Below are 288,358 nucleotides of genomic sequence, written 5' to 3'. Positions count from 1 at the left end.
CTGCTGCTCCTCTTTCTCCATTGCAAGGAAGGTTGGCTCTCACTTCTGCAGTGAAAACGCCCTGAGTTGCTGCGGACCCACTGCACAGCCACTTCAGGTGGAGGTCCTTGAGGATTTTGGGCTCCTCCTTCAAAAAACATACAATATCTGAAATTGGGATTACCCTCTAACATTAGCTGTTGCTATTCCATTACCATATATGAATAACCAGAACAGACAGAAAACTTGATAGATTCTACGACAAAATGCTCGATGGAAAACTGAAGATAGCTGTCATGTGAGTGTTGGCCATACCTTTAGTGGCTTCAGTGGCTTTCGGGGCACCCTAAAAACTGGCTCCAGCCTCCCAGCCAATAGTGCCTCTGCCTCCTTCGTCCACGCTGCAAAGCGCTGTCCATGCCTTTTGAACAATCAAAGTATAATAACAAGAATAAGAATTACTTTATGAATTCACAAAGGGAACTCAATTTGTCTGTTAGCTCATCTTACTGCAGATGTCTAGAGATCTGTACTTCTTTAAGAAAAAAAGAGGCTGCTCTGTCCCTTTTTGTAGAATGTGTCTGTGTTAAGGGAACAGTCCAACTTATTATCCTGGTGTACACCTAGATTTTTATAGTTAAACACCACCACAATCTCCACCCCACAAGAATTCACAGGCGTGAGGGGAGTCTCTGACGGCCTTTAATCAGATCCCTATATTCAGATTCCTGTCCTTTCCTGATAACCCTAACCCTAACCCAGAAACAGTATGAAGCAGCTCTCATGAGCAAAAATCAGCTTTGTGTGTTTTTGTCAAATATAAGTTCTGGTACGTTCCTCAATGGCGTAAATATGAGTCCACATTGAATGTGAATGTAACTAGATTTTTCTGACTAGTGGCTTGTTCTAATAATAATTGTTTGAACCTGACAATCAAATACCTAAATATGTGAGACTGTAGGCCTGTACTGTTTCTCCCTTAAGCAATCATACCGGCCATAGAACGAGGCCAACAAAGTCTGTTGTCTGACTCAACCGGAATATTGTCCTGTAGGCCTCATCACCAAAGCCTTGTGGACAAAGAGAGTCCAAGAAAATGACCTCCCTTTGTCTAACCAATAGCACCTGCAGGGGACATATTTGATCATTGTCACAGCAGTAAGTGTATATAGCTATCTCAGGTGTTATTGTGAAAATGTGAGAGAACAGTAATAACTGAAACTGTACACAGAGCATGTGGTGGTCTGCTGCACCATCCTGCCTGCTCCATGCTGGAATTACAATGGCATCTTTGGAGCCTAGGTTTTCCTGGAGACACAGTTTGCACATCCATAAATTCCAGAAACTACAACTTTCTAATGAGTATAGATGAATAGAGTATACAGTATAGAGACAGTTCCAAGCTGAGAGCCAACTAGTGAGCTTAGTCAAATGTTCAAACAATTGCAGATAAGTTCAAAATGTCAAAATCATCATAATGATGATTTTATAGGTAAATAATAATAATAACAACAACAACAATAACAATACAATAACAACAACAACAATAACAATAATAACAATAATGCATTGTACTTAAAGCAGAAGTAAGTGATCCGGTGGTTTCGAGTTAGCAGTCCCCGCCCTCGTCCCTACGTCACCACATTCAGGCGCATCCCTTGGCTGCACACACAGAGAGGACCGCCCCTTTATGCCGTTCTCTCTCCTCATTGGATAAAGGTTGTAGGATACAAGGAAAGTTTTCTCCTCGGCTCAGAGCAGAGCAGAGTGACTGACAGACCCGTGTTTCGGTCCAAACACTCTATGTAAGTGATTGCTGTCGGAAGATACAACTATTTAAGACTTATATTAACACAAATATTCCGCTTACTTCTGCTTTAAGACTCCTACCGGCAGATGGATCTTGATCTCTCCAAAAGTCCTCCCTTGTGAGGCAAATGTTTCCCTCCCGGACAATCAGCTCCAGCGCTGGACGACTGCGATCCAGCACATAGCTCAGCTAAAAATTAATGTCAAACAGTTATGATGGAAAAACTGTGTTGATCATGCTTTGAGTCCTTGAAGCAGGCTAACCTACCATACATGGAAAATGATCATGGAATTTGACATACCAGCTCATTCTGGACAGCACCACAATCTTTAAACCACTGTGGACCATGGCTGGCATACTGGTGGTCCGCCAAGGTGGCACTGGCTGCATAGCTGTGGTCCACACGGTTAACAGTATTTGGTTTTCTGTCATCTTAAACAAAATAAAACAGTTTTTATTAGAATAAAAACCACAAAAACCTCCACAGAACTTAAAGGCATAACAGTGATAAGCCTGACCTTTTGGCTGATGGTATGGCCTAAGTCGTGACACATTTATAGTTTGGATTTTACCATCACCCTTACTGACTGTTGCCACTCCTTTATGTGACAGTGCAGTAAGCGTAAATGGTCCGTCATGTCGGCTCTGAAGCGCCGGTCCTTGCAACAGTGGCACTCCTTGCATTTGACATCAAATAGTAAATTATGTGATGTAGTTTGAGAAGTTTAAGGCACTGCTATTTGTAGTGGACAGATAAGGGTACTCTGTGTCAAAATTTAAGAGCCCTACCATGAACACTCATGAACACACCCCGGTCTCCCCTACAAAGAATGTAGTATACCACAGCACATGAAAAAGCTGGAAACTTTCACAACTGTCCCAACCTTGGTATTTAGGGCTTTCACAGCTGCTAGAGTTCTCGCAAGGTCCTCTCCTGGGTCACCTACTTCAATGTTGTCACCCATAGGACATGCATTTAAGACTTCTGGAAGTCTTGGGTGCCGGTGGAAGAGCAGGAAATAGGGACTGTGGGCTGTCGATCTCTATTTTGAAAGAGTTATTGAAAGCTTGAGAAATTTCCTTTTGAAAAACAGCAGCAGTTAGGGTTATGTTAGAAAATATCCATTGTGAAAATGAAATATTACAAACTGCACAAAAAGGTATTCCACAAAAATGGCGGTTAGTGGTTTCCATAAAGAATCCTAACCTGCTTGGCAGTGATGATGCCATACCCTCCTGAGACCCTGCGTCCTCATACGAGGACATTACATTTTTGCCTCTTAGCACCATGATACTCCATTTTTAAGAACTTTGACCTATTAGCCACATTTAGGGACACTGGACACTGCCTGCACCAACTTGTGGTGATATCACAAATTACACCATTTTCTTTGGGGGAAAAAAATGGCGGGAATTTCAGCCGGAGCCTTATGGCAGTTCCCTGAAGATAAAAGACCAAGATAAGAATTAAATCCAAATTTTATGAATGAAACCAGTGTATTTATGTACAACAATGTCTCTGTCTTCATATGGCATTAAAATTTGACACATTTTAGTAATAGTAGCAGACTAGGACATCAATAAATGTCACATCCGCGTTTGAGGACGTTGGGACTATGTTATGTTATTAAAGTACCATGTTGTTGTCTTTTTTTTGTGATATCACCACAAGAGGGCGCAGGCAGTGTCCCTAAATGTGGCTAATAAGTCACTAGGTAAGATAAGTTTTTAAAAATGGAGTATCATGGTGCAAAGAGGCAAAAATAATGTCCTCGTATGAGGACGCAGGGTCTCAGGAGGATTCACATTTCTTAAAAACTACTCGTTATTACTTGACCGTTCCACTTCAGACTGATAGTACTTGACCTCAGGATGACACTCAGAAAAAATCAGGCCAATCTGATGTGGCATTTTAGAATAAAACCCCTTTGAACTTCCATATGTCACTGTATTCTATATACAGTAGGAGTCATTGTTTTTCGACCCAATGTTCTCATATGAGGACACTGATTTTTGAGACAACTATTTATTGTAGAAAGCTGAAATTTTGAATTTACACAAATTGGGCCCTTCTGGTCCCAAACAGCAAATACAGTTTTTTTATGTTGAGATAATCCCAGTGTCCTCATATGAGGACATCATTTTTTGCAAAAACTACTTCCTGTACAAAGACAAACTTTAGGTATTGTACTTATTAGGTCCTACATATCCCAGATAGCAAGGAGAAATAAAAAATGCACCAGAAAAAAGCTCTGGTCTCAGGAGGATACACAATGGCCTGAAGATGAGCGTCCCAGTCATTTTGCTCCTCGTTAACATATTTCCTGAGGGCACGCTTAATATTTTGGTTTGTTCGTTCATCCTTGACAATAAAAGTACATAGTAAAATCAGAGTTGGGTTACTTACAATACTCTGTTGTCCTGAAATGTTTAGTTTACATCCATAAAAAAGGATGTATGTCATGATGCACCCCCTTGGCCATTGGTCTGGGGGTGGTATGCACTGGACACTGCGTGTTTGATATTCAGTGCTTCCAAGATTTAGGTGTTAAGCTGTCAGCAATTAAGGAAGAGCAGTCAGTCTCACAAACCAGATAAGACAAGACACCAAAACTGAAATTAAATGTCATGAAATGTATTCTGGAAGGGGTTGGGTTTGGAAAGTGGAATACACTGTTTAAATTGTGTCTTCTAAATACAGACCATGTTCACGAATTCCCTGCCTTGGTCAGTAATGATTTTACGGACCGTTCCAAATGCATACAATTTTGTGACGACTGCAGTGGCAACTTCAGTTGCAGACTTTGTTTTTAGTGGCTCTGCAACAACCCACTTTGTGTACAGGTCAGTCATGGTCAGTATATACTGATTGTTGCTGGCTGTCTCCCGTAGTGGGCCAATGAGGTCCATCCCCACCACTCCCCATGGCTCTTTAACCTGTGGAGAAATTAGAAATGAATACATTATCTTCAAAAAGTATTTTCATTCAAAAAGGAAATATGACAGTGCACACTACCTTTATGGGATGCAGTGCTGGCGCTACTGTCTTAATTGGGTCATTTAGTTGACACTGATGACAACGTTTCACCTGATGTAGAGATTCATTGTTTAAATATCATTTTGAAAAAATAAGACTAATAAGATGAGACAACTGCAGATGAAAAAATAGGGAAGTGTACAATAATTTGGTGTCACAAGTTTTCATAGTGAGAGAATTGTGTGACAGCTATAATGTTTAGTCAAATCCTATGAAATATGCTTTACCCAATCTTTGACGTCATCAGAAATGGTGGACCAGTAATATCCAGAGACCACCCTGTCTCTGGTACCACGGAAACCACTGTGGTTGCCTGTACCAGGGTCACCATGGCACTCCTGCAGCACAGCCTGCTTTAGCTCCTCCGACTGGACAACCAGTCTCATATAGGCTACTGCCTGTTTGGGCCAGTGGAAAAGAACTGCCCATCTGTTTGGAGAAAGGATAAACCGGCTTTACTGATTTGCTTGCATGGGAAAATCGAAATATGAATACATTATTACATACATCATACATAGTATTGATCTACAAATTGTTAATATGCAGTTTTATATTAATATATTAGTAAAAAGTTGTGGACATTTCTGTTTGTGTAAATACATTTGGCCAGTAGGTGTCCTCAGTGCACCAGGTGTAAAGCTCTACATAGGTGAGGTGAAATGTCATCAGGTATCAGGTGGGAGAGGGGAAAGGTGAGCTTCACTTCAGGGAACCTGCTGCAAAGAACAGATAGCATTATGAAATATGAGTAGCTACTTGTGAGTACTTGAAGGAAACAGGGTTAATGGACAAATGTTGTGTTTTTCCCCCCCTTTCTTTTAATATCATTTATCTATCTGCTAATCTAATCTACTCCAAGTGGCGACAATGCACCTATCCAATGAATGTCAGCTGCCAATCAAATTCAAGAGAAGAAGTAGGTATCAGGTGAAAAATGAGAAATAAAAGAGCATTCAATGAAGAAGCAAAACTGGAAATTGTTAGTTCACTTTCAAGAATGACTTTGTCACATTCACAAGTCACAGAGTAACATGCAGTGAAATGTCTCCTTGTTGCTCCTAGACTGGCCGTATAAGTGAAATAAATATGATAAAAACTATATGTAATGCAAATAATGTAATGATAATATAATCTAAATAATGTAACTGGAAATGCTAAATATTTCAAAAGTGAGAAGCACATTTCATAGGATTTGACCAAACATTATGGTTGTCACACAATTCTCTCGCTATAAGAACATGTGACACCAAATTATTGCACACTACCGTCTTTTTTCATCTTCAGGCGTCAGATCTTATCAGTCTTATTCTTAGTAATTAAACAATGAATCTCTACATCAGGTCAAACGTTGTCATCGGTGTCAACTACGTGACAGGTAGTGTGCACTGTCATATTTTCATTTGGAATGAAAATACTTTTTGAAGATAATGTATTCATTTCTAATTTCTCCACAGGTTAAAGAGCCATGGGAAGTGGTGGGGATGGACCTCATTGGCCCACAGTACATTCTCACTTTATACAAAGTGGGTTGTTGCAGAAGCCCTCCAAACAAAGTCTGCAAGTGAAGTTGTAACAGCAGTTGTCAGTAAATTGTATTAGTTTGCAATGGTCCGGAAAATTATTACTGACCAAGGGAAGGAATTTTTTTCATGACATTTAATTTCAGTTTTGGTGTCTTGTCTTATCTGGTTTGTGAGACTGACTGATCTTCCTTAATTGCTGACAGCTTAACAGCAGAATCTTCCAGGCACTGAATATTAAACATGCTGTGTCCAGTGCACAGTGGGGGTGTCCAGACCAATGGCCAAGTAAGTGCATCGAGTAACCCAACTCTGATTTTACTATGTACTTTTATTGTCAAGGATGAGACCTTAGAAAATATGTCAATGAGGAGCACAATAACTGGGATGTCATTGCATGTGGAATCAACACTGCTAAGCAAATACAGAATGGTAGTAGGTGTTGTGGTGGTAACCCCTTTAATTTACAGTGATAATGTCAAGAAATAGCCTAGAAATAACAATTATTGCATCATAATGTCAAGAAATAGCCTAGAAATAACAATTAATTGCGTCATAATGTCAAGAAAAAGCCTAGAAATAACAATTATTGTGTCATAATGTCAAGAAATAGCCAAGAAATAACAATTAAATGCGTCATTATGTCAAGAAATAGCCTAGAAATAACAATTATTGCATCATAATGTCTAGAAATAGCCTAGAAATAACAATTAATTGCGTAATAATGTCAAGAAATAGCTTAGAAATAACATTTAATGGGTCATAATGTCAAGAAAAAGCCTAGAAATAACAATGGATTGCATAATAATGTCAAGAAATAGCCTAGATATAACAATTAATTGTGTAGTAATGTCTAGAAATAGCCGAGAAATAACAATCAATTGCGTCATAATGTCAAGAAAAAGCCTAGAAATAACAATAATTGTGTAGTAATGTCTAGAAATAGCCTAGAAATAACAAATAACTGCATCATAATGTCTAGAAATAGCCTAGAAATAACAGTTCATTTCATAATAATGTCATGTTGTCCATAAAGGCAAAAGATTACACATGCTTTTCATGCTTTGGATGACTTCTATGCAAACAATCGATATTTCTTGGCTATATTTCTCGACATTATGGTGCAATTACTTGTTATTTCTTGGCTTGATCACATACTTAGCGGCCTGTACTATTAAAGAGTTACCATAAGAGTGTGTGTACCTGTGTCCGAGGGCTCGTAGCGGTGGATGAGCTGCTTGGCGTGCTGCTGGGTGTCGTCCCCCTCCAGCTGCTCCTCCTTCAGGAAGTCCTCCAGATCGGTCTGGGACAACTTCTGGCCGTCGGCCGAGAACTCCTGGAAAACCCTCAGGACGTCCTCTCGCTGGGTCAGCATCTTGTAAAAGAGGACGAACTCGTCGTCCTCCAGCGTCCCCGACTGAGACTTATCGGCCATCTGGGAGAAAGACAAGGACATCTGTGCATCAAGAGAGGAAGAGATGCCAAGACAAAACCTGAGGAACGACTCCTTACCGTGAAGAGGCGGTGAGCGTGGTGCTCGTTCATGTCCACGTTCATCATCTTCAGTAAGTCCCGCACCTCCCGGAAGTTCATCCTGCCGTCGTTGTTCTTGTCCGCCTTCTTGAACCAGTCACCGATCCACCTGGGGACGCCAGTTAAGGAAAAAACGCCAACTGGAAAATGCTGTGTTTACCAAACTATGATGGGATTTCACTTCTTTCTAGAGACATAAGATTTAGCTCCTCCTCATTGGCAATATTTATTAAAAAGAAACTACTGTTAAAATTAACAGAACAACAAAACTTGGTTTGACTTTTCAATTTTGCCTTTCCTAGCGCCTCACTTTTTTTTTCTTTTTCTCTTTTTTGTGTTTACATTGAACTTAATTTATCTGTTTCTTTTGTTTTGCTTTATTTTCTCACCTCTTTCTATTTATTTACTTCCCTTATATTTATTTCTTTTCTTTTCTTTTCTATTTAATTTTAATTTTGTTATTTCTCTACCTTGCACAAGGTATGCAAATATTATTTCTTTACTGTGTTTCAATTATTTGTTAGGTCAAGGTGAGGTCATGTTAGAAGCCTTTCAGGTTTCAGACCTCACCTGCACATTTTTCTTTTCATATCTTTCTCACTAGTAAGAGAGATAAGTAAATGTTTTGTTCTATTTTATATGTGCAAATAAATAAAGTATAAAAAGTGAAAGAGTGAAGGATACTGGTCCAGCTTTTCCCGCTCTCCCATGTTCTCCAGGTTCTCGATCAGCTTCCCCATGCCTCTGATCCAGGACTGCGCCTCGTCGGCCGACTCGGCCACCAGATCCAGGTTGCCCCGGCGACCGCGAAACACCAGCGTGTTTATTTGCCAGACTGGATATGTGTTGCAGATATCTGTAATTCAGTTTTGCCGAGTCAAAAAGAATATTTCAGATATCTGCAACTACGTTCTTCCTAGGACAAATGCCGTCACTTTAACCATTCATGTGTATGGGGTTTGTCATTACAGATATCTACAATTCAGTTGCAGATATCCACTATGTGAATTACAGATATCTGTAACTGAATTACAACTATTCCTAATTCCAGTTTGAGATATCTACAATTTGATTCTGACTAGTCATAATTCCAGTTCAAGATATCTTTAATTCACTGCAATTAAAGATATCTACATTTCCCTGTCCAGATATTTCAAATTAAGTTTTGACTAGACGAAATGACGTTGTAGATATCTCAAACTGGAATTAGGAATAGTTGTAATTCAGTTACAGATATCTGTTAATTCACATAGTGGATATCTGCAACTGAACTGTAGATATCTGTAATGACAAACCCCATACACATGAATGGTTAAAGAGACGTCATTTGTCCTAGGAAGAACGTAGTTGCAGATATCTGAAATGTTCTTTTTGACTCTGCAAAACTGAATTACAGATATCTTGAATCAAAAATCCAACTATTCAAAATGTAGTTACGACCAGTCAGAAAGACGTTGTTGATATCTACAATGTTAATTCCGGATAGTCAAACTTAGCTTTTAAATGTTAAATCTGCTTGCCATAAACTTCTTGAGTTTCTACACTTACATGTGGAGTGAGTGTTGCCAGCTTTCTTGGACTTGTACCAGATGGTCATGCAGTCGTCCTGCAGTTTGAAGTAACGCTGCTTCTTCCAGGACCGGGACTTGATTTTCCGCATCACCGTCCCCACCAGCATGGACTGGAGGTTGTCATCCCCCGGTATGCCTGGAAAACAGACAGGGAAAACACTCTGAAGCTGGAAAATATGGAACTTACAACATAAACGTTACATCTGTGATCAAATCTTCACATCTATGTTGCACAATATTAGTCTGTTTTAAAGTTAAAGATCAATTTCACATCAAATTGAATCTGTTTTATGAATATTTATGTACGTTTTCAATCATTATCTTACAATTTGCACAGTGTCTGCTCTACCAAAGCAGCTTTTTCTAGGTCCTGTGATATTGTTCTACTTAATGTACAACAATCAGATGTTATTATGAATTAATACAGTTTAATGGTTGCATTTAAAAAAAAAAAAAACTGAAATCCATAGAGGACAAGAACAAACTTACGGAGGCCACTCCCTGTAGAAGCCATTCAGTGTCTTCTCACACTGCCATCTACAGAAAAGAACAGTTGGAAGAACGAAAATATGCATTTTAATAATATCAAAACAACAGAGCTTAAAAAAAAGAGATGAAATTTACATTATTCAACTGCTAATTCTGGTTATTTGATGTACAAGGTCTCTATAGATAGAAGTAGAACCCATGAGTACACGTCTGACTGTTTCCCACAAATATTACTATTCATTAGATTCACATGACGTCACTGTGTTTCTGCGCCGCCATATTTGTGTCCGAATCAGGGCAATCTGGGCACAGATCACAGCATGTCACGTTACCAGAACAAGTGGGGTAGTAGGAGGAAATCAGCAAGAGACTGAAAATTGACGTTATTTGAAATATGCCAGGATTATATTGTGCTGTTGACTGTGATAGCAGTCGCCAAAAAAACCCCAGACTGCTGTTTTATATCCCAAAAGACGTAAAGTTATAGGCGGAATAAATAGTTGACTGCAGGCAGTCTATCAGTCGCAGCGTGGGCTGTGACAAGTCTCACAAAAAGAGGGGATTCACTTTTTTTTTTAACAACATGGATATATTGAATTCTGCATTTTGATTACTTTCTTATTAATTACTCACTGATTCTGCATTTAGGGTCTTTTATTTCTGTATAACAGACCTCTGCTAAGTAAAACGGGCCGTTGCTAGGGACGCCGCTCTGATCAGCGGAGCAGGGCAGAAGAACTATCAAGGATTTTTACCTTGTGTTTCATTTTTACCAGCTTCAGACTAATTGTGATGTTAGAAAAATGACTTGTAGCTTGTTAGAGGGAGAGTGGAGGCTCTCTGCCTCCCTCACCGCTGCTGGAACCAAACCTGCGATCAGAGCGGACAGAGCGGACGGGCCAGCGCAGTGTCACAGCTGTGACCAGCTGTGTCTGTGCCACCGCGAGTCCGTGACACAAACGTGTCCCGTAACCGTCATCTCTTATGACAGACAGGACGACATAAATGCGCACATCGTAACATTTATGATAATTCATCAATCTACTGATTGATTATCAAAAGCTCGTTGAAAACAACTACACACTAGTCGACCGGGGGGAGGGTGAGGAGCAAACAGCGGAGAAGTGACCGGACTAAGGACTTTGATCATCATCATTACGTCTAAAATTAATTAATTAATTCATAAACTGTGTAATAAGTGGGATAATATAGAGTTAGTCTGTTGTTATAGAGATATAAACCCAGACAGGATGTATGAAACCCTGTCATTTTGTCAAGAAACTGTCATTTCCATCCTGTGGTTTGCATGCTGTCATATGAGACCTGTCAAATCGGACACAAATATGGCGGCGGTCCCTTCGACGTGACGTCACTGCAACCCATGAATAGTCAGCTGGGTCACTTTGACCTCTCTCGCTTCTTAAAATGCATGTAACTGTGTTTGTGTAGAAACCCTATGTCTCCCAGTCCATGACTTTTCCTCAAAGTGTGTTCTACATCATCTTATGCGTTTTCACGATTCTAGTATAAAAGAGAATGAAAAAAAGAGTGATTTTACCAAGAACCGCCAAGAGGTCATTTTGACCTCCATTCATTCTGATGCAAAAATGGTAAATGGACTGTATTTATATAGCCATATACATTATATAGCCAGCCAGACACACAGCTCAAAACACTTTATAGTAATGCTTCACATTCATATACACACACATACGTTACAAAAAATAACAACAGTCGTTGCTAGGCAACCATTTTTGCATTAGAATGAATGGAGGTCAAAATCATAGATATATAAACATAGATGCCGCGTTCCATACTGCCGAACAGCGCCACCATGCGTCTGCTGGCCGCCATGTTGTGCAGGGCATAAGTTCTAAAGGACTGCCGTTCTAAACGCTGTAACCATGGTTGTAACCCCAGATTTTAATTAAATCTATTCACAGGCGTCATTTACGCTGGGGACGTTAACTACATTATCCTAGAAGCAGCTGAAACACTGTGCACGACGCAGAGCTTCCTGCACGCCGGAGCCAACTCGCAACAATGTAGCTTCAATTAAGTAGTTCTCTGACTCTTTCTGTCATCTCCCGCTTTGGACAAAGAGGGATTTCAAGACGCACCCATAGACTGTATAAAAAAGACGCACCACGGTGATATGCTTAATGCCTGGGTGCAACAAAGTCCCTGTTAACAAAATCAACATCTAATCTGTCCCTTCAAATTAAAGTTAGTGACTGTTTGGAGCAGCAGCGGACAGTGACAGTTTCCTCATCACTAAACCTGAGCCATCATCAGATCCACTCACGTCGTGACGACGGGACAAAGTCTCTTATTGTAGCTATATTCTGTGTTTTTCCTCTCTTTAAAGCAGAAGTGAGTGGTCCGGTCGTTTTCGCTAATGCTGCGTTCCAGGCAGGCTTTTGAAATCGTAAATTACAGCTTCAAGTCACAACTTACGACTTTGTAGCGTTTCAGGCAACCCACTCGTGTTTTTCCGACCTGTTTTACCGGTGAAAGTCACTATAACGGCCACTCGTAACTTCCGACCCGTGAACTCGTACCAGATCGAACTGGTACCACTTCACGGTCGGAAAAATACGAGTTTCCTTGAACGCACCATAACAGTCCTCGTCGCTACGTCACCACATTCACGGCGTTCCTTGGCTGCACACACAGCCCTGCATGCCGTTCTCTCTCCTCATTGGATAAAAACTGTAGGATACGATAAATGTTTTCTCTTCGGCTCAGAGCAGAGCAGAGGGACTGAGAGACCCGTGTTTCAGTCCAAACACTCTATGTAAGTGATTGCTGTCGGAAGATATAACTATTTAAGACTTATATTAACACAAATATATCACTCACTTCTGCTTTAAGCGTCTCGTTTGAGTTTTTGCCCGGTCAACCTGCATCTGGTGCATCTGCTGTTTCTCTCGCGCTCACTCGCTCACTCTTGATCCGCATATGAATATTATATAAAAAATAAAAAAGGAAAACACACAGACGCGCAAATTGAAATGGCTACTGTAGTGTAGTCTAACAATTCAGTGACCTAGAGCTGTAGACCTGTAGATATCCACAAAGAAATTTAAATCAAACGCAACTGGACTCGGTTATTTTGTCTAGGAAGACGTTTCACCTCTCATCTAAGAGGCTTCATCAGTTCATGTAGCATCTGATGAAGCCTCTTGGACCTGGACAAATGAGAATATTCACAGGCTTAGACGTTCTGTGTCCTGCACAATATGGCGGCCCCGCTGACGTATCGCCAGATATAGAACGCGGCATCTACGTTTATATATCTATGGTCAAAATGACCTCTTGGCGGTTCTAGTGCTAAAGATGTGTTTTATTTGAAGTATCTATATTCTGTGACATCATAAAGTTTCAGAAGTGGTATCTAGCGGTTTTAACGCTCAGTTTCTGAGTACAGGCTGTGTGTATTTCTTTGTGGATCTTTAACAGTGTCAATATAAGCATAAAAAAAGCATAAAACAGATCATAAAGTCAAAGGAGACAAGACGGTTCAGCTGCTGTATGTATATGGCGTCTATATATTACAAGGCAAGGCAATTTTATTTGTATAGCCCGTTTTTACCAACAGTTTGTCTCAAAGGGCTTTACATCCCATCATAACAACATCCTCTGTCCTTAGACCCTCACATCCACTGAGGAAAAACTCCATGGAAAACCCTTTAACAGGGAGATATTAGAGAAATACTTCCTGTCTTTAGGATAGAACTGTTAATCCTGTTTTATCTGTGTGAGTTTTTAATGTATTTTAATGTGCAGGACACATTTCCCTAAGGACAATAAAGGTCTTTTTAAGTTTTGTAAGTTTTAAGATAGAGACAAAGTTCAGTGTGTCAAACATTTCCATGTTATCTTACCAGGTGATAGCGCGGCAGCATTTTAGTTTGAACGTTAACGGCGTGTTAAAATATCCTCTGTTGGAAACATCCACATCGCACCGTCCGTCCGACTGCCTTCAAATAAAACACCTTGAACTCTGCGAGTGATGAATAAAAGGCTGAAAGTTTAAGAAGTGAAGAGATGAGTGAGTCTGACCTGTTGCAGGATGAGGATCATCTCTGGCTGCTGCAGAGCTGGAACAGATCATATGGCGCCCGGTCGCTCGCTGCTCGCTGGCTGCTGCCTCGCTGCTCTCCACGCTGCTGCAGAGATGAGAGGCAACAACAAGTGAAGCCAGAGTCAACTCCCTGTGACGATCCCATGCTCCTCCTCTCTCTCTCCCTCCCTCTCCCTCCCTCTTTCTCTCTATAGATTCTTTCTTTCCCTATCTCTTTATCAATTGTTTACCATTTCTTAAAGATGCTTTATAATACAACGGTGTGTATAAAAAGCAGCATCAAAGCCAGAGAGGTATATATACTTTCAAACGAGCCATTAGGACTCGTGTAACTTTGTGATGTCACAGCATCTGATCCACCTGGATCCAGCATTGAATTTAGCTGGATTTACTTCCTGTTTCTGTTTATCTCATCTGACCAATAAGGAAACAGGAAAATACAACACAGGACAAAATTATAAAGCGCCTTCTTCATCCTTAACCCTCTTGTTTTCCTCCTGGGTCACACTGACCCAATCTGTTTGACTGGTCCTTCTTTCTCTCCTTTCCTTCTGTCCTTCTGTCCTTCCTTCCTTCCTTCCTTCCTTCCTTCCTTCCTTCCTTCCTTCCTTCCTTCCTTCCTTCCTCCCTCCCTCCTCTCTCTCTCCTTTCCCCCCTTTCTTCCTCCATCCTTCCTTTGTTTCCTCCCTTCTCCCTCCTCACCTTTGCCCACTCCTTCTTTCCTATTTTCTTTTATTTTACATTTTTACTCTTGCTTTTAACTCTGTTTTTAATGTTGGTTTGTTTTTATTCTGTTTTCATGCTTCTCTCTCTTTTAAAAAAAAAAGTTTTGTCTTTATGTAAAGCACATTGAGTTGCCTCGGTATGAAATACGCTATATACGTAGATAAAGATGCCTTGCCTTGCCTGTCTCCCTTCTTTCTTTCCACCATCCTTCTTTCTTTCCTTCCTCCCTTCTTTCCCGTCATCCTTTCTTCTTCCTTTCTTGACCCAATCTGTTCCCTTCCTTCTTCTTTCTTTCCTCCTTTCCCTCCATCCTTCCTTGGCCCAGGAGGACAACAGGAGGATGTCCAGTCTGCAGATTTTTTTTTTACTCTTCATAAAGCAGGCCCTGCAAATAATTAGAAGCATCACTCATTATCTGGACACAAAATGTTTCCTCCTCTTCAACAATGTCTCTGCTGTAAATCCTACTTCCAGTTACCTGTTGCAGAGGTGGCTGCTGGGTACTGTAGTTTTCCCTCCGTCCCGTTAGAAAACATTTTGACTCTGCGGTGAAGCTCCGCTGCTCCTCCACTTGGCGTGACACCGCACCACGCCAAATCCTTTCCTCTTTTTTTTTTCTAACCACTTTTCTTCAGACCTTGATGGGACAATTTACATAAGCACAGCTGCTGATGAGAGGAAATGTTGCTGTTGCTGTTGCATTGCATTCTGGGAGGGCGTTATCTCCCTTGTATGGCTCAGATAGTTCCATATCATTTCACTCAGTTAAGTACTGCTCTGTCTTAACATATATTATTATTAGTAATGTGTTGTAATATTGTATGTGTTTATGCTATTTCCTACTTAAAATGTATTCTAACCTTTTGTATTGTATTGTAACACCAACCTGCCTAGAGGACTCCAGATGGAAATTAGCCCTCGGGCTACAATCTGGCACATTTACAGCTACTACGGTACATGTTTATTAATGTGCATTGTACTGACTTCTAAATAAATAAATGAAAATAAATGAAAATGAAAAGTCATAAAGCAAAAGTTAGACTGTTTCCTCTATTGTGACCCAACCTGCCAGTCATAAGTCTGTCATCCTCTGGCCTCTGTGACCGTTTTAATCATTTAGTCATTGGGTTTCAACATGTACCAGGACAACAAGGGTCAGCACCTCCAGGTCAGTTTCACCACTGGTCAAGGCTTCTATTCATTTTTTTATTCATCTATTGCACATACACTCAAATTATTCGGCTACATAATTAATTAATTATTACATTCCCTTACTAGTGTAGGCATAAATCTGACACTGTCCATCTCCAACAACAAGCTCTACCATAGACTATATAAATACACTGAAATGGGCAGTAGGTGTTGATTATCTTGCAGAGGGTAAAAGCAAACAAACAAGCAAAAAAAAACATCTGGTAGGCTAACTTTTTGTTTTTACCTCACACAATGTCGGCCGTATTTCCTCTTGTGATGAAAGTGCATTCATCCGGGGGTGAACACAGGACGATCTCACTCCATGGACTCACAAAACAGCTGATCAGCCTCCTGCAAAAACAACCGGATGTGGATAACACCACTGTGATCATATAAACCAGGTTTTTATTCGGTTTGAACATCTGATTCCACGTGTTGTCAAAAGAAAAAAAAAAAAAAGCACATGGCGCTGGTTCGTAGATACGTGCGCGCGCGCGTGCACCGCATGCATGGTGCACGCGCGCGCCTGCTGCAGTCTTTTTGATCTCTTGATCTTTCACTGCGCGCTGACGTTGATTTGAAGCCAATGTGCAGTTACGTCAAAAATTCGATTTCCTCATGAAGATATTCTGATGACGTGGGCGATTCCCTTTGAAGTTACTGTGCGGTGACGTCACAATTGGCCGAATTATTGTTATGTTGGTGACGTCAGATAGAGTATATATAGGTCTTGCCTGTGAAGTCGCCCAAAATCCTTTTTGCCAGTGAACGAGACAGACGTGCACACACTCGCTCTCTCTTTACACAGGACTTCTTTGAAGAATTTTTGCAGAAAGTTAATTAACAACAACAAAAAAAGCAAAAGCATTTATTGCTGCTGCTTTTTGTTAAAAAAAACAAAATGTCTCTCTCCAAATCTCTGATGGAAGACTCCCGCGAAGTCACTCCGCAGGATCTAATGCCTGTCGTGGGCAAATATCTGGACAGATTCTCCACCGTGCAGTGGAATCTGTTGGCGGCCGGGGTGGAAGACGCAGAAACAACCGCGACCATCGCTGACTTATGCACAGAAATTGTGCAGTTACTCGTCACGATGGTTCTGAAAATTCTGCGACCACTGATCGAGGAAGGTTTCGATCAGAAGATGTCTCCGGCTGCGATTCTACAAGAACTGGAGAACATCAGCGCCAATGTTGGAGACTCTCTCTGCGCCAGCTTTGCTCTCGCCCTTGATGTTCCACATAACGAAACCGAGAGCGGTGCCGAGCTGACAGCAGTCATCGAAAGGGAAGTCTCTCAAAAAATCAGCTCTATTGTATCGGACGCCGTCAGCTGCCAGGAGTGGCCTCTGCAACCCGCCGTCTTTGTCAGTGGTTCCAACATGAAGTTTCTTCGCCAAATGGTCCTTCAAGCTACCAAATGCCTGAGAAAGTGTTTGGACAAGCTGAAGTTCCGGTGCTTGGGAGGATGTTGGCAGCCGACACTGTCAGACGAGGCTTCCCCGTGCAAAAGCTGTGGCAAAAGTCACAGCAAAAGCCGAAGCAAAAGCCAAAGCCCCAGCCAAAGCCCCAAGACATCACCAGAGCTCACCAAAACATCTGAATCACGAGAGGAATCACCTTTGAGTGTAAAATCCAAGATATCTGAGTCCTCAACCGCCGACGAGGTGACTGAGATTCTTATCAAATGGTCCAACGAGACGCCATGCATCGCAGAGGAAGGCGACACGACTTCACCCTCATCTTCTCTGGAGCTCGAAGCCAAGAATGCTGCGTACCATATTGTCAAAGCCATCAAAGACGACCTGCATTATGATAATTTTGAGAACATTGGATGCTGCGAGAAAAGCAGGGCACCGAATCCTCATTTCGACATGAGGCCATCTGTCGACATGGTAACAGGATTTTTTGCCAAAACTACAAACGCCAACACCCACGACAATGACAACCAAATTAATCAGAAACCAGGCTTTGTCAAATTCGTCAAGAATCAATACAGGAAAATGATGACAGAGCTGAAGAACCAAGCACAGAAACAACACTCAGAGTATCTGGTGAGGCTTAAATGGAAAACAAGGAAGACGCCACAGCCAGAAGCCACTGAAGACGACGACGTTAGAAAGATTCCAGCTCAGATCGATTTTGAGACCATCAGACCAGAAATCGAAGAATTATTTGACCAGCTCGACCAGTCAGAGTGTGCCGGCATGTCACTGGAAAGCATCATGGCCATAAGCGACATCAGAAAACTCGTAAAGAAACTGACCGTGAAAATTTACAACAACATGGTGGACGACGAGCTCTATCAGATCCCTGTGGTTTCACTGGACGAACATCTTACCGACTATGTCATCCCTGACGTCAAGGTCGAAGGCGAGTCCAAGTTTTCTCCTGAGGTCTGCTACGCCATGGCCGAGGACATGGTGGGAAAGCTTATGCAGAATTTGCTTCTGTGCATCGAGAAAGACCAATCGGAAAAGGCAAACTACAGGGAGCAAGTGGCTGCCGTGTTGGCAGACATCCAAGAATTAATCGAATATAAGATCAGCTCATCCGAAGAAGATGAAACAACCTCCACACCAGAGGCCGTGGAAACCTCTGGCGACGCACAGTCTACACCATCACGGGCTGCACAACTGCGGACCACAAGATCATCATCCAGACAGTCACCAACCACACGGTCACCGGCTGCACGGTCACCGGCTGCACAGTCACCCGCCACACGGTCACCTGCCGGATGGTCACCGGCCGCACGGTCACCGGCTGCACGTTCACCGACTGCACGGTTATCCGCCACACGGTCACCGGCTGCACGGTCACCAGTGGTCTACAAATTTCTGATGGAAGACTCCCGCGAAGTCACTCCGCAGGATCTAATGCCTGTCGTGGGCAAATATTTGGACAGATTCTCCACCGTGCAGTGGAATCTGTTGGCGGCCGGGGTGGAAGACGCAGAAACGACCGCAACCATCGCTGACTTATGCACAGAAATTGTGCAGTTACTCGTCACGATGGTTCTGAAAATTCTGCGACCACTGATCGAGGAAGGTTTCAATCAGAAGATGTCTCTGGCTGTTATTCAACAAGAACTGGAAAACATCAGCGCCAATGTGGGAGACTCTCTCTGCGTCAGCTTTGCTCTCGCCCTTGATGTTCCACATAACGAAACCGAGAGCAGTGCAGAGCTGACAGCAGTCATCGAAAAGGAAGTCTCTCATAAAATCAGCTCTATCGTATCGGACGCCGTCAGCTGCCAAGAGTGGCCTTTGCAACCCGCCGTCTTTGTCAGTGGTTCCAACATGAAGTTTCTTCGCCAAATGGTCCTTCAAGCTACCAAATGCCTGAGAAAGTGTTTGGACAAGCTGAAGTTCCGGTGCTTGGGAGGATGTTGGCACCCAACACTGTCAGACGAGGCTTCCCCATGCAAAAGCTGCAGCAAAAGCCATAGCAAAAGCCGAAGCAAAAGCCGAAGCCCCAAGACATCACCAGAGCTCACTGAAACACCCGAATCACGAGAGGAATCACCTTTGAGTGTAAAATCCAGGATATCTGTGTTCTCAACCGCCGACGAGGTGACTGACATTCTTATAAAATGGTCCGATGAGACGGCATGCATCGTCAAGGAAGGCGACTCAACTTCACCCGCATCTTTTCTCGAGAACGAAGCCAAAAATGCTGCGTACGATATTGTCAAAGCCATCAAAGACGACCTGCATTATGATAATTTTGAGAACATTGGATGCTGCGAGAAAAGCAGGTCACCGAATCCTCATTTCGACATGAGGCCAATTGTCGACATGGTAACGGGATTTTTTGCAAAAACTACAAACGCCACCAGCAACGTCAACCAAATTAATCAGAAACCGGGCTTTGTCAAATTTGTCAAGAATCAATACAGGAAAATGATGACAGAGCTGAAGAACCAAGCACAGAAACAACACTCAGAGTATCTGGTGAGACTTAAACGGAAAACAAGGAAGACACCACAGCCGGAAGCCACTGAAGACGACGACGTTAGAAAGATTCCAGCTCAGATCGATTTTGAGACCATCAGACCGGAAATCGAAGAATTATTTGACCAGCTCGACCAGTCAGAGTGTGCCGGCATGTCACTGGAAAGCATCATGGCCATAAGCGACATCAGGAAACTCATAAAGAAACTGACCGTGAAAATTTACAACAACATGGTGGACGACGAGCTCTATCAGATCCCTGTGGTTTCACTGGACGAACATCTTACCGACTATGTCATCCCTGACGTCAAGGTCGAAGGTGAGTCCAAGTTTTCTCCTGAGGTCTGCTACGCCATGGCCGAGGACATGGTGGGAAAGCTTATGCAGAATTTGCTTCTGTGCATTGAGAAAGACCAATCGGAAAAGACAAACTACAGGGAGCAGGTGGCTGCCGTGTTGGCCGACATCCAAGAATTAATCGAATACAAGATCAGCTCATCCGAAGAAGATGAAACCACCTCCACATCAGAGGCCGCGGAAACCTCACGGGCTACACAACTGTCGACCAAAAGATCGTCATCGTCATCCACACGATCACTGGCTGCACGATCCCCAGCTGAACGATCAAGGGCTGCACGATCACGGGCCGCACAATCGCCCGCCACACGGTCACCGGCCACACAATCCCCTGACAAACGGTCACCGGCCGCACGGTCTCCAGTCACACGGTCTCCAGCTACACGATCTCCAACTACACAGTCTCCAACCACACGATCTCCAACCACGCGGTCTCCAACCACACGATCTCCAACCACACGATCTCCAGCACAACCACCGGCCACATGGTCACCTGCCCCACGGTCACCTGCCCCACGGTCACCCGCCACTCGGTCACCGGCTTCACAACCACCGGTCATATGGTCACCCCCCCCACGGTCACCTGCCACTCGATCACCCGCCACTCGATCACCGGCTGGACAACCACCGGCCATATGGTCACCCGCTCCACGGTCATCCACCACTCGATCACCTGCCATACGGTCAACGGCCACACCTACGACTACACCGACTGCCGAACTTTCTTCTGCGTTCCCTTTTGACCCTGAATGTACGATCGGGAAGGTCGCGGCTACCTTGAACTCCCTTTACCACTGTCATTATCCCAGTTGGTACTCGGAGCCAACCCGAAAAGCATCACCAGTGTTTCAGACCAGTCCTAAAGCATTTCAGTCCGCTCCACCGCGAGCCTTCCAGGAGGTCCCCCGTAAATCACAGGACAGGATCTCCCAAGAAAGCTCTGCATTCTCCACCGCAGAGTCAATCCATGTTGAGTCACTGTTACCTGACTGGATCTACTCCATTTTAGCAGAGGACATGACCAACCAATTCACAACTGTACTATTCTTGGGCGTCATCAAAAATATCGAGTCCCAACCTGGAAATTCCTCCCAGAAAGAAGACATCAACACCATCGTCCAGCAACTGTCTGAGTTGCTCCGTCACTCGTCTTGCAGAAGAATCAAGAAGACCTTGAAAAAACTCAACCAGGCCGTATTCGAAGACCTTGAAAGGAAGTTCGGCTCTGAGCTAACTGAGGCTGCGTTGGCGTTGGATGGCACATCATTTGACGACGCTATTGTCCAGTCCTTCAAACACCGACTGGATGAGCTCCGTAATGCACCTCCAAAGAGGTCCAGGATCGCCAGGTTTTTCAGCGCTCTGTGCGGTCGCCGTTAGATGAACTATATGTTCATCTTTGGATTAATTAATTATATAAATATAACCATATATGGTTAATTAATCTATAGTTAGGTTTACTCCGGGTGCTCCGGTTTGTCCTAACAGTTTTGAACAAGAAAAAAAACAACATCTAGCATAATTAACCATCTGATGTAAGGTTTACCCCGGGTGCTCCGGTTTTCTCCTACCAATTTTCAATTGAATAAACAAAAAAAAAACACATAACATCTATAATTAACCATCGGATGGAAGGTTTACTCCGGGTATTTCCGGTTTTCCTGCCAATTTTCAACAAGAAAAAAAAAACAAAAAACATCTATAATTAACCATCAGATGGAAGGTTTACTCTGGGTGCTCCAGTTTGTCCTACCAATTTTCAATTGAATAAACAAAAACAAACAAACAAAACATCTATAATCAACCATCAGATGTAAGGTTTACTCCGGGTATTTCCGGTTTTCCTACCAATTTTCAACAAGAAAAAAAAACAAAAAAAAAAACATCTATAATTAACCATTAGATGGAAGATTTAACTCCAGGTTCTCCAGTTTGTCCTACCAACTTTCAATTGAATAAACAAAAAAACAAAACATTTTTGTTGTATATTGTTGTTTGTATATTTTTGTCTGTCAAGTTCACAAAGGTATAAAAAATAACTTTATCAGGTTGCAGCATGTGTGCATGGTGTATTTTCACTTCATCACATATACACACCAGGTGAAATGAATGACTGATGACCAGACTTCCTTCACCCCATCAGGCTCCTGTGGAGAGGTCTGGGTTGTAACCATGGCAACCCTGATGATGTAATCTGAATGATCTGCAATGAAATGTAAAAGAGGTTTTTTAGGACCGCCCCTGCATGTTGTGTGATTAGAATTTCAATTTACCTACAACCATAGACTGTAAAAAGAATGGACGTAGCACCCGACGTAGCTGCGCGAGTGTCGCTCGGTTCAAAATGGATGAATTTGAGGGAAGACTGGCTGAGCTCGTACGCTCTAGCATTTGTACAACTCGTAATTAAGTTATAAAGACCATCAAATGACCCAGAACTCGAGGAACTATGCAAATCCGGTCCCTCCTCTCCTCCATGTGCATCTGTTTACAACAAGCCGGCGAAAAATCAATACATGGAGCGATCGATAACGTTAACGTCTACTACACTGATGTTGCAAGGACGGTTGGTTTTCAAATCATGCAGTTAACTATCACAATTACACCGGAGCTTTTTAATTAAGGTAAATAGTAGAGCTACAGGAGAAATCCTGCTTACTTCTTCTCTGATTTTAGTTGCTTCTGCTACTTCCTATTGTATTTTTTTTATCTACCGCCCCCTGTCTTTGCTACGAATATTGCAACGGTGAATGCGGCAAGTGTAAACGCCTGTGCGCTCTGCCGAGGTGCGCGCGCCAACTGCCAACGGAGCCAGGCGAAAGTATAATCAAGGCGCCCCCACATACTCGGGCATACATGGGTCCGCGGACGTCCGCGCGGACTCAGTGCAGACCCAAAGCGGATGTCCGCCAGACCCGTCCGCGCAAAGCTCAATATTTACAACCGTGCGTACTCCGCGTACATACGCGTACTCGGTGTCACACAATAGACTACTCGGCGGGAAATCTTCACATCGACCTGTTTTTAATGTGACGCTGTACGCCTGACTATGAAGGCTCAAACGTCCGCGGACAGTACGCATGGAGTCCGTGCTGCTCACAGTACGCGCACAGTACGCCCGAGTATGTGGGGGCCTTAAGGCTAATCAGCTAGGCTAGGCTAACAAGCACTACTGGCAGCAGCATCGCCACGGCAGTCCAGCCTCCAGCAGCGACCTGACAGCAACCGCTCAGCGACCACACCACAGACGAACAGAAGGTAACGTTAACGTTAGAGGTACAGTTTGTAAGAAATCTAAAGCAACTGGCCGTAAAATCCTCCTAATATGTCACAGAGACTCAGGAATAATGTTCATATAACATGATGAACTCACCACAACAATAGTACAGCCAGAGTATTCACATTAAAAATCTTTTTTTGCAGACTGCAAATCATGTTTATGTTTTGAATTTACATTTCAGCCTCAGTCTGCTTCCACTGAGCTGCCGCTACGACTGGGAGGAAAAACCAGATCACTGTGTTTTGAATTTGACTGCAGTAACCGTTTTTGGCCACATTCTTACATATTGCACCTTTAAGTTCCTTATAAAAAAAAATATAACGCTGCAGCACTTGAAATAATGTTTTATTGAGATTATACTATAAGAAATAAAGTTAAATAAGTCCGCTGGGGACCAATCTTAACCCTCCGATCCTGTTAAAAATGACTAACGTCCTCCTGTTAGGGACATTTTTTGTACCCTGTTTTCAAACACACACCATGATAAAGTTAAAATAGGTATTACAATTTTTTTTGTTGCTTAGGGTTAGGTGACTTCTAATGAATGATGTGTAATTCCATCAATATTTTTTATAATTTAACCCTTTCATGGCCTGTTTTAGTGAGGGACCGCTAATATCTGTCATAAAAAATGTTGAAAAACTGCAATAAAATAAAAATGGATTTTGTTTCCTCCAACTATTATGAGAATAGGCACATGTCTGCATTTGAACAGGGCCAACATTGATTTGTTTGCTTATAACTTAGTTCGCTGGAGCATTATTTTCATTTTATATGGCCATGTACCGTACAGTTTTTTGTGACATGTCGGCTAAAAGGCACGATCACGTGACTTTCTGTGTAAAAAAAACATGACATCATAATACACATATGGCTAGAGAAGAGTTAAAAGACCATCATACTTTTAACTGGACCTCAATCGACCAAGGGAAAGTGGTATAATTGATATTTTAGATCGGAGTTTTGAAAAAAGCGCCAAATCTGGCAGCCGTCTCCCTCACGTATTTTACCCGGGTGGCGACGCACCATTCTCGGGGAGCGCTCTGTGAATGTCCGCTATCAGTTTTGGGGTTTTCCAGAGCTGGAGCTTCTGGGACTGGTTCTCGTTTTACAGTTTTTGTACGGCAAATTTTGATAAAATGTTAAATCTGGTGAAAATCTGAGACAAAATCACTTCCAGTATCATCAGCCCGAAAAATCCCTCAGCTCGATTCCCCCAGCGCATGACAGGGATAGATAGATAGATAGATAGATTGATTGATTGATTGATTGATTGATTGATTGATTGATTGATTGATTGATTGATTGTAATAAAGGCTATAATTGCCGCATCCGAGTTCAGCCGAACGCACGAGCGCATCCGAGTTCAGCCGAACGCACGAGCGCGTACGAGCGCACCCGACGTGACGAGATCGCCTGGAAACAGATGTTATAGTTTATGCTCCTTTTTTCCTTTATTGCTCGAGTTGCGAGCGGGACTTTATTGCTGCACTGACTGTCTCCTCCGTTATCTGACGGCCCTGTTCCTGTGTGCGTAGATGAACAGACAGTAAGTTATATGTGTTGTGTTATTTCTCCTGTGATTATGAATGATTAATATTTCATGTGAAGCTATCGCTAATTCGGCTAATAATTTGTGTTGCGGCCGTTCCCGCTATACCGCTAATACACGTGATATTCCTGTTTGAATGTGAATGTAACTTTATACATTTGGAATAGACTTTATGTTTATTTGTAACCTGATCACTGTAATAACTGAGATAATTATTCTGTTACCAATATTAAGCTGATTTATGTTTATATTTCTTTCTATTGCACACACACACACACACACACACACACACACACACACACACACACACACACACACACACACACACACACACACACACACACACACACACACACACACACACACACACATTCACACGAACCTGCATTTACCTGACTTGCCATACATTCAGTAGGTCTGCTGTACTGTTGTGCTGTACTGAAGAATATACCTCAGTAAAGAGTTAAAGCTGCATCCTGCTCCTGTCCAGTGTGTTTTGACCGACACCCCAGGGCGAGTACTATCCAACCCTTATAACCAGAACCTCCTATTCAACATAGATAGACTCAATAGTATTTTAAATAAATAAATATAAATTATTTAATTGTTAAATTGTGCTAAACTTAAACAGCCTCAGCAATAAAATGCATCATATGCATTGATTCATCAGTGATATTATAACAGTGAAACAGAGAGGGACCGTTTACTGCACAGACTTTTATACTTAATTGCATTTTGCAGATAAAACTTGATGTTAACACTTTCACAAAAGTGAGGTTTTGAATGCAGGTCTTTGTAGTGGAGTATTTTCACAGTGTGGTATTAGTAGGCTACTTTTACTGAAGTAAGGCATTTCAATACTTTTTTACACCACTGGTTACAAGATGTTTGTCTTTCTTTATAATTAGAAAATGGAGAAGAAAGCTCAGGCCACGGCCGCCACCCCCAGGCCCCGGCCCAGCCCAGCTGCCCAGACCAGGCCCCGGCCAGCCGCCCAGACCAGGCCGACATGCCCGCTGGAGCAGACAAAAAATGTAAGCTATGTTTCATCTATTTATTAAGTTGTTGCTACCTTGTTCCCTTTTAATAGATGTAACATACTATCATAAAAATGAGCCACCTTTAATAACTAACTTGTCTTCTTTCATTCTCATTTTCTTCCCACAGATACAGTTTGGATCATGGGGGACAGCTATGTCCGACGTGCTGCCCAGACAGCTGCAGAGACCATGGGGAATGACCTCAGCGTGCCAGGTGTCCGCGTCTGCTGGTTGGGCTGGGGTGGAGCTCACCGAAACATCCGAATCACGAGAGGAATCACCTTTGAGTGTAAAATCCAGGATATCTGTGTTCTCAACCGCCGACGAGGTGACTGACATTCTTATCAAATGGTCCAATGAGACGCCATGCATCGCCAAGGAAGGCGACTCAACTTCACCCTCATCTTCTCTCGAGGATTCAAACCGAGGCCGCCTGCAACAAGGACTACAGCGGGCGCTCCAGCAACCGAGCCAAACACCGCTCCTATTTTTTTATTTATTTTAAAAGTTATTTTTTATTATACTGATTGTTTTGTTTGTTCATTGTCTGTTCATTTACTACCTCGTGTTCAAATAAATTATTTTCATAATTGCACTCCTTTTGTCTTCTACACTTATTGAAAATGTTAAAAATGTCGTAGTCAGTTAAAAGGTACGGGTATCGAGTGTGTGTGGATAGACCATATTACCATAAACATTTAAGATGTATATTTTACAAAGATGCATCTTTCCTATTACCACACTGAGAAGTTATCATTTTAACACCATCAAAATTTGAAACATCAAAAACAAAAAATAGAGCATAGAAAACAATATAAACAACATCAATCAGTCAAAATTATTTATTACAATGTCATTTCCGGATTATTTCAAAGATTTGCTTTGTTGTAAGTCATTTAATTCAGACAGTATTATAAGGATAGGTTGCACAACTGCTTTTGTTTTATTACAGTAACATTGATTGTGAAATCAATGTGTTAAAAGGAATCTAAATGACAATAGGCTGCTGAATGGATAGGTTTTTGGTCTGTCACAACACACACTTCAGTTCAGGTAACTCAGGTGAATGTAGCCTATCATGGACAATGGAGTCTGAGCTTCTCCCACTCCTCCTGCAGGCATGGTGTTTCATTCTCCAAGGGCTTTGTACCTGGCTCTCCCATTTGTTTATGACTTTGTAGAATATCAGTCAAATGTGATTGTAGCGGTCCAGTCAAACAATGGTTTTTGTTTTACAAGTATTGATGAGACGTCTGTAGATTTTTGCTCTTTTAATACCGTTCCATCCTTGTCACCATCCATCAACACCGTAAGAGCTGTTCATTGAACACAAAATATATACAAATCAATATAGAATTACACAAATCACTGACACAATCACAATCATTACAACATCAGAAGATGAAATAAATGATACGTTGCTATACACTCCTTTCTTCCTTTTTGTGTACTCTGGTCCGTTTACAGTTTTCCATTACTGTACCTCCGTAGTTATGACAACAAATATGAAGATTCGAAATGACAAAATAGAATTATGATTATGATCGGCCTACAACTAATGATAATAATATTAACGATTATGCATTGTAAATAAAACCATATATTGCTTACATGTCTTTTACAGTGATCATCCACCAACACAGAGCTTAAAAGATAAACATTTGACACTCAACAGTTGCCAAATGACACCACATCCCATTATTATACAGGCCAGAGAATGATTACATTGGACTCAATTTACTGTGTAGCCTAAGTGTGCAGAGTACAAATCCACAGCCACCATGCAATTTGTATGTAATATCATTTAGCATATAGTATTGTGTTCTATATCTTTGTGTTATCTCATAAAATCTATTTCGGGTTGTGGGTAAGTATAATGTCATCCTTTGTATATGTGTACTTTACTGGCTGTTGGTCCAAAAAATTGTAGGTCCCCAGAACACTGACCAGGCATTTGATACCTCACTTCACTGTGCGGTGTATCATCCACCTAATCTAAACTCTAAACATGACAGACAAGCTGCATAGGGTGATTGAGTTCCTAATTCACATAAAAATGTAAACAATATATTTCTGAAATCAGGAACCATTAATCAAATCTTGTTAAGCATCCAACCATCCAATATCAAATATAAGATCATCTTCAAAACAATTCTTCTCAACAATCATGTTGCAGTAGACTGGAGAAGTGGGTATACTGTACTCTTAACAACCCCCCCAACTCCTCCTTTAAAAAAAAAAAAAAAGCGATCCGTCCAGCAAAGGATAAACACCCTGTGTTATAAACAGTAACATGATAGACTCACGCATACTAAATTCACCCAAAATTTAGATGTAGACTCCAGATGACAACATCAGCTGATATGGTGTTCATCAGAATAGTGTAATCAATCATAAGTCTGACACTAAGCCAGCGTCCAGCCACAAGGGAGGGCAGGGGAGAGTGTGGGGCACTAAGCCAGCGTCCAGCTACAAGGGAGGGCAGGGGAGAGGGGTTAGAGCAGAGGAGTGTGAGGGTTTGTGCAGAGCGCATTAACCCGCAGGCCCTGCACATCCCAACACTCCTCGAAGAAAACCTCCATGTCCTCCATCCTCTGAAAAACAAAAACAAAGGGGTCCTTGGCATCAAGGTCGTCTTCTCCTTGTGCAACCCTCAAGGCCTCCTGCTGCTCCTCTTTCTCCATTGCAAGGAAGGTTGGCTCTCTCACTTCTGCAGTGAAACGCCCCGGGTTGCTGCGGACCCACTGCACAGCCAGGTGGAGGTCCTTGAGGATTTTGGGCTCCTCCTTCAAAAAACATACAATACCTGAAATTGGGATTACCCTCTAACATTAGCTGTTGCTATTCCATTACCATATATGAATAACCAGAACAGACAGAAAACTTGATAGATTCTACGACAAAATGCTCGATGGAAAACTGCAGATAGCTGTCATGTGAGTGTTGGCCATACCTTTAGTGGCTTCAGTGGCTTTCGGGGCACCCTAAAAACTGGCTCCAGCCTCCCAGCCAATAGTGCCTCTGCCTCCTTCGTCCACGCTGCAAAGCGCTGTCCATGCCTTTTGAACAATCAAAGTATAATAACAAGAATAAGAATTACTTTATGAATTCACAAAGGGAACTCAATTTGTCTGTTAGCTCATCTTACTGCAGATGTCTAGAGATCTGTACTTCTTTAAGAAAAAAAGAGGCTGCTCTGTCCCTTTTTGTAGAATGTGTCTGTGTTAAGGGAACAGTCCAACTTATTATCCTGGTGTACACCTAGATTTTTATACTTAAACACCACCACAATCTCCACCCCACAAGAATTCACAGGCGTGAGAGGAGTCTCTAACGGCCTTTAATCAGATCCCTATATTCAGATTCCTGTCCTTTCCTGATACACGCCACATTAGCAGTGTCATCTGAGTATTTCTGTATGGTACACAATGAAGAGTCATCAAAGCAGACCAATGTATTCCTGTAAAACTGTTTTTTTTTACCCTTCAGTGGAGAACCTCTGGAGGAGCTGGACACACCACCACCTTCGAATTGATGGCATGTCTGTCTGTATGTAGAAAAAACCATGGTGAATTTCAGAGTGATTTTTGTGTTAACCTGAGTTACATAAGTTACAACGTACTTCTGTGAACTCGAATGGAGACCCAGTGCAGATGCAGAGAGCATACTGTGAAATAAAGAAAAAAGATTATTTTTACATCTACCCTTCACAAACACAAGAACATTGTGTATAGAATGAATAAACTTACCATGAGCATGAAGACTCCACAACAGGTCCCATCCTTTGCCTGGAGGGGGAATGACTGGGGAGAGAGTCACAGTTAATCAAACATGATGAATGTTACATCTTGGACAATGTGATGATGACGCATATTCTATGAGGCGATGCATTAAATATTGATGTGAAATTAGGGATTTCTTAAATGCAGTCACACTGAAATCCATGCCCGTCTTCTCCGTCCAGGTTCCAGGACAAATGGTCTCTGCAAGTTGTCTGAAAAACACAAAAAATATTTATTACATTTGTGTTGCAAATGATAAATGGCATCACCCAAAGCCAGGGAACAAGGCTTTAGAACCCAAAGAACTTGACAACAGAAGCCTAGGCCAGAAACAGTATGAAGCAGCTCTCATGAGCAAAAATCAGCTTTGTGTGTTTTTGTCAAATATAAGTTCTGGTACGTTCCTCAATGGCGTAAATATGAGTCCACATTGAATGTGAATGTAACTAGATTTTTCTGACTAGTGGCTTGTTCTAATAATAATTGTTTGAACCTGACAATCAAATACCTAAATATGTGAGACTGTAGGCCTATACTGTTTCTCAACACTAAGGAACTTTTCAACCTTCATAAAATATTTTCATAACTTTTGTGATGATACATCGACTTACAACAGGTTGAATGACCCCTCTGTCATGGCCTGAGGGGGTCTGTGTTGCCTTCACTGGCATAAGCAACTTTGAGGAGCATGGTAGGAACCCGGCTCTCACTTTACTTTCACTTTCACTTTTGCGAGTCACAACAAGGAGGGAACAGGCAAAACGGCACTTTAGCAATGGATTATGTTTGTGTTTTCACTTTGAAATGATCCACTGGAAACAGAAACTTAGTTTTGATGTCTTCTGTTAATTTTAATGCAGGATATTTACAGGGCTTCACGCTAGTGTTCATGGGAAATGGAGTCTTCCTTCAGGCAAAACACTACCGCTTTGGTCCACAGGTGCCGCCAAACTCAACCAAAACTGAAAGTTCTTTAGTACTGCTTTAAGCAATCATACGGGCCATAGAACGAGGCCAACAAAGTCTGTTGTCTGACTCAACCGGAATATTGTCCTGTAGGCCTCATCACCAAAGCCTTGTGGACAAAGAGAGTCCAAGAAAATGACCTCCCTTTGTCTAACCAATAGCACCTGCAGGGGACATATTTGATCATTGTCACAGCAGTAAGTGTATATAGCTATCTCAGGTGTTATTGTGAAAATGTGAGAGAACAGTAATAACTGAAACTGTACACAGAGCATGTGGTGGTCTGCTGCACCATCCTGCCTGCTCCATGCTGGAATTACAATGGCATCTTTGGAGCCTAGCTTTTCCTGGAGACACAGTTTGCACATCCATAAATTCCAGAAACTACAACTTTCTAATGAGTATAGATGAATAGAGTATACAGTATAGAGACAGTTCCAAGCTGAGAGCCAACTAGTGAGCTTAGTCAAATGTTCAAACAATTGCAGATAAGTTCAAAATGTCAAAATCATCATAATGATGATTTTATAGCTAAATAATAATAATAAAAATAACAACAACAATAACAATAATAACAATAATGCATGCTACCGGCAGATGGATCTTGCCCATTTTCCACTTGGGAACTTCATAGCAATCCATGACATGGATATCCATCCCCTAATTGTTATTTAAAGAAATATGTTAAGCATGAGAATGCAAAAGTCCCAAAATTAATTTGGTGAAATTATGGCTGACATACATGTCTGGTGGCAGCATCCTCAATGTATTGGAAACAGGCATTTCCAATCTAAAAATAGAACAAAAGAATTTCAGGACTCAATAAACTGCATAACCACTCAATACCCGCTGAATGTGATAAAACGTGTAACACCAACTTACATTACTCTCCATATACTGTGCTAACCCTAGGCTCCAAAAGTCCTCCCTTGTGAGGCAAATGTTTCCCTCCCGGACAATCAGCTCCAGCGCTGGACGACTGCGATCCAGCACATAGCTCAGCTAAAAATTAATGTCAAACAGTGATGATGGAAAAACTGTGTTGATCATGCTTTGAGTCCTTGAAGCAGGCTAACCTACCATACATGGAAAATGATCATGGAATTTGACATACCAGCTCATTCTGGACAGCACCACAATCTTTAAACCACTGTGGACCATGGCTGGCATACTGGTGGTCCGCCAAGGTGGCACTGGCTGCATAGCTGTGGTCCACACGGTTAACAGTATTTGGTTTTCTGTCATCTTAAACAAAATAAAACAGTTTTTATTAGAATAAAAACCACAAAAACCTCCACAGAACTTAAAGGCATAACAGTGATAAGCCTGACCTTTTGGCTGATGGTATGGCCTAAGTCGTGACACATTTATAGTTTGGATTTTACCATCACCCTTACTGACTGTTGCCACTCCTTTATGTGACAGTGCAGTAAGCGTAAATGGTCCGTCATGTCGGCTCTGAAGCGCCGGTCCTACTTTTCTCTTCTTAGGGCATTCTTCTATTAGGACCTGGTCGCCAGCTTCCAAGTGGCACTGTCTTTCTCCTTTTCTCTTCCTGCCTGAGAATGCTCTTTTTTGCTGTTCTTGTGCCCTCTCAATGTTGCTAAGCACCTAAAAGATCAGTTAGAGAGACCAGGGATGGTTGTAACAGCATCACTTTCACCAATAAGGGATAACATTAGAGTTACAGTACGTGATCAATATCATGTGCACCCACTCACTCCCTGACATTGCATGTGAAATTGTATGGCTGTGTGAAGAAGTGTGTAGGTTTTACAGCCCAAAACTTTTTTTTTTTGATAGATACTAAGCCTAAATTTTGACTAGTATCAATGCCGTTAAAGTTTGAATCAGGTAACTTGTATACGATGAAAAAGCAGGTTCTTAGGTGAAATATGAGTCATACTTTTCATCAATGTTTATTTCAAACCACCAGGCTGGTACAGTTAGTCAAACAGTGACTGACAGGGATGGAGATGGTTCTAACACCTTTTAACTTTGTTGTTCTACTAAGTGTCAACCATCTTTCCTGGAATTACACATGGATTATGAGCTGCTTCCAACCTTTTTCGGTTTGGCTTCAGTTTTTAGTTTTTAAACTCACTGTTACAATTTACCCCAGGTTTTGTTACTTACAACCTGCCATGGTAGGTTGCAACAGTGGCACTCCTTGCATTTGACATCAAATAGTAAATTATGTGATGTAGTTTGAGAAGTTTAAGGCACTGCTATTTGTAGTGGACAAATAAGGGTACTCTGTGTCAAAATTGAAGAGCCCTACCATGAACACTCATGAACCATGAACACACCCCGGTCTCCCCTACAAAGAATGTAGTATACCACAGCACATGAAAAAGCTGGAAACTTTCACAACTGTCCCAACCTTGGTATTTAGGGCTTTCACAGCTGCTAGAGTTCTCGCAAGGTCCTCTCCTGGGTCACCTACTTCAATGTTGTCACCCATAGGACATGTATTTAAGACTTCTGGAAGTCTTGGGTGCCGGTGGAAGAGCAGGAAATAGGGACTGTGGGCTGTCGATCTCTATTTTGAAAGAGTTATTGAAAGCATGACAAATTTCCTTTTGAAAAACAGCAGCAGTTAGGGTTATGTTAGAAAATATCCATTGTGAAAATGAAATATTACAAACTGCACAAAAAGGTATTCCACAAAAATGGCGGTTAGTGGTTTCCATAAAGAATCCTAACCTGCTTAGCAGTGTTGATTCCACATGCAATGGTCTGCAGATGGACATCCCAGTTATTGTGCTCCTCATTGACAATAAAAGTACATAGTAAAATCAGAGTTGGGTTACTTACAATACTCTGTTGTCCTGAAATGTTTAGTTTACATCCATAAAAAAGGACGTATGTTATGATGCACTTACTTGGCCATTGGTCTGGGGGTGGTATGCACTGGACACTGCGTGTTTGATATTCAGTGCTTCCAAGATTTTGGTGTTAAGCTGTCAGCAATTAAGGAAGAGCAGTCAGTCTCACAAACCAGATAAGACAAGACACCAAAACTGAAATTAAATGTCATGAAATGTATTCTGGAAGGGGGTGGGTTTGGAAAGTGGAATACACTGTTTAAATTGTGTCTTCTAAATACAGACCATGTTCACGAATTCCCTGCCTTGGTCAGTAATGATTTTATGGACCATTCCAAATGCATACAATTTTGTGACGACTGCAGTGGCAACTTCAGTTGCAGACTTTGTTTTTAGATGGGAGGGATCCTGGAGGTGTTGAGGTTACTGTAAATGGTGTTGATTTTTGTTTGGAAGAATGATAGGAATGATTGGCACTTTTCAGTAGTGAATGATGAGGAGGTGTTGTCGTGAGGTTTGAGAAGGGAGTTGATGGTGGAAAACAGAGCCTTGGGGTTGTTGGAGCCAGAGTGGATGAGGTGGGAGTAGTGGGTGGTCCGGGCAGCGTTGAGTGCTTCTTTGTACTGTTGTAGGTGGTCGGTGTAGGTGAGAAGGTGAACAGATAATCCAGTTTTATTGCAGAGTCTTTCAAGTTGTCTTTTCCGGGTCTTCATTTGGCGGAGTGTGGGGGTGAACCAGGGGGCAGAGTGAGTGAAAGAAACTGTTTTTGTTTTGGCGGGGGCAAGCTGATCCAAGCAGGAGGAGAGTGTGCAGTTGTAGTAGTTAACCAGGTCAGTGGGGTCATCAGATGGTGGGCGGGGTGAAGCAGACAGACAATGGGTGAGTGAGGTTGAGAGAGCAGAGGGAGAGATGGATTTAAGATTTCTGAAGGTTATGGTCCGGTTTTGTTTTGTGGTGGGGATGGGGATGTCTATGTCCATGGTGATAGCCAGGTCATAGACCTGGCTATAATTGTTTGGTCAAATCCTATGAAATGTGTTTCTCACTTTTGAAATATTTAGCATTTCCATTTACATTATTTAGATTATATTATCATTACATTATTTGCATTACATATAGTTTTTATCATATTTATTTCACTTATACGGCCAGTCTAGGAGCAACAAGGAGACATTTCACTGCATGTTACTCTGTGACTTGTGAATGTGACAAAGTCATTCTTGAAAGTGAACTAACAATTTCCAGTTTTGCTTCTTCATTGAATGCTCTTTTATTTCTCATTTTTCACCTGATACCTACTTCTTCTCTTGAATTTGATTGGCAGCTGACGTTCATTGGATAGGTGCATTGTCGCCACTTGGAGTAGATTAGATTAGCAGATAGATAAATGATATTAAAAGAAAGGGGGAAAAAAACACAAAATTTGTCCATTAACCCTGTTTCCTTCAGGTACTCACAAGTAGCTACTCATATTTCATAATGCTATCTGTTCTTTGCAGCAGGTTCCCTGAAGTGAAGCTCACCTTTCCCCTCTCCCACCTGATACCTGATGACATTTCACCTCACCTATGTAGAGCTTTACACCTGGTGCACTGAGGACACCTACTGGCCAAATGTATTTACACAAACAGAAATGTCCACAACTTTTTACTAATATATTAATATAAAACTGCATATTAACAATTTGTTGGTCAATACTATGTATGATGTATGTAATAATGTATTCATATTTCGATTTTCCCATGCAAGCAAATCAGTAAAGCCGGTTTATCCTTTCTCCAAACAGATGGGCAGTTATTTTACACTGGCCCAAACAGGCAGTAGCCTATATGAGACTGGTTGTCCAGTCGGAGGAGCTAAAGCAGGCTGTGCTGCAGGAGTGCCATGGTGACCCTGGTACAGGCAACCACTGCACTGTCATATTTTCATTTGGAATGAAAATACTTTTTGAAGATAATGTATTCATTTTTAATTTCTCCACAGGTTAAAGAGCCATGGGAAGTGGTGGGGATGGACCTCATTGGCCCACAGTACATTCTCACTTTATACAAAGTGGGTTGTTGCAGAAGCCCTCCAAACAAAGTCTGCAAGTGAAGTTGTAACAGCAGTTGTCAGTAAATTGTATTAGTTTGCAATGGTCCGGAAAATTATTACTGACCAAGGGAAGGAATTTTTTTCATGACATTTAATTTCAGTTTTGGTGTCTTGTCTTATCTGGTTTGTGAGACTGACTGATTTTCCTTAATTGCTGACAGTTTAACAGCAGAATCTTCCAGGCACTGAATATTAAACATGCTGTGTCCAGTGCACAGTGGGGGTGTCCAGACCAATGGCCAAGTAAGTGCATCGAGTAACCCAACTCTGATTTTACTATGTACTTTTATTGTCAAGGATGAGACCTTAGAAAATATGTCAATGAGGAGCACAATAACTGGGATGTCCATCTGCAGACCATTGCATGTGGAATCAACACTGCTAAGCAAATACAGAATGGTAGTAGGTGTTGTGGTGGTAACCCCTTTAATTTACAGTGATAATGTCAAGAAATAGCCAAGAAATAACAATTATTGCATCATAATGTCAAGAAAAAGCCTAGAAATAACAATTATTGTGTCATAATGTCAAGAAATAGCCTAGAAATAACAATTAATTGCGTCATAATGTCAAGAAAAAGCCTAGAAATAACAATTATTGTGTCATAATGTCAAGAAAAAGCCAAGAAATAACAATTAAATGCGTCATTATGTCAAGAAATAGCCTAGAAATAACTATTATTGCATCATAATGTCTAGAAATAGCCTAGAAATAACAATTAATTGCGTAATAATGTCAAGAAATAGCTTAGAAATAACATTTAATGGGTCATAATGTCAAGAAAAAGCCTAGAAATAACAATTAATTCCATCATAATATCTAGAAATAGCCTAGAAATAACAATTAATTGTGTAATAATGTCAAGAAATAGCTTAGAAATAACATTTAATGGGTCATAATGTCAAGAAAAAGCCTAGAAATAACAATGAATTGCATAATAATGTCAAGAAATAGCCTAGATATAACAATTAATTGTGTAGTAATGTCTAGAAATAGCCGAGAAATAACAATTAATTGCGTCATAATGTCAAGAAAAAGCCTAGAAATAACAATAATTGTGTAGTAATGTCTAGAAATAGCCTAGAAATAACAAATAACTGCATCATAATGTCTAGAAATAGCCTAGAAATAACAGTTCATTTCATAATAATGTCATGTTTTCCATAAAGGCAAAAGATTACACATGCTTTTCATGCTTTGGATGATTTCTATGCAATCAATCGATATTTCTTGGCTATATTTCTCGACATTATGGTGCAATTACTTGCTATTTCTTGGCTTGATCATGTAATTCGCGGCCTTTAAATAAAAAGCGTTACCATAAGAGTGTGTGTACCTGTGTCCGAGGGCTCGTAGCGGTGGATGAGCTGCTTGGCGTGCTGCTGGGTGTCGTCCCCCTCCAGCTGCTCCTCCTTCAGGAAGTCCTCCAGATCGGTCTGGGACAACTTCTGGCCGTCGGCCGAGAACTCCTGGAAAACCCTCAGGACGTCCTCTCGCTGGGTCAGCATCTTGTAAAAGAGGACGAACTCGTCGTCCTCCAGCGTCCCCGACTGCGACTTATCGGCCATCTAGGAGAAAGAACAGGACATCTGTGCATCAAGAGAGGAAGAGATGCCAAGACAAAACCTGAGGAACGACTCCTTACCGTGAAGAGGCGGTGAGCGTGGTGCTCGTTCATGTCCACGTTCATCATCTTCAGTAAGTCCCGCACCTCCCGGAAGTTCATCCTGCCGTCGTTGTTCTTGTCCGCCTTCTTGAACCAGTCACCGATCCACCTGGGGACGCCAGTTAAGGAAAAAACGCCGACTGGAAAACGCTGTGTTTACCAAACTATGATGGGATTTCACTCTAGAGACATAAGATTTAGCTCCTCCTCATTGGCAATATTTATTAAAAAGAAACTACTGTTAAAATTAACAGAACAACAAAACTTGGTTTGACTTTTCAATTTTGCCTTTCCAGCGCCTCACTTTTTTTTCTTTTTCTCTTTTTTGTGTTTACATTGAACTTAATTTATCTGTATCAGTTTTTTTTCTTTTGTTTTGCTTTCTCACCTCTTTCCATTTATTTATCTATTCAGTGTTGTTATCATTACTACTACTATTATTTTACTTCCCTTATATTTATTTCTTTTCTTTTCTTTTCTATTTAATTTTAATTTCGTTATTTCTCTACCTTGCACAAGGTATGCAAATATTATTTCTTTACTGTGTTTCAATTATTTGTTAGGTCAAGGTGAGGTCATGTTAGAAGCCTTTCAGGTTTCAGACCTCACCTGCACATTTTTCTTTTCATATCTTTCTCACTAGTAAGAGAGGTAAGTAAATGTTTTGTTCTATTTTATATGTGCAAATAAATAAAGTATAAAAAGTGAAAGAGTGAAGGATACTGGTCCAGCTTTTCCCGCTCTCCCATGTTCTCCAGGTTCTCGATCAGCTTCCTCATGCCTCTGATCCAGGACTGCGCCTCGTCGGCCGACTCTGCCACCAGATCCAGGTTGCCCCGGCGACCGCGAAACACCAGCGTGTTTATTTGCCAGACTGGATATGTGTTGCAGATATCTGTAATTCAGTTTTGCCGAGTCAAAAAGAATATTTCAGATATCTGCAACTACGTTCTTCCTAGGACAAATGCCGTCACTTTAACCATTCATGTGTATGGGGTTTGTCATTGCAGATATCTACAATTCAGTTGCAGATATCCACTATGTGAATTACAGATATCTGTAACTGAATTACAACTATTCCTAATTCCAGTTTGAGATATCTACAATTTGATTCTGACTAGTCATAATTCCAGTTCAAGATATCTTTAATTCACTGCAATTAAAGATATCTACATTTCCCTGTCCAGATATTTCAAATTAAGTTTTGACTAGACGAAATGACGTTGTAGATATCTCAAACTGGAATTAGGAATAGTTGTAATTTAGTTACAGATATCCGTAATTCACATAGTGGATATCTGTAACTGAATTATAGATATCTGTAATGACAAACCCCATACACATGAATGGTTAAAGAGACGTCATTTGTCCTAGGAAGAATGTAGTTGCAGATATCTGAAATGTTCTTTTTGACTCGGCAAAACTGAATTACAGATATCTTGAATCAAAAATCCAACTATTCAAAATGTAGTTACGACCAGTCAGAAAGACGTTGTTGATATCTACAATGTTAATTCCGGATAGTCAAACTTAGCTTTTAAATGTTAAATCTGCTTGCCATAAACTTCTTGAGTTTCTACACTTACATGTGGAGTGAGTGTTGCCAGCTTTCTTGGACTTGTACCAGATGGTCATGCAGTCGTCCTGCAGTTTGAAGTAACGCTGCTTCTTCCAGGACCGGGACTTGATTTTCCGCATCACCGTCCCCACCAGCATGGACTGGAGGTTGTCATCCCCCGGTATGCCTGGAAAACAGACAGGGAAAACACTCTGAAGCTGGAAAATATGGAACTTACAACATAAACGTTACATCTGTGATCAAATCTTCACATCTATGTTGCACAATATTAGTCTGTTTTAAAGTTAAAGATCAATTTCACATCAAATTTAATCTGTTTTATGAATATTTATGTACGTTTTCAATCATTATCTTACAATTTGCACAGTGTCTGCTCTACCAAAGCAGATTTTTCTAGGTCCTGTGATATTGTTCTACTTAATGTACAACAATCAGATGTTATTATGAATTAATACAGTTTAATGGTTGCATTAAAAAAAAAAAAAAACTGAAATCCATAGAGGACAAGAACAAACTTACGGAGGCCACTCCCTGTAGAAGCCATTCAGTGTCTTCTCACACTGCCATCTACAGAAAAGAACAGTTGGAAGAACGAAAATATGCATTTTAATAATATCAAAACAACAGAGCTTAAAAAAAAGAGATGAAATTTATATTATTCAACTGCTAATTCTGGTTATTTGATGTACAAGGTCTCTATAGATAGAAGTAGAACCAGTGGCGAAAGTACCATTAATGCAAGTAATGCCGTTGCATTAGGGCCCGTGGCCAAAAAGGCCCGCGGTGAACGGTAAACAAAATAAACTTAAAAAAAAAAAAAAAATTATTTTTAAAAAAAAAGTATCAATTGGTGTTATGGCTACTGTATTAAATCAACTTGGCTTTTACATCATTACTGTAATTCATTAACGTTATTCTGGATTATGAACATGCGCGCGGGCATAGCCGGTGACAGGACAGTTCTACTGTTGTCCCCTGACCATCTCTCCCTGTCTCTTTCTCTCTGTGTCTCTCTCACGAGCAATGACACGTTCAGCACCGAGACAGCGGACAGCGCTGTCACTCACTCAGGGCCCCGGTCCAGACGGATTCGGCTTTTTTTGATTCTGGATAAATAGCCTACTTTATCAGATCGGCATCGCGTCCAGGCGGACGGCGTTTTCGGGGGGTGAAAACGGTATTTTTTTAAACGTGTCCCAGAGTGGGAAAATCTGAAAAAGCCGCCCCAGTCTGGATGCCCAAAACGGATTTTTTCTGAAAAGATTATGTCATGCACCCCACCACTCTACCACACTACCGTCGGGTCGCTCAGATGCTGCGGCTGCATCACACCTGTTTAATCATCAGTGATATTTACTCTGACACAACTCCCTGTCAACATTTAATCCCATGTCTGAGTTTGAATACAGCGGGGGACTTCCCGTCTTCTTCTCTGTCTTTAGTGTTTATGTGTGGCAGCGCTACAGCGCCACACGCTCCACACACGCCTGGAGTAGCCTATACTACAGTCTAACCCCCCCCCCCCCCCCCCCCCCAAAAAAAAATTTTTTTTTTTGCATTAGGGCCCGTAGCTGACAACTTTCGCCACTGAGTAGAACCCATGAGTACACGTCTGACTGTTTCCCACAAATATTACTATAGTCAGCTGGGTCACTTTGACCTCTCTCGCTTCTTAAAATGCATGTAACTGTGTTTGTGTAGAAACCCTATGTCTCCCAGTCCATGACTTTTCCTCAAAGTGTGTTCTACATCATCTTATGCGTTTTCACGATTCTAATATAAAAGAGAATGAAAAAAAGAGTGATTTTACCAAGAACCGCCAAGAGGTCATTTTGACCTCCATTCATTCTAATGCAAAAATGGTACATGGACTGTATTTATATAGCCATATACATTATATAGCCAGCCAGACACACAGCTCAAAACACTTTATAGTAATGCTTCACATTCATATACACACACATACGTTACAAAAAATAACAACAGTCGTTGCTAGGCAACCATTTTTGCATTAGAATGAATGGAGGTCAAAATGACCTCTTGGCGGTTCTAGTGCTAAAGATGTGTTTTATTTGAAGTATCTATATTCTGTGACATCATAAAGTTTCAGAAGTGGTATCTAGCGGTTTTAACGCTCAGTTTCTGAGTACAGGCTGTGTGTATTTCTTTGTGGATCTTTAACAGTGTCAATATAAAACCTACAACCTGCCTTTTAAAGGGGAACTATGCAAGTCCGGTCTCTTTTCATTCGTTTTTCTAACCCTCCTCTCCTCCATGTGCATTTGTTTCCAACGACGAAGCCGGTGAGAAATCAATCCATGGAGCGGTGGATAAGGTTAGCCGCTGCATCAAGCTCACTGAGCCAACTAATCTCCCCAAATCCCTGCCACGGCCCCGGCATTCCTTTCTCTTCCAACCCCCGGAGCCGACTTGCTAACCCTCGTTTAAAAACACGACCATGTTTCAAAAGCCGTTCAGGTCGACTAAGCAACTAACGAGCCACATAATGAGGCCAACAATTAATACACGAGATAAAGTAGAAGAAGTTACATAAAACAGAGTCAGATAAGCAGTTTTAAAGAATAAAAAAGCATAAAACAGATCATAAAGTCAAAGGAGACAAGACGGTTCAGCTGCTGTATGTATATGGCGTCTATATATTACAAGGCAAGGCAATTTTATTTGTATAGCCCGTTTTTACCAACAGTTTGTCTCAAAGGGCTTTACATCCCATCATAACAACATCCTCTGCCCTTAGACCCTCTGAGGAAAAACTCCATGGAAAACCCTTTTAACAGGGAGATATTGGAGAAATACTTCCTGTCTTTAGGATAGAACTGTTAATCCTGTTTTATCTGTATGACTTTTAAATGTATTTTAATGTGCAGGACACATTTCCCTAAGGACAATAAAGGTCTTTTTAAGTTTTGTAAGTTTTAAGATAAAGACAAAGTTCAGTGTGTCAAACATTTCCATGTTATCTTACCAGGTGATAGCGCGGCAGCATTTTAGTTTGAACCTTAACGGCGTGTTAAAATATCCTCTGTTGTAAACATCCACATTGCACCGTCCGTCCGACTGCCTTCAAATAAAACACCTTGAACTCTGCGAGTGATGAATAAAAGGCTGAAAGTTAAGAAGTGAAGAGATGAGTGAGTCTGACCTGTTGCAGGATGAGGATCATCTCTGGCTGCTGCAGAGCTGGAACAGATCATATGGCGCCCGGTCGCTCGCTGCTCGCTGGCTGCTGCCTCGCTGCTCTCCACGCTGCTGCAGAGATGAGAGGCAACAACAACAAGTGAAGCCAGAGTCAACTCCCTGTGACGATCCCATGCTCCTCCTCCTCTCTCTCTCTCCCTCCCTCTTTCTCTCTATAGATTCTTTCTTTCCCTATCTCTTTATCAATTGTTTACCATTTCTTAAAGATGCTTTATAATACAACGGTGTGTATAAAAAGCAGCATCAAAGCCAGAGAGGTGTATATACTTTCAAACGAGCCATTAGGACTCTTGGATTTACTTCCTGTTTCTGTTTATCTCATCTGACCAATAAGGAAACAGGAAAATACAACACAGGACAAAATTATAAAGCGCCTTCTTCATCCTTAACCCTCTTGTTTTCCTCCTGGGTCACACTGACCCAATCTGTTTGACTGGTCCTTCCTTCCTTCCTCCCTCCCTCCTCTCTCTCTCCTTTCCCCACTTTCTTCCTCCATCCTTCCTTTGTTTCCTCCCTTCTCCCTCCTCACCTTTGCCCACTCCTTCTTTCCTATTTTCTTTTATTTTACATTTTTACTCTTGCTTTTAACTCTGTTTTTAATGTTGGTTTGTTTTTATTCTGTCTTCATGCTTCTCTCTCTTTTAAAAAAAAAAGTTTTGTCTTTATGTAAAGCACATTGAGTTGCCTCAGTATGAAATACGCTATATACGTAGATAAAGATGCCTTGCCTTGCCTGTCTCCCTTCTTTCTTTCCACCATCCTTCTTTCCTTCCTTCCTCCCTTCTTTCCCGTCATCCTTTCTTCTTCCTTTCTTGACCCAATCTGTTCCCTTCCTTCTTCTTTCTTTCCTCCTTTCCCTCCATCCTTCCCAGGCCCAGGAGGACAACAGGAGGATGTCCAGTCTGCAGATTTTTTTTTTTTTACTCTTCATAAAGCAGGCCCTGCAAATAATTAGAAGCATCACTCATTATCTGGACACAAAATGTTTCCTCCTCTTCAACAATGTCTCTGCTGTAAATCCTACTTCCAGTTACCTGTTGCAGAGGTGGCTGCTGGGTACTGTAGTTTTCCCTCCGTCCCGTTAGAAAACATTTTGACTCTGCGGTGAAGCTCCGCTGCTCCTCCACTTGGCGTGACACCGCACCACGCCAAATCCTTTCCTCTTTTTTTTTTCTAACCACTTTTCTTCAGACCTTGATGGGACAATTTACATAAGCACAGCTGCTGATGAGAGGAAATGTTGCTGTTGCTGTTGCATTGCATTCTGGGAGGGCGTTATCTCCCTTGTATGGCTCAGATAGTTCCATATCATTTCACTCAGTTAAGTACTGCTCTGTCTTAACATATATTAGTATTAGTAATGTGTTGTAATATTGTATGTGTTTATGCTATTTCCTACTTAAAATGTATTCTAACCTTTTGTATTGTATTGTAACACCAACCTGCCTAGAGGACTCCAGATGGAAATTAGCCCTCGGGCTACAATCTGGCACATTCACAGCTACTACGGTACATGTTTATTAATGTGCATTGTCCTGACTTCTAAATAAATAAATGAAAATAAATGAAAATGAAAAGTCATAAAGCAAAAGTTAGACTGTTTCCTCTATTGTGACCCAACCTGCCAGTCATAAGTCTGTCATCCTCTGGCCTCTGTGACCGTTTTAATCATTTAGTCATTGGGTTTCAACATGTACCAGGACAATAAGGGTCAGCACCTCCAGGTCAGTTTCACCACTGGTCAAGGCCTCTATTCATTTTTTTATTCATCTATTGCACATACACTCAAATTATTCGGCTACATAATTAATTAATTATTACATTCCCTTACTAGTGTAGGCATAAATCTGACACTGTCCATCTCCAACAACAAGCTCTACCATAGACTATATAAATACACTGAAATGGGCAGTGTTGATTATCTTGCAGAGGGTAAAAGCAAACAAACAAGCAAAAAAAACATCTGGTAGGCTAACTTTTTGTTTTTACCTCACACAATGTCGGCCGTATTTCCTCTTGTGATGAAAGTGCATTCATCCGGGGGTGAACACAGGACGATCTCACTCCATGGACTCACACAACAGCTGATCAGCCTCCTGCAAAAACAACCGGATGTGGATAACACCACTGTGATCATATAAACCAGGTTTTTATTCGGTTTGAACATCTGATTCCACGTGTTGTCAAAAGAAAAAGAAAAAAAAGCACATGGCGCTGGTTCGTAGATACGTGCGCGCGCGCGTGCACTGCATGCATGGTGCACGCGCGCGCCTGCTGCAGTCTTTTTGATCTCTTGATCTTTCACTGCGCGCTGACGTTGATTTGAAGCCAATGTGCAGTGACGTCAAAAATTCGATTTCCTCATGAAGATATTCTGATGACGTGGGCGATTCCCTTTGAAGTTACTGTGCGGTGACGTCACAATTGGCCGATTTATTGTTATGTTGGTGACGTCAGATAGAGTATAATAGGTCTTGCCTGTGAAGTCGCCCAAAATCCTTTTTGCCAGTGAACGAGACAGACGTGCACACACTCGCTCTCTCTTTACACAAGACTTCTTTGAAGAATTTTTGCAGAAAGTTAATTAACAACAACAAAAAAAGCAAAAGCATTTATTGCCGCTGCTTTTTGTTAAAAAAAACAAAATGTCTCTCTCCAAATCTCTGATGGAAGACTCCCGCGAAGTCACTCCGCAGGATCTAATGCCTGTCGTGGGCAAATATCTGGACAGATTCTCCACCGTGCAGTGGAATCTGTTGGCGGCCGGGGTGGAAGACGCAGAAACGACCGCGACCATCGCTGACTTATGCACAGAAATTGTGCAGTTACTCGTCACGATGGTTCTGAAAATTCTGCGACCACTGATCGAGGAAGGTTTCGATCAGAAGATGTCTCCGGCTGCGATTCTACAAGAACTGGAGAACATCAGCGCCAATGTTGGAGACTCTCTCTGCGCCAGCTTTGCTCTCGCCCTTGATGTTCCACATAACGAAACTGAGAGCGGTGCCGAGCTGACAGCAGTCATCGAAAGGGAAGTCTCTCAAAAAATCAGCTCTATTGTATCGGACGCCGTCAGCTGCCAGGAGTGGCCTCTGCAACCCGCCGTCTTTGTCAGTGGTTCCAACATGAAGTTTCTTCGCCAAATGGTCCTTCAAGCTACCAAATGCCTGAGAAAGTGTTTGGACAAGCTGAAGTTCCGGTGCTTGGGAGGATGTTGGCAGCCGACACTGTCAGACGAGGCTTCTCCGTGCAAAAGCTGTGGCAAAAGTCACAGCAAAAGCCGAAGCAAAAGCCAAAGCCCCAGCCAAAGCCCCAAGACATCACCAGAGCTCACCAAAACATCTGAATCACGAGAGGAATCACCTTTGAGTGTAAAATCCAAGATATCTGAGTCCTCAACCGCCGACGAGGTGACTGAGATTCTTATCAAATGGTCCAACGAGACGCCATGCATCGCAGAGGAAGGCGACACGACTTCACCCTCATCTTCTCTGGAGCTCGAAGCCAAGAATGCTGCGTACCATATTGTCAAAGCCATCAAAGATGACCTGCATTATGATAATTTTGAGAACATTGGATGCTGCGAGAAAAGCAGGGCACCGAATCCTCATTTCGACATGAGGCCAATTGTCGACATGGTAACAGGATTTTTTGCCAAAACTACAAACGCCAACACCCACGACAACGACAACCAAATTAATCAGAAACCAGGCTTTGTCAAATTCGTCAAGAATCAATACAGGAAAATGATGACAGAGCTGAAGAACCAAGCACAGAAACAACACTCAGAGTATCTGGTGAGGCTTAAATGGAAAACAAGGAAGACGCCACAGCCAGAAGCCACTGAAGACGACGACGTTAGAAAGATTCCAGCTCAGATCGATTTTGAGACCATCAGACCAGAAATCGAAGAATTATTTGACCAGCTCGACCAGTCAGAGTGTGCCGGCATGTCACTGGAAAGCATCATGGCCATAAGCGACATCAGAAAACTCATAAAGAAACTGACCGTGAAAATTTACAACAACATGGTGGACGACGAGCTCTATCAGATCCCTGTGGTTTCACTGGACGAACATCTTACCGACTATGTCATCCCTGACGTCAAGGTCGAAGGCGAGTCCAAGTTTTCTCCTGAGGTCTGCTACGCCATGGCCGAGGACATGGTGGGAAAGCTTATGCAGAATTTGCTTCTGTGCATCGAGAAAGACCAATCGGAAAAGGCAAACTACAGGGAGCAAGTGGCTGCCGTGTTGGCCGACATCCAAGAATTAATCGAATATAAGATCAGCTCATCCGAAGAAGATGAAACAACCTCCACACCAGAGGCCGTGGAAACCTCTGGCGACGCACAGTCTACACCATCACGGGCTGCACAACTGCGGACCACAAGATCATCATCCAGACAGTCACCAACCACACGGTCACCGGCTGCACGGTCACCGGCTGCACAGTCACCCGCCACACGGTCACCTGCCGGATGGTCACCGGCCGCACGGTCACCGGCTGCACGTTCACCGACTGCACGGTTATCCGCCACACGGTCACCGGCTGCACGGTCACCAGTGGTCTACAAATTTCTGATGGAAGACTCCCGCGAAGTCACTCCGCAGGATCTAATGCCTGTCGTGGGCAAATATTTGGACAGATTCTCCACCGTGCAGTGGAATCTGTTGGCGGCCGGGGTGGAAGACGCAGAAACGACCGCTAACATCGCTGATTTATGCACAGAAATTGTGCAGTTACTCGTCACGATGGTTCTGAAAATTCTGCGACCACTGATCGAGGAAGGTTTCAATCAGAAGATGTCTCTGGCTGTTATTCAACAAGAACTGGAAAACATCAGCGCCAATGTGGGAGACTCTCTCTGCGTCAGCTTTGCTCTCGCCCTTGATGTTCCACATAACGAAACCGAGAGCAGTGCAGAGCTGACAGCAGTCATCGAAAAGGAAGTCTCTCATAAAATCAGCTCTATCGTATCGGACGCCGTCAGCTGCCAAGAGTGGCCTTTGCAACCCGCCGTCTTTGTCAGTGGTTCCAACATGAAGTTTCTTCGCCAAATGGTCCTTCAAGCTACCAAATGCCTGAGAAAGTGTTTGGACAAGCTGAAGTTCCGGTGCTTGGGAGGATGTTGGCACCCAACACTGTCAGACGAGGCTTCCCCATGCAAAAGCTGCAGCAAAAGCCATAGCAAAAGCCGAAGCAAAAGCCGAAGCCCCAAGACATCACCAGAGCTCACTGAAACACCCCAATCACGAGAGGAATCACCTTTGAGTGTAAAATCCAGGATATCTGTGTTCTCAACCGCCGACGAGGTGACTGACATTCTTATCAAATGGTCAGATGAGACGGCATGCATCGCCAAGGAAGGCGACTCAACTTCACCCGCATCTTTTCTTGAGAACGAAGCCAAAAATGCTGCGTACGATATTGTCAAAGCCATCAAAGACGACCTGCATTATGATAATTTTGAGAACATTGGATGCTGCGAGAAAAGCAGGTCACCGAATCCTCATTTCGACATGAGGCCAATTGTCGACATGGTAACGGGATTTTTTGCAAAAACTACAAACGCCACCAGCAACGTCAACCAAATTAATCAGAAACCGGGCTTTGTCAAATTTGTCAAGAATCAATACAGGAAAATGATGACAGAGCTGAAGAACCAAGCACAGAAACAACACTCAGAGTATCTGGTGAGGCTTAAACGGAAAACAAGGAAGACACCACAGCCGGAAGCCACTGAAGACGACGACGTTAGGACATTTAGCAGGAGAAAGACTCCAGCTCAGATCGATTTTGAGACCATCAGACCAGAAATCGAAGAATTATTTGACAAGCTCGACCAGTCAGAGTGTGCCGGCATGTCACTGGAAAGCATCATGGCCATAAGCGACATCAGAAAACTCGTAAAGAAACTGACCGTGAAAATTTACAACAACATGGTGGATGACGAGCTCTATCAGATCCCTGTGGTTTCACTGGACGAACATCTTACCGACTATGTCATCCCTGACGTCAAGGTCGAAGGCGAGTCCAAGTTTTCTCCTGAGGTCTGCTACGCCATGGCCGAGGACATGGTGGGAAAGCTTATGCAGAATTTGCTTCTGTGCATCGAGAAAGACCAATCGGAAAAGACAAACTACAGGGAGCAAGTGGCTGCCGTGTTGGCCGACATCCAAGAATTAATCGAATACAAGATCAGCTCATCCGAAGAAGATGAAACCACCTCCACATCAGAGGCCGCGGAAACCTCACGGGCTACACAACTGTCGACCAAAAGATCGTCATTGTCATCCACACGATCACTGGCTGCACGATCCCCAGCTGAACGATCAAGGGCTGCACGATCACGGGCCGCACAATCGCCCGCCACACGGTCACCGGCCACACAATCCCCTGACAAACGGTCACCGGCCGCACGGTCTCCAGTCACACGGTCTCCAGCTACACGATCTCCAACTACACAGTCTCCAACCACACGATCTCCAACCACGCAGTCTCCAACCACACGATCTCCAACCACGCGGTCTCCAACCACACGATCTCCAGCACAACCACCGGCCACATGGTCACCTGCCCCACGGTCACCTGCCCCACGGTCACCCGCCACTCGGTCACCGGCTTCACAACCACCGGTCATATGGTCACCCCCCCCACGGTCACCTGCCACTCGATCACCCGCCACTCGATCACCGGCTGGACAACCACCGGCCATATGGTCAGGGCCGGCCCGTGGCATAGGCCGTATAGGCAAATGCTAAGGGCGCCGTCCATCCAGGGGGCGCCAGCGCCACAAATGGGAAAGAAAAAAAAGTGTAACTTTCACTATTTTTAGGTACTATTATTTCTTAATACAAAAAATAACCCCACGTTAATTTAAATGCAAAGCAATACCTATTAAAAAGTAATAATATAATATGTTACAACATTACTTACTAAGTCGCCCCCCCCCCCCCCCTCTCTCCCCCACATGCCCATTGGTACGTGCCCTCCTCCGCTCTCCCCGCAGTCACACACACAACAGAGGTACCTGTCTGCAGTAGGAATGCTTTCAAGCCGTTTTCCTGTTAGAAACGCCACATTTTTAATTAGATGTGTGGATACTTGGTTGCATTAATCCTCAAAGTCGGCACAAATGCCAGCTCGTTTGCGCGACCGTCTCGATATGTTTTTGTTTATATTTCGGTCATTTTACGCCGCCCTTGACGACCTGTCAATCAAAAGAACAGCTGTGAAGCGCTTCGAACCCGCAGAATCGTTAGGAGAGAGAGAGAAGCAGTGAGGAGGATGAAGGCGCTTCAGAGGCTGAAAGTTTTGACTCATTTGATGAGGAAGATATTGAAAAAAGAAGAGAGAGTTGAGACTTCAGCCTGCTTAGACAGCAGGGCCACAGCTCCAGCTCTGTATACAGACCTGCTGAGCTCTCAAACCAGTTTTTTTTTTACCTCTTAAACAGCACCACAGTGACATATATAGGGTACATTATATAGGTTAAATATTGTAAATGTTGTGTTTTTTGTCTGTTTAGTTGCTATTTTGTTTGGAGAAAAAAAGCTAATTTCTCATTTAGGGCTACACACATCTCATGAAGTTTGAAATGTAATGTTAAGTCAATATTTAGCTTATTTTATTTTACATTTGAGACATTTGGTGAAAATAGAATGACAGATAACATTTATGCTCAAAAAGCAATTTCACAAAATTTCATTTTAACTTGTTTTCCACACGTATCTATTAGCTTTTATTCATACAGTATATTCCACTGCTTTTGTGAAGCTAAGACTTTCGTATACCCATTTCAAGCATCACAACAGGGTTAGGGTTAGGGCTGTAGACTAATTTTTTTCATGTCTTCACCCAGGATTTACTTTATGACATTTTACTGATTGTTGTGCAAGTTGTGTATCTCGGGGTCAGAGGGGACATACAGATACACTGCTACGTTATCATTATAATCATTATTGATCATTGTTGGGGGGGGGGGGGGGGGGGGGGGGCGCCTGGGAGTAATCTCGCCTAGGGCACCAAAATGGCTAGAGCCGGGCCTGCATATGGTCACCCGCTCCACGGTCATCCACCACTCGATCACCTGCCATACGGTCAACGGCCACACCTACGACTACACCGACTGCCGAACTTTCTTCTGCGTTCCCTTTTGACCCTGAATGTACGATCGGGAAGGTCGCGGCTACCTTGAACTCCCTTTACCACTGTCATTATCCCAGTTGGTACTCGGAGCCAACCCGAAAAGCATCACCAGTGTTTCAGACCAGTCCTAAAGCATTTCAGTCCGCTCCACCGCGAGCCTTCCAGGAGGTCCCCTCTAAATCACAGGACAGGATCTCCCAAGAAAGCTCTGCATTCTCCACCGCAGAGTCAATCCATGTTGAGTCACTGTTACCTGACTGGATCTACTCCATTTTAGCAGAGGACATGACCAACCAATTCACAACTGTACTATTCTTGGGCGTCATCAAAAATATCGAGTCCCAACCTGGAAATTCTTCCCAGAAAGAAGACATTAACACCATCGTCCAGCAACTGTCTGAGTTGCTCCGTCACTCGTCTTGCAGAAGAATCAAGAAGACCTTGAAAAAACTCAACCAGGCCGTATTTGAAGACCTTGAAAGGAAGTTCGGCTCTGAGCTAACTGAGGCTGCGTTGGCGTTGGATGGCACATCATTTGACGACGCTATTGTCCAGTCCTTCAAACACCGACTGGATGAGCTCCGTAATGCACCTCCAAAGAGGTCCAGGATCGCCAGGTTTTTCAGCGCTCTGTGCGGTCGCCGTTAGATGAACTATATGTTCATCTTTGGACTAATTAATTATATAACTATAACCATATATGGTTAATTAATCTATAGTTAGGTTTACTCCGGGTGCTCCGGTTTGTCCTAACAGTTTTGAACAAGAAAAAAAACAACATCTAGCATAATTAACCATCTGATGTAAGGTTTACCCCGGGTGCTCCGGTTTTCTCCTACCAATTTTCAATTGAATAAACAAAAAAAAACACATAACATCTATAGTTAACCATCGGATGGAAGGTTTACTCCGGGTATTTCCGGTTTTCCTGCCAATTTTCAACAAGAAAAACAAAACAAAAACATCTATAATTAACCATCAGATGGAAGGTTTACTCTGGGTGCTCCAGTTTGTCCTACCAATTTTCAATTGAATAAACAAAAACAAACAAACAAAACATCTATAATCAACCATCAGATGTAAGGTTTACTCCGGGTATTTCCGGTTTTCCTACCAATTTTCAACAAAAAAAACCCAAAAAAAACATCTATAATTAACCATTAGATGGAAGATTTAACTCCAGGTTCTCCAGTTTGTCCTACCAACTTTCAATTGAATAAACAAAAAAACAAAACATGTTTGTTGTATATTGTTGTTTGTATATTTTTGTCTGTCAAGTTCACAAAGGTATAAAAATTAACTTTATCAGGTTGCAGCATGTGTGCATGGTGTATTTTTACTTCATCACATATACACACCAGGTGAAATGAATGACTGATGACCAGACTTCCTTCACCCCATCAGGCTCCTGTGGAGAGGTCTGGGTTGTAACCATGGCAACCCTGATGATGTAATCTGAATGATCTGCAATGAAATGTAAAAGAGGTTTTTTAGGACCGCCCCTGCATGTTGTGTGATTAGAATTTCAATTTACCTACAACCATAGACTGTAAAAAGAATGGACGTAGCACCCGACGTAGCTGCGCGAGTGTCGCTCGGTTCAAAATGGATGAATTTGAGGGAAGACTGGCTGAGCTGGTACGCTCTAGCATTTGTACAACTCGTAATTAAGTTATAAAGACCATCAAATGACCCAGAACTCGAGGAACTATGCAAATCCGGTCCCTCCTCTCCTCCATGTGCATCTGTTTACAACAAGGTTTTCAAATCATGTAGTTAACTATCACAATTACACTGGAGCTTTTTAAATAAAATAAAAAATAGTGGAGCTACAGGAGAAATCCTGCTTACTTCTTCTCTGATTTTAGTTGCTTCTGCTACTTCCTATTGTATTTTTTTATCTACCGCCCCCTGTCTTTGCTACGAATATTGCAACGGTGAATGCGGCAAGTGTAAACGCCTGTGCGCTCTGCCGAAGTGCGCGCGCCAACTGCCAACGGAGCCAGGCGAAAGTATAATCAAGGCTTTAAGGCCCCCACATACTCGGGCATACATGGGTCCGCGGACATCCGCGCAGACTCAGTGCAGACCCAAAGCGGATGTCCGCCAGACCCGTCCGCGCAAAGCTCAATATTTACGACCGCGCGTACTCCGCGTACATACGCGTACTCGGTGTCACACAATAGACTACTCAGCGGGAAATCTTCACATCGACCTGTTTTTAATGTGACGCTGTACGCCCGACTATGAAGGCTCAAACGTCCGCGGACAGTACGCATGGAGTCCGCGCTGCTCACAGTACGCGCACAGTACGCCTGAGTATGTGGGGGCCTTAAGGCTAATCAGCTAGGCTAGGCTAACAAGCACTACTGGCAGCAGCATCGCCACAGCAGTCCAGCCTCCAGCAGCGACCTGACAGCGACCGCTCAGCGACCACACTACAGACGAACAGAAGGTAACGTTAACGTTAGAGGTACAGTTTGTAAGAAATCTAAAGCAACTGGCCGTAAAATCCTCCTAATATGTCACAGAGACTCAGGAATAATGTTCATATAACATGATGAACTCACCACAACAATAGTACAGCCAGAGTATTCGCATTAAAAATCTTTTTTTTGCAGACTGCAAATCATGTTTATGTTTTGAATTTACATTTCAGCCTCAGTCTGCTTCCACTGAGCTGCCGCTACGACTGGGAGGAAAAACCAGATCACTGTGTTTTGAATTTGACTGCAGTAACCGGTTTTGGCCACATTCTTACATATTGCACCTTTAAGTTCCTTATTCCTATTAAGTTGTTGCTACAGTGTTCCCTTTTAATAGATGTAACATACTATCATAAAAATGAGCCACCTTTAATAACTAACTTGTCTTCTTTCATTCTCATTTTCTTCCCACAGATACAGTTTGGATCATGGGGGACAGCTATGTCCGACGTGCTGCCCAGAGAGCTGCAGAGACCATGGGGAATGACCTCAGCGTGCCAGGTGTCCGCGTCTGCTGGTTGGGCTGGGGTGGAGCTCACCGAAACATCCGAATCACGAGAGGAATCACCTTTGAGTGTAAAATCCAGGATACCTGTGTTCTCAACCGCAGACGAGGTGACTGACATTCTTATCAAATGGTCCAATGAGACGGCATACATCGCCAAGGAAGGCGACTCAACTTCACCCTCATCTTCTCTCGAGGATTCAACCCGAGGCCGCCTGCAACAAGGACTACAGCGGGCGCTCCAGCAACCGAGCCAAACACCGCTCCTATTTTTTAATTTAATTTAAAAGTTATTTTTTATTATACTGATTGTTTTGTTTGTTCATTGTCTGTTCATTTACTACCTCGTGTTCAAATAAATTATTTTCATAATTGCACTCCTTTTGTCTTCTACACTTATTGAAAATGTTAAAAATGTCGTAGTCAGTTAAAAGGTACGGGTATCGAGTGTGTGTGGATAGACCATATTACCATAAACATTTAAGATGTATATTTTACAAAGATGCATCTTTCCTATTACCACACTGAGAAGTTATCATTTTAACACCATCAAAATTTGAAACATCAAAAACAAAAAATAGAGCATAGAAAACAATATAAACAACATCAATCAGTCAAAATTATTTATTACAATGTCATTTCCGGATTATTTCAAAGATTTGCTTTGTTGTGAGTCATTTAAAGGCATTTAATTCAGACAGTATTATAAAGATAGGTTGCACAACTGCTTTTGTTTTATTACAGTAACATTGATTGTAAAATCAATGTGTTAAAAGGAATCTAAATGACAATAGGCTGCTGAATGGATAGGTTTTTGGTCTGTCACAACACACACTTCAGTTCAGGTAACTCAGGTGAATGTAGCCTATCATGGACAATGGAGTCTGAGCCTCTCCCACTCCTCCTGCAGGCATGGTGTTTCATTCTCCAAGGGCTTTGTACCTGGCTCTCCCATTTGTTTATGACTTTGTAGAATATCAGTCAAATGTGATTGTAGCGGTCAAGTATTGATGAGACGTCTGTAGATTTTTGCTCTTTTAATACCGTTCCATCCTTGTCACCATCCATCAACACCGTAAGAGCTGTTCATTGAACACAAAATATATACAAATCAATATAGAATTACACAAATCACTGACACAATCACAATCATTACAACATCAGAAGATGAAATAAATGATACGTTGCTATACACTCCTTTCTTCCTTTTTGTGTACTCTGGTCCGTTTACAGTTTTCCATTAATGTACCTCCGTAGTTATGACAACAAATATGAAGATTCGAAATGACAAAATAGAATTATGATTATGATCAGCCTACAACTAATGATAATAATATTAACGATTATGCATTGTAAATAAAACCATATATTGCTTACATGTCTTTTACAGTGATCATCCACCAACACAGAGCTTAAAAGATAAACATTTGACACTCAACAGTTGCCAAATGACACCACATCGCATTATTATACAGGCCAGAGAATGATTACATTGGACTCAATTTACTGTAGCCTAAGTGTGCAGAGTACAAATCCACAGCCACCATGCAATTTGTATGTAATATCATTTAGCTTATAGTATTGTTACGCTGGTGTATCTTTGTGTTATCTCATCAAATCTATTTGGGGTTGTGGGTAAGTATAATGGTATGGGGACAGCTTGTGTACTTTACTGGCTGTTGGTCCAAAAAATTGTAGGTCCCCAGAACACTGACCAGGCATTTGATACCTCACTTCACTGTGCGGTGTATCATCCACCTAATCTAAACTCTAAACATGACAGACAAGCTGCATAGGGTGATTGAGTTCCTAATTCACATAAAAATGTAAACAATATATTTCTGAAATCAGGAACCATTAATCAAATCTTGTTAAGCATCCAACCATCCAATACCAAATATAAGAGCATCTTCAAAACAATTCTTCTCAACAATCATGTTGCAGTAGACTGGAGAAGTGGGTATACTGTACTCTTAACAACCCCCCCAACTCCTCCTTTAAAAAAAAAAAAAAAGCGATCCGTCCAGCAAAGGATAAACACCCTGTGTTATAAACAGTAACATGATAGACTCACGCATACTAAATTCACCCAGAATTTAGAATTTAGATGTAGACTCCAGATGACAACATCAGCTGATATGGTGTTCATCACAATAGTGTAATCAATCATAAGTCTGACACTAAGCCAGCGTCCAGCCACAAGGGAGGGCAGGGGAGAGTGTGGGGCACTAAGCCAGCGTCCAGCCACAAGGGAGGGCAGGGGAGAGTGTGGGGCACTAAGCCAGCGTCCAGCTACAAGGGAGGGCAGGGGAGAGGGGTTAGAGCAGAGGAGTGTGAGGGTTTGTGCAGAGCGCATTAACCCGCAGGCCCTGCACATCCCAACACTCCTCGAAGAAAACCTCCATGTCCTCCATCCTCTGAAAAACAAAAACAAAGGGCTCCTTGGCATCAAGGTCGTCTTCTCCTTGTGCAACCCTCAAGGCCTCCTGCTGCTCCTCTTTCTCCATTGTAAGGAAGGTTGGCTCTCTCACTTCTGCAGTGAAACGCCCTGAGTTGCTGCGGACCCACTGCACAGCCAGGTGGAGGTCCTTGAGGATTTTGGGCTCCTCCTTCAAAAAACATACAATACCTGAAATTGGGATTACCCTCTAACATTAGCTGTTGCTATTCCATTACCATATATGAATAACCAGAACAGACAGAAAACTTGATAGATTCTACGACAAAATGCTCGATGGAAAACTGAAGATAGCTGTCATGTGAGTGTTGGCCATACCTTTAGTGGCTTCAGTGGCTTTCGGGGCACCCTAAAAACTGGCTCCAGCCTCCCAGCCAATAGTGCCTCTGCCTCCTTCGTCCACGCTGCAAAGCGCTGTCCATGCCTTTTGAACAATCAAAGTATACTAACAAGAATAAGAATTACTTTATGAATTCACAAAGGGAACTCAATTTGTCTGTTAGCTCATCTTACTGCAGATGTCTAGAGATCTGTACTTCTTTAAGAAAAAAAGAGGCTGCTCTGTCCCTTTTTGTAGAATGTGTCTGTGTTAAGGGAACAGTCCAACTTATTATCCTGGTGTACACCTAGATTTTTATAGTTAAACACCACCACAATCTCCACCCCACAAGAATTCACAGGCGTGAGGGGAGTCTCTAACGGCCTTTAATCAGATCCCTATATTCAGATTCCTGTCCTTTCCTGATACACGCCACATTAGCAGTGTCATCTGAGTATTTCTGTATGGTACACAATGAAGAGTCATCAAAGCAGACCAATGTATTCCTGTAAAACTGTTTTTTTTTTACCCTTCAGTGGAGAACCTCTGGAGGAGCTGGACACACCACCACCTTCGAATTGATGGCATGTCTGTCTGTATATAGAAAAAACCATGGTGAATTTCAGAGTGATTTTTGTGTTAACCTGAGTTACATAAGTTACAACGTACTTCTGTGAACTCGAATGGAGACCCAGTGCAGATGCAGAGAGCATACTGTGAAATAAAGAAAAAAGATTATTTTTACATCTACCCTTCACAAACACAAGAACATTGTGTATAGAATGAATAAACTTACCATGAGCATGAAGACTCCACAACAGGTCCCATCCTTTGCCTGAAGGGGGAATGACTGGGGAGAGAGTCACAGTTAATCAAACATGATGAATGTCACATCTTGGACAATGTGATGATGACGCATATTCTATGAGGCTATGCATTAAATATTGATGTGAAATTAGGGATTTCTTAAATGCAGTCACACTGAAATCCATGCCCGTCTTCTCCGTCCAGGTTCCAGGACAAATGGTCTCTGCAAGTTGTCTGAAAAACACAAAAAATATTTATTACATTTGTGTTGCAAATGATAAATGGCATCACCCAAAGACAGGGAACAAGGCTTTAGAACCCAAAGAACTTGACAACAGAAGCCTAGGCCAGAAACAGTATGAAGCAGCTCCCATGAGCAAAAATCAGCTTTGTGTGTTTTTGTCAAATATAAGTTCTGGTACGTTCCTCAATGGCGTAAATATGAGTCCACATTGAATGTGAATGTAACTAGATTTTTCTGACTAGTGGCTTGTTCTAATAATAATTGTTTGAACCTGACAATCAAATACCTAAATATGTGAGACTGTAGGCCTATACTGTTTCTCCCTTAAGCAATCATACGGGCCATAGAACGAGGCCAACAAAGTCTGTTGTCTGACTCAACCGGAATATTGTCCTGTAGGCCTCATCACCAAAGCCTTGTGGACAAAGAGAGTCCAAGAAAATGACCTCCCTTTGTCTAACCAATAGCACCTGCAGGGGACATATTTGATCATTGTCACAGCAGTAAGTGTATATAGCTATCTCAGGTGTTATTGTGAAAATGTGAGAGAACAGTAATAACTGAAACTGTACACAGAGCATGTGGTGGTCTGCTGCACCATCCTGCCTGCTCCATGCTGGAATTACAATGGCATCTTTGGAGCCTAGCTTTTCCTGGAGACACAGTTTGCACATCCATAAATTCCAGAAACTACAACTTTCTAATGAGTATAGATGAATAGAGTATACAGTATAGAGACAGTTCCAAGCTGAGAGCCAACTAGTGAGCTTAGTCAAATGTTCAAACAATTGCAGATAAGTTCAAAATGTCAAAATCATCATAATGATGATTTTATAGCTAAATAATAATAATAAAAATAACAACAACAATAACAATAATAACAATAATGCATGCTACCGGCAGATGGATCTTGCCCATTTTCCACTTGGGAACTTCATAGCAATCCATGACATGGATATCCATCCCCTAATTGTTATTTAAAGAAATATGTTAAGCATGAGAATGCAAAAGTCCCAAAATTAATTTGGTGAAATGATGGCTGACATACATGTCTGGTGGCAGCATCCTCAATGTATTGGAAACAGGCATTTCCAATCTAAAAATAGAACAAAATTTCAGGGCTCAATAAACTGCATAACCACTCAATACCCGCTGAATGTGATAAAACATGTAACACCAACTTACATTACTCTCCATATACTGTGCTAACCCTAGGCTCCAAAAGTCCTCCCTTGTGAGGCAAATGTTTCCCTCCCGGACAATCAGCTCCAGCGCTGGACGACTGCGATCCAGCACATAGCTCAGCTAAAAATTTATGTCAAACAGTGATGATGGAAAAACTGTGTTGATCATGCTTTGAGTCCTTGAAGCAGGCTAACCTACCATACATGGAAAATGATCATGGAATTTGACATACCAGCTCATTCTGGACAGCACCACAATCTTTAAACCACTGTGGACCATGGCTGGCATACTGGTGGTCTGCCAAGGTGGCACTGGCTGCATAGCTGTGTGTATTTGGTTTTCTGTCATCTTAAACAAAATAAAACAGTTTTTATTAGAATAAAAACCACAAAAACCTCCACAGAACTTAAAGGCATAACAGTGATAAGCCTGACCTTTTGGCTGATGGTATGGCCTAAGTTGTGACACATTTATAGTTTGGATTTTACCATCACCCTTACTGACTGTTGCCACTCCTTTATGTGACAGTGCAGTAAGCGTAAATGGTCCGTCATGCCGGCTCTGAAGCGCCGGTCTTACTTTTCTCTTCTTAGGGCATTCTTCTATTAGGACCTGGTCGCCAGCTTCCAAGTGGCACTGTCTTTCTCGTTTTCTCTTCCTGCCTGAGAATGCTCTTTTTTGTTGCTCTTGTGCCCTCTCAATGTTGCTAAGCACCTAAAAGTTATTCAGTTAATCAGTTAGAGAGACCAGGGATGGTTGTAACAGCATCACTGTCTTTCACCAATAAGGGATAACATTAGAGTTACAGTACGTGATCAATATCATGTGCACCCACTCACTCCCTGACATGGCATGTGAAATTGTATGGCTGTGTGAAGAAGTGTGTAGGTTTTACAGCCCAAAACTTCTTTTTTTTTGATAGATACTAAGCCTAAATTTTGACTAGTATCAATGCCGTTAAAGTTTGAATCAGGTAACTTGTATACGATGAAAAAGCAGGTTCTTAGGTGAAATATGAGTCATATTTTTCATCAATGTTTATTTCAAACCACCAGGCTGGTACAGTTAGTCAAACAGTGACTGACAGGGATGGAGATGGTTCTAACACCTTTTAACTTTGTTGTTCTACTAAGTGTCAACCATCTTTCCTGGAATTACACATGGATTATGAGTTGCTTCCAACCTTTTTCGGTTTGGTTTCAGTTTTTAGTTTTTAAACTCACTGTTACAATTTACCCCAGGTTTTGTTACTTACAACCTGCCATGGTAGGTTGCAACAGTGGCACTCCTTGCATTTGACATCAAATAGTAAATTATGTGATGTAGTTTGAGAAGTTTAAGGCACTGCTATTTGTAGTGGACAAATAAGGGTACTCTGTGTCAAAATTTAAGAGCCCTACCATGAACACTCATGAACCATGAACACACCCCGGTCTCCCCTACAAAGAATGTAGTATACCACAGCACATGAAAAAGCTGGAAACTTTCACAACTGTCCCAACCTTGGTATTTAGGGCTTTCACAGCTGCTAGAGTTCTCGCAAGGTCCTCTCCTGGGTCACCTACTTCAATGTTGTCACCCATAGGACATGCATTTAAGACTTCTGGAAGTCTTGGGTGCCGGTGGAAGAGCAGGAAATAGGGACTGTGGGCTGTCGATCTCTATTTTGAAAGAGTTATTGAAAGCATGACAAATTTCCTTTTGAAAAACAGCAGCAGTTAGGGTTATGTTAGAAAATATCCATTGTGAAAATGAAATATTACAAACTGCACAAAAAGGTATTCCACAAAAATGGCGGTTAGTGGTTTCCATAAAGAATCCTAACCTGCTTGGCAGTGTTGATTCCACATGCAATGGTCTGCAGATGGACATCCCAGTTATTGTGCTCCTCATTGACAATAAAAGTACATAGTAAAATCAGAGTTGGGTTACTTACAATACTCTGTTGTCCTGAAATGTTTAGTTTACATCCATAAAAAAGGACGTATGTTATGATGCACTTACTTGGCCATTGGTCTGGGGGTGGTATGCACTGGACACTGCGTGTTTGATATTCAGTGCTTCCAAGATTTTGGTGTTAAGCTGTCAGCAATTAAGGAAGAGCAGTCAGTCTCACAAACCAGATAAGACAAGACACCAAAACTGAAATTAAATGTCATGAAATGTATTCTGGAAGGGGGTGGGTTTGGAAAGTGGAATACACTGTTTAAATTGTGTCTTCTAAATACAGACCATGTTCACGAATTCCCTGCCTTGGTCAGTAATGATTTTACGGACCATTCCAAATGCATACAATTTTGTGACGACTGCAGTGGCAACTTCAGTTGCAGACTTTGTTTTTAGTGGCTCTGCAACAACCCACTTTGTGTACAGGTCAGTCATGGTCAGTATATAGTTATACTGATTGTTGCTGGCCGTCTCCCGTAGTGGGCCAATGAGGTCCATCCCCACCACTTCCCATGGCTCTTTAACCTGTGGAGAAATTAGAAATGAATACATTATCTTCAAAAACTATTTTCATTCAAAAAGGAAATATGACAGTGCACACTACCTTTATGGGATGCAGCTGGCGCTACTGTCTTAATTGGGTCATTTAGTTGACACTGATGACAACGTTTCACCTGATGTAGAGATTCATTGTTTAAATATCATTTTGAAAAAATAAGACTAATAAGATGAGACAACTGCAGATGAAAAAATATGGAAGTGTACAATAATTTGTACACAAGTTCTCATAGTGAGAGAATAGGCTCTATGCCGAGGGTCACATGACCAAACCGGAAAACGGGTAACTCCACTTCCGCTTAGATTCTGACAAGCACAACGCGCGGTAAAAACAAATCAAACAGACCACAGCCAGCTACTTCTACGCGTTCTTTTGCTACAGGTAGTTATAACGTTATAGTCTCTTTTATGTTGTATGTAATGTATAATGTTTTTTATCGCTTTTATGTTTTATGTTTGAAAAATGTCGAGTAAAGACAGGGAAAAGAAGGTGAAGTGCTAGCAACCACAGCTTTTGCTGTGTTCCTGAATGCCCTATGTGGACCAAAGAAAGAAGTGGATTCACAATATTAAAAGAAAAAAGTTAATAATAAAAAAGAGCACCACCGTCTGCAGCCGGCACTTCCTTCAGACCGACGTCATACAAGGAGGTTACAAGTTGTGTATTAAATGTTTTTTTATGTTAACAATGGACATTGTTGAATAAACTTCATATTTCATTCCTTTGTGTAATCTTTTTTTCAAACTGGTAATTGCAAAGTATACAGAAATATAGAGAAGGCATTTTTTAGAGCTTTTAACCTTTTTACCATGTCCACAAGATGTTTTTTACATTATAGGCTACATTACATATGAAGAAAATAAGCGGTGGAAGTCTTAATGTTTATTTCCATGTTGGAATAGCAGTGAACCGATGACAGGCTCATAAAAACAGATTAACTCAGCCAGTAATCAATCGTGAGAATTTGCAGGGAACAAGTAGCCTAGTCTATAACCTGGCAGTACAGACAGCGAGAGTTAGCATTAGCACAACTATTAACATTAAAGGATCATAGGGCAGGATTTGTGAGAAAATACCGGAAAATACCCATGCGTTTTACGTTTTTTAAATAATAATGGGTGAGGAAGCGTTCAAAACCAAAAAGAACGAGCCCATCCGCGTATCTCTCCATTGCCCTGAACGGGGTCTGTGCTGCAAAATGCGCTGCAATTCAGGGGGTGAATTTCGCGCGCTGGCCGGCGGACCTGACGTCAGCGCGTCCACGACTGCCTTCGAATGGATCAATGGAATGGAGACATGAAGAGGGCAACCGCGGCAGAGCGACTGATATAGTAACAGAGTGGCGACACTCCCTGTTATATCAATCGCTCTGAACCACGGTGGATCAAAATTACTGTTACTGCCAGCAAACGACCCAGCACAACTGAAAGCCCTGTTAAAAGCCGCCCCCCCCCCCCCCCCCCACCGCCACTCTCTCTCCCCCTCCCTTCACACACGCACACAGCAGCAGGCAGGTCACTGACTTACACACCCTCTCCCTCATCACTACTGTCTTATTATTAGCCGTTAGCCGCAGCTAGCGGTTAAAAGCCGACGTTATAACTTTAACAACGTTATCAGGCAGGTGGACAAACGTCCTCTTTTGCCCGAACACGTCCACTTTTCACGTCCTGGCCGGCGTGTCCGCGACGCGTCCGTTTTTTTTGTTTTTTTTTTATGAAATCATGAATGTGTCCGGTGTTTATTGGTTTTCATGGGACCGCGGACCCTGACAGATGCGGTCCGACCATGGATGTATTGGGTCCGACACCCGGACCCGGCACGTTAATTCTCAGTACCGGCCTGTAGGAGCCCATACATGCAGAGGAGCTCAGAGGAACGGACAGCAGCCCCCTGCTGCAGCACAGTGAAGAGGCAGGTGGTGTGTGTGTGTGTGTGTGTGTGTCTGTCTGTCTGTCTGTCTGTCTGTCTGTGTGTGAGAGAGAGAGAGAGAGAGAGAGAGAGAGAGAGAACCTACAGTAAAATACCCCCCCCCCCTCCCCTCCTTGAGAGCAGATAGGAAAGACTGTAAAGAGTAAAGTAAACAGTGAAGAGTCTGTGCGCGCTCCCGTGCCGGTGGCTTCGCTGGTTGCTGTAGTTACGCGCAGCGGCCGTCGCGTCACTGGCCGTTCTCATTAATCCTGCCCTATGATCCTTTAAGCTTGTCCATTTTCGTGGTAGGAGCTTTAGATATGATTCGATGGACGTCGGACATGCTCAGATTGGGTAATTCCTGCAGGCATCGTGAATAAAAAAGTTGTTGTGCCATCCTGGGAAGAGCAACAACAAAATTGTGGAAAAATGAAGTGGGTTTGATTTGTTTTTACCGCGCGTTGTGCTTGTCAGAATCTCAGCGGAAGTGGAGTTACCCGTTTTCTGGTTTGGTCATGTGACCCTCGGCATAGAGCCTATTGTGTGACAGCTATAATGTTTAGTCAAATCCTATGAAATATGCTTTACCCAATCTTTGACGTCATCAGAAATGGTGGACCAGTAATATCCAGAGACCACCCTGTCTCTGGTACCACGGAAACCACTGTGGTTGCCTGTACCAGGGTCACCATGGCACTCCTGCAGCACAGCCTGCTTTAGCTCCTCCGACTGGACAACCAGTCTCATATAGGCTACTGCCTGTTTGGGCCAGTGTAAAATAACTGCCCATCTGTTTGGAGAAAGGATAAACCGGCTTTACTGATTTGCTTGCATGGGAAAATCGAAATATGAATACATTATTACATACATCATACATAGTATTGACCAACAAATTGTTAATATGCAGTTTTATATTAATATATTAGTAAAAAGTTGTGGACATTTCTGTTTGTGTAAATACATTTGGCCAGTAGGTGTCCTCAGTGCACCAGGTGTAAAGCTCTACATAGGTGAGGTGAAATGTCATCAGGTATCAGGTGGGAGAGGGGAAAGGTGAGCTTCACTTCAGGGAACCTGCTGCAAAGAACAGATAGCATTATGAAATATGAGTAGCTACTTGTGAGTACTTGAAGGAAACAGGGTTAATGGACAAACGTTTTTTTCCCCCCTTTCTTTTAATATCATTTATCTATCTGCTAAACTTATCTACTCCAAGTGGCGACAATGCACCTATCCAATGAATGTCAGCTGCCAATCAAATTCAAGAGAAGAAGTAGGTATCAGGTGAAAAATGAGAAATAAAAGAGCATTCAATGAAGAAGCAAAACTGGAAATTGTTAGTTCACTTTCAAGAATGACTTTGTCACATTCACAAGTCACAGAGTCACATGCAGTGAAATGTCTCCTTGTTGCTCCTAGACTGGCCGTATAAGTGAAATAAATATGATAAAAACTATATGTAATGCAAATAATGTAATGATAATATAATCTAAATAATGTAACTGGAAATGCTAAATATTTCAAAAGTGAGAAACACATTTCATAGGATTTGACCAAACATTATGGTTGTCACACAATTCTCTCGCTATAAGAACATGTGACACCAAATTATTGCACACTACCGTCTTTTTTCATCTTCAGGCATCAGATCTTATCAGTCTTATTCTTAGTAATTAAACAATGAATCTCTACATCAGGTCAAACGTTGTCATCGGTGTCAACTACGTGACAGGTAGTGTGCACTGTCATATTTGCATTTGGAATGAAAATACTTTTTGAAGATAATGTATTCATTTCTAATTTCTCCACAGGTTAAAGAGCCATGGGAAGTGGTGGGGATGGACCTCATTGGCCCACAGTACATTCTCACTTTATACAAAGTGGGTTGTTGCAGAAGCCCTCCAAACAAAGTCTGCAAGTGAAGTTGTAACAGCAGTTGTCAGTAAATTGTATTAGTTTGCAATGGTCCGGAAAATTATTACTGACCAAGGGAAGGAATTTTTTTCATGACATTTAATTTCAGTTTTGGTGTCTTGTCTTATCTGGTTTGTGAGACTGACTGATCTTCCTTAATTGCTGACAGCTTAACAGCAGAATCTTCCAGGCACTGAATATTAAACATGCTGTGTCCAGTGCACAGTGGGGGTGTCCAGACCAATGGCCAAGTAAGTGCATCGAGTAACCCAACTCTGATTTTACTATGTACTTTTATTGTCAAGGATGAGACCTTAGAAAATATGTCAATGAGGAGCACAATAACTGGGATGTCCATCTGCAGACCATTGCATGTGGAATCAACACTGCTAAGCAAATACAGAACGGTAGTAGGTGTTGTGGTGGTAACCCCTTTAATTTACAGTGATAATGTCAAGAAATAGCCTAGAAATAACAATTATTGCATCATAATGTCAAGAAATAGCCTAGAAATAACAATTAATTGCGTCATAATGTCAAGAAAAAGCCTAGAAATAACAATTATTGTGTCATAATGTCAAGAAAAAGCCAAGAAATAACAATTAAATGCGTCATTATGTCAAGAAATAGCCTAGAAATAACAATTATTGCATCATAATGTCTAGAAATAGCCTAGAAATAACAATTAATTGCGTAATAATGTCAAGAAATAGCTTAGAAATAACATTTAATGGGTCATAATGTCAAGAAAAAGCCTAGAAATAACAATTAATTCCATCATAATATCTAGAAATAGCCTAGAAATAACAATTCATTGTGTAATAATGTCAAGAAATAGCTTAGAAATAACATTTAATGGGTCATAATGTCAAGAAAAAGCCTAGAAATAACAATTAATTGTGTAGTAATGTCTAGAAATAGCCTAGAAATAACAATTAATTACGTCATAATGTCTAGAAATAGCCTAGAAATAACAATTCATTTCATAATAATGTCATGTTGTCCATAAAGGCAAAAGATTACACATGCTTTTCATGCTTTGGATGACTTCTATGCAAACAATCGATATTTCTTGGCTATATTTCTCGACATTATGGTGCAATTACTTGTTATTTCTTGGCTTGATCACGTACTTAGCGGCCTGTACTATTAAAGCGCTACCATAAGAGTGTGTGTACGTGTGTCCGAGGGCTCGTAGCGGTGGATGAGCTGCTTGGCGTGCTGCTGGGTGTCGTCCCCCTCCAGCTGCTCCTCCTTCAGGAAGTCCTCCAGATCGGTCTGGGACAACTTCTGGCCGTCGGCCGAGAACTCCTGGAAAACCCTCAGGACGTCCTCTCGCTGGGTCAGCATCTTGTAAAAGAGGACGAACTCGTCGTCCTCCAGCGTCCCCGACTGCGACTTGTCGGCCATCTAGGAGAAAGAACGGGACATCTGTGCATCAAGAGAGGAAGAGATGCCAAGACAAAACCTGAGGAACGACTCCTTACCGTGAAGAGGCGGTGAGCGTGGTGCTCGTTCATGTCCACGTTCATCATCTTCAGTAAGTCCCGCACCTCCCTGAAGTTCATCCTGCCGTCGTTGTTCTTGTCCGCCTTCTTGAACCAGTCACCGATCCACCTGGGGACGCCAGTTAAGGAAAAAACGCAGACTGGAAAACGCTGTGTTTACCAAACTATGATGGGATTTCACTTCTTTCTAGAGAAATAAGATTTAGCTCCTCCTCATTGGCAATATTTATTAAAAAGAAACTACTGTTAAAATTGATTGATTGATTGATATCTTTATTTCGATCATGTAAACGACAGTGTAAAAAAAATAAAATAAATAAGATAAAATAATAATATAATAAGTGAACAGAAAAATGTATACACAACATCTCATAAGCAACGCAGTTTACATGAGCGAAAAGGAGTAGGAAGAAGTATAAACTTATCTAATCCTACCCCTATAATTTTAACTATATGTTCTAATTAAACATTTTACACATTACACATTTTAATCCAATTAGTAAGTAATCAAACACCTTGTGTGAATTATTCAATGTACCTCTGGAGAATCATTTCTTTATGTCTCTTTTTAAACATGATTACACTCGAAATGTTTTTGATTTCAGTACTCATATTATTCCACAGTTTTACTCCACAAATGGTGATACAGAAACTTTTCTTTGTCGTGCGAGCTCTACCAACCTTTAGATTTGATTTCTCTCTTAAATCATAACCTTGCTCTCTTTCATGAAACATTCTCTGAATATTTCTTGGTAGCAGATAGTTCCTTGCTTTATATAATACTTGGACTGTTTTATGCTCCACCAAATCAAACAATTTTAGAGTTTTAGATTTCCAAAATAAGTCATTGGTGTGTGCCCCATAATCAACCCTGTGAATAATTCTCATTGCTCTTTTTTGTAGTATGAAAAGTGGCTGAAGTGCAGTTTTGTATGTGTTTCCCCATGTCTCTGTACAGTACTCTAAATAAGGAAGAATCAGTGAGTTGTACAGAATATAGAGTGATTTATGATCTAGGACATGCTTTGCTTTTACCAAAACTGAAATACTGCGAGACAGTTTAGATTTGATATGTTTTATGTGAGGTTTCCAGCAAATTTTGTCATCTATTATCACTCCCAGGAATTTATTTTCATTTACTCTTTCAATATTTACACCATCTATTTGTACCTGTATTTGATTGTGTATTTTACAGTTTCCAAATAACATGATTTTTGTTTTGTTCAGATTTAGTGATAATTTATTCTTGTCAAACCATTGAAAAAATTAACAGAACAACAAAACTTGGTTTGACTTTTCAATTTTGCCTTTCCTATCGCCTCACTTTTTTTTTCTTTTTCTCTTTTTTCTGTTTACATTGAACTTAATTTATCTGTATCAGTTTTTTTTCTTTTGTTTTGCTTTATTTTCTCACCTCTTTCTATTTATTTACTTCCCTTATATTTATTTATTTTATTTTCTCTTCTATTTATTATTTCTATTTCTATATTATTTCTTTACTGTGTTTCAATTATTTGTTAGGTCAAGGTGAGGTCATGTTATAAGCTTTTCATATCTTTCTCACTAGTAAGAGAGATAAGTAAATGTTTTGTTCTAGTATAAAAAAAAAAGTATTGTGTAACTTTTAAAACTGAGTGAAGGATACTGGTCCAGCTTTTCCCGCTCTCCCATGTTCTCCAGCTTCTCGATCAGCTTCCTCATGCGCCTGATCCAGGACTGCGCCTCGTCGGCCGACTCGGCCACCAGATCCCGGTTGCCCCGGCGACCGCGAAACACCAGCGTGAAGCATCGCTCGGCCGGGAACTCGTCGGCGATGCTGAGCAGCACCTCCGACTGGTGGCCCTCCCGCCTATCTACAATTTGATTCTGACTAGTCATAATTCCAGTTCCAGATATCTTTAATTCACTGCAATTAAAGATATCTACATTTCCCTGTCCAGATATTTCAAATTAAGTTTTGACTAGACGAAATGACATTGTAGATATCTCAAACTGGAATTATGACTAGTCGTAATTCAGTTACAGATATCCGTAATTCACATAGTGGATATCTGCAACTGAACTGTAGATATCTGTAATGACAAACCTCATACACATGAATGGTTAAAGTGACATCATTTGTCCTAGGAAGAATGTAGTTGCAGATATCTGAAATGTTCTTTTTGACTCGGCAAAACTGAATTACAGATATCTTGAATCAAAAATCCAACTATTCAAAATGTAGTTACGACAAGTCATAAAGACGTTGTTGATATCTACAATGTTAATTCCGGATAGTCAAACTTAGCTTTTAAATGTTAAATCCGCTTGCCATAAACTTCTTGACTTTCTACACTTACATGTGGAGTGAGTGTTGCCAGCTTTCTTGGACTTGTACCAGATGGTCATGCAGTCGTCCTGCAGTTTGAAGTAACGCTGCTTCTTCCAGGACCGGGACTTGATTTTCCGCATCACCGTCCCCACCAGCATGGACTGGAGGTTGTCATCCCCCGGTATGCCTGGAAAACAGACAGGGAAAACACTCTGAAGCTGGAAAATATGGAACTTACAACATAAACGTTACATCTGTGATCAAATCTTCACATCTATGTTGCACAATATTAGTCTGTTTTAAAGTTAAAGATCAATTTCACATCAAATTGAATCTGTTTTATGAATATTTATGTACGTTTTCAATCATTATCTTACAATTTGCACAGTGTCTGCTCTACCAAAGCAGCTTTTTCTAGGTCCTGTGATATTGTTCTGCTTAATGTACAACAATCAGATGTTATTATGAATTAATACAGTTTAATGGTTGCATTTAAAAAAAAAAAAAAACTGAAATCCATAGAGGACAAGAACAAACTTACGGAGGCCACTCCCTGTAGAAGCCATTCAGTGTCTTCTCACACTGCCATCTACAGAAAAGAACAGTTGGAAGAACGAAAATATGCATTTTAATAATATCAAAACAACAGAGCTTAAAAAAAAGAGATGAAATTTACATTATTCAACTGCAAATTCTGGTTATTTGATGTACAAGGTCTCTATAGATAAAAGTAGAACCCATGAGTACACGTCTGACTGTTTCCCACAAATATTACTATAGTCAGCTGGGTCACTTTGACCTCTCTCGCTTCTTAAAATGCATGTAACTGTGTTTGTGTAGAAACCCTATGTCTCCCAGTCCATGACTTTTCCTCAAAGTGTGTTCTACATCATCTTATGCGTTTTCACGATTCTAGTATAAAAGAGAATGAAAAAAAGAGTGATTTTACCAAGAACCGCCAAGAGGTCATTTTGACCTCCATTCATTCTAATGCAAAAATGGTAAATGGACTGTATTTATATAGCCATATACATTATATAGCCAGCCAGACACACAGCTCAAAACACTTTATAGTAATGCTTCACATTCATATGCACACACATACGTTACAAAAAATAACAACAGTCGTTGCTAGGCAACCATTTTTGCATTAGAATGAATGGAGGTCAAAATGACCTCTTGGCGGTTCTAGTGCTAAAGATGTGTTTTATTTGAAGTATCTATATTCTGTGACATCATAAAGTTTCAGAAGTGGTATCTAGCGGTTTTAATGCTCAGTTTCTGAGTACAGGCTGTGTGTATTTCTTTGTGGATCTTTAACAGTGTCAATATAAAACCTACAACCTGCCTTTTAAAGGGGAACTATGCAAGTCCGGTCTCTTTTCATTCGTTTTTCTAACCCTCCTCTCCTCCATGTGCATTTGTTTCCAACGACGAAGCCGGTGAGAAATCAATCAATCAATCAATTTTGTGCATGGCTTCTAATGTGTCCAATGTGTATAATGTGATTGTGTCTTGTGTACTTTTTCTTTTTTTTCTTTTTTTCTGTTGGTGTTGCTGCTTAATGTTGCTTCTGTTTTGTCTGTAGCGGCTGCTGTCTGAGTTCAGTTTTATGTTAGTTTGTGTGTGTATGCATGGACCTCCACTGAGCTCTCTGTCTTTTGTCCACTATTCAGCTTTTTTATCATCGAATGTATTATTTGTATGTTGATAACCCAAAATTTTGTATTATTTTCTTTTAGGGTGACTTTCAACATCAGTCCAGGGACAACAGATGCAAAATAGCCTTTGGCTAATTCTGGCATGTTTACATTTGTTTAAATGTTTTTATTAATGTGCAATGTCCCTGATCCTTAAACCTTTAAATAAAAAAAAATAAATAAATCCATGGAGCATTAAGCTCACTGAGCCAACTAATCTCCCCAACTCCCTGCCACGGCCCCGGCATTCCTTTCTCTTCCAACCCCGGAGCCGACTTGCTACCAGTCCTCCTCGTTTAAAAACACGACCATGTTTCAAAAGCCGTTCAGGTCGACTAAGCAACTAACGAGCCACATAATGAGGCCAACAATTAATACACAAGATAAAGTAGAAGAAGTTACATAAAACAGAGTCAGATAAGCAGTTTTAAAGAATAAAAAAAGCATAAAACAGATCATAAAGTCAAAGGAGACAAGACGGTTCAGCTGCTGTATGTATATGGCGTCTATATATTACAAGGCCAGGCAATTTTATTTGTATAGCCCGTTTTTACCAACAGTTTGTCTCAAAGGGCTTTACATCCCATCATAACAACATCCTCTGCCCTTAGACCCTCACATCCACTGAGGAAAAACTCCATGGAAAACCCTTTAACAGGGAGATATTAGAGAAATACTTCCTGTCTTTAGGATAGAACTGTTAATCCTGTTTTATCTGTATGAGTTTTGAATGCATTTTAATGTGCAGGACACATTTCCCTAAGGACAATTAAGGTCTTTTTAAGTTTTGTAAGTTTTAAGATAGAGACAAAGTTCAGTGTGTCAAACATTTCCATGTTATCTTACCAGGTGATAGCGCGGCAGCATTTTAGTTTGAACGTTAACGGCGTGTTAAAATATCCTCTGTTGTAAACATCCACATCGCACCGTCCGACTGCCTTCAAACACTTTGAACTAAAAGGCTGAAAGTGAAGAAGTGAAGAGATGAGTGAGTCTGACCTGTTGCAGGATGAGGATCATCTCTGGCTGCTGCAGAGCTGGAACAGATCATATGGCGCCCGGTCGCTCGCTGCTCGCTGGCTGCTGCCTCGCTGCTCTCCACGCTGCTGCAGAGATGAGAGGCAACAACAACAAGTGAAGCCAGAGTTAACTCCCTGTGACGATCCCATGCTCCTCCTCCTCTCTCTCTCTCCCTCTCCCTCCCTGTTTCTCTCTATAGATTCTTTCTTTCCCTATCTCTTTATCAATTGTTTAACATTTCTTAAAGATGCTTTATAATACAACGGTGTGTATAAAAAGCAGCATCAAAGCCAGAGAGGTGTATATACTTTCAAACGAGCCATTAGGACTCGTGTAACTTTGTGATGTCACAGCATCTGATCCACCTGGATCCAGCATTGAATTTAGCTGGATTTACTTCCTGTTTCTGTTTATCTCATCTGACCAATAAGGAAACAGGAAAATACAACACAGGACAAAATTATAAAGCGCCTTCTTCATCCTTAACCCTCTTGTTTTCCTCCTGGGTCACACTGACCCAATCTGTTTGACTGGTCCTTCCTTCCTTCCTCCCTCCCTCCTCTCTCTCTCCTTTCCCCCCTTTCTTCCTCCATCCTTCCTTTCTTTCCTCCCTTCTCCCTCCTCACCTTTGCCCACTCCTTCTTTCCTATTTTCTTTTATTTTACATTTTTACTCTTGCTTTTAACTCTGTTTTTAATTGGTTTGTTTTTATTCTGTTTTCATGCTTCTCTCTCTTTAAAAAAAAAGACTTTTGTCTTTATGTAAAGCACATTGAGTTGCCTCGGTATGAAATGCGCTATATACGTAGATAAAGATGCCTTGCCTTGCCTGTCTCCCTTCTTTCTTTCCACCATCCTTCTTTCCTTCCTTCCTCCCTTCTTTCCCGTCATCCTTTCTTCTTCCTTTCTTGACCCAATCTGTTCCCTTCCTTCTTCTTTCTTTCCTCCTTTCCCTCCATCCTTCCCAGGCCCAGGAGGACAACAGGAGGATGTCCAGTCTGCAGATTTTTTTTTTTTACTCTTCATAAAGCAGGCCCTGCAAATAATTAGAAGCATCACTCATTATCTGGACACAAAATGTTTCCTCCTCTTCAACAATGTCTCTGCTGTAAATCCTACTTCCAGTTACCTGTTGCAGAGGTGGCTGCTGGGTACTGTAGTTTTCCCTCCGTCCCGTTAGAAAACATTTTGACTCTGCGGTGAAGCTCCGCTGCTCCTCCACTTGGCGTGACACCGCACCACGCCAAATCCTTTCCTCTTTTTTTTTTTCTAACCACTTTTCTTCAGACCTTGATGGGACAATTTACATAAGCACAGCTGCTGATGAGAGGAAATGTTGCTGTTGCTGTTGCATTGCATTCTGGGAGGGCGTTATCTCCCTTGTATGGCTCAGATAGTTCCATATAATTTCACTCAGTTAAGTACTGCTCTGTCTTAACATATATTAGTATTAGTAATGTGTTGTAATATTGTATGTGTTTATGCTATTTCCTACTTAAAATGTATTCTAACCTTTTGTATTGTATTGTAACACCAACCTGCCTAGAGGACTCCAGATGGAAATTAGCCCTCGGGCTACAATCTGGCACATTTACAGCTACTACGGTACATGTTTATTAATGTGCATTGTCCTGACTTCTAAATAAATAAATGAAAATAAATGAAAATGAAAAGTCATAAAGCAAAAGTTAGACTGTTTCCTCTATTGTGACCCAACCTGCCAGTCATAAGTCTGTCATCCTCTGGCCTCTGTGACCGTTTTAATCATTTAGTCATTGGGTTTCAACATGTACCAGGACAATAAAGGGTCAGCACCTCCAGGTCTGAGTTTCACCACTGGTCAAGGCTTCTATTCATTTTTTCATTCATCTATTGCACATACACTCAAATTATTCGGCTACATAATTAATTAATTATTACATTCCCTTACTAGTGTAGGCATAAATCTGACACTGTCCATCTCCAACAACAAGCTCTACCATAGACTATATAAATACACTGAAATGGGCAGTAGGTGTTGATTATCTTGCAGAGGGTAAAAGCAAACAAACAAGCAAAAAAAAAACATCTGGTAGGCTAACTTTTTGTTTTTACCTCACACAATGTCGGCCGTATTTCCTCTTGTGATGAAAGTGCATTCATCCGGGGGTGAACACAGGACGATCTCACTCCATGGACTCACACAACAGCTGATCAGCCTCCTGCAAAAACAACCGGATGTGGATAACACCACTGTGATCATATAAACCAGGTTTTTATTCGGTTTGAACATCTGATTCCACGTGTTGTCAAAAGAAAAAAAAAAAAAGCACATGGCGCTGGTTCGTAGATACGTGCGCGCGCGCGTGCACTGCATGCATGGTGCACGCGCGCGCCTGCTGTAGTCTTTTTGATCTCTTGATCTTTCACTGCACGCTGACGTTGATTTGAAGCCAATGTGCGGTGACGTCAAAAATTCGATTTCCTCATGAAGATATTCTGATGACGTGGGCGATTCCCTTTGAAGTTACTGTGCGGTGACGTCACAATTGGCCGATTTATTGTTATGTTGGTGACGTCAGATAGAGTATAATAGGTCTTGCCTGTGAAGTCGCCCAAAATCCTTTTTGCCAGTGAACGAGACAGACGTGCACACACTCGCTCTCTCTTTACACAAGACTTCTTTGAAGAATTTTTGCAGAAAGTTAATTAACAACAACAAAAAAAGCAAAAGCATTTATTGCCGCTGCTTTTTGTTAAAAAAAACAAAATGTCTCTCTCCAAATCTCTGATGGAAGACTCCCGCGAAGTCACTCCGCAGGATCTAATGCCTGTCGTGGGCAAATATCTGGACAGATTCTCCACCGTGCAGTGGAATCTGTTGGCGGCCGGGGTGGAAGACGCAGAAACGACCGCTACCATCGCTGACTTATGCACAGAAATTGTGCAGTTACTCGTCACGATGGTTCTGAAAATTCTGCGACCACTGATCGAGGAAGGTTTCGATCAGAAGATGTCTCCGGCTGCGATTCTACAAGAACTGGAGAACATCAGCGCCAATGTTGGAGACTCTCTCTGCGCCAGCTTTGCTCTCGCCCTTGATGTTCCACATAACGAAACCGAGAGCGGTGCCGAGCTGACAGCAGTCATCGAAAGGGAAGTCTCTCAAAAAATCAGCTCTATTGTATCGGACGCCGTCAGCTGCCAGGAGTGGCCTCTGCAACCCGCCGTCTTTGTCAGTGGTTCCAACATGAAGTTTCTTCGCCAAATGGTCCTTCAAGCTACCAAATGCCTGAGAAAGTGTTTGGACAAGCTGAAGTTCCGGTGCTTGGGAGGATGTTGGCAGCCGACACTGTCAGACGAGGCTTCTCCGTGCAAAAGCTGTGGCAAAAGTCACAGCAAAAGCCGAAGCAAAAGCCAAAGCCCCAGCCAAAGCCCCAAGACATCACCAGAGCTCACCAAAACATCTGAATCACGAGAGGAATCACCTTTGAGTGTAAAATCCAAGATATCTGAGTCCTCAACCGCCGACGAGGTGACTGAGATTCTTATCAAATGGTCCAACGAGACGCCATGCATCGCAGAGGAAGGCGACACGACTTCACCCTCATCTTCTCTGGAGCTCGAAGCCAAGAATGCTGCGTACCATATTGTCAAAGCCATCAAAGACGACCTGCATTATGATAATTTTGAGAACATTGGATGCTGCGAGAAAAGCAGGGCACCGAATCCTCATTTCGACATGAGGCCAATTGTCGACATGGTAACAGGATTTTTTGCCAAAACTACAAACGCCAACACCCACGACAACGACAACCAAATTAATCAGAAACCAGGCTTTGTCAAATTCGTCAAGAATCAATACAGGAAAATGATGACAGAGCTGAAGAACCAAGCACAGAAACAACACTCAGAGTATCTGGTGAGGCTTAAATGGAAAACAAGGAAGACGCCACAGCCAGAAGCCACTGAAGACGACGACGTTAGAAAGATTCCAGCTCAGATCGATTTTGAGACCATCAGACCAGAAATCGAAGAATTATTTGACCAGCTCGACCAGTCAGAGTGTGCCGGCATGTCACTGGAAAGCATCATGGCCATAAGCGACATCAGAAAACTCATAAAGAAACTGACCGTGAAAATTTACAACAACATGGTGGACGACGAGCTCTATCAGATCCCTGTGGTTTCACTGGACGAACATCTTACCGACTATGTCATCCCTGACGTCAAGGTCGAAGACGAGTCCAAGTTTTCTCCTGAGGTCTGCTACGCCATGGCCGAGGACATGGTGGGAAAGCTTATGCAGAATTTGCTTCTGTGCATCGAGAAAGACCAATCGGAAAAGGCAAACTACAGGGAGCAAGTGGCTGCCGTGTTGGCCGACATCCAAGAATTAATCGAATATAAGATCAGCTCATCCGAAGAAGATGAAACAACCTCCACACCAGAGGCCGTGGAAACCTCTGGCGACGCACAGTCTACACCATCACGGGCTGCACAACTGCGGACCACAAGATCATCATCCAGACAGTCACCAACCACACGGTCACCGGCTGCACGGTCACCGGCTGCACAGTCACCCGCCACACGGTCACCTGCCGGATGGTCACCGGCTGCACGGTCACCGGCTGCACGTTCACCGACTGCACGGTTATCCGCCACACGGTCACCGGCTGCACGGTCACCAGTGGTCTACAAATTTCTGATGGAAGACTCCCGCGAAGTCACTCCGCAGGATCTAATGCCTGTCGTGGGCAAATATTTGGACAGATTCTCCACCGTGCAGTGGAATCTGTTGGCGGCCGGGGTGGAAGACGCAGAAACGACTGCTAACATCGCTGATTTATGCACAGAAATTGTGCAGTTACTCGTCACGATGGTTCTGAAAATTCTGCGACCACTGATCGAGGAAGGTTTCAATCAGAAGATGTCTCTGGCTGTTATTCAACAAGAACTGGAAAACATCAGCGCCAATGTGGGAGACTCTCTCTGCGTCAGCTTTGCTCTCGCCCTTGATGTTCCACATAACGAAACTGAGAGCAGTGCAGAGCTGACAGCAGTCATCGAAAAGGAAGTCTCTCATAAAATCAGCTCTATCGTATCGGACGCCGTCAGCTGCCAAGAGTGGCCTTTGCAACCCGCCGTCTTTGTCAGTGGTTCCAACATGAAGTTTCTTCGCCAAATGGTCCTTCAAGCTACCAAATGCCTGAGAAAGTGTTTGGACAAGCTGAAGTTCCGGTGCTTGGGAGGATGTTGGCACCCAACACTGTCAGACGAGGCTTCCCCATGCAAAAGCTGCAGCAAAAGCCATAGCAAAAGCCGAAGCAAAAGCCGAAGCCCCAAGACATCACCAGAGCTCACTGAAACACCCCAATCACGAGAGGAATCACCTTTGAGTGTAAAATCCAGGATATCTGTGTTCTCAACCGCCGACGAGGTGACTGACATTCTTATCAAATGGTCAGATGAGACGGCATGCATCGCCAAGGAAGGCGACTCAACTTCACCCGCATCTTTTCTTGAGAACGAAGCCAAAAATGTTGCGTACGATATTGTCAAAGCCATCAAAGACGACCTGCATTATGATAATTTTGAGAACATTGGATGCTGCGAGAAAAGCAGGTCACCGAATCCTCATTTCGACATGAGGCCAATTGTCGACATGGTAACGGGATTTTTTGCCAAAACTACAAACGCCACCAGCAACGTCAACCAAATTAATCAGAAACCGGGCTTTGTCAAATTTGTCAAGAATCAATACAGGAAAATGATGACAGAGCTGAAGAACCAAGCACAGAAACAACACTCAGAGTATCTGGTGAGGCTTAAACGGAAAACAAGGAAGACACCACAGCCGGAAGCCACTGAAGACGACGACGTTAGGACATTTAGCAGGAGAAAGACTCCAGCTCAGATCGATTTTGAGACCATCAGACCAGAAATCGAAGAATTATTTGACAAGCTCGACCAGTCAGAGTGTGCCGGCATGTCACTGGAAAGCATCATGGCCATAAGCGACATCAGAAAACTCGTAAAGAAACTGACCGTGAAAATTTACAACAACATGGTGGATGACGAGCTCTATCAGATCCCTGTGGTTTCACTGGACGAACATCTTACCGACTATGTCATCCCTGACGTCAAGGTCGAAGGCGAGTCCAAGTTTTCTCCTGAGGTCTGCTACGCCATGGCCGAGGACATGGTGGGAAAGCTTATGCAGAATTTGCTTCTGTGCATCGAGAAAGACCAATCGGAAAAGACAAACTACAGGGAGCAAGTGGCTGCCGTGTTGGCCGACATCCAAGAATTAATCGAATACAAGATCAGCTCATCCGAAGAAGATGAAACCACCTCCACATCAGAGGCCGCGGAAACCTCACGGGCTACACAACTGTCGACCAAAAGATCGTCATTGTCATCCACACGATCACTGGCTGCACGATCCCCAGCTGAACGATCAAGGGCTGCACGATCACGGGCCGCACAATCGCCCGCCACACGGTCACCGGCCACACAATCCCCTGACAAACGGTCACCGGCCGCACGGTCTCCAGTCACACGGTCTCCAGCTACACGATCTCCAACTACACAGTCTCCAACCACACGATCTCCAACCACGCGGTCTCCAACCACACGATCTCCAACCACACGATCTCCAACCACACGATCTCCAGCACAACCACCGGCCACATGGTCACCTGCCCCACGGTCACCTGCCCCACGGTCACCCGCCACTCGGTCACCGGCTTCACAACCACCGGTCATATGGTCACCCTCCCCACGGTCACCTGCCACTCGATCACCCGCCACTCGATCACCGGCTGGACAACCACCGGCCATATGGTCACCCGCTCCACGGTCATCCACCACTCGATCACCTGCCATACGGTCAACGGCCACACCTACGACTACACCGACTGCCGAACTTTCTTCTGCGTTCCCTTTTGACCCTGAATGTACGATCGGGAAGGTCGCGGCTACCTTGAACTCCCTTTACCACTGTCATTATCCCAGTTGGTACTCGGAGCCAACCCGAAAAGCATCACCAGTGTTTCAGACCAGTCCTAAAGCATTTCAGTCCGCTCCACCGCGAGCCTTCCAGGAGGTCCCCCGTAAATCACAGGACAGGATCTCCCAAGAAAGCTCTGCATTCTCCACCGCAGAGTCAATCCATGTTGAGTCACTGTTACCTGACTGGATCTACTCCATTTTAGCAGAGGACATGACCAACCAATTCACAACTGTACTATTCTTGGGCGTCATCAAAAATATCGAGTCCCAACCTGGAAATTCCTCCCAGAAAGAAGACATTAACACCATCGTCCAGCAACTGTCTGAGTTGCTCCGTCACTCGTCTTGCAGAAGAATCAAGAAGACCTTGAAAAAACTCAACCAGGCCGTATTTGAAGACCTTGAAAGGAAGTTCGGCTCTGAGCTAACTGAGGCTGCGTTGGCGTTGGATGGCACATCATTTGACGACGCTATTGTCCAGTCCTTCAAACACCGACTGGATGAGCTCCGTAATGCACCTCCAAAGAGGTCCAGGATCGCCAGGTTTTTCAGCGCTCTGTGCGGTCGCCGTTAGATGAACTATATGTTCATCTTTGGATTAATTAATTATATAACTATAACCATATATGGTTAATTAATCTATAGTTAGGTTTACTCCGGGTGCTCCGGTTTGTCCTAACAGTTTTGAACAAGAAAAAAAACAACATCTAGCATAATTAACCATCTGATGTAAGGTTTACCCCGGGTGCTCCGGTTTTCTCCTACCAATTTTCAATTGAATAAACAAAAAAAAACACATAACATCTATAGTTAACCATCGGATGGAAGGTTTACTCCGGGTATTTCCGGTTTTCCTGCCAATTTTCAACAAGAAAAAAAAAACAAAACATCTATAATTAACCATCAGATGGAAGGTTTACTCTGGGTGCTCCAGTTTGTCCTACCAATTTTCAATTGAATAAACAAAAACAAACAAACAAAACATCTATAATCAACCATCAGATGTAAGGTTTACTCCGGGTATTTCCGGTTTTCCTACCAATTTTCAACAAAAAAAAACTAAAAAAACATCTATAATTAACCATTAGATGGAAGATTTAACTCCAGGTTCTCCAGTTTGTCCTACCAACTTTCAATTGAATAAATAAAAAAACAAAACATTTTTGTTGTATATTGTTGTTTGTATATTTTTGTCTGTCAAGTTCACAAAGGTATAAAAATTAACTTTATCAGGTTGCAGCATGTGTGCATGGTGTATTTTCACTTCATCACATATACACACCAGGTGAAATGAATGACTGATGACCAGACTTCCTTCACCCCATCAGGCTCCTGTGGAGAGGTCTGGGTTGTAACCATGGCAACCCTGATGATGTAATCTGAATGATCTGCAATGAAATGTAAAAGAGGTTTTTTAGGACCGCCCCTGCATGTTGTGTGATTAGAATTTCAATTTACCTACAACCATAGACTGTAAAAAGAATGGACGTAGCACCCCAGACAACAACACTGTTACCTGTTGTATAGACCTTTTCAGAGAGTATAAACAATGACAGGTGTGGCTCATTAGAAAACGCTCTGGTACACTAAATGGAATGGAGCCTTAAAGGTGTACAGAAAAGAAAATTGAATTTTAGCCCACTTTGAGTCATAAAATTAATGTGATAACTCATCTTTCAGACGCTGTAGGCCAAACTTTGTGCAAAATTCTATTTTTGAGTAAATCCGGGATGAAAGTGTGTATTTTTTTTTCCGCATTGGATAATGCAGGCACACGGATTATACGTCAGCCTGTACACGATTCACCAGCCACTGATATTGGATTCGTCATCCGTCATTCAAACGTCTGAGACACGCACACACGGAGCTCGGGCTCGCCCCAAGCTTTGAATATTCCGCCCGCTCGATAACGACCAATCAAATTCGTTTTCCTCACTCGGGTAAACTCGTGTTGCAGCTCGTGACAACTCGGCGCGACAAACAGGACAAACGGCCATTTCTGTACACCTTTAAAGCAGAAGTAAGTGATATATTTGTGTTAATATAAGTCTTAAATAGTTATATCTTCCGGCAGCAATCACTTACATAGAGTGTTTGGACCGAAACACGGGTCTGTCAGTCACTCTGCTCTGCTCTGAGCCGAGGAGAAAACATCGTATCCTACAGTTTTTATCCAGTGAGGAGAGAGAACGGCATGCAGGGCTGTGCAGCCAAGGGACGCCGTGAATGTGGTGACGTGGGGACGAGGACTGTTATGGTGCGTTCAAGGAAACTCGTAACTCGTGTTTTTCCGACCTGTGAAGTCGTACCAGTTCGATCTGGTACGAGTTCACGGGTCGGAAGTTACGAGTGGCCGTTATAGTGCACTTTCACAGGTAAAACAGGTCGGAAAAACACGAGTGGGTTGCCTGAAACGCTACAAAGTCGTAAGTTGTGACTTGAAGCTGTAATTTACGGTTTCAAAAGCCTACCTGGAACGCAGCATTAGCCAAAACGACCGGATCGCTTACTTCTGCTTTCCTTGTTGTTCCTGTATCCTTGGTAACACCTGTATTTGTTTATACTCTCCGAAAAGGTCTACTGGCCTCAGGCTGTACCATCGCTAAGAAACCAGTGAGTAGCGAGTTAAAGCTATGGTCTACGATTTGGAGCATTGGTAATTATTATTTACATAGTTTATACAGCGATTATGGTCCTGTGGTCCGATATACACGCGGCCCTGCTGAGCTACTGGTCTTCCTCCTCTCCCTGTCACACAGCCGCTTCCAGCCGCAGCCGCAGCTGCTCTGCACTGCGGCGCCGCGGAGCTCCAAGCCCCGGTCTTTCTGGGTCTTTCTGCTCCTCTCCCCCAGAGACAGCACCATGTGCCCGGTCACCCAGCGCGAGGAGTCTCCCTGTAGCATGAGGCTGTGCTAATAGCTGCTAATGGCGGCGCTGCCCGTACCAGCGGTCGCCGCGGTCCCCGGCGACGACGTCAACTGGCACCGCCTCATTACCGGCAGCTGGTGCACAGCGGCGGCATCGGGACTGGCGCCGCCGCCATTAGTAGGCTGGCGCCGAGCACAGCCGAGCTACACGGAGACTCTTCGCGCTGGGTGACCCAGGACAGGGTCCTGTGTCTGGGGAAGAGAAGCAGGAAGAGTCGGGGCCTGTCGGTTCGCGGCGCCGCGGTGCAGAGAGACCCGGTCAGGCTGCTGCAGCAGCGGTGCTGAGTTTATGTTGAACAGGTAATCTTTGGTTTTATTGTGGAAGTTGTGACTGTGAATATGACATTTTACTCCGCATTCGGTTTCTGCAGGCAGCAGCAGGCTTGTTGCTTGCTCCGCTCTGGGAGGGGAGGGGAGGGGGGGGCGTGTTTAAAAAAAAAAAAGCTCATCGCGGGGAAGCTGAGAACAGCGGAGTTTCCTCTGCTGCAGAGCTGATATGTGGTCAAGATCTGTCAGTGTCTCATGCATACTTCAACCTCAGAGCTGTCTGTCTTCAGACTGTCCTGACCTGTCCCTGAACATCACACAGGGACAACATGGAGCTGCCTGTGTGACTGGTTAGTGGTTACTGAGTTTTATTCATGTTTACATCAGGCTGAGTTCAACAAATCAGTTTATGCTACTGTGATTTAAGTAGCCTAGTTAAATACTACAGTAATCATCATAGTGTATTGGAAGGAAAGACCATTTAATCTGTATGTATCAAATATCGATTAATGAATTAATCGATAATTTGCATCCCTAGTCTGTTGGTCTTGGTTAACCACCTTGAATGCTTAAGCTTATGTATTCAGTCATTCAATGGTATACTAAAATCCATGTGAAAAAAAAATGCTTCTCACTGTTCTCAGGTCAAATATTTATATGCGATTAAAATGCGATTAATTAATTACAAAGCCTCTAATTCGATTAATTTTTTTAATCGAATCCCGGCCCTAGTTTATTTGTAACCTGATCACTGTAATAACTGAGATAATTATTCTGTTACCAATATTAAGCTGATTTATGTTTATATTTCTTTCTATTGCAGACCACACACACACACACACACACACACACACACACACACACACACACACACACACACACACACACACACACACACACACACACACACACACACACACATATTCACACGAACCTGCATTTACCTGACTTGCCATACATTCAGTGGGTCTGCTGTACTGTTGTGCTGTACTGAAGAATATACCTCAGTAAAGAGTTAAAGCTGCATCCTGCTCCTGTCCAGTGTGTTTTGACCGACACCCCAGGGCGAGTACTATCCAACCCTTATAACCAGAACCTCCTATTCAACATAGATAGATAGACTCAATAGTATTTTAATATATATAAATAAATATAAATTATTTAATTGTTAAATTGTGCTAAACTTAAACAGCCTCAGCAATAAAATGCATCATATGCATTGATTCACCAGTGATATTAATCCACAAACATTCTATAACAGTGAAACAGAGAGGGACCATTTACTGCACAAATACTTTAGGGTAGGGTAAACAGTAGGGTGGGTAATTTAGAAGATTATGTTATGGAAATAGATGAGGTACCAAGGAGAGCCGCCCTAGAAGAGGTGGTAAATAAACATGGAGAAGCATTTATAGAATTTCTTAAAGATTCTAAAATGTGTCTCGTAAATGGGAGAATATGTCCACTTAATGATAACTATACCTCGGTATCTAGAAGGGGTAAGGCAGTTGTAGATTATATAGCAACTTCTTATGAATGTTTGAGAACATGCAACATGTTTGAAGTGATAACAGCGAACCAAATGGTAGAAGTAATAGGTTGTATGGACCTTGTGGGAGAACGTAGTAAATTGCCTGACCACTCTCTGTTAAAATTGAATTTCACTGTTGGGGAAGCGATTAGGTTAGATGTAGAGAGGGGGAGTGATCAACCAAAACAATGTAAAAGAGGGATAAGTAGAAAATTACCAAATGATTTTTTTTGTTCTGATAAGAGTCACAGGGAGCTGATGACTCTGGCAGATAAGCAGAACTTATGTTTTGAAACACAAGAATTATTAGATGGATGGTATGAAGATTTTTGTCAGTTGGTGTATGATGAAATGGGAAAACACTCACAGAACAAGCATTATAATAAGAGAACAGAGAGAAAATATAAAAACAGCAAACCTTATTGGAACAAGGAGTTACAGGACTTATGGTATTCTATGCATAACTCAGAAAAGTTGTTTTTAAGATGTAAAGGAGCCAGAGGAGACAAGCAGCAACTTCTAGAGAAATTCAGACAATGTCAGCATGTTTTTGATAAGAGGTTACGGTTGTATAAAAGGAGATATCAAAGAGGACAACTACTATATCTGGAGGAAATTCAATCATCAAATCCACAGCGTTTTTGGAGCGAAATAAATAAATTAGGGCCAAAACGTAAGAAATGTATCCCAATGGAAATATGGGGTGAAGGAGATCATTTAATTAGAGAGACAACACAAGTGTTGGTTAAATGGGAGAAGGATTTTGCTAGTTTATTTGAAAATGACGCGGAAGGATTTGATGAAGGATTCCTACAAGATATGTGTTTATTAAAAGGTAGTCTGGAAAAAGACATGCTAGAAGTTAATTTTCAAAGTAATAGTGAGCTTAATGTGGAGATTGATATGGGGGAAGTGGGGAAGGCTATTGATAAGGCAAAGGCAGGCAAAGCTACAGGTATAGATGATTTACCAAATGAATTGTTGAAATCACCTAAGTTAGTTCAAATTTTGTTTAATTTATTTTATCACTGTTTTGAACATAGCATAATACCATCAGTTTGGCTTAAGTCCATCATAAGCCCCATACCAAAATCACAGAAAACAGACCCCAGAGTCCCACTTAATTATAGGGGGATTAGTCTAATGAGCACAGTCTATAAATTATATTCATCTTTACTCAATGAGAGATTAATGGAATATTTGGAAAGAGAACAATTATTGGTAGAGGAGCAGAATGGGTTCCGTAAAGCCAGAGCTTGTATTGATCATATTTATATAGTATGCACTATTGTAAGGAATAGACTTAAGGAAAACAAATCAACATATGCATGTTTCATTGACTTTCAGAAAGCCTTTGATTTCATCAACAGAGACCTCCTTGCATATAGACTGGCTAAAATAGGGATAGATGGGAAGTTCTATCAGGCCATTTGCTCTCTCTATAGTGCACCCCAGGCCTGTGTGAAGGTAAACAACACCTATACCAACTGGTTCCCCACACTATCAGGAGTCAAGCAGGGAGATGCACTGTCTCCTACTTTATTTGCTGTGTACATTAACGATCTAGCCAAGCAAATCAAACATCTGCATTGTGGAGTAAAATGTGGAGGAGAGGAAGTTAGTATTTTATTATATGCGGATGACATTATTTTGATGGCAGAAACAGAGGTTGATTTACAAAGAATGTTGACATGTGCAAGCGATTGGTGTAAAAAGTGGAGACTCTTGATAAATGAAAAGAAAACAGAAATTATGCATTTTAAGAACCCTGTTAAGCAAACAAGTGATTTCCAATTTCATTTTGGAGAGTCAAAATTGAATTATTCAAGAAGCTACAAATATTTGGGTCTCTATTTGGATGAACATATGACTTTCATGAAGGGATCATCGCTACTGGCTGAGTCAGCAAATCGGGCACTAGGGGGTGTTATAGCTAAAATAAAGACTCTGAGGGATGTTGGGTACTCCACCTACTCCAAATTATATCAGAGTTGTGTGTGTCCAGTGTTAGATTATGTAGTAGGAGTATGGGGATTCAAACAGTACCCTAAATGTGAGGCTGTGCAAAACAGAGCCATGCGGTATTTTCTTGGCGTACATAAATTCACACCAACACTAGCCGTTATGGGAGATATGGGCTGGGAACCCAATGAGGTACGGTGGAGTGTATATATGGTGCGTTTATGGAATAGGATACTAGGATTAAATCGTAACAGGATTGCAAGAAAAATCTTTGAGTGGGACACGCTGACCAATGGGGCTTGGGATAGGGACATATATGACATCTTGCTGAGAGCTGGATATGAAGACCATTATTATAACAAAGAGAAAGTTGAGATTAACATATTAAAAGAAATTATTTTTCAACAAAGTAAAGATAGATGGGCATTAGATACTTGGGGTAAACCAAAACTGCGTACTTACTGTGAAATAAAACAGGTATTTGGCCCAGAAAACTATGTTTTGTATAATTTGTCTAAAAAGAAAAGATCCCTGTGTGCTCAATTGAGAGCTGGTATTCTTGGTCTTCATATCGAGACAGGCAGATATGTCGGCACAGCAGAAGATGATAGAATTTGTAACTTATGTGACATCCGAGAGGTGGAGAATGAAATGCATTTTGTGTTCTACTGTCCTTTCTATGACTCTATAAGACAAAAATTATTTAGTAAAGTAGATCCAAATAATTAATTTGTGTGGTTGGACGATGCTGAGAAGCTAAAACTTCTTTTTTATTTGAATATTTTTGCATTTTCTTTATTTCTTGAAAAGGCTTGGGCAATGAGACGAAGAGCGATATATTGTTGAGTACTGAAAGTTATCTTAAATTGTTTATTTATGTCACACCTGTGTGGCAAGTAACACCAACAGGAAGGACTGTCTAGTTTTTGTTTTTTTGTATTTGTTATTGTGTCTTGTAATCCCATATGGGATGGGCCACAGTGGTGGCATGACACGAAAATAAAACATTCATTCATTCATTCATTCATTCATTCATTCATTTATACTTAATTGCATTTTGCAGATAAAACTTGATGTTAACACTTTCACAAAAGTGAGGTTTTGAATGCAGGTCTTTGTAGTGGAGTATTTTCACAGTGTGGTATTAGTAGGCTACTTTTACTGAAGTAAGGCATTTCAATACTTTGTACACCACTGGTTACAAGATGTTTGTCTTTCTTTATAATTAGAAAATGGAGAAGAAAGCTCAGGCCCTGGCCAGGCGCCCAGACACGGCCGCCACCCCCAGGCCCAGGCCCCGGCCCAGACACGGCCACCACGCCCACGCCCCGGCCCAGCCCAGCCCAGGCGCCCAGACCAGGCCCCGGCCCCGGCCCCGGCCCAGCCCAGCTGCCCAGACCAGGCCCCGGCCAGCCGCCCAGACCAGGCCGACATGCCCGCTGGAGCAGACAAAAAATGTAAGCTATGTTTCATCTATCTATTAAGTTGTTGCTACCTTGTTCCCTTTTAATAGATGTAACATACTGTCATAAAAATGAGCCACCTTTAATAACTAACTTGTCTTCTTTCATTCTCATTTTCTTCCCACAGATACAGTTTGGATCATGGGGGACAGCTATGTCCGACGTGCTGCCCTGAGAGCTGCAGAGACCATGGGGAATGACCTCAGCGTGCCAGGTGTCCGCGTCTGCTGGTTGGGCTGGGGTGGAGCTCACCGAAACATCCGAATCACGAGAGGAATCACCTTTGAGTGTAAAATCCAGGATATCTGTGTTCTCAACCGCAGACGAGGTGACTGAGATTCTTATCAAATGGTCCAACGAGACGCCATGCATCGCAGAGGAAGGCGACACGACTTCACCCTCATCTTCTCTGGAGCTCGAAGCCAAGAATGCTGCGTACGATATTGTCAAAGCCATCAAAGACGACCTGCATTATGATAATTTTGAGAACATTGGATGCTGCGAGAAAAGCAGGTCACCGAATCCTCATTTCGACATGAGGCCAATTGTCGACATGGTAACGGGATTTTTTGCCAAAACTACAAACGCCACCGGCAATGACAACGACAACCAGATTAATCAGAAACCGGGCTTTGTCAAATTTGTCAAGAACCAATACAGGAAAATGATGACAGAGCTGAAGAACCAAGCACAGAAACAACACTCAGAGTATCTGGTGAGGCTTAAACGGAAAACAAAGAAGACGCCACAGCCGGAAGCCACTGAAGACGACGACGTTAGGACATTTAGCAGGAGAAAGACTCCAGCTCAGATCGATTTTGAGACCATCAGACCAGAAATCGAAGAATTATTTGACAAGCTTGACCAGTCAGAGTGTGCCGGCATGTCACTGGAAAGCATCATGGCCATAAGCGACACCAGGAAACTTGTAAAGAAACTGACCGTGAAAATTTACAACAACATGGTGGACGACGAGCTCTATCAGATCCCTGTGGTTTCACTGGACGAACATCTTACCGACTATGTCATCCCTGACGTCAAGGTCGAAGGTGAGTCCAAGTTTTCTCCTGAGGTCTGCTACGCCATGGCCGAGGACATGGTGGGAAAGCTTATGCAGAATTTGCTTCTGTGCATCGAGAAAGACCAGTCGGAAAAGACAAACTACAGGGAGCAAGTGGCTGCCGTGTTGGCCGACATCCAAGAATTAATCGAATACAAGATCAGCTCATCCGAAGAAGATGAAGAAACCACCTCCACATCAGAGGCCGCGGAAACCTCACGGGCTACACAACTGTTGAACAAAAAAAAACAAACATCTATAATTAACCATCAGATGATCAACTCCAGGTTCTCCAGTTTGTCCTACCAATTTTCAATTGAATAAACAAAAAAACAAAACATTTTGTTGTATATTGTTGTTTGTATATTTTTTGTCTGTCAAGTTCACAAAGGTATAAAAATTAACTTTATCAGGTTGCAGCATGTGTGCATGGTGTATTTTCACTTCATCACACACATACACACCAGGTGAAATGAATGACTGATGACCAGACTTCCTTCACCCCATCAGGCTCCTGTGGAGAGGTCTGGGTTGTAACCATGGCAACCCTGATGATGTAATCTGAATGATCTGCAATGAAATGTAAAAGAGGTTTTTTAGGACCGCCCCTGCATGTTGTGTGATTAGAATTTCAATTTACCTACAACCATAGACTGTAAAAAGAATGGACGTAGCACCCGTGACGTCAGCCATTGGTTTGGGGGAGCCTGTTTTGTGCCTCTACTATGGCAGAGCCAGTCTATTCTCTGACTAATGGGCATTTGAACCGCGCCATCTTGGATTTTAGTGGGCGTGTACTTTTTATATTTGGAGGAGAGGCGGTAACTCTATGGGTCAGCCGGGGTCAACCGGCCGAAACCCCGCCCACTGAACTTGCGCCGAAGTCGCCGAACTGAACTAACCTAAAGCCTGGTTTATGCTCGACGCAGTCGCGAGTGCGCGAGGCTCGCGTGCCACAAATGACGTAAATGCCGTCGCGAGGTGCGAATTTAAAATCCTCCAGGATTTTGAAACTTGGCGCACGCCGCGCAAGTGTCGCTCGGTTCAAAATGGATGAATTTGAGGGAAGACTGGCTGAGCTGGTACGCTCTAGCATTTGTACAACTCGTAATTAAGTTATAAAGACCATCAAATGACCCAGAACTCGAGGAACTATGCAAATCCGGTCCCTCCTCTCCTCCATGTGCATCTGTTTACAACAAGCCGGCGAAAAATCAATACATGGAGCGATCGATAACGTTATATAACGTCTACTACACTGATGTTGCAAGGACGGTTGGTTTTCAAATCATGTAGTTAACTATCACAATTACACCGGAGAAATCCTGCTTACTTCTTCTCTGATTTTAGTTGCTTCTGCTACTTCCTATTGTATTTTTTTATCTACCGCCCCCTGTCTTTGCTACGAATATTGCAACGGTGAATGCGGCAAGTGTAAACGCCTGTGCGCTCTGCCGAGGTGCGCGCGCCAACTGCCAACGGAGCCAGGCGAAAGTATACCGTTAATCAAGGCTTTAAGGCCCCCACATACTCGGGCATACATGGGTCCGCGGACGTTCGCGCGTACTCGAGGCGGACTCAGTGCAGACCCAAAGCGGATGTCCGCCAGACCCGTCCGCGCAAAGCTCAATATTTACGACCGCGCGAACTCCGCGTACTCGGTGTCACACAATAGACTACTCGGCGGGAAATCTTCACATCGACCTGTTTTTAATGTGACGCTGTACGCCCGACTATGAAGGCTCAAACGTCCGCGGACAGTACGCATGGAGTCCGCGCTGCTCACAGTACGCGCACAGTACGCCTGAGTATGTGGGGGCCTTAAAGCCTTTGGAAACCTGACTATATATAGTAAAAATGCTTATATTATATCAAAGTCAAGTGCCTCATTAAGCATCCACAAAAGTCTGAGTGACAATAACTATTAGAAAACCTGGTTTAAAAACAGCTCATTTTGCTATTGAGTTGAGGCCACTGGTCAGGACAGTGTGGGCGTGGCAGATAACGCTATGATTGACAGCTCCATTGTCATAGCAACACGTCAATGGCGACCGTTAAAAAAACCGGAGGACGTGCATCGATTGACAGCTCCATTGTCATAGCAACACGTCAATGGCGACCGTTAAAAAAACCGGAGGACGTGCATCGATTGATTGATGCTATTTAGCAGCTAATGTGGTGGCATTTTTCTATGGGAAATGACATAAAAGTTTGATAACAACAAGACCAGTGAACAGAGTGTTATGCCACCTTTAAAGATCATGTATGAACTGTATTATTATTTCAATAATGACTACATTACATTTAATGTCATTTCGTGTGGGTTTGAACAGTTAAAGTATAGTTATTTTGTGTTCTTATATTGCTTCATTTCAACATTGCATTATCACTACTGGCAGCCATTTTGATCTCCAAAATTACAACATGCTCCTTAGCACCACCTATGTGCACTTCTACAGGATCTGAAGGAGTGCAAGGCTTGGTGGTGAACGGGGATGGATGTGGAGTGCAAGGTGTTAGTGGTGAACGGGGATGGATGTGAACTATGTATGACCCGTATAATACTTTCTGCTGAGCTAGTAGTTTTGGCTTCCGGCGCACTTACATAGAATGGCCACCAGGCAAGGATCAAGGAGGTGCGCTTAGTGCATGGAAGTCTATGGTAACAGTCCAAATAAGGCTAGTAAAGTGGTACACATCCGGAGAAAAGTATCAGGGTGAAACCAAGGTCACAGAATAAAGTGCACAGCCAGCAGATCAGACCTCAACAGGTGGGAGTGAGAAATACTGAGATCAGCACATGCCCACCAGTATATAAACCACAATTTGATGATATAAAGGGAGTCACTTCGTTTTGTTTGTTCCTGTCGAAACTCTTTTTCGTGTACTTTGTATTTTGTAAGTGACTCGGGGTGTATGCTTTTACTTTACTTCTGTTCAAGAGTAAATAAAAGACAACTCTATGTCGGATCCATCTTTGGTCAGCGTTTTAATTGGAGTCTTTAAAGTACATGTCGGATAAGTTCACGGCCCAAAGGACGAGCTTTTTATCACGACACTAACTAGACTACCAGCTTCGTTTTGGAGCGTCATAACCGTCTTTGGTCGTAGTCTCACAGAAAAAAAAAGAAGCTTTTAACCGTCACTCATGTCTGTGTGAGCGCCAGGAGGGGCTGACTGACACACACACAGAGACAAGGCAGGTCGCACTGGAAAGCTAATAAATGCTAAAAGCTAATCGCCAATTTACACACAGCCTCCCTCCCTCCCTCCCTCCCCTCACCCCCCCAAAAAACCGGCTGTATCGGCTGTATGTAGAGAGGAGTTGTGAGGAGTTGTGGGCACACACACAGACAGACAGACTGACTGAAACACAGACACAGACAAGGTAGGTCGCGCTGGAAAGCTAATAAATGCTAAATGCTGATCGCGGATGAGAGAACTGACGTTGACGAAGATCAGAAAAATGCGCTAATTAACTAATCTTACATCTCACACCAAAAAAATAAATTCTGGACTCAAAATAACTCGCTGGAAAGGATGGATCCGACGTAGAGTTGTCTTTTATTTTCTTTAACAAGAAAGCAAACAAAGTTCAACCCGAGCCACTTACAGATACAAAGTTTGAAAAGAAAAGTAACAAAGTATCAGGCTTCATGCAAAGCACAACCCCAAGACATGCATCAAGGAGTAGTTAAGTGACTGACTCCTTACCAAAAGTTGAAGGCTTATATAGGCCTAGGTCTATTCCCAAGTCGATTCACCACGACTGTTCTCTGAGAGCTCCAATTCCTCTCATCTCCATCCTCACTGACCTAACACTATCAGTTGGGAGACGAGGGGATGGCAACTTCCCTCACAGACCCTGCATAATAATGTGAACCTGCTTGCTAGTTGACCTCTTATCTACCCCTCTCTCTCTCTGGCTTCACATAAGCAGTTGGCTGATCTTTAAGTCACAAAACATACTCCTTTCAGTTAGATATACAGAACAAAACATTATATAATCATTTGTGATCATTTAAGATGATCAACATTAAATCTTAAACTAATAGATACATAATGAGTATATGTCTTTTTAATAGTAGCATAATATTGTCTTTCAGCATTAACCTATTACAAACTTTCATGTCATTTATGATGAAAAATACCACAACATTCCCCCCTGTGTGACTGGTCAAGTCACAAACAATCCCAATTGATGAATTCAACATGTCAACCTACGTGTAGTCATGGATTCCACCCTTAACTAAATCGGGACAGAAGGAAGTCCAACATAAATCAAAATAATGACAGAGTCCATAAAAGTAATACATCAGACCTCAAAACCAAACCAAAAATAAAACACACACAATACGAGAATCTTCAAAACATGCTAAATGATGACAATTACATGTTTCTCCTCAAGGTTCTTAAAACTTAGTTACAAGATTATAATCCCTTTAACACAAAATATAATAAAAAAAGTGCTCAAGTGACAAGAAAATGAAATTGTGCTCTCGTGAAAAAGATAGATATATAAAAGCATGCAATGTTTCCTTCACTTATTCATCCTTCAAACCTTGAACTGTCTACATGATTCAGACAAAATGAAGTATGCCACAGTGGTAGCATTCAAGAATCAGGGTGACACGATGTTTACCAATATCCTCTTCTTTCTGTAAACCCCATTTCACTCTCTCTCTGTATTTTGACTTTACAATCTTCTCCCTCTCTGCACGTACGTACGCTTTGCATACAGGTGAAAGGGTCTTGACTGCATCCCTAAAATCAGTACACTCCATTCTCCTGAATCTTTGCTCATCTGTTTCTTCTTCAAGGCGAGTTCTGGCCCAAGGTGTCTTCTTCAGATAAGCCTCCTTTACACATCCTTGATTACTAGGAGACTGAGGATCCTGACCCCTTCCTACACTTTGTACAAGCAGGATGGAAGGCTCAGCCCTAGTTGGTATGGTTACTCCCGTACGAGGGGTTCCTTTACTCTGAGAGACCCTTCCTTGGACGTCGATGCCATGTGATGTACCTTCACCCCCATTATCCCAATCAGATGACTCCAACAATGATGCAATGTCACCCAGTAGTGATGTCGTGTTGGGCGAATGAGGGGCCAGTACGTCAGTCATCCCTTCTCCATTGAAAACGGGTATCCTAGTTGACTCCAATTCTCTGCATATCCTGGCACCGGGAATGGACTCGTGGTCATCGCATTTGGTGGGAGGTGTCGACCTTGGCCACCTGGTTGGTTAGTTGGTTGGCTCTGAATTCTCTGGTTTGGATTGAAATAAGGTGAAGTATTTGGCCAGTGGCTAGGCAGGGAGGGCTGGTTCTGTCCACCCTCGTTACTTCCCTGCCTGGCACTTCCACTTTGGTCAGCCATGTTAATCTATATGGACAACAAATAAAGATTGATTAGTTCATCTTTCCAGCTTTCAGAATCATTCTGATAGTTCTTTCGTTCTTCTAATGCCTTCATTCCTATTGCTACTATAAAAGATCCCTCATAAAGTGTAGATCTAATCTTATATGGCTTTATTAACATCTCAAAAGCTTCTGTTCCATATCTTGACACGATTTCATGAGTACTGAATAACAGTGAGTTCTGATAATGCACTGACACAATTTCTATTCTACCTTTAGTGAACAACGGCATACAATATTTCTTCTCCAGATTAATCACATCATATCTGTATGTCAAAGCGAGCCCATCCACACGTACAGTAAGATCTCGATTTAACTGATAAGTAACACTTCTCCAATTTTTATATTTTAGTTTTTCCAAACAAACTTCGTAAGGTTTTGGTATAAATGGAAATGTTGCGGAGTGTACTGACTGACGGCTATATTGTATAAAGGTCTTTGATTCTTTCACTAAAATTGTTCCTAGGGGCAATTGGTTCAAGATTGGTTGCAAACATTCGTGGTATACTTTCTCTAATTTTGATTTGTTTCTTCCCCTTGTCCGTCCCATTTTATTCGTCTAGTAATTCTGAGCCTATTTCTTCACTATTTTGATCTCCGTCAATCATTTGCATAGTTTCCACAACATCAAGGTCATTTTCTTCATCAATTCTCAATGAATATTGTCCAGCTATAACTCCAGTAGCTCTTTTTATCAATACTTTAATCATGGGGAATACACAACAAAGTACGATAATAATCATTAATATCAGTGTGCCAATTACCATTCCCACTACTTGCAGAATCTTTTTCCAGGACAATTTGTCCAACACTCCCCAAATCTTTTCTAAGATGTCAGGTTTTGTATTCCAGTTTGAATTTGCAACATGTTCATTTCTGATGCTTTTCATTATGTTCAACATGCGGGTTAAATTACCATTCTCTCCTGTGTGTAAGGGTATTGTGGTGCAGCAGTCTTCCCCAATATAGCTGCAAACACCTTGGTGGGGCGCTGTAATTGTATCTATGACAAATCTATTTTGTATGGCCATTAATGAAGTAGCATGTAACTGTTTCTGTGTTACTTCTGCAGTGGCTATGGACCAATTGATAAATCTCTGCTGGTTGTACCATAAATAATTTACCCACTTACTGTTTCTGGCTATATACTGTGAATTCACTATTGTTCCCACCATCGGTATCCATCCTATTGCCTTACCAGATTGAATCCATGCAGTACTAATAGCCGCTTCATTTTCAGGCATTCCCTCAGGTTCTTGTTTCCATGATATGTAAACTTTTTCATCTTTAGTCCACTTTTCAAACTGACTTCTTTTACTTCTTTCAGCTGAATTAACAGATGGTTTCAACACTGTTAATTGGCTTGTCACCATGACTGGGGCACATATACCAGTCCAATCAGGCGATAATGTAATAGTTAACTTGTCACTACCTTCACATATCCAAAAGATATCAGCCAAAGGTGTTGTACCATTTGCCAATGAAGGCAGATCCATAGAATTCACATGAGTATTATTTTGAATCAAATACCATATGCCACCATCCTCTTGTATTTGTTTACATTGCATACTTGATTTCTCTGTTGTGTTACAATAATGAATAAGTGTGGATTGTTTATATTTCGTCCTTGTACTGTTAAAGCGTACATCGGAGCACTGAACTCTTTGATCTTTAATAACAGTTCCTCTCAGCGCTCTGATCAGTGGTTTTCCTCTCGCAATACAAAATGGATGGACCATGGTATTAGCTATTAGGGCATTCGGAGGAATTAATATTTCCAAATCATTGGGTAATATCCTAGGGCAGATATACGTGTCATTAGACCACCCTTTCTGAGTTCCGCTTGCTAATTTCATTGTACAATAACCAAAGCACGTCATCTTTTCCTGACAGAATGTTGAATCAGCTCCTGGAAGCGGCAGAATTTTTGATGGCCTATTTGCATTATAACATGCAATACAGTCTTTACTACTTACTTGCTGAGCTGAAAATTTCATCCACTGGTAGAACATGTTTGTTCCCCCTCCTAATTTTGTCCAGGTTACTTTTGGTGTCTCACGTCGTTCACGTAGGCCATATTTAAGCGTCATTAATTTGGCTGTTTCTCGTTTCATTATTGATTTTTGCATTAATTGATCAGTGCATTGATCATTGTCACAGCTCATCCTCATGTTTATTACTGCGTCAATTTGACATCTTTTTGCAACTGGCAGGGTTTCAACAATCGAGCGTCCAAATATTCTTACCACTGTTAGATTATACATACAGCTTCTCACATAAGTAAGGTTAACTACTTCATTTGCTGGTATTTGTTCATGTTTAATGGCCAACAATCCTGCTGCCAGTGCACACTCAGCTGTTAGTTGTCCAGTTTTAATTTCAACATGATTAGAGATTATTATATAGTAAATCAATATGAGAAGTGCTACTACTGCACCTCCTCTACATAAAATGTATTTATGCTTTGGCTTTCTTCCAGCTGTTCTTTTCCTCCATATAATCACGCTCTGTGTCTGTTTTAATGTAGTTATGGTAGCCTGTTTTGGTCTTTCTCGGCTTTCTGCTTTAATTTGTTCTAGTTTAACATTATTGTCAGAGGGTCTTTGTTCCTCCTGCATTTTGCTTCAGTGCCAGTCTCTTAGAACGTCTTTCTTTCACTATTTCTTCGGGCTGCGTCTGGTCCTGCAGGGAGGCGTGGCCGTCCCTTAGATTCCCCTGCGATTGGATCTGTCCCTGCGGGGAGGCGTGGCCGTCCCCTTCTGGTTCCTGTGGATCACTTGTGGCTCCAGGTGGTCTCTCTGCTTTGCAGCAGTGGTTCAAATGATACCAGAGAGTCTTACCTTCTACTTTCAAAGCAGTAGGTGTTACTATAATGACTTTGTGAGGGCCTTCCCTTCTTGGTTGATTCCACTTGCGTTTAAACACCCTCAGGTAGACCCAGTCTCCTGGTTCAATACTCTTGAGCGGTTCTGGAATGACAGCTTCTCTGTTCTCCACTGCTCCTTTGACCTGTTGAGATATAACCTTGTATATTTGAGTCAGCTGCTGTAAATAACATGTCAATTCTCTTTCACATTGTTCAAGTGGTGGACCTTTATACGGGCCCCTGAAGAAGGGGACCAGCATTGGTCTTCCAGTAAGCATTTCATGCGGTGTTAGATGTGTCATTCGGTTAGTTTGCATTCGCATTCCCATTAGTGCCAAAGGTAACGCATCTACCCAGTTCAACCTATACTGGCTGTTAGCAATGATCTTTGCTAACTTAGATTTTAACACTCCGTTAGCTTTTTCCACAATTTCCTGTGATTGGGGATGATAGACGCAGCCAAACTTTTGATTTATTCCGAACATTTTACACTTTTTCTAATATTATGACGCGCACACACATCACATTCATGCAACACTCTTTCCACAGTATTCGCTAAGAAAGGTGACCACCAGACATTTTGTATTCTTTTTATCACCTCCCCCCTTGCGCAATGGTCAGGGCCATGCGCATCACGAATAGCTACCTTTAACAATGTACTTGGTATTACAAAATGTCCATGAATACTTCTCCATAGTCCCTCTTCAGGACCAGAAGCGGTTTTAACTGCACCTTGATTCTTCCAGACAGACTGCTCATATGGACCAGCCCTGTCTCGAGCAAGTATTAAAGACGCCACATCAGCTAGAGGTGGATCATCTTCTGGTGCTGACAAGATAACTTCATAACCAGTCTTCCTGGCCTGCGTTAAGACAAATCTGGGACTCGTGAGCAAGGCATGCAACTGATGCGTTGTATACAATACCACCGGGTGTCCCATAGTCAAAGTTGAAGCTTTTTTGAAAAGCAAATGCAGCTGCTGCCAATCCCTGATAACATGGGGACAGCCCTGCTTCAACAGTATCCATCTTTGTACTATAATAAGCCAAGGGTTGTTTCACCGAACCCGCATCCTGCATCAATACTGCACAAGCGTATCCATTTCTCTCAGCAACATACAAATGAAAAGGCTTGGAATAATCTGGATGTCCCAGTGCTGGAGCAGTCTGTAAATCTCTCTTTAAATCTTCAAATGCCGCTTCGGCCTCATCAGTCCATTGTAACTGAGCACCACTGTCTTTTTGTCCTGCAGCATGAATAATTGCACGCAGTGGAGCTGTTTTAAAAGCATATTCACAGATCCATGGTCTGCTGTAACCACACATTCCCAAAAACGTTAACATCTGTGAAACTGTCCGTGGTCTTGGTGATTTAATTATCACTTGGAGTTGTGAGGGGCTATGAGCCTCTTATCTCCACACAATCTCCTGCTAAGATCCTCCACCTCCTGACAGCAGAACTGGAGTTTCTCTTTGCTGACCTTATGACCCTGTTTTGCAAGTGCAGTCAGAACAGCCAGGGAATCCCTCTCACACTGCTCCTTCGTTGGGCTGCATATCAGAATGTCATCCACATTTTGTATCAAAGTACTGGTGATATCAAGATGATTCAAATCATCCCTTAAGACTAAATTAAATTTTGTTGGGCTATGTTTATAGCCCTGTGGTAACCTTTGATATTTGTACTGATTATTCTCAAATGTAACGACAAAAAGATACTAAGAGTCTGGATGCACAGGCACACTGAAAAAAGCAGAACATAAATCAATGACTGTGTAGTACTTGGAGTCCGCAGGCACGTTGGAGAGCTGGGTGTGTGGATCAGGAACGACAGGCGTCTCAGCCTCCACTATGGCATTAATAGCTCTAAGATCATGTACTAATCAATAATCGTTTGAATTTGGTTTCTTTATGGGGAAGATTGGCGTGTTGCAGGGACTCTTAGTTTTAATCAACACTTCTGCTTCCACCAGACCTGCTATAATGGGCCTGATGCCTTCAATTGCCTGTTGCTTGAGTGGATATTGTCTTTTATATGGCAACATAACATTTTTCCTAAGTGGTACTCGTACTGGTTCAGCTGACTTTACTACTCCCACATCAGTCTTGTGTTTTGACCATAATGTTTGTGGTTCTTTGGGATTTTGGTTTAACATCTCTGGAAGATACGAAAGCTTCTTGTAGCCCATCCAGTTGAATTCTTCTTAAACGTTGCATTTCTTTTAAGTATGCTTGTTGAGTCTCTATTATGGTTTTGTCTTCCATAATCATTGTACCAGTCAGCTCCATCTTCATGTGTGGGGGAGAGTCTTTAACATCGAAATCGACTTTTCTTTTCAATTTCTCATCAACAGTTTTCATTTCTTCTTCCAGTCGTTTTATTTGTTCAGAAATTGTGTCACATGCTTTCGTTTTTTGTCGATAATGTTGTTGGTATGTTACAGGTGACCATTGAGCCTGCTTGCCTGAAATCTCCTGTTGGAATGCATCAGCTGTTCCATACAGGGATTTCCTTCTCACACTGGCTTCACCTCTTTCTTTTTTCTTTCGGTCCAGTGATTGTGTTATAATTCGTTCATACTCTCTTCTGTCTTCCTCTTCCTGTTGTTTAGATGTTCTTGGTATGTTATACATTTTAATATCATTCTGCACTTCTTCCATAGAGTCCACACTGAATGCAGACTGCCTTGATTGTTTTTTTGTTTTTTTTTCCAGTGCAGCTTCATGGGTGGAGCGCATTCTCTTCAGTATGCGCTCATCTCGTGACGTATCACTGTCGTCTTCTTCCTCATCAGAGGACGGCTCCTCCCATGACACCGAAAATTTTCCCTTAAGTCCGCCTTTCCTGTCCACTTTAGTTCCTCTGGCTGGGAACTGCCCCACTGAGACTCCTCCCTTATGGACTGTGTATGGAGGGGGGTCTAGATGCAGCGGAGGGGCTGAAGGAGCAGCAGGCTCTTTTCTGCACTTCTCCTTTTCTTTATCAGCCTGTTCCGCAACAATAGGCAACTGAGTGGCACCCAAGGTCTGACGTCGAGCTGCCAAACGAAACCATCTTAACACCTCTCTTTCTTTGGCCCGTTCCCCTTCACGCTTTTTACTTTTATCCAAAGATTTATAATGTTTAATGTTAGCTTCCACTTCGTTGCAACAAGCAATATTGAAAGTTCCCCCAAGAGGCCATTATAAAGTCCCAGTAATTCTTTTATGCCACGTTTTCATACAGCTTCGTATTTGAGATGCATGATCTGGATGCTGATTTATCACCATCTCTACTGGTGATTACACCCTGTTTTCCTTCACCGGTTTATTACCCATGCTTTCTGGTGCCTCAGATGTTAAGTCCAAGTTAGTTGTAGTCTCTATCTGTTGTTTAGTTGTTGATTCGTCTGTTTCTATAATACTTATTAAAGCATTAATTCGCCCAACTGTGATACCGTATTTTATTCTTTGTTTGTCAGTAAGTTCAAAGTCTAATTCATTTATTGAATTATGTTCGTCAGGAGCGTTTTCTTTATTAAGGATCCCAAACTGTCCTGTCTCCCACTTGACCTGTCGAGGGATAATTGATATAGTCAGCCGTGGATCTGCTGTTCCACTGTTCTTCCCTGCAACTGTCAGCCCCTCTGGAATAGCCAGAAACGGGGTTAAAGACACACTAGCTCTAGATCTGGGACTCCTACAAAGTTGATCTAATGTATAGGACAAGTTTTTAGAATTCCAAATACTTTTTAATGTGTCTTCCCACGGTATAAACGGATAATCCTCTTGTGCCCGATCCAAGCTTTTAAACGTTATCAAATGCCACAACCTCTGGCTTATTAAATGCTCACTTTGCCAACATATAGCCCTCTTTTTATTTCTATAGATAGATAGATAGATAGACTTTATTATTAGACTCAAGGTCCATTAAAAAACAAACAAACACACGTTCTCTAACCAAAAGTGAGTCCTGATTCCTTGAGTTTCAATTTCACCTTCGTTAAGGGTGATCAAGGTTTCATCAGTTTGATTAGTTTCATCCATCCGTTGAGGATGCTATTTTTATTAATTGCTATTAAGTAATTCAAATCAAATCTTCATTCAAATGCAATTTTATTGTTATGCATATTTGCATTTCGAATTTTACAACTAATTTTCTCAAGTTTAAATTATTGTTAACCTTATGTATTCCTTACTCGCATTCACTTTGTTAGAAGTTAATATTGGTCACTTACTATTCAATTAGTTTATATATTGCTTTTTAACTTTTATTTTTATCACTTTCTTCACAAATTCGTCAGCTCTATTACCCAATGATTTATTTTCTACTCATTCACCCATGAGCCACATTCACTCCAACACCTAAATCACACTTAGTTTATAGGCACCCCTCTCAAACCAACATCATCCAAAGTTTTTATCTTTACTGATTTATTGCCAAGTTAACAACTTTAAACACTCAGCGATCCTCTTAATCCTTGAGAAATTTCAACTAAATCCTCCTCTCTCCTATCTACTTATTAAAACACAACTCCTCACACTCGGCTAAATTCCTAACTGACATACAAATTCACATGTAACACATTACAATCCAATATTTCTACTTTTCAACCAGATTCTGTCAAACTCACTCACTCTCCCTTTTCATCTCTTCTCACACACAAGCTTCACACACACACACACACACACACACACACACTCTCCGCTGCAGCTTCTCACTCTCTGTCTCTCTCCTTTATTCACATTTCATTTACAACAGTTCACAAACACTTAATCGGTAGGCCACCGCACACATTCAGATTATATGATAGATTAATATGGAATATTTACACGATTAATCGTAGGCCTCTGCGTATATACAATGATCATGCATTCACTTTGCTCACGTCTACCTCGACGGAATATTACCAATAGCTCTTCACTCGAGCAGGCATTCACTTTTCTCTCGTCTACCTCGACGGAATATTGCCAATAGCTCTTCACTCGAGCAGGCATTCACTTTTCTCACGTCTACCTCGACGGAATATTACCAGTGGCTCTTCACTCGAGCAGGCATTCACTTTTCTCACGTCTACCTCGACGGAATATTACCAATAGCTCTTCACTCGAGCAGGCATTCACTTTTCTCACGTCTACCTCGACGGAATATTACCAGTGGCTCTTCACTCGAGCAGGTGTATCATCACACGCATCACCGGACCATTATACCTCTAATGGATTTATTTGTCCACACGACAAAAGAAGTCGCCACACGCGACGCGCACTACACTTATTAAATTTGACTATATTTTTCCTAAACCGGTCGCTACCTGCGACTGTGCGCTTACACTCACTTATAGTTTAAATTTGCCACCTGACAAATCACTCATCGCTTCCTGCGATTGCGTGCTGCAAAGCTTGTCCCCTCGACAATAATCGCTTCCTGCAACTGCACGCGTCACTTATTTACACAATCTGAAAGGATGTCAGATTTATAGAGAGAAAGAAAGAAAAAGTAAAGGTGAAGGTTAGAAAAGTCAGAATTCGGATCCAGCCTTAACAGCTTCACTTAATGATTCTAAGGTTCTTTTGAGAGTGAGAGTTGAAATCACCTGAGAGCAGATCACGCATTAATTATTTACCAATTATAATCAAATTAACTTTGCGCTTACCTTTTCAATGACTTTGAAGAACGCGTGATCAAACTCTCAGTTGTCTTCTCCTCTCAGCAAACTCCTGGATATAGCTCGCCAAAATGACGAAGATCAGAAAAATGCGCTAATTAACTAATCTTACATCTCACACCAAAAAAATAAATTCTGGACTCAAAATGACTCGCTGGAAAGGATGGATCCGACGTAGAGTTGTCTTTTATTTTCTTTAACAAGAAAGCAAACAAAGTTCAACCCGAGCCACTTACAGATACAAAGTTTGAAAAGAAAAGTAACAAAGTATCAGGCTTCATGCAAAGCACAACCCCAAGACATGCATCAAGGAGTAGTTAAGTGACTGACTCCTTACCAAAAGTTGAAGGCTTATATAGGCCTAGGTCTATTCCCAAGTCGATTCACCACGACTGTTCTCTGAGAGCTCCAATTCCTCTCATCTCCATCCTCACTGACCTAACACTATCAGTTGGGAGACGAGGGGATGGCAACTTCCCTCACAGACCCTGCATAATAATGTGAACCTGCTTGCTAGTTGACCTCTTATCTACCCCTCTCTCTCTCTGGCTTCACATAAGCAGTTGGCTGATCTTTAAGTCACAAAACATACTCCTTTCAGTTAGATATACAGAACAAAACATTATATAATCATTTGTGATCATTTAAGATGATCAACATTAAATCTTAAACTAATAGATACATAATGAGTATATGTCTTTTTAATAGTAGCATAATATTGTCTTTCAGCATTAACCTATTACAAACTTTCATGTCATTTATGATGAAAAATACCACAACAACGTGGCGATTTATGAGTGGGTAGGATTTATTGCGTGATAAATCCCAGCCCAGAGATAACTCCGCCGAATTCAAACCTACTGTACAAAACCTTAAAAGACAAATATTTTGAATTTGGATGGAAACTTTTTTCTAATTATTTTTACATGTTTTATAATATGTACATAAGACCCTAAAATAGGAGGCTTTGGTGGATTTGGGTTTCCAGAGGCTTTAAGGCTAATCAGCTAGGCTAGGCTAACAAGCACTACTGGCAGCAGCTTCGCCACGGCAGTCCAGCCTCCAGCAGCGACCTGACAGCGACCGCTCAGCGACCACACTACAGACGAACAGAAGGTAACGTTAACGTTAGAGGTACAGTTTGTAAGAAATCTAAAGCAACTGGCCGTAAAATCCTCCTAATATGTCACAGAGACTCAGGATTCAGGACATGATGAACTCACCACAACAATAGTACAGCCAGAAAAATCTTTTTTTGCAGACTGCAAATCATGTTTATGTTTTGAATTTACGTGTTGGCATGTTGCACCACCTAGCCCTCTCTCCCAGACACGGGGGCGTCAGTGGCATTTCAGCTTCAGTCTGCTTCCACTGAGCTGCCGCTACAACTGGGAGGAAAAACCAGATCACTGTGTTTTGAATTTGACTGCAGTAACCGTTTTTGGCCACATTCTTACATATTGCACCTTTAAGTTCCTTATAAAAAAATATATAACGCCGCAGCACTTGAAATAATGTTTTATTGAGATTATACTATAAGAAATAAAGTTAAATAAGTCCGCTGGGGACCAATCTTAACCCTCCGATCCTGTTAAAAATGACTAACGTCCTCCTGTTAGGGACATTTTTTGTACCCTGTTTTCAAACACACACCATGATAAAGTTAAAATAGGTATTACAATTTTTTTTGTTGCTTAGGGTTAGGTGACTTCTAATGAATGATGTGTAATTTCATCAATATTTTTTATAATTTAACCCTTTCATGGCCTGTTTTAGTGAGGGACCGCTAATATCTGTCATAAAAAATGTTGAGAAACTGCAATAAAATAAGAATAAATTTTGTTTCCTCCAACTATTATGAGAATAGGCACATGTCTGCATTTGAACAGGGCCAACATTGATTTGTTTGCTTAGTTCGCTGGAGCATTATTTTCATTTTATATGGCCATGTACCGTACAGTTTTTTGTGACATGTCGGCTAAAAGGCACGATCACGTGACTTTCTGTGTAAAAGACATCATAATACACATATGGCTAGAGAAGAGTTAAAAGACCATCATACTTTTAACCGGACCTCAATCGACCAAGGGAAAGTGGTATAATTTATATTTTAGATCGGAGTTTTGAAAAAAGCGCCAAATCTGGCAGCCTCACGTATTTTACTCGGGTGGCGACGCACCATTCTCGGGGAGCGCTCTGTGAATGTCCGCTATCAGTTTTTGGTTTTTCCAGAGCTGGAGCTTCTGGGACTGGTTCTCGTTTTACAGTTTTTGTACGGCAAATTTTGATAAAATGTTAAATCTGGTGAAAATCTGAGACAAAATCACTTCCAGTATCATCAGCCCGATAAAATCCCTCAGCTCGATTCCCCCAGCGCATGACAGGGATAGATGGATGGATGGATGGATGGATGGATGGATAGATAGATTGATAGATTGATAGATTGATTGATTGATTGATTGTAATAAAGGCTATAATTGCCGCACCGGCAAGAGCGCATCCGAGTTCAGCCGAACGCACGAGCGTGTACGAGCGCACCCGAGTGAGTCTAGACCGGCGAGATCGCCTGGAAACAGATGTTATAGTCAAGGGGGCAGTTGCATGGATGTATTATATTGGGCAGTTGTCGGTCTGAGAAGTGAAGCTCACTTCCGCGTTCAAAAAACTGCAATCCCCTCGGCTGTCGCTGGGGGCTGGCTCCAGAAGGGAGCAACTCCAATCGAGCCCCATGTTAAAATAGCCGATTTTACAGCTTAAAAAAACATATTTACAGCCTGGTACATTTTATTTTTTTGGTCTCAACCGATAGTTTCTACCCCCGCACACACTCTGAGGGGGGTGAATTTTTTTTAAACTCTACTGTTTTACTATTATTAGGTTTAAAGTTCTGGCCAATTAGGGCGCGGAAACGTTGAGTGACAGGTCCGGGGACCGCTGCTACGAGGCCAGTGGGCGGGTTCTCGGCCGGCTAACGGCCGCACCGCTCCAAATATGGCAAGTAGAATCCAACATGGCGCAGTTCAAACCCCCGTAGCAAAGATATTCAATAAATGGTTTATATATATGTTTATAAACCGTCTTTGCCCGTAGTAGCGGCACAAACATTTTTTTTTTCTTTTTTCTTTATTGACAAGCAAGTAGAGTACAATAATGTTTTTAGACAAAAAATAGATATGAAGCAAGGTAATAATCAAGCTAGACGGTAATAAAAAAAAAAAACAATAACAATTAGAAGAGGAGAGAAACAAACAAAAAAAAGAAAAAGGGTACATACATTGGTCACACATAGAATACAGAGTACACAGAGACTATAATCATTGATTTAACAAAAATCCATAAAGTCATTAGAAATAACATTAAGATTAGACATTCATCAGGCTGTCGTAATACTGCAGAAATAGATCTTTTTTTTTTGTCATTTATAATTCTGAGAGACTTAAGATGAAAGTTGAATTCAAGTAGTAACACCTTAAACTTCGGTTTAGTTTTGAGAAATCTGTGTTTGTGTATAAAGAATTTACAGGAAAGAATTAAGTAATTAGTAATGAATTCAACAGACTTGTTGTTATGAGAAAAATAACAAAGAACATCTTTTTTGGTGAACAGGTATGAGACACTAAGAAAGTTAGAAAAATGATTTCTCAGGTCAATCCAAAAATCATGCACAACACAACATTCGTAAAATACATGAGCGATAGATTCCTCTACATCACAGAAGACACATTTACTGTTCACATCCATAAACTTAGATAGGAATGCATTACAAGGGTAAATTTTGTGTAATATTTTAAGATGTATTTCTTTGACCTTATTAGAGATGCAAAACTTATAAGGCAGTAGCCATGCTTTTTTCCATTTAACATCATAAATTAACTCATCCCAGAAGAATTTCCCTCTTGGAGAACACTTCTTTTTAGCATGGATGGCGTTACGTATGAATTTATTATTACATTTTTTATCCAGGAGAGGGCGACCATCAATAATTAGTTTAGAGTCAATTCTTCCATTTGTGCTGTATGAAAGGTGACATTTCATCAACTGTATGATACCAGAAGGAATCGCCTGACATACAAGACTAAATTCTTTAAATCTAATAGGAAATTCAAAGGTCCTAAGAAAATCATTATAAGAATGGAGGTTACCATGTTTATCAAATAAGTCAATAATAAAAGATATGCCCTTTGTATGCCAGGAAGGAAGAAAGATAGATTTGTTTTTTACGGTGATATCTTTGTTATTCCATAGGAGGGTTTTATGAGGGGAAAAGTTGTGAACATAAAGAAGTTTCCATGCTAAGAGAGCTTGTCTGTGAAAGTTAGACATTTTGAGAGGAAGTCTAGAAGGACAATAATTACATTTTAAGACATACTGTAAACCACCACATTTTTTAAAGATATTGCAAGGAATGAAATACCACAAGGAATCTTCCCCATTAAGCAAGCATCTTCTCAACCAATTAATTTTGAAGGTGTTATTGATGTCAATGAAGTTAATAACTTCAAGACCCCCTTCAGACCTATTATTTGAGAGAACAGCTTTTTTTAATTTGTGCTGTTTATTACGCCAAATAAAGTTCAAAAAGATGTCATTAATATCTTTACAGGTGGAGTCTGAAGAGTACAAAGATAATGCTGGATATACAAAACGAGAGAGACCCTCCGCTTTGGAAAGAAGAACTCTGCCAATGATAGAGAGATCTCTTTGAAGCCAGTTGTTAAGAATTCTCTTAGTTAAATTTAATCTAGGAAGAAAGTTGAGATTTTGGCGTGTAGTTTGGTTTTTGCAGATGTGAATACCTAAATATTTGACAGTGTCTCTAACAGGTATACCACAGATTACTTGGTCATTTGATTCATGTTCATGAAGACAGAGGATTTCACATTTATTCAAGTTTAAGTGTAGACCAGAGGCTTGGGAAAAATATTCAATGGATTTAAGAGCAAAGGGAATTTGATTTTTATCTTTTAGAAACAGAGTAGTATCATCAGCAAGCTGAGAGATTCTAATTTCCTTATTAAAAATGGAAATGCCTTGCATAAGAGTGTTATTCATAATGCTAATGGACATTAGTTCCACCACCAGAATAAAAAGAAAAGGAGAGATGGGGCATCCCTGTCGAACGCCTCTATGTATACAAAATCTTTTGGAGGTGTTATGGTTAATAATAATGGAACTGTTAATGTCTTTGTACAACATTTTGATAGCAGAGATGAAATTAGATCCAAAGCCAAACATTTCCAGGGAGGCGAAAATAAATTTGTGTTCTACAGTGTCAAAGGCTTTACAAAAATCTAGAAATAGAATAATGGCATCTGAGTCAATAGAGTCAGCATAATCAACCAGATCAAGAGCCAGTCTTATATTACTGCTTATATGACGACCCTTCATGAAGCCTGTCTGTGTTTCATTAATCAGGGGATCCAAACATTTTTTAAGTCTATTTGCAAATATTAGGGCAAGTAATTTGTATTCGGTAGTTAGTAAACTTATAGGACGCCAATTATCTATATACAGAGGGTCTTTTCCAGATTTAGGTATTAAGGAGATAACTCCCTGCTTCATAGTGGTCACCATTTCCTCTTTTCTGAGGCATTCTTTAAATAGATTGAAGATAGGTTTTTCTAAAAGGTCCCAAAAGTGTAGATAGAATTCAACCGGTAGACCATCTATGCCTGGTGCTTTATTTTGTTTCATAGACTTAAGAGCATTATTTAATTCTGTAATTGTGAGCTCTGCATCACATAAGGATTTGAAATCATCTGTAACAACAGGAGCATGGTTACGCACTTGTTGTAAAAAGGCCTCACATCTGTCTTCTTGAAACTCAGATTTGTAAAGGTTTTCATAAAACGACGAAATGAAGTCAGATATTTGAACAGGGTCTTTACACAAGGTATTATTAATATTTAGGACAGACAAAGATTTACGTTTATAATTTCTTTTTTCAAGAGCAAAAAAATAGCTACTGTTTTTTTCACCTTCCTCAGTCCACTTAGCTCTGGATCTGATGAAAGAACCCTTGGCTAAATCAGTATATAATTTATCAAGTTCCAATTGAGTTGTTTTTAATTCCATTAATTCTTCATCAGAGTGATTATCTTTGTTTAAGAGACTATCAAGCTTAAGCATGAGGGTAGATTGCTTAAGAAGCCTGTTTTTTTTTTCAACTCCTTGCTACGTTTGATAGCAAGCCCTCTAACCTTGAACTTAAATAGTTCCCATTTGCTCCCATATGATGATTCTGCATCTGAATTAAAACATTCAGACAAACATTCTGTGACAGAGGAATTGAAAGCTGAGTCATCTAAAAGTGAAGTGTTAAACTTCCAGTAACCGCGGCATCCATTAGATGAGTCAGAGGTTAATAACTTAAGAGATATCAATTTATGGTCGGTTAGAGGAGCGTGAAGATGACAAACATTTTTAACATATTGCAAGAGAGGGTGTGAGATAAGAAAAAAGTCTATTCTAGATCTAAGGGTCTTAGAGCCATTGCACCAAGTGTAATCCTGTATGTTGTCATTAAAGAAACGCCAAGCATCAACTACAGATAATTGATTACATAAAGAAGACATTATACCATCTGTTCTAGAGCCCTGAGACATACGAGGGGGAAATCGGTCCATGAGGCCGTCAGGGGTCTCGTTAAAGTCACCTGCTAAAATCATTTGAGCATTTGTATACTTATTTTGTAACTCAAAAATCTTGTCAGATCAGAGAAGAAGACCTTATTGGAGTTATGAGAATTATAACCGTATATATTACAAAGAAGAAAGCAGGCATTATCAATATTGACTATCAGTATCAACCATCTTCCTTCACTGGAAGTAACCGATTCAATAATGTCACCTCTAAACTTGTGAAGTAAAATCATAACACCAGCAGAGTGATTTGTGCCATGGTCAAAGTAAATAGAATTCCCCCATTGTGACTTCCAAAATTTGCAATCAGATTCACCAGAGTGGGTCTCTTGTAAAAGAAATCAGATCTGCTTCAGAGTGTTTACAAAATAAAAAAAAGTGCTTTTCTTTTTGTTAAGTCTCTTAGACCTCTCACATTTAAGGAGACAATATTAAGTGAGTTGAACTCAAAATTTTGCATGACCTTGTAAAAGAAATAAACAGAAGAAAGGACAGACACAAAAAAAGATGAAAAATTTACTAGTACTAAGACTAGGAAGCTTAGTGATAGTAAGGAACCTGAGCTTAAGGAACTATGCTGCCCCCAAAAACATGGCAGCAGTGACCATTAAGTAACCCGTTGAACTGATATCAAGCAAAAAGTCATCAAAGTGAAAGCTTTGTGTTGAAAAACGCAGACCCGGTGAAGAACAGTGGGTCAGTTGAATATAAGAACGGTGAATGAGTATTGTGTAAGTATTTTCATTCAGAAACAAGTCAATTGAGGTTATAGGAAAAAGTTTCAGACAGTTTGTATATGGTGAGAGGCTAGCCCATGACACAGATGATAATGAAGTCAGGCTAGGCCAGGTATTCAGCCATTTCTATTTTTTTAATTAGGGTCCGGGCAGCGCAGCTGACAGGACACTATTGTATTCGTAGGAATTCTTCTTCTTCTTCTTCTTCTTCTTCTTCTTTCTTTCTTTCTTCTTCCAAGGAAGTCATACTTCCCATGGGCGAAAACTCACCAAACTTTGCACAAAGGTTCAGTCCCATGCCAGATTCGCTCAACTCCAAGGACATGTGCCCCCCCCTCCTAGGGGGGGCACAATAAGCGTTTAAATTTAAAAACTTTAAAAATTCCTACCAAACCAACGGTAGATGCTACAGTGTTGAAACTTCACCACAATGTAGCCTCAATACTGCTGAAACTTTTGTCCACTTAAACTTATTACAAATTATGAAGTCCATCACTCTGTTTTTTTCAATAACTGTAAAACTTTTAAAATGTATCTCCTCCCACAATTTTTGCTCAATTGACACCAAACTTGCTACAGAGCATCTCCAGACCATCCTCCACAAAACTTGTTTCTCGGATTTTTGATTAAGCAAAAATTGAGCCTACAGTGCATGAAAACGTTTGACTGCAAACAGTACTGTAAACATATACCATCAAATTCTTGATAAATACATTTTCAATCTTCCTGAAAAAAAATGACAATATTCTGGAGTCATGGTTGATGAAGTCTGGCAAATATCAGAATTTTAACTCAAAAACTGAATTTTTGAGAACATTTTGAATTCTGCTCTCATGGGAACAACTGCAGTCAATGTGAGAGTGGAATTTATAAACATCAGATTTTCTCTTATGAAGCAAAACACTTATCATTAAAAACAAATCACCAACATTTCCATGCTGTCAAGATGCAATTTATGTATTATCAGATTTTTGTTTAGATGACTGAATTATTGACATTTTGACCATTTCATCACAACAGCTGCCCGGGCACTGGCTCACCTGAGTGGATAAATGAAGCTACACAGCAGGTCTCACTACCAGCTAATTAGCTCAGCGAGTTAGGAGCTGGTTCTTGGTGTCAGAGATTGTGAGTTCGAGACCCAGCGAGGGTGATGATGATGATGATGACGGATCAAAATGTCACATGTCCTTAAGCTGTTTTGCTGTCTAAATGCAATTTATGTATTAACAGATTTTTGTTTAGATAATAGAATTTCTGACTTTCTGAAATCTGCCTTGACAACAGCTGCCTGGGCACTGACTCCCTGAGTGGATAAATGAAGCTACACAGCAGGTCTCACTACCAGCCAATTAGCTCAGCGAGTTAGGAGCTGGTTCTTGGTGTCAGAGGTTGTGAGTTCGAGACCCAGCAAGGGTGATGGTGATGATGACAGATCAAAATGTCAGTTGACCTCAATATGAAACACAAGACAATTGTCCTAATGGTGGCATCACAGCAAGCCTCTAAATTAAAAAAAAAAAAAAATAGCTGGGACTGGTCCATGCGCGAAGGCTCCTAACATCTTAGACTCATAGTAGATGTTTGACAAATATCATTATTTTACCTCAAAAACTGATTTTTCTTTTTACTGTGGTTTCAAATCTGCCTACACGACAGTGAATGGCTTACTCAATTTGTGAAGCCACTGTTGATCTGCCACTTGTCAATTAGCTCAGTGCGATAGACAATGGTCTTTGGTTCCCGAGGTTGTGGGTTCAATCCTCAACTGATGCAAATTGAACATTATAAGGTCAACTGTCTTGTCTTCCTATTCTCCTGTTTGTTGCTCAGAATTGCCTAAATTTGCCCAAAAGTAGCCCGGACCCGACCCATTGCTGCGCAGCAGCTATAATTAGTTTTTTTTTTCCTATTTCACCTCCAGGAAGTCGATCTTCTTGCCATCAATGTAGGCGAAGGGGCCTCTGAAAGATGCTCTCTTTCCCTCATTATAGCGGCACAAAACAGACTCCCCTAAACCAATGGGTGACGTCACGGTTGCTACGTCCATTGTTTTTACAGTCTGCCGTAAACTAAAAGAAGGGGGAAGTGCGCATGTGCGTGCGCATGCGCAGAAGCGTCTGGAACGGATCGTGTTCCGGGTACGGATCGGGCACTGATAGTAATGTGCCCGAAACTTTATTAGGGTACTGGCCACGCAACTGACGGTACAAGCGTACGTCTGTTAAAAGTTAAATGAAGTGAAAATACTGAAAAAATAAATTAATAAATACAAAAATAAAAGCGCCAGTCTGTTTAACTGCTTTTTTACATGTTGCGCCGCCACGGGGGCCAGTGGACTCTTCCTTGCTTCGTTGAGTAAACGATCTCTATCCGTGTAGCGGAGGCATTTAACAATGAGCGGCCGTGTGCGCTGTGTGTTCCGCGAGGAGCCCGCTTTAGTTAAGTGGCCAAGACGGTGGGCTCTCATCAACTCCGGTGGCGCAGACCCGAAGACTGGAAACCACTTTGGGATATTCTCAACCAAGTACGCGCGTAGATTCGGGCCCTCGCTGTCCTCTTTCAGATTGAAGATGAGCAGGTTGTCTCGGCGTGCCCTGTCCTCCATGTCCGTGAGCTTGGCCTCGTAAGCTTGCAGGTTCCTCTGACACAGGGCTGCAAACTTTTCCGTATTAGTGACGCGCTCTTGGAGGCTCGCCGTTTCAGAGCGAATTACTTTCTTCGGTGTGTCTTGATAAGACAGCATTCATACCGTCAATGCGCTTTTCGAGTCTATTGGCACGCTCTTCTGATTTCTCCTCGGCCTCCTTGAAATGTTTTGTCAGGAGGTCCTCCATGAGTTTTGCCAGAGCCGAATTCTCCTGGCCGAGCTCTCTGCAGAAATTAGCCATTCTCTCTTGTTTAGCGGCGTTTTTTTGTCTGGTATCCGGCATTTACTTGGACTGAGTTTGAGCGTTAATCTGGTTCTTCCAGTGTTACAAAAATAGACGTGTAGCCGTATATTTCTTAAAAAGATTAAGGAGGGTGGACGCCGAGGTTAACTACGCCGCCGCCATGACACCGGCAATATTTATTAAAAAGAAACTACTGTTAAAATTAACAGAACAACAAAACTTGGTTTGACTTTTCAATTTTGCCTTTCCCAGCACCTCACGTTTTTGTTTACATTGAACTTAATTTATCTGTATCAGTTTTTTTCTTTTGTTTTGCTTTATTTTCTCACCTCTTTCCATGTATTTATCTATTTAGTGTTGTTATCATTACTACTACTATTAGTTTTACTATCATCATCTTCCCTTATATTTATTTCTTTTCTTTTCTTTTCTTTTCTATTTAATTTTAATTTTGTTATTTCTCTACCTTGCACAAGGTATGCAAATATTATTTCTTTACTGTGTTTCAATTATTTGTTAGGTCAAGGTGAGGTCATGTTATAAGCCTTTCGGGTTTCAGACCTCACCTGCACATTTTTCTTTTCATATCTTTCTCACTAGTAAGAGAGATAAGTAAATGTTTTGTTCTATTTTATATGTGCAAATAAATAAAGTATAAAAAGTGAAAGAGTGAAGGATACTGGTCCAGCTTTTCCCGCTCTCCCATGTTCTCCAGGTTCTCGATCAGCTTCCTCATGCCTCTGATCCAGGACTGCGCCTCGTCGGCCGACTCGGCCACCAGATCCAGGTTGCCCCGGCGACCGCGAAACACCAGCGTGAAGCATCGCTCGGCCGGGAACTCGTCAGCGATGCTGAGCAGCACCTCCGACTGGTGGCCCTCCCGCACCGCCTCCACGTCGCTCACAGAAACTGGGCAGAGAGAAGACGTTTTATTCTAACAATCGGTGGTTCACTTCACGCAGAATAACTTCTATGGCAAAAGCCGATTTAACATTTAATAGCCAGACTGGATATGTGTTGCAGATATCTGTAATTCAGTTTTGCCTCGTCAAAAAGAATATTTCAGATATCTGCAACTACATTCTTCCTATAGGACAAATGACGTCACTTTAACCATTCAAACATTGAATTTCTACACTTACATGTGGAGTGAGTGTTGCCAGCTTTCTTGGACTTGTACCAGATGGTCATGCAGTCGTCCTGCAGTTTGAAGTAACGCTGCTTCTTCCAGGACCGGGACTTGATTTTCCGCATCACCGTCCCCACCAGCATGGACTGGAGGTTGTCATCCCCCGGTATGCCTGGAAAACAGACAGGGAAAACACTCTGAAGCTGGAAAATATGGAACTTATAACATAAACGTTACATCTGTGATCAAATCACAGATGTAACAATATTACACAATATTAGTCTGTTTTAAAGTTAAAGATCAATTTCACATCAAATTAAATCTGTTTTATGAATATTTATGTACGTTTTCAATCATTATCTTACAATTTGCACAGTGTCTGCTCTACCAAAGCAGATTTTTCTAGGTCCTGTGATATTGTTCTACTACAATCAGATGTTATTATGAATTAATACAGTTTAATGGTTGCATTTAAAAAAAAAAAAAAAAAAAACTGAAATCCATAGAGGACAAGTACAAACTTACGGAGGCCACTCCCTGTAGAAGCCATTCAGTGTCTTCTCACACTGCCATCTACAGAAAAGAACAGTTGGAAGAACGAAAATATGCATTTTAATATCAAAACAACAGAGCTTAAAAAAAAGAGATGAAATTTACATTATTCAACTGCTAATTCTGGTTATTTGATGTACAAGGTCTCTATAGGTAGAAGTAGAACCCATGAGTACACGTCTGACTGTTTCCCACAAATATTACTATAGTCAGCTGGGTCACTTTGACCTCTCTCGCTTCTTAAAATGCATGTAACTGTGTTTGTGTAGAAACCCTATGTCTCCCAGTCCATGACTTTTCCTAAAAGTGTGTTCTACATCATCTTATGCGTTTTCACGATTCTAGTATAAAAGAGAATGAAAAAAAGAGTGATTTTACCAAGAACCGCCAAGAGGTCATTTTGACCTCCATTCATTCTAATGCAAAAATGGTAAATGGACTGTATTTATATAGTCATATACATTATTTACACAACAGGTAGTTCCGACCGGTCCCAACCGAGCAATTTGATTGGACAAGAGACGTTCCATGAGTGCTGATATACAGTATAACAGCACTGCGACTTTTTACAGACATTATCACTCCGCTGTACGGGCGTTCTAATAACCGTTATTAGCTAACGTTACATCAGCTGTTAAATAGCCTATCTTAGATTGTGGCAAACTTTGCACGGTAAAGATGGACATATTTCCAAAAATAACATTTGATTTGAACTATGAATGGTCATCATCAGACTCGGAGGAGGACGAAGGGAAGGAAAGAGGCCTGGATACATCAGCGCAAACCAGGTGTGCTGATATGACATCAGCCGACCTCGACAACTTAGAGAAGAGCAAAAATGAAGCGAACACTGTAAGGCAGACAACCTGGGCTCTGAACTGCCTTCAGACCTGGATGAATCTAAAAAATATCCAGGTCAACTTTCAGTCGATTAAGAAGACCGAGCTGAACACGGTGTTGAGGCAGTTTTATGGATCGATCCGGACAACTAAAGGGGAGCTCTACAGCATCAGCAGCTACCTTGGACTTCGGGCTGGATTAAATCGATACATCAACGAACCTCCAGTTAGCCGTTTGTGGAATTTGATGCAGGACCCAGAGTTTACATCAGCTAATAATGTTTTCAAAGGAGTCGTCAAAGAGATCAGAAGGGCAGGGAAGGACAGAACAACACATCACCCCCCGATCTCACCTGAAGACCAGCGCATCTTAAAATATGCGGCAGCGCTGAGTCAAGACAATCCTCAGGGTTTACTGAACAAGGTCTGGTATGACATTCAGTTGCACTTTGGACGCAGGGGCAAAGAGGGGAATCGGGACCTCAAACCTGACTCATTCATACTGAAAAGTGACGACAACGGAGCAAAATATTTCACAATGTCGTTCAATGAGGAAACAAAAAATCATAAAGACCCGCTGGAGAGAGACAGAGAAAACCGGAGGGGCGCTATGTACGAGGAGCGAGGAAATGCGCTCTGCCCGGTAGCGTCGCTCGCAAAATATTTAAAGAGAATTCCACCTGGTGCAAAGGCCCTGTATCTGCAGCCGAGGAGGGGGACAGTGGAGACAGACGGCTTCTGGTTTACCGCCGTTCCCCTGGGAGTAAACCAGCTGGCACAGATGTTACCCAGGATGTGCAAGGAGGCGGGGACACACACGTCTTACACCAACCACAGCCTGAGAGCCACTGCCATACAGAAACTGTCTGATGCGGGACTCGAGGCGAGGGAGATCATGGCAGTGAGTGGGCATAGGTGAGATGCTTTATACATTTTGACACTGTGTCGCAGAACATAAAATACATATCTAAACAAAAACTTTTTTCGTAGGTCTGAAAGCTCACTAAAAAGCTACTGGAGACCATCTATGGAGAGCCGGAAACGCTGGAGCAACGTGCTGTCTGATCGAGCTGTTAACTCACCAGAAACACACATCATGCCACCAAAGCGTCTGTCAACAGACTCATATTTCAGTGGTTGCACAATAAATGGAAACATTCAGATAAATGTAAATGATACAAAGTAGCGGCGGACACAGAGCAGAGCCTATCGCTCTGACACAGAGTAGCGAGCTTGTGTCTAGGAATGTTTATGTACTGTATATGTGTTGCCTGGCAACAGCCTTGTCTCCCTTCAGTTGCGGAACTATTTTTGTTGGCGGAGCCGAATAAATGATTACTAAGGCCTAGTCCACACGAACACGGGTATTTTTGAAACCGAACTTTTCTGGACCCCGGTTAAAAAAAAATTCGCGTCCACACCACCGGTGTGATAAAAAATAACTCCGTCCACATGAAACCGCAAATCCGTCTTCATGTGCATTCCAAAGCAGTAGGTGGTGATATCACTCCTAACAGGAAAGCAGCTGTAACTTGTACAGAGAGAGTGGAGGCTCAAACAGCTCAAACTGACAGGCACCGCGAGTCCGCGCTACTGTACACCCCGCCCGTAATCTCTTGTTTATGACAGATACGAAAATACACAAATACACACATCGTAACGATAATCCATCGATCCACTGATTGATTCTGAAAGGCTTCATTTAAAACAAATGTACAGGACGGAAGGAAGCAACACAGTGGGGAAGTGACCGCAATTTACAATTTGATAAAAGCCTATTTTAGCCATATCAGCATGGTGGGGTCCGCCCGCTATTCCGACATGTCTCTATTTAGACATCCCGCTATTAGACGACATCCCTCTATCTAGACATGCCAGCAGTCCGACACTTTTTGATACCGCTATTCCGATTTTTTTTTTATTTTTTATTTTTTTACAGCTGCGATACCCAGGCGCGTCTCTCTCTCTCTTTTCTTTTCAGCATGCCTGTCACCGGTTTGATGAGGGAGTGATGTTCTTAATTTCAACAACTCAACTATCAAGTCGCAAACAAAACTAACACACATGATAAACAAACAGAACTATGCTGCAGTTTGTTTGTCAAGTTAACCTGTCACCTTCAGCACCACGGACAGCGGAGAGCTGCATCTGTGAGCGTCTGGGCTCTGGGCTTAGGGCCTGGGGCCTCATTTATCAAAACTGTAAGTAAGCAGTGTAAAACTGCTGCTACTAAATGTTTTGCTTAGGCCTACGGAGAAAAGACACCCAAAATATTTACACCTTTTTCAGATCTATCAAACTGTGCGTGCACAACTCTCCGCAATTTCACTTTGATAAATCAAACTGGATACAAGAATGGTGCGCAGTTGTGCACGTGAACACACCTCTGCCCCCAGAATGCCTAGACACAACCATATATGGTCAGCACGTGCATATTAATTAGCCATGTGCGCTCTGTGGAGCAGCAACAAAGTTATTCTCTATTCAGCTGACTTCAGTGACAGAATAACAGTCTCAGTAGGCTGCAGATCAGGGGTGCTGCTGCCGGTGTGTTTTTAAACTTGGAGGGTTTGTTTTTTCTTCTCTCTTATAGGCCTATGTATTTGTGTATGAGAAACAGTGTCTCAGATGAAGAAAAAAATCAGGACAGGTCTGACTATAACGTAGCCTAATCAATCAATGTCGGAAAAGCGGAATGTTTGAAAAATAGTAAAGCATCCGAGTGCCGCAGATAATCACACCGTGCTGATATACAGTACAACAGCACAACAGCACTCCCTCCCACACATACGTTACAAAAAATAACAACAGACGTTGCTAGGCAACCATTTTTGTCAAAATCATAGACGTAATAATAAATAAATAAACGTAGATGCCGCGTTCCATACTGCCGAACAGCCTCACCATGCGTCTGCTGGCCGCCATGTTGTGCAGGGCATAAGTTCTAAAGGACTGCCGTTCTAAACGCTGTAACCATGGTTGTAACCCCAGATTTAGATTAAATCTATTCACAGGCGTCATTTACGCTGGGGACGTTAACTACATTATCCTAGAAGCAGCTGAAACAGTGTGCACGGCGCAGAGCTTCCTGTACGCCACCGGAGCCAACTCACAACAATGTAGCTTCAATTAAGTAGTTCTCAGACTCTTTCTGTCATCTCCCGCTTTGGACAAAGAGGGATTTCAAGACGCACCCATAGACTGTATAAAAAAGACGAACCACGGTGATATGGGTGCAACAAAGTCCCTGTTAACAAAATCAACATCTAATCTGTCCCTTCAAATTAAAGTTAGTGACTGTTTGGAGCAGCAGCTGACAGTGACAGTTTCCTCATCACTAAACCTGAGCCATCAGATCCACAAAGTCTCTTATTGTAGCTATATTCTGTGTTTTTCCTCTCTTTAACCGTCTCGTTTCAGTTTTTGCCCGGTCAACCTGCATCTGGTGCATCTGCTGTTTCTCTCGCGCTCACTCGCTCACTCTTGATCCGCATATGAATATTATATAAAAAATAAAAAGGAAAACACACAGACGCGCAAATTGAAATGACTACTGTAGTGTAGTCTAACAATTCAGTGACCTAGAGCTGTAGATCTGTAGATATCCCCAAAGAAATTTAAATCAAACGCAACTGGACTCGGTTATTTTGTCTAGGAAGACGTTTCACCTCTCATCTAAGAGGCTTCATCAGTTCATGTACACAACTGATGAAGCCTCTTGGACCTGGACAAATGAGAATATTCACAGGCTTAGACGTTCTGTGTCCTGCACAATATGGCGGCCCCGCTGACGTATCGCCAGATATAGAACGCAGCATCTATGTTTATGGTCAAAATGACCTCTTGGCGGTTCTAGTGCTAAAGATGTGTTTTATTTGAAGTATCTATATTCTGTGACATCATAAAGTTTCAGAAGTGGTATCTAGCGGTTTTAACGCTCAGTTTCTGAGTACAGGCGGAGTTGTTTTGGGTTGATGGTGAGGTAAAGTTGGAATGGTTCTTCAGAAAAGAAGTCTTTACTATAGCTACTTTCATGAAAAATGCCTGGTCAAAAAGAAGAGGTGAATTATTTATGTGAACTCCATGTGGTTTCTGTTTTTGTTTTTGTTTGGTTTTGCTCTGATTATTTTGTTTGGTGTCTGGATGTGATGATATTGTGTCTTGTAAGCCCTTATAGGCTGGGCGCCTTAATTGGTGCACGACACGTTAATAAATATAAATTCATTCAATTCATACAGGCTGTGTTTTATTTTTACAAATTTTATTTGTATAGCCCGTTTTTACCAACAGTTTGTCTCAAAGGGCTTTACATCCCATCATGACAACATCCTCTGCCCTTAGACCCTCACATCCACTGAGGAAAAACTCCATGGAAAACCCTTTTAACAGGGAGATATTAGAGAAATACTTCCTGTCTTTAGGATAGAACTGTTAATCCTGTTTTATCTGTATGAGTTTTAAATGTATTTTAATGTGCAGGACACATTTCCCTAAGGACAATAAAGGTCTTTTTAAGTTTTTTAAGTTTTAAGACAAAGACAAAGTTCAGTGTGTCAAACATTTCCATGTTATCTTACCAGGTGATAGCGCGGCAGCATTTTAGTTTGAACGTTCACGGCGTGTTAAAATATCCTCTGTTGTAAACATCCACATCGCACCGTCCGACTGCCTTCAAATAAAACACCTTGAACTCTGCGAGTGATGAATAAAAGGCTGAAAGTGAAGAAGTGAAGAGATGAGTGAGTCTGACCTGTTGCAGGATGAGGATCATCTCTGGCTGCTGCAGAGCTGGAACAGATCATATGGCGCCCGGTCGCTCGCTGCTCGCTGGCTGCTGCCTCGCTGCTCTCCACGCTGCTGCAGAGATGAGAGGCAACAACAAGTGAAGCCAGAGTCAACTCCCTGTGACGATCCCATGCTCCTCCTCTCTCTCTCTCCCTCTCCCTCCCTCTTTCTCTCTATAGATTCTTTCTTTCCCTATCTCTTTATCAATTGTTTACCATTTCTTAAAGATGCTTTATAATACAACGGTGTGTATAAAAAGCAGCATCAAAGCCAGAGAGGTGTATATACTTTCAAACGAGCCATTAGGACTCGTGTAACTTTGTGATGTCACAGCATCTGATCCACCTGGATCCAGCATTGAATTTAGCTGGATTTACTTCCTGTTTCTGTTTATCTCATCTGACCAATAAGGAAACAGGAAAATACAACACAGGACAAAATTATAAAGCGCCTTCTTCATCCTTAACCCTCTTGTTTTCCTCCTGGGTCACACTGACCCAATCTGTTTGACTGGTCCTTCTTTCTCTCCTTTCCTTCTGTCCTTCCTTCCTTCCTCCCTCCCTCCTCTCTCTCTCCTTTCCTCTCTTTCTTCCTCCATCCTTCCTTTCTTTCCTCCCTTCTCCCTCCTCACCTTTGCCCACTCCTTCTTTCCTATTTTCTTTTATTTTACATTTTTACTCTTGCTTTTAACTCTGTTTTTAATGTTGGTTTGTTTTTATTCTGTTTTCATGCTTCTCTCTCTTTAAAAAAAAAAAGTTGTCTTTATGTAAAGCACATTGAGTTGCCTCAGTATGAAATACGCTATATACGTAGATAAAGATGCCTTGCCTTGCCTGTCTCCCTTCTTTCTTTCCACCATCCTTCTTTCCTTCCTTCCTCCCTTCTTTCCCGTCATCCTTTCTTCTTCCTTTCTTGACCCAATCTGTTCCCTTCCTTCTTCTTTCTTTCCTCCTTTCCCTCCATCCTTCCTTGGCCCAGGAGGACAACAGGAGGATGTCCAGTCTGCAGATTATTTTTTTTTACTCTTCATAAAGCAGGCCCTGCAAATAATTAGAAGCATCACTCATTATCTGGACACAAAATGTTTCCTCCTCTTCAACAATGTCTCTGCTGTAAATCCTACTTCCAGTTACCTGTTGCAGAGGTGGCTGCTGGGTACTGTAGTTTTCCCTCCGTCCCGTTAGAAAACATTTTGACTCTGCGGTGAAGCTCCGCTGCTCCTCCACTTGGCGTGACACCGCACCACGCCAAATCCTTTCCTCTTTTTTTTTTCTAACCACTTTTCTTCAGACCTTGATGGGACAATTTACATAAGCACAGCTGCTGATGAGAGGAAATGTTGCTGTTGCTGTTGCATTGCATTCTGGGAGGGCGTTATCTCCCTTGTATGGCTCAGATAGTTCCATATCATTTCACTCAGTTAAGTACTGCTCTGTCTTACTGTAACATATATTATTATTAGTAATGTGTTGTAATATTGTATGTGTTTATGCTATTTCCTACTTAAAATGTATTCTAACCTTTTGTATTGTATTGTAACACCAACCTGCCTAGAGGACTCCAGATGGAAATTAGCCCTCGGGCTACAATCTGGCACATTTACAGCTACTACGGTACATGTTTATTAATGTGCATTGTCCTGACTTCTAAATAAATAAATGAAAAGTCATAAAGCAAAAGTTAGACTGTTTCCTCTATTGTGACCCAACCTACCAGTCATAAGTCTGTCATCCTCTGGCCTCTGTGACCGTTTTAATCATTTAGTCATTGGGTTTCAACATGTACCAGGACAATAAGGGTCAGCACCTCCAGGTCTGAGTTCCACCACTGGTCAAGGCCTCTATTTATTTTTTTATTTATCTATTGCACATACACTCAAATTATTCGGCTACATAATTTATCATTATTACATTCCCTTACTAGTGTAGGCATAAATCTGACACTGGGTCCACCTCCAACAACAAGTTCTACCATAGACTACATAAATACACTGAAATGGGCAGTAGGTGTTGATTATCTTGCAGAGGGTAAAAACAAACAAACAAGCAAGCAAAAAAAAAAAACATCTGGTAGGCTAACTTTTTGTTTTTACCTGACACAATGTCGGCTGTATTTCCTCTTGTGATAAAAGTGCAGACCTCCATTCATCGGATTCCGGGGGTAAACACAGGACGATCTCATTCCATGGACTCACACAACAGCTGATCAGCCTCCTGCAAAACAACCGGATATGGATAACACCACTGTGATCATATAAATCTGGTTTTTATTCGGTTTGAACATCTGATTCCACGTGTTGTCAAAAAAAAAAAAGCACACGGCGCTGGTTCGTAGAAACGTGCGCGCGCGCGTGCACTGCATGCATGGTGCACGCGCGCGCCTGCTGCAGTCTTTTTGATCTCTTGATCTTTCACTGCGCGCTGACGTTGATTTGAAGCCAATGTGCAGTGACGTCAAAAATTCGATTTCCTCATGAAGATATTCTGATGACGTGGGCTATTCCCTTTGAAGTTACTGTGCGGCGACGTCACAATTGGCCATTTATTGTGATGTTGGTGACGTCAGATAGAGTATATATAGGTCTTGCCTGTGAAGTCGCCCAAAATCCTTTTTGCCAGTGAACGAGACAGACGTGCACACACTCGCTCTCTCTTTACACAAGACTTCTTTGAAGAACTTTTGCAGAAAGTTAAAAAACAACAACAAAAAAAGCAAAAGCATTTATTGCCACTGCTTTTTGTTAAAAAAAAAAAATGTCTCTCTCCAAATCGCTGATGGAAGACTCCCGCGAAGTCACTCCGCAGGATCTAATGCCTGTCGTGGGCAAATATCTGGACAGATTCTCCACCGTGCAGTGGAATCTGTTGGCGGCCGGGGTGGAAGACGCAGAAACGACCGCTACCATCGCTGACTTATGCACAGAAATTGTGCAGTTGCTCGTCACGATGGTTCTGAAAATTCTGCGACCACTGATCGAGGAAGGCTTCGATCAGAGGATGTCTCCGGCTGCGATTCTACAAGAACTGGAGAACATCAACGCCAATGTGGGAGACTCTCTCTGCGCCAGCTTTGCTCTCGCCCTTGATGTTCCACATAACGAAACCGAGAGCGGTGCCGAGCTGACAGCAGTCATCGAAAGGGAAGTCTCTCAAAAAATCAGCTCTATCGTATCGGACGCCGTCAGCTGCCAGGAGTGGCCTCTGCAACCCGCCGTCTTTGTCAGCGGTTCCAACATGAAGTTTCTTCGCCAAATGGTCCTTCAAGCTACCAAATGCCTGAGAAAGTGTTTGGACAAGCTGAAGTTCCGGTGCTTGGGAGGATGTTGGCAGCCGACTCTGTCAGACGAGGCTTCTCCGTGCAAAAGCTGTGGCAAAAGTCACAGCAAAAGCCGAAGCAAAAGCCAAAGCCCCAGCCAAAGCCCCAAGACTTCACCAGAGCTCAACAAAACATCTGAATCACGAGAGGAATCACCTTTGAGTGTAAAATCCAAGATATCTGAGTCCTTAACCGCCGACGAGGTGACTGAGATTCTTATCAAATGGTCCAACGAGACGCCATGCATCGCCGAGGAAGGCGACACGACTTCACCCGCATCTTCTCTGGAGCTCGAAGCCAAAACTGCTGCGTACGATATTGTCAAAGCCATCAAAGACAACCTGCATTATGATAATTTTGAGAACATTGGATGCTGCGAGAAAAGCAGGGCACCGAATCCTCATTTCGACATGAGGCCAATTGTCGACATGGTAACAGGATTTTTTGCCAAAACTACAAACGCCAACACCCACGACAACGACAACCAAATTAATCAGAAACCAGGCTTTGTCAAATTTGTCAAGAATCAATACAGGAAAATGATGACAGAGCTGAAGAACCAAGCACAGAAACAACACTCAGAGTATCTGGTGAGGCTTAAATGGAAAACAAGGAAGACACCACAGCCGGAAGCCACTGAAGACGACGACGTTAGAAAGATTCCAGCTCAGATCGATTTTGAGACCATCAGACCAGAAATCGAAGAATTATTTGACCAGCTCGACCAGTCAGAGTGTGCCGGCATGTCACTGGAAAGCATCATGGCCATAAGCGACATCAGAAAACTCGTAAAGAAACTGACCGTGAAAATTTACAACAACATGGTGGACGACGAGCTCTATCAGATCCCTGTGGTTTCACTGGACGAACATCTTACCGACTATGTCATCCCTGACGTCAAGGTCGAAGACGAGTCCAAGTTTTCTCCTGAGGTCTGCTACGCCATGGCCGAGGACATGGTGGGAAAGCTTATGCAGAATTTGCTTCTGTGCATCGAGAAAGACCAATCGGAAAAGGCAAACTACAGGGAGCAAGTGGCTGCCGTGTTGGCCGACATCCAAGAATTAATCGAATACAAGATCAGCTCATCCGAAGAAGATGAAACAACCTCCACACCAGAGGCCGTGGAAACCTCTGGCGACGCACAGTCTACACCATCACGGGCTGCACAACTGCGGACCACAAGATCATCATCCAGACAGTCACCAACCACACGGTCACCGGCTGCACAGTCACCCGCCGGACGGTCACCGGCCCCACGGTCACCGGCCCCACGGTCACCGGCCACACGGTCACCCGCCGGACGGTCACCGGCTGCACAGTCACCCGCCACACGGTCACCCGCCGGACGGTCACCGGTCGCACGGTCACCGGCTGCACGTTCACCGGCTGCACGGTTATCCGCCACACGGTCACCGGCTGCACGGTCACCAGTGGTCTACAAATTTCTGATGGAAGACTCCCGCGAAGTCACTCCGCAGGATCTAATGCCTGTTGTGGGCAAATATCTGGACAGATTCTCCACCGTGCAGTGGAATCTGTTGGCGGCCGGGGTGGAAGACGCAGAAACGACCGCAACCATCGCTGACTTATGCACAGAAATTGTGCAGTTACTCGTCACGATGGTTCTGAAAATTCTGCGACCACTGATCGAGGAAGGTTTCAATCAGAAGATGTCTCTGGCTGTTATTCAACAAGAACTGGAAAACATCAGCGCCAATGTGGGAGACTCTCTCTGCGTCAGCTTTGCTCTCGCCCTTGATGTTCCACATAACGAAACCGAGAGCAGTGCAGAGCTGACAGCAGTCATCGAAAAGGAAGTCTCTCATAAAATCAGCTCTATCGTATCGGACGCCGTCAGCTGCCAAGAGTGGCCTTTGCAACCCGCCGTCTTTGTCAGTGGTTCCAACATGAAGTTTCTTCGCCAAATGGTCCTTCAAGCTACCAAATGCCTGAGAAAGTGTTTGGACAAGCTGAAGTTCCGGTGCTTGGGAGGATGTTGGCACCCAACACTGTCAGACGAGGCTTCCCCATGCAAAAGCTGCAGCAAAAGCCATAGCAAAAGCCGAAGCAAAAGCCGAAGCCCCAAGACATCACCAGAGCTCACTGAAACACCCGAATCACGAGAGGAATCACCTTTGAGTGTAAAATCCAGGATATCTGTGTTCTCAACCGCCGACGAGGTGACTGACATTCTTATAAAATGGTCCGATGAGACGGCATGCATCGTCAAGGAAGGCGACTCAACTTCACCCGCATCTTTTCTCGAGAACGAAGCCAAAAATGCTGCGTACGATATTGTCAAAGCCATCAAAGACGACCTGCATTATGATAATTTTGAGAACATTGGATGCTGCGAGAAAAGCAGGTCACCGAATCCTCATTTCGACATGAGGCCAATTGTCGACATGGTAACGGGATTTTTTGCAAAAACTACAAACGCCACCAGCAACGTCAACCAAATTAATCAGAAACCGGGCTTTGTCAAATTTGTCAAGAATCAATACAGGAAAATGATGACAGAGCTGAAGAACCAAGCACAGAAACAACACTCAGAGTATCTGGTGAGGCTTAAACGGAAAACAAGGAAGACACCACAGCCGGAAGCCACTGAAGACGACGACGTTAGGACATTTAGCAGGAGAAAGACTCCAGCTCAGATCGATTTTGAGACCATCAGACCGGAAATCGAAGAATTATTTGACCAGCTTGACCAGTCAGAGTGTGCCGGCATGTCACTGGAAAGCATCATGGCCATAAGTGACATCAGGAAACTCGTAAAGAAACTGACTGTGAAAATGTACAACAACATGGTGGATGACGAGCTCTTTCAGATCCCTGTGGTTTCACTGGACGAACATCTTACCGACTATGTCATCCCTGACGTCAAGGTCGAAGGCGAGTCCAAGTTTTCTCCTGAGGTCTGCTACGCCATGGCCGAGGACATGGTGGGAAAGCTTATGCAGAATTTGCTTCTGTGCATCGAGAAAGACCAGTCGGAAAAAACAAACTACAGGGAGCAAGTGGCTGCCGTGTTGGCCGACATCCAAGAATTAATCGAATATAAGATCAGCTCATCTGAAGAAGATGAAGAAACCACCTCCACATCAGAGGCTGCGGAAACCTCACGGGCTACACAACTGTCGACCAAAAGATCGTCATCCACACGATCACTGGCTGCACGATCCCCAGCTGAACGATCAAGGGCTGCGCGATCACGGGCCGCACAATCGCCCGCCACACGGTCACCGGCCGCACGGTCACCGGCCACACAATCCCCTGACAAATGGTCACCGGCCACACGCTCACCTGACACACAGTCACCGGCCGCACGGTCTCCAGTCACACGGTCTCCAGTCACACGGTCTCCAGTCACACGGTCTCCAGTCACACGATCTCCAGCTACACGGTCTCCAACTACACAGTCTCCAACCACACGATCTCCAGCACAACCACCGGTCATATGGTCTCCCACCCCACGGTCACCAGCCACTCGATCTCCCGCCACTCGATCACCGGCTGCACAACCACCGGCCATATGGTCACCCGCCCCACGGTCATCCACCACTCGGTCACCCGCCACTCGGTCAACGGCCACACCTACGACTACGCCGACTGCCGAACTTTCTTCTGCGTTCCCTTTCGACCCTGACTGTACGATCGGGAAGGTCGCGGCTACCTTGAACTCCCTTTACCACTGTCATTATCCCAGTTGGTACTCGGAGCCAACCCGAAAAGCATCACCAGTGTTTCAGACCAGTCCTAAAGCATTTCAGTCCGCTCCACCGCGAGCCTTCCAGGAGGTCCCCCGTAAATCACAGGACAGGATCTCCCAAGAAAGCTCTGCATCCTCCACCGCAGAGTCAATCCATGTTGAGTCACTGTTACCTGACTGGATCTACAACATTTTAGCAGAGGACATGACCAACCAATTCACAACTGTACTATTCTTGGGCGTCATCAAAAATATCGAGTCCCAACCTGGAAATTCCTCCCAGAAAGAAGACATCAACACCATCGTCCAGCAACTGTCTGAGTTGCTCCGTCACTCGTCTTGCAGAAGAATCAAGAAGACCTTGAAAAAACTCAACCAGGCCGTATTCGAAGACCTTGAAAGGAAGTTCGGCTCTGAGCTAACTGAGGCTGCGTTGGCGTTGGATGGCACATCATTTGACGACGCTATTGTCCAGTCCTTCAAACACCGACTGGATGAGCTCCGTAATGCACCTCCAAAGAGGTCCAGGATCGCCAGGTTTTTCAGCGCTCTGTGCGGTCGCCGTTAGATGAACTATATGTTCATCTTTGGATTAATTAATTACATATGGTTATATAGTTAATTATATAACCATATATGGTTAATTAATCTATAGTTAGGTTTACTCCGGGTGCTCCGGTTTGTCCTAACAGTTTTCAACAAGAAAAAAAACAACATCTAGAATAATTAACCATCTGATGTAAGGTTTACCCCGGGTGCTCCGGTTTTCTCCTACCAATTTTCAATTGAATAAACAAAAAAAAACCCATAACATCTATAATTAACCAACGGATGTAAGGTTTACTCCGGGTATTTCCGGTTTTCCTGCCAATTTCCAACAAGAAAAAAAAAAAACATAACATCTATAATTAACCAACGGATGTAAGGTTTACTCCGGGTATTTCCAGTTTTCCTGCCAATTTCCAACAAGAAAAAAAAAAAAGCATAACATCTATAATCAACCATCAGATGTAAGGTTTACTCTGGGTGCTCCAGTTTGTCCTACCAATTTTCAATTGAATCAACAAAACATCTATAATCAACCATCAGATGTAAGGTTTACTCCGGGTATTTCCGGTTTTCCTACCAATTTTCAACAAGAAAAAAAAAAAAATAACATCTATAATTAACCATCAGATGGAAGGTTTACTCTGGGTTCTCCAGTTTGTCCTACCAATTTTCAATTGAATAAACAACAAAAAAAAAAACCCATTTTGATTTGAATTGTATATTTTTTGTCTGTCAGGTCTGTCAAGGTATAAAAATGAACTTTATCAGGTTGCAGCATGTGTGCATGGTGTATTTTCACTTCATCACAAAAATACACACCAGGTGAAATGAATAACTGATGACCAGACTTCCTTCACCCCATCAGGCTTCTGTGGAGAGGTCTGGGTTGTAACCATGGCAACCCTGATGATGTAATCTGAATGATCTGCAAGAAAATGTAAAAGAGGTTTTTTTAGGACCGCCCCTGCATGTTGTGTGATTAGAATTTCAATTTACCTACAACCTACAAAGTAAACAGCAACATTGGCTGCTGCTCTCTAAAACTGATATGTTCATCAATCATAAAACAATATCCTCTATCCCCTTTTAAAACCACAAACACATCATCTTATACATCATCCCTTCACAATAAAAGTCAAACAATATGGGATCATCTTTTTCTGAAATGCAGCTGTGATCTGCTCCTGTCATCTCCACACATTACCTAAAAAAAAACTTACAAATTCATATTAACAAATGCACTGAAGAGCGAGTCGGCCACCTAATGGTGCTACCAGGTACTACAACACATCTTCTGCATTATCTGGTCTCATTCTGTTCAGTTATTCATAGAAGAATAATGGATAATCAATAAGAGGTAACCAGGGATTCTCTAGTGACCTAAAAGTAACAACTGGCAAAAGATAGACTGCTCATGCACAGTAAAATGTATATAATTAGGCTGTGAGACTGTGTTAATGTGCAACAATTTATTGTACATCTGTGCAATCAGCTGCAGAACAAATGAAATGTCTTTGAAGTGGATCAGATCCATATTTTTCCTTTTAAAGTCTAAAGTTCATAAAAAAACATCCACGTCCACGATTTTAAGGCTCATCGTCTTGTTTGGCAGTTCCTTTGCTGGTGTTGCTTGGCGGGGCGGCGAGGAGCGGGGGCGGTCACTGTGGCGGGAGGGGGATGCCCCGGGGGTCCGTGACCTGACCCTCCTGCAGGTTTTTGATGAGCTGGGCCAGCCAGCGTTTGGTGGTGGTGTCGTCCTTCAGCACCTGGGCGAAGGTGGTGTCTTTGAGCTGGTCTGGGAGGCACTGCCGCAGAGCTTCTCTGGCTCTGCACACATCATTATAATTATCAATAATAGTAATTAACATCATAATAATACGGTGGCCTGAAGGTGCAAACCAACATTACAAAATCCGAAACACTTTTACAAAGCTTGAGACAAATTTACATTTTAGAAAACATTTTTACATATCATAAAACAAAATGACATTACCATAACACATTTACAAGTCCCGAAACAAATTTACAAATAACATCAACCGGAAAGGGAATGTACCAACTCCCTTTCCGGTTGTTAATTAGTAATTTGTCTTGGTGTTTGTAGAAGTGTTTCGTTTCTTGTTAGTTTGTTTTCTGAAATGTAAATTTGTTCCTGGACTTGTAAATGTGTTATGGTAATGTAATTTTGTTTTATGATATGTAAAAATGTTTTCTAAAATGTAAATTTGTAAAAGTGTTTTGCATTTTGTAATGTTGGTTTGCACCTCCAGGCCACCGTATAATAAAGATGATTGGTTATACTACTATTATTATTCTATCAGTGTTATTATTATCATTAGAAGTAGGACTACTACTAATAACCATAACAAGAATAAAACAAGAAAACTAACTCTATATTATGGAATGGCCTCCATTTTTTAAAATTAGATATTAAACTGAATGTGCACTGTTGACATACATACAGCAGGGAAAATAAGTATCAACATTTTATATTTTATCAATATATTTCTAACAGAGCTATTGACATGAAATGTTCACCAGATGTCGGCAACAACCCAAATAATGCACACATACAAAGAAATCCAAACATTTACTGTATGTGCATAAATTAAGCAATGTGTAATAAAGTGAAATGACACAGGGAATACGTAAGTATCGAACACATGAAGAAAAGGAGGAGGTGCAAAAAGCTGCATCGTTGTTTTACATCAACTTCAATCTTAACACGTAGATGTGTTTGGAGGTGTGTTGTTTTTCTCCTTAACCATGTGAAATGTTCATCTCCAATCTTGTTGTATTAGTGCAATGAGAATAAAGACTTCTATTCTATTCTATACAGAAAGTAATCACATTAATATTTTTCATATTAATGGGTATATACGTATATATATTTACGGCTGAGATAAAAGTACCTGGAGTTGTCAGAAAGGCGCAGGTAGCAGCGAACTACGTGTTTGAGGAGACGGGCCGACGGCTCTTTGGACAGCTGGAGGACCATTTTACCCTGAGACACAGAGACACACAAAGAGTTTGAGTCTCCACAGAAACAGAATCCACATCACATCACATATATAAATGTCTAATTTGAATCATTCAGACGGCGACTTACAAGAATCATAGCAACGTGCGAGAAGCGCTCGTACGTCTGACAGATGTAGGCGAGGCCCGTGTCGTCCAGGAGAATCTTCTGTAGTATGAAAGTCGCAACCTAAAAGAAAAAAACAACATGTTTCCAGATTCTTTCAGGAGGAAGCAGCAGAGCAGACAAGACACTTTTAGATTTAGATTTTAAACCATTTATGCACATGAATGAAAACATTAATGAGTGTGATTGTCTCTGTACATCCAGATGAGCCAGGTCACGGTACCGTTTTGGAGAGCTCGCTGCCGGACTCCATGATCCGAAGGCACAAGGGAATAATCTCTGTGGTCAAGAGGAAGTTGATCACTTCCTGTTCGTCTGTTTTCACTAAAGCACCTAGACAAGACAAAAAAAGACTTGAAGATATGATGCTCAGAGGCAAAACGTTGCAGTACACAAGAGCAGGAACTGACCGATGACTCCTAAGCTGGTGAGGCGGAGGTACTCGAACGGCCTCGTCTTACTCACTGTGTGTAAGAACGGGTAGAGGAAGAGTGGGATGTGAGCAGCGAGGAAGGCCGACCTGTGGAGGAGTTCATACCAAACTTTTTTTAACATGCAATGAAAGGAAGATTAAGTTTACTTTATTGAGGAGATCCCCGTTAACTTTTGCAAAGCAGCAGCTATTCTTTTCATTTTCTGTGACTATACAGATCACACCACAACAAATTAATGGAAGGAATTTAATGTATTTATTACATTTATTATGTATTTTTTATACATTTTTAATTATGTATTTTATTTACCTGGTTTCTGGATGGGAGGCTACACACTGGAGGAGCGCCAGGGCGTTACAGACTCTGTTGGACTGGTGCGCTGTGAGGGTGGGGGGGTTGATTGACGGGTAGATGTTGACGATTTCCTGGTAATCACAGACAAAAGTAAAGATAGATAGATAGATAGATAGATAGATAGATGGATGGATGGATGGATGGATGGATGGATGGATGGATGGATGGATGGATGGATGGATGGATGGATGGATGGATGGATGGATGGATGGATGGATGGATGGATGGATGGATGGATGGATGGATGGATGGATGGATGGATGGATGGATGGATGGATGGATGGATGGATGGACGGACGGACGGACAGATAGATAGTAGGGGTGTGCCAAAAAATCGATTCACATAAGAATCACAATTCTCATTTAATACGATTCAGAATCGATATAAAATGTCCCAAAATTGATTTAAAAAAATAATAAAATGTAACAAATCTGCTGGCTGTCGGCCTCCATTTCCTTAGAATTTAAAAGGCAGCATGTTTAACTGCACTATTTACTTTTAATTTTGTTGCTTAAGCAATATGTGATAGGCTACTGCTTTTATGCAACAGTTTCAACAATTCCATCTAAGCATGGATAAATGTTTAAATTTTAAGACAGAATGACTAAAGTGTCTTTTTCACATTTATTTAGTTTTAAACTCAATAAATGTGAAAAAGACACTTTAGTCATTCTGTCTTGCAAAGCAGACTGGAGTAGATCATGAGGATCCTTTGACACCGACAGACTGAAGCAGAAATCATTAGGAATCAAATCGCTTTGAATCGAAAATCGATTTTGAATTGAATCGTAGCCCCAAAACTCAGAATCTAATCTAATCGTGAGACAGTAAAAGATTCCCACCCCTAGTAGATAGATAGATAGATAGATACCTGCAGCAGGGCAGCGATGGTGCCACAGGAGTGCCACAGCATGGGGGCCAGGTCCGGCACCGACTCCCTCTTCTTGCTGAGCTCCAGCAGCGCGTTCTCCCGCGTCTCTGGGCTGGACAGCTCGTTGATCCACTGGTAGATCTTCTCTCTGTCCACCTGCGCCAGAGCCGTGGTCACCGCCTGCACACACCTTTTCTTACTTTTCTTATGTTTTATTTTTTTCTACCATATAATATAATATAATATAATATAATATAATATCATATAATATCATATCATATCATATATTATATCATGTCATATTATACAGCTCTGGAAAAAAATAAGAGAGCACTTTCACAAATGTTTCTTAAAAGCATCTCTACATGTATGACAGTCATTATTTTCTTTTCTTTTTTAAACACCAACACAAACACAACTCATTCTATTTAATGAGACACCGATGAGGTCGTCACCTGAACCACATCTGGTTTTATAGGAAGATTATAAATAAAAACCACTGCTGGGATTAAACACTGACATTATCCCACAAAAACTGATTTATAAACTCTTCCTGAGGTAAAATATTCTTACTGTGTTGTTTAGGAATAAATATCAACATGTTTTCTTTGCATTATTATTATTATTCAAGGTCTGAAAAGACTTGATATTTTGTGTTATTTAGACTAGTTTAGTCATTTTCAGCCAATAAAAGCTCTAAATGACAATATTTGTATTTCAATTTTGGGAGAAATGTTGTCGGTAGTTGATAGAATAAAACAAAAAATTTTTAATTGAATTTTATTCAAACACATACCTATAAATAGTAAAACCAGAGAAACTGATCATTTTGGGAGTATGGTCTCTTCATTTTTTCCAGAGCTGTATTATATCATATCATATTATATCATATGAGATGAGATGATACTATATTATATTATATTATTTTGTATTAATACATGTATGTGGATACTTGAATTTCCTGTGGGATCAATAAAGTATCTCTAAGTCTAAGTCTATTTTGTGCAGCAGCCAAACCCAAGGTTTACATCCTAACATAAATAAATACTGAGTTTATAGCACATTCCAACAACAGCCAGAGTGTTGTTATAATGACCCAGCCAGCATGTAGTCTTTCTTAGCTCTGGGTGGCTAACTAACTAACTAACTAACTAACTACCAGCTAACATTGAAAGTTAACACCAGTCGCTGATGACACTCACCGCTCCTGTGGCCAACATTGTGCGCAGCGCTTCAGTGTAATCCAGTAGAAACCTGTTTATTACGCAGCGACGTGGAGACAGTGGAGGGAGAGAGGGAGAGAAGGAGAGGATCCACAAACACTGATGCTTTCTGACTTCATTGACTTCCAGCTGCTGCTACCTCTCCTTCTCCTTCTCCTTCTTCTTCCCTGGGTTTAGACGGGCTGCACACAGCTGCGTCAGCGCCACCTGTGGCTTGACGCAAAAGTTTGGGCACCTCTGGTCAAAATCTCTGTTACTGTAATGTGAAGAGTTAGAAGCAAATAGAAGATGAAATGATCTCCAAAAGGCATAAAACAAGTTACATTAAACATAAAACCGACAATAAAGCAAAAATGAAAGTGATATATTCTCTAAGTCTCCTAAATAATATGATTAACTGATGATTAATTGCTGTATTTGCTATCGTTTTTCTTTTTTGATACAAGTCACACTCACACTATTTAATTGTTAATTTTATATACGGTACCTTATTTACTCTTTTTATTTGTAATTTCCAGATGCCTAAAATATGTACTTATACACTAATTAAAAAGAAAATGAATGGATGAATGAATGAATAAAGATAAAAAAAAAAATACTCAATTAAAATTCCAGTTTGTCAAATTTTTATTACAGCAAACTACTTACATGTATTTGTGTACATGTGCATGTTTACAGTATATACACATACAATATCTGCAGGACATTGAAGTTTGAAGTTACTTTGGGGTCACAAATTCAAATTCTACTTTGGCGTTACATTCAATTCAACATTTTAGTTTAACAAAAATCTATAAAAATTAAAAAATAAAATAAAGTAAAATAAAAAAATAAGTCAAGCTCAACTGTGTGGAAGGGAAGCAGCGTGATTCCTTTTCCAATTCCTCTGGAGATGGAGGAGACAGTGACAGTGTCAGTAACAGTCAAATAGATGTTTTCTCATTGTTTCATTCAAGATAGAAGTCATTTAATATTAAAGAGTGGATTAAAAGAAGGTAAATGGAGTAAAAGGAGGTAAATAAAGCAGGTTGCAACAAGTTACTGTAGCTGTTTGTGTGTGTTTATCGTGTCTTTGGAGGTGTTTTCTTCAGCTCAGAACAGATACATGAGCAGTGTTTTCTATGCAACACCTCTCTGTTCCTCACCTTGCATCCTGGTCTGGATGAGAGAGACCCTAACCCCCCGTCCTGGACCATCGGCCACCTACTGGTGCTGTGACTGGTCTCTAGTTGAACCAGGTGGGCATCCTGCACACACACACACACACACACACACACACACACACACACACACACACACACACACACACACACACACACACACACACACACACACACACACACAGCCACAGTTCACCAGAAGTTAGTCTGACCCATGTCATATCAGGTGTCATTGTAAAGCTCTCTCTCTCCTGAACAATGATGTAGGCTTGAAAAATGGTCATTTCCTCCGTATCCGCAAAATAAATCGTAAAAGTATGATTTACATTAACAATCTATGGAATTTTACAGTACAAGTCTTTAAAGGCCGTTTTCTCAGAGAGTTTTTCAGACTCTGAGCTTCAGCAGCACTTCCAGACACCACACATCCAGTTTGATCCCTTTCTATATTCTGAAGGTTTTTACAGAGGGGATTGTTGATATATCATTCACAGCCTCATTTATACAACATTTTATTCCTAAAAACATGGAGACATTTGATTTTTTTAGGGTTGGTGACAGTATTTTCTCATTTACAGAGTGATAAAAAGAGATATCCAAAATCCTCCTCTGTAAAAACTAAAGACTTTAAAGGTTGAATATGTAGAATATTTATTAAAAGCTATATTTTTTCAAAAATAATACATCCATGGGGCCTTTAGAGGGGTACAGAATGAAAGTATTGCTTTTCCATAAAACATTTTTTTTTAGTCTGAATTATTATTTGTAATTTTTCTGACGGGCTCGACAACTGACTATCTGTCAACGTTCTGTTTACATTCGTAGCTGCCCGTAGCCGACATGTGGCTCAGTTCTCCGCTGTTTTCCTGCCTCCTCCCGGTCCTATGCGTTTGTTTCCAACCAAGCCTTTTTAATAATCGATCGGTGGATCAATGGATTATCATATTGTTAGGATGGGTGTATTAGTGTAGTCTTATCTGTCATAAATACGTTTACTGTCGCGGACTTTCGGTGCCACCGAGCTCCTTTTTTTTTTTTTTTTTCCAACTTGACGAGAGCAGTGACAGTGGAGGCTCTGAGCAGCAGCGGTGCGGAAGGCAGAGAGCCTCCACTGTCCCTGCAACAAGCTACAAGTCATTTATTATGCTGTTAATGACGGTAAAAATGAAACATAAGGTAAATATCCTGCTTAGCTCTCCTCCTCTGCTGTCCTCTGATCAGAGCGGAGTCCCTAGCAACGGCCCGTTTTACCTAACAACGGTCTGGCAATCGACTGCTGGAATTCTTTTTCTGTTGTTGTTCTTGTGATTCTACATAGTCAACCTTTAATATGTCAATAAAATAAAACAAGAATTTTGAAAGTAGCTTTATCCATTGTTCAGATTTCTGTTCTAGAAATGTATGCAAATTAGCGCATATTTCATTAGATATCGCCTCATTTACATATTTAAACATAAAATGTGACAAAACTTGTAATACAAAAAATATTTGTCTTAATGTGAGTGATAAACTTGGGAAGTTTCATGGTGAAATCTGTTTGTTTAATTTTTTTCCCTATTCACCTGCAGTGTCTCCCCTTAACCTGACCTACCACAGAAATGAGAGGAGAGGAAGATTCAGACCTGCTCATTAAAGAATCAATTTGGCATCAGAGGTGACCTGAAGAACGGGTCCTTGAGGTCCAGGATGTTTCCAGATCTGAAGCCTGATTGGTCGACCGTGGCTGTGATGTGGATGTCGTAACTCTGCCTGGAGCGAGAGAAAGAGACGGATTCTGGTGATGAGGAGATGAACAACGGCCTGATGTGTGTGTGTGTGTGTGGGAGGTCCAGACTCTCTACCTGCTGTTGACAGCCAGCAGCACCGTCCCAGACAGAGTTTGACCCAACTTGGCGAAGAGCGGCGTCTGCAGCAAACACCTGACCTGGTACCAGCGGGTCAGAGGCTCGGTGGGCGCCGTGGAGAGCCACACCGCCGTGCTGCAGGGAAACCACACCGTTACACACCTAAAAACATCTTTTCACATCTCTTTTCTTTTCTAAATTCTCTAAAATCTATAAAATACAAAATAAAGATATACAAAACTATACAAAAGGATTAAAAAGTATCAAAGCAAATGTGTCTCATATTTCAAATTAAAATGGATTGCTGTCGGCCAGTGATGTCAGTCTCCTGCGCCGCTTGGGATTGCCAGTTCATTTTGAGTTATGGGAAACTTATTGCAGGGTGAGCATGAAAACGAAAAAGCATTTCTCTGTTTGGTTTTTCTTTTTAATTATGTTATGAAATGTGCAACCTAAAGAAGAAAATGAAAATGCAGTTTGGATTATTTCTTATTAGTTTATTTTATGAGTCAAATAATGCAGCTATGACCTTGAAATGAAAAAGCCTTTCTGCTAATGCATTTACAGTTTTTAAATTTGACATTTCAAATTGAATTTTGGTACCTTTTTGAAAATTAAATCTTAAATGTCCTTTTCTTTATTATTTTTTAATTAAGTCACAGAATGAGCAGTCTTGAAGAAGAAAATGAAAATGCAGTTTGGAATAATGATTATTCATTTTATTTATGAGTCAAAAAATGCAGCTGTGTTTCAAAAATGAAAAAGGATTTCTGTTAATCCATTTTAATTTGAAATAGGAGACACATTTGCTTCGATGAAAAAGGAGCAAAAAAAAAAGGGAAAAGGACATACCGGTAATAAGATAGATTTAGCATTAGATAAACGATGGTCTAACCAGTGTGATGTACATAATCCATCTTTCCCATCTTTTCAAAAACAGACCTTGTTGTAGTCTTAATATATTTGTCATTAGGAGACATTTTCTGATGGTCGAACTCCTATGTATGATGATACAAACTTAAAAGTAGTCGTTGCTGACATGTTTCAATGCTCTACATCTTCCCTGTTTCCATGGACTGAAATAAAAACAATACAAGATGTGAAACCAGAACAAAGTGTGACTCACGTGGATCCCAGGTAGGCCACATCGAACCAGAAGGCCAGGCCATGGATGAGCCCGGACTGCAGCAGCGTGAACACAAAAGGAATCTCCATCCTAGAAACAAACAACACACAAAAGGTTTGTAACAATAAAACGAAAGCAGCGTCGAACACTTGAGCAACACTCGGTGATAACAACATGACATAACGACCTGTGTAAGTCCTCTTCTTTAGCCTCCTTGAAGTTGATGCAGTGTTTGACGGACCGGGCCATCAAGACCTGCACGTCGAACGTGTCCTGAAATAAACGTTCAGTCGTGAAACTTTTGACAAAATAAAGTCTAACAGAATAAAAAAACAAAACAAACCATTGATCATTTATATAGAGTAGTCTAATTGTAAAGTGTTAGCACAATAAAAAACACGTAAAGATTAAATATGAACCTCTTGGAGATGGAGGATGATACAAATTATATATGGATATAGATTTTTCTATATATATAAACTGTTTTAATTATTAATAAATAAATTAAAGACTTAATTAATATTAGATATGGTCATATATATACATACACATATTGCATATAAACTTATATTGTCCTATAAACAGAGGACGGATATGACTAGTCTGCATGTCTTCACACACATTTATACTCATTAGTGTTAATATTAATGCTGTTTGGTAATAAAATACACACTTACAAGATGCTGATTGTGTAGTTTTAAACATAGTGAACAACAGTGTGTTGCTGAGTCTTACCACTATGGGCTGCCTGAAGAACTCGTCCACTGCAGCTCCATGCAGAGAGCTCAGGTTGACGCCGTAGAAGCTTCTCTGCTGCCTGAAGACGGACAAACAAGAAGGAAACACTTGATAGATTGAAATGATTTTTTCATAATAATCTCTTTTGTGCTGTTTAATGTTCTGAACTGCTTTAATTAGACAACTTTTTTCATCTTTCACCCTCCTGCTCAGTGTCAACATCAGTTTACAGTTGACTTTACATTCCTCAAAGCTGACTGAGCCTGACCTGCACAGGAGCAGTGAAGGGCACAGACCATAATAACACACACACACACACACGCTAGTATGCTTGCATACACATACTGTATGTACAAACAGATTGCATAACACAGCACGCACTGTGTTAATGAAACACAGGCTTATAACCAAATACAGAATATCAGTCATCCAAGCTAATCAAATGCGGTGAAACTCTTTAATTTAAGGAATATAATTTACAAGAAAGTCCCCGAGCCATTAAGTTAACCTTTTGCTTTTATTGTATTACAAGTTAATGTCTATTTCATAAGTTTTATGTTGGTGAACACTTTTATTTTGGTGAATTTGGTGATTTCGGTTTCCGCTACAGACGGGAACTAGCCTAGAAATCTAGCTGCACCCTAGCGGCAGCAAATAGATTTGCTCCGTAGGTCAGTCTAGAAACGAGCCATAGGAACTTTTTGAGTCTCGAACACCGTTTGTGTTCACCAATCACAGCGCTCTATCTGTTTAGAGAGTCGTTGGGCGTCATCCTGCTCTTTGCTCTGATTGGTCGTAGCGCTACCCTATTGGTGCAGAGGCAGTTTGAAAGACAGCCTTGCTGGATCCGCCTGCTTTATCTTTATTGGATCGCTCAGAAGTCAGTCAACCAATCAGACGACAGGCTCGCAGCAGGCGACACATCACTGTTACCCTTTTTATCTCATAAAAAACAGTTTATAAACCGTCATTAAACCTTTATAAGCTCATTAGATCAGCCTCGACCTAAACCTATCGGCCCAGAAAAAGCTCCTATCAGTCAAATCTGAGTTGGGCTGCGTGTGTGAGTGAGTCAGGACTGGACTGAACCCGAGCGTTTTACACCCAACAGGAAACATGCCTGACTGAGGTCAAGCAATGAGAACACTGTGTGTGTGTGTGTGTGTGTGTGTGTGTGTGTGTGTGTGTGTGTGTGTGTGTGTGTGTGTGTGTGTGTGTGTGTGTGTGTGTGTGAGAGAGAGAATGGGAGCCAGTGTCTTTGTGTTCTCATGCATGGATTTATGCCTGTGCATACGTGTGTGTGTGTGTGTGTGTGTGTGTGTGTGTGTGTGTGTGTGTGTGCAGAGAGAGACCAGAAACTGGCTCGTGCGTAGTGTTCAAAGTAGAGCGATTCATCACTGAAGGGCGCCAGATGAATATCGCCACAGGAGGGAAACATCAGACCTGTAGAGACACGGAAAATACAACATATAGGCCTGGGACGATAATCAATAAATCAATTAATCGCACGATAAATGAAAATGAACTCGGTCATTTTTCCAGCCTCGATAAATCGCCATGTGCGCACGTATTTGTTTTCCTGGTCTCTGGCCTCCAACCAGGCTGGATGACAAGAGGCTTCACTCTGTGCATCGGTCTCAGCACCTGGCCGTTTGTTTTGCAGAATGAAAGGAGTGAACCCTCTTCTCAGTCATCCAGGATCTTTGTTTCCCAGAATGCATTTGGCAGCAACCGGCAGCGCTAGCTGTAAAGCTAAGCAGCTAAAAGCTATTTTACCGTAATTCTTGCTGCCGTGCTGTTAACACGTCACTTTTTAAAGTTTTAATATTTTTTCATGCCAGAAAGTCACAGTTTAGATCCCAGTCTGTGGTCAGTTTATCCACATCGCCTGTTGGGAGATTTCCTCCGACGTTTTTGGAGCTACTGTGGTAGCAGCGAGCAGGAGGAGCGGGGCTTCCCACAGTCTGCAGTGTCGCTACCCGATCCGCGACGCTACCGGATCCGTGACAGCCACGTACGGCAACTCCACTTGGACAAACTTAGTTGAATTGACTTAGGATCACTGCCCTATGTGCGTCGCCACAGACGGTTTATCTTTTTATTTTTATTTTTTAAATACTTTATTAGTAATGTAAATTGAGGGTTGGTTGTGGTGGTCTGGATCTTGATGCTCAGAAAACAGGAACACAGGCGACTTTTAATGTTTACTGTCCTCTTTTCTCGCCGGCCTCATCACCATGACAACCACAAACAATCACAACTACCACAACACTCACTGAATAAACGAGTCTGCCGCGGCTGTCTTATGACGAACCTACGCGGTTTTTATTTTTATTTTATTTTATTTTTTAATCATTTTCACAGTACCGTATTTTAAATTCACAGAACTTAAAGCATGTACGCAAATCGGGCAGTGCCCAAATGAAGTTTGTCCAAGTGGAGTTGCCGTAGTTTTGTCACGGATCCGGTAGCGTCGCAGATCGGGTAGCGACATGCAGCATGGATGTATTATTATGGTCTGCAGCAGCTCACGGGCCGGTCAACCTCTGTCATTGGGGGAGAAAACGACTAAGAAAACTTATCAGCAGGTTTTTAGAGGTTTACTGCCGGCTGGTTTAATACTTTATAGGAGATAAATGCTAGTCTCATTGATGAAATCTTACATCTGTGGAAGTCACATTAGTTTGTTTGAATGAAAAGTGGAGCTTCAGTAACGTTATTGGACAGAAGAGCTGCACTGCACTGTTTATTATTTTTTGTTTATTTTATTTATTTAGGATAGTAGCTATAAGTTCTTGTCACTCCAATTACAATGGTTAAAAAGAAATACTCAAGAGAAATAAAAGTTTATCGCATTTAAAAGGGTCTACTTGCATTATTATGAAATACTATTATTATATTAGTGGTTAATTTGTTCTCAAAAAAATGTGTCAATAATATCGTTTATCGTCAATAATTTCTGGGACAATATATCGTCCAGCAAAATTTATTATCGTCCCAGGCCTAACAACATACCATAGTATAATATGATTCTGTTTTTATTAAAAAGTCGGAAAAATTCTTCTAATTCTTTGTCCGACTCCGACACTATTTAAAGTTTGTAAAAGCTCAGATTTGATTCTATTCTGTCATTAAACTGCTCCTGCCAGATAAAGAGCAATAAAAGATCCAATAAACCTTCTTTGATCTGGAGTTTTTTTTTCTTTCTTTTTTTTGTTTAAGGAGGACAATACACATTAATGAACATAATAAATGTAAAGGTGCCAGTGTTAGCCAAAGGCTAGTTTCAGACTGTAGTCCTCCTGGCAAGGTGTTAAAAGCCATTAAAATGAACAACAAGGACATAACAACAGAATTCATAAAAGCAGGAAGAACACAAGAAACACAAAAATCGGCACACAAATTGGAACGTATCCAAACAGAAACCAACGGACAATAAAACTACAAAAAGAGACAATTAACATGACACTACTATAAAAAACAAAAAACAAAACAGCAAACAAAACAAAAAACAGGAAGTATAGTGCAATTTAATACATTTACTGTAGGTGAGATGGACTGTTACGATGGATAAAATGGATGGAGATGCAACAATGCAAAGACCAGAACAGGGTTTCTTGATGGAGTTGTGTTAGGATGGGTTGAGAACACAACGAAGCCAAACAACTAAACCAAATATAATACAGTGTAATAAAGTGCTACAGTGTGCAAAGAAAACTGTCAGGGATGGGTAGATGAAATGGGGGTGCGGCAATGCAAGAACCAGAGCAGGGTTTTTTTGTTGGAGTTTTTTTTTTTTTTTTTTTTTGTGATCAAGTTTTTATTATTTCATCCCCCCCGCCCGTTTTACAATATGCCCACATTAAATCAAATTCACAGTTACTTAATTGACATATATACATACACCACCTTAAATCATATATATATATATATATACCACCGTACATCGTTTTTTTGTTGGAGTTGTGCTAAGATGGAATGAGAAACACAAACGAGAACCAACAACAGCAATAAAACAGAACAACTTGGTTCCTACCGTTGGGTTTGAGCCACTTCCTGGCGTGCAGGAAGCTCTCCATGATCCTCTCGTTGAGCAGCATGTAGCCGATGGGGTCGGAGACGATGACGTCCACCATGTCGGGACAGCTGACCTCCTCCACCTCGCCCACCAGGACCCGGATCCTCTCGGACAAACTGTTGCTCTGGACCAGGATCTGAAACGTCACATTCTCAACATTTAATATATTTATCAGACATGTTTTTTTTTTTTATAAGGTCATAAAGGAGGAAAGCGTTCCTGCTCACCTCAAGGACTATTTTAGAAAAAGGTCCTCCAAAATATGTTACAACCAGAGGCCAGTTTACAACACGGTACACAGGCGGCAAATTATGCAACACACATTCCCACTGTCTTTGTGTAATCTCCTTAAAACTACTTTTTGTTCTTTTGTTTCTTACCATTATTTATATATTTTGATTGTTTTATCTCCTTGTTTAATTTCCCTATGATAATTTTTTCTTGTTTTTATTATTATTATTAAATATATATTTCTGATTGTTCATTTGTATATTCTCATTGTTAACTATAGGTCAACAATCTATCTAATAAGCTCTTTGGGTTTTCCTCTTCCAGCACTGTTCCTTTTACTTTTTATTTTATTTTGTTCTATTTTATTGTTTTTAATTGTCTTTACTTATTCTTTTTAAACTATTATCTATTGTAAGGGTTGTTGCAAAGGGCTGTATACATAAAGTACATTTACATTTGTGTATTTTTATCTGTGAAAAAATAGATCTAAATCTAAGTTTGGGCATCTGATAACGTTGCACCTTTCCAGACTGGAAGGAAAAGGCAAGTAGAGATTATCAATGTGTGTTTTTAAAGATCAAATACGCCAATTTCAACATTTATCTGCTGTTGGAAACGGGTTCTCCAGCTGTACAGGGTCAGAGATCCACGGCCACCAGAGTTTCCTCTCTGCTCCTCAGGCCGCTAACTGTCCCCGTCGGGTTCAGCCGTCTCTTCTCTGTTTGAACAGCTCCCGGCCAGATGGTCGTGTTCATCGTGGGTCTGCTCCCGCTTCCTCCTGAGCGCCTGTTTGTTCTTCACTTCGATGCACTTGGATGCATCCTCCTCGTCTGTCTGACTGCCAGCCAGCGTGTACTGTATCTGGGTCTTTCCTGTTGCCATGTTTCACCCCGTGTGTGTAAAGCACAGGACGAACGAAACGAAATGAACGAATAGTGGAACTTTTTGGTGGTAAAAACACAACAGAACATCTGTAATCTATCGGCGAGCAACAACGACGACGAAGCTGCTGCCAAACAGACTCAAAGGGGAACTGGTTGTGTCGGAGCTCTGGGAACATGTTGACTGTGTGGTTGCACAATGTAGGTTGTTGTTGTTGTTGTTGTTGTTGAAAGACTTCCTGTGCCCTGATGGAGACGACGTCTTTAGTTGAAGCTCAGGACGAGTTGGAGACTTTTCTTGCACCTTCAAGAAAAAAGGAGCTCCCAGGAAGAAGCATGGCCGACCAACACATCTGTCCTCCCTTTGATAGACATCCACAATATGATGGAGCTCATATTTTAGTCAGTGATCATAAAACAAAAGTGGAAATACATAGATTTCTGATGAAGTTGGATGCAAAACTCAGTGTGAAAGAGGGATATGATCCTCATATATCGGTCGATCTCTGCTCTGTGTGAGTATCAGCATCTCCTTCCAGCCCCTAGCCTTCTGAACTGTGGGCCAGATGTTGCTGCAACCCATTAACTCCCCAGAATGCCATGCTCTGCATGTGATGTATGTACTCTGTGTGGGTGTTCGTATGCGTGTGTGTGTGTGTGTGTGTGTGTGTGTGTGTGTGTGTGTGTATATGCATGGCTGTGGCTTCTCCTTAAGCTCTGGCAAAGCCAACACACACAACTTGTGAGCTCACAGTCAGGAGGTTCAAGTCTCACTTGTAGAGACTCAAACGGTCGTTTCATTTCTGTCGAGTTTAAGACCAAACCTGTGTGTACAGACGGAGGATTTAACGGTCCTATGTTTTACTTTACATTTTATTTTATGTTTTTATTTTAAGTAATAATCCATAAGAGGATTCATTCATTCAAAAAAAACATCCGCTTTAACGCAAACGTCTGCCTTTATTCTGAAGGAGCTTTAACACAAACATCTACCTTTATTCTGAAGGAGCTTTTAACACAAACATCTACCTTTATTCTGAAGGAGCTTTAACACAAACATCTACCTTTATTCTGAAGGAGCTTTTAACACAAACATCTACCTTTATTCTGAAGGAGCTTTAACACAAACATCTACCTTTATTCTGAAGGAGCTTTAACGTACTGACCTGTGTGAACTTGGCCATGGGGTTGGACTCGACGGCGTACACTTTAGTGGCTCCGGCCTGGACGGCAAAGAGAGACAGAAGACCAGAACCACAACACACGTCCAGAACTATCTACACAAGACAAGAAAAAGAGAAGGAGACCAGGTTTATGTGGTGTTTTTAATTTTAATTTTAATTTTTAATCACGTTAAACTAACTGAACTTAGTCACCTTGTCTCTGAAATCCGTCTCGTTGACCAGCATGGCTTTCTGATAGGTGGCCGTCCTCATGTAGTCTTGGAGCAGGCTCTGCTGCTGGGACAGACAGCTGTGGAACTACACACACACACACAACCATCAGCCACCTGTATTCCTCTCTGTAGTTCACTGTTCATCTCTACAGAGTCTCACCTGGAAGTCCTGAGTCGGAGCGTTTCCATAGTTGGGATGCGTCCTGCTTCCTGTCTTCTCTTCTCCTGTGGTCTCCTCTTTGCTGGTTTTCCTCAACAGCTGCTGGAAGTTTTTCATATCTGCACCAGAGGACGAGCTCAAATGTCACGCTGACCGACAGATACTATATACTGTACATACAGCTCTGGAAAAAACTAATAGACCACTTCAAAATGATCAGTTCCTCTGGTTTTACTGTTCATACACTGCAAAAACTCAAAATCTTACCAAGAATATTTGTCTTATTTCTAGTCAAAATGTCGTTTCTAGTCAAAACAAATCTCATTCTACTTAAAATAAGACTCATCACATAAAATGTAGCTTGTTTTTAGACACTTTTTTACTTATTTCAAGCATATTTTCACTTGAAATAAGTAGAAAAATCTGATAGTGGATCAAGTTTTTCTTCCTTATTACAAGCACAAAAAACTTGCTTTCACTGGCAGATTTTTCTACTTATTTCAAGTGAAAATCTGTTTAAAACTAATGAAAACAATCTAAAAACAAGTTCATTTTTAGGTGATGAGTCTTATTTTAAGTGAAAAGAGATTCGTTTTGACTAGAAATGAGACATTTTGACAAGAAATAAGACAAATATTCTTGGAAAGATTTTGAGTTGTATGTGTTTAAGTAAAATGAACACTTTTGTTTCATTCTATAACCTACTACCGACAAAATTTCTCCCAAATTGGAAATAAAAATATTGTCATTTAGAGCATTTATTTGCAGAAAATGGCAACAGGTCAAAATAGTCAGTGTTTTCAGACCTTGTATAATGCAAAGAAAACAAGTTCTTATTCATTTTAAAACAACACAACACTACTTTTTAAACTAAAGAAGAGTTTAGAAATCAACATTGGTGGAATAATCCCAATTTTTAATCGCTTTTGGAGTGGTCTCTTTATTTTTCCCAGAGCTGTATATATTTTTTAGAAGTTACGGTTGGTTGACTGTACGAACCGGTGGGACTGTTGAACTGCAGCAGGAGACTCGTCTTGCCCACGGAGACCAGGAAGGACTGACCTCCCACCTGGCAGCAGTCCATCTCCTTGGAAACAGTCAGCTGGAAGACCGACACTCTGTTGCCTTCAAAGAAATCGTGTTTTTTTTGAGACATCGGATGCAGTAAACTAAAGGGTGAATTCCAATTCCTATTTTAACCCTTAATCTCAGAGTGTTAAATTTTGTTTAGCCTCAATACTGAGATTCTACCCAGAATGCAGTATTTCCTTTGTTAATAGAGATATAAATATTAAGAAAACCATTGTATTATCTTAGTTTAGGCCCATTTTATGGATTATTGACCTCATTGTTGCGTATAATAACATTTATTTTTTATTTTATGATCTTTTGTGCAGACAACGGTCATTTTTCCTGGTGGTGAAGTAGTTGTTAAGTTGTTTTATCAAGATACAGCCTACTATGTTAAATGTTTGACCGTTAAGTTCCAGCTGCTGATTATCTTTCAATAAGCCGTGGTATGTGGAGACTTTCAGCTGAATGTGTCCCTGGTTGTGGTGTTTATACACATTATTTGTTTGAATATCAACTTAGAACTAACTCAACTAACTTATAGGCTACAAAAAACCATGCATTTAAGGGCTGTCCCATTTCTAAGTCACAAAATATCACTTAACTCTTGGTTTTAAGGGGATACTAAGGTTAAGGGTTGAGCTTGAGGGTTAAGATAGGAACTGGAATTCACCCTTTATGACCTTAAAACTCCTCATTTTGGCACACACTCTCTTCCACTTCTACATGCTCCGAATAAGCAAGCATTGTGTAAGTGTGTGTGTGTGTGTGTGCTCCTCACCGTCCTGCACAGTGAGCTGCTGCGGAGCCTCCAGGCCGGTGGTGAGGAGCAGGGTGAGCTCCTGCTCGGCTCTCTGTCTGCACACGCTGATCCGCTCCCTGCCTCCCTCCTCCTCCTCCTCCTCCTCCTCCTGCAGAGAGAGACACAACCACACTCAGTGTCCCACCTCAAACCACAGCGCAGCACATTAATAACCCCGTTAGGTCCATGTTCATCACGAGACGTCGGCCCTAGGTCTTCCTTTCTTTCCCTTTTCCTTTCCTTAACTTCCTTTCTGTGCAGGTAGAAAGTCGGACAACACAGGCTGCGAAGGTGCACCTGCTTGGAAAAGGTGGACGAAATGACAGAAAGGGTGGAAACGACAGATGGGAAACCATTTTTTTTCTTAAATATTTTAATTATCTCTCTCTTTTTTCTCTTTATCTCTTGTTTATCACAATTTATCTTAATTCATTTACTGTTTTTGGCCGCTGTGTTGCGGTGTTAGCTCCTTCTTATCTTGTGCTGTGTCATGTCTTTATGTTTGTCACTTGTATTGCACAAATACAACAAGAGATAACTACTATATACAGTATATATATAAAAAAAAGAAGGAAGTACAACTTAAAAACCTCAAACCAAACCAAATATGTCCCATATATATACAGTAATATAGTAGTATAATTGTATGCTTATGGGCACTCTCATTAGAAATGTGGTTAAAAGATCAAACTCCATACTTATCACACCCTATGAGTAACCTAAATGTGTTTAAAGGTGCACAAGCTCTGCAGAAAACTGAATTAAAACACAAGCAAAGCCTTCTTCTTTTTCTCCTTGTTCTTCTGTTTTCTGCTGAACATTTTACTCAAATAAACTGTGTTATAAAGCAGACGAGTGCAGCGTGAAGCGTTACCTCCTCTCGAGTCTCCATGAGCTCCTCCACGGCCCTCTGCTCCTCCTCCTGCACGGTGAAGACCCTGACAGAAAAAGCCAGCGACTCCTCACCTCTCTCCTCCATTATTTCTTCAGTGTGGAGGCGAGTCGCTCTTTTTAGCGAGGACAGAGCCGGGAGGGGAGAGGAAAGAGAGAGAGGGAGGAGGGAAAGGGGGAGGAGAGACAGAGGAGGGAATAAAACTGGGAGAAGAGAGGAGTTAAGATGAGAAATCCAGAGTTTCCTGTGTTACAGCTTCACATTAAGAAGAAAGTTTCTTTTTAACACAAAGTTTAAAAACTCAATCTGAACACGAGGGGCTGAGTTTTTCTTAAAGGGATAGTTCAACATTTGCCATAATCTCTATAGTCATAGCAGTAGGTTTGTTACCTTTAATTGTCGGTGCAAGCTATTTTTAGAACAGCGGAGCAGAGCCGTGAGCTGCTCAGAGCTACGCTACGGAGGCTCATGGGATTTCTTAGTTTCCCTCATTAAACTCATCAAATACACAATCCAACAACTCCACAACGCTCTGGTGGACAAGTTGTGACCTGCACATTCACCACGCTATGAGATAATAACACAACGTTACCAGACAGAGTTGTTTTAGAGGTAAATGCAGAGACTGCTTGATGAAAAACTGTCCCTGAAGGCAACGCGCATCAGCGGTTTTACATGAATTTCCCTCTAAAACAACTCTGTCTGGTAACTTTCTGTTATTATCTCATATGTCTCTATCTTTAATATATTGGAAATGTAGATGTAGTTCACCTTATTGACAGCAACAATCAGAGTTTTCCATCCTCTGCCTCCATCTGCTGGATGAAAGACGTCACTGCAAGGACAAAGGAAAACTTCAATGTGGTGATTGGCCATGGAAGAAAGCCAATTTCTATCAGAATAAGAACAATTATATTGATTAGACATAATAAAAATAACGACATCACGCTGTTGGTAAGAACAAGAAAAAAACGACACCTCCAAGACGACGTCATATAAATATAATCTTTATTTTGCGTTTGCACTTTTTCTTTTTTCTTTCTTTTTTTTTTTTAGAAGGTCAGTTCCACAAAGTTTTATTTTTTTTCTTAAACAGTATTTTCGTATGAGAAACATTTTGTTAGAAGGACACGAGGCCACAACAGAAACAAACTCATCTAACAGCCCCCGACACGGCAGCAGCTCCGCCTCGCTCCGACCCACAACACATGGATGACAAACAAAAAAAAAAAAAAAAATGTGTGTCTGGACTAAGGTTAGATTAAAATAGGATAATATATATCAAGCTGAAATGCTACTGTATTATAAATGTCATCGTACGCACATAGATACATAAATACATGCCATCCACTTTGAATTGAACTCTCTCTTTTTCTCTCTGTGGCAAAAATATATATCGGCCACCATGTTAGAAACGTAGTGACTTAAAAAAACAGGTGTGGTTTTTTTTTCTTTTTCTGTAGGGTATAAAATTGGTCGCTAGCAGCTTTGATTCAAAGGTCCTCTGTGCCGGCTGCAGCCAGAGTGGTTTTCATGGGAACATCTGTTCATCTCTTCAGTAGAGTAGAAATAAGCCACCAAAGTGAGGAGGAGGAGGATCGGCTGGTTATTGAACAGGGTCAAATAAAAACTTGTGTGTGTGTGTGTAACATCAACTCCTCTGTGTGTGTGTGTGTGTGTGTGTGTCTATGTGGAGAACAGGGGGCCGGTGGAAGCAGCAGTGAACACAGGGCCGGTGTAGAGTCCCGGGCCGTCCACAGGAACCTGGGAACAAAACAACACATGGATTTATGTTTATGTATTTAGGTTAGGTTTAGGTATTAGGTTTTTAAGTTTATTAATAATAATGCTGTGCAAGGAGGGAACAAAGTCCTGACGAACTTGTACAAAGTTCCACCCCTGTCAATAATACATAACAAAATGATAAGCAAACAACAACACATGAGCTAAACAAAAGAAAAAGACAAGAAATCAATAGCAGCAGGAGTTAAGCAACTACCAGCAAAAAAATATGTGACAAAAGCAGAACAATGACAGAGAAAATATAGTTAGAGAGCGAGTAGGGAAAGATAGATTCTTTTTAAAAGTGCAATGGGAGGAGATGGACCTCAATGATCCAGAGCTTAGGGCCTCTATAAATAATGCTGAATTGATGACTTGATGTTTGGGAGGACGGTAAAAATAAGCTGTTATTACTAAGCCTCGTTATTTTTCTTTTGTATTCAACTGTTTTTCTTTTCTTTTTTTAACAAATAACTAAACTATATATATATATATATATAGATAAATACATTTCCATGTTTCTCACATTCTCTGTTGTAAACTGTTTTATTGTCTGTAACAACATCTATTGCACGTCTGTCCGTCCTGGGTGAGGGATCCCTCCTCTGTTGCTCACCCTGAGGTTTCTCCAATTTTTCCCTGTTAAAAGGGTTTTCTATGGAGTTTTTCCTCAGTGGATGTGAGGGTCTAAGGGCAGAGGATGTTGTTTTGATGCCATGTAAAGCCTTTTGAGACAAATTGTTTGTAAAAATGGGCTATACAAATAAAATTGCCTTGCCTTGCCTTGCTGTGAAGGAGTTTATGAAGCTGGATACAATCAGAAGAGGAGGATTTGTGGCCTTTTGAGTAAAGATGACAAGTGGACCGAGCTGTCTGAATATTTTACCAATGTCTTTTCCTCCTTGAAGTCAAGTGGATGTTTGTTTTGTTTTAGTTTTTTTTACCAGAGCTTCTTTGCAGTTGCTCAGGTACATGGGAATGGGGCAGATGGAGTTTGTCTTGATGTTTTGGTATTACCTCTCCCAGAGCCTGTAAGGCGACGGTGGCGGCCATGGCCTTGGCGTGTTTCTTGTTGGGGCTGGCTGTCTGAGGCTGGTAGTCCACACCGTTCACCGTCACCTGCAAACAACACAACATCTGGATTAGAGCACAATAATAAAAAACTCAACAGCAGGAACAAAAGCTCTAGTGAGGTGGTGGCACCTTGAAGAGGAAGTTCTTGCGGTGGTCGGGACCGCTGTGATGGACCATGACGAAGTCGGGCTGCATTATCCGCCTCTTGTTGCACAGCTCGATGAGCGCTGACACCGGGTGCTTCCCTGTAAACCAAGTGGATGAGAACATTATAGTCTATAGTTTTCTATAATAAAGACTATAATCTTAAGGCCACACATATGGTTCCTTTGATATTTTATCACATGATGACATATTGTGGCTAATTTCACCTACAAAATGTCGGTGAAATACACATTTTAAACTATGAGCACTGAGACAAAACAGTCTTTGTGGGCCAAAAGCAGCAAACAGATCAAAGACCAAGTTGTATTTACTGTGAAATGTTGATAAGACCGAGAGTCAGGCTTTTATCTTAATTACAGAGAGAGATGGGAATTTATATTTTACATAGATGATATATGTATGATTTATTTGGTATTTAAACGGTCGGTTCAGGAAGTAGTGGAACCAGGTTAAAGGTCACAGCTGCAGTGTGTTGGTTGTGTATATTTACCCATCAGGTCCTTGGTCACCACCAGACCTCCAGTCTGCTTCTGTGGCTTCTCTCCTTCAGCGACCAGCCCTGCAAACACAAACCATCCGTTTAAAATGTGGCTCTGTGACTTTGCAGCTCATTTTCATCTGCAAACCTAAAGGGATAGTTCAACATTTTTGGCAAATTGGCCCATTGCCATAATCCCTATAGTCGTAGTCGTTGTTTTAGAGGTAAATACAGAGACTGCTTGATGAAAAACTGCCCCCGACAGAAACACGCATCAGCAGTTTTGCATGAATTTCCCTCTAAAACAACTCTGTCTGGTAACGTTGTGTTATTATCTCATAGCGTGGTGAATGTGCAGGTCACAACTTGTCCACCAGAGCGTTGTGGAGTTGTTGGATTGTGTATTTGATGAGTTTGATGAGGGAAACCAAGAAATCCCATGAGCCTCCGTAGCGTAGCTCTGAGCAGCTCACAGCTCTGCTCCGCCATTCTAAATAAAGCTTGCACCAACAAATAAAGCTAACAAACCTACTGCTAAAACTATTATGGCAATGGGCCAATTTGCCAAAATGTTGAACCATCCCTTTAAGACTGTGTGTGTGTGTGTTCCTCTGTGGCCTCACACACCTTTGCGGTCGACCTTGAAGTCTATGATGATGGGCTCCACGGTGCCCTCGCGGTTCCTCCCCAGCCCCTCCCCCGTCCTCCAGCCCATCTTCCTCATCAGGAACTCCCCGACGCCGCCGGACACCGGAGCCGCGCGGAGGAACTGGTCCTGAAACAGACACAAGAGAGAGAGAGAGAGAGAGAGAGACGGTGAGGACAATGGAGAGCTGCAGGGATGAGATCATGAAAAGATACTGGCAACAATGAAACGACCAATCAGAATAAAGCTAAAAAAAACAACCAACCAATTAGAATATGGCTACAAATCAACAAAATAATCAAAAAGGGGTAAAAAAAAATATTACAATATAGCTAAAAACCAAATAACCAAATCAGCATAGAGCAACAAAACCAACCAATCACAACAGGGCAATAAGCCTTGAGGCCTTTAATGGTCCATAATGTATCCAATGGGAAGTTTTAAGGAGAAAATGCTACAAATAAACACATGAATCTTATAATTATGTGTCAAAAAATTAAAATACTCAATATTTTCCAGTTTTTTCTTTATTCCCAACTTTTTTGAAATTGTTGTTCCGCCATACGCCAAAAGGTGTGTGTGTCTCACCTTCTTCAGCCATGCTTGTGGTCCACTGGTGGACAGCTCCTCTGAGCTGAGGACCTGAGCCCCTGTGGAGCCGGTGAACAGACCGGGGACGGTGTTGGACTGGGCCCAGGCGTCCACCTGCAGAACCACAACACGTTAAAAACATCTGCACAAAACTAGAACATTTCCATCAGCGTCAGAAGTATGTGATGATTATTTATATACAGCTGTAGAAAAAATGAAGAGACCACTTCAAAATGATCAGTTCCTCTGGTTTTACTATTCATAGCTATGTGTTTGAGTAAAATGTGTTGTTTCATTCTATAACCTACTGACAACATTTCTCCCAAATTGGAAATAAAAATATTGTCATTTAGAGCATTTATTTACAGGAAATGGCAACAGGTCAAAATAACAAAAAAGTTCTGGTGTTCAGACCTTGTATAATACAAAGAAAACAAGTTGATATTCATTTTAAAACAACACAACACTACTTTTTAAACTTAGGAAGAGTTTAGAAATCAACAATGGTGGAATAATCCCAATTTTTAATCGCAGCAGTGTTTGATTCATTTATTTATAATATTTCTTCCTCATTAAAGCAGAAGTGAGTGATATATTTGTGTTAATATAAGTCTTAAATAGTTATATCTTCCGACAGCAATCACTTACATAGAGTGTTTGGACTGAAACACGGGTCTCTCAGTCCCTCTGCTCTGCTCTGAGCCGAAGAGAAAACATTTATCGTATCCTACAGTTTTTATCCAATGAGGAGAGAGAACGGCATGCAGGGCTGTGTGTGCAGCCAAGGAACGCCGTGAATGTGGTGACGTAGCGACGAGGACTGTTATGGTGCGTTCAAGGAAACTCGTATTTTTCCGACCGTGAAGTGGTACCAGTTCGATCTGGTACGAGTTCACCGGTCGGAAGTTACGAGTGGCCGTTATAGTGACTTTCACCGGTAAAACAGGTCGGAAAAACACGAGTGGGTTGCCTGGAACGCTACAAAGTCGTAAGTTGTGACTTGAAGCTGTAATTTACGATTTCAAAAGCCTGCCTGGAACGCAGCATTAGCCAAAACGACCGGATCACTCACTTCTGCTTTAAATATGATTTGGTTCAGGTGTGTTGGAGTTTAATAGACACTGGAATCGATGGCTGCCACATGTAGAGATTTATTAAGAACATTTTGGGAGTGGTCTCTTTATTTTTTCCAGAGCTGTAAATATTGTATATATATATATATATATATATATATATATATTGTTATTGTGCTGTTTTCTACCTGCTCCTGTGCACGGCTCAGCATGCAGATGGCGCTGACGTCGTAGGGATTCTCCGCTAAACGCCTCTGAGCTCGGATCCTCTCGGTGACGGCCTGAGATATGTCCACCGGCTACAGACACAGAGACACAGAGACACAGACAGAGAGAGAAGGAGAAGAGTTTCACTTTAAAGGCTCTGAAGCACAGACACGGATCCTGATGGTTTTTAAGAACCCGCCCGTCTCGTACCTGCAGCACCGGGTCAGGAAACACGCTGTCGTTCACCGGCGGCACCACCGTGGTCTGGTCGTCGGCCTCTGGTGAAGCTGCTGCTGCTCCTTCTCCTGATGCTGCTGCTGCTGAAGCTGCTGCTGCTTCACCTGAGGCCGAGCTGGAAGCCGCTGTGGGAACGCTGCTCTGGGTTTTCCTGGAGGCGGCTGCAGCTTTCTCTGTTGTTTTATCAACCGGAACCCATTCTCCGTAGGCGCCCAGTGTCTCTCCCTCCTGCAGAGGGAAACACATCAGCTGTTAACCTCGACTTCACTTCAGATCTGCCTTAAAGTCAGAGTTCTATTACTTGGAAAACTACCAGAAAACATTTGTTTTTAATAATAAGAGTTGCATTAATTAAACAAATAACAAGAAATTGGTTAAAAGATGATAATTTAAGTAACTCCAGATGGAAGGATCTTGTAAATGAGATATACGGGATGGAAAAAATAACAATGAGAATTAGAAATCAAGTTTATATTTTTGAAGAAAGATGGGAAAAATGGGGGAGGTATATAACAAATATCTCTACTGATTTATAAATATGTTTCTTATATATATTTTTTTCTTTTTATATTCTTGTAATGAACTCTTCATTGTCTTTGTAAGTAAGTACCCAGTCTACATGTTAGTTGTTATGGTACCTAGTGCATATATTGATGAAAATGTATCCGACTGAAACCATATGTAATTATTTGAATTAGTTTTTTCACACTTTGTTTGTTAGTTGTTGTTTTTTATGTTATAAAATCTTCAAAAAATGCAAAATAAATGAATAAATAAATAAAGTCAGAGCTAAAACCACAGAGCAGAGTGAAACCTGACCTTCTTCCGATGTTGGGATCCTGAGGACACAGGAAACTCCTTGGCGATGCCTGCATCACTACGCACCGCCGGGCGAACCGTCGTGTTCTGAGGGGGAAACAGAAAAACATGTTGATCCTCTGTGTTTTAATTGAATTTCGAGACAGTTTTTTTTATTTTGCATCAGTTGAGCCAAAAACTTGTTACATTGATGCTGAAGCTGATGGCTTTCTGCTCTCGAAGAGCCGCCCCTCCGAACGGTTTCCCATCATCCTCTTCGTCTGAAATGTGAGGCACAGCCACCGGCAGCTCTCCTTTACTGTCCACGATCATCTTGCACTTCTACAAACACACACAGACAAACACAGCAGATTCATTGGCGTTTTTGCAAAGAATATGTAGATTTTCCCTGTGAATTGATTCTCTTGTGCAGTAAATAGATGGTGAGCTGAACTCTAACTCTTACATCAGTGAACTCCTTGATGCTGATGCTGTTGGCCTGCTTCGCCACTTTCCTCTTCACTTCCTCCAGAGCAGCGATGTTGGGTTGCGTAGCAGCAGCAGGCGGCTTGTTGGTGATGGAGGGCAGTGAGAGCAGCGAAGACAGAGTGCCCATGTTGGACAGAGCTGCTGTCATCGTGGCTGAGGGAGACAGAAACAGAGAGAGAGACACTGAGAAAGACAGCAGCAGCAAACTATCTTTATTTAATCTATAATCATTATTATTTGTGTGGTTGTTGCTATAAGACAATAGCTGCGTTTACATGGGGGAAAAAAATCCTATTTATAATCAGATTAATAGGTCAATCAGAGTCAAAATGTCTCTTAGCGGATCCGATTCAATTTCCGATCGGAGCGCTTTATTTAGCATTCATACAGATAGAATAAGATTCATTTAATCCGATTGAGGAAAACACTGCATGTAAACGTGACTAATGTTTGCAGGAGAAGCTATGGATAAAGGAAGGTGCATATAGGGCAGACAAACTTATTCATTTTACAGCTGCCAATGTCTATTTTTATTTACTGCTGTATATTTACCTATTTTATTTATTCTATTTTGTTATTTTTCTAGTTATCATTTCTTACTTTTTGGATGCTTAAGTTGCCTACCAGCTCAGATACAAGTATACATGTATAGGAGGACTGTGATAGGAGAGTGTGGGTGGATTTTTCTCTCTTACAGTTTATTTTTCACCTATTCATCTTTTTTTCTTTCATTATCTGCTTAGATAAACATAAGAGAAACGTGTATAATATCCTATTTTCCTTACCAGCAGTCATACTGGCCATGGCGGCGTTCATGGCCATGCTTGGCAGCGCCAGAGGAAGCACGTTGGACCTCAGGCTGGCAGGGATGGGCATTCCTGCTTTGGCACACATGGCAGCAGCGTTGGCCTTCGCAATCTCCAACAGCTGGTCCTTATCTGAGGAAACAAGACCAGGACACATCATCCATTAAAAAAACATCAAAAAAGAAATAAATCAACATCGAATCGGAATCAAATCAATTGAGTAGCTAATGAACACGTTTAACCGAGCTGACCCAGTTCACTGATGCGTTGAGGACTGGTAGCAGAGCTGCAGTGTTTCCTGGTGGGGGATCTGTTTTTGCGGAGGATGAGTACGGGGGAGTGGCTCGGCTCTCGTTTCCATCGGTCCCTCTGGCTGTACGTCGCCCTCCTCCGACCGCGGGACGCCGACCACGAGCGCGACCTCCTCGCCCTCCTGCCCCTGGACCTGCAGAACACAACCATTTAGTTTGTTTTTTTCCATTTCCTTAGGGATTAGTTTTTAGTCTCTATGACACCGTGGGCCTTCAGTGTTTGGAAAACCTGGCTAAACAATCCCAACATTCCTGTCAGAGCGCACTCTCAAAAAAAACTTTCAATTTTAGGAGCAAATTGTCCATCAAAATGAAATGAATATATTTTGTTTAAACATTTTATTTTGTTGGTAATAGTTGTATAATGGCAATATTACCCTCGAGTGCGTGCTTTAACGTTAATTTGAGCACCACGCTGTCGTGGTCAAATGACGTTAAAGCACACACTCGAGGGAAAAATCGGTCTGATAGATGAGTTATTACACTAATTCTAAGACCCAGAGTGGGATCAAATTAATTTCTCTTCTCTGAACACCTTTAAATAAAGACCTACAGACCTTCATAGACAGCTAATGGAAAGGGTAATGGGAGAAGCTGAACAAAGGAAATGGATAATGAAGATGGATGGATGGATGGATGGATGGATGGATGGATGGATGGATGGATGGATGGATGGATGGATGGATGGATGGATGCATGGATGGATGGATGGATGGATGGATGGATGGATGGATGGATGGATGGATGGATGGATGCATAGATGCATAGATGCATGGATGGATGGATGGATGGATGGATGGATGGATGGATGGACACTATGTGCAGGATGTAGTCTGTCCCACCTGGACCGAGACCTGCTTCTCCTCGAGGGGCTCTTGGACTTGGATCCCTTCCTGTGGCTGCGACTCGGAGACTTCTCTCTGGACTTTTTCTGCTTCTTCGATGACTTCCTTTCTTTGCTCTTCTCCGGCGATTTGGCTTCTTTCTTCCTCTTCTTTGCCGGGGACTCTGGCGCTTTAACCTCCTCCGCAGGCTGCTCCGGGTCCGTCGCTGCAGACTGGGATGTGCTACAACCTGCAGCTTTGGGAACAAAACCACAGGAATTACTTATGAGTAGGGATGTCACGATTACTTGCTTTCACAATTAATCGCGGTATTAAACGCCACAATTAATTTATCGCAAAGATTCCTAAATACCGCCACTTTCCAAAAAAGATTATGTCGGTACCATCTCGACAGATGTGCACCAAAGTAAAGGTAAATGCACAGATACTGGTCCAGTTACCTAATGTAACATTGAATCTGTACGAATTTAAAAGTTTGCGTGTCATTTGTAATAAAAAAAAAACGATTAAAATAAACATTTGGTATAAACGACAATTAATTCCCCTGAGGAATATAATTGGTCCTTTATTAATAGATTAATAGATTGTAATTAGTTAGACTATATTTGATTTTGCACATACATAGCGTTGTGAAATTAATTAATGCATAATAATCGTGATAATCGTAATACCGTGATTATTTCTCTGACAATAATCGTACCAAGAAAATCTATAATCGTGACATCCCTACTGATTAGACGTCTGCTACAGAACCGACTGAGCCTGTTTGTGTGTGAGTCTGCGTTCCTACCCGGCGTTTCCTCGTGTCCTTTCTCTTCTTTTCTCTCCGTGGACTCGGCGGCGGGCTGGCCGGGACTCCGTGGCGCCGTCGTGCTCGACTCCGGCGGCTCCTCTGGCGTCGGGCCGGAGAGCAGCAGCTGAGGAGGCTGCAGGCTCTGTGAAGGAGCCTCGGCCGGCGGTGTGGGTTCCTCTGGAGCTTCCCTCTTCTCCACGGAGCTACAGCCGGAAAACCAGGACAAGGTTTTCACTTCAGACAAAAAACACAACTCGAAAGTCTGTTTTTTTGTGTGTCGATCACTTTTATACACCGACTTGAAACTTTCGTCTGTCATTCTTTTAATGTGTAGCTCCAGTAGAGCTAAAATCTATCAAACTGGACTGTTGGCATCCTAAAATAAACTATACAAGTTGTCATGATGATTCAACGGCTGGATGGACACAACATTTTATTTTTCGATCAGTGAGAGGTCCGCTGGATTAGAGACAGCCTTTATTTTCTTAAGTTGGAGGAAAATTAGACTGTCTTTAACTGGCTGCTCCGGTAAATTTGGGAAATGATGGAGCTCATTCCTTCAATTCGTTAAGAAGACAGATCTTCCACTCGCCCCTGAGTGAGTGCCTGTGTTTCTCTTGTCTCCCTTTAGGTCTATTTTCTTTTCTAATTGTCTATTTCTGTCCGAGTCCTACTTTTCTAATTAATTATTTTTATTGTGGCTGTTCTAGTTTTATATAAGTTGTACTCCAGTGAGAAAAAATGTATACTTAACTCTTTGTAAATGTTTTAATACAATTGTATACATCTGTAAAACCCCTCCCTGGAACTCCAAAATCAACAATAGGTGAATTATAGATTTTGGGTGAAGTATCCCTTTAATGATTCTGTGGAGCGAGCGTCTTCCTTCCTTCGTACCTGCGGCGGTGTGATCCGGATCGGGATCGGGTCCTGGATCTCCTGTGGTGGTGCCGACACCTGGAGCGCGAGCGCCTCCTCGTCGAGCAGGAATGTGAATGAAGGTCGGAATGTGACGGAGACCGGGAACGCCGCCGCGCCTCGTCTCTCCTTCCTTTGTTGGAGCTGTCCTGTTTGGGGATGATGTCAGGAAGCTGCTCCCGTCGCCTTGGCGATAAGCTTTGACCACGTTTGCCGTCCCTCTGCTTCGACGCGTACTCCGAGTCGGAATCCGATGAGTTCTCGTCGTCTTTCTTCCTCTTCTTCTTTTTCTTCTTCCTCTTGCCGGACGAGTGTCGCTTGTGGCCCTTGGACTTCCTCTTCTTATCCTCACCTGGAAAAACATCCCATAATGTCTGGCACGTTTCTGAATGAATGAATGAACACATCACTTTGTGACATCATAATTAAAAAACAGAAACTCACCTTGCTCCTTCATCACCTCTGTTGGAGTTCCTCTTCTATGAAGCAAAGACAAAACCTGAGTTAGGCACATTTAAAAAGGACGTATTAATGGTAAAATGGCAGGATATAAATGTTTTTTTTTTAAATAACTGATTATGAAATGAATCATCAACTATTTTGATAATCGAATAATCAATTTGTGTCGTTTTTGAAGAAAAAAAAGTCAAAATTCTCTGATTCCAGCTTCTTAAATGTGAATATTTCTGGTTTTCTTTGTTCCTTTATGACAACAAACTGAGTCTCTCTTTGGTTTGTGGACAAAACAAGACATTTGAGGACGTCGTCTGGTGGTTTGGGAAACACTGATTGATGTTTTTCAACATTTTATAACATCTTATTGACCAAACAACTAATCAATTACTCGTTTAAATGATCGACAGATTAATCGATAATGAAAATAATGGTTAGTTGCAGCCCTAAAACACAGTGAATATTCACATTTCCTTTTCATTCATGATCCTCACACTTATTGGCCTGCCACCTGTAATAACAGATACCAGATTCTTTGAGTTGCCCCTTCCATGTTTAAATGGTGTTTAAAAAAAGAAAGAACTAATGCCTTTTTCCTCAGTATGTTCCTGTGTTATTAAAAAGTTAGAGTCGACAGTAACACAAAGTTTCACCTTGACTGGTGTTTGCTTCCTCCCTCCTGCTCTGCCACAGGCTCCGAGCTGCTCTCCTTCTCCTCCTCCTTGTCTCGATTCCTCCTCTTCTTCTTACTCTTGCTGTGTTTTTTGTGCTTCTTGTGTTTCTGTTTTTGCAGCCCACAGTCCTCCTGCTTCTCCAGCTCCGTGGCGGCTTTGTTCTCCGGCCCGTCCGCTTCACTCCCAGCGGCCACTGCTTCACCGACACTGAGACACACAAACATATACAGAGAGAGGCAGAGAAAGAGATGTATAAATAATTGAAATAAAATTTTAGGAGCACAAGCAGAAAATGTAGGTAAACCGTAAAGCAAATATTCACATTTCCTTTACTGTAATGACAGATTCTTCCATGTGTTCAACATAAAAAACAGCAAATTCCCTGGTTGCACATGCACAAATAGATTATTATTATTATACCTTAATACAACACAGGACAACACAACATACAGACACAAAAAGAAGCCCACATCGAGAGGTTACCAGACTTAATATAAACACATAAGCATGCTTTAGATTGAGAGCATAGGAATGCAAACATGTACACGCAAGAGGAAATGACCAAAATAATCAACATTTAGGGGCAAAATGCTCCAATGTGTGTTGTCTAGAACTGGGGGAGGGGGGATCTGTGTTTTGCAATGCAAGTCAATACAAGTCCAAATCTTTTATAGACAGATAACAGGCACTAAAACCTGGAGGAATGGAGAATCTACTCAACGCAAACACCAAACACATACATGAATGAATCTGTGGATGTGCACAGAGTGGGAACACTGTGCATGCAAACACACGTTGATAATGTTACATAAGCTGGCTAATCGGGAAAAACGTGCACTCTATGCATTGCTGCTGTTGTATTTGATCATTAATAGACAATAACAGGAGCAGTCTGCTGTGAACGGGGCTAGCGTTAGCTTGTTGGGTAGATTTAGCAACCGGCCTCTGCAGCTGGAAAAGCTTCCTGTTGACTCAACAACTGCATTTAAACACAACGGAGACGGAAACAAAACACGACGTGGACGTACGATTTGTCTTCATTCTGGTCTTCAATTTCTCTGATTTTACTTAGGATGAAATCTTGGAAAATTTGCTCTATGTTGGCCGCCATGTTTGTTTGAGTGTGCGTCACATCATTGGTCCGAGTGGGACCCGTTTCCTCCGCTGCATGGTTCCGCTTTACACGAGATTACGGTCGTGATTTTACGAGAATAAAGTACTAATATCATGAAAATAAAGCCTTAATATCCTACGAATATAATATGAAATATACTATGAATAAAATCGTAATTTCATTATTATTTTTCAGTTTTTAAGTCAGAGTATTATGAAAATAAATCCACAATTATAGTCCCAATACTAGAAGACTAAAGTCCTAATTTTACAGAAAAAAAGATCATATTCAAACATACATAAATGGCACTTTTACAAGAAAGTCATAATACTGCCAGAATTAAGTCGTTATTTTAAGAGAATAGGAATAAAGTCATACATATATGAGAATAAAGTTCTAATATTATGAAAATAACGCCATAATATCATACGAATATAATGTGAATAAAATCGTCATTTTATTTTTCAGTTTTATAAAGTCAGAGCATTACGAAAATAATGTTGTCATAATATAAGAATAAAGTCACAATATCACCAACATGAAGTAATAATTATACAGGAATACATACTGTCATAATACTACAAGAATTAGGTCGTACCTTTAGGTCACGTGTTATTTATGTAATTGAATATCAGGAGAGCACTCAGCATCAACTGTGAAATTATATATTTTTCAACATTTGTAATGAACAAATATGGAGAAACCTGCACATCAACGTCAGCACCAGGACGCTGAGAAGACCCTGTTAAGTTTTGCCACAAGGTGGCGCCGTTGGATCGCAAATAATGTTAGAAGGGCGCCGTGGAGTCCTCGTTGCAGAGCCGGCCCCAGATCGAACCCCGCCTCAGGCCCTTTGCTGCATGTCTTCCCTTCTCTCCTCTCTGCCTCCATATCTCCTTTCTCCCTCGACTATACAATCAATCAATCAATCAATACTATCAACAGACAGATAAACAGAAATTTCCAAAAATGGTCTTTTAACCAGTTGTACACCTCACAATTAATAATAACAATAATTAATAAAACATGTCAAAACAATGTAGATATGAACTAAATCAAACATCATAAGTCTAATGTTGTCACAAATTGATTTTCAGTTTACAAGTTGTTGGATTAAACCTGAGTATGCACTCGCATTTAAAAGAAATTCTGCAGATTTGTAGTAAATTGTTTTTGTCTTTCGCACACATTCCAAAACAATGCAATTTGTTTAAATGAAACGAACACTGGTGAACACACGTGAACATTTATAAAACGATGTTCATGCTGGATTGAAGTGAAAAAGGAACAAACCTGTGTCGAACCATTTAGAGGCAGATGAAGACTGAAAGCTCCACATTCCTGCTGCCATTTAGTGCTGAATATGTCGATTTCTTTTGTTACCAGCTTAAAGTATTCTCCCTCAATGTTTTCTTCAGTAGAGGTCTTCAGATTGTCATAAATAAAACAATTTTTTTAATACTATTTACTGCCATTGCTAGTGATGTTGTATGAATGCAGCTTCACTATTTACAGTGATGTAGCAGATTTAATCTAATGTTGCTATTTCACATTAAAAGCATTCAATTGGTGAAGGAGAGAAAGTGGATTTTATTGTGTAAGAATCACAACATGTTTTCCATCTGAGCAGACCGGAGGGGGCAGAGCATGAAGCTCCAGCTGATACCAGAACTCCCCCACCAGCTCCGACTGGAACACCACACTGTCAGAAAACAGAAGACAAAAAACAAACCTGTGCAAATAAATACTCATTCACAACATGGTGTCAAAAATAGACAGATGAAGCGCGACAGGGCGGTGAGTAGAGATGGGAACCATTCACATTTGAACCGATACGGTACTAGTATAAAACGTTTTTGGTGCTTTTTGTGTGTATTAAGGTAATTAAAGTTATTTTGTCTGTAAAAAAAATTAAGTAAAAACCTGTAAAATGTGGATATTTATTCCTCAACATCACAACTCCTCAGCCTTTAAGAGTATTTTATGTTTTAGATTTTTAGATAAGATAGACAGATATAGATAGATAGATAGATAGATAGATAGATAGATAGATAGATAGATAGATAGATAGATAGATAGATAGATAGATAGATAGATAGATAGATTTTAAATGGCGAACGGCTGTTTTTCAGTCAATTATTTAAATCGTTCAGTGGGAATTTGGTCGGTACCAGTAAAAGTACAGAATTCCTAGCGATCCCTAGCGGCGAGTCTCACCTGCCTGTGCTCTTCCCTGCTCGGACCGGCGAGTACACGGCCGTGTAGGTGCGAGCGCCTTGTGGCGGGATGGAAACACACTCGTCTCCACTCAGGTCGTCTCCCTGCAGCTGCACGTCCAGCATCAGCAGCTCTCCTCGCGGGTTATTCACACCGATCTCTACGGCAACGGTGCTCTAGGAACACAATTCACTTTTTCTTCACAACCTGCGATAATGATGTAATGCCTGAGGGTTTACAGTGAGTGTGTCTGTAGCTAGCACACACACACACACACACACACACACCTGAGCAGCTAACTGTACATCTATGACCTGGACAGGTGCAGATGGCTCACAGAAAACCTCCACAGAGAAGTTCACCTCGTAGCGTCCTGAATGACACACACACACTTTACATTACAATCCAGTGTGAGCTAAAGAACCGATCCAAGTTAAAGAACACAACACACACCTTCGTCTTTGTCCGCCTCATCCTCATCAGTTTCCACAAACGACACACAACCTGCGAGTTGAAGATGAAGTGAACTGTTCATTTAATTTTAATTGCATCAATATCAAACATGAAACACAGCTATTAGAAAAAAACAAGAATCACCTGTCAGTTTCCCCCGTTTCCATGGTGATACAGCCACGGTGTATGGAGCACTTTGACCAGGTTCAATCTCCAAGGAGGGTGCGCCACTTACTGCAGATAGATCAGTGACGACCTGTCACACACACACAGACAGAAACAGAGCGAGAGAGAAGGAATTAAAAATGCTGCACAATGTCAGTCCACAGGTGAGTTTGTTATTCTGTGTTTGACAATTTTTTAACACTCGGTACTTTGCAGAATATCTCTATAACCACACAACGGAACGGAACGATGTAAATTGTTGTCAAAAGCTCACTCTTTGGGCGATCTATCGTTGGCTCGGGGCAATTCTAACCTTTCGAGAAGATTTTCAATCCAGCCGTTAAGTGCAACGTTTTCGTACAGTAAATCCAATGTGATAACTCCGTGATAATGTGATTATTTGTTTTATATTTTATGATAAAGACGTGTAAATTATGTCTCTCGACTAATCAGATGCTCCGATTTCTTCTTATTTTGTTTTAATGACGGTAACATCCAATCAGGAGCAGGCAAAGATCAACATGAAGTAAGATAGTTATTTGCCCGTATGGAAAACAAAGGAATAATAATCCCTCATGGCTAAAATGTACGTATACAGGTTTAGCTTCATGCACCGTATGCACATTCTGAGTGAAAAACCTTAGAGAATCATATTTGAGAATGAAAAAGGTTATTCATTGTTGATCTCTGTGTCTTAAATTCTGTAATATTCAATTTCCATTTTGTTTTTATACACATATAACTATGATATCATTTCAGCATACATATTTTGATAGCCCAGGTTGTTTATAACTTGACTGTGCATAGAAGGGTTGAGATTATACATGGATTAATAGACAGGAAACACACCCATGTTTTCATTATTGTTCCTTTCAACCCAACAGGATTAAAACTAATCATTGTGTGTGTGAGCTAGTACCTTCAGAGTGACTTTATTCTGGCTGCAGTTGGGGACGTGCAGCTGAGTGTGAGTCGTTTCCCCGACAGGACAGTGTAATACCAGGTGTTCCACAGGCAGGGGGCGCTGCTGCTGCTGCTGCTGCTGGCCTACTCCTCTGAGGGTGAACACATGCTCGCTGCCGTTGCACTGATTGTGTAAGGACAGTCGGCCCTGAGAGGGAAAAAAGGGGGTGAAAGTCCAGAATCTACATGTTCTAAACACAGAAGAAGAACGACAGCGAGTCTGTTTAATGTAACAGACGGGAAAATGGGAAGAAAAGACAACATGAAACTCAAACACAGACACTTCCTGGTTGCTTCATATTTAGGCTCCACCCTCTTCCTCAGTCTACATCAATGCATTGGTGGTTCAGTGGTAGAATTCTCGCCTGCCACGCGGGAGGCCCGGGTTCGATTCCCGGCCAATGCAACACATGTTTTTTTTTTTCCCCTCATAGGCCAGATGTCGAGCTGCTGTTTGGAGGCAGAGAGATCCGGTATATGGGAGGACGCAACGGTAGAGGTTCATTTTAAGAGAGGATGAATAAAGACTTAAGATGAGACACTACAGGTGAATAGGGTAAAGATTTTAACTAACAGATATCACCATGTAACGTCCCAAGTTTATTACTTACATTAAGACAAATATTTTTTGTATTACAAGTTTTGTCAAATTTTATGTTTAAATATGTAAATGAGGCAATATCTAATGGAATATGGGCTAAGTTGCATACATTTCCAGAACAGAAATCTGAACAATGGATGAAGCTACTTTCAAAATTCTTCTTTTATTTTGTTGACATATTAGAGTCATAAGTTTTTACAGAGGAGGATTTTGGATATCTCTTTTTATCACTCTGTAAATGAGAAAATACTGTCACCAGCCCTAAAAACATATAATGTCTCCATGTTTTTAGTAATAAAATGTTGTATAAATCAGACTGTGAATGATATATCAACAATCCCCTCTGTAAAAACCTTCAGGATATAGACAGGAATAAAACTGGAAGGTTTGGTGTCTGTAAGTGCTGCTGAAGTGGAGATTTTTAGCTTTACAATGACACCTGACATGACATGGGTCAGACTAACTTTTGGTGAGTTTAGGAGAAATCTACCGACGAAAGAGACAAAATGAAGTAAAAATAAAAACCTTAATGTGGATTTTTCTACCATTTCTTTTGATTTTTCTGAAAGAATACATGTTGAGGAAGAAAAATAGCCCAAAATCTCATAATTGATCAGTGAATGTTTTTGCCTGTAGTGCCTCGCCTTAATAATCTGAATGAATTCATGTATCAAGGGTAAATAACTAGCAAGAATGTGACAAAGGACTGACAGAAAACACACGAAAAACAGAAGGAAAGAAAGAAGCAATGAATGAACCCACGACAAGACAAAGAAAAGGGAGCGTTACCATGACAACGGACTGTGCCGTCGTCGGGTGAAAGCAGAGGGGGTAGCAGGCTTTTGTCCCGGCCGGTACACTCAAAAACTTGGGCCCAGAGAATCCTTCACCGCACACCTCGGCCTGCACGGTCCAGTCTTTATGGCTCTCATTGTGCTGTGGGTCGACACACACACACACACACACACACACACACACACACGGGCCTGTTGTCTTCATCTGAACTCACCACACATACAGTAGGTTATTGATGTCGCCCCTCACCACTGGGATGTCTTGAGTGACGGAGCAGTGAGCAGGAGAACTGAAGTCCAGGTGAGCCGTCTGTTCCTGTGACCACGGGGGAGATTTCAATGATCTAAACATCGATAAAAATATAAATGCAAATAATGCCAGTTCATATATATATATATAGTACCTGTGAGGTAACCGCTGCCTCCAGCATGTAGACCCTGGTATCACAGGAAGACTTCAGCACCACCTGACATGGAAACAGACCCACGCAGTCGGCCTGGAACCGGAACGGGACGTCCACACAGCCACAATCTGGAGATGTTCACATCATGACAATCACATGAACATGGAGAAATAAACACAAAAACTAGAGTGTAGAAGTGTAGGAAGCAGTCACTGTTCTGAGGGTCAGTATCTGTTTAACTAACTTTATTTACAAGGAGCACAGGGGCCACCTAACTTTAAATTTTGCAGAAAATTTAGGTGCACACACTGTAAATTCACGTAAATCAAAGCAAATATTCACATTTTCACATGGCAGATTCCACATTCTTTGAGTTGCCCCTTCCATGTTTCATCAGTGTTAAAAAAAAACAGCCAATTTTAGTGGTTGCACATGCGCAAGTAGATGAAAAATTTACTTGCACAGTTTGCAAACTAGTTCAAACCTAAACAGAAGGAGTGCTGAGAGACAGTCATATTCTCAGCTGGCAGGATGTGCAGCTTTTTAAATGTTGCTCAAGTTGGATTTTTATATTAAAATCAATTTTAGTCTAACAGGAAATGTTTTTTTCATTTGGCCGGTGAAAAATATGTTTGGCTGGTAAATGTTTGGAGGTAACTAGCCGATGGCCGATGAGGTAAAAAGTTAATTGTACACCCTGTGTGGTGGGAAAGGGCCCAAACAGCTCTTTTATGCTAAAGGTTGTCGACAACTAGTATAAAATAAACTTTTATTTCCTAGTTTTGCTTTCTTTGCTTCCTTTTCCTCTACACTGTGTGGATCAAAAGGACAAAATGTGTGTGTGTGTGTGTGTGTGTGTGTGTGTGTGTGTGTGTGTACCTGCAGGATCCCCCCAGGGCAGAGCCGTGTCCTCTTTGATAGGTATTCTGACAGTGCTGGGTAAAGTGAAGTATTGAGGCAAAGAAACCTCCACGCTGTACGTCAGCTCTTCACTGCTGTCAGCGCCTGTCGTCAGCTGGGCCAATCAGAAGACAGGAGGTGTGATAGAGGTTTAGAAAATACAAATGGCAGAGAAAACAAGCCCTGAAGTGTTAGTACCTGCTGTTTGAAGAGCTTGCGTATGGCCGTGGTGGCTCTCACGGTGCTGCTGCACAGCGTGTGCGTCAGGATCCTCCTCCGGTGTTCGTCGGCGCTCATGCTGTGTTGACCCCACATGGCCAGCGCTCGCTCCCACGCCGCGTTGATCAGCGGCACACGCATCACTTCCTCACACACCTGCTGCACCTTACAGCTCAGGCTCAACACCGGCTCACAACACGCAGCTGGGTCTGATGGTGGAGCAGAACGTCAACATCGTGATAAACCCTCCTCTCGTCCATGTGCATTTGTTTTTAACTAAGAAGAAGCCGGTGAGAAATGAATCCATGGAGCGGTGGATAAGGTTGTTTATCATCTAGCATGTTACCATGTGTATATCTGTGTCGTCTTATCTGTCATCAACAAGAGATTACGGGTTACGGGTTAGCGCGTTACGTTTGTGTGGCGGTGTCGCCATGGAGACGAGAGCTGGGACACCGGGTTGGAGGCTCTGATCTTACAAGGTTGGTTTTCAGCCAAGAGACGCTAGGTGGAAGGCAGAGAGCCTCCATTCTCCCTGGAACTAGTTACAAGTCATTGATTTAACCAGCACTAGGACTCTGGAGCTGGTTAGTTAAGGGACAAATGGAGCTGAGTTAAGGTGGACATATTATGGAAATATCACTTTCTGAAGGCTCTTTATCATATATTTGGGAGTCTATTTTGCCTTCCGGCCTCCAAAATGTGAGAATTGACAAAACAATCTGTAATTTTCAGGCTCCTGAGGTTGAAATCCATGTGGTTTTACGAGCTGTTCCCTTAGTTGTCTTCCAATGATCCAACTAGTTTTCGAATTTGCATAATACCACCCCTACCTGGGACCGCCGTTCTAAACAGGGCTGTTTTGAGAGGATGAAAAGAGCTATGCTGTTTGATCCTTGGGGTATTTGGACCGAAGCATGTCACAGATATGTCTTAAAGACACCTGGGAACTATTTAATTTGTGGAAAAGGGGCATAATATGTCTCCTTTCAGGTAAAAATCCTGCGTAGTTCCTTTTTAATAAAGTTTGGTTAAAGGGGGAAAAAAAACAAAAAAACATTTGTGTCCTACCAGAGACGATGTTAGAACTTGGCCTGGCTGTGAGAGGGGAGGGAAGAGGCAGCTCGGCTGTGGCCTTCACCACGTAGACCAAGTCACCTGCCTGCAAGGACACAGAGATAGAGTGAGCTCATCTTGTACACAATGTAATGGAAGCCGTGTGGTCGCTAACTTAAACCTAAACCTAATCCCTGACACAGAGGAATTAGAAAAAGCTCTCACAGTCGATGTGTATACAGAATATTTCATTAATCTAATTGTTATTGAGTGCATATTTTCAACGCTGCAACTTCAGAAGTGAAAGTTAAAGCAGATATCAGCTTCACGGCCGTTTCGGCTAATGCTGCGTTCAAGGCAGGCTTTTGAAACCGTAAGTTACAGCTTCAAGTCACAACTACGACTTGGTAGCGTTCCAGGTAACCCGTAGCTCGTGTTTTTACCATCCTGTTGTCTGTGAAAGTTCCCTATAACGGCCACTCGTAACTTCCGACCCGTGAACTCGTACCAGATCGAACTGGTATGACTTCACAGGAAGGAAAAACACAAAGTACGAGTTTCTTTGAACGCACCATGAGTTAGCAGCCCCCGCCCTTGTCAGGCATCAATTGGTCCTCGTGCTACGTCACCACATTCACGCGCATCCCTTGGCTGCACACACAGCCCTTCATGCCGTTCTCTCTCCTCATTGGATAACACTTGTATCCCACAAGGAAAATTTTCTCCTCGGGTTACAGCAGAGCAGAGTGACGGAGAGACTCGTGTTTAGGCTGAAATACTTCATGTAAGTGATTGCTGACGGAAAATAGGACTATTTAGGACTTATATTAACAAAAACATTCCACTGATATCTGCTTTAATATTCTGCATTTTTTAAAAAGACTCACTGACCTGTGGGCAGACGAGCAGCACGGAGCAGTATTTGGTGCCGGGGCAGAAGGGCAGGTGGTGGATGTTCAGAGTGTCTGCTTGACCTGGCTTCAGGTGAACGCTCCTCACAGCGCTCAGGAATTCATCCTCTGGATACACACACACACACACACACAAATATGTAGACGACCAATGAAGGCAGAGCATTCATGTAACTCATGTAGCACAGGGTCAGTACTGACTAAGAGCTGACTGCTGCCCCTCAGCGTCCTGTCCACTGCTGCTGTCTGAAGTCGTCTTCTCTACGCTGCAAAGAGCAAACACACATTTACACAACCTGCCCATGCTGTGTGTGTGTTAATACTGTGTGTGTGTGTGTGTGTGTGTGTGTGTGTGTGTGTGTGTGTGTGTGTGTGTGTGTGTGTGTGTGCGTGCGTGCGTGCGTGCGTGCGTGCGCGTGTGTGTGTCGATGTGTGTTACTGGGCTTTGGAGGAGGCCTCTTGAACAAGCCTGTCTTTTTTCTTCTCAGGCTCCAGGGGGTTAAAGGCAGACTCCACCAGCACCACCCTGAACACACACACAAGCGGAAATCTTTAATTTAGCAACACAATAATCATAATTAGATGTTTTCCATGTTTTTAAGCTTTCACCTTAACGTCCAAACACCTACCTGAACTGAGCTTCCTTGTTGAAAGGGTTAGTTACTGGTATTTGGATCACTCTCTGCTGGTAGCACGGACACCTGCACTTCACTGTCTTCTAATGGAGACACAGTCTTTTGTTGTTATATCGTGCACACAATGTATTGTAGTGAGAGCGCATTCAGTTCATTATAATACTCACGGTGGGTGTGATGTTACTGACGCAGGTCTGTAGATTGAAGACAAGAGGAGGGACGCCACACAACCCAGAAGAGGAGCTGGAGATGAGCAGCAGGAAGGCTTCCTTCGGCTGCAGGAAGGAGCAGCTGTGCTGGACGCTCAGCTCAGCGCTCGCCCTGTGAACAAAACCACCACAGCCAGTAAGAGCTCTGGATATTCAACTTCTCTTCAATGAGAAACCAGAATGACAGAAACTTTTTTTTTTTTTTTTTACTGTGCAACCTCCCAATACATCAGAAGAATCGAACACTGCTGTCCTTCGAAAATAGTGCATTTTACTGAGCTACAGCTGAGTGTAAAGTAGCAATAGAAATACTTAAATGAAGTGCAAGAATGGCACAGTGATACCTGAGTACAGAAGAGCATTAGAGTCAACAATGGAGATTTTTTTTCTAAGATTCTGAGATAAAAACTTTTTTTCTTAGAAATTCTGAGTTTTTATCTCAGAATCCTTAAAATAAAATTGTTGGCCCTACTGCTCTTCTGTACCTGGGAGTGCGGTTCAGTGTTATGTAACGTACTTTGGAGGAACGATGACGGTAGATCCACAGGGGAGGGAGAAGAGATGGGCCTGCTCTCCTAAAAGTAAGACCCGGTATTTGACGGCCTTAGAAGATGGGTTTTTCAGTCGCACCTGCACACACACACACACGCACACACAAAGTTTAATACAGAAGTTTAATACACAGAGGTCAGTCAGAAAACAATTCTACAATGGAATCGGTCTGCAGTGGGGGTGTTACCAGCTTGGTGATGGAAGTGTGCAGGCCTCCTGACAGAGTGACGGTTTCCTGTGGCAGGTACTGAGGCAGCCGCTCATACAGATGCACACACAGCATCAACATCTGCACTGGATTAGGATCTGACAGGTCTGTGGGCTGAGCAAGCACACACACACACACACACACACACACACACACACACACACACACACACACACACACACACACACACACACACACACACACACACACACACACACACAGGAAGTGGTGCATAATCTCTGGCATAATATAACTCAATAATAATGATTCAGTTGTGCTTGGAGATGTAAAGTCCATACGATATCTGATTTGACTAATGTGAATATTCTTTTTTACACAAACTCAACTTTACTAAGAAATATCTAAAATAAAAAAGTTTACCTGTATATCTATGTTGAGAGAGAGCAGATTTAAGGACTGGACCAGTATGATGTTGTTGTGCAGGATCTGCTCCAGGCTGCTGGCGGCCGTGTACATCCTCCACAAGTGGCTGCTGATCTAAGAAACAACTGGGTTAACTGTGTAATATTCAGACTTTGAACAGTACTCGGCTTATCAAAACTCACTTTTGGTTAGATTAGTGTCATTTAAAGACATTAACCATCAGACACAAACACACTCAGTACGTTTACATGACACTTGAAAAAACCGAATTATTGCCTTAATCCGACTATAACTGGACAACTGAAGTGCATGTAAACACCTTAGTCCGACTGAAATCGGAGTTGGAGAACTCCGATTAAGACACCCAGATAATGCGATTGGAATTCGATTTTCTCAGTTGCATGTAAATTGAGACAAGGACAGAAGTCCGATTAGACGCCAAAATCGAATTTTGAGCATAGCTCGATTAAGCTCTGCATGTAAACGTACTGACAGATACTGACCAGGTAAGGACAGTAGGCGGCGAGCAGAGCAGCTAGCACCAGTCCGTCCGTCATGTCAAGGTCAAAGTTGACGATCCAGCGGGCTGATGGGACGTCACCTGCAAACCATGACCAAGCAGAAAAAACCTCTCAGTGCACAGGAAGGAAAACAATCTAACCTCCTCAAACCTGCAGCAGCAACATCTGTTAAAATGATTTTAAACTAACAATCGAATGTAAAGGAGGAGGAGCGACGAGCCAAGAGGAGAAAAAAAAAGGTTCCCTGTACCCCAGGTAGTTGTCCTCTTGTCCTCGTAGTGCTTGTTGAGCCACGAGAGCAGCCGAAGCTCGCAGGCCGAGTAGACGTTGCTGACCAGGGGCCGCGAGGTGTTCGGGGGGGACTCGTCTACTTCCTGGTTCAGGCAGCTCACAGACACGCGAACCAAGACCAACACCTGGGAACGTGCAGAGGAATAATCAACACTGATATTCAATGAATGAGACAGACTACCTGTCTGTGTCTCACCTTGTATATTTGCAGTAGCACATCGGTCCACGATCGTTGGCTCAGAGACTCGTACTCAGCACCACTGTAGCCCCGACCCTCTTCATCATTTGACTGAGATACACACAAACACATGTGACACAAGAAGCTTTAAAAACAGTAGATCCCATGTGCTTCTAAATTCATTAGGCTACTTTATTAAAAAAAACAGTTTCACTTCAAACTTTCTTGTACTTAAGCTTCACTGAGCTTCAACAACTTCTCACACTGCACAGAATTTAAAGAGCAGCAGAAACATGAAGTAAAAACAGAGTTAAAAAGGTGAATCTGGCTCAACACAAACAGAAAGTCATGTAGTCGTTACTTTTATCCTTCAAGTAGCTCAATAAGCTGCAACAATTAAGCGATTAATCGCACAATAATCGATTATTAAATGAATCCTCAACTATTTTGATAATCTAATAATCAGTTTGAGTAGTTTTTTAAAGAAAAAGTCCAAATTCTCTGATTTCAGCTTCTTAAATGTGAATATTTCTGGTTTCTTTGTTCCTTTATGACAATAAACTGAGTCTCTCTTTGGTTTGTGGACAAAACAAGACATTTGAGGACGTCATCTGGTGGTCTGGGAAACACTGATTGATGTTTTTAACATTTCTTAACATTTTATTGACCAAATAACTAATCAGATTAATCAATAATGAAAATAATTGTTAGTTGCAGCCCTGTTCTCATTCAAAAGCAGGTACCGACGTATGTTTTTTGCGTGTCGGCATTGACCTGATTGTAGCTGGATGGTTGTGTGAGTGTTTGTACCTGTTGGGAGCACCAGTGTTTGAACTCCTGCACGTCCAGTAAATACTCCGGTCTGATGTGGTGCAGAGCGGCTCCCTGCGCCCTGAACACATCGTTACAACACACAGAAAGAGGAGTGACACTCAGTAATGTAGTAATGTGTGTGTGTGTGTGTGTGTGTATGAAGCCTACCGGAGAAAAGCCAGCATCGCTTCATGCTGCTGCAACAGCTGACGAGTTTGCTGGTCTTTATCGGTGGAGAAGATCTGACAGCGAGGGATGCCAGGGATCAGTGAGCCGCTCAGGTGATGAAGCATGTCCACTACAGACCTACACATGGTAATATGATGATGAAGTCAGCTGCATCTGGAGAAAAATCTGTGAAATAAGATAGAGTTTTTCTCCTCAGACTCACCTGTGATCCTTGTTCTGGCTCACACGGTAGGTTCGACCACCGGACGGATTCGTTTGAATTCTGCACACAACTCTGAGAGGAGAACGGGTGGAGAGGACGGTAAAAAACAAAGGGCCAGATTGCTTGTATAAAAACGTGTGCAAACTTGATGTCACCCGCAAAAAAATGTGCAAGCTGATCTACTAACCGGGTGCACTGAGGATTGCGTCTCTCAAACGGGCAAAAAAGCATACGCAATGCATTTAGCGCGTAGATGCAAATAGATTTATTTAGCGCACGCAACGTGATTTACCAAACCTGAAACAGATTGCGGTGGAAGTTTTTGTGTCTTTATTTAGTACATTTGAAAGGCAAGTATTGTCTGGCACCGCTTTTTTTCTTTTATTGATTTAATACCTGCCAGGGCAAAAGCTCTTATATCTCTGCATTTCCTCGCATCCGGGTCATTTCAGCGAACTGTAGCAGTTTTTCAGGTGTGTTAAAAGTAAACCCCCATTTAAATACTGTACGGTTTACAGTTTGCATGTGCTGTCATTTAGTGGGTTACTCCCTGAGCTGAGTTTACCTCCGAAGTGTGTGAGGGACAGAGACGGGGCGCGGTCCGCTCGGCCAGCCGAACAGACTGAACCACCTCTCCACAGCCACGACGACACTCTGCTGATACAGCCCTTCGTCTGAGGTGGCAGCAGGAAATTCTGGGATGCCTAAACTGGCCAGGGTCCGTATGTCTGGAGAGACCTCGCCATCGTCGTCCCCGCTGGTCTCACCACTCACACCGTAACTTCCTGGAAAAGAGAGCAGACGTAGAAGCTAGGGGTGTGCCAAAAAATCGATTCATATAAGAATCAGAATTCTCATTTAATACGATTCAGAATCGATATAAAATGTCCCAAATAAAAATGAAACAAATCTGCTGGCTGTCGGCCTCCATTTCCTTAGAATTTAAAAGGCAGCATGTTTAACTGCACTATTTTTTTTAATAAAGAGGCACTTTTAATTTTGTTACTTAAGCAATATGTGATATTGCTTTAATGCAACAGTTTCAACAATTCCATCTAAGCATGGATACATGTTTAAAACTCAATAAATGTGAAAAAGACACTTTAGTCATTCTGTCTTGCAAAGCAGACTGGAGTAGATCAAGAGGATCCTTTGCACACCGACAGACTGAAGCAGAAATCATTAGGAATCAAATCGTTTTGAATCAAAAATCGATTTTGAATCGAATCGTAGCCCCAAAACTCAGAATCGAATCGAATCGTGAGACAGTAAAAGATTCCCGCCCCTAGTAGATGCACTAAAGCAACAATAGCAGCAAAATGTGCAAAGTAATGATGCGCATGTTTGACTTTCTGACCTGATACCGAGTTCTGGTTCGTTGAGCTGACGTGGTCGAATGTGGTGGAGGATGTGGATGTCGACGTGGTGCAGGAAGTGGGACTCGGTGTGTGACAGCGTTGAAGGATCGCCTCCACGGCTGTGCCTCCTAAATGTCACACAGTACGGTAAGTCTCCCACATCAAACACTGTAGATACTTTAGGTTTAGGTACGTGTGTTTGAGGATGTAACACGATACCAGTCTTGAGAACGATCTGCTGCTCAGAGCGGTGCAGAGCCAGGTACGGCCAGACCGTCAGCAGAGAGTTGTCAGCGACAGCACACAACTTCACCTTGAACCTGGAGGGAGTCAGAGAGGAAAACAAGCTGCAAAACTCATTCAACTTTAAATGTTAAATTAAAATACAACAAGATGTTACCTGTTGTGCAAGTGGTCAGTGAAAGTGATAGTTGTACAGACGGACAGAGGAGAGGCAGAACAGAAGGTCACGCTGCAGGTCAGAGAGGTCACGTTGTCCTCCTGGCTGTAGCTGTTGACCGGATGTGTCTGTGTGGACAGAATCAGAAAGTCAATCATAATCAAATAAATGAATAAATGCATAAATAAATAAATATAGCCATAAAATGAGTCCCGAATTAAATAAATCGGATGATAAATAGATAAATATGTATAAAATATATACAAATATGCGCACTTTTGCCCAAGACAAATTTCCCCTTTTGGGGACAATAAAGTTTATCTAATCTAATCTAATCTAATCTAATCTAATCTAAATATTAAAGTAAATAAAATAAAATAAAATATAAATACATAGATTAATTTATATCTTTATTTTTTCAGGAGACTTTTATTTCCTAATGTCATATTTATTTCACTGCTCTTTTTATTTTAAGCTGCAATATTCAAATGAGGGGGTGGGGTTATCTGACCCTTTCAGAGTAAAACAACTGTCATACAAAAAAAAAAATCTATGTATTTCTATTTCATTTAATTTACTATATTTATTTTATACATATTTATCTATTTATTATCCGATTTAATTATTTCGGGACTCATTTCATGGCTATATTTATTCATTTATGCATTTATTCATTTATTTGATTATGGTTAAACAGTTTTCCAACTGGTCTGAGTGCAGGGACTCTACCTGGTCCTGGTTTTGGGCTGGGATGAAACTACCACCAGGAAAGCTGATGGAAACAGGCCGCATCTTTGTCCCGTTCTCCAGTTCCACCTCATCCACTTCAGCTGACACCCTGGTTCCACTACAAACATAGAAAGAGAGAGGCAAAGAAAGTAAGTATACATATACTACATATATAGAGAGAGTTTATATCCATCAGGAAAGAGATGGAGGAATTGCCATAAACTGGGAAAATGTAAACACACTAAAAAATCCCCCCTCCTTCTGTAAACCGACCTGGTGTATCCTGCAGCCAGCAGGGTGAGTGTGGCCGTTACATTTCTTCTCAGCGGTACCGGGGTGAGACAAAGCAGAGGGGGGCGGACGGTGATACTGGGAAGCTGCAGAGTAACCGTGACGACCAGCTCTCGGTAGGGCAGATGTTCCCCCTCCCCACCCTCATCCTCCAGGTGCAGAGGGAGGGGCAGCCTGACGACTCGGCCAGACGCTGAGAGAGGGAGGAGATACACAGAGAAACATGTTACAGAATGAAGTGAGTTCAAATGTCCAATTTAGGGATGTCACGGTTACTTGTTTTCACAGTTAACCGCGGTATTAAACGCCACGAGTATTTAATTGTAAAGGTTCCCAAATACTGTTGCTTTCCAAAAAAGATGATGCCGGAAAATACACAGTAATTGCGTTAAATTACTGGACGTAACACTGACTTGGTAGGAATTTAAATGTTAGCGCGTTATTTGTAAGAAAAGAAAACTTCAAACGTTTCCTCTGAATGATTAATAATTGGTCCTATATTAATAGATACTTTGAATATTTTGTTTATATAATTAGTAATGCAATTACAATGATTATAATTGTAAAATTATTTAAAGCAGAAGTAAGCGGAATATGTGTGTTAATATAAGTCTTAAATAGTTGTATCTTCCGACAGCAATCACTTATATAGAGTGTTTGGTCTGAAACACGGGTCTGTCAGTCACTCTGCTCTGCTGTAAGCCGAGGAGAAAACTTTCCTTGTATCCTACAACCTTTATCCAATGAGGAGAGAGAACGGCATAAAGGGGCAGTCCTCTCTGTGTGTGCAGCCAAGGGATGCGCGTGAATGTGGTGACGTAGGGACGAGGGCGGGGACTGCTAACTCCATCGGCTGACAGGAAGTTAGCCAAAATGACCGGATCGCTTACTTCTGCTTTAATATAATAATCATGATAATCGTGATTATTTCTCTAACAATAATCGTACCAAGAAAATCTATAATCGTGACATCACTGGTACAACTTCATAGCAGAGTGTGTGAAAAATGTATATTTATAAGTGTGTCCATCTTAATCTGTGTGTGTGTGTGTGTGATCATCTCCCACCTGCTGTGAGAGCCTCAGGTCTGATGCTGACCGCTAAGCAGACGGACTGGCTGGGTCCCAGACTGCCACATGACGGCGTCACCGTACAGATCTCTCCCTCTCCTCTGTCCTCTACCCTCCAGTGTAAGAGCTGCCTGCTCAGACCTCGCCAACACAAACTCTCTCCACACACTGTTCTCAGTTCCACGGTCTGGGGAGGGAAACACAATGAGAAAATAACAGCAACACAGAGGATAAAAAAGTGTCATTGATAGAAAAAGACAGAAATGAAAATGAGAGCACAGGAAAAAAAGGAAAAGGTTGATGATACCTTGGTGTAGACATCTAAATGTGGTGCCAAAGGGTTCACATCAAACTGTAGACTAGTGGGAGACATTTCCAATGGAGCGCACAGCACTAAAAAAAATTCAAAACAAGAAGAGAAACAAAAACGTCCCATTTAGCTGCAGAGACTTAGTGACAATGTGAATATCACATTTTCATTCCAGCAGAAAAGCTGCATTTAAAAACACAGGTGTCGTATCATCACTCACCTGTGGCCTGTACATGCCGTGACTTTTGCGTCACCATGGAGGCGGAGACGGAGAGCGGTTTCACCATGTGCTTCCAGCTGGAGGCCGACAGCGTGGAGGCAGAGGAGGAGGAGGAGGAGGAGGACAGAGGGGGGAGAAGAGATGGAGACGATGCAGCGGTGGGCCATCTCACACCGTTGACCGTCAGCGGCAGGTCAAAGTCATAAGTGGCTCCCTGCAGGATGACATCACAGTGACTGTCCTTCAAGTAGTTTATACACATTTTGATTCAAACATCTTAAAGGGTACAAGATAAGAAACATTTTGTATATCATAGGTTTGGTATGAGACAAGACAGACTGGTTGGCAGCGCTAATAAGCAGGTTTTATACCCAGAATATAAACTTTTATATGACTCAACTCACACTTGTACAGTGCTTGATTGTTTTCATCTCCTAACAATTCAATTCAATTCAATTCATGAAAAACCTTTGTTTAAAGCAGATATCAGCTTCACGGCCGTTTCGGCTAATGCTGCGTTCAAGGCAGGCTTTTGAAACCGTAAGTTACAGCTTCAAGTCACAACTACGACTTGGTAGCGTTCCAGGTAACCCGTAGCTCGTGTTTTTACCATCCTGTTGTCTGTGAAAGTTCCCTATAACGGCCACTCGTAACTTCCGACCCGTGAACTCGTACCAGATCGAACTGGTATGACTTCACAGGAAGGAAAAACACAAAGTACGAGTTTCTTTGAACGCACCATGAGTTAGCAGCCCCCGCCCTTGTCAGGCATCAATTGGTCCTCGTGCTACGTCACCACATTCACGCGCATCCCTTGGCTGCACACACAGCCCTTCATGCCGTTCTCTCTCCTCATTGGATAACACTTGTATCCCACAAGGAAAATTTTCTCCTCGGGTTACAGCAGAGCAGAGTGACGGAGAGACTCGTGTTTAGGCTGAAATACTTCATGTAAGTGATTGCTGACGGAAAATAGGACTATTTAGGACTTATATTAACAAAAACATTCCACTGATATCTGCTTTAACATGAGAGCGAGAAGCCATTCTCCCTGTCATATTGTTTGCAAAATAAAAAGGAGACACATTTAAAACAAGACAATAATTCTAAAGAAGAGACAGCAGCAGTTTTGTAAAGTAAAATAAAAAATAAACAAGAATAGTTGCTCTTGGAAGATGTCTGATCAACATCTCACCTGGGTGGGAGTGAAGATAAGAGAGCAGTCCACTGTCTGACCGGCCTGCACCTCCATGACACTCACACCCGGCTCCTTCTCTGCTTGGAGAAAAAAAAAAGTCAAGAAAAGCAATGCAATGATATGTGCAAACCCATTTGTGTGTGTGTGTGTGTGTGTGAATGAATGCGTACGTGCTGCTGGCTGAGGGAGCTGCTGCAGAGAGAAGTCTGCATACTGTGACAGGTCGAAGGTGACCTGGGCTGCAGCTGACGAGCGGTTGGTCAGAGTGAACGGTGTCGCCCGCCGAGAGCCAGCGTAGACGCCGTGGAACTGGAAATGGGACTGAAATGGGACCCAATAAGGTGACATTTTTCATTGCAGCATGAAACTTAAAACTAAAAAGTGTTGAGTTCTTTCACAAGCCAAGAAGACCAGAAACTAATTTCCAATATTTTTATGTACTGAACAACAAATACATGGCATTTGCAAAAGTCTTTTCTCTCAATTTGGAGAAAAAAAATGTTTGGGAGAAGAGATAAACATGATTCTTAATGTTTTAATTTTAGTTTGAGTTGAGTTAATAAGATGATAAATGTGTGTGTAATAGTCATAGTAATGTTGACACACTGTCATCAAACTTTTTTTACATCAAGGACCATAAATTGACACAAATTAGACCACGGACCAGAAGTACACACCAGAAATACACAAATATTTGTATTGAGACTGAAGAACGTTACTTTTTTAGTCAATGCACGTTCAAATTAGGGCCAGTGCCGTGAATTTTTGGAAATATTGTAGATAAATTTCTGGGGAAAAAAGTGGTAAGAGTTCTAAAAAATTATTTATATTTTTTAAAAAGTCTAAATTTTCTAGAAAAAGTGGTAAAACAGAAACTCACCACACTGATGTCTATATCTGGAGGCTCCACCGAGCCGCCCACTCTGAGTTCAATGGACGCCATGTCCCTCAGAGCGATCTGTAACACACACACACACACACACACACACACACACACAGTTAATGTCAGCTCATCTCCCTCTCACACACACACACACACACACACACACACACACACACACACACACACACACACACACACACACACACACACACACACACACACACACACACACACACACTCGTACCTTTACTCTGGTGTCAAACTTGATGACAGAGTCGGGGCTGAGGTGGATCTTAATCACAGTCTGCCCCCCACTAGGCACCACGCCCTCCGATGGACTCAGCACCAGACCTGGCAGAGGACACACATCCAGCACCTGACACACACACACACACACAGACAGAGAAACTGGTTGTTTACTTTGTTTGATGCTCACAACTATCAAAACCAGCTGTGTGTGTGTGTGTGTGTGTGTGTGTTGACCTGGTAGTATGCATGGTTCTGTCCAGTGTTGTGTAAAACAGCGTTTCTGACAGACGGCATGTTGAGAGGAACGGGTCCAAACAGCAGCTGCTTCTCTGCCAGTTGGACACGGGTGGATCCAAGCTGCCAGAGGGACAGAAGTATGATAATAAACTGCAACAAGATTAAAATAACCCTCCGTAAAAGTACATTTCAATCAAACAAGACATAATAAATACTAGGAAATAATAAAAAGATAATAATACACAAGGTAGACAATGTAAAGCACAGATACGCAGCTGTTGAAGAGTTTATCCTCTTCTCCGTTAAGGAACAAATCTCTTTGATATGGGTGCATAATGAAAAAGAAAATTCTATGGATGTTTAAAATAGTAAGCAAATAGTAAGCAGAGATCATATTATGAAGTCGTCGTGCACGGGACAGACCTTAGCAACACAGTGCAGACGTTGTGTGTTTCCCTCGTGGACACAGAAGTCGAAATCTCCCTCTGCAGGAGAAGAGAAAGACGGATGCCACACCACCTCGCAGTCCAACTCCCTGTACGGCTCCACCACACCTGCAGAGGAAGGAACATACGAGGTGTATCACTGCACAATAAAGCTCTGAGGAAGATGATTTAAAGGGATAGTTCAACATTTTAGCAAACTGGCCCATTGCCATTATCCCTATAGTCATAGCAGTAGGTTCGTTACCTTTAATTGTTGGTGCAAGCTGTTTTTTCCCTCATCAAACTCATCAAATACACAATCCAACAACTCCACAACGCTCTGGTGGACAAGTTGTGACCTGCACATTCACCACGCTATGAGATAATAACACAACGTTACCAGACAGAGTTGTTTTAGAGGGAAATTCATGCAAAACCGCTGATGCACGTTGCCTTCAGGGACAGTTTTTCATCAAGCAGTCTCTGTATTTCCCTCTAAAACAACTCTGTCTGGTAACGTTGTGTTATTATCTCATAGCGTGGTGAATGTGCAGGTCACAACTTGTCCACCAGAGCGTTGTGGAGTTGTTGGATTGTGTATTTGATGAGTTTGATGAGGGAAACCAAGAAATCCCATGAGCCACCGTAGCGTAGCTCTGAGCAGCTCACGGCTCTGCTCCGCCGTTCTAAAAATAGCTTGCACCGACAATTAAAGGTAACAAACCTACTGCTATGACTATAGGGATTATGGCAATGGGCCCATTTGCCAAAATGTTGAACTATCCATTTAAAGAGAAGTGGCTGTGTGTGGCACCTGTAGCCGGTCGAATAGAGAACAGGATGCCGTTCTCTGTGACGACCGGTCTCCATGTGAACTCTGCAGCGCGGTTATACCGGTTTCGAAGGGTGACTGCGCTTCTGTACCCGGACTGGGCGAGGAGGTTGGGGGTGGGGTGGAGCAGCAGCAGGGTGGTGGACAGCTCCAGAGCCAAAGGGACGACCTGGGCCTGGACCAGGATCTGACCGCGGTGTTGCTGGTTCACAGAGTAGGACACAGGTCTGGGGAACAAGAGATTAGGGGTGGGAATCTTTTACCATCTCACGATTAGATTAGATTCTGATTTATGGGGCTACGATTCGATTCAAAATCGATTTTCGATTCAAAACGATTTGATTCCTAATGATTTCTGCTTCAGTCTATCGGTGCAAAGGATCCTCATGATCTACTCCAGTCTGCTTTGCAAGATAGAATGACTAAAGTGTCTTTTTCACATTTATTGAGTTTTAAACATTTATCCATGCTTAGATGGAATTGTTGAAACTGTTGCATAAAAGCAATATTACATATTGCTTAAGTAACAAAATTAATAGTTAAAAATAGTGCAGTTAAACATGCTGCCTTTTAAATTCTAAGGAAATGGAGGCCGACAGCCAGCAGATTTGTTTCATTTATTTAATTTTTTTAAATCGATTTTGGGACATTTTATATTGATTCTGAATCGTACTAAATGAGAATTGTGATTCTTATGTGAATCGATTTTTTGGCACACCCCTACAAGAGATGTAAAGACTGCATTTAAACTGTTATTATGTTTTAGATAATAAAATAATAAACTGCCTCCTCCTCCTCCTCTGACCTGTAGAAGCGACCCAGCTTGCTGCTCTGAAACGTCAGAGGTAAGGTGCTGTGGGAGTCCGGCGGTAAGACGTGGGAGAGGGGCGAGGAGCCCTGCATCTCGGGGCAGTCCACGTCCAGCTGCACCCACACACACACTGACAGGTGGTTGGTCAGCTCCAGCTTCTGAACACACCTCGACTGCACACACACCTCGCCAAAGTCCACAAACACTGGACCTAACGAGGAGAAACGAGAAGATTAAACTGATTATTCACAATTAAATTACAAAAACACTAGATTTGATTGGACCACTTCTGGATTTAATGTGCAACCTATGACGACTTGGTAGAGCTCCTGAGGAGTCAGCGTCCGGCTGCAGTCTGCCACCTGCTGGCTGCTGGAGGGAACAGCATTCATCACCTCTGAAACCTACAGGAGTGTGAATGCAGGAGACAGAGCATTGAAAAAAGACCTTTGACATCCTGTGCTGTGGAATCTGTTAATAACTGACTGTCGACCTGCCGGGTGATGGATGTCCTGTCGTCAAGGCAGCAGCGTTTCATTCCCGAGGAAGGGGCGCTGTAGTCTGACTTTGTTTCTGAGCTCTTCTTGCTCTCTACGTGGAGCTGAGGGGGAACGAGTCCCTGAGCTGGAACAATCCCGATGTCCACTTCATGCTCCGTCTGGTCTCGCTGTCTCCTGTTTTGAAGCACATGCAGAGATACACGTGTTTTAGTTAGATGCTCGTAACCCCCTTACTCAGCAGTTGAGATGAAGACCTACCTCTCCTTGATGCTCGACAGCCGTGTTTGTCTGAGCTGTTGGATGAAGTCTTTGTAACTCTGTCGATTTCGCTCCTTCTGCTCCTTCTCGTTTTCACTCAGAGCGTAGCAGGTGTCCTCGTAGATGTAGCGCGGGATACCGGTGAAGATGGTCCTGAGGCGGAGAGAGACATCCAACAACAACTTTCCAAATTGAGTGTTGGAGGGGGATTAGGAAATGTTGTTTTAAAAGAATATTCAACAGGGTTCCCACTCTTTTCTTGAAATCATTTTCCAGCACTTTTCCAGGACATTTTCAGCTGCTACAGTCCCATTCATGCTTTGGAGAAGTCTTTTCGACAGTTGTAGCTTATTTTGTACATTTAACCAGTTTGTTTCTATGTTTATTCCTTCTCTTCTCTCATTCTCTCTCCCAGAAGTCTGATTTAAAGATGTGCAGTCTATGGCTCCAACTTATCTATGACATAATATCTTACATGCTTAGAAATTAAGACAATTTTATCATGGAACAACGCAAAAACATGTTGTTTTTTAGTTTTTAAACCACACCTACAACAGTTCTCTGTCACTATCTATCTGTCCTTCATCAGAGGAGACAACAGGTCCAACACTGGAAACACTCATCAACTTAATGTCGATAGTTTTCTCGCTAGGATTGGGAAAGAAATCCTTGGTGGGGTCTGAAAGTCAAACTGAGCTCTGGTATAGCTAATGTCATGATGTGATAAATAATTTCAATTAATAAACTGAACTTTGTGATGCTCTGTGTTACCTGTACTGCCTGCGTGAAGAGGCTGGCCTGATGCTGGCTGCTCGGTCGTTAGGGAGGGCCAGGAACTCCTCGCCCTCCGTTTCCTGACTCTTCTCCCTGCGGTGGATGTGGAGTCTTGTCTTGTTGCTGCTGACGACGGCGGCGCGGGCCATCGCGTGGCAGCGCGCCAGCTCACTGGTCCGAACGTGAGGCTGACACCCGGTTGGATTGGTCACTGCTGGTGTGAGGCCTGCAGGAACGAATATCAACTCAACTAACTTAAAAGCATCATGTTGGAACATTTAAATAATCAAAGAACCTTTGAGTGGCACAAATCTGAGTGTTGCTTCTTCAATATTCACCAGAATTAAGTTTGGGCACAGTGTGTGTGGTCTGACTGAGGGTCACAGCAGACAGGTGCAGAGTGATGGTGTGGAAGCTGCGCAGCTCCAGTTCAGTTTCATCCATGCTGCCGCTCTTCTGGCAAACAACACGACCCACGACGTCGAGCCTCTGGCGCACACGGAAGCTGCCCTGCTGCCGCGCAGCGAAAGACAAAACTACATCCTGGGGAGAGCAACAGAGACGACGCTTCACTCCTCTGCTGTCGAGAAAAACTACACAACTGACACTGACAACTCTCTTCTTACCTGGCTTTGCCCGGGAGCGATGGTGCCGGCGGAGGGCCTGGTGGAGAAATGTGCGACCTTGCGGAAGTGAAAGTGGACAGGAAGCTGAGGACAGAGGTTCTGCAGCACACACAGCAGATCCACACGCTGTCCTGTCACACAGGTCAGGAAATCAAATGTTTGAGGACTCGCTAGCAGAGACACCGGCAGCCCAGAGCCGGCTACCGCCAGCTCCACACTGCTGCTACCTGCAAACACACACAGAATAAAAGATTTTATACAAATATATATCAGTGTGGCTAATTCCACCTCCATGAAAATGAATAAGTGGCTGTTTCTGTTTGCACTCACTGTGTGGGGAGAAAAAACAGGAAAAAACTTTATATATTGTACATTTTTCAATAGAGGGTATGCGTTTACGTTACATTGCCCTCGGCAACGCCCCGTTCGATATGTCTGAGTGGCAAAACAAGCGTCACTCAACATGCTGGCGGATAGCGGTGGACTCATAAACTGGATAAAATATCTTATAGCTATCAAAACAAATTGATGTCAAAAGGAGTCGACAACCAGCTCCCCAAAACCGTCTGCTCCACTGACACTTCCTGTAACAGTGTGACCGCGGTGCCTGCAGAGTGACTGACACGCTCAGTGTTACTGTGCAGAGGGACGAGATTACAGCTGTTACTGTCGTCCTGACAGTGAGTCCCGACGCTTAAACACGAGCTGCTTTTATTCTTAAAAACTGTCAGTCAAAGTGTAGGATGTGTTAGAAGACTAATTTATCTGTCTAAACATCAGAACTATGACACCTGAAACTGTAAACACAGCTGATCCATCGAAAAAAATGACCGCTCCAGTGAATTTACTTTCCGTCATTGAGAACAGGTTCTTGAATGTAACTTGGTCAAAGTGAGACGTATCCTCAAGATTTTTAGCAGCTCTGTTAGGTCATGCATGCTTTACATGCTGGCAAAGCTAGACATGTCAGACTTGTGTGGGCTCGGAGGAAATCGCTTCGTTACTGTGTCGTTTTTAAACTTTGGCGGCTCTGCCACTCGTCTTTTTGCCACTGAGTGGACGTTCCACAGCAACATCCGAGTACCGTGACGTCATGTGCATACCCTCTATAAAGAATTGATCACAATAAAGTGTGTGCTAATTCCAGTTGTTCCCAGCTGTTTGTTTTGCTTTGTTATTTGTGTAATTACTTTTAATAGGTGAGGTTTAAAGATAAGCCCAGAGTGGGTTTCTACCTTATCCGCACATGTTTTATTTTTATTTTATTTTTTTTTTCATTTCATTTTTATTTTGTTGACTCTACAGCTGTGCAAATAAAACTTAAACTTAAAATAAATTTTAGGGATTATTTTCCACTGCAGATGTGTACACTTTCTGGTTGGTGACAAATAAAGGGGCTGGTAAGATGAGCAATTAAGGAAATTTCTTGAAAAGACCGTTTTAAAAGCATGAGATGTGTTACATCACATACGTCTTGTATTCATACATGTTGGTTTTAATGTCATTTGAACTATTTTCACAAAAGTAGGACTGAAAATGTCAAATGTTGTAACCACAAAACAATGATCATTAATAAATATTTCATCCATCTACAGTGGTTTTAAGTGTAGTTATAAAAAATATATATACTTTTGTTTTGAAACCACTAAATTGAAATAGATTTAGTGGTTTTAGTGGAATTATTTAGTCAGTTCATAAAGTTAGATTCATCAACAGCCCTCTGAGCTTATCTGGACAAAGGGTGCGCAACATGAATGTGTGTGTGTGTGTGTGTGTGTGTGTGTGAGTACCATTGTGGTGAGTGAAGCCGTGTCTGCCCCCCACCGACTCAAACAGCAGGAACAGACAATAGTCCTGCCGCCCGGCCGAGGACTCACGTCTCTTCTTTGTTGCAGCACTGAAAAGAAAAAAGAAAAACACACAATGGCCCGGCAGCGGTTTATACAAGAGGGGAGAATACCACATCTCGTCGCACAGCTTCCTCGTTAGTATAGTGGTGAGTATCCCCGCCTGTCACGCGGGAGACCGGGGTTCGATTCCCCGACGGGGAGTTGCCTTTTTCATTTTTTACCATTAACTAGTTGGTATGTGAGGTATTTCTTATGGTGCTGTTTATGTATATTTTGTTATATGTAAATGCAACATTACCACCTTCATATTTACACATACCTCTTGCAGACGGGGCTGAAGCGCACAGCCACAGTGGTTTCCTCATACGGGCCCAGACGGCCCTGCTGAGGGAAGCACGCTAAGAGCTCAGACACTTCCTGACTCGGCCGGCTGCAGCGCTGCATTCCCTCCAGCAGGGCGGCGTCGGTGCTCTTATGGAGATCTGTTCCCTGCACAGAAAAGCCTTGTTTCACCCCCATGCTCATCAGCAACCTTCATATTTGAACTCATATGTGACAAACGTTCCCTTAATATCGACCTAACTAACCAGTTTCTTCACTTACAAACGTGTTTATGTGCACAACAGCTGTGCAGAGGTTTAACAGCATTCACTCACTCACTCACCACTTCAGTCCCGGCAGCAGCTTCCTGGAGCAGGCAGACCCAGTCACAGGCCTCGGGAGCAGCGTTTCTCAGAACCACATGCTCAACACGGGACGTCCCGAAGTAAACAGGACCAAACCACAGACAGGAGAGTGGAGCGCCCTGTGTGACATCATGACATTATGTTTTTAGAGACAGAAATGCTCACAAGAACAAGTCCACTTGGACGGTAAATGAAATAACAACAATCAATAGATTATCATCATCGTCATTATTCTGACTGAACCACTCAAGTACCTGCATGTCATAAACCTCCAGCTGCTGGTCCACCACCTCAGCCCTGATACTGAGAGCTACAGCAAAACGATTCTGGAGATTTACCCTACAACAGAGTCAACAGCTGTTACTTAAAATCATCAATTTCCTACGGATTGTAAAGTTTCTATTGTCAATATTTATGTCTGCTCTATCTTAACACATTCATATGATTAAATTAAATTATTCTTCCATGAGAAAATGGTGTGAATTTCAATTTAAAAAAAACGTTTTAATGTTGTTTTACTGAGCCGTCTCATCGATCAGCCTGGGTCTGTCTGTGCACAGTTCAACTTTCAGCCACTGGGTGGCGCCGGCTGCAATGACTCCACTGCAGGGAGACAGTCTGACTGAGGGGTCGCCCGCGTAATGCACCTGGAACATACCTTTAATAAACACACACAGAGACACACACACTCATCTAGGCATCTCCTAGTGTCAGGAGAAGCATGCGTCTTAATTTGGTTGTAATCTGAGTACCTATGATCAAAAAAAAAGTATTTCTAAGTGTGGGAAGAGATGCTTGATTTACCTGGTGCTGATCCTCGGTTGGTTATAGGGTGTTGTTTGCAAATTATCTGACTGTTGGCAGCAATACAACCAAAGTCTAGTAGTGGGTTCATCAGGAGAGAACAGGCCCTGGGAAACCTAGAGGAGAAGATACAGCATAAGTGTATTTATGAAAAACAAACATGGCTCACTTCACTATCTTTGGCTGTAAGTATCTTGAATATATGTCATGATACAGTATGTCTGGCCTGCTGCTTACCCCCGCAACGGGACTTCAATGCTCTCCAGATCATCTATATTGATCAGCAGGCAGTCTCTGACCACCTCCTCCTCATCTGGGGTGAACTCTAACAACCCACTCACAGACAAACCAGGGGCCACAACAACCATGGATGGACTGGTTGCTGTGAACCTGAAAGACTGGAGGAGAAAACAAAAGGAGTGACAGCAGAAACTCTTGATAAAGTGATAAAAAAAAGGTTAAATAAACCTGGTAAAAAGAATATTTACACATCCTCCACTCCACCCAAGCTTTGACAACAGGTTGTTTGGGCGTGGTACATTACAGGTGAATAGGGTAAAAAATTAGACTAACAGATATCACCTTGAAACTTCCAAAGTGTATTACTCGGATTAAGACAATTATTTTTTGTATTACAAGTTTTGTCAAGTTTGCTGTTTTGAATATGAAAATGATGCATTGTCTAATTGAATATGCACCAATTTGCATACATTTCCAAAATAAAGCTACTTTCAAAATTCTTGTTTTATTTTGTTGACATATTAGAGTCAAAAGTTTTTACAGAAGGGATTTCGTATATCTCATTTTATCACTCTGTAAATGAGAAAACATTGTCACCAGCCCTTTAAAAAACTAAATTAGCCATGTTTTTAGGAACAAAATGTTGTATAAATGAGGATGTGAATGATATATCAACAAACCCCTCTGTAAAAACCCTCAGAACATAGAAAGGAATAAAACTGGAAGGTTTGGTTCCATAAATCTCAAAATTGATCAGTGCATGAAAAAAATAAAAAATAAAAACATTAAAGTGTGGCTAACTGCTAGCATGATGGTTTGCTCGGCTAGTTAATTGTTAATTGGCTAACAAGCAATTTAGCAATCATTAACTACAATTTAAGTACCTAACGTTTCTTATTTTTACATTTTTAGACACTTCTAAATATCACCTCACAAACCTCATTGCTTACCTTCAATGTGGGCTTCTCAATTACTATTTTCTTGGATGTTTTGCCAACATTAGTCGCCGTGACGGTGGTCTTGTAAACCTGCCCGACTCTCACATCGTTGAAGTTGATGAACGGTGGCTCCACACGAACACAGTTACCAGCCATGTTGCAACTTTATAAATTAATAAATTACCACTTACTTTCAAGTGACAAGCACCACAGAAATGTTTCCTCCAAGTAACGTGTATATAAAGTATTTTTAACGCGCTTAAGACGACTTTTTTACTCGCATACCGATAGTCAATTTTTTTTAACCGTTGCTATTCAGCAGCGTACGCTAAACAGACGTTCAGGTGGTTTCTAGGCGACAACACCGTAGTAGCGTTCGTTTTAAAACCTTGGGCGGTCCAGGTGGACGGGGCAACAGCAGCTGCCTGCCACTGCGAGCTACACACACGGTGGTGTTTTCGTTTTTTTAGTGGTATTTTATGTTGTTGACATCAGATAAAATCATTAGCACATACAGAATCATGTTTTTTGTAATAAACAAGCCATTTCTCCGTTAACCCCGCCTCTTTCTCTGTGTTCTTCTAGCTGTCGTCCTCTGCATGTTAAACGGTGGACCGACATAATTAGCTGCACGGGTGAGTAAATCAAGCTACACTCTTATATCAGTCAATGGCTCATGAACGGCAATAGTTTTGTCATAACAAAAATAAATTCATAATGTAAATATGCATAATATGGATTTCAATTCATTTTTGAAGTATATATTTGCAGAAAAGTTTTCAACGTTTCCATACATCTTGTTATACAAACCAATAGAAATGTATAATTATCAATAAAGGTGATTAAAGTGATTTATTTCACCTAAAAAAAAAAAGACTTCTTTGTTAATTACATAGTATGTTACAAAATATAACTTCAAAATTAGTCATACTAACATTTTCACATAGAAAAAGGAATCTGAATCTCTGCAAAGAAGCACAATAACATAAACTTTGAATAATTTGCTTGGATTTCACAGAACAGCACCAGCGCTCTCACATATTTCATCGTCGTACGCGTTAAAGGCAGATGTGGCTTTGTCTGAGGTTTTCAAATCCAGGCTGTGGCCGTTCTCCCCACCACGATGCTGAATGAAACCCCTGGCGACCTGCTCAGAGTCCACAGGAGGATCCTCAGACTGTCCTGAGAAAACCTGACAAGTGTCTGAACCGTTTTCATGACTGCTCTGTGGCAGATGCTGGTTAACTCCTCCAGCTTTAGTTGTTGTGAATTGTGAATCCTCCTCCCTGTTGGATTCAACTGAAGTAGATGCTTGCATATCCCTGGTCCCCTCCTGGAGCCGAGGTCTGCTCTCCAGGCCAAAGAAGTTGTTGCGGACAACATAGCGCACACACTGCAGCAGGACGTTCCTCTCATGGCGGATATCTGGGGCAAGTAACTACACAGAGAAGAAGGAAACAGAAAGGACACGCAGGCTGAGATGGACTGCCTTGATAAACGGAAAAAAACAAGTTAAAGACACTTGTATGCTCTCAGATGTCTCCTCCTTACCATCTCTAGCAGAGTGGGAGAACATTTCTGCAGCGAATCCTGGTGTCTACCGCCCCTTCCTCCTCTTCCTCCTCTCCCTCCTCTCCCTCCTCTTCCTCTTCTGTTGTTCGGTGTGTAACGAGCAGCGTCATGCTGGGGGTTTGTGTTAGTTTGCGGTTCCCGTGAAGACGTTTCCATGTCCACACGGGCCCCTCCGTCCTGAACTGTGTGTAGGAGAACCTGGTTTTCTCGCAAAAGTTCTTTGGCTTTCTGAAACGTGACGGCTGCAACACAAAGAATATGATACCGGAGATGAAGGAATGAGACTTTAAAGCAGCAATATTACAGTATTTTAGTTTAAAACATAAAAATACAACTAAGATTATCAACAGAATGTGAGGAAATAAACTGAATACATGCATTTATGAATACATTGTTATTGTCTGTGGTGTAGATTCATTTATCTTTATGCATTAAAGCAGAAGTAAGCGATCCGGTTGTTTTGGCTAATGCTGCGTTCCAGGCAGGCTTTTGAAACCGTAAGTTACGGCTTCAAGTCACGACTTAGTAGCGTTCCAGGCAACCCGTAACTCGCGTTTCTCCGACCTGTTACCTGTGAAAGTCACTATAACGGCCACTCGTAACTTCCGACCCGTGAACTCGTACCAGATCGAACTGGTACGACTTCACAGGTCGGAAAAACACGAGTTACGGGTTGCCCTGAACGCACCATAACTTCTTGTCAGCCGATGGAGTTAGCAGCCCCCGTCCTCGTCATGGATCTATTGGTCCTCGTCCCTACGTCACCACATTCACGCGCATCCCTTGGCTGCACGCACAGCCCTTAATGCTGTTCTCTCTCCTCATTGGATAAAACTTGTAGGATACAAGAAAAGTTTTCTCCTGGCTCAGAGCAGAGCAGAGGGACTGAGAGACCCGTGTTTCGGTCCAAACACTCTATGTAAGTGATTGCTGTCGGAAGATATAACTATTTAAGACTTATATTAACACAAAAATATTGCTTACTTCTGCTTTAAGTGGAATTATAATCACAATTTCCAAACTTTTTAACGGTTCATTCTCTAATACAGGCTTTTGTGCTAGATAACACTCACTCTCTGGTTCTTCATCACTCTCACTGCCACTGGAGGAGCCGTAGTTGGCCACCAGGGAGCCCAGAGCTGAGCTCATCTGTTTAGGAGCCACAACCAGGCCACCGGGTTTAGCTGCTGCTTCCTCTTTGTCAGAATCTACCAAAATAAAACAAACAAAACAAAAGCAGTTATTTCAATAGAGAGTTTTAAAGCAGTAGTGTCCAGATTCTACATCCTGTTCAGTGTCTGTCACCGTGGTCGCTGCAGGCCAGAGCTCCCAGTGGGTCCTCGTCCCTGCGAGGCTGGGGGAGCGACGGAGGACCGACTGCAGCGCTGCCATTTGAAGAGTGAGGGTGTTGATCCTGGAAGCCTCTGTTACCATGACCACGACCACGACCACGGCCGGAGCCACGGCCTCGACCTCGCCCCCGCCCTCTGCCTCTCATCCGTCTGCGAGTAAGAGTTTGTCCTGGTTACACCGACTCAATCCTCCTCTGTTGTGTTTTATTATTATGTCGATTATTTTCTATATAATAAATAAAACCTATTGAACATTTACCCAAACTGAGCCGTCTCTAGAACGCCTCCCGTCTCCTCCCGCACCTCCAGCACTTTCCTCTTCTTATCAATATTCTGCAGTGTTGGATAGTTCCTGCGAAAATCAATAACAGCAGCAAATTTGACATTTTACATTTCAGACTGGAAGTCGACGTCACAGGCAAAATCTAAAAGCCGTTAGTGTGAATAAATACTGACTTGCGCCTCTCCTCTCTCCATTTACAGATCTCCTCCGCCGTGTCCAGCTTGATCCTTTTAGCTCCTGCTGCATGGTTCTGTAACCGAGGGATAAAACATGGGGTTTTTTCCTAATCCTTCTTATTTTATATGAAAATAGAGAAAATAAAACATACACTAAGAGGTTCATCTGGCATGTTTTATCAGATCTGGCAACCCTTTTTTTGAGATACAGATAACCAGAGCTGCATGAAACAATCTAATTAGGACAACAACTGGCAACCCGCTTAAATATTACTCTACTGTTCTGAGTGTTTCTGTATGTCTATGTTATGTTGGGGGGAAAAAGTTTTAAAACATGCAAAAACATGGTTTTTAACAAAGAACAACACTGTGAGTCTTACAACATCCATACAAAGTTGTTGCACTTACATTTTTCCAGTGGATGCTGACTATTTTCTCGTGCGCTGTGAAGCTGCAGTCAGGCACAGAGCACTGTAGGAGAGAGGCAGGGAAATGTTAAGATACAAACAGACATGCACATATAAATATAAAGCAAGCAAATCTGAGTATTGTGTATTAAATCCAACAGTTTACCTTCACGTGTTGAGACATATGCTCGTCATACTTCTCCTGGTTTTTGAAACCGCGGTCACATGTGTCACAGTAATGGGAAAACTCTGGTTCCTTCTTGTGTTTCTGCTGTGGATTAAACACACACAGAGATTGTTATCACTGCAGCCTGTTTAGTTTAAACCTATGACATCATCACATCCGATCTAATCCCACCTTTTTCCCCTGGTGGCCGGGGGGTCCGTGGTTCTGTCTCCCACCACCTTGATGCCATTCACGACCGTAGTTTTGACCTGAACACATGACACAAGGTAGAAGCATGAAAACGTAACCAGCACATACAATGTTCTCTTACACAAGTGGGGTTAGGGTTGTGTTTTATTTTCATTATACCATAGAGTATGACTATTTTGAGTGGTCCTCTTTGTTAATTGGGAGGGAGGGGGTAACGTGCATTGACTGTCCTTTTATACAAACTATTATGCGTTCCTCCTGGAGCTACCCTTGTATTTGTATTGTGTGTTGTGGAGTGACACTTTAATAAAAGGTTATCTACATGGACAATATGTCAGTCTCTGCTACTTCAATTGATAAAATGATCGTGGTGGTCAAGCAGATGCATTAGGATCTTGGATTTGCACTGTAAATCCTCTTAAATTTTGTAATACAAATACACAATATTTCATGCTGCAAAGTGCAAACTCATATTTTATGCTCTATTATAATCTAGTTTATTTTCTTTTTCCTGTACTTTTTTTATTGTCTTTTCTTGCCTTTAATTGTATGTTTAATGTTTCCAATAGATAGATAGATAGATAGATAGATAGATAGATAGATAGATAGATAGATAGATAGATAGATAGATAGAATAACAGGAGCAACACTAACATCATTGAAACTCTCTTCAAGTGATCACCATGAATAAATAGACTATATTATTATTATGGGATATCATACCTCCACCGTATGGTCGTTGATGCCCACGGTTCCCTCTCCCTCGGCCTCCCCCGTACTGCCAGCCTGGGCCGGCCTGGGGTCTGTGGCTCCAGCTGGGCTCCGAGGGCGAGTCGCTCCAGCTCCACATGTTGGGGTGGAAGCTGCTGCAGCGCGGCTGGAGCTGCTGGAGCTGCTGGGGGTCATGGTGGGGGGGCTGGACGGAGCTGGGGGGCGGACAGCCGAAGTCCGGGGCGGGATAATGTCCGTGTTCGTTCATTCTTCCAAACCGTCATCCACGTCCACGGAAAAGTTTATCCCAGACAAGTTTTTCTGCTCTTCTCTTCTCTTCTCCTCTTCCCACATGTGCTTGTTTTGCCCCAGTCGGTTTATACCTACACACACGTGTGTCACTTCCGCGAGAACCGGAAGTACATAAACATAGGCTACACGAACCAAAACAAGATAAAACCAAACACTGTGCATAGTTTTCGGTTAATTTTTGATATTTCAGTGGAAAATGTACATAACTTCAAGTTTGTATTGTGTGTAATTTAAATGAAGGTACCATTTTTGTTTTTATTGTAAAAGCCGGTTGGTTTGCGACGACTTCTCGCGAGTTTTAAAGTAAAGTCCATTGGGTTGCCATATACAAGGAAAACCCGCAACAACAAAAAGAAAAAAACAGATTTAATTTCGCCCGCTGATTAAGTGGATAAGTAACAGGACATTGATTATTTTTGAGAAACCATAACGACAACACGAACTCTTTATGTAGGTACAAAGTGTATAAACTCAAACTCACTCGTTTACATTACTTATTTTTTCTCTTCTAAATGAACATACATCAACAATGTTACAAACTCGGACGACACACAAGCGATATATTATTTCTGTAAATAAAAAATTAAACATAACTGAATTTTTAAAACTTTATTTATGTATAAGTACAACAGTATACAATACATACAAACAATCAGACATTTCCAAATCGCAAAATACAATTGAGACAAGCATGAAATAGGAGACGAAAAAGAATAATAATAAACAGAATACATTAATAATTAAAGATAATTGAATAAATAGATAATACAATTAAATAGATAAATAGGAATAAAGTGGCAGACAAACTTCATTAAGGTATTCTAAGTATATAAGGTATAAACAGTTAAACACATTTTATTATTTTTGAGATGATATGATATGATATTTTCAGATTCAGTTTTACAAAAAGAAACATTTGTTATCAGTCATAGAAAATCCAGAAATGTACGTAGGTCTATACATATTTGTTGGATAGAAGTTGTGCCACAATAACTGAAATGTCAATGATTTTCCGTAAAATCGCCTCTATGACGACAGACCTGGCAACCCAAAGCGTTTCCTGGTGCTCTCGTGCTCTTCTCGCCGCGTGCGCCCCAGCAGCAGTAACGTGGTGAATCGGGCAGAGATAGGACGGCTCTCTGCGTAGAGACGAGTTTCCCACTTTAATAAATAACCGAGCCGCTGCAAAAATGCTCGTGTTATTTGAAACCGCTGCTGGTTATGCGATATTTAAGGTACGTGTCTATTTTTTTTGTTTAATTGTTTGTTTCTTCCTATTTAAAACCATTTTTATGGTGCTGCTACTTGCGTTAGCTTCGATGCTAGTTATCCACACACACATGGGGACAGACACATCTGTATGAAACATTACTGGAAATGGAAAGTAGCATTTATTTATAGATTTATTTTTAATTATTCAAGTGGGTGAATGCACATATAAACGTTATAACTGTGTTTTTGACTATGCCATGTCAAAGTAGCAGGTAGCACTGTGTAGGCCTTGTAACCACGTGTGCACCGTGGAGGCAACTGAACTGAACAGTGTCTCACTCTCTCAGTGGAAAGTTGTGATTTATTATTATTTTATTAAGTGTTATTACATTTAATTACAACTGTTTAGATCACACTTTTTTTTCTAATGCATGTTCGCTAACTTTATATGTTTATAATTAACAGGTTCTCGATGAATCTAAGCTGCAACAGGTCGACAGCTTGTACAAGGAGTTTGAAACTCCAGAAAAGGCCAATAAAATGTAAGTGTTGATGATAATGTGGCATTCAAAGTGCACAGAAGCTGATACCGTGTGATCTTACTCTTTAATTTCTCCTCCTCTCTGATAGTGTGAAGCTGAAGCACTTTGAGAAGTTCCAGGACACGACAGAGGCCTTAGCAGGTAATAGCACCGTGTCTGTGTTGTGTGTAGTTAAGTAACACTTCACCAACACCTGAGATCTGTGGTCTGTGATGTGTTTCTGTGTCTGATTACAACATGAAGCATTTAACAGAATTCGTCACTACCACTGAGACCACACTGTTAAACTTTAACTCAAGAAATGCGACTTAAAACTACCACCAAAGTCAATTTCTAATTCAATCTAAACTATTTGCAAGTATTTGTACTGTATTCTATGTATAACAACACTGGACCTCTCTCTGCTTTTCAGCTGCCACCGCCCTGACTGAGGGAAAAATTGGCAAGAGTTTGAAAAAGGTGCTGAAGAAAGTGGTTGCGAAGGAGGCTCATGAGCAGCTGGCGATCAGCGATGCCAAACTCGGTGGCGTTATCAAAGTAAGAGACGTACTGTAATCTTTGCATGAGTAACATTCAGGAATGGCAGCGTTGTATACATACGAGTTGTGTCTGTAACGAGCTGCTGCGTCCTCCCCTCTCAGGAAAAGCTGGACCTGAGCTGCGTGCACAGTCCCGCGGTGGCCGAGCTGATGAGATGCATCCGTGGTCAGATGGAGAGTCTCATCACCGGACTTCCGCCCAAGGAGATCAGCGCCATGTCTCTGGGTTTGGCTCACAGGTGGGTTGGCTGCATGGATCCACTCTGTTCCCTGAGCTACAGTCCCTGCCTGTGATTACACCTGCTGTCTGAAACAATACTGTAGAATATTTCTCAGCATTCGTCACTACCACTGAGGCAGCAGCCGCTCGCTTGGCGGCGGCGTTGGACCGGTGTGAACCGTTGACATGAGAAGTACCGTAACTCACTGATGCATGTTCTCTGTCTCTGCAGTTTATCACGCTACAAGCTGAAGTTCAGTCCAGACAAAGTGGACACGATGATCGTGCAGGCCATATGTAAGTATATCTTCTAAATAACGGCAATAGATATTAAAGGAGACATATAATAAAACAGTTCCCAGGTCTTTTAAAGACATTTCTATAACATGCTTCGGTCAAAATACCCCAACGATCAAACTTCACAGCTCTTCTAGGTAACACTTTATAATTAGTAAACACTATTACTGAATTCTTTATTTATAATGCATGAATACTCATTAGTATGCGGTTTATAAATAGTTAGTGCTTAGGTATTATGCAAATTTGAACACTAATGACATCATTGTCAGACAACAGCTTATAAAACCACATGGATTTCAACCTCAGGAGCCTGAAAACTGATTCTCACATTTTAGAGGCCGGAAGGCAAAACAAACACCCAGATATATGTTAAAGAGCCTTCAAATCTGTCTCCTTTAAGTAACGGTGTGTATGAATGAATACATAAGTCTGACTCTAAATGTCCCGTCTCTTCAGCTCTCCTGGACGACCTGGACAAGGAGCTCAACAACTACATCATGCGCTGCAGAGAGTGGTACGGCTGGCACTTCCCCGAGCTGGGGAAGGTCATCACAGACAACATGGCGTACTGCAAAGCCGTCCGCAAGATCGGTAAGAGACGACACACGCGCACACACACCGGCTGCTGCAGCTGCTTTCCAATGCATTAACTACAAAAACAATAAATAAATAAAAAACGACTTTCCTGATTGGCTAAACGTGTGTCGTCTCCAGGTGATCGTACAAACGTGTCCAGCACCGATCTGTCAGACATCCTCCCGGAGGAAATCGAGGCCGAGGTCAAGCTGGCCGCCGAGATCTCCATGGGAACAGAAGTGTCGGAGCAGGATATCGGCAACATCAGACATTTGTGCGATCAGGTACCGACCTTCATTTCTCTGTTTTCACATCGTTCACACGTGAAGAGCTGAAGTTGACTGTGGTGATGATGATGACAGTCGTCTCTATCCTGAAACATCCCATGTGGGTTTTCAGTCACTACCTCATCTGAACAGTCACATGAAAGAAGAAGATTTAAAGGGATAGTTCAACATATTTTTTGGCAAATTGGCCCATTGCCATAATCCCTATAGTCATAGCAGTAGGTTCGTCACCTTTTAATTGTCGGTGCAAGCTGTTTTTAGAACGGCGGAGCAGAGCCGTGAGCTGCTCAGAGCTACGCTACGGAGGCTCATTATGGGATTTCTTGGTTTCCCTCATCAAACTCATCACATACACAATCCAACAACTCCACAACGCTCTGGTGGACAAGTTGTGACCTGCACATTCACCACACTATGAGATAATAACACAACGTTACCAGACAGAGTTGTTTTAGAGGGAAATGCAGACTGCTTGATGAAAAACTGTCCCTGAAGGCAACGCACATCAGCGGTTTTGCATGAATTTCCCTCTAAAACAACTCTGTCTGGTAACGTTGTTATTATCTCATGGTGTGGTGAATGTGCAGGTCACAACTTGTCCACCAGAGCGTTGTGGAGTTGTTGGATTGTGTATTTGATGAGTTTGGTGAGGGAAACCAAGAAATCCCATGAGCCTCCGTAGCGTAGCTCTGAGCAGCTCACGGCTCTGCTCCACCGTTCTAAAAATAGCTTGCACCGACAATTAAAGGTAACGAACCTACTGCTAAAACTATATTTGCCAAAATGTTGAACTATCCCTTTAAATACGACGTCGCCACTGATCTGATTAATAACCCTCCTCTTGTTTGGTCCGGCAGGTGATTGACATCACAGACTACCGCGCTCAGCTGTACGACTACCTGAAGAACCGCATGATGGCGATCGCTCCCAACCTCACGGTCATGGTGGGCGAGCTGGTCGGCGCCCGCCTCATCTCTCACGCCGGTGAGTCACAAAGACACGTAGCAGCATGCGATAGAGAAACAACAACAAGAACCGAAGCTGTGATGATGACGACATCATGTCATTCTCCTGAAACAGACTGATGCTTTTAAGTCACTACCTCATCTGAGCTCGTGGTCGAGGCGCTCGGCGAGGAGCGGCGGCGGTGGAACATCTGGTTTACTAAAGCTGTCGTTTGTTTTGTCACAAAGGATCTCTCCTGAATCTGGCGAAGCACCCGGCCTCCACGGTGCAGATCCTCGGAGCGGAGAAGGCTCTGTTCAGGGCGCTGAAGACCCGCAAAGACACGCCCAAGTACGGCCTCATCTACCACGCCTCGCTGGTCGGACAGACCACAGCCAAGAACAAGGGCAAGGTGCGTTGATTATCTGATTATCAGATCCACGAAACTGCAACAAACGTAGAAACTCAAGTTTGTAGACGTCGGTTTGGAAAATAAACGTGTTTTTGTTCAGATCTCCAGGATGCTGGCGGCTAAAGCGGCGCTGGCGATCCGCTACGACGCGCTGGGAGAGGACACGAACGCAGAGATGGGAGCGGAGAACCGGGCGAAGCTGGAGGCCAGGCTGAGGCAGCTGGAGGAGAAGGGCGTACGTACAGTCTCATGAATAATTAATCATAAAGATTCCTAAGTACAGTCACTTTCCAAAAAAAATTCATTCATTCATTCAAACCTTTATTTAAACCTCAAAAACCATCAATTACATCAGAGTCGTATTGGTAGATATGCACTAAAGTAAAAGGTAAATGCACAGATACTGGTCCATTTATCTAACATGACATTTAAATGTTAGCCTGTTAAAAAAAAAAAAAGATTAAAAACTTTAAACTTTAATTTTTCAGACATTTCCCCTAGAGGAGTAATAATTGGTCCTATATTAATAGATACTTAAATAGTTTGTGTAAATAATTAGTAATGCAAGTATATTTGATTTTACACATTCGTAGTGTTAAGTTTACATTATTGTCACATATACCTTTGGTCATTTGCATAACAACCAACCGAAAGAGGTCGGTAGTAGATTTAAAAAATCTAATATAACAGTGCAATGGCAATCAATCAATATAAAAAAAGAAGAATGCGACAGTGCATACCTTGTTGTGTTGTGAAATTAATTCATGTATGATAATTGTAACAAGAACAAGATAATCTATAATCTGAAGCGTGCTCACCTTCCTGCTGCATCTTTTCAGATCCGAAGAATCAGCGGAACGGGCAAAGCGATGGCGAAGGCGGACAAATACCAGCACAAGAGGTGAACAGTCACAACGCCACCACCTCTCAGTCTCCGCCCCAAAACATCAAACATTTCCACGTGTGAATGTAAAAAAAAAAATTTAATTAAATGCACATTTTTGTTTCCCTCCCGACACAGTGAAGTGAAAATGTACGATCCGTCTGGCGACTCCACGATTCCCTCCACCTCCAAGAAGAGGAAGTTTGAGGAGGTGGAGGAGGAGGAGGAAGAGGAGCCGGCGACGCCTGTGGTGAAAAAGAAAAAGCCCAAAAAGGAAGTAGTAACAGAAGAAGAAGCGGAGGCAGAGGCGGCAGAGGAGACGCCAAAGAAAAAGAAGAAAAAGAAGAAGGACAAGAAAGCAGAGGAGGAGGAAGCCGAGGAGCCGAAGGAGGAAGAGGAGGAGGTAGCCGTCACAGAGGTGAGAGAGAGACACCGATAATCAATAAAACAACTTTTAAAAAAATATTATTGTTGGTTATTGTCTCAACTGTTCAACTTTTGTCTCCAGTCGACAGAAAAGAAAAAGAAGAAGAAGAAAAAGAAGGTGGAGGAGGAAGAAGACTGAGGATAAAGGAGCAGTGTGTGTATATATATATTTTTAGTTTTTATGCCATTTAGTTTTACGTCTTTATATCTAATAAGGGCAGAAATATATCGTCTGTTTGACAGCAGGAAAAGAACAAATTATATAATCGGGTCACGTATTTTCAACTCAATAAATTGAGAGAAAGTGTAAATCTATACATTTTTGTAACCTGCTCTCTGGCAGTTTATGTTCTTTATTTGTGACACATCTGTATCAGAGTTTCTCCTTTACTGTCTGAGACTGTGAACATCTGCCCTGATGGAAATAAACCTTTTTGTTGTAAATTTGTGGTTTGATTGAATTGATTTGAATCTATTTCTAGTGTTCGAGTGTAGTAGCCTATTATTATAAAAGTAATATGTGTTGGATAAAACTGGATTAATTTAATACATTTCTCTTTATTGCATTGTTACAATATTTTGTGCATTATTTGTGTTAGTTTACAGTTTTATCGTTAGGTTTAGATGTTTAATGCCCACGGTTTAAAAGATCCTGGTTTGCTGGCTGGAATCTGGAGACAAAATAAAACAAATGGAGAGAAAAAAATTTAACATGAACAGAAATAATATAATCTAATATTTTATTTTCTATTTCAAGCCAGTTTTTTTGAATTTGAATAATTCTTATACTCCTGTGACATTAATTTAAAGGTCCAGTGTGTAAAATAAGGGGAAAACAGTGACATCTAGCATTCCATTTCTATTATTTATCTATTAATAATTCTATTTTCCATACAAACATGGCGCCACAAGATGGCGACACTCTCTAAGAAAGACCCTTGCTTATATGTAGATATAAAAGAAGAACTATAAGGCTACAAAAACCAAACAAATGTTATTTTAGTGATTATAAACTTATACAAATATATTCATGGGGAGTATATTCAGATTTTGCCAATAAACCTTGACAAATATTACAGACTGGACCTTTAAAGGCTGATGGGTTGAGTGTTGTTTGTACCTTCTGTGTGAACGGGGAGGCGCAGGCCAGGCAGCTCCTCTCCGGAGTGGACGGACTGTCCAGGACGAACGGGCCGACGTGTCCGGACTCGGACCGGGCGGCGGCCACGGCGTCTTTGATGGCGAAGAACACGGAGCTGCCGAGGAAGAGGACGGGTTCTCCGATGCCCTGAGGAAGAGGGAAGAAGAACGACATCAGGAATGGCGGCGTCATTTCTGTAAATATCTGCTTGTGTTGCATCAAGGGAAACCCTCCACGTGATGATGGTGACCTCTGACCTTTGAGGAGTAGATGGCGTGCGGGTTGTCGGCGTCCCGCAGCAGATGGACGTTGAAGCGCAGCGGGACGTCGCACACGGCCGGGATCTTGTACTGAGACGGACCTCGAGTGTACAGGAGCCCGGAGGGGGAAAACTTCAACTCCTCCATGGTGAAGAGGCCCAGGCCCTGCATGAAGGCTCCTTCAATCTGATTGGACGAGACACAGGAAGTTTCTTTTAACCCTCCTGTTGTCCTTCTTCCACCCTTCCTTCTTTCCACAATCCTTTTTCTCTTCCTTCCTTCCCTTCGTCCTTACTTCTCCCCTGCTCTTTTCCTTTCTTTTTCCCTTCTTTCTTCCTTTAACGAATCTGTTCCCTCCCCCCATCTTTCTTTCCTTCCTTTTTCCCTTACTTTCCACAATCCGTTTCCCTTCCTTCCTTCGTTCCCTTCTTCTTCCTTCCTTGAACAAATCTGTTCCCTCCCTCCATCTGTCTTTCTTTCCCTTTTCCCTTACTTCTTTCCACAATCCCTTCCCCCTCTCTTCCTTCCTCCAACTCAATTTAATGCATGAACACATCCAAAAACCAAACATATTATCCTATTACATACAATTATACTTTTTTTTCTTCCTTCCTTTTTGACCCAATCTGTTCCCTCCCTCCATCTATCTTTCTAATGTAATTAAAATATTTACACTACACAACTTGTAATTGTAACTAACTACATTTCCAAAGTAATCTTCCCCACACTGCTGCACCTCCAGGACCCAGACCCTGGTCTCACCTGTCCGATGTCCACAGACGGGTTCACGCTCCGGCCGATGTCGACCACGATGTCTGTCCTCACAGTCTGCAAGAAGCAATACAATAAAATAAAATAAAAATAAATAAAGGTCTGATAACTGGTCTGATGGCGGGTGGCGGCGTGACCTCTGACCCTGTAGTCTCCGGTGAGGACGTCCAGCTCCACCTCGCAGCAACACGCTCCGTAGGTGAAGTAGGCGTACGGCTGACCCTGCATCTTGTCCCAGTCCATGTACAGGTCTGGACCTCTGAGTGAGGACACACACAGATTTCACTCTTGTTTCTTTATTTTATAACATTAAATATTTAACACTTTGAACGCCTCACCTGTAGAATCCGGTGGCCGACAAACTGATCTTCTCCAAAAACGCTGCTGTGGCCTGAGGACGGGGAACAGAAACACATAGATCCATGTCTATCGTTAGACCTATAAAACTAACTTCCAACCTATTCACATCATGCAAAAAAGGCCACACCAATAATCTGTTTATCAAATGGAGAGTATTAAAGTTTGTTGACTTGGTAAAAATTAAAACGGCACAGATAATATTAAAGCAAAGAATAATTTACTCCCTAATAATATTCAAATAATGTTCAAGGAAAGAGAGGGGAGATATGAGCTAAGAGGGAAACAACCAAGAATAAACCCTACATTAAAAAGTATGTGTATCTCAAACAATGCAAAAACATAACACAATTTAAAAATAGATTAAAACATAGTATGATAGAAAGCTATAAACAGGATTGAATAATTGGGTGTTGACTGCAACTGTAATGCTGTTAAATTATTTATTTATTTTGGCTACACTTGTTAATTATTGGATAATTATTTCTTTCTATGACTCTGAAACCATGAAGAGCTCTAATGGATTTAATGGAATATTGAATTAAAGGGTCGGCATCTATAAGCTAGATAGCTTCAGCTTCAGCCTACACCTTTTCCATCTATTTATGAACTAGTTGAAGGAATGATGGTTTTATAGAAGGTTGACGGACTGTGATTGATGCTCAACTGTAAATAATTCTGTGTAAAAGATCAAATAAACTACTACTACTACTACTACTACTAAAATACTGCATTTTCACCACTTCTCCATGTGCAATCATACCCAACTCTCCCATGATCCTTTGGGGTTTTTCTGCCTGATGGGCTCCAGGCGTTGATACAGAGTCTGGCAGGCATCCTGAATGAGAGAAATTAAACTTACATTTAATTAAAACATGATTAGTTTTTTTTTACCGTCTCCATCACTGCAGGAGCTGCACTCACCTTCACCGCCATGCCGTTGGCGTCGGTGCCGAAGGAGGCGGCGGAGGGACAGGTGTTGGGGACGGTGTTGGTGCTGGTTTCGCTGATGTAGATCTTGGAGGCCGGGATGCGAAGCTCCCGACTCGCAACCTAGGAAACGGACCGTCGTTTTTTTTTAAAGATGATGAAAAACAGAAATAAAAGGTTTCTTCCATGCAAAAGCAGCTGACAGCGACACTACCTGCTGCATCTTGGTGTGGATCCCCTGACCCATCTCCGTCCCCCCGTGGCTGACCAGCACCGAGCCGTCTTTGTAGATGTGGACCAGAGCTGCAGCCTTAAAGGGATAGTTCAACATTTTGTCAAATTGGCCCATTGCCATAATCCCTATAGTCATAGCAGTAGGTTCGTTACCTTTAATTGTTGGTGTAAGCTATTTTTAGAACGGCGGAGCAGAGCCGTGAGCTGCTCAGAGCTATGCTACGGAGGCTCATGGGATTTCTTGGTTTCCCTCATCAAACTCATCAAATACACAATCCAACAACTCCACAACGCTCTGGTGGACAAGTTGTGACCTGCACATTCACCATGCTATGAGATAATAACACAATGTTACCAGACAGAGTTGTTTTAGAGGGAAATACAGAGACTGTTGATGAAGGCAACGCACATCAGCGGTTTTGCATGAATTTCCCTCTAAAACAACTCTGTCTGGTAACGTTGTGTTATTATCTCTGCTCCGCCGTTCTAAAAATAGCTTGCACCGACAATTAAAGGTAACGAACCTACTGCTATGACTATAGGGATTATGGCAATGGGCCAATTTGACAAAATGTTGAACTATCCATTTAAATATAATAAATGAATTGAATTTAATAGCTATAATGTAGAAGTATCTAAAGAAGCAGAGACCTGGTTTAAGAAGCTCTCTGCGAAGGCGATGCCGTATTTGATGGGGATGATGGACAGGCCTCTCTTCTTCCAGCGGTTCTGCTGGTTCAGCTGCTCGGCGGCTCGGCGGCGGGCGGCGTAGTCCGACTTGGCCTTACACTCCTCCCAGCAGCGCAGCATGTTCTCCGGGCTGAACGCCATCTGGTAGTGCGTGACCGACGGCCCGCGGTACATGTTGACCTCACGGACCTGACGAGGGATTTGTTACATCTTTTAGTTTTAACTCTCCTGTTGTCCACCTGGGTCAAGGAAGGAAGGAGGGACAAAGGAAAAGTAGGAAGGAAGGAAGGAGGGAAGACAGGAAGGACAAAGGGGAAGATGGGAGGAAAGAAAGAAGGGAAAAAGGAAGGGAAGATAGATGGAGGGAGGGGACTGATTGGGTCAAAAAGGAAGGAAGGAAGGAAGGGAGGGAAAAGGGATTGTGGAAAGAAGGAAGGGGAAAAAGGAAGGACAGAAAGATGAAGGGAGGGAACAGATTCGTTCAAGGAAGGAAGAAAGAAGGGAGGAAAGAAAGATGGAGGGTCAATTGGATCAAAAGAGGAAGGAAGAAGAAGTGAGGACGAAGGGGAGGAAGGAAGGAAGGAAGGGAAAAGGATTGTGGAAAAAAGGAAGGGGAAAAAGGAAGGACAGAAAGATGGAGGGAGGGAACAGATTCGTCCAAGGAAGGAAGAAGGGAAAGAAGGAAGGAAAGAAAGATGGAGGGTCAACTGGATCAAAAGAAGAAGGAAGAAGAAGTGAAGACAAAGGGAAGGAAGGAAGGAAGGAAGGAAGGAAGGAAGGAAGGAAGGAAGGAAGGAAGGAAGGAAGGAAGGAAGGAAGGAAGGAAGGAAGGAAGGAAGGAAGGAAGGAAGGAAGGAAGGAAGGGAAAAAGGAAGGAAGGAAGGATGGAAGGATGGAGGAAGGGAACAAATTGCAACGAGAGCAGCGGCGGCGGCCAGCACCTGGTCTGCAGGACGGCCCAGCGCCATGGCAACGTCGGTGACCATGTTCTCCACCACCATGATGCTCTGTGGAACGCCGAAGCCCCGGAACGCCGTGTTGGACGGCAGATTGGTCCGGCAGGCCGCACCCACGCCGCGCAGGTTGGGAATGTTGTAGGCGTTGTCCATGTGGAGCAGGATCTTCTCCACCACCTGCACAACAACCAGGTTCACAACATTAGAGTCAAATTAGAGTAAAATAAGTAAATACTCTAATGTTGTGAACCTTATTGGGGTTTTTTTGTTTGGAAAAGACATTTTCCATCAGAATCAACATTGCAAAAACATAAAATTGGTATTTTCCATAGTTCTTTTCCAGTTTTTCTGGAAACATGTCCTTATATATTCCACTAAATATGAAAGGTTGAGCACATTTACACACAGACAGACACATTCAACTCTCTTTTCAACCTGCATAGTTGCAGTTTCTGCATCAACATACTAACAATCTTAAAAAGACAACTATATACATTAAAGTGAGGAAACATACTTGTTGTTATTTCCGTCAGGGAGAGGAAGGCCACATATAAATTCAATCCATTTTTCCACAATCTGATAAAACTTAACCTTTTGGATTCTCAAACAATAGGTCAGCTTTTCCATTTGGAATATTTTCCAGAATTATTCCGTGCCAATCCTCAATTATAGGTGGTGTTGGATTGAACCACTTCCTGGTAATGGATGTTTTACTTGCAGCCAATAGGCCAAGTTTGTGTTTAATTAATTAAAATATTAATATATTAATTTAATTAAAATATCTTATAACATTCTTCTTCCTACCTTATTGTTTTTGTGGTTTGAAAATGCAGAATGCAGAGTAAACGCACCAGAACAGACTCGTCCACGGTGTTCCCAGCGTTGGCGTAGTACTGGAGGTCTGCAGCCACGATCCTCCCGTCATTCATGAAACCCACCTGCAGCCGAGATACAACATGAACCTTCATATCAGAACTTCTCCCGTCTTAAATGTGAGAGCAAAGAGAAACTGAAGGTAAAGTCACTACAGTTTGTACATTTAGCCAGTTTATGGCTCTTTATGAAATAATCTCATAAATTGTAAAATGCCCTGAACAAGATTTCACATTTTTGCATTTTTACTACTTTAATCGTCATTTTGAGTGTGTTGTTGTTGTTGTTGTTGTTGCACCTTGTACTTTCCCAGGACGGGGTGACGAGCTCCTGTGATCAACATGTCGTCTCCTCGCTCCAGAACGCAGCGAACTGCACGATTGGTCCTGAGAACATTTTAAAAACAACAATAACAACTCCTCCAGTGGTTTATTTTTTAATTTTTAAAGGGATAGTTCAACATTTTGGCAAACTGGCCCAGGTTCGTTACCTTTATTTCATTCATTTCTCATGGGATTTCTTGGTTTCCCTCATCAAACTCATCAAATACACAATCCAACAACTCCACAACGCTCTGGTGGACAAGTTGTGACCTGCACATTCACCACGCTATGAGATAATAACACAACGTTACCACACAGAGTTGTTTTAGAGGGAAATTCATGCAAAACTGCTGATGCACGTTGCCTTCAGGGACAGTTTTTCATCAAGCAGTCTCTGTATTTCCCTCTAAAACAACTCTGTGTGGTAACGTTGTGTTATTTTTTTGTGATCAATTATTTATTGGTTTTTTAACAGACAACTGATAGGGCATGAAAGGAAACACAATCGGTGGGGTAGCATAATGAAATACTGCCTTGTTATCTTCATTTTACCCCATTAATCCCCTTCCCCCCACCCTCCTCCCGATTGGCATATTGAATTAACAGGGTTGTTCAATCAATCAAAATCAAACAAACAATAATATTAAAAAACAAAACAACAACAATAACAACAAAAAGGACAAAACAGAACCAATAATATCCCAAAGCACTCACTCATACATCATTCATTCACTCACTCATTCTACCCTAACCCAGAAATTTCATGACCGCACATATGTCAGTTGCATGCACATCTGTACATGTACATTTTATATGTTTTAGTCAAATAGACAGAAACCAAAGTACACAAAAAATAAACAGTTCACTGCACAGCCAGAAAAAAAAATAAAATAAATAATAATAATACAATTCTTACATTAAACTTTCAATTTTTTTTACCAAGTTTGACCAACAGCTGATATTTTGTGTTTTAGCTGAATGTAATCGTGCAGTGGTAAGCTCTAGCTGTGCAATGTCCTTGTATGAAGAAAGCCATTCCTTGATTGACATTACATGTGGGGGTTTCCAGCGGCAGGCTATCATCCTCTTAGCTGCTGTAAGCCCAGCAAGCAGAAGACGACTATTATTTGTTGTTAGTTTCAGAGAAGAAATATCATTAAGTAATAGTAGAGAGGGAGAGCAAGGAATAGTTCTCTCCACTACAACAGACAATATACTTGAAATATTTTCCCACAATCTGTTAACTTCCGGGCACTGCCAAACTAAATGAAAAAATGTACCAACGGTATTGCCTGAACAAAAATCACAATATGGGTTACTTTTAAGTTTCATTTTATAAAGTCTTTGGGGTGTAAAATAAAATCGATGGACAAACTTATAGTGAATCATCTGATGATTCGGGTTTCTAGATGAGATAGTAATATTTGACCATATAGATTGCCAGTTGAACTCTGAGGAAGCATTTATAATGTCACTTTTCCAAAGTCTATTTAAAGGCAGATGTTTGTATGAAGCCTCCACAATCAGTTTGTACAACTCAGAGGCAATACCCTTATTTTTACCTTTAGTATTCAGTTTAATATGAAAAGGATGATCTTCTAATTTGGAGTCCCACGGAACACCTTGAGCGCGCATTGCTGCCCGTAACTGTAAATAAAAAAAAAAGGAAGTGCCCGGAAGATCAAAAGTTTTTTGTAATTCCCGGAATTCAAGGAGACCTTGTATCCCTATAATGTCCTGGAGTGTATTTACTCCCTTATCACTCCACTGGGGAAAAGAAATGGGTTTCCCATCTATTAAAAGACTAAAATTATGAAAGATTGGAGACTGGCGAAAAAATTTTGAGTGTATTTTTGCAAACTGTTGGACTTTAAGCCACACAGTGAAGAGATAGGAAATAATTGGTCCAAAGTCACGTTTCACTAACTTATGAGAAATATTAGAATGTATCAAGTTATGCAGGCTATATGGAGATGTTAATTTCTCCTCAATAGGGAGCCATGAAACCTGACTGTTTGGATTTAACCAGACAGCAAGTGGACGTAGGACAAAGCTCCACGAGTACCACTCAAAATTGGGCAAGTTCACACCACCTGCTGATTTGTGCCTTTGCAATGTAGAGGTTTTAATTCTCGTTTTTTTCTTGTTCCAGAGAAACTGATTTATGATAGAATGCAACTTTTTCCAATAATTGTTTGGAGGGGCAAGAGGGATCATTGAACTTATAAAATTTACACGTGGCAAAACATTCATCTTAATCACCGATAGTCTAGAATGAAAGGAAGTAGGGAGTTTACCCCATTTCGTTAAGTCTTCCTCTACATCCTTCAAAGCCTTATTATAATTATTTATGGTTATCAAATCCAAAGAAGGAAAGATAGAAACACCCAAATATTTAAAATTAGTGACAACAGGTATAGGAAAATTTAAAGTAGGAGTCTGATCGCTTTGTTTACCCAGTAACATTAATGCTGATTTGCTCCAGTTGATTTTATATCCAGAGATATTACTAAAGGTCTCAAATATTTTCATCAGATGTGGAAGTGATTCTGCCAGATTCTTTATGAAAATTAAAATATCATCTGCGAATAAAGAAATAGAATGAGGTGTGTCACGTACAGTGATCGGCTCTATAACCTCTGACTGCCTTATTGCCTGAGCTACAGGCTCTAATGACAGTGAAAATAGAAGAGGGGACAATGGGCATCCCTGACGTGAAGACCTCGAAATTGGGAACCTAGGAGAACAATTATTACCCGTTATCACTACAGCAGAAGGATTAACATACAACAGTCTAATCATGAGAATAAAGTTATCACTAAAGCCCATATGTCGGAGCACAGACCACAAGTAGCACCACTCCAGCCGGTCAAAAGCTTTCTCAGCGTCCAAAGTAAGAATAGAACTATTATTTTCTGAACTGGAGGCTGAGTGTATGATGTGAAGTAGTCGGCGGACATTATCCGAAGCTAGTCTTGATTTTATAAACCCGGTCTGATCATGGTGAACAAGATGGGGCATATAGCACTCTAACCTGGATGCCAAAACCTTTGCATACAATTTAATTTCACAGTTAAGGAGACTTAGAGGCCTGTAAGATGAGCAATCGACAGGAGGCTTATCTTTCTTTAACAAAAGAGATATTATAGCAATATTAGAGCTTGTAGAGAAAGATCCTCTGCAGATAGAAGCATTTATCATATTCAACAAATGAGGTCCGAGCTGAGGCCAGAGAGCCAAATATAGCTCTGGAGGTAGCCCATCAATGCCTGGTGATCGGCCTTTATTCATTGATTTGATAGCTTGGCCTAGCTCCTCTATAGTGATTGGTGCCTCTAATGAGTGTACAGCATCCAAGGGCAATTTAGATAAAGATAACGAATTCAGAAAATCATTGGAGGTTTTTTCATCATAATCCAAAATTGTGTTATTATCTCATAGCGTGGTGAATGTGCAGGTCACAACTTGTCCACCAGAGCGTTGTGGAGTTGTTGGATTGTGTATTTGATGAGTTTGATGAGGGAAACAAATAAATCCCATGAGCCTCTGTAGCGTAGCTCTGAGCAGCTCACGGCTCTGCTCCGCCGTTCTAAAAACAGCTTGCACCGACAATTAAAGGCAACGAACCTACTGCTATGACTATAGGGGTTATGGCAATGCGCCAATTTGCCAAAATGTTGAACTATCCCTTTAAATTTTCACACAAATCATCACACTGGTTTCTATAAAACATCTCATTTCCAGTCTTACTTCCACGCAGCCACAGAGGTGATGGAGGCCAGGACGGAGGTTTTGGTGACCTTCCCTCCGAACGCTCCTCCAATCCTCTTGGTGTGACACGTGACCCGGTTGGACGGGATTCCCAGCGTCTCCGCGATGGCGTCCTGCAACAAACACCCCCCCCATCTATTTATCTATTTATCTGGTCATAACTTACAGTCACTACGCACTTTATTTTTCAACACACAGTTACACACATTGCACATTTTCTACTTTGCACTAAAGTCAACGCTGCCAATTTGTTGTTGTATATACTTTTGTACATCACATTTTATTTTATTTGCTATTGCTATTTTATTATGTATAGTTTGTTCTTTATATTTTATTATGTATAGTTTGTTCTTTATATTCTTATTCTTTATATTCTTATACTATATGTTGTTATCGTCACTGTGTGTCTGTGTAATGCTGCTGCTGCACTGTAATTTCCCAGCTTGGCATCAATAAAGTCTATCTATCTATCTATCTATCTATCTATCTATCTATCTATCTATCTATCTATCTATCTATCTATGAAATGAAATGCACGCCACTTCAGACGTGTTTCTGCAGATGGCGTCTCCGTGTACCTGTGTGAGCGTGGGCCACTGAGTGGACACGTAGGCGTGGAACTCCATCTCCTCGCCGACGGGAACCACCAGCGCGCTCTGAGTCTCCATGTAGAAATGCTCCTGGCCGCCGAGCCGCACCCGACCTGAGGAGAAGAGACACACACACACAACAGTCCGAGGAGGAAACGGGAGAAGATGCTGCTTCTGTCTGATCCCACGTCACGTTTACCTTCATAAACCTGATCCACGCTTTTAAACGCCGCGTCCACGTCTCCTCTCTCGATCCTCCTCCGCGGCTCGAAGTAGGACGACTTCTCCACGGCGTCCTGTCACAGACAGCAGAGAGAGGAAACTAACGTTCTGCTCTCTGCACCGACACAAATGACACAGACAGGGACTTGAACAACGATCACAGACCTCCACGGTGAACACGGGCTCCGGTAGATCTTCGTAGCTGACCTTCACGGCGGCCGCCCCTCGTTTGGCGTGCGCCCTGGTGTCGGCCAGCACCGCACAGATCATCTGACCGATGCAGGAAACCTGGAAACACAGTCAACGAACCTTTATCATGAAATATATAACGCAACATTGTTGAGGAATAAAAACGAGACTAAATGTGGTTTACAAAATAAAAACTCTGCCAAGATGTCTCTTCATTTAATGTTTAGTCACATTATTATTATTATTTTGCAGTATTTATGTTTCCTTTATCTCAGTTGGATTGGATCAGTCTGATCCAGATAGAAACTTTTCTAGTTTATTAAATCTGGATAATGAGTGTTTTAAATGTGACGGTGTATCAGACTGAAGGCTGAATTTGTATGAAAATGGGCTGTTTGTACTGTTTTCTGTGCTGTTTTTGTTTCTTTAATGTCTTTAAAACAACCAGTTTCTGTCTAGTCTGGCTGTTTAAATAAAAAAATAAAAAATAAAAAAAGGAAATATACAGTACATTGGTCAAATTCAAACTTCAAACTTCATTTAATTATCCAGTAGTTGGGGAAAAGTTCTTTAATTGTTGAATAATCAAAAGTTAACTTTATTAACTTATCAGTGTTATAGTTTAAAACTCAGGTGCAACTTATAAATCAATAAATGTTTATATGCTACATTATGAATGTTGTTTATTTGACCAGTTTGAATTTAATTTAAATCCCATTTTGTTCCTGAATCCACCAAACTGCTGATGTTTTGGATCAAAGTTTTCCTGATCCAACTAAAAAGTTTACACAAACATAAACCAAGGGTTTGATCCAGATTATTACGTGATCTGATCTGATCTCAGAGTCTGTTTTTAATTTTAAAACAACCTATTTTCAAGATTTGATCCGATCCGTTATCCCAAATCCGATCAGATTACCTCTGAAAAAGAAAAAGTGAAATATTCCTGAATGATTTATAACAACAGTTTATTTCTAACTTTGCTGAAACCTTGGATGAGGTCATGACTCACCTGCGTCTCAGCGAGCAGCTCCTCCTCGTACCCGAACATGGCTCGGACCTTCTTCCCGGGGATGTCTGTCGCCGTGACGACGTCCACGACTCCAGGCAGCTGCAGCGCCGCGCTCACGTCCAGCGCTCTGTCGCACAAACACACACATTTACAACCAGATGTGGAGATTAAGCGTTAAAGGTACATTGTGTAGGAATTCCTCCCATCTAGCGTTGTGGTTGTATATCGCAAGCAACTCAATCGTATTTTTCATGCTGCATTCACGTGAAATTGGGCAGACGGCAGACGGACATAAACAAGCCTCTATGTAAACAAGTGGTCCGTCACCACGAGGCAAAACAATACACGTGACAATATGTTGTCATGGCGATGTGGTATTGTTTACCGGCTTTCTCTGGACTTCTGTGACTAAACTGACATCTGGTTTGTTAGCGACGGCCGTGTGCCCGACTGCAGGTGAATGCAGCATCAGTGTAACGCTCCATTCCTCCTCACTGCGTTACTGTGGTGACTCTTCACAGACACCACCTCGACCTGAGCCGACAGCTCCGGTGTCTCCGCTGAGTTTCCGTGGTTTCCTACCGTCACGCTGCCACTGAACGTAAAAACATGGAGACACCACATGGCAGCAGCACCGAGCTTACCCGCTCCATGGAGATATGAATGATATGAACGGCTCATTCAGAGCTGAAAGGAACACTTCACTTTGTTGATGGGGGGATTACTGATTAATGAAAAACAGACTGAAGAACCAAATAATCGATTTTCCTGCATAGATAACAGGAGAAGTTACACAATGTCCCTTTAAAGGGGAGAAAAAGAGTGGCGGTGTGTTTTTTTACGTGATCTTGGCGTGCGCTCGGGAGCTGGTGACCAGAGACAGGAAGAGCTCTCCGTCGGTGGCGGGGATGTCGTCACAGTACACGGCTTCACCGGTGGCCTGGCTGATGGCGGAGCGATGCATGATGGGACGGCCCACCGGGTCCTGGGCGCTCTGGTCCTTTGGGACACGCTGCACGAGGAGGAGGAGAGGAACCAATCAGGGTTATGTGACAGTATCGAGAACACATGAACACAGAAAGACCAAGTCTATTATAGTTTTAAAATGTTCTTTAGTTTTTATTTTTATTTAGTTTTAGTGAGTTCAACAAGTGATGAAATACGGTTGCCAATAAGGACAAACACAGGAAACATCAAACAGGAATGATGCAAAACCAAAAACAAACATGCAATAGAAAAAAGTGCAACAAAAAAAACCACTGCAAATAAAAAGAAACGCCGCTGCAAATAAAAAAACACTGACCTGGAAGTCCTGCAGGCTGGGCTGGATCTCTCTGGGTAACGGCTGGATCCTCTCAGGAAGCTCGTCTGTGATCACGTTCTGTAAAAAAGAAAAGCCTGGTGTCAACATCCTGCAGCATCCATCATCATCTTTTTCAGAGAAAATAATCACACTACAACAAATAATCCAGGTGCAAAACAGAACTATCACAGGAAGTCTCATCTTCAACAAGGTAAAGACGACAGGGCAGCAGCAGGAGATATTTGGCTCAGTTGTTATCTAATCCTGCAGAGAAAAAACATTTCAAATAAAACCAAACAAAAACAGACAAACTAAATACAGATCAATAGTTTTTAGTTTTTAGTTTTCCCAGCGCTCCGTCCGTCCTACCGTCTCTCTGAGCCAGTGCAGAACCTCCAGGTTGAATCTGAAGAGGAAGCTGAGAGTCAGCGACCGCCTGAACTCCACTTTCCCTCCGGGAGCCGATGGAGGGAGCTGCAGCTCGTCCAGCAGGACGTCGTAGGCCCGGCCCAGCGTCTCATCGTCCCACGACCTGCAGGACGGAGCAGAGGAGGAGCAGGAAGAGGATGAGACAGGGCTTCTGCAGGTACCAGCAAATCTAATTTAATGCCTTTTAATGCCATTTCAAACATTTTTAATGCCCGTGACATACTACACGTGCACTGCAAAAACTCAAAATCTTTCCAAGAATATTTGTCTTATTTCCTGTCAAAATGTCTCATTTCTAGTCAAAACTAAACTCTTTTCACCTAAAATAAGACTCATCACCTAAAAATGAACTTGTTGTTAGATAATTTTCACTTGTTTCAAACAATTTTTCACTTGAAATAAGTAGAAAAATCTGCCAGTGAAAGTGCTTGTAATAAGAAAGGAAAACTTGATCCACTATCAGATTTTTCTACTTGTGTCTAAAAACAAGCTACTTTTTTAAATGCGATGAGTCTTATTTTAAGTATAATGAGACTTGTTTTGACTAGAAATTACCTTTTTGACTAGAAATAAGATAAATATTCTTGGTAAGATTTTGAGTTTTTGCAGTGTGTGCGTACATACACTTACCTATATACACATACACACACACAATTACTTGGTTCTGCATGTTTACCACACCAATAGAGGTGCACTGACTGCAATTTTCTGGCCGATCACCGATTTTTAAAAAGCCTGACCTGCCGATTCCCATTTTTGCCGATAGCGATTAAAAAGAGTCAACAGTAGCCTGCCACCAAAATTATTAATTTAGAAAATTCTCCATTTCTTCACCCACGTTTAATTTGACTGTAGATTAACTGTATAATCCCCCTATTTTTCAGCTCTTTGTGCTCTATAGGGATGTAATGATATCAAAATCTCACTGTATGAATCAATACATTTTTTATCAATTTTTTAATGCCTTTGAGAATCGAAGGCCTTAATTTTAGCTAAATGACTTTTAATGCTTTTTAATGACCCGCGGAAACCCTGTGAGAGGAGGAGGAGGAGGAGGAGGAGGAGGAGGAGGAGGAGGAGGAGAGGACATGAAGGAGGAGAGGAAGCCGGGACGGGAGCGTCTCACTGACTGAGCCATCAGAGCTGCACAGGTTCTGGCGGCGCTGAGCGTGGTCGGTCCCATCCCTCCGAAGTAAAGACTGACTTCCTGAACCACCCGGGAACCCTCGGAGAAAAACACCCTCATCCCCGTCGTCACCGTGGCGAACGAGCTCTCCTTCCTCGGAGCCTGACGGAAAGCTCGGACAAACTCCCCCTGCACCGGAAAAACCCCAGCCAAGCAGTCAATAGGGTAAACATTTAAACTAACAGATATCACCATGAAACTTCTCAAGTTTATCACTCACATTAAGACAGATATTTTTTTAGATATTACAGGTTTTGTCAAATTTTATGTTTAAATATGTAAATGAGGCAATATCTGATGAAATATGCGCTAATTTGCATACATTTACAGAACAGAAATCTGAACAATGGATGAAGCCACTTTCAAAATTCTTGTTTTATTTTGTTGACATATTAGAGTCAGAAGTTTTTACAGAGGAGGATTGTGGATATCTCTTTTTATCACTCTGTAAATGAGAAAATACTGTCACCAGCCCTAATAAGTCTAATTTCGCCATATTTTTAGTAATAAAATGTTGTATAAATGAGGCTGTGAATGATATATCAACAGTTCCCTCTGTAAAAACCTTCAGAATATAGAAAGGGATCAAAGTTGAAGGTTTGGTGTCTGGAAGTGCTGCTGAAGTGGAGATTTCTAGCTCAGAGTCTGAGTCTGAAAAACTCTTTTTGAGAAAACGGCCTTTAAAGACTTGAACTGTAGAATTACATAGATTGTTATTGTCAATCGTACTTTTACGATTAGTTGCAGATACGGAGAAAATTACAATTTTTGGAGCCACATCATTGTTCAGGAGAGAAAAAGCTTTACAATGACACCTGACATGACATGGCTCAGACTAAGTTTTAGTGAGTTTAGGAAAAATCTACTGATGAAAGAGACAAAATGAAGTAAAATAAAAACCTATATGTAGATTTTCTACCATTTCTTTCCACTATTCTGAAAAGAAGACATGCTAATGAAGAAAAATAGCCCAAAATCTCTGTCAAAATCTGTTTTTGCCTGTCGTGTCTCCTGCCTTAAACAGAAAAACTTTTGTACCTTTCTGGAAAAGGGGATGAAGACGGAGACGAGGATCTCCTCCGGTCTCAGGACGGTTTTCCCGAAGCCGACGAAGAAGTCCTGGTCGAGAGGAAGCTCCCGTCGTCCTCCTGCGGGTTCACACACACAGAGACGTTTAAGCTCATCATCGGGGTTCTGGACTCGGAAGCAGCAGTTTTCCTCCGTCACATCCGGACTCTCACCGCTGCAGACGACGCTCACTCTGCTGCCGCCGGCCGCCAGGACCGGGTTCAGGTCCGAGTTGGGATACGCACTCATGATGTTGCCTCCAAGAGACTAAAGACACACAGACACAGGAAGATTCAGACTTCACCTGTAGGAGTTTTGTTTCACAGACGGATAAAGAGCAGGAAGACGGAGGAAGAGAGAAACTGACGGCGACGTTCCTGATCTGCTGACTCCCCAGGTTCCCCAGCTGCTGCAGCAGAGCAGCCAGGAGCTGCGTCTTCTCCTCAGGAAGCTCAGGAAGCAGCTTCTCCAGCAGAGAGCGGAGCTCCGACAGGCTGCAGCCGGCTCCCACCCACAGCCCTGCACACAGACAGACAGCTGTGTTCAATAAAGGGACAGTTCAAGGTTTTAGTCAGATCCTCCTCTCACCATAGCCCCTATAGTCATAGCAGTAGGTTCATCACCTTTAATAGATCTCAAACTCATCAAATACACAATCCAACAACTCCACAACGCTCTGGTGGACAAGTTGTGACCTGCACATTCACCACGCTATGAGATAATAACACAACGTTACCACACAGAGTTGTTTTAGAGGGAAATTCATGCAAAACCACTGATGCACGTTGCCTTCAGGGACAGTTTTTCATCAACAGTCTCTGCATTTCCCTCTAAAACAACTCTGTCTGGTAACGTTGTGTTATTATCTCATAGCGTGGTGAATGTGCAGGTCACAACTTGTCCACCAGAGCGTTGTGGAGTTGTTGGATTGTGTATTTGATGAGTTTGAGATCTCAAAACAACAAGCACCAATTATTAAAGGTGATGAACCTACTGCTATGACTATAGGGATTATGGTGAGAGGAGAATCTGACTAAATGTTGAACTATCCCTTTAACATCAGAGCTGCAGGTTAGTGTGTGTGTGTGTGTGTGTGTGTGTGTGTGTGTGTGTGTGTGTGTGTGTGTGTGTGTGTGTGTGTGTGTGTGTGTGTGTGTGTGTGTGTGTGTGTGTGTGTGTGTGTGTGTGTGTGTGTGTGGTGACCGACCCTGTGGTGTGTGTGTGACCTCAAACAGCTCCTTCACTCTGGTTGGAGAGATGATCAGCGGATGCACGACGCCTTTGAACTTTATATCAGGACCTTTGACATGAAGCAGAGAGAGAGAGACGAGTCTTTAACACCCGGCGCTCTGCGTGTGCAGCGTCATGAACAGGAAGCGGTTTGATCTGGTCACCTATGTTGGTGTTTCCCATCACCAGAGGAGCTTCAGGGTGAGCGGCCTTCAGCTGCAGCAGCTCCTCCAGAGAGGCCGGGGACACCCAGCTCATCCTCTCCCCGTGGAAGCTGAGCGTCCGTGGCTTCACCGCCTCCGCCTGCAGCTGTGGACAAATATATATGTTATTATATTATTTATTCCTTCAGATTCGTTGTGTTTCTCTGGCTTTTATTTCATTATCATACAAGGCTTCGTTGTGTTATTTCTTCTGACTGGAAAGCAGCAGCTCGTCCTGTTTCCTGTTGACACCTGTACTTATTTCACAATTATCATATTATAAGATAAACTTCAGACAAATCAAAATGTATATTAAAGTTTCATGGGTATTTTTGTCACGTTTGTGTTTTAATCCATAGTGTTGTGTGTTTTAGCTGTGTTCTGTTTCTGTATTTATTTTAACGTATAGGGGCAGGAGCTGTTTTTGTCTTTGATATAGAGAAACGTTTTAGTTACTGAGCATTATCAAAAGCCTTTGCATGTCATATGAATATGCATGTGTGTGTGTGTGTGTTTTCTTTTCATTCATTTAAAAGTAAAAAATAGGTTAATCGCTGCTTTTGATATAAAATAAGATGCAGTGACACAGACTAATCACTGTGACTTGTCTTCAACCTGCTGGACCTGAACCGAACAACTGAGTGTACTATATATTATTATTATAAATAAATAAAGGGCTGTGCTGTCTACCACTCTCTTCCTTGTATATTATTATAATATAATATAATATGAATAAGAATAACAATATAAGGGCTCACCATTATTATCAATGTTTCTTATTTTTTTTCTTTTTTTCCTGTTTTGCTCCTTATAACAGTTAATCTCAATCCATTTACTTTTTTGACAGCTGTGTTGCGGTGTTAGGTCTTTCCTGTCTTGTGCTATATCATGTCTTTATGTTTGTTTAATGTCTGGGCGACTTACGATCAGTTCAGGAGGGAAGATCAGCTCCTGCGTCGGGTCCAGAGGCTCAAACTCCTTCTTGTCGAACAACTGGGGCTTTTTAAAGAGACGACGATGAGGAGGAGGAGGAGGAGGAGAGAGAAAGAAAACGTTGAAATCTCGGAAAAATACAGGAGAGAAAAACATAAAGTAGAAAAGACACAATCCTCACAGCGTCTTCATTGTTGTCGTCCAGGCAGCAGTTTCCCTCTCCGTTGACTTGGCAGCAGTTTGTTTCCTGTCGGGGACCAGACAGTTCATCACACAGACGTCAGGTCACAGCAGTGAAGAGTCGTCTCAGCTGTTTGTCTGCAGCTTCCTACCTGACAGAAAGTCCTGCAGCCGTCCACGATGGGCCGATACCCGGTGCAGCGGCACAGATTACCTGCAAACACACCGCACCGTCGCCTTAATTAAGATCTAAAGAAGGATAACATATCGAATGATTCAGTCTTTCGACGCACAAAAGCAGAGTGAAAGAAACGCTCTGGTGGACAAGTTGTGAGCTGCACATTCACCACGCTATGAGATAATAACACAACGTTACCAGACAGAGTTGTTTTAGAGGTAAATTCATGCAAAACCGCTGATGCACGTTGCCTTCAGGGACAGTTTTTCATCAACAGTCTCTGCATTTCCCTCTAAAACAACTCTGTCTGGTAACGTTGTGTTATTATCTCATAGCGTGGTGAATGTGCAGGTCACAACTTGTCCACCAGAGCGTTGTGGAGTTGTTGGATTGTGTATTTGATGAGGAAAACCAAGAAATCCCATGAGCCTCCGTAGCGTAGCTCTGAGCAGCTCACGGCTCTGCTCCACCGTTCTAAAAACAGCTTGCACCGACAATTAAAGGAAACGAACCTACTGCTATGACTATAGGGATTATGGCAATGGGCCAATTTGCCAAAATGTTGAACTATCCCTTTAAAACTGTTTAATATAGTTGTACTGTTGAGTTTATAAATATATGAGCATGAAGTCGGATTGAAGCTGGATTAAAATGTATCCTATTGTTTTTTTGTGGGGCTTTTTTGTCCCGGGAATTGAAAAGAATCAAATTTGGGAAGTTTGTGTGGTAATAATAAAAAAGAAAGCAAACACACACACACCAGCCAGAGCCTGAGTGATGTCGTCCATGGCGGGCTGCTGGTTGTTCCTCAGCAGGGCGTACATGGACATGACCATCCCCGGGGTGCAGAAGCCGCACTGGGAGCCGTGGGCCTTGGCTATCCGCTCCTGCACCGGGTGGATCCGGGTCCTGGTGCTGCCCACTCCCTCCACCGTGGTGACGGCCGCTCCGTGCAGCTGGCAGAGCGGCAGCAGGCAGGCGTTCGCTGAGTAATGTCTGATGATGAGGATGAGGATGATGCAGTGAAAGGGGGAAACTAAACTTCAAAATAAAAGTCTCATTATTATGATTTGCTATTTGTAAATCAGCTAAAACGAGCTTTTCCTCATTTTTTATTACTGCTACTTAACTAATGCTAACACTGGCAGCTGATTTAATAGTTATATTTACTATATTTTATATTTTATGACTGTATTAGTCATAGTTTGTGTGAATAAAGGTGATTTGAATGAGATGAACAGACAGAAAAGTCCATTCAGGACTTAACTTGTCCATTCAGGACTTAACTTGCAAATGCAAAACTTGCAAATGCAAAACTTGCAGAAGTTAATGAATTACAGTGAATCACACAATGTGTTATGTAACATTCAGGACACAACATGGTGAGTTAACAACTATTAATGCAAATGTTTTCTTGAAATTAAATGTCTTACAGTTTATTTATGATGATCTTATTAAATACTGAAGACTTAGCTCATGTTATAACCTTGTGTTCAGGTTTTAAACTGCAGAAGAGCATGTGTGCATTAATATTAAAAGAGTATCTCAGAGTTGTGACGGTGCAGTAAAGGATACAGGATGGTTTTGGTGGCAGGTTGATAGCGAGACACCATGACGGTGCACGCCCCGCAGCCTCCGCCTCCACAGCCAGACTTTGTCCCCGTTAACCGCACTGGAGCCACGGTCAAGGAAACACAACCAAACTAAAACTAAAACATGATGTGAAAGTGGATTATTTTCTAACTTGTGGAGGATACGTTTCTGTCTGAGGTAGGACAGCAGCATCGTCTCAGGGTCTGCATGTTCCTCCGTTACCTGTGGGGAAATAAAATAGTTCAACACAACAATAACAGAGTGACAATATGAAAACAGTTTTTATTCCAACAAAAACTTATCAATCATGCATGAGGACTTCCAGTATTTCCACTATCACGGTTGCTCAAATATTATTTGGAAATCAGAGTATTATAACACAACTTAAATCAGATTAACACATTTCAAATAAAAGAAATAAAAAAAATGTACTTGAATGAAAAACCAAACATAAAAGTTGTTTAATTCAAACTAATTAGCACTTTTAAGCAGTTTCTGGCCCCTAGAAGCAGTAAATAACTGAAACTGCAGCCAATATATGCATATACTGTATTTTTTCCTTGTTTTTAAGTTTATTATTAAGCTATTAAAATATGTTATTAACACAGACTGTGTCCTTAAATTCACCGTTGAACCTATGACTTTTACCCATCGACCCCCGCGGAGCGGACACACGATCAGTCCGGTCACACATTTCCGCAAAACACCAGTCGACTATTCGAGCTCTTTTTTTGTTTTAAGTTACTTCTTTATATTAAATATTAAAGTCTCTGACGTCGTTTTAACGCGTTAAGTGAATTTTTCCACAGGTGATAAGAAGCTAAAAACACATTAACCCTTGAAAAAAGATGTTTACGACGGACAAACTTAACTATTAAAAAAAAAAAAAAGACACATACATGACAACAAACTGCAAGAATGCAGAATGCAGGTGGTAAATGTTGAATTTACCTTTTTCCCGTTGACAAAGAAGCATAAAGAGTCTCCAACCTTCGCAGAAAACATCTTGCAAGTGCAAAACAATCGCAGTTTGACCAAAGACTGTTTCTAGTTACAACACTTCCGGGTTTCAATACTTTCAAAATAAGACGCTCCTCCATGTGCTTGAGTTTTACACTGTTGAACAGAGATGATGACATTTACCGTGTACAGAAAATGCGACAGTAAACATCTCTCTATCCATGAACATTTAAAATGTAAATATGTGAGCATGGATGTATTATATAATTGTATGTGAGACTGCCAATGTTGTTCGTGTTTTATTTTTTAAACGCAATGTGACCTCACTTCCTGTCTCACACTGCAGCAGCTTGACTCTGACTGGATTCATGCAGGACGCCCCCACCTCCAACCTGTGGAACTTGTTCTCTGCTCTTATTCTTCTTTTTTCTTTCTTTTTTAAAATGACATTTAAATCTAAAGTCTGCAGAAAATTATAACTCCCTGTAAATGAGTTCAGGCCTGCAGCTGCTCTGCTGTCACACAAACAACATCATCATGTTCAATAATTAACCCGACCTGCTGCCTGTTATTCTATGATGATTCAGACTCTTGGGCCCATTCCAGCTTTGCAGAAGACATGGGAAAGGGATCTGAACCTGACATTCAGTGATGAAGATTGGAACAGAATTTGTAAAAGTGTTAAAAAAAAAAAAAAAAAAAAAGGTTCAAGGGATGCAAGAATTCGCCTTATTCAATTCAAAATTATACAAATTAATTATTTTATTGGACTCCTTCCAGATTATTTAGATTAGGGCTATTACCCACATCAGATTGTTGACGATGCAAATCTGAGGAAGGTGATTTAGTTCATGTTTTATGGTCATGTGAGAAAGTCCATCAATACTGGACCAATAGGCTATTTATGATAATTTATGAGATACAAATGCCATTTAGCCCTAGATTATTTATTCTGGTTGATGATTCAGTTCTGGTAGGAGAGGATAAACATATCAAAAGTTATGTCCAAACCAGTATTGTGAGTGGCAGACAAATTCTTGTCAGAGGATGGAAGGGTTACTGTTACTGTTGTATTGTTGAAATAATGAAAATAAAAATGTTAATCACAAAAAATAATTAACCCGACCTCTGCTCTGCAGGTGAATTAAACTGTGCCAAGAGTAATCACACTGAGTAATCCTTATTTTACAGCCTACACACGTCGTGTTTTAGCTATTATGAGGATATAATCTGTAGGTTTCATGCAATACATCACGAACAGAGCATGCAAAGTATATTTTTCAATAATATATATTTAGTGGCTACTCACATTAATCCTGACCTGCAGACTCAGGGTGCAGGTGCAGAGTGCAGCCACGAGGGGGCGCTGCAGGAGAAGAGAAGAGACAAAGAGGAATAAACCTGAATCAACCAGGTGGAAAATGGTGAAAAAAAAGAAAAACTAGCACCAGGATCAGGTCTTCAACTTATTTTCCCACGCTTTTGTGTCTTTGTTCATTTATATTTGTAGTTATTTTGTGTGTGACTGTGTTTATTATGTGAAGAGGTGGATGCTGTGATTTATCTGACAGGACAAATATGTGCAGGAAAGGTCACGGCTCGGGGTCGTCTTTCAAGTTCTCCTCTCCTTTTATTTCCTGTAGCCAGTGTGTTTGTTTCTCTACAGCCCCTACATTTAAGAGCATTAATAAACAGAGTGTAGAAACTGATCTAAGACCTGATAACGCTGCACATCCCAGTCCCTGTTTCATCTCCTCCCAGTTTATTTACTCAGCTCTTGGCTGCAGCTTTGACACGGTTTCTCAGAGGATTGAGTTTCTGTGACTCATTATTACACCACCAGGTATGATCCTGAGGATGGAGGAGAAACCTTCAAAGACAAAAACAAAAACAAAAACCAGGCCTTAGGTATATAGCTTCTGGTTCTCATTTGGGGTTTTTTGTCAGACAGATTCACTGTGTTTACACTAAATGACAGCAGCAGCATGTTTGGTTTGAGATTTACAGCTAAAGACAAACCAGTTTCCCATTTCATCATCTTTTATGTGACACCGATGCATCCACGTACACATCTGGATATCTGTGAGCCAGAGCTGCTGTGCATTTGTGTTTTTATCTTCATGTTATCTTGCAGGAAACTAATAAATCTCATGTAGAAATGTTGTTTTTTAACGTCTCTGTGATTTCGACGTGGAGCTGAAACCCTGCAGAGTGACACTGAGCCAGTTTCTCAGCCACATTGGAGATCATTTCCTAACATAAGTACAGCTTACAGTGAGGAAACTACCACTTGTATTTACTCGCTGGGTGATTAGACACTCAGACGAGAGGGAAAGGAGGAGATTGGAAAAAAAGGTTGAAGAGGAGAATAACTCAAACACATGGAGCAGAAGAGACGAGTGCTTTTTATGAAAAAGAAAGAAAAACCCTGAGGGGGCAGGACTCAGGAGAAAGTTTGTTTTTGCAGGGAGAATGGAAAATATTCTCTCTAGTCTTTAAATGCATCGTGATGTAACATTAATGTCCATGTGACGTTCGAGGCCTTCGGTCAAAAGTCGACTCTGCAGTTACATAAAGCCGAAGCTGGACGAGGCCTGAGGTGCGTTTGATTCACGTCTGCACAAAGCTCTTTGTTCACACGTCCATTTAGTCGTTAGTTACGAGCAGCAGCACCCGAATGGTCGACCTGTTTCCATCTGATGGAGGAGGAGGAGGAGGAGGAGGAGGAGGAGGAGGAGGAGGAGGAGGAGGAGGAGGAGGAGGAGCACTTATCTAGACACTTATCTTTTCTCTTTTAAACATTTTCTTAAACTGAGACATACTTGTCCAACTTTTCAATTCCTTGCTTTGTGAATGCCATAGTTTTACACCTGCAACAGAAATACACATTTGTTTTAAGCTTAACCTTGCAAATGAATGTTTAAAATCAAGCTTCAGTCTGTTGTCCCCTTCCTCCAGTTTGAACAAGTTTTGTAAATGTTCTGGTAATGATCTGTTCTTTGCTTTAAACATTATTTTTAAGGTCTGAAGTTCTATTATATCGGCCACTTTCAACAAACCTGCAGAAATAAAAAATCTATTTGAGGGTTCTCTATTGCCTGCCTTGTGAATAACTTTCACTGCTCTTTTCTGTAGCAGAAACAGAGGAGCGATGTTACTCACATAGGTATAGCCCCACACTTCCACACAATAATTATCACAGTGTGTAGCCTACCACTTCAGACTGATAGTCCTCGACCTCAGGATGACACTCAGAAAAAAACAGGTCAATCTGATGTGGCATTTCAGAATAAAAGCCCTTTGAACTTCCATATTTCACTGAGGTCTAGTACTTTCAGTCTGAAGTGGAACAGTTGAGTAATAACGGGTAGTTTCTAAGAAATATGAATCCTAATGTACATAGAATACAGTGAAATATGACAGTTCGAAGGGCTTTTATTCTGAAATGCCACATCAGATTGACCTGGTTTTTTCTGGGCGTCATCCTGAGGTCGAGTACTTTCAGTCTGAAGTGGAACAGTCCAGTAATAACGGCTGAAGTCAGTTGGATCAAGAGCAGAAAAAACTAGAGAGACGACATCAGGTCCGACTTTATTGTCTCAACAACTTCAGCAGTCAGACTTTAAGATTCTTTAAGCCTCTATTGCCTCAACACACACACACTCTGACCTTATCAGCATTATGCAACAACAGTCTGTCTGTATATGTATAAATACGACAAAAAAAATCTGCTTCTGACCAAAAAAAAAAAAAAAAATTCATTAAAAAAAATTAAATCAAATAATTTCACTCCTGCTCATCCAGTTGGCGTTGGAAAAGCTTTTTGCTGGCTCAGCGAAGAAAGAGAAGGTAAAGACACAGAAACGCAGCAGGATTTGGGTTTGCAACACTGGATTTAAATATAAACGTATTAATTAAACATCAAACTAAACTACACATGTGAAAGCAGCTTTAAAACTGTTTGTTTAGTTCCATTGGTCTGACTGAGCGTTGACCTCTGACCTCTGATACTCGGATAAATCAACAAGAACATGAGCCGAGAAAAGATAATTTAAAGGAAAACACTTTAGAAAATGTTAATTAAGCCTCATAAATAAGGAATAAATGACATTTTATTTGTCTTTTTACTTGTGTAATTATTACTTTAATTACAAATTAAGGTGCAAATTAAGGTGGATGAAGATCTGTCTTTATCCCCCCATGCAGCAAATCTTCTTTTTTCTTTTTCTTATTTTGTGAAATAGGCTAATATCCGCCTTAATTAAACCTCTGGAGAACAAATAAGAACCAGACAACAGACAAGTTCAATTACAAAGAGTTTAATCCCAAAAATACTTTTTTCTTTTTCTTTATTTTTTTCCATTTTGGCATTGAATGCATCGTTTGGTCTTGCTGTATCTTGGCTGTAACACTTTACATGGTCTGAAGCAGCGGCCGTCATGCAACGTTGCAGAAGGATGCTATGCTGCGTTCGTGTCGTGTCGTTGTTAAAAACCCCGACTCACATTCAGATCTGCCCCCCGGTGGCCGGTCACAGGTACGACAGGTGGGAAACTTCAACAACACAATCATCAGAGCAACATGCTGCACTTTATGGTTCAAAATAAAACTGATTCATTTAGACACATTTCCCTTTTTTTCTGGTTTCACCTGAACGCAGCATGAGACATTCATAACAGTCCAGTTGGTTTGTGGAGCCGGATGCTTGAACGCAACCTCCCATACATCACATGTTCTGGTTTCTCATCGAGTTTATGATTCATTCTCATTCATCATGGAAGAGGAAAAGTGGTTTATTTTCCCTCCAGCAGCTGAACAGGTTCCAGCCTGTTTGTTTCACTACATCATCGTCATGGTTACAGGAAGACACTTTGCTGCTCGACACAGTGTGGGGAACTGGGGATGCACTCGTCCATATGAATCCAGACGATCTCTCACTCTACGCTGACGACTGCATCATGTGCTGTCGTTTTAAAGGGATAGTTCAACATTTTGGCAAACTGGCCCATTGCCATAATCCCTATAGTCATAGCAGTAGGTTCGTTACCTTTAATTGTTGGTGCAAGCTATTTTTAGAATGGCGGAGCAGAGCCGTGAGCTGCTCAGAGCTACGCTACGGAGGCTCATGGGATTTCTTGGTTTCCCTCATCAAACTCATCAAATACACAATCCAACAACTCCACAACGCTCTGATGGACAAGTTGTGACCTGCACATTCACCACGCTATGAGATAATAACACAACGTTACCAGACAGAGTTGTTTTAGAGGGAAATACAGAGACTGCTTGCTGAAAAACTGTCCCTGAAGGCAACGTGCATCATATGTTTTCCCTCTAAAACAACTCTGTGTGGTAACGTTGTGTTATTATCTCATAGCGTGGTGAATGTGCAGGTCACAACTTGTCCACTAGAGCGTTTATTCAAGAAATCCCATGAACCTCCGTAGTGTAGCTCTGAGCAGCTCACGGCTCTGCTCCGCCGTTCTAAAAATAGCTTGCACCGACAATTAAAGGTAACGAACCTACTGCTATGACTATAGGGAGTATGGCAATGGGCCAATTTGCAAAAAAAAGTTGAACTATCCCTTCTAAAAAGAAAAGCATCGGTCAGTTTTAAGGCTAAACTAAAGGAGCAGGCGACACTTTCTAATCAAAGAGGAGAAAAGAGAAACTGTCAAGTGCAACACACAACTGAAGGAACTTTATCGTGAACACCTGCTGTAATATTCCTGTTTTTAAAAATAAAATAAAACTTGTCTGGTCTTTGGCCTCAGCACTAATCACATTTACAACTGTCAGCAGCATCAATACACTTTATAAAACATCTCTGCTCTCCTGTACACACTCCTAATAACTATAATAACACAGAAACTCCCTCCTCCTCCTCCTCCTCCTCCCATCAATCAAGGCCACCCATTTTCCCATTCATTTGAGATTATTATGATTATTTTGTGGATTTATATCATTCATTAAATCATCTATTGTAGTTTTTTTCTGTAAATAAACATGTTGGTAAATGTAAAGTTCCCTCTAACATACAGCAACAGGAACACGTGGATGCTATAATGACTTATTCTGATATTTCTAAGCTGTAGATATTTTTTTCCATCAGATGTTTCTGTAGAATCACTGATGATATTTATGCTTCTTTATTTTTCTTTTTTTTAATCTGCTACTTATCTCTGTAAAAATAGAATCCATGTACAGCTCTGGAAAAAATAAAGAGACCACTCACTCCACCAATGTTGATTTCTAAACTCTTCCTAGTTTAAAAAGTAGTGTTGTGTTGATTTAAAATGAATATGAACTTGTTTTCTTTGTATTAAACAAGGTCTGAAAACACCAGATTTTTTTTGTTATTTTGACCTGTTTTCATTTTCTGCAAATAAATAAATGCTCTAAATGACAATATTTTATTTCCAATTTGGGAGAAATTTTGTCAGTAGGTTATAGAATGAAACAAAAGTGTTCATTTTACTCAAACACATAGCTATGAACACAGAGCCGGCCCAAGGCATAAGCCAACTAAGCACCTGCTTGGGGCCCCGTGACTATTGGGGGGCCCCCAAAAGGCAAGATTTTTTTTTAAATTGTAGTGCGTAACTTTTGTCGATCCTCAAAGAAACACTGCGTAATTACAAAAAACTATTGTTGTATTTCAAATTGCTGTTGCACTTTTCCGTTGCAGTCTATATTTAAAACCAAATTTTTTTTAAAAGCAGATGATGTGTTTGCAGTAAATGCATTGTCTGTTGGTTTATTTTGTTACTTTTAGTCGACCTATAGGTGACATTCAGTATCCCAGTACTATATCAATTTGAAGATTAAATGTAAATCCACCCCAGGCTGCACTTAGCTGGATTTGGTGCCATTTCAGAATAAAAACCATAGATGGGTAAAAACCTGCCAGGATATGATGATTCGTATTGACAGAGTAAAAACTTAAATAGTATTACTGGCAGTAATAGAGGGCACCAGAATAAAGATTTAGCTTAGGGCCCCATGGAGGCTTGTATGAACAGTAAAACCAGAGGAGCTGATCATTTTAAAGTGGTCTATTAGTTTTTTCCAGAGCTGTCTGTGCAGCAGCCAATCATCATCATCACTGCCTCTTCTTCTTCTGCTTCAGAGACTTCCTCCTCTTGACGATCATCTCGTAGAGCTTGTCCATGCCCTCGTGCAGCCCCTCCCCGATGATGGCGCACGCCGGCTGCACGTGGTACGGCGTGGAGGCGCTGAGCTCGTGCAGGGCCAGCTGCCTCTCGATCTCCGCCACGTCCAGCGCACGCGGCAGGTCCTGCTTGTTGGCGATGACCAGCAGCGGCGTGCCCTGTGTAGTATATATGATGCACCTTAAAGGGATAGTTCACCCAAAATTCAAATTTCACTCATCATCTACTCCCCCTCATGTGGACTAAGGGCTGGGAGAAGTTTCAGAGTCCTCCGTGCCTTCTCTGAGTTACAGCGAGGCTCCGTGCAGCACTGCATGTCCATATGACGGTAGCAAACGGAGCTCACTTTTCTTTGTCCAAAAAGACACACCAAAAACATCCAAATACCTCCATAGTGCTCGTCTGTAATGTCCCTCTTGTATTGAAGCCCCGACATGAGACATTGTTCCACTGGTCAGTGCAAATCTCGGAAGAGCAGTGAACTGAGACATTGGGAGCTTCCGCTACAAACAAGCTTAAAATATAGACTGATTTAATTTTTTTCGGAACAATTTCTCATGTTGGGGCTTCAATACAAGAGGGACATTACAGACGAGCAGTATGGAGGTATTTGGATGTTTTTTGGTGTGTCTTTTTGGACGAAGAAAAGTGGTATCCATTCACAACCATTATATGGACAAATACTGCTGCATGGACCCCCCCGTAACTCAGAGAAGGCACGGAGGACTCTGGAACTTCGACACTGAAAAGTCAAAATTGTACACTGTTCTTCTTCTTGTTAATAAACTACTTTTTTGAATACAAGTGAAGACGTCGGTGGTGATCCCTTCTTTTCATCAACACATCAACAGTGGTGGACAGTAACGGAGTAAATTTACTTGAGTACTGTACTTAAGTACATATCCAGAGGATTTGTACTTTACTTGAGTATTAGATTTCTTTGGTACTTATTACTCTTACTTGAATACATTTCCAAGACAAATATTTTTACTTTTAGTCGAGTTAATTTCAAGAGTTACTTTCAGGTCTTTTTCTAAAATCCTATTGGACACAAGCTGTGTTAGTCAGAGAAGGAAACCCTAACCCCTAAAAGCAGCACATCAGTGCAGCTGCTTTCAAAGAGTTCATTCTCACTAACAAGAGTTAAAAGCTCCTTACATTCATTTAGAAACAATTAGAGTCATTCATTGATGTGAAAAATAAGAAATTTACTCTTACTCTGACATTTACTTAAAGTAAATTGAAAAGCATGTACTTTTGGATACTTAAGCACCTTTAAAAGCAAGTACTTTTTTACTCTTACTGGAGTAACATGTCGACTGAGCTACTTTTACTTGTAACAGAGTAAATTTTGACCAGTAGTATTTGTACTCTTACTCAAGTACTGGGGTGCAGTACTCTGTCCATCTCTACACATCACTATAGTACTGTACCACACCTGGTTCTCCGGGAAGCGGGTGATCTTGTGCAGCTCGGTCTTGGCCTCCTCCAGCCGCTCTGCGTCCACAGAGTCCACCACGTACACGATGCCGTCGGTGCAGCGGCTGTAGGGTTTCCACAGCGGCCGCAGCTTCTCCTGCCCCCCGACATCCCAGAAGTGGCAGCTGATGCCCCGCGATGCCCCCCCTCCTCCTCCTGCCCCTCCTCCAGCTCCCCCCAGCCGGATCTTCTCCGTGTTGAAGCCGATGGTGGGCACCGTGTTGACGAACTCGTTGAATTTGAGGCGGTAGAGCACCGTGGTTTTACCCGCAGAGTCCAGGCCCAGCATGACGATGTGCAGCGACTGGAAGGTTGCCAGGTTGGAGAAGCTGTTCCCCATCTTGCAGCTGCAGCATCCCCCTGGACTCAAGTCATCACACACACACACAGACAGACAGACACATACACACATGCACACACACAGTGGTGGTGTCCAGATGCGCCAAATTACGCGCGGCCGAGTGTCACATCGTGTCTCTGCATCTGTCTGCTCATGTAGTAACACACACTCACATTCACTCTCTCACACACACAAGTAGCGGTGTGTGCGTGTATGTGTGTGTGTGTGTGTGTGTGACGCCTCTGAACGCTGTCATGCGCTGATGCGTCAAGGTGCACGAGGAAAAGGCCAAACACGTTTCCGGTTAAACCACAGACTCACAAAAATAAAAGTCTCGCCTGCTCTGATTGGACTCTACACTACAGGTGAATAGGGTAAAAACATTTAACTAACAGATTTCACCATGAAACTTCCCAAGTTTATGACTCACATTAAGACAAATATTTTTTGTATTACAAGTTTTGTCAGATTGTATGTTTAAATATGTAAATGAGGCAATATCTTATTTTGTTGACATATTAGAGTCAGAAGTTTTTACAGAGGAGGATTGTGGATATCTCTTTTTATCACTCTGTAAATGAGAAAATACTGTCACCAGCCATAAAAAAAATCAAATGTCTCCATGTTTTTAGGAATAAAATGTTGTATAAATAAGGCTGTGAATGATATATCAACAATCCCCTCTGTAAAAACCTTCACAAAATGACGTTAAATGAGGATTTTCTACCATTTCTTGCGACTTTTCTGAAAGAAGACATGTTAAGGAAGAAAAATAGCCCAAAATCTCAAAATTGACACACAGGGCTCTTATTTTGAAAGGGTTTCCTTCACGTTGTGGCTGCAGCGTTTCCTCTGCGCACTGAGCGAGCTGCGCTGCTCACACAGCGACACCTGGTGGCCAAACCCCGGAACTACAGGCGCCACTGAGATTTAATATAAAGAGTTGAAAAATAATAAAATATATAAATAAAACATGTGGATTGATGTTTACATAACATCCCAGTGTCAGATTTAAGATATAGTCTTCATTCCTTTCATTAATTACCTTGTTATAGTTATTATTTATGGTTTTTAGTATTTCATTTGTATTTTTTTGTTTTTCGTGGACGTGTGCAGGTTGAAAATCTGATTAAAATAAAACTGAAGGATAAAAACTGACCTTAAATGTCCTGAGAGCTGGTTTGTTGCGTCTCCTCTTCACCTGCAGCAGCTCTGGACTCTGAGATTAACAAATTATTCAATGTTATCATGACTGGAATCAGAAACACAGATTAAATATTAATCCCCAGAGATAAGAAAACATAAATACATAATAATACGACCCCCTATTTTCTTAATATAAGACATACTCTCTCAACAATAATAAAAACAATACATATAATAATGACAAAAGTATAATAACAATTGATCTATATGTATTTATAATATTTTATTTATAATTTGTCACATATACAGTTGTTATTATGCATTAACAGTGGAGTGCTCCTTTAATATTAGACCTGCTGTAATGTGACACTTCCTCCACTAGGTGGCAGCGTGGTGTTGTAAATCCTCTGCATGTCCCAGTAGCTGCAGCTTGATTGGTTGATTTATTGATTAACTGACTATCAGTGATCAGAGGAGAGATAATAACCTCAGAGAAACGACAGATTATTGATTATAATCAATAAAATTCATGTTTTATTTCTATATTATAACGTTTAATCATCTAAACGATCTGCAGGTAAACGACTGGTCATTCATTTGTTGCTGTGGTTGAACATCTGGAGCTCAGTCTCTCTGCAGCCTCTGTAAACAGCTGCATGGATGGACGAGTGTGTTATTAACACACACAAACACACACACACACACACACACACAAAGTTTGTCGACCTTCGCACAAAATGAACCTGTAACGAGGCTTAATTAGTCTGAATAAGTTAAAAAACAAACGAAGCAGCTGTGTGGATATGAAGGGCTTTCAGGGGAAAGTGGTCGAATTAACTCTGGCAGCAAAGAGACGAGGGGAGGGAAACAGTAGTCCCCATACACACACACACACACACACACACACACACACACACACACACACACACACACACACACACACACACACACACACACACACACACACACACACACACACACACACACACACACACTATATACACACTACACACACCCTGAGTCATCAGGACCTGGCTAATTGTTCTCTGTGCCCTCCTCCCTCATTGATTTCCTTTCTAATGAGTGTGTGTGAGATCAATGAAACGAATTATAAAACAGGACACACACCTACACACACACAAACGCACACTTACACACACACACTGTGACTTTGTGGGACCACAACTCTCTCTCTCTCTAACAAGGCTGAGTCACCTAATGGTCTCTCGCCCACCGCTGCCTCCCACACCGGCGTCTCTCTCATCCATAAACCAGGAGCTCCATTCAACTCTGATTTATTCTGGCGCCTCCTCCTCCTCCTCTTCATCGTGGTTCCCCAGGTAACCTGAGGGAGGAAGAGGAGGGAGGAGCAGCAGCAGGTGAACAGGAAACACAACATGCATCTTAGTAAAGGGATAGTTCAACATTTTGTCAAATTGGCCCATTGCCATAATCCCTATAGTCATAGCAGTAGGTTCGTTACCTTTAATTGTCGGTGCAAGCTATTTTTAGAACGGCGGAGCAGAGCTGTGAGCTGCTCAGAGCTACGCTACGGAGGCTCATGAGATTTCTTGGTTTCCCTCCATCAAACTCATCAAATACACAATCCAACAACTCCACAACGCTCTGGTGGACAAGTTGTGACCTGCACATTCACCACGCTATGAGATAATAACACAACGTTACCAGACAGAGTTGTTTTAGAGGGAAATACAGAGACTGCTTGATGAAAAACTGTCCCTGAAGGCAACGTGCATCAGTGGTTTTGCATGAATTTACCTCTAAAACAACTCTGTCTGGTAACGTTGTGTTATTATCTCATAGCGTGGTGAATGTGCAGGTCACAACTTGTCCACCAGAGCGTTGTGGAGTTGTTGGATTGTGTATTTGATGAGTTTGATGAGGGAAACCAAGACATCCCATGAGCCTCTGTAGCGTAGCTCTGAGCAGCTCACGGCTCTGCTCCACCGTTCTAAAAACAGCTTGCACCGACAATTAAAGGTAACAAACCTACTGCTAAAACTATAGGGATTATGGCAATGGGTCAATTTGCCAAAATGTTGAACTATCCCTTTAATCACACACCAGGTGAGGAAGAGGAGGAAGAAGAAACTTCCTTTGGGGGAATTCATCAGCTCAGTTTCATTTACTCTGTTAATAAACGCTGCTCTGCTGATTTATTACGACACCTCCTGTCGTATTAGTTGGATTTATGGTGAAAATACTGAACCTCCGCTATAAAAATGATACTTTATGTTTGTAGTAAAGATTCAAATTTGGCCTGAAGATGCTTTTTAATCACTATAAATGCAGACGAAGCTAAAAGCTTAACGTCCTTCTGGTGCAAATATAAAGTTTTTTATTCGTCTGATTCATATTTTATTCATCAAACTGTGAGCACATATTAACATTTTGACCTTTTAGAGTTTCTTGACCTTTGTTTCTTTGGCAGCAGGAAAGAAAATGTCCTGTACCAAGCTCATGCAACAGATAATCAATACAGGAAGTCAGACACAGTTTAAAAAATGAATAATAATAATAAAAAAAAGGTCAAACTTACTGAGGAGGGTGAAATAAAATCCAATCAGGAATCAATGATCCATAAACGGAGGAGAAAACTTGGCCACAAAGACGAGAGCTGGAGGAAAACTGAACCCAGGTGGTCAATTAAAACAGAGGGAACAGGAAGTAAAGCCCACACAGACACACTGGATTTCAAAATAAAACAGGAAGTCCAGAAACCATGACATGATAAAACTCTAAAAAACTCACATTTGATTCATTTTATCAGAGAAACAAGATAATAAACTAAACAGTCTCTCTTTTATTTTAAGGTTACGGTCTGTGCAACTCCTTTCTGTGTCCCCAGAAGAAACACTTTAATGTCTCATGACTGAAGGATTCTTTTCACACCGGGGAGATGAAACAGACCTGAGGCTTTTCATCTCTCCACCTGTTTAGCATTTTTGAAAAAGCAGCTGAATGCTTCAATTTGTCCTGAATGAACGACTCACATCTCTAGTGATTATTATGGGATTTAATGGAGAGACTCAACCGTCAGCGATACCTGGGAAATATCTGCTGGTAATTGATTATTATTTGGTGTTGGGAAGATGTTTTCAGTTGAGCAGCTCAGAGACAAACCTGGGTTTCATTTTTTACCTCTTTATATAAATAAATATTAGATTTTTCCATCAGAGCGACAGAGGCGAGGACGTGAACACAAACAGTTTGAGTTCATTTAGACACTTTTACAAGCTGCTTTCTCAGGCTGAGGCACACACACACACACACACAAATACACACACAGAGACGCACACACACACACAGAGACGCAGCCTTGGTCTGAGTTGTATCCAGGAGACGAGCAGGAATGTTGAGGGTGAGTCATTGAGAGGCAAAGGACGAGTCTGTCAAGGTGGTCTGTCCTCTGAGGGAGAATAATTATCTTCTTTAATTAAGCACATTGAAGTGTGTGTGTGTCTGTGTGTGCATGCAGGATTGTGTGTGTCTGGGAGAGAGGAGCATATGTGGACAGACTCGTGTGCGTCCATGTGTGCTGTTTGTGCATGAATTAGTACATGGGATCTCGTTTGTGCATCCATGTGTGATGTTTTGGATGTTTCCTCTGTGTGTGTGTGTGTGTGTGTGTGTGTGTGTGTGTGTGTGTGTGTGTGTGTGTGTGTGTTTACATGACGGAATCTGCAGTATTGTGTGTGTATGTGTGTGTGTGGGATTCATGGCGACACGTTAAACGAGCGCTGTGTGATTCACAAACTCATGAAGGCAGAACAGATTTCTTCACCACGGCTCCGTGGAAAAGTCTAATAATACAATATGTTTACATTAAAGGACAATTCTGGGCAAATTCAACTCGGGGCTGTATTTTCCTAACATTTTAGGTCTAAAAGAAGGAATCTGAAGATTTTCAGTTTAATTGCTCCTGACACATTGACGCTGTCTGTGGGAAAAAATGGCGGCTTTGAGGGATGTAAACAGCCTAAGCAGCAGAACTTCCATCCGCTCCCATTCATCGTTGCCGTGGCGATGCGGGGACAGACACAACTACCGCAAAATAGGAGCAATTAAACTGAAAAATCTTCAGATTCCTTCTTTTAGACCTAAAACGTTAGGAAAATACAGCCCTGAGTTGAATTTGCCCGGAATTGTCCTTTAAAGCTCCATACTGTGACGTTGTGATGTCACAACCCACCATCATCCAACAACTTTGCAGGATTTGGTTTCTCTGAGCGTTTTATTCTGAAATCTGCTCTGTTTTTATTGGATCACTCAAAAAAACAAAAAAACCATTCAGCCAATCAGAAGAGATTCAGTTCTTCACTCTGTTTGTGTGTTTTATTTTTCTTGTTTTTATTAAGACCTTCTGAACAGACTTCAGATCAGCGACCCGTCACAGTTGATGCGACATGTTTCAATACTCAGTCGGCGTTCGGTACAAATATATAAAGTCAGATCGGCTTCATGTCAGAACACTGCAGCGGCCACCAAACGCACAGAGGAGAGAGAAAAGAAAAGAAAAGAAAAGAAAAAGACAAAAACAGACAAACAGAGAAAACTCAGAACGATAAAAACGTCTTTAAACACAAACTGAACACAAAGCTACATCATCAGAACAGAACTAGCTCATTAAAAACTATTATATTTCATTTCCTCTGAATTCAGTCACTGTGAAACACGTTGGAGTTTCCATCCGTGAGCGTTTCATAAATAGAAGAAGTGAAAAACCGGAACACGACGGGAGCTGACGCCTCATCAAGTGTAAAAAAATAGACGTATATCTGGAATCGGTGGATACGCAACATCTCTACTGCAAAGCTAAAGTGATTTTGGCAAAGCAAACACAGAGTCCAAAGGTCCAGCTCTGCTGCAGGGGTTAAAAAACATCTGCTTTGCCTCCTTTTGTAAAAAAAAAAACAACAAAGCAAAAGAAATCAGTGAGGAGATGGTCACAGGACGTCTGTGTTTCTTTTGGTCGTTGGATTTTCTTTTGATGAATGGGAATTAAAAGACAAAGAAAAACACATTGGTTTATTTGATTTTTCATTTTGAAATATGAAAACATAAAATTGAAACACAAAGCGTTCTTGTTTTTGAGTCAAAGAGCAGGTAACTACATTTTGAAAACAGTTTGATTTTCATTTTCTATTTCACATAACAAAAAATAAAATCACCGCTCAACAGAAACAAATAAACAAACCAATAACACTTTTTTGTTTCTGTCGCCGAGTGATTTTATTTTTGTTATACACTGCCAGTCCAAAAAAAAGACCGCCTTTAGCTTTGATTAAAGCATGCATTTGCTGCAGCATCATTTCAATAAGCTTCTGCAACGTCACAACATTTATTTCCATCCAGAGTTGCATTCATTTTTCAAATTCAGGTTCAGATCTGACCACGTTTCTTCCTTGAAGATGATGGTTCCCCACTCTCCTTTCAGTTTTTCATAATACGTTAGACAGTTCTTAACCCAACTTTAATAGTCTCAGTAATATCCTCAGATGTTTTATTTGCTTGATTCATTCATAACTTGACCCTTCTGAAACAGATGAACACAGGATGTGTCTTCCAACATGGTTGTTTAAGAAATGAGACTGCATCAGTTAGGGTTAAATAAGTTGTTTCCAGCTGAAACATCATCATCCATGCAGTAATTATCCAATGGGAGGCTCTGACCTATTAGCTTGGTTAAATCCAAGTGGTGACTGTATTTTTGGACGGGCAGTGTATGAAATACAACATGAGCATTTCAAAATGAAAATCAAATAAAAACCAATCATCTTTTGTTTTTTATTTCCCATTCATCAAAAGAAAAACCCAACGACTGAAGGACAAACTGACCGGGGGGTCGGGTTCTGCAGGGGTTCAGGTCTCCGATGTCCGGGAAAAGACGGAGACGGAGCGGTGAGGTAGAGGAGGAGGGTCCAGGTCGTGCAGATGTGCAGATCCAGAGTCAGATCCAGATCGGGATCCGGGGGTTCCGTCCTCCTCAGACGGCGAAGTCTCCGTATCCGGTGGGGCAGAAGGCGGCGCTCCGCAGCGTGTCCAGGCAGTTGACCAGGATGAGCGTTCCCGTCAGGTGCTTCCACCTCTTGGTGATGGGGTTCCTCATCTTGTCCAGACCCAGGTGCAGTTCCTGGATCACGTCGCGGTAGCTGTCGCCCACGTGCGCCGCCCAGGTCAGCAGGAAGTCGTAGGCCGGTTTCCACATGGACTGACGGAGGAAGAGAGAGAGGGAAGGGTTTCAGTTTTCCATTGGATTGTACTTTATTGTCCCGAGAGGAAATGTGTTTTGGGCTCGGAGCCACTGCACATACACAAAACAATACATACGAGTCATTCATACAAAGTACTTTCACACATTTGACGTGAAGTGTGCTTCCACTCTATACAAATAAATCAATAAAATCAATAAATCCATAGAACTGATCAAACCAGCAGCTCTTAAGTTAAAGTGCTGTGTGCGCAGTGGTTCGATACGGAGAAAAACTAAACCAATAGAATAAAACCAATGGCACATAAATAAACTAGAATGCTACATTCACAATGTTTGCATAAAAAAATAACTATATGATCAAGAGTGAAATAATAAAAATAATAAAACTATAAAACTATACAAAAAAAAAGAAATAAAAGAAGGTAAAACCGGTCAAATTATAGTAATAAAACCTACAGTTCTGCAATAACGTGCTACATATTACTGTTTAGTGCGAGATTTGCACTGGTGTCAATGCAAATCGCGCGAGATTTGGATGGACCAGGAAGAGCAACTGGGAGCTTCTGCTACAAACAAGCTTAAAATATAGACTTATTAAATTTTTTTCGGAACAATTTCTCATGTCGAGGCTTCAATACAAGAGGGACATTACAGACGAGCACTATGGAGGTATTTGGATGTTTTTTGGTGTGTCTTTTTGGACGAAGAAAAGTGAGCTCTGTTTGCTACCGTCATATGGACAAATACTGCTGCACGGAGCCGCGCTGTAACTCAGAGAAGCCACGGAGGACTCTGAAACTTCTCCCAGCCCTTAGTCCACATGAGGGGGAGTAGATAATGAGTTTTGAATTTTGAGTGAACTATCCCTTTAATAAAACCTACAGTTCTGCAATAAAGTGCTACATATTACTGTTTAGTGCCTTAATGGCGGAAGGGATAAATGAGTTCCTGTATCTATTCAGTCTACTTTTTGGAACTCTGTGTGTCGTTTCATTCATCATCAAAAAATTCCTCAAAAACAAACTTCAAACTCTTCGGGCTCTAATTTCGTGAACTAGGTGCAGGCGGAGCGGATCAGGCCTGCGCCTCGCCTTCGCTTCGCCAACGGGGAGTGGTCAGGAGCAGATTGCGATTTTCCTTCGAAACGCAGCGGAGCGCATCCCGCCTACTTCCCTCCCACCGGCGCAAATGGCATAGAGGGAGGAGAGAAGGCGTGGAGTGGGTTTGACACAGCCGAGTCAGATCTTCACCAATCAAATGAGCTCCTCTCCTCGCCTTTAAATCCGCCGCGCGCGCAAGGCGGACGTTTGATTTCACCGTGGAAGAGAAGATTTGAATCAGCACCTACAGATTACAGCATATAGACATTCAGCACATCTATATCGATTGTCCCGTCACACTGATGACACATCAAAGGCTGCACAGATGAAAGATGAGGATGGATTACTGCTGTGTTGACACTACACGATTATCTGCTATATTTATGTATTTACTTATTGATTTATTGAGCCGCATCGTCACGCGACCATAACAAATAAAACTGAAAACAAATAAACTATCATCTCTCACAGCAAACCACATCATAGTGAGCAGATATTCACATCTCCCCTCTCAGGTAAATTCTAAAGAAAAAAGAAAAAGAGAGACGCTCCGTGATGCCTCCTTTACGCACAGTTTGTTTATGTTGTGATCTGTGCACACACGTGTTTAAATATAGGTTACTAAATATGAGTGTCTTTATGAATGGAAAAGGGGTGTGTGTGTTGTTGTTTTTTTTGTTTTTTTTACTGGGCAACAGCTCTCAATCTGTCAGAGCAAGTGAGACGGGAGGAAACTGATGTTCTGGTCCGGTCCAAGCTCGCAGTGTCCGGTCGCGCGAACAGACCTCACGGGCTGATGATGCAAAAGTAGTCTGGGAGGGAGGAGGTTATGATGTTATCCAGGTCTATCTATCTATCTATCTATCTATCTATCTATCTATCTATCTATCTATCTATCTATCTATCTATCTATCTATCTATCTATCTATCTATCTATCTATCTATCTATCTATCTATCTATCTATCTATCTATCTAACCTATATTTAAACACGTGTGCACAGATCACAACATAAACAAACACCTCCTGATTGTGGTTTGCTGTGAGAGATGATGTTTATTTGTTTTCAGTTTTATTTGTTATGGTCGCGTGACGATGCGGCGCTGGCCCCTAATAAATCAATAAGTAAATAAATAGCTGATCATCTGCAACGGCACAGTGTGTAGTGTCAACACCTGCTCTTGGGACATCCACGGCTGTCTCAGTCCCTCCGTGGTTTCATCTGTGTTAATTCAGTCAGGCTGAGTTTCCATTACGCAAGCCTTTGATCTGCCATCAGTGTGACGGGACAATCTATATAGATATAGGTGTATGTGCTGATTCAGATACAATAAATAGGGGTTATTGTGATGATGATTATTATTATTATTATTAATTGCATTTAAATGTGCCTGGAAGTGTGGAAATCTGCCTGTGAGGTCTTGGTGACGTGTCTGCACTGCGCGCTGGGCAGTCAAATTACCACTGCGCTGGCTGCGCTTCGCCTTGCGCTGAGATTAGACCAGGTTGGAGCTGGCGAGCTTTCAGCGCACTCTCCGCGCGGTCTATCTGCAACAAATTGTCACTGCGCCACGGCGAATCTGTCGACACCTCCCCCTGCTGCGCGACCACTCCCATCTCGGCGCACAGCAGTCTGCCAATTTACCGAATCCGCTGCGCACCTTGTTGCACTGGAGGAAAATGCCACTGCGCCAGCTGCGTCAGGGCTCGCCTCGCTGCGCCACCCTGAGTTGCGCCATCAAAATAGGGCCCCACGTCTCACCTCGTTGTCCAGGAGTCCGTTCTTGTCTCGGTGCGGAGCCTCGTACGCCTCCATCTGTTGCCGTGACACCCGGGCCAGTTTCTCGGCCAGCTCCCTCCAGCGCGACGCCACCTCCACCGCCGTGGTCAGCAGCACGAAGTCCAGCACCAACCTGGCAACCAGACCCTGACAGTCCATCTTCAGCAGTGCCTGGCGGGACCACACACACACGGATTGATCGTTACAACACGTCCATGTTTTACCTGTCTCCTTGTTCTTTTACTGGACTCTGAGACCCTGAGGTCTAATTTCTGTTTTCTTTGGACGATTTGAACAAATTCAAACTCTTAAATCTTCACTTTAATACAAACAAAAACAGAAACTCGGAGTTTTTCTGTGATTATCTGTCGTTAATCTCTCATTTTCTGCATGCAGCACAATTTTGCACGACTCTAACTGGACCAAAACCAAAATATATACGACATGAACCCAATAAATATGACAGTTCAGCAGCAGAGCATCACTATTATGACCTAAAAAATAAAATTAAAGCAAATATAATTAAAGCAAAAGACCTGATGAGGTAGAATTTGCTCACTGGGGGTCAAAAATCTTCCAGTAGTAAATATAAAACCTATTCCAGAAGTGGATTGTGGAGAGAGGAAACATTATGCGGAGGAAAAAATGTTTTTTAATGGTTTTAAGATGCCTCCGGTTTCTGCTGCTCTTAATGCGACGTCCCGCTGAGATCAGCTGTTTGTCTTTCAACTGGTCCCCGGAGCAGGAAGACAAACAGAGGAGCCAACTCTCTCCTCATCAACTGTATATAAGGCCTGAGGAGGATGAGGAGGATGAGGAGGATGAGGAGGATGAGGATGAAGATAGACCTCAGACTGCTGCTGCAAATATCATCTAATGAACTAACCCGGCTAAACGAGGGTTAAAAATACTGAGCATTAATAAAAGCAGCTGAGCAGAAAATTTGCTGCAGGCGATTCTGTATTTTCTTGTAAAAAAATGTACAATAGTGGTGTTGCTGTGTGGTCGTGCACACACACACCTACACACACTTCAAAGCGATGCGCTGTCCTGTGGTGATACCTTTCAGGTTCTTAGCAGGGGAGGTTTCTCTTTAGCTGCCACAGCCACAGACACACAAACACACAACAACAACAAAACACTCAGCAAGATGCAGGTTTTTCCTTTTTTTTGTTTTTTTCTTGAAGATTTTTTCAACTAAAGAGTCGAAATCCTGCAGAAAAGCAAAGAGATACCGTAACTATGGTGCGGAGGGAAGCCCACGGAGATAAAACAGCTGTAATTAATCAATAAACTGTGTTGATCACATTCAATTAAATTAGCACAGCGAAGTGTCTTTGATTTTAAAGGTCCAGTGTGTAATAATTAACAAGGTTTATTGGCAAAAATCTGAATAAACTACCCATGAATTTATTAGTATAAGTCTATAATCGCTATAAAATAAAATTTGTTCGGTTTTCGTTGCCTTATAATTCTTCTTTTATATCTACATATAGCAGGGGTCTTGCTTCAGAGAGCGTTGCCATGTTTGTACAGAAAATCCAGCCAATCAGAGAGCGCGTTTCAAGAGTTTCACGTTCATAAATAAACCAACGAAGAGGAAGGAGAAGGAAAGAAGAAGGAGGAGGAAACAGCAGACATATCTTAAAATGGTTTAGATCTTCACCTCATCGCTCCATGCTCCTGAAATCGTCGTAAACAAGTTTTTTTGTCCTCAGAGGCCACCGTCACTTTGCTGCAAACTAGAATCTGAACGCTAGATATCACGGTTTTCCCGCCATTTTACACACTGGACCTTTAACATTTGACTGAGCTGCACTCTAGTGGCCGTTAGAGGAACTGCAAATGTCACATCACGTTATAGAAGATTAGAAAATAATATTTAGTGACAAAGGAAACGAGTACGAGCTCTTCCTGTCATGGTGCGTTCAATTACAACTCAGAATTGGAGATTTTTTTCCGTCTGCGGCGTCAGAAACGTGTCATTAAATGACAACAACAATGGATTTGTCTGAGGATCCCTGAATGCAACACGATGTGATTCACCTTCTATATATACAGAGTTACAGACACGCTCTTCAGTTGTTCATTAAGTTTCATATTCAGTCCTGTTTTTTGGAAAATATCTTCACAATCCACTGGACGTGATGAGGTGGAATCTCTGCTTTATTATCCGAGCCCCCCGAGCCCCCGAGCCGCCGTGAGTCATGTAACTCCACTGCACTGATAACAGCTGAGTTTTTTTTTCACTGTGTGGCCCAGGAATATGTAGGAAATATAAATTATATAGGCTGAGTGAGTCCCTCTGGAGAAAAAAGAAAAGCTCTGACTGCCGCTAATGGAGCTCAGGCAGCGGTTTCTACTGATTCAGCCACTCTGTCAGTCAAGTGCAGCTTCAAAGCAGCACACACACACACACACACACACACACACACACACACACACACACACATGCGTCACTCTAATCTGAGTCAAAAAGAAGCAAATTTCACGCTGATTTTTCTTCGCCACTGCTTGAATTCACGACACTAAAAACAGATTTATCGTTGCTCTGCCGAAACACTGAAACACAACAGTTGATATATTTATTATTATAATATATTTTATTTATTTAAAGTGTTAAAATTCATATTTAAATCACAACCTGAGGAGTAAATGTTGATAATTGTTTGACTTATGTTAAATAGATGAACTATTTACGGGGTGTGACCTGACGGAGGTGTATGACACCAGTCTGGTGCCAGGTAGGACAGACTGTCTGCTGCTCTGATTGGCTGTTTGCCAGATGCTGCTGTTGCCATTGGCTGTGGTCACCGTGGTGACCGACGTGATGGACCTGGATTACTTGTAAATCCAAACGAACTAAGAGCTACAGGTGACGCTAAAAATGTAAAGTAACAGATTTCACCATGAAACATTTTGTATTACAAGTTTTGTCAAATTTTATGTTTAAATATGTAAATGAGGCCGTATCAAATTAAATATGCGCTAATTTGCATATATTTCCAGAACAGAAATCTGAACAATGGATGAAGCCACTTTTAAAATTCTTGTTTTATTTCATTGACATATTAGAGTCTTTAGTTTTTACAGAGGAGGATTGTGGATATCTCTTTTTATCACTCTGTAAATGAGAAAATACTGTCACCAGCCCTAAAATAAATCAAATTTCTCCATGTTTTTAGTAATAAAATGTTGTATAAATGAGGCTGTGAATGATATATCAACAATCCCCTCTGTAAAAACCTTACGAATATAGACAGGGATCAAAGTGGAAGGTTTGGTGTCTGGAAGTGCTGCTGAAGTGGAGATTTCTAGCTCAGAGTCTGAGTCTGAAAAACTCTTTCCTAAGAAAACGGCCTTAAAGACTTGGACTGTAAAATTCCATAGATTGTTATTGTCAATCGAACTTTTACGATTGGTTGCGGATATGGAGGAGATGACCATTTTTGGAGCCACATCATTGTTCAGGACACCTGACATGACATGGCTCAGACTAAGTTTTGAAGAGAAATTTACTGACGAAAGAGACAAAATGAAGTCAAATAAAAACCTTAATGTGGATTTTCTACCATTTCTTTCCACTTTTCTGAAAGAAGACATGATAATGAAGCAAAATGGCCCAAAAGACGAAACAGGAAGTGACCTCATCACCCAAAGGTCGTGTTATTCCCACTCATGACAGTGATCTATTTCTACTCGCTCGTCCTCTCGTCCTCCATCGCTCTTATCTGAAGTGGACGTTCTCTCTCTCTCTCTGTCTGTCTCTACCTCGCTCCACCACCTGGCCGACCAGCACTTTGGCCTTCTGCTGTGACATCGTCTGTCTGCTGATTCAGGCCTCACACACACACACACACACACACACACACACACACACACACACACACACACACACACACACACACACACACACACACACACACACTTGAGGTGACTGTCTGGGAGGGAGCGTGATGCGTTCAAATGCAAATCAGGAACTCCTCTCATGCAGGAGAGATTAAGGATTAACAGGAGGAAACAGGAAGGAGTCTGAGCTTCAAAATAAAAGTCCAGAGGCCGAGGGAGTGCATCTACTGTCGTCTAGACTGGAAAACTAAAACAGTAAACCTGAGTTTTTGCTCAGACGGCAGCAGATGGAGGTCAAACGTCAGCGTCTTGCTTGAGGACAAGTTGTCAGAGTCTTCACCTTCACTTTCTGTTCACTTTCACGCTGTGGATTTAACTTCAAGTGGATAAAGTTATGATTTCAAATAGGTTTGCAAAGGCTTATGGGTAAAAATCTATTGTGTAGTGCTGCAGCTGTAATGAGAAAACAATAAAACACAGCACGTTGATATCGCTGGTTAAACTCCTGAACCTGAAGATTAAAGCAAACTTTGCATAAACATAAGAGAATATGAGGTTTCAGCACAATAGAGGAATCACTCCTAACACATTTAGGAATAAAATCAAATATAAAACGCATAAATAAAACCTTTAAAACACTGTGAGTGAGTGTATTTGTCCTCCAGATGTAAATACTAATGGGCCGTGAACAGCTCCCTGTGGCGTCCCATTAACACCATCGGTGATTATGTCTCTTAAAACTTAATTAACTAATGCAATTAAACTCGACATACGACGGCTGTGAATCGGGCCGGACGACAGACGCTCGAGCGAATCTCCAGCTGCACTCGTCGGTCGACGGCGAAGACGATTGTGATCTATTAATAGAGCGGCTGCGGCGGCGATATACGGCGGTGAAGCCCCCGAAGCAGACGGACAGACGGCGCTGACAGCTGAGCGGATAAATGAGCTCCACTTCACAAAAAGACCTCAACAGGAGAAACAGAGGGAGGAGGATGCTGACAGGTAGAGAGAGAAACCAGGGGGGAAAAAAAAGAAAAAAGACAATTTAGAGCAATAAAACTGAAAAAAAAAAAATAATAATTGAGTTTTAGTTTCTACAGTTTTGTACAGACGAGGTTGATTCCTGCTGGATTTACATTGAAAATCCTCCACTGTTCCTGTTTTCCAGCCGTTAAATATTTATCACTTAATTAACATGCTGCTTTTTTATTGGCTCTCTCTGGAGGGACGAGGTGTAATGGAGTTTAATTTTCTGCTGTTGCTGTAAAAGTTTATCGACCGAGGGTCTTTAGGTTTTAGATGGAAATCTACGTCCTCCTCCTCCTCCTCTTCCTCCTCCTCTTCTTTCTCCGTGCATGGATCTATTATTAAATGACGAGCACAAGGGAAGGCTTTCTCATTTCGTCCTCGTAACTCGAGCCGCGGCGTTAAAAGATCTGCCTCGGCGGTGTCGGATGCCCCCTCCTCCTCCCTTCATGGCCTCCAGCTCTGCTCCTGATCAATGGCAGCTCACATTTCACATGGGAACACCTGTCGGCTACTGTGGCAGCGAGGAAAGGGAGGGAGGGAGGAAGCTTGATCTGCTGCAACACTTTCATTTTTTAACGTTGCACAGACACAGAGGCAGAAAAAAAAGGAGGAGAAATGTAACTTATGCACAAGAGAAACACCTTGATTTATCCAGATGTTGATGAGGAGATGGTGGAGTTGGTTTAACCGTTGTTGTTCCCTCTGGATCTGTGGATGAGCGTCGCCTTAACCTGACACATGAGTGCGACTCTGAGATTAGCTCAGAGTTATTGTTCCACAGAAAAAAAGAGCTGTAAAGCTGTAAATAAAGTCAAAGCGACGCCACACCTCGCTCCTCTTTCTCCTCTGGGATCCTCTCTCACATCCCACCCTCCTCTCTCATTACAGGCGACAACACAACGTCCCATCATGCACTTTTTCACGTCCGGCCTGCGTCTCTCTCTCTCTCTCTCTCTCTCTCTCTCTCTCTCTCTCTCTCTCTCTGTGTGTGTGTGTGTGTGCGTGAAGTTATGTTGAGTTCGACTTTGCGGAGCAGTGAGACGGAGTTGAGCCGATAAAAACCAGGTCATCGAGAGAAAACAATAAAAGTCTTTGTTTTGCTAATCGTGGATTTTAAAGTTTCATGTTTCACTGAGTCAGAATTACATAAGAAGCAGCTGGTGGTGCCGCAGCCGGAGGACAGTCCACTGCCCAGCGGGGGGAAATGTCGCAGGACACACACACACACACACACACACACACACACACACACACACACACACACAGGTGAGGCAGTGAAGCAGCAGATGTGTGTGGATTTAAAATCTTTGTGACGAAGACGAAGCCAACGAGTCAAAAGAAGCAGAATTACAGATGTGACGTTTCCTCTGACCCAGACACAACCCCGCAGTATTGATCCAAACGTTACCAGACAGATCTGTGTCAGTGAACGCCACACAGTGAGTTTAACACAGGAGAGATTTATGGAGGTCGAGCAGGTGATGCATTCACTGTCTCTGAGTAAAATCTGCGCCTTTCAGCTTGTAAACTTTAGACTTTGTGCACAGAGGCTCGTGGGATTTCTTGGTTTCCCTCCATCAAACTCATCAAATACACAATCCAACAACTCCACAACGCTCTGGTGGACAAGTTGTGACCTGCACATTCACCACGCTATGAGATAATAACACAACGTTACCAGACAGAGTTGTTTTAGAGGGAAATTCATGCAAAACCTCTGATGCACGTTGCCTTCAGGGACAGTTTTTCATCAAGCAGTCTCTGCATTTCCCTCTAAAACAACTCTGTCTGGTAACGTTGTGTTATTATCTCATAGTGTGGTGAATGTGCAGGTCACAACTTGTCCACCAGAGCGTTGTGGAGTTGTTGGATTGTGTATTTGATGAGTTTGATGAGGGAAACCAAGAAATCCCATGAGCCTCCGTAGCGTAGCAGCTCACGGCTCTGCTCCGCCGTTCTAAAAATAGCTTGCACCGACAATTAAAGGTAACGAACCTACTGCTATGACTATAGGGATTAAGGCAATGGGCCAATTTGCCAAAATGTTGAACTATCTCTTTAAGAAACTTTCCAGTGAACATTAAAAACCCAGATGAAGCTCAGTTTAGAGACAGAAAAGCTCAGGAGCTCCGTGTGTAGCCTCCAGAATAAAAGCCTCTTATGAAACATGAAAGCACGGTGGAGATCAGTCAGATTATGGCGGAGGTCACGTGACCTTCAGGTGTGTCGCTCTGAATAAAAAAGTGAGTCGCGGCCTCATTTACCTTCACAGCTGCTGTCAAAGTCCCATTTAGCCGGGCACTTTACCCCCGGCTGAAACCTGCGGCCTGCTCCGAGCACGCCGCCGTGCACGCTCCATCAGCTCCGCTCAGGTAAAACTGCAGCTGGAAAATGTAACTGTGCTAAAGTACTTTGTGAATAATGGGAGGGGAAAACGTCTCGGGACTATTTTGCAGCAGAGAAAGTGTTGTTTTTTGCGACGACAGCGGCATCCCAACACCTCCATTTTTCATATAACGGCTGCTCCCCCGCGGTGAGCGGCCTCGGGCTGCGAGACGAGCCGCTCTGCTTTCATGAGGACTCCAATCCTCCCGGTTTCGTGTCGCCCTGGGGGCTGACAACGTTTCGGAAAATCCTGTGAGATCCCATCCTGCGGGATTCCCACGGGATCAGAGGAGCGGGACAGAGCGGGAGAGGGAGATGTGCAGGTTTAATGGACGGAAAACGCTTTTGTTTTTTCTTGCAGCTGATGCACTGATCAATGAGACGGAGAGCGACTCTGACTGAGCAGGAAATTTGATTTTTTTTTTTAACGACGCAGCCACCAGCTGAGAGACGCCGACAGAAGTCGTCTCCTGTTCATAATGTTCATCATTCAGGCTGCTGCAGTGTTGTGGTAACGCACGACATTTCACTCTCAATGTTATTGCAGCGACGGCCTCCAACTGTCGCAGGAAATGAGAGGACGCCACCATTATTTCTCTGCTCAAGGACAATCCAATTTGTCAAAAATAAACGCAAATTGTTCTGTTTTAGCAGCTTTTAAAATAGAAGAATCTGCAGCTTTGGGTGTTTTTTTTTATGATGGAGGAATTTAAAGACGTTTTTTTAACATTTTGGTTGTGAGTGTGACGGACTTTCATCCCAACAGTGTGGCTCTTTTAAAGGTCACGCTCATGGCTTCAGCGTTCACATAAATAAAGCTGCACTTTAAAGCCGCTGGAGGTCGAGAAGAAGAACAAAGGCCGACTCTTACAAGAGGAAACATCTTCTGGAGCCGCCGCTTAATGACTTCTTAAAGCAGCAGCTGTCAGATCAGAGCTCTCTCTCCCCTCCTTTCTCAGCCAAAAGTCTAAATGTCAAACCTTCAGACGGTGGATGCGAGGAGCTATGAAGGAATTTAGGTCAATGTAACTCTACAAAATCAAACTTTGAGACGTCAAACGAGCCCGGTGGGAATTTCATGACTCACGGAAATGGAAAAGCAACGTGTCTTACCATCATGAGCTCCCTCTGGAACGACTTCCTCTCCTTGTTCTCCATGTTGGTGCACTCCTCTTTCAGCTTCTCCAGGACCGACGCCACCTTCTCCGGCTCGTTGTCCAGCTCCGTCCGGCAAAAGTAGTTCAGCGGCAGATTCCCGTAGTTCAGCGCGTCCGCGAACGCCCTCCAGTTCCCCACGTTCTCCATTAACACCGTCCTCACGGTGGCGTAGATGTACGTGAGGAACTTGCAAGGCTTCAGGATCTGCTCCAGCAGCGCGGTGGTGGTCAGGTCCGGCCCGCACCAATAAATGGGTTTGACCTTCCCCAGAACCAAAACGTTCTTGGCGTGCACCAGCCCCATCTTGCCCTGGTAGTATCCAATGTACCACTCTTTGGTCCGCAGCTGCCCTCGCAGTTTGATCTTCTCCTCGCTGAGCAGAGCGATCACGTCGCCCTTCTTGTACTCCAACAGGTACGTGCTCTTGTGCTGCCGGATCACCGTTTTGATCAGTTTGCCAAACTTCAGGTTGGTTATGCACCGGTCCTGAAACTTTGGATACTTGGAGGTGACGGCCAGCGGCGACAGCACGATCTTATCCACCTCCTTCTTCTTCAGGAACCTCCTCTGGCCCGTTATCCTGGCCGTGGTCTTGGGCGGCGGCGGCGGGGTTTGGACGCAGAACTGCGTGAGGATGCAGTCGAGGGCGTCCTTCACCTGGACCCTGAGAGTGAAGTCTGAGATGCTGTTGGGGTTGTGCGACGTGATCATGTACAGGAGCCGGCTGACCTTCCCCAGTTTGACCTGAAAGCCGCGGATCACGCCGCCGCCCTCGCTGGCCTTCACCTGGTAGTTGGACATGTTGGAGTACAGCCCCAGCTGCAGGTCCTGCGGGTGTCCCAGCGCAAACTGGTGCTTCCCCCACAGCTGCAGCGCCACCGGCGGAGTCGAGGACGCCTGCCGGCCCACCTCGCTCACCAACAAGGTCTTGGGGGCGCAGTCGTGCCCGAACATGGCCACCACCGTCTTGAAGGACGGGTGGATGTGCTTGGGTCCGTAAACCCCCAACGTCACGCTCCTCTGCACGTAATCCCAGACGGTGGCGTTGTGGCCGAGGCGCTGCGACTGCACCACGACGGCCAGGTACATGCAGGGCTCCAGACTGTCCAGCTGCACCTGCACCGTGTCCTTGTAGACGTAGGCGTTGGGGATGGGGACGTACGGACCCTCTTTGCAGTCGCTGCGGACACAGAGCACCTCGGCCGTGTGGCAGGTCTCCTTCTTCATCGCTACCGACACCTTCATCTCCAGCGTGATGAAGGACTTGGTCTCCATGTTGCTGAGCTTGATCTCCACCACGGGGCTCACGGTGGAGCAGTGGTCCGTGTTGAGCTCCAGCGGAGGGTCCAGCAAGGCCTTCATGGAGATCTGTTGGTAGTCTTCTGCACCGACGTGGCCCTCGGGGATGTGCACGCTGATGTGGGTGTCTGGAAGCTGGACGACGCCTCCGTTAGTGTCCAACCTGCACACGATGTTGGTCTCCACCGGCTGAGTCTGACCCCAGCCAGGACTCTGCCCCAACGAGTCCAGGTCGTGGCAAGACCTGGCCAACTTCCTGTGGTTCAACCAAGCAGTCCTGAAGTCCTCCCGGCTCTGAAACTGCTCCGGCACCGGAGCCTTGAGGCCGGTGAAGAATCCAGAGGACGGTAAGGTCGGGTTGGACTGCGCCTGCAGGACGGACAGCTCCGACAGACTGTGGGAACGTTTACTCCTGAAAAACGGGTTATCCCTGTGCAGGTTGGGTAGGACCTCCTGGTTCGTGCATGCCGAGGTGGAGCCGTTGACGTGGCAGCTGCTGAACCCGTTGGTCATGATTGTGTCGGCGTTAAAGTCCGAGCAAGAAGACGGCGATGCAAGAGCGTCAAAAAGAACGAGGTCCGCCGAGTTCCTAACGCCGCCGTCTTTGTAGTTCTGATCTAACGGACAGATGAACGGGTTCACGGAGAACGGGCTGTTGCTGTACGTCAGGGAAGGTTTCAGGCTCATCCCCGTCCACTCCCCCAAACCCCCAAACTCCCTGGACCCCTCCTCGTACCCCTCCCCGAGGCTGTCGATCATCCCGCTGTCGCTCAGCGAGGAGTTCCTGAAGTTGACCGGCTGCACGTAGGCGGCGGGGATGTAGCCCATCTCCGTGTTGTTGTGGGCGTACCACCACTCGCCGCCCGACGTGTCCAGCACGTAGAGGCGGTCGCCTTTGGAGAACCTCAGCGTGGTGAAGCTGCTGGGACAATAATCCTTGATGGCGACCACTTCCTGTGCGGCTCCGTAGGAGGAGGAAGTGTCCAGCCGTAAGGCACTGGGAGAAGGCACTGCAATGGGAAACACAGATTTTTGTTACTGTTTTGTCACTGATTTGTCCAATTAATCATCGATACGCTGCAGTGATGTGATTATCCTCAAACTAAGGAGCAGACACAAAGGCTGCTGATTAAATCAGTGGGTTTTTAAAGAGTCTGAGTCCTTGATTGCGTAATTGAAACCTTATTTCTGTTCAGATCACTACTTAAACATATGAGCAGATGAGCTGCATAATTCACTGCATAATTTACTATTTTTAGTTCACCTCATTAGCGTATGTGGAGCATGTAAACAAAGCTGTAATGAAGTGCAACCAAGTGAAGTCGAAGAGCCAGAAAAAAAAAAGAGGGGTTTCCAACTGATGTGACGTTTTTACAACCAAAAAAAAAAAAAAAATGAAACAAAATAAAACCAACAAATAGGAAAGGATGGACAAACTGACTCTGACCTTTGACATCGCTGAGACTGGCCGAGGAGACGCCTTCACTGAGGTCGATCAGCGTCCCCTCAGACTTACAGCGAGGGAGGATGTGGTTGTTGTTGGTCACTCGGATGATTCGATGGGCAGCCATCGTCGCCTTCTGCTCACTGGCGGCTTCTCATCTGGATAAACACATGAGAAAACACATCTCCATTCAGGCTCGAATGTGGAGCAAGTTCCCCAAGCAGGAAGCTTAATTTTCTAGATCAGTAGCACAGTTAACGGCGGCAAAGGTCAGAGCGCCGCGGCAGAAAATAAGGTTGACAAATATCAGTGCTGTTCTGAAGTAACAGAGTATGAAGGGATGTGCTGAGGAAAGAAATGAGCTGCGAGCTGAGCAGGGGGAGAGAGGATTTTATTATTTATTTTTTCTTTTTCCCAAATCGATGCAAAGAACACGAGCGAGGAAGAGGAAAAATCGAAAAAGCAATAATGAAACCAAAAGAGATTCAAGTTTTGAGCGGGAAGCGGTGATAAAGAAGCAAAGACTGACGCTGTGCAGCAATAACACAACGTGGGGAGTGTGTGTGTGTGTGTTGTAAGTCACTGCTGTTGCAGCTAAGCCTCTTATCTGACATGAAACTTTCTTATTTTATTATATTTTTTGTATCGACCTTTCTAAATCCTCTAAATGTTCCCCAACAGGAATAAAACGACCTTAAAGATACATTTTATATGAACTAAATGACCAACAGTGAATGAGACAGATGGTCGATTGGGCTCTACTTCTAAAATTGCTTAATTTAAAACCGATTTAACCGTTTTAAAGTGCAAATATGTGTTTTAAATAAACCGTAAGAGCTTCCTGTGCAGGTGGTGAACATGCATATTTTAAAATATCTTGTATTTTGGGTGTGAAACCTCCTCCCATCTTCTAAAGTACAACTACAAGCTGCAGGGATGCTGCATGTTTCGGCCTCCTGTCCTCTGTGTTTTGAGTATTTACGCCTCCGATTTTATCCACCGAGTTTCCGACTTCCTTGTCAGAGTTGAGCTGTGATTCAATTTGTGCATGAAAACACAAAGTCAGCAGAGGGCTGTAATCTGATTAGTGGAGGCAGCGAGAAATTGTTTTGCAGTAAAACGTGGTTCCCTTCGGTCACAACAACGTCGCCACCGCCGCGTTCCCCCGACAGGATGTGGAGAGGGGGAACGTTTGCATCGACGCACTAATGATGCCATTTTTAATCAGATTACAGACGGGAGGTCGTTACAGCTCCAGTGTTTGGAGCTTTTATCAGCCAGGTTTCATATCAATTATTCACCCTCCCCAAGGACTCAATCCAGATGTTTGTGTCTCCAAACAGCTGGTCAGAACTTCCTCCAAAACATAGGCTAAATTCACCGAGATCTCATTGTGTTACTGGGAATAAAACAGGTTAAAAAAAAAGAAAAGAAATCATTAAATCTGTTATTGTGGCCTCCAGAGAGCTGCTGTCAGAAGTCAAGGAAACTAATTCAGCTTCTCACGGGTTAAAGATCGGTTTTCAGCAGCGTGTTTTCAACTGTGCTCTGCAGAACGGTCTCATTTATTACCTCTATATCCAAAAAGCCAGCTCATGTCAGCCGCTCCCCCAAGGACAACGTTTTATCTAATGAGATAAAAAATAAAGAAAATCCATCGCTCTCTCTCCTCCACAGCAACAAAAAATGATGAAGCTTCAGAGAATCAGCAGCATAAAATTAAAACCAAGTGAACGAACGCAGAGAGCAGCCTGAGCATCAAGCGTTGGTAGCTCAAACTGATGAAGATGTGTCTTTGCAGGTGTGTTGACCCTTCAGGGCCACTGTAGTGCTACTTTCAGGTTGCTGAAGTGGAATAAAAACAGATTACTGTCTAAATTCCAGCGCTCTGAATGATTTATCATCTAAAACAATAAAAAAAAAACTTGCTTCTGAGTCTTTATCCAAGTTTCTGCAGCTCTGGTTTGTGTTTTAAGTCTGTAACGATACTGGGAAGTGGAGCCGTCTCAGAGCGGCTCCTCGTGGGAGATCTGCTGCTGAAAACCAGACAAACTCCCTTTTCCTGCAGCGTCGATAATAAATAAAGAAATAAATAAAGAACCCTCCTCTTGTTTGAAAGTGAGCGATCAATAACAGAGACACTGTCTGATTCGAGGTTGAGCGGATTCCTGCTAAATGCAGCGGGATGTGAGAACAGCTCTGAACGATTTGGAGGTGGGAAACGCAGCGGGAGGCCGCGTTGAGATGAGAACAAACTGGATTCCATGTGAACGACCCCTGCAGATCCACGGAGAAGATGAAACCTTTTGTTAGGAGACACAAAAAAACCTCCAGGGGCCGAAAGACAAACGACGAGAGTTTAACACGTTGGGAAATGAACTTGTGTTTCAATCACAGAGGGGAGAGGAACGTCTGCTGCAAACTGCTGCAGGGGAGGGGGGGATGGTGCGTTCACTGTCCTCACAACTGGAGACACACAGACAGGAAGTTTTCTTTTATTTTTTATGACTGAGTGGAATGATGAAGTGGTTTCAGTCGGGCTGACAGAGCGACGACGCCCGGGAGTCCAGAGTTTAATTAGCCAGGAGCCCTAATCCCCGGGATGAACGCTGCTGTAATAACGGCGGGCGGGCGGCTGCAGAGTTTATCGCCTCCTGCATTAGGAACGAGAGCGAGACACAGACCTGGAAACACCGAGCTTCATCTAATATTTACATCTCAGCCTCCTCGGGTTCAGAGAGCAGCAGCACCAGATCGTTCTCGTCGCTTCAACGCAGCGACCTTGACCTTTGAAAAGTCCAAATGAAAGTCTGTGCAGGATTCCAAGAAGCTGAGATGTGCGTCGCAAACCTCCAAAATCAGATTCCTCTGTTTACTGCACATTGCGTTGTTCTGATTATTGATTATTTATACTTTTTCTTTCTGAATTTGGTTGTTTAAATAGTTTCCTCGGTGGTTGGGTCTTCTTTGGTTTCTTGCGGTTTGTTAGTTCAACTCTCGAACCTTTAGGAACTAAAACACTGAGCAGTCGTCGCTCTGCTGCAGCCTGCGGCGATGCAGCTCAGCTCCCAGCATGCACCGCGGCATGTGTGTTTACACTTGCAGCAGAAATTAACAAGAACTCAGGGGGCAAAGACGTCCTTGAATGTAGCAGAGAAAGGAAAGTGTTAGGCTATTTTTTAAACCAGTTTCACCTTTTGTGTCTGTTTGGCTACTGTCCCCCTGTGGGCCTGTGTGTGTTTGTCTGTTAAGGTGGAATTGTTAAGGAACCCGTGCTGCAACAAGTGGTCATTAACTCTGGAGGACAGTGAACGTCTCATTCCTGCTTCTTCGCCGTTTCTCTCATCCTGAGGTGAAAATGGACCGGTATTAAAATCCTCCACTTGGCGCGCGGTCAAGTGCATTAGTCACAACGCCATCGCTCATCACCGGGAGAAGTCATCCCAAAATATTACAATGGCCTCTCTCTCTCTCTCTCTCTCTCTCTCTCTTCCTCTCTCTGTCAGGATGAGTCTCCAGGTAAATGACTTTGCTAAGTGCCGAGCGTCAGTTTCTCCTCCACTCCAGAAATCCTTCAGCCGTCGACAGATTAAGAAGAAACGAGAGAGGAAGTGGCTTTTATGTTGCGTTTATAACCCGTGTCAAGTGTTTAGCATGGCGGCTACGTGCTAATGCCACGCAGCGGTTTCACGTTTCAGCCACTTGGGTTTTAATTTGAAAGGTTATTAGATGTCAGCTGCCGGGTGATTGTGTACAGTGTGTATGTGTGTGTGTGTGTGTGTGTTTCTATTCATTCAAGGACCAAACACAGAGAATCTGGTGAAAAGCGTCCGTCTGATGGAGAAGAGGTTGTTGTCCTTGAAAGCACCATTGAAGGCAGCAATAAAAAAACTGCTGCTGCTCTGGAGACACGTCCACAGATAGAAACCATTTACACCTGTGATTGGTCACGACGCTGATAATCAATCAATAATTAAAGATGTTTTTAAAGCATACGGTTCTAAAAGTGCTGCAGAGCATTAATCTATGAATATGTGCAACAACACAACATCAAACTTTGGTTTCAATGTTGTTTACAGCTACGTTGTGAGATCATACGTGACTTTAAGCCTCTAAGTAGATGAAACTTTCAATTTTAGTCATTTATTATTGATTAATCTGTGTTTTTATGAAGCTGTCGACGTTTCAAAGCTTCAAAACTATTAATAAATGTTTATTTTCACAAGATATTTGAACACTCGGGTGTAATGTTATGAGCCAGTAGCTTTTTAAAGATGGATTTAATAAGTTATGTTATGAAATCTACAAGTTTCTGGGGATTTTTTCATCAATCAAACGATGAATGGTGTGATTAATAAAACAGAAAGAAGATAAGTGTCGGCTGTAGCTTCATATCCAAACATCAACACTGGATGAGTTTAATAAGAAGCTGCAGCATCAGAGACATGACGGAGAACTGATCGGTCCTGTTCAGTCTATAATCAATACATCGAACATGGAGAAGAGTTTGTGAGAGAGAGAGAAAGTGTGTGTGTGTGTGTGTGTGTGTGTGTGTGTGTGTGTGTGTGTGTGTGTGTGTGTGGTGCTGAGTGGCCATTCATTACAAAATAGGGTGCACCTTCACGTGGAGCTGAAAAACGATGACACGCTCGTTTTCTGGCTTTAGCCTCCGGGGGAGAGGAGGACAACAGTGTGAGTGTGTGTCACTTTCCCATCAGTTTGCGTTTATAATAGTTGACAGAGAAGAGGAGAGAGAAGAGAAAGAGAAAGAGGAGGAGGAGGACGGTGGCAGAAAACAATAAAAAAAAAAAAGGATGGAGGAGTGAGGAAGAGGAAGAAGAGAAGAAGAGGAGGAGGAACCATGTGGGAGAGCAAGGAGAGAAAGAGTCTCACTGGAAAAACCCACATTCCTATTAGCCTGTGTGTGTGTGTGTGTGTGTGTGTGTGTGTGTGTGTGTGTGTGTGTGTGTGTGTGAGAGAGGATTTGCAGCTTATCAGATGACCTTATTGGCAGGGCTAAGGAGGCGCTCGTGCACGCGCGCTTTTCCACGCACGTGACAATAGACGCTATACACTGTCAACTGATTATTTCATTTTCATATTATTTCTATCTTCCTCCTCCTGCTGCTGCTGCTGAGCTTCTCCTCTGCAGCCGCTTGTGTGTTTATGTAATTATGAATATTCATGTTCACACACACACACACACACACACACACACACACACACACACACACACACACACACACACACACACACACACACACACACACACACACACAGAGAGAGAAAAGAGAGAGAGAGACAGATAAAAGAATAGAAAGAAAAGGTGTTGGATTTAAAGCTGTATTAAACACCACAGGGATTCTATGTGGATACTACCACAATAAAAGCCCCTAAGGCTCATTATTAACAACAATAACTCACTATAAGAAATAATGATGTTAAAAAAAAACACATTAAAACCTCTATAATAGGACGCATTAAATATTCATCACATAAATATAAAGTGAGATAAGTGAAGTGAAGCCGAATGTGTCTCCGCTCGTTGTGGTTGTGTTGAATCGACACCGGCGCGGCGGGAATAATAGTTGTTAGAAATGATAATTGGAGGTAATAAAGAGTTGATTAGACGGAGATGTGGACTGACCTCAGGTCGGCTGGAAGCGGAGCTGATGGAGACACTCGTCCTCCTCCTCCTCCTCCCGTCTCCCAGCGCCTCATCGGACTTCACCATCAATTAGAGTAAAAAAAAGAAAAAGAAAAAAGTGAAAATACGAAAGATCCGATGCGTGTTCCGCTCAAACAAGTTTTCATCGGCGCTGCCACACGGACTCAGGACCACACACAAACACAAACACACACACACACATACACACACTTTCTTTCTCTCTCTCTCTCTCACACACACCGGAGCTCAACGCGTCCGTCTCCGCTCCGCTCTGCCCGGGGACTGGGAGCAGCAGCCGCGCTGGACGAGGCTGGGTGACGTCACGGAGAGGGGGCGTGGCCACACACACAGAGACAGAGACAGAGACACACACACACACACACACACAGGCTTCTCACTGACTTTAAATGATTGATCGGCTCTGAATCAAGTGATTAGATTAGAGAAAGAGTAAGAGAGAGAGAGGGGCTTTTATTTTGTAGGAGCACCTGGATTCAGGTTACAGGTACTGTAAAACAAGATAGATAGATAGATAGATAGATAGATAGATAGATAGATAGATAGATAGATAGATAGATAGATAGATAGATAGATAGATAGATAGATAGATAGATAGATAATTAAAGATGTGAAGTGCTGCATTAATTGAGCATTAATCTGGACGTTTCTGCAACAACACAACATCAAACTTTGGTTTTCAATCTTGTTTACAGATTCCCTGTGAGATCATACGTGACTTTTAAGCCTCTAAGTAGATGCAACTTTTAATTGTAGTCATTTCTTATTGATTGATCTGTGTTTTTATGAAGCTGTCGACCTTTCAAAGCTTGAAAAAGAAGAAGAACGTGAGTTTCTTCTTCTTTTTAACCTGCCGCAGGTGGTTTTACAGCACAAATTGAAGGCGTTTCTTCCATTTCCTGTCATTTTTAATGACTCTCTCTGCACCGGCTGCTTCGTTAGACTCTCTTCCTCTTCTTCTACTTCTTCTCTCTGTGAGGGAGGTGAAGCTTGAAACTGCAGCGAAACCAACTCATCTCTGATCTCTGTGTTTTCAGAGAGCAGACTACTGGACATTGTTCTCTGTAAATCTGTGCCGCTATAAATAAAGTTGATTGAAGCTGAAGGGTAAATGGCTCGTGCTGCAGGACGCCACTGCGCTAATGAGGCGCGGTTCAGCGAGGAGTTTGGTAATTAAAGGCTGTCAGGATGCCATCAATAACAACAACAACAACAACAACGGCAGCAACAACAAGAGAGAGGAGTCTCCTCTGTCTCATGCTGGTGGAAAACAGGAAATCCAGGGGCATGCTGGGAGAAAAACACACACAATACAGAGTTAATGTTGTGCTTTTATTCTGAAATGCAGGCCATGTAAGGAAACAATTAAATTAAGTAACTGTGAACAGAAATAAAGTGTTTTCAAGTGTAAAAAAACAATTCAACCAAAATATGAAACGTTAAATAAAAGAAAAATGGCAGCGGCGGCAGAAGAGGAAGAAGAGAGGAGTGCGTTTACAAGCGGCTGTTGCTCCCTGAAGGGTCAGAGGTCACGACCTTGTGTTACTTTATTTACACCGAGTGTTTGACAGACACAGGCGAGTGTCTTCTTCACCAGATGCTGACAACAGGAAACAGTCTCAGGTTACAAGTCCGTACACTTGAGATACGGAGAAGCTGCGTTCGGCTTCCAAACTATTTGAGGAGGTTTTCTTCCAGACGTTGCTGAGGTAGGAGTGGACTGGGGACAGTTGCAACACATTTTTCTCAGTAACTCAGACACTATTTGGACTAAACTCACCAAACGTTGATAGATTAAACATACACGTGTCTGCTAATTAGCCCTGCCATTTAAAGATGGTTACATATGACGCATTAATCACAATATTCATTTGAATGGAAGAATTCAGATGTTGCAACCGACCCCAAACCTGTTGCAACACAGATCAAGACGGTTGAAACATATTAGAAGCACATTGAATTTCACTCATTAACTTTTGCTTTTTGTCTCAATAAGCATAGTATTCCTAAACTAGAAAATTTCCTCTCGGGAAATTTTGAAAGGCCCACGGGGCTACTGCCGGTTTTGCCATCTCTGTCAACATGGGAATCAAACCCACGATCTTAAGGTCAAGACAGAGCTGATCAGACAGACACATGATCATCTTTCTATAAGCACTGATATGGAGGAGCTGTAACCACATTAGGTTAACTGTAGCTGTGTCCCAATTCAGGGTCTGCATCCTTCGGAGGGTGCATTTGAAGGCCGATTACGTCACAGCGCTGCGCGAAGGCTGTCCCAATTCGTCCAAATTCAAAGGCTCCTCCAAATGCAGCCTCCAAATGCGTCCTCCTTTCCCCTGCATTCGGAGGATGCACCGCTTGTATCCTTCGCGGCCTCCCGTATCCCAAGATGCTTTGCTGCACCGTTGTTGTTATTAGCAACCTAGCCGCTAGCTATCGAACGTAGCAGCTCTGTGTTGTAGCCATGGTAACCCGGCTCTACGCCGGCTTGGAGGTGTGGCCGCCCGCTGCTCAGCTCTGCTCTGCTCTGGCTGCACAGGTGAGGAGCGGAGGTGTGTGTGACAACTTTTAATAAGAAAGCTATGAAAACACATTACTTGTGCTCTTTATTCTCTATTCACTTAATAGCCTGAAGCCTCCCCCCCCCTGGCTGCTGTTCAATGGTTTGTTTATTAGTATATTAATGATAACTAACCTTGTATTGATTCTACTTCTTTAAAAAAAAAAAAAAAAAAAAAAAAAAGGAGAAGGAGGAGGAGCGGAGGAGCGGTAGAGCCGTTACAAGCGGCACTTTTAAATGTTTAACGTCCGGCCGTTGTTTACGTTCGGCCGTTGTTTACGTTCGGATCAGGAAATGCTCTGAAGGCTAGACCGTCCCATTTACCGACCGTTGATGCAGCCCTCGGAGGAGTCTCCGAAGCCGTTGCCTCCGGAGACCGCGTAGGCTGGGTCCTCCGAAGGCTGCAGCCCCTGAATTGAGACACAGCTTGTGTGTGTGTGTGTGTGTGTGTGTGTGTGTGTGTGTGTTTAACTGTGTGTGTGTGTGTAACTGTAATCACATGAAGCTGGTTCTAGAGTCTCTGTGTGTGTGTGTGACTATGAGCTGCATCCTGTGTCAGTCTGATTTAGCTGTGTCTGTGTTTATAAACATTTAAACGAGCGCCAGGTGGATTGTTTATGAAGTTAACGAGCTCTGGCCTGAGGATCAAAGAGGTTACCACGGCGATAGGGGCCCCCCCCAGGCTGAGACAGACAGAAACGTGGAGAAAAAGAGCGATTTTCTGCCTCTGCACCGGTCTCACATTTAGGCTTAGCGTGAGAAAACGGTAACTCCTATCAGAACAAAACACAGATCAACGTTGCTCTAAGGACTTACTGAAAATTTTGGTACGATTTGGTGTTTCTACAGTAAATATTTTGGAGAGGATGGCAGTTTTAAAACATCAGGCCGTTGGAAGTCCGGTGTCATGGCGGAGTGAAGACGCACACTCCTGCGCTCCTCACCTGTTTCGAGATTTATTTACTTTTATCATCAAATTATCCGAAACACACACACACATTTTGGTGTGTAGAACTTTGTTGTAAGACTCGGCAAACAGCAGGACTTCATGATGAGCGGAAGACCCAACACGAGAGCAACCCAGTCGTCTTTGGCCCAGTCGAGCGAGACCGCAGCTAGCTGTAGCTACTCCGGCGAAGCTACAGAAGCTGGGGCTAGCACGAGCTCGCAACTCACCCGTGAAGATTTGAAGGGACTGCTCGACCACATGAAAGACGAGATCCTGTCGGAGCTTCGTTGCATGGTTGCCACGCTGCAGTCCACAGTCTCATCTCACGTCGTTAAAATCCAGGAGGTGGAAGAAGGTTTAAACGACGTGGATGGCAGAGTCACCGCGCTGGAGCGCTCATATGCTGATTTGAAGGCTGAAAATGAAAAGCTCCGTGCTCACGTGGATGACCAGGAGAACAGGTCACGAAGGCAGAACATCAGAGTTGTTGGTCTCCCGGAAAAAATTGAAGGCGGTCATCCCACCACCTTCATGGAAACTTTCCTGGTGGAGGTATTCGGGGAGGACAGCTTCCCTCATAAACCAGAAGTGGACCGCGCTCACCGCGCCCTCAGACCGCCGCAGCAAAACGGGCCCCCGCGAGCCATGATCGCCCGTCTACATCATTACCGGACCAAGGAACGGATCCTACGCTTATCCTGGGAGCGAGCTGGACAGCTGACATACCGGGGGCAGAAGATCAGCTTTTATCCTGACCTCAGCATTGACCTGGTCCGAAGGAGAGCGGCTTTCAACCCAGTAAAGAAACAACTTCAGGAGGCTGGCGTGAAATACTCGCTCGCATATCCTGCAACCTTCCGGTTCACATATAACGGGTCCAAACACGAGTTCAAGTCACCGCAGGATGCAGCCGCCTTTGCCAAAGCAAATATCCAGAAGACGGGGGAAGCTCCGGCGGCCGCGGGGAGCGACGATATGCCCGCATTAGAGGACTAACCGGCTGGTTTCCTCATTTTTGACCGCTGAAATGTGCGCACTGTTGGAGATTATTCCCCCTGGTCACAGTCTGTAAGTGGTGCTATGTTTACTAGTCCGTGTCGAACTGCTGTGATATTATATTGAAAGTTGACATATGAGACCAGTTTAATTTCACTGTTTTTTTTTGTTTTTTTTTTATGCATTTGACAAACAACTTAAAGTTACCATTGCACTGGCTCAGTTTATTATTCGTGTCGGACCACCGACGATGTAGACTGATCCCAGCCCCTCTCACTTTCTTGTTTGTGTACTAGCGAAAAAGAGAGGGCTTTTTTTTTTTTTTTTTCTCACAGATGTGTGATCCGTTTTACTAAAGACATGTTTTGCAACTTTGCAAAGTTATGCTAAGTTCTCAGTAAAGTAAATGTCTATCCTTTATTGCAAAATTACCATGATTATCATCATTTCTTGGTTTCATGATGATGATATAAGTTGTCACTTACAATTTTTGAGTGAGGAGTGCTAAGATGCATGTTAGGTTTAATGCATCTTAGAAGCTTTTGTAGTAGTTGGTTAAGTACAGCACTTAGTTTGGGTAAGTGCTATGGTGGGGTGGGGGGCATATCCTCTGGATTGTGTTTCTTAGTTTTTTTCCCTTTTTCTTTTCTTTTCACGTTTTTTTGCTTTGCACTACTTAAAGTTTTTCACCATAAGAATACCAGCTATACTCACCTGCATCGATTTCTTATTGAACAAAATGACTGGGGTTAAGAATAGAAAGCTCAATTTGATCTCTTGGAATGTAAAGGGCTTAAACCACCCAGTTAAAAGGAATAGAGTACTGGCCCATCTCTCTCAGTTGCATGTGGGCATAGCGTTTCTACAAGAAACACACTTTCGCAACGCTGATGTTAATAGAATTCGTAGAAGCTGGGTTGGGGAGGTCTATCACTCGAGATTCAACTCCAAGGCCAGAGGCACTGCTATACTCATCCACAAAGATATTTCATTCACAGCTGAGAAAATTGTGGCCGACTCAAGCGGTAGATATGTGATAGTCACTGGTAAACTCCTTAATAAATCTGTAATTCTAGCAAACATATACGCTCCTAACTGGGACGATGAGGCTTTTATGAAATCCTTTTTTTCAGCCCTGCCCGATGTTGATGTTCATAACTTAATTATTGGTGGGGACTTTAATTGCGTTCTTTGTCCTGAGCTAGACCGCTCCACTGCTAAACCTGGACCGCTTTCCAAGTCAGCCAAAGTCATTCATAACTATATAGAACAATACGGGCTGTTCGAACCCTGGAGGTTTAATTTTCCAACTGGTAGAGCGTTTTCTTTTTTCTCGCCAGTTCATAGTACTTACTCTCGAATTGATTATTTCTTGCTTGACACTCGGCTTATTCCCCTTATAGACCACATCACATATCATAGTATAGTTATCTCCGATCACGCCCCACTCTCTTTCGAATTGTCTTTCCCTGAGCAACCCCCTGCATGCAGAGCATGGCGCTTGAACTCTCTTTTACTCTCAGACTCTAAATTTACAAAATTTGTAAGCACTCAGATAAAGTTCCTTATTGAAACAAATGCCACGCCAGATATCTCTCATGGTATTCTTTGGGAGACCTTAAAAGCCTTCCTGCGTGGCCAGATTTTTAGTTTCACTTCCCACAGTAAAAAAGAAAACATTTCTAAATTAAAGGAACTCAGTGATAATATAGCCCAGTTAGATGCACAGTATGCAACCTCACCTACTCCTGAACTCTATCAGAAGAGGATTCTTCTTCAAACCGAGTTTGATCTAGCCTCAACTGCCAAGGCTGAGCACCTGCTTCTAAGGGCCAGGCATACTGTGTATGAATTTGGGGACAAAGCAGGCAGACTTTTGGCTCACCAAGCTCGACAGTCATACATGTCGCGTCAAATAACTCAAATACAGACCACCTCAGGCTCCATGGTCACTGACCACAAACAAATTAATGACACGTTTGCTGAGTACTATGGTAAATTATATACTTCAGAGTGCACTACCGGCCCCGGTGAAGCAGACTCTTTTTATCAGGAACTGAATCTACCTAGGCTGAACGATACTTGGAGATCTAGTCTTGAAAATCCATTGACAGTTGAGGAGGTTCGGGAAGCCATTAACTGCATGCAGTCTGGGAAAACACCTGGGCCCGATGGGTTCCCAGTGGAATTTTTCAAAAAGTTCTCTAGTGAACTTTCCCCATTACTTTTGAATATGTACAATGAAGCCCTCCTGCACGGCCAGCTGCCACAAACATTGAGGCAAGCCTCTATATGTCTAATTCCTAAAAAAGACAAAGACCCCCTTCGCTGTGAGTCCTACCGCCCAATTAGTCTACTCAACGTGGACTGTAAGATTCTCGCGAAATGTCTTGCCAAGCGCCTTGAAAAGGTTCTCCCAGCCCTCATTTCACCCGATCAAACAGGATTTGTTCAAGGACGACACTCCTTCTCGAACACCCGTAGGCTTCTTGATATATTGTACACCCAGTCAGAGTCTTATTCTCCTGAAATTATTGTTGCCTTAGATGCAGAAAAGGCTTTTGATCGGGTGGAATGGGGCTTCCTTTTCGATACCCTTTCAAGATTCGGTTTTGGACCCACTTTTATTTCCTGGGTCAAATTACTTTACAGCGGTCCCTTAGCCTCAGTTCGAACAAACGAAACGCAATCAAGCTATATCCCTTTGTACCGTGGAACGAGACAGGGATGCCCCCTATCGCCGCTGCTTTTTGACTTAGTGATTGAGCCGCTTGCAATTTCCTTAAGACAGTGTTGCACCTTCGAGGGGATAATCCGAGGTGATAAGGTACATAAGGTGTCACTGTACGCAGACGACCTCCTCCTATATATTACCAATCCTGCAAAGTCCCTTCCGTCCATTCTATCTAAGTTGGAACAGTTCGGGAAACTCTCCGGTTACAAGGTCAATATGCAAAAAAGTGAAGTTTTCCCTCTCAACCCCACCGCCCTTAATATTCCTGCTTCCATGTTCCCTTTCAGGAGAGTAACATCCCATTTTAAATACCTGGGGATTACCGTCCCTCGCTCTTTTCAGCTATTATATAAACTTAATTTTTCTCCTTTAATTGACAAATGCAAAAAAGATTTGGAGCGTTGGCGCATGTTACCGTTATCATTGGCTGGGCGTATTAATTTGCTTAAAATGAATATAATTCCTAAATTTATATATCTTTTCCAGAATATCCCTGTATTCATTTCCAAAAAGAAGTTTAATTCTCTTGATAGGATATTTTCTAATTTTATCTGGGATGGCAAGCAGCCTCGGATTGGTAGGGCCTTTTTACAAAGACCCAAAACAGCGGGTGGGATGTCTATGCCCAACCTCCTTTACTATTACTGGGCTAGCAATATTCAGAAAGTTATCACACATGTCCAAAGCAATCCTTCTGAGCATGCGCCTGATTGGGTAAAGATGGAAGCACATGATCTCCCTCTCCACTCTTTAGTTACTTCCCCTTTACCTCTAGCAATTCCTACATCACACATTAATCCAGTCGTAGCTCATACACTTAAAATTTGGTCACAGTTTCGGAAGCAATTCGGCCTGCAAAAAGCCTCCTTAATGGCACCCATTGCGTCAAACCATCTCTTTACACCAGCCCAGTTGGATCTGTCTTTTCGCGCATGGCACAGGAACGGAATACAAGTTATTAAAGATTTGTATATTGATGGGGTATTTGCATCATTTGCTCAGCTGGTGGAAAAATTTGGCTTACCCCAGTCACATCACTTCCGCTTTTTTCAGATTAGGGACTTTGCCCGAAAGGGTTACCACCCTTTCCCTGAGCTGCCTCCAGAGACAGCCCTGGATACTCTTCTAGCCACAAAGACAAGTCTTAAGGGCGCCATCACAAGGATATATAATACACTAACTAACATAAATCCTCAGCCCACTACAAATATTAGGACTCTCTGGGAGGAGGATCTTGGCACACCTCTCTCCAATGATACGTGGGAGTCAGTCCTAAAGCAAGTACACTCATCTTCCTCTTGTAGTAGATATGGCCTTATACAATTTAAAATTGTTCACCGTGTTCACCTAACCAAGGCCAAACTGGCTAGGATTTATCCCAGCGCTGACCCTACGTGTGACCGGTGCAAACATGCACCGGCGACCTTAATACATATGTTTTGGACATGTTCCACTCTTCGCACATTTTGGCTTGCAATATTTAATTCCTTGAGTGAAGCTTTTAGTATGGTTATTGATCCGCATCCTTTAATAGCTTTATTTGGTGTAAGACCTGGGGACTGTGTCTGGCCATTAAATATGTACAATGTGGTGGCTTTCACTACTTTACTTGCCCGTCGCCAAATACTGTTAAATTGGAAGAGCTCCAAACCTCCATCCCATGCCAGATGGATCAGGGACATTATGTTTCACCTTAAGTTGGAAAAGATTAAATTCACCCTGAGAGGTAATAAGGACAAGTTTAACAAGGTCTGGATGCCTTTTCTGATTTATTTTGATAACATGACTGATGTGACAAACTGGGACTAGTAGAGGATATCTTTGCATATGCAGGTGAAAAACTGGTAACTTAAACCATTGCTGTCTTTTTATTTTATTTTATTTTATTTTATATTATTATTATTATTATTATTATTATTATTATTATTATTATTATTATTATTATTTATTTATTTTCTTAAGCAGTCTATTCAGCTGTCACCTTTTTTTTTTTTTTTTTTTTTTCCCTTATCACATTATTTTCTCTGTATTTTCTTTTCTCTTAGAGGATCTGGGACAACGGGGTGGCGGGAGGCGGGCGGGGGCTTAATGTGTACATTTACTGAATCTGTGATTTGTGTGTGTTTAATTACAAATGCCAATAAACAGATTTTTCAAAAAAAAACATCAGGCCGTTCTGCTTCTCTCAGAAAATATTTGTATTGGAGCAGAGACAGACGTGGCCGCACTAAGAGGCTCCGAGTTTAAATTCTGTAAGTCTCTCTGATATTTTGAGCAGATGATGAGTGACAGAACAAGTTTGTCTACAAATTCTGAAAAAAATGTGTGTGTGGAGTGTAAATTGTGGCCGTTTGGAGTTTGGAAAGAGAAAAAATCTGGAGTTTTTCTGGCATCTCTCCCACTCTAACCGATGATGTCACGCGCTCTGACACGAACATTCCGTGCAATACACACCCATTATAATCTCATAATTTCTCCAAAAATGATCATGGTCATTGATCAGGGATTGATCAAAAACTATATGACCTATCAAAACGTGGAGTAATACACCAATACACAAGACTTGTGTCTACTGTTTAAAGTTTAAATGAAGTCTCTAGGTGAAAGTATGCCTGAGCAGTAGACGTTTGTTAAACTCCAATGATTGGTCTTTTTCGCTCTTTTTTTCCCGCCCGTCCCATTGACTTCAATGCAAAATTTTGCGCAGTTTTTCGCGACTTACGTCGCGAAAAATTCGTAAATTGTTGAGAAAAGTAATAGCACACCGATCCCGATCAAGCCGCACGTTTTGATATATAATTTGACTAGTAGCAAATCGAAAATCGTCCGGAAGAGGACGGAGAATAATAAGGAAGAAAAAATCCACACAATAACAGTAGTGCCCGGGCGAAAGTTTGAGAAATACTGATCTAGTCTTCTTATATACTGTATATATCTATGAGAAAAACGTCCACTTTCACACAGTCTTTTGTCATCTTGATGCAATGCATTGTGGGAGTTGCAGTGCAGTGAAAGCGTTTTACATGAAAGCTGACAGAAGTAGTTGTGTAGTAGTAAAAAAAAAAAAAAAAAGGCCAGAAAACAGCTGTGGTTGCGTTCACTGACAGCGTGAACTTGTAACTCTCACCCATTAAATCCACCGTCAAATCAAACAGCTGGCTGCGAGCGACGACCTCAAAGGCGTCGTGGAGTCAAAGGAAGCGCCGACTTTGATCCGCTCTGCAGAGGGAAGCTGTGGAAGCCGGACGATCAGGCTGCGTTCAGAACAGATGAAGACGCTGCCACGCTGCCACGCTGCACCCACAGGTTCAAACCAGGCTGCTAATTAGCTGGAAAAGGCAGAGGGGTAACTTCTTTTCCCAGCTGCAATTAAACACACCATCCTCAGATAGACTAGAGCAGGTGAGGGGATTTCTCTTCTCTTCTACATTAAATCTCTGTTCCTCCTCCTCCTCCTCCGTTTTTTCCTTTTTGTTTGACTTGACTTGCAGCCTTTTAGTCTCTGGGTCAAGCTCCCACTTTTTATTTGAATGTCAGACTCAATTATTTCAGTCACATCTTGAAGAAGCCGGAGGATTTTCAGCAGCTGTCAAACGTCTCTCAGCCCTTTTTTTCTGCTCCTACACAGGATGAATGCTGCGGCAGCTTCACGTCGGGATTTATCTGACCGCCCTGCTCATTCTGCAGAGGCCCGGAGGGAGGGGAGGGGATGGAGGGAAGGGGGGACGAGGGGGGAGGGGGTGAGGTATGATGGATATCTGTGAGGCCAGTTATGAAGTGACTGGAGATGAGAGCAGGGGGCTGTGTGTGGTGTCCATGCGGCAGGTCGCGGTCACCTTTCAGAAAAAAAGGGATTTCTCTCATTTCCAGCGGGTTAAATCAAGTCAGGCTGAAGTTCTCATTTATTCCACATGATGAAAAGCTGCTGCAGCTCTGCTCCTCTCTCCATCACATCTTCCTCTTTGCTTTTACGCATCAACTTGCAAACACGTCCTTCCTCCTTATGAATTATATTATAAATAGTCTTTTAAGATTAGCAAACTGAACCTTCATCCCAAGCGCGTCCCGCTGAGGAAGCGTCTAAACGTTGCACCATCTGCTAACACGTCAAAATCTCTCCAGCTCTTTGAGGGACTTAATCCGATCTCGGCGTGAAACAACTGGTTCAGTTGCTAATTTTTTTCTCTCTGTCTTTTATCGTTAATTAAACACACACGGCGCCACGAAGCCTTTGTTTCATTACCCAGAGTTCCCTGCTCTAAGTGGAGGGAGGGACATAGATAAACTAGAACATTTGGTTGTATTCTGAATTTTTAACTCACATGTGCGTCTTTTGCATGTTTTCTTAAGCTGCAGTGAGTTGACCCTCCAGGGCCACCGTAGATTAAGCAGTTCACTAAAACTCACATGACGCTCAGCTGCACAGTGAGTGTGATTCATCCTCTGGCCTTCGCTGCTGCCTTTAGCGGAGTCAGTTGTAACATTTACAATTTATCCAATCAGGAACCAGTTATGAGTCACCTCATTCACTCTGTATATGCTTTTCCACCCCAGGGTGTGTTACTAACCAAGACTATGGGATGAATTGTAACATTTCACTCCCTGTGTTTAAGACTAAACTTTGCATTTTCTGTTTGTGTTGCACATACAACAGCTACACCATTTATTAGCAGACACATGGGACTAGTTTGTCTCACATTTTGAACTCAATGGCTTAAAGGGATAGTTCAACATTTTGGCAAATTGGCCCATTGCCATAATCCCTATAGTCATAGCAGGAGGTTTGTTACCTTTATTTGTCGATGCAAGCTGTTTTTAGACCGTGAGCTGCTCAGAGCTACGCTACGGAGGCTCATGGGATTTCTTGGTTTCCCTCATCAAATACACAATCCAACAACTCCACAGCGCTCTGGTGGACAAGTTGTGACCTGCACATTCACCACGTTATGAGATAATAACAGAACGTTACCAGACAGAGTTGTTTTAGAGGGAAATGCAGAGACTGCCTGCTGAAAAACTGCCCCCAACAGGAACGTGCATCAGCGGTTTTGCATGAATTTCCCTCTAAAACAACTCTGTCTGGTAACGTTGTGTTATTATCTCATAGCGTGGTGAATGTGCAGGTCACAACTTGTCCACCAGAGCGTTGTGGAGTTGTTGGATTGTGTATTTGATGAGTTTGAAGGGAAACCGAGAAATCCCATGAGCCTCCGTAGCGTAGCTCTGAGCAGCTCGCGGCTCTGCTCCGCCGTTCTAAAAATAGCTTGCACCGACAATTAAAGGTAACAAACCTACTGCTATGACTATAGGGATTATGGCAATGGGCCAATTTTAACAAAATGTTGAACTATCCCTTTAAATGAGCTCCAACATACAGTCCCCACCAGTCTCCGCTACACAACTTGATACCAAATGCATCACATTGTTGTTTAGATGTCTGAGGTAAAAATCTATTTTAAACATTTATGAACAACTCACCTGCAGCAGGAAGCAGGTTCAGGAGCGTCAGGAAGCCACGCCTCCTCACAGAGAGATGAAGATCTTCTCCCTGATCCTGGATCCTGGAAAACAGGAGGAAATGAACGTGAATATGAAGGGAATCAAACATGGGGCAGATTCCAGTGATAGTGACAAACCTACAGTTGTATATGAAGCAGAGAAACCTCTCAGACGTCCTCAGGGTGGGGGTGGGTGGGGGGAGTGCAGCCTGGCACAATAAGCTGCAGCCATGAAGTGCTGGACGTGAGTGAGTGAGTGTGAGCGCCGCGGCCGTTGCTGCCCCCGTGGCTCGGCTCTCATTGGAGGCCCAGGCCGGGATTGGACGCGACTATTCATCCGGGGCTGAATGGGAACTGTGGGAAGTGAAAAGGAGCTTTATCAGGGAGCCTCGCTATCAGCGGCGCTCACTTTGCATCAGAATGAGCTGGCGTTTGCTTGTCAGCCAGGTTGGTTATGGGAAGAAACGCCAGGAATTTGGAGTTGTTTTTTTTTTTATTATTATTATTTCAGACGTGGCCTGAATGAAAACTCAGGAATTCCTCCTAAATTTGTCCTGAATCCTTAAAAAAAAACACCAGCAGAGAAAAGAAAAGAGGATTTTCTTTTGTCTCTCAGACAAAAAGGGTCATGGGAAAATACACAACAGCAGCAAAGATTAGAGTTCTGCCCTATACAGTAGATGTTTGTGTTAAAGCTCCTTCAGAATAAAGGTACATGTTTGTATTAAAGCTCTTTCAAAATAAAGGTAGATGTTTGTATTAAAGCTCTTTCAAAATAAAGGTAGATGTTTGTATTAAAGCTCCTTCAAAATAAAGGTAGATGTTTGTATTAAAGCTCCTTCAGAATAAAGGTAGATGTTTGTATTAAAGCTCCCTCAAAATAAAGGTAGATGTTTGTTTGTATTAAAGTACATGTTTTAGTACATGTTTGTATTAAAGCTCTTTCAAAATAAAGGTAGATGTTTGTATTAAAGCTCCTTCAAAATAAAGGTATACGTTTGTATTAAAGCTCCATACAGTATACTTAAAACCAGCCGTCAGGACTTCCTGTCACTTTGTGATGTCACAACAAAGCAGACACCCAAAGCCCCGCCCCCCATCACCTGGACCCACCATTCAACACTTAATTTCTTTGAATGTTTTATTCTGAAATCGGCTCTATTCTTATTGGGTCACTCAGAAAAGAGTGAAAACTGAAAAGTAATAAGTAAAATGTGGATCTCTAACCTGGGGTGTTAAGATTTATCCATCCGTAGAACATCTTCGTGTTACATTGCATTACAAACTGCTTCTGTATCACCTTTAAAAATTGCAGTAATGGAGCTTATTAAAAAAGCTGGAGTGAAACTACTGCAGAAAAATCTGCTGTTTGAACAGATGAAATGAGAGATGTCTTCCCCCACCTTCACCCTCCATCTGTCCACTCCTGAGGCTGCACAACCTGTTCACTGGAAATGACTTATTCATCACTTGCAGCTGGAAAAGGCCGTGGATTAGAGGGATGTAACACACACACACACATCTACACAAACACTCACCTGAAGTCTGCAGCCTCTTCTGTCCTTGCGCAGCATTTTTGAGGATTTAGTGCTAATTCCTTAAGTAAGAAAAATTTGCATTCAAACTATAAATCACTGCAACAAACCACCAGAGGTTTGGTCAACAGCCAGAAAAAGAAGAAGCTGCGTTTGTTCATAATTTCTTGTGTTTTCAGGTTCATTTTCTTCGTCCTGTGAGCGCAGCGATGCCACTTTCTGAAGGGTGGCCTTTAAATCCTTAAATCCCCCCTAAAATCCCTGGTTACTAAATGATTAACATTTCACTGCCGGGATCCCGTTCATGTCGACGCTGCTCATCTTCTGCTGCTCTGATCCACGGCAACTCAACAACACACAGAGAGAGAGTGAGAGTGAGAGGGATTTAGAGTTTCCTTCAAGGGCGAATACGGGATGATGATGATGATTTGAAAACAAGTTGATGGAGTCAAAGGATGAGAAATGATCAAATTAAATCAAACCTAAACTCTACGGAAGCCCTGAGGGGTCAGGAAAACTTTTCATTTAAATTATTACGATTATTTTTTAAAGTTTTTCGAGGAGGAGAAACAACAAAACTGACATTTTATTTCTAAAATGTCAGTTTGTCTCATCTAACTAATTATCATAATTAAAACTTGTTTTTTTTATAACGTCATATTAGGAAATGAACAAACGCACAGTGAACGTCTCATCCGTCTCCCGTGGTTACACTGGTTACACTTCCAGGTTTCGCCCCCCGTTAATGTCGCGCCTCCGGCCCCGAGCTCCTCCCACATCCATCACAATTATCGTCCGTGATGGATGGAGTCGCCGTGGAAACAAGACGTCCGCTTCACGAGGTCGGTCAAGCAGCACGAGACTTTAATTTCATCAGCAGCAGCAGAGAGTGTGTGTGTGTGTGTCTGTGTGTGATGATGTCGTATAACTCTTATGTCAGTGTGTGAGCACTGCCGAGGCTCCGAGTGAGAATCAAAGCTCGATTAAAAAGGTTAAACGGCCGTTTCACCTCCGGACCGAGGCGGCGTTCAGTGTTTAATGAACTGAGGATCAACTCAGGACTCCTGCAGCTTCACGACGGATCAATACGTCAAATAAAAATCAATAATTAACAAACATTTATTGTCGTTTTTTAGAGTCGGGGATAACATTTCTGATCTTCTCAATGCTCTCGAAGCTCTGATCAATAATTCACAAACAAGAGACGAGACGAGGGGAAGCAGCAACCGATCAATTGCTTGAAAGACTTGACTTAAATGATCAATCAATTATTGAAAGAGCTGATTATTTGATCAATAGGACTCGTCCACTGCGAAGGTCAAACTGAAACGAGACGGAGGATATAAACACAAATGAAGTGTCACAGATCACAGTGAGTGGTTCGGACCACTCGGGATTCATCTGCCGGAGCCTTTGTTGCCTAGGAAACCAAGGATGCAAGCCTTGGAAACGAGGAGGAGACCTGCAGCATCTGTTTGTGTCTCTGTGAGCGGGAAACCTGAATAAAACGCTCTGGATGTGGCCTTGCTTGCAGGAATTAGCCGGGGACGCTGTCGGAGCCGATTATTTCCTGCATGAATCATTTGACGCGTTCGAGGCCGACGTGTCCGCTTGAAGCCCAGATGAATTAAAAACACAAATTAGTCGTCAGAAGCTGCAGAGTTGGACTGAAACTCTCTCTGTGAACGAGAACGAGAACGTGTCTCGCCCAAGGACACGTGGACAGGAAGAGACAGGAAGTGGACGACTTGAAAGAAAAACTCAAAGAGCTCATTATCATCATCATTCAACGAGATTAAACACAACTTGATTAACCAGAGAATGAGTTTTTTTTCCCTTTCCCGGTGTTTTAAAGCTGCAGGTTTTTCTATTTGTCAGAACCAGACTGGGAGCTGCTCGTCGTTTTCTTCGACAGCACTAATCCTCCGACCTCTCCTCTCCCATCATGTCAAGCTTTGCTGTTATGACCTGACGAGGAGCTTAAGCGCTCGGCCATATGGCGTTGTGGTCCGTCGGGAGCTGTTTTTGTGTTTCCGTGGGAAGATTAGCCGAGTGTGGTCGCTGTCACACTGAGGTAACATCATAGATTAGACCCTGTCACACTCACAGGAACAGGAAAGCACATATTGATGGTGAAGTTTTTTATCTAATTCAACCGTTTTCATTCTTTTTTTTTGTGAAATAGCGAAGGAAAGTTTTTGGTTGAGTCCCAGTTCCTATCTTAACCCTCAATCTCAACTCTTAACCTTAGTATCCCCTTCAAACCAAGTGTTATCTGTCAGTTATTACTTCGGTTATGAGTTGTTTTTGTAGCCTATAAGTTAGTTGAGTTAGTTCCAAGTTGATATTCCAACAAATAATGTGTATAAACACCACAACCAGGGACACATTCAGCTGAAAGTCTCCACATACCACGGCTTATTGAAAGGTAAACACCAGCTGGAACTATGGTTAGATAAACGCTCTAACATTTAACGTAGTAGGCTGTATCTTGATAAAACAACTTAACAACTACTTCACCACCCAGAAAAATGAGCATTTAGTAACTAAACCACAGCAACATGGTGTCAGCACCGGCCGGCTGTTGACTAAAGATGGTAAAATAAAAAATAAATGTTATTATATGCAACAATGAGGTAAATAATCCATAAAATGGGCCTAAACTAAGACAATACAATGGTTTTCGTAATATTTATATGTCTATTGACAAAGAAAATACTGCATTCTGATTCCCTAATTGAGGGTAATAAGATAGGAATTGGAATTCACCCCAAATCTTTGGACCGAGTTTGAATCAAAACAAATTTTTTCATCATGTTCATGTTGAAAAATGAAAAGATTTGCCAATCAGGTCTGAGTGAGGAGCATGTCTGTCTGTCGGCAGCTGTGATCAATAAGAGCAGCTTCACTGAGGCGTGAGCGGAGGGAATCGTAATAATCAAGACTAAGAGAGGAGAAAATGATCCATACGAGATGAGATGAGTGTCAGACGGAGGAATCAGGATGAAAAAGCGTCTCCTCAGGCTCAGACACGTTCACCTCGGGACCTGGGGAGGGAGAACTCGTCTGGGACAAGGTCGGATAAATCAGAAAGGAGGAGCTTTTCTCCAAACATGGCGCTTCCTTCCTGTGCGTCAGGGCCTCGGCCTCCAACGCCCCGCCGCCACCGCCGCCGCCGCCTGAGTCACTTAGTTAACCGACTAACGAGCTGAAACGGTGGCGAACAATGGATGCAGCTCAGAATAAAACTAAACCCATCAGCGTTAAAGCAGCGTCACTTAAAGACAATGACGATCAACTGAGACGTAATTCATCCTAATGATGTGAAGTCTGGTTCACTTCACTAACTGGGTTAAAAGTGAAAATGAAAACTGTGCAAACTGGTCCTTTCAAAATAAAAGCCGCTGCAGATTTATTCGTTGGTCTTAATCACATTAAGGAGTTTTTTTTTTCTGTTGTTGTTGTTGCAGTAAATTCCTCAAAGCTCTTTAAGGGTATTGATTTCTGTTTTCAAAGGTGAGTGTGTGTGTGTGTGTGTGTGTGTGTGTGTGTGTGTGTGTGTGTGTGTGTGTGTGTGTGTGTGTGTGTGTGTGTGTGTGTGTGTGTGTCTCGGCTGTAGAAAAGGTTTTGTGACAAAAATAAGATTAAAAGGATGAGAATGAGACTAAAGAGCTTCAGGACGGACAGTGATTCATTCGCTCTGTAAACCTGTTTATTGTCTCGCACTTTGTTTTCCCACCAGTGGAGGAAGTGGATATGTAGGCCGCCAGGTAGCTGTGTGTGTGTGTGTGTGTGTGTGTGTGTGTGTGTGTGTGTGTGTGTGTGTGTGTGTGTGTGTGTGTGTGTGTGTGTGTGTGTGTGTGTGTGTGTGAGTGGAGGATACAGCGCAGTGATCCAGGAGGCTCTAATCCGATCGAGGGGAGGGAGGGGGGGTGAGAGTGGAGGCAGCAGAGGATTATGGGATTAGGGAGGGACAGATGCGACATGAGATGGCCACTCACTCTGCAGCTGGCAGAGTGAGTGGCCATCTCATCTCTCCCTCTCCCTCTCTCTATCTGTGGGTCGCCATGGAGACGGGAGGTGGAGATGGAGGTTCAAATCCGCCATCGATGGATGCCCCAACACCGAAAACATCTGGACCGGTCGTGGTCGTCCTGTCCCGACCGCTCTGACTTCAAACTCTCTGATTTATTTATTTATATTTATATATATATGTATATATTTTGCAGCAGGTCAGTTTAATAAAAATAAAAGTCTGAAGGTTGAGTCTGAGTTTGGCGCCCTGACCCTTTCACAATAAGACGCTTCCTCTCCAGGATTATTAAGGCGGTTTGTGGGCCGTTGCCGCCGCCGAAGCGCCGCTGCTGTGGTGTGAACAAACCGAACGGGCCAGATTAGATGGGATTTGGGATTGAATGACAGATTGAGGATTCGTCCAGATTATGCTGTGATCAGTAGCCAGACACACACACACTAACACACACATAAACACACACACATACAAACACACACACTTTGGCGGGGAGTAATCCAGCGGAGGGGGAACAACAGCCAGGACGGGCACAGTGACACCACCGGGCAGGAAACCAACGGCGCCGTGGTGAAACGCCAGGAGGAGGAAGAGGAAGCAGCAGGAGCTTTTGTTTGACTGATATTAAAGGGATAGTTCAACATTTTGGCATTGCCATAATCCCTATAGTCATAGCAGTAGGTTTGTTACCTTTAATTGTCGGTGCAAGCTGTTTTTAGAACGGCGGAGCAGAGCCGTGAGCTGCTCAGAGCTACGCTACGGAGGCTCATGGGATTTCTTGGTTTCCCTCATCAAACTCATCAAATACACAATCCAACAACTCCACAACGCTCTGGTGGACAAGTTGTGAGCTGCACATTCACCACGCTATGAGATAATAACACAACGTTACCAGACAGAGTTGTTTTAGAGGGAAATACAGAGACTGCTTGATGAAAAACTGCCCCCGTCGGGAACACGCATCAGTGGTTTTGCATGAATTTACCTCTGTATTTCTTGTTGAATATAAACATTAACATGACAACATGATATTTTCCTAGTTTGGCTAAATAAAGAAGAGAAATACAGTTTTAATCAGGATCATGTCTCCAGTCTCAGTCTCAATCTAATCAAATTAAATCAATCAAATTAATCCCTGGACAATCTTCTTAGTTTCAGGATTTAAAGCCGTGAAAACTTCTTAATTAATCAATGAGTTTTGTTGATTTTGTCATTTTAAGACAGTTTAATTATTAAACCTCTCCAGCCTCTGGTTTATTTATTGAACACACACTTTGGTGGAGTTTTGGTTCATTATTGATCGGAGGTGAGGTGAGTGACATATGGAGCACTGCTGCCACCTGCTGGTGAACTATCACCATGACAACCACTGAGTAAACAAACACAGAATTTTTTTCTTCTCCTTTTTACAAGTTTAACTTTTTTTTTTTTATGATTTAATTCTATTTAATGTGTATTCTTTTTTGTTTGTGTCAGCACTTTAAACTTATTGAACTTGTTCTGAACTTGTTAAAATAAAATAAGAAAACACTCAAAAATATAAACTGAATAATGAGTGGATTAAAGATCAGAGGTCACTGCATCATAACAGGAAGTGGAGCAAATAACTTAGAAACAGAAAAACAACAGATTTAAATATGTAAATAAGCAAAAAAAAAAAACACATTAAAAGCACAAACACAACCTACCTCAGTGTGTGTGTGTGTGTGTGTGTGAATCTCAGGTTGCGTCCGGGTGCCAGGTGGTGACTCAGCGGCTTGGCAAACCTTTTCCAACCCAGCAGGAGGTGCAGCCCGGTTGCCACAGCGACGGCTCGGCCCCCGGGGGCCCGGCTGGCTCCGAGGACGCCCCGGGGCCGTTTGAGGACGCCGTGTCCCGGGAGAAACTATGCTGCAAGAGACACAAGAGAGGAGGAGGAGAAAGAGAGAGGGAGAGAAATGTCAAGGTGTGAAGTCTGTTTCTTTAAAAATATATAAAAAAGAATAAAAACACTTTATTTAGGGTACTTATTTTCACCTTAGTTTCACCTTAACTTCACATATTCAAGAGAAAATGGATTTATAAAGCCAGATTTTACTTATTTGTTTCTACTCTAAAAGAAATGAGGTCTCACACATTGAGGTGAGAGAGAGAGAGCAGTGATAGATGATGCTCGCTCGCCCTGGGTGTGTGACTCCAGTTTCCAGTACTGTATGTGTGTGCACAGTGTGTCAGTGTTCGGAGCCAACAATGAAACGGTCTGTGGTCGTCCCGCGTGAGGAGTGTATTTATCGCCGAACAAAGACGCAGTTTATCATGTAATAAACGCCTCTGTTCTCCGACACCAAACACAAAGATGTGGACGGAGGTCAAAGGTCGCCGGAGGAAGGAAGTCATCCGGGGAATTCAGCACCGCGAATCATCATATAGAATAATATGAGAATATAATGTTTCCTTTTGGAAGATTTAAATGTAAAAGTTAAATTTACATGACTTCATTTAGAGGTTGCCATCTTTAGAATTACTGCATATACTGTAAATATCGTCTTTTATTTTGAAATTCACTTCCTGTGAATTGCAATATAACTTTCCATGTTTGTCTTTTGAACTCAAACTTGCAAAGAAACGAGACTTTGCTTTGTCATATAAATAAACGAGCCCGTGCGCACTTTTTTTTTGTTTTTAGCAGCAGGTTGCCATGACCTATATTTACATTTGGTTGCTAGGCGACACCTTGTGGTCATCGATGGAAAAGAGGAGGGGAAAAAGACTAAATCCATCACAGCTTTTAAGGCTTGTGGTTTCCAGGTTGGAGGACGTGTGAATCAATAAACTAATAATAAACTGAAACTAATAATAATGTGATGATAGTCGGTGTTTCTTCTTCTTATTCTCTCTCTCTCTCTCTCTCTCTGGGGTTAAACTCTTGGCGCTGCGAGGCGTCAACTTGAGCCCTTTTGGCCGGGCAGCAGCAGCCGTCGTGTTTTGTGAGCTCTCTCTGAGGGCACACGTCTGGCCAACTCCCGACTCTGAAAAGAGCGTCTTCATTAACATGCACGGCCAGCCGCTTCCTCTGAAACAGGCCTTTGTGGCCCCGGCACGGCGAGGACGAGGACGAGGACGAGGACGAGGAGCAGAGGAGCAGAGGCAGGATGGATCAAAGAGGGACCAGAGATAGATGCTATACGATCCGTGATGAACGGACGGAGACGTTGGACGCTTTCTACGCCTCTTTGGATCGTCTCATTGAAACTTAATTGGCTGAAGGGCCTGGAAAAACTGGGAGAAACCCACCACCACCAACACTGCTGCTGCTGCTGCTGCTGCTGCTGCTGCTGCTGCTGCTGCTGCTGCATTTGACCATGTATGAGTTAGTTCAAGACACATTAACAAACAGGGTTGATGGTTAAAATTATAATATTTGTAATAATAAAAATACATAATATTTGCTTATTATCACTGAACACACTCGATTTGCAGGTTTCTATTCATAAATCAAAGAAGAATTAATTTGGTGCTGCAGGAAAAATCCAATAATTCATCAGGATGAATAGAACCTCGTCTAGACCACTGGCCAGAAGGTCGATAGTTCAATTTCCACCTGCCACAGCCCCCGTACAGAAGAGTCACTGGGCAAAACAAGGAACCATTGTGTGTTAATAAAAGGTGGGAACCTGTGGTATTAAACTACACGTCGGTCAAATATTATATTTAATTTTAAAATCTTGAAAAGTCCCCAATCTTTTCAAAATAAGACACCCCATGGCCTTCAAATAGACTTTTAAATGTCAGTAAAATATCATACTGGATGTTAAACTCTTGAAAAGTCCTCAATCTTTCGAAATAAGACATCCCATGGTATTCAAATAGACTTTTAAATATCAGTCAAATATCATAAAACTCTTGAAAAGTCCTCAATCCTTTCAAAGTAAGACATCCTGTGGCCTTCAAATAGACTTTAAATGTCGGTAAAATATCATAATGGATGTTACATTCTTGAAAAGTCCTCAACCTTTCAAAATAAGACATCCCATGGTCTTCAAATAGACTTCTAAATGTCAGTAAAATATCATATTGGATGTTAAACTCTTGAAAAGTACTCAGTCCTTTCAAAATAAGACATCCTGTGCCATTACTCTTCACTTTTTCAATCCCAGTTTGGTGCAGAGTTGCAGTGGAGTGAGTGAAGGTGGACGGACGGCATTGGTCAGCGCTTGTGACGGACAGGCTGGCTGACCTCAGCGCTGCAGCCTCCACACCCCCACCCACCTCCAGAGCCAGCGTATAAAGGCTGCAGCCCGTCCTCAGCCTCCACTCTCTGGATACACCGCACACAGCTGCCTGCACCCACCCCGAGGTAGGTAAGCTCCTCACTCTTTGTCTCTTTAAAGGAGGAAAAACTCACCCGTGGATCCGGCTTCATCACTTTTATCATTCCAGATGTGATGATATATATCTGCTCTATGATCCTGTAAAGTTGTGAACTAATGTTGAACAGTGAGTAAAGTTGAGGGAGGGAGTTTTTCTGCACCGTCACGCTGCTTAAACTTATTCAAAGAGCAGTGACGATGGAAAAAACAAAGAAAGCTGTCTCAGCGGATGAAGCTGTTTTCTGCTCTCCAAGGCTGGCCTTGTTCTATTTTTGCTTTTATTGATTCTCATTTGATGCACTGTAATCAATTCAAGCTATTTAAATATGAATGAGTCTATATGAGACTATTTTTACAAGTGATATTGATATTTTCTGTCAGTTTTTTTGGGCCAAAAAGTCAAAAACAAAAAGGGAAGTAACAGATTTAACTCTTCATCATCACATGAGAAAAGTTTTTTGTGATTTCTTTTCCTTTGATGTTTTTTTTTTTTGCAGAGACAAAGGTGACGATGACCGACCTGGAGACCTCGATGGCGACCATCATTGCGGTGTTTCAGAAGTATTCGGAGCGAGAAGGAGACAAACACAAGCTGAAGAAGAGCGAGCTGAAGGACCTGCTGCACGACGAGCTGCCGGAGCTGATGGCGGTGAGGCGGCGTCTCCAGCTCCTGCAGAGAAAAACAAAAACAAAAAAACAAAAAAGACAAAAATAATTCAACATAATCATTGAGCAGTGATGTTGTTGTCCTGATCTGAACCCTCTCTCCCCCCTGCAGCACGTCAAAGACCAGGCCACGCTGGACAGCCTGATGGAGAGCCTGGACACCGACGGCGACGCCGAGTGCGACTTCCAGGAGTTCATGACATTCATCTCCGTGGTAACCGTCTGTTGCCACGAGTTCTTCGAGCACGAGGAAGACTAAAAAGGACGGACGAGGAGGGGGAGCGAGGGAGTGAGGGAGCGAGTGCGAGGAGCCACAGTAAATTATACAGCAGCAGTCCAAGCCTTAGCAACCTGCCGATGATGCCTTCAGGGCAGCGCAAGGGTGGGAAAACACAAACTCCAGCCGGCGGCGGCCAAAACCCTGTCAGTCAGTCAGGTCCGCACTTTGTATTCAGAGCTCGCCACAGAACCAGACACTGACTTCTAAATTAGAGTCCTTTAAACTGAGATTCAGCTTTTAATCTAACTAGCCACTTAGCGTTAGCAGCCACAGGAATCCATCAGTGCCTGTGATTGGGAAATTAAAAGTAAGAGCTGATTCAAACTTTGGCAGTGACTAGAAAGTTAATTCTCCTTCTTCTTTTTCTGCAATTCAAAACAGTTTGGAGTTAACACTAGATTTAAATGTTTATTTGGTCCTGTGAGGTTTTTAAATCCTTTACACCAACAATCATTTGGACGAACCTCAGATCTGAACTATAATCAATCAATAATCAAATAAAACCAACAATAATTTGGAGTTATAATGCAACACTGAACTCTGTCTGGTTGGTTTTCTTGTTCTATGAAATCTGAAATGAAATGAGCTGCTTTATTTCTAAAATGTTTCTTGTTATTTAGGGTTAAACAGATAATCAACAGCTATTAAAGACTTGAGATCTTCAAAAAGCCGGCGCTCATGTTGTGTTTGTGTTTCCCTCCGTGCGTCTGCCGCAGGTTTGATCCTGTTAGAGTTCAGTAGAAACAATCTAGACGACATGAAACATGAAACTGTTAATGAAGCGGGAGCGTTTGTGTCCTCATGTGACCATGTGAGTCATTTTGAAATGTGAAGCGCTGATCTGTTCAGATGTCGGGACCTGGAATGAATTAAATTATCAAATGTGTCACTAAGTCTGTGGATGTTTTCTTTTCCTCTTCTTATTTTTTTTAATTTATAATAATTAACATCTCCAGGAGTTTGATATGAGGATAATAAAACACCAAATGTGCAGTTTTCATGATGAAAATGTTAAGATTTAGTCCTGTTTCGGCCTCCGTGCATTGAGACGATCCACTGTTAAAGAGACATTTATTTATTTATATAAAACATTTCCTATGACACTCATCCTGAGGCATTCTGTAGAAAACCACAAACAGGTGGTTGTATGTTTAACACAGTGGACCAAAGGAGGAGGCCGGTATTAATGAACAGGATGGAGGTCAGGTTAATGAAAACACTTGGTGTACAGTGTGTGTGTGTGTGTGTGTGTGTGTGTGTGTGTGTGTGTGTGTGTGTTAACAGATGATCTCAGAGGCGTTGTCAGCTGCACAGTTTCAGACATCTGCAGGTTGTTTAGTATCAAAGGGGCGGAGTCAGCCTCGCTATTGGCCGACAGGGGGAACAGCTCCGGACCCGGGGGACTGGCACCACACCCATCTGTCTGTGTGTGTGCGTGAGTGTGTGTGTGTTGTCCAGCATATGCTCTGTTGTGTTTCTTCTTGGCGAGTGAGGAGCTGCCTGCAGGTTCTCACAACTGGTGAGTTTTTAACCTTTTATATCAGAAACAAACTGTTTTATTGTGTATTTATTTACTGTCGTCTGCAGCTGTTGCACCTTTATTTTCACGTCTTCACGTTAAGAAATCAGACTCTAGTGTTGATAGAGTTGTGTGTCGTCACTAAACAGAAGTTCAGTCCGTTTCCTGCAGCGTCGCTCTTGATTTTTGGACAAACACTGACACTTATGTTTCATTTTTCCCTTGTTCCCTCAAAGTCATGATTTCATTTCAGCTACATTTTGTTAAAAAACAAAAAAGGATGATGCCTGAACCTTACCTTTTTAATCTATGGTTTTATTGCCAATTTAACGAACAAATGTTAATCTAAAACTGTTTGGAGATACGTATGTTTATGGTGTTTTAAGAGCCGTTTTTTTGTGTGTGGTAGGACTTTTATGGAGAAGATGACCATTTCACTCACATCCCTATTGTTTTTTGTCGCCATCATACAGGTATGTGTGTGTTTGCTCAGCCTCCATTGTTACAGTATGTGGAGAGATGTTTAGTTGTGTGTTTTACCATGTGGAGAGATGTGATTGTGAGTTTTTTGGGAGAGACAGTGCTGCATTTACAGTCTGCACTTTTGTTTTATGTCGCCATCATACAGGAATAAACCTGAGTGTGACCCCCCGTGTTATTGTGCACGAACACAACGCAGTGTAGTCTGGGCCTGCAGACCGCCCCGGCTGCATCTGCACAGAAATTCACTTCATTCAGGATCACTGAACACCTGTGTTCTCTGTGTTCAGGTTGACGTCAGCATGGCCGACTTTGGACCTCCTGATAATGGTGCTTCTGCTCCTTCTGTTCTGTCTGCTGCTCCTCCTTCTGATGCTGGTGCTGCTCCTCCTTCTGATCCGTCTGCTGCTCCTCCTTCTGATCCTGGTGCTGGTCCTCCTTCTGATGCTGGTGCTGCTCCTCCTTCTGATCCGTCTGCTGCTCCTCCTTCTGATCCTGGTGCTGCTCCTCCTTCTGTTCTGTCTGCTGCTCCTCCTTCTGATCCTGGTGCTGCTCCTCCTTCTGATCCGTCTGCTGCTCCTCCTTCTGATCCTGGTGCTGGTCCTCCTTCTGATGCTGGTGCTGCTCCTCCTTCTGATCCGTCTGCTGCTCCTCCTTCTGATCCTTCTGCTGCTCCTCCTGATGATCCTTCTACTCTTCCTCCTTCTACTCCTCATATTCGTACTGTTCCTCCTCATATTCCTTATGTGCCTCCTCTTCCTCCTTCTGCTCTTCCCTCTCTTCTTCCTGCTCTTCCTCATATTCCTTCTGTGCCTCCTCTTCCTCCTTCTGCTCTTCGTCCTACTCCTCCTCCTCATATTCCTACTAAGCCTCCTCCTCCTCCTTCTACTCCTCCACCTCTTGCTCCTTCTCCTTCAGGGCTCTGGACAGGGGGTAAGTGCACTATGTGATGCTGTGGCTCACAAACTCACACGTTGAGGAGGTGTATGTGTGTGTGTGTGTGTGTGTGTGTGTGTGTGCGTGTGTGTGTGTGTGTGTGTGTGTGTGTGTGTGTGTGTGTGGCAGGGAGTGTCTTATCAGAGAGAAGCATGGGAACGAACCTCCGGGGTCTGTCGCCGTGGAGATAAAGGCTGATACCCACTGGCCCATGTTTCCACAGCAGGGGCCGAAGTAGGGGTGTGACCACGTACAAGCCTGAAACATCCAAAAGAAACTGAATTTTATAAACATTTTCTTCATATATGGAGGAAAAAAATGACAAAACTACGAATAATTAAACACAGAAATCAGTTTTGTGGCGAACGACTGATCTAATATCTAACGGGTTTTGCACGATACTGTTATTGAGATTAATGTTCTTTTTAGAAACTCGGATAAACAAAAGAAATATCTATGTTTGTAAATTAAATAATTGACAAAATCTGTTTTTTGTTTTAGGGAATCACGTTGACACACACAGTGCAGAACTCGCAGCCTTGATCGGAGGTGAGACTTTGACTTGAACCCATTTCATACAACGTCCCTCATTATTTTACGCACTTGTTTTTTTTAATTGATGTGTTTTGAATTAAATTATCTTTACTTCTTACTCTGTTTCACTCTTATTTGATGTATTGAATATCAATTTTAAGATGATTTGTGACAAGAATGACTGATTTTACAGATTCTAAAGCAGAACTCCTTTATCCCACTTGACTTGAACGCAACATAAATGTCATCATGTTTATATCTGTAGATGCATATCGAGTCCTGAATGTGACTTTTTCAGTCCTAAATCATAATCAATGAGGTGGCAGTTGAATATATTAGTAAAATAAGTAATTTAAAAAGAGAAAATAAACAATTTGAATTAATTATTATAATTTAAAACCAGAGGAAGGAGGTTGAACAGTGATTGAATGTTTTCTCTCCTAACTCAGGTGTTGTTGGTGCGGTGCTGCTGCTCTTCATCTGTGTCGTCGCTGTGTTGCTGTGGTGTCTGTCCAGACATAAAGGTTCGTACGTCACTAACGAGACGGACGAGGACGAGGAGGAGGAGGACATCGTCAACTATGAAGACGAAGACGAAGACGAGGATGGCGATGAGGAGTCGGATGTGGGGCTCCAGCTCAGAGAACCCCTGAGGGTCACGGAGGAGGAGTGACAAACAGGACGGACTTGAGCGGTGCATTCAGGGACAACGGAGCTTTTGTAGCTTTTTTACAAAGACAACATGTGAATATTATATTTTTGTAGCTGGTTGTTCTTTTCCTCATCTCTTCATGCTGCGCTGAGCGGATTTGCACTCCCAAAAAATCAACACTTACTCAGGAAAAACATTAAATTCAACTTATGCCATTTCCTTTATAAAATGCCTTAAGTCTCTAATTCAGAAATATGTAGTTAAAACCTTGATTTTTCTACGAGGCCAAACTGAATCAGTGAGGAACTAACCTGGCAGAAGCTGATAAACATTTACCGGCATCTGAACTGTGGGTGGTTTTCCACCCTGGTTGTTGTGGTACTTTATCCTCCTGACAATCAGCGGCTGCAGCTCGGACTCTGACTAACTCACCACTCTGTCATGAATCAGCTGTGAGAAATAACCCTGTGTAAACATTTGGACAACAGAGTTTATGGAGATTTTCCAGCCTGCACTGATGTTTTCTCTCTGGATTTCTGACTGTTTTGTTACTGACTGACTCCTTTCTTCAATAAACAGAGATAGATGATAAGATACAATATGAAAAGAGTAAAAGAGGGAAAGAGAGAAGATAGTAAATCATATTATTTTTTAAATGTTGAAGAAAGTATGTTCTTTAAATCTTTATTCACACGTGTAGTTCTTAAAATCTCTTATTTATAAGAATAAAGTTTATACTTTTTGAAATTTGCCGCCTCTGTGATTAATAATAAAATGGCTCCATCTTGTGGCTGAGAGTCAGAACTGCAGCCTCATTCACTGAGGTTTATTGTTGTCTCTGCTTCTACATAAATAGATTTTCACTTTCACATTTTGTGTCAAATAAATCATCATTAAATCATAAATACTCTTTTAAAAAAAATATTAGTGTGCTAAATTTCAAATACTGATTAAGATGCCATTATACACAACAGAACCCAATTAAGAATTAATTGTTATCGTATATATATAAATGTATGTTATTATTTATACGTTTTTGTTGCTATTATTTTACACATTTTTGATGATTTTTGTTAATTACCTTTCAAATTAAAACTAGTCTGGTTGTAATGCCACCACTCGCCTGCAGGTGGGGCTAAAAAGGAGGAGGGGGAAAAAGGAAACTGGTGTTTTTTAAAAACAAAAACTGATTCTATTCAATTGTAATTTATAGACAACAAGAACAATTTGATAAAACATGAAGAGGATGGAATAAAGAGGAAGAGGGGGGAGAGAAGAGATCAAAGTAAAAGAGGAAGAGGAAGGAAAATAAAGGTGAATAAAGGAGAAGTCATTCGATCTGATACATCCCTGTCTCATCCTGTTTATTATGGGAACAGAGCGTTCATGTTACCTCATTAAATATTTAAAACCAACATACACACACAAACACACTCACAGTGGCAGAGTAAATATGTGTGTGTGTCTCTGTGTCTGTCTGTGTGTGTGTGTGTTTATCGACCAATAAAGCCCGCAAATTAAAACCGTGTGACTCTTGTTAATGAACTGCCTGAAGACAGAACACACACACATAAACACACCACAGCTGCAGCAGCGGAGCAGGAGGAGCACACACAACGTTGTTTAGTTGTGTTTTATATATATATATATAAAACATATAGAGAATATTTCTAATGGTTTAAATTCAAGAGAGGCAGATGAACGTGTGTTGGTTTTTCCCCTTTTTCACGTGGGCGCCCCCGGGCTTCGTCTTCTGCAGCGATACGAGCCAGTTTGGCCGCGAGCAGCTTCTCCTCAACTTTCCAAACATCTGATCATCTGTCAAATCGTCTTGTCTAATTGCAGTCTGGCTGTTTTCCTCACATTTGTTCAGCCAAACCAAACAGTAAGTCGTCTGCGGTCTATCAGGTGTCAGAGTATATGTAAGAGTGTGTGTGTGTGTGTGTGTGTGTGTGTGTGTGTGTGTGTGTATTATCAGGCAGCGATGGTTCAACTCAGTACAATGTTAGTGAATATAAATCACCCAAAACACCTGAATTAAAATAAAAGATGAATCTAAACTTGTGTGTCTCCATGAAACACAGCTCCTCCTCACTGTGATAAAAGCTTTTCTGTTGTGTTTCTGGTGTGTGTGTGTGTGTGTGTGTGTGTGTGTGTGTGTGTGTGTGTGTGTGTGTGTGTGTGTGTGTGTGTGTGTGTGTGTGTGTGTGAGGTATGAAACGGACAGGTGCACACACACCACACAGGTGATCTGAAAACATCAGGAAGTTATTTAAATGCTGTGGTTTGGCTGCTTGTGAACAGCTGCAGCCATCGGTTAAGGTTGACCACACTTTGCAGCATCTTATTTTGAAAATCTCTCATTATATTATCGATATTATGATGTAAAATAACATAAAGCAGCTTCAAAGTCCTCAGGTTTTTCACGTTTTC

The 288,358-nt window shown here is 42.2% G+C and overlaps 10 protein-coding genes and 1 long non-coding RNA gene across 13 annotated transcripts; 3 read left to right on the top strand and 8 right to left on the bottom strand.

Annotated features, from left to right (window-relative positions):
- Positions 1-128,230: 128,230 nt before the first annotated feature.
- cnot9 (CCR4-NOT transcription complex subunit 9) lies at positions 128,231-132,708 on the bottom strand (the record flags this gene model as incomplete). Its single annotated transcript, XM_083984851.1, has 8 exons — positions 132,580-132,708; positions 131,378-131,557; positions 130,461-130,576; positions 130,128-130,237; positions 129,941-130,050; positions 129,682-129,780; positions 129,485-129,576; positions 128,231-128,399 (listed from the first exon to the last, which is right to left on the bottom strand). The coding sequence occupies exons 1-8, from the start codon at positions 132,595-132,597 to the stop codon at positions 128,231-128,233; spliced, it is 894 nt and encodes a 297-aa protein (XP_083840977.1). The 5' UTR covers positions 132,598-132,708.
- Positions 132,709-133,798: 1,090 nt separating this feature from the next.
- Positions 133,799-147,066, bottom strand: carm1l (coactivator-associated arginine methyltransferase 1, like; the record flags this gene model as incomplete). Its single annotated transcript, XM_083987561.1, has 14 exons — positions 133,799-133,847; positions 135,383-135,509; positions 135,602-135,739; positions 136,731-136,820; positions 136,918-137,003; positions 137,466-137,547; positions 138,821-138,911; positions 141,505-141,682; positions 143,825-143,935; positions 144,035-144,139; positions 144,215-144,333; positions 145,214-145,339; positions 146,067-146,181; positions 146,962-147,066. 13 exons carry the CDS (start codon positions 147,064-147,066, stop codon positions 135,398-135,400), a joined length of 1,458 nt encoding a protein of 485 aa, XP_083843687.1. The 3' UTR covers positions 133,799-133,847; positions 135,383-135,397.
- Positions 147,067-148,090: 1,024 nt separating this feature from the next.
- sonb (SON DNA and RNA binding protein b) lies at positions 148,091-160,450 on the bottom strand. Its single transcript, XM_083986391.1, has 19 exons — positions 160,348-160,450; positions 159,299-159,526; positions 158,637-158,671; positions 158,172-158,544; positions 157,272-157,477; positions 156,479-156,716; positions 155,577-155,770; positions 155,305-155,457; positions 154,497-154,672; positions 154,238-154,372; positions 154,052-154,138; positions 153,206-153,460; positions 152,977-153,087; positions 151,713-151,829; positions 151,106-151,253; positions 150,491-150,559; positions 149,965-150,080; positions 149,779-149,880; positions 148,091-148,743 (listed from the first exon to the last, which is right to left on the bottom strand). Exons 1-19 carry the CDS (start codon positions 160,428-160,430, stop codon positions 148,666-148,668), a joined length of 2,904 nt encoding a protein of 967 aa, XP_083842517.1. The 5' UTR covers positions 160,431-160,450; the 3' UTR covers positions 148,091-148,665.
- Positions 160,451-162,023: 1,573 nt separating this feature from the next.
- LOC310997758 (cilia and flagella-associated protein 47-like) lies at positions 162,024-189,143 on the bottom strand (the record flags this gene model as incomplete). The annotated part of the gene is made up of 56 exons (XM_083987550.1): positions 162,024-162,135; positions 162,651-162,826; positions 162,938-163,023; positions 163,104-163,154; positions 163,248-163,359; positions 164,188-164,379; positions 165,622-165,768; positions 165,877-165,942; positions 166,031-166,158; positions 166,910-167,045; positions 167,129-167,352; positions 168,221-168,307; positions 169,093-169,224; positions 169,318-169,382; positions 169,556-169,642; positions 169,746-169,834; positions 169,919-170,072; positions 170,478-170,590; positions 170,700-170,834; positions 171,102-171,210; positions 171,594-171,705; positions 171,876-172,041; positions 172,113-172,205; positions 172,905-172,986; positions 173,076-173,213; positions 173,299-173,370; positions 173,864-174,083; positions 174,656-174,784; positions 174,876-174,976; positions 175,057-175,184; positions 175,786-175,903; positions 176,059-176,269; positions 177,144-177,333; positions 177,454-177,539; positions 177,677-177,890; positions 178,872-179,195; positions 179,755-179,832; positions 180,002-180,133; positions 180,241-180,363; positions 180,667-180,797; positions 181,483-181,727; positions 182,306-182,522; positions 182,619-182,715; positions 182,805-182,985; positions 183,070-183,222; positions 183,841-184,069; positions 184,182-184,386; positions 184,470-184,696; positions 186,260-186,366; positions 186,639-186,808; positions 186,984-187,124; positions 187,260-187,344; positions 187,525-187,663; positions 187,810-187,925; positions 188,047-188,207; positions 189,000-189,143. The coding sequence occupies 56 exons, from the start codon at positions 189,141-189,143 to the stop codon at positions 162,024-162,026; spliced, it is 7,866 nt and encodes a 2,621-aa protein (XP_083843676.1).
- A 780-nt stretch (positions 189,144-189,923) lies between these two features.
- On the bottom strand, positions 189,924-194,218 carry nufip1 (nuclear FMR1 interacting protein 1). Its single transcript, XM_083984745.1, has 10 exons — positions 193,877-194,218; positions 193,136-193,212; positions 192,944-193,048; positions 192,779-192,841; positions 192,368-192,444; positions 192,171-192,263; positions 191,865-192,061; positions 191,633-191,767; positions 190,539-190,801; positions 189,924-190,425 (listed from the first exon to the last, which is right to left on the bottom strand). The coding sequence occupies exons 1-10, from the start codon at positions 194,130-194,132 to the stop codon at positions 190,000-190,002; spliced, it is 1,692 nt and encodes a 563-aa protein (XP_083840871.1). The 5' UTR covers positions 194,133-194,218; the 3' UTR covers positions 189,924-189,999.
- A 1,054-nt stretch (positions 194,219-195,272) lies between these two features.
- On the top strand, positions 195,273-200,926 carry nop58 (NOP58 ribonucleoprotein homolog (yeast)). The gene is made up of 14 exons (XM_083985312.1): positions 195,273-195,411; positions 195,854-195,930; positions 196,019-196,071; positions 196,343-196,467; positions 196,572-196,708; positions 196,922-196,986; positions 197,446-197,580; positions 197,704-197,849; positions 198,710-198,836; positions 199,046-199,209; positions 199,310-199,444; positions 200,049-200,110; positions 200,231-200,510; positions 200,601-200,926. Exons 1-14 carry the CDS (start codon positions 195,367-195,369, stop codon positions 200,655-200,657), a joined length of 1,608 nt encoding a protein of 535 aa, XP_083841438.1. The 5' UTR covers positions 195,273-195,366; the 3' UTR covers positions 200,658-200,926.
- Positions 200,927-201,056: 130 nt separating this feature from the next.
- On the bottom strand, positions 201,057-222,185 carry aox6 (aldehyde oxidase 6). 2 transcript variants are annotated; one of them, XM_083985406.1, is made up of 34 exons: positions 222,092-222,185; positions 221,305-221,362; positions 221,123-221,219; positions 220,308-220,543; positions 219,522-219,583; positions 219,371-219,436; positions 219,181-219,255; positions 218,218-218,362; positions 218,031-218,123; positions 217,191-217,342; positions 216,997-217,090; positions 216,794-216,903; positions 215,700-215,884; positions 214,510-214,672; positions 214,141-214,218; positions 213,680-213,849; positions 212,838-212,964; positions 211,802-211,924; positions 211,614-211,710; positions 211,403-211,527; positions 210,804-210,937; positions 207,029-207,116; positions 206,709-206,795; positions 205,843-206,034; positions 204,863-205,090; positions 204,192-204,287; positions 203,972-204,100; positions 203,811-203,885; positions 203,029-203,081; positions 202,835-202,949; positions 202,682-202,747; positions 201,917-202,105; positions 201,639-201,806; positions 201,057-201,189 (listed from the first exon to the last, which is right to left on the bottom strand). In XM_083985406.1, the coding sequence occupies exons 1-34, from the start codon at positions 222,143-222,145 to the stop codon at positions 201,139-201,141; spliced, it is 3,981 nt and encodes a 1,326-aa protein (XP_083841532.1). In that variant the 5' UTR covers positions 222,146-222,185; the 3' UTR covers positions 201,057-201,138. The 2 variants fall into 2 exon arrangements, with proteins under 2 accessions (XP_083841532.1, XP_083841533.1); XM_083985407.1 differs by having other exon boundaries at positions 219,181-219,249.
- A 7,017-nt stretch (positions 222,186-229,202) lies between these two features.
- LOC310996429 (ADP-ribosylation factor-like protein 4C) lies at positions 229,203-231,236 on the bottom strand (the record flags this gene model as incomplete). The annotated part of the gene is made up of 2 exons (XM_083985824.1): positions 230,711-231,236; positions 229,203-229,430 (listed from the first exon to the last, which is right to left on the bottom strand). The coding sequence occupies exons 1-2, from the start codon at positions 231,161-231,163 to the stop codon at positions 229,203-229,205; spliced, it is 681 nt and encodes a 226-aa protein (XP_083841950.1). The 5' UTR covers positions 231,164-231,236.
- Positions 231,237-238,244: 7,008 nt separating this feature from the next.
- On the bottom strand, positions 238,245-252,645 carry LOC310996814 (SH3 domain-binding protein 4-A-like; the record flags this gene model as incomplete). Its single annotated transcript, XM_083986305.1, has 4 exons — positions 238,245-238,469; positions 241,334-241,522; positions 249,731-252,084; positions 252,522-252,645. The coding sequence occupies 4 exons, from the start codon at positions 252,643-252,645 to the stop codon at positions 238,245-238,247; spliced, it is 2,892 nt and encodes a 963-aa protein (XP_083842431.1).
- A 28,173-nt stretch (positions 252,646-280,818) lies between these two features.
- Positions 280,819-282,662, top strand: s100b (S100 calcium binding protein, beta (neural)). Of its 2 annotated transcripts, none has more exons than XM_083986713.1 (3): positions 280,819-280,845; positions 281,356-281,507; positions 281,637-282,662. In XM_083986713.1, exons 2-3 carry the CDS (start codon positions 281,370-281,372, stop codon positions 281,781-281,783), a joined length of 285 nt encoding a protein of 94 aa, XP_083842839.1. In that variant the 5' UTR covers positions 280,819-280,845; positions 281,356-281,369; the 3' UTR covers positions 281,784-282,662. The 2 variants fall into 2 exon arrangements, with proteins under 2 accessions (XP_083842839.1, XP_083842840.1); XM_083986714.1 differs by having other exon boundaries at positions 280,841-280,849.
- Positions 282,663-283,242: 580 nt separating this feature from the next.
- Positions 283,243-284,307, top strand: LOC310996900. Its single transcript, XR_014595919.1, has 3 exons — positions 283,243-283,323; positions 283,733-283,796; positions 284,094-284,307. It is a non-coding gene; the product is annotated as an uncharacterized lncRNA (long non-coding RNA).
- The last annotated feature ends 4,051 nt before the right edge of the window (positions 284,308-288,358 follow it).

The sequence above is a fragment of the Trachurus trachurus genome, assembly GCF_905171665.1.
Source record: "Trachurus trachurus genome assembly, chromosome: 2".
Taxonomy (NCBI): Eukaryota; Metazoa; Chordata; class Actinopteri; order Carangiformes; family Carangidae; genus Trachurus; species Trachurus trachurus.
Note: the sequence above shows the minus strand (reverse complement) of the source record. Positions and strands in the feature narration are given on the sequence as shown.

Excerpts from the sequence above, each read along its gene's own strand:
- nufip1 (XM_083984745.1), bottom strand. The coding sequence starts at position 194,132 with ATGAACGAACACGGACATTATCCCGCCCCGGACTTCGGCTGTCCGCCC. Across the intron at positions 193,049-193,135 it reads CCGGCCACCAGGGGAAAAAG|CAGAAACACAAGAAGGAACC; the intron begins GTGGGATTAGAT and ends TTTAATCCACAG. Across the intron at positions 192,445-192,778 it reads TCAGCATCCACTGGAAAAAT|AACCATGCAGCAGGAGCTAA; the intron begins GTAAGTGCAACA and ends CCTCGGTTACAG.
- aox6 (XM_083985406.1), bottom strand. The coding sequence starts at position 222,145 with ATGTTTTCTGCGAAGGTTGGAGACTCTTTATGCTTCTTTGTCAACGGG. Across the intron at positions 217,091-217,190 it reads AGCAGATCAGGAACGTCGCC|TCTCTTGGAGGCAACATCAT; the intron begins GTCAGTTTCTCT and ends GTGTGTCTTTAG. Across the intron at positions 206,035-206,708 it reads CCGTGGACGAGTCTGTTCTG|GTGGTGGAGAAGATCCTGCT; the intron begins GTGCGTTTACTC and ends GTTGTTGTGCAG.
- nop58 (XM_083985312.1), top strand. The coding sequence starts at position 195,367 with ATGCTCGTGTTATTTGAAACCGCTGCTGGTTATGCGATATTTAAG. Across the intron at positions 196,072-196,342 it reads CACGACAGAGGCCTTAGCAG|CTGCCACCGCCCTGACTGAG; the intron begins GTAATAGCACCG and ends TCTGCTTTTCAG. Across the intron at positions 197,850-198,709 it reads TCAGACATTTGTGCGATCAG|GTGATTGACATCACAGACTA; the intron begins GTACCGACCTTC and ends TTGGTCCGGCAG.
- s100b (XM_083986713.1), top strand. The coding sequence starts at position 281,370 with ATGACCGACCTGGAGACCTCGATGGCGACCATCATTGCGGTGTTTCAG. Across the intron at positions 281,508-281,636 it reads AGCTGCCGGAGCTGATGGCG|CACGTCAAAGACCAGGCCAC; the intron begins GTGAGGCGGCGT and ends TCCCCCCTGCAG.
- sonb (XM_083986391.1), bottom strand. The coding sequence starts at position 160,430 with ATGGCGGCCAACATAGAGCAAATTTTCCAAGATTTCATCCTAAGTAAA. Across the intron at positions 158,545-158,636 it reads AGAGGTGATGAAGGAGCAAG|GTGAGGATAAGAAGAGGAAG; the intron begins GTGAGTTTCTGT and ends ATGTTTTTCCAG. Across the intron at positions 155,458-155,576 it reads TCAACGCATCAGTGAACTGG|ATAAGGACCAGCTGTTGGAG; the intron begins GTCAGCTCGGTT and ends TTGTTTCCTCAG.